The following is a 275,384-nucleotide window of genomic DNA, read 5'->3' as shown; positions in this document are numbered from 1 at the left end:
AAGTGACCCAATATCCTTCCCTTGTTTTGCTCACTTTAAGATTTAAATATGAAATGGGCCTTATAACAAGAGGGCCTGATCCAGGACTCTTCCCAGCTGCAATTTTCACAAAACCTATAGGAAGGGGATCACCTTCCTGCACTTCTGTCGTTACTTCTAATTTCACCGAAATAGTCCAAAAGACTCAGAAATATCACTGGGAGCATACAGAAATATGGACAAGGCAAATCCTTAAGCCTCACCTTAGGAAACCAGGCCAAGAAGAGTGAATCATATTAGTCAGAGCATGGAAGTTGCAGGCAAACTATTTGGTAGGCAAATGGATTAGATATACCTGAACAAAACTCCTTCTTAACGATCCACATGCAGCTTTGATCTTCCTTAGATAAAATGAAGGATCAATTCCCCAAAGAATTCTACCATTTAGGAAAAGAACACTCCTCTGCATTGCTAGCCTCAAGACATTTTCTACCATAAGATGTTCATGCTGTGCCCACGCAGACAAAGCTGAGCCCTTTAATAATTCCACAGGATGGAAGTTTGTGCCCTCTTGCCACCACTTCTGATCTGAGCAGGAGATGTAGTGCCTACACTGGACAGATCGGTTTTCAGGTGTGCTCCAACAACAGCCTCCTCTGTCCAATCGGGTCAGGATGGTGCCTCCACGCCACTCCGGGAGCTCCACTAGGAGCTGAGAGAAAGCATCCATCCACTTTGGACCGAAGGGCTGGACTCAAGCCTGCAAAGTCTCTATGTGATGCCACAATAATTCTCTAAACATCCTAATTTCATCAAAAGAAAAGAAACTTAGAGAACAGGGGTGGGAGGCAATGTTTGAAATCTGCTCTGGTGAGACAGTTTGTTCCAGTGGATGTGCCTTGCCTTGCACTGGGATTCAGCAGACAAATCTCCTTCCTGTGTCTGCAACTGCCAAGCTGAGGCTCTTCCAACAAGCCATTTGGCTGCTCTCTGCTTTAGTTTTCTCCCATTTCTTTTGCTTGTTTTCCAGCATCTCTGAGGCAGGGTTTCTCATTATTTCTTGGTGTGTGGCATATCACACAGGGACCCCAGTTAGAGCTTGAAATCTGAAGATGCTTTTTTTGCATTTGCTCTACCGCAAATAGCAATTTTTTTTAAAGCACCTTCAAAATGCTCAAAAGCTGCTGAGAAAGAAATCAGTACCTAGAAAACACAAATGTACAAATGTAGAACTGAATGCAATGCAAAATTAATACTATGTCTCCAACATCATGCCTTCCAAGTCTTGTGAGAGAATATGAGGGGGGAAAAAAGTCTTTACAGAAGTGCATCATTCCCAGATGAAGGAACATCTGGATCATTTCTCCTCTGATTAACCTGTTATCATCATGCTCTGCCTCTGATTATTCCCTGTACTTCACAGTCAGGAGGCACTACCATGGCAGCGAGATGAGCCTTGGCTGCATTCACAGCTGTCAGGAAGGCAGCAGCATCCCACACCTCAGAGAGCTGCCAGCCCTTTTGCTGTTGGGAAACTCCCCTCTCCCTGCCTCTGGCCAGGCCTGCCAGCTCAGCTAGAGCAGGGAAAGGCTGGGTAGACAACCCTGCTGCTCCCAGCCAGCATTGCCCAGCCCTGGAAGCTTGCAGGAGACGTGCTTTGTGAAGGTATGTCACAGGGAACTAGACTGGGCTGGAGTATTATTTGCTATGACACAGATCACAACCCTGCCCTTTGCCCACACGCAAGCCCACCCCACAGAACCCCCAAGGAGCACATACCCACCAGCAAGGAAATTGTCACAAGCTCTTTAAAAGGACTGTGCAAGTTTGAGGTGCTTTACTGAACCACTGCAAAGGTCACTTGCCTGCATGGAAACTGAGTTCTGATGAGATGTATCAAGTTTGCCAGCCAAGACTGTTAGAGAGCTATTAAAAACAGCAGGGATCTCTTGGCCATCTATTCTACAGCAGGCCAGGCACCCCAAGAGCCCTGCTAGCTCTTGAGCACGTTTTCTTCAGCTCCCACTAAATAACTGGACATAACTTTTAGATATGACACAGGGCTGAGCGCCTTGCATGGGCACAAATTTAGGGCTGGGAGAAAAGACAGAAAAACCCAACTGGCAGTTTGCAATGGCAGTGGGAAGGTGAAAAGCTCCATCCTTTGAGAAGGTAGGAGCAAATACATTACAATAAAGGGCATACTAGGAGTCTCTTCTGACCCTGAAACAGGGAGCTGGAAACCACACTGAATTATGATCATCTTAAAGTGAACTGGAAGTAAAAAAATTCCCTGTTATCTTTGCTTTCCAGAGGGGTTAAACACTTTCTGTTTGCCTCCTGACAGCACTGGGATGGGAATTCAGGCCCCATGGATGTGGCCATTGTGCAGACTTGTCCTGACCCCAGAGCTCAGAAAGGAAAGGGGTGCCAGACCCCTGTTAAACCATTTCCATCAATTCAGCATCCAAGCCTTTGCAGGTGCTACCACGTCAACGTGCTGGGCACCAAAATCCTGTTTGTACATATTTTCCTGGCTCTCCCTACACCTTGAACCCACTTACCAGACTGCCTGGTTGTATTTATGTCTTTGCATTTATCCTCCTCATACCACTGTTTCCCATTAGGTTCTTTTTCTCCTTAATTTGAACCCTAATCATGCAACATACAACCTACAGTGTGCTACACATCCTTGTGGCTCCAGAGACATCATTAGAAGCAGACTTAGCTATTGCTTGCTCTTTAAAAACCCATCTGTAGTAACAGATTTTCAAAGTGAAGTGAGTTGAGACACCTTGATTTAGAGGATGTTCAGCTTAAAAATCCATGAAAGGAGGCCACAGGGGGTTTTTTTGTTTTGTTTTTTAAAGAGAGGAGTGTTCATCACTTTCTGAAAACCCAAAATTGGTCTCTGAAAATCACTTGTGACTACTGAACTCCTCGGCCGATAGATAACAATTACCATCCTCATTACTGAGCAAAAGATGACAGTCTGCATCAGAGCACACAGAGAAGAGCAACCCTCAGCCGCTGAAGCTGCCAACAACACATTCCTCCTGGCAGATGTCGTCTCATCCCAAGAGCTGCCATTGCCACTTTCTGCTGGGCTGTTTTCTTCAGCTGTCTGATCCTGAGCTGCAGGTGCAGCAAACACATGGCTCCTCTTCTCCCAGCAAGCAGGCTGACCACAGGAGCAAGCGTTCACAACCACGCTGCAGCTTTGAGTTTCTCCTTTGCTTTGAAGGGACAGGATTGTGGGACAAAACACACTTGTCAAGTTAATCAGGAATTGGGGAATGTCAGTTTTGACCTCTATGAAGAAAGCAGATCTGCTAAATTGGATGTGCTGGGAGTGAGGGTAAGGTGCTTTTCAGCATACGCCATCCATAAGTAGAGAAGTAAACGTGCTCCCCAGGATCAGCAGCATGCTTGTATTAAATATGAAAGACAGACTTGATTACAGTTCTTTAAATACTGTTAAAAATAATAAAATCACTATACAAACTCCTTGTGGAAATTGAACCTTTCAGAAGGGAGATAAAAACTTTGCTTCCGTAATGGCAAAAGGGAACTGTAAGTAGTAAAAAAAAAAGAAAAGGAAAAAAATTGATTCAAAGAGAAGATGGCAGGGACTGCATCCAGACTGGAAGCTTCCTTTGGGACATCTGTACAGTGATGCTCTAAAGGAGCATAAGCCCCATTAATTTTAAAAGAGACTGAGAGTCTTAATTGATTTCACATCATAAAAAGCACAAAACGGGAGAGAGATGCTCAACTCCAAAAGCAGCAGGCGCAAGAATGACATTCCGGCCTCAAACCTCACAGGCTGGTAACTATGGCATTATTAAACGTACAACAGCCCCTCTTTCCAAGCTAAAAAAAAGCTGAGCTAAACTGACAATCAGCTTGGGAAGCGGGAGAAGAGAGGCACTGGCAGGAGGCTGCCAATGTTAACACCTCTCATCCTTTGGGAGACACATCCACCAAGGGGAAGGTTCCACCCGTTAGCCACAGACAGATGTCCAAACATCTTGAATCTTTGATCCCTCAGTTGTCTCAATATGATTTTATGATAATAAGAAATCTGTACACTCATTGCAGGGAACAGTGCTGAAACTAGATCATTTCTTTTTATATGGCTGCTATATAAATGCCAAGTCTCCAAAAGCTCATAATTTAATTCTGAGCAATCTCCTTTTCCCCTGCCAATTCACTTAAGCACAATAAGAGAAGAATTAATGAAACATCTTCATCAATCATTATCTGTATGTAACGCTCACAAGGACAAATCAAAACACACATGAAACGATTTCATACGAGTTTCTGAAGGAAAAACACTGGCTTGTGTTTGCTGCAGCACATACAGACTGCTGTTACTGCTAGTTAAGTAGTCCAACATTCAGCTAAATCCTTTACTTTAGACATCCACCAGGAAACAAAACCAATGCACCGTGCCCCGCAGGGAATCAGCCACAGAACACATCACTGATAAAGAAGAGCCAAAACGAAACATTCCACAGCACCTGCCAGGCAGAAATGTTCCACAGCAAGACACCTGGAGACAACACGGCCACGTGGATTTCACGTCCATAGCACGACGCCTGCCAGGGATCATCTTATCATACTTCCAGAGGAGGCTAACGCTACAAACAGCAGGTAAATAACAGAAACTAGTCTTTCATTTCTACATGAGAGATGAAAAGCATGTCTCAATTTTGTAAAAACCACTAAATACCTTCATGGATAATACTGTTGTATAAGTATGGGAAAAAATTATTACAAAGCACACACTTGAATTTCTAAATCACTTCCATTTTGTCTTACTGTCTTTGGCAACAGTCTTCACTGAATCTATTTACTTCACAAAAGTTTTTCAAAATATTTGCATAGAACTAATGATGAACTTGTTATTGCAAAAGGTTTCTGCCAGCATCACATTCAGAGTTTGACTAAATAAAACTACTACATGGTCTACTTGCTAATCAAGACTGTCCAGGTTTTAAGTTGTGAATAGTTTTGTCCAGAAACTAAAATTCATGTTCCAAAATGAATGAGTAAAAAATTTGAAATGTAACCATAGCCGAACAAAAAGGGTGACGCAACTAGTTTAAAAGAAGTCATGAGGTTGGATTTTGTGTCAGGTAACTCTTGCATGGCAGTATCACCCTTCAGGATCTGATCTACCACCTATTTCAGGGCCCCCCAAGCCACAGAAGACTTCTTCCTTCTACTGTTACTTGCCACTGTCCTTGCTACAAGCATTCATCCAAGTCAGCTGTGGCACTTAGGGTCCAGCAGCACTTGCGATCCAATATTTCTCAAGGAGAAAGGTAAAACCAACCTTAAAAGCCAAGAGGACAAAAAGTCACACCTGCACGTACACACCCAGTAGCCCACAGCCAACTGGTGCAGTTTTATCAGCTCAGCAGAGCTGCTTGGGAGAGATGAGTGTGGGACAAAAGTATTTAATAAAAATAACAGGCGTTTCTGAGCTCCCTTTGGGGGTAACGGGCTTCATAAAGCATGTCACCAGCCTCCTGCTGGCAGCTCGGAAGGCATCTCGTATTGCAAAGCGCCTGGCTTGGACAGAAGTCCAACGAGCAGGAGAAAAGCCCTCTGGGCTGGCTGTGCAAGCAGCAGTGGCTGAAGTGGGAACCTTGCTCATACCGCGCTCTAAGTGGCCCCCCAAAGTCCTGATGACACACACCTTACGTGAAATAGCAACTTTAGACGTAATAGTTGAGGAGCTGCAGTGGAGGCAGAGGCAGCTCGCACTGGCTGCCAAGCACCAGGCACAGGAAGCTTCCATAGGGTGTTTAAGGTGCTCAGTCACCCTATAGAGTCCCCCCAGGGGGTCCTTCAGGCCTTGTGCTCTGACATCCCACCCAACTCCAGAGGATTTCCAGGTCCTGGAACCAGCAGCAGCTTCAGTGAGAGTCACTGCATGTCTGCTTCTCAGAATCTCTGACCTCATAGGTCACACGAGAAGCAAAATGACATTCTTGAGCATCGCTGTGTCACTTGCCTCCCTGCAGCTAAATAAGGGGCACAGAGGCAGCGGGCATAGCGACTTCACAGATCCTGGAGCAGAGACATCACACATGCGTGCATCACTGCTCCCCAAAACACAGGCTCACACCCACCAACAGCTTCAATGGAAAGATTTTGAGCCATTGACCACAACTCTTCGAGTGCAACCGTCTAATCAATTCCTTCTCCACTGAATGGTTCCAGTTTAGAGACAAGGATGTCGTGGGGAACAGTGTCAAATCCTGCGCACAAGTCCAGGTAGATGATGTCAGTTGCTCTTCCCTTACCTACCAACACTGTAACCTCATCATAGAAGGCCACCAAATTTGTCAGGCACAATTTGCCCTTCGTGAAGCCATGTTGGCTGTCACAAGTCACCTCCTTTTCTTCCACATGCCTTAGTATAATTGCCAGGAGGATCTGCTGCACGATCTTGCTGGACACAGAAGTGAGACTGACTGGCCTGTAGTTCCCTGGGTCTTTTTTTTTTTTTTCCTTTTTTAACATGGGGGCTATATTTCCCCTTTTCCAGACAGTAGGAACTTCATCGGACTGCAATAACTTCTCAAATATGAAGGATAGCAGCTTAGCAACTTCATCTGCCAGTTCCCTCAGGACCCGTGGATGCATCTCTTCAGATCCCATGGACTTGTGCACCTTCAGGTTCCTTAGATGGCCTCGAACCTGATCTTCTCCTATAGTGGGCGGTTCTTCATTCTCCCAGTCCCTGCCTTTGCCTTCTGTGACTTGGGCTGTGCAGCTAGGGCACTTGCCAGTGAAGACTGAGGCAAAGAAGTCATTGAGAACCTCAGCCTTTTCCATATCCTGGGTAACCATGTCTCCCATTTCCTTCTGGAGAGGGTCCACGTTTTCCCTAGTCCTCTTTTTATCACTAATGTATCTATAGAAGCTTCTCTTGTTGCCCTTTATGTCTCTGGTCAGATTTAATTCTATCAGGGCTTTAGCTTTCCTAACCTGATCCTTGGTTGCTCAGACAATTTTGCAAACCTACATAAGTTCTGTAAATCCAAAGTACTTACTACTAGACATGGAAATAGCTGAAAAATTTTAGTTCTTACAGCTTCATTCTTACTGAGCTGTCTCAAGGTTTGCATAGGACTGAGCTACGCACCACTTAAATTCTAACACAGCAGCAAGACTCATGCATGCAATTAGAAAACAGGGTGTTCTGGTGTATCCAACACATTTTGGAGTGTCTGGGCACTCAGCAATATTTAAGCAAATGGAGACCACGTTCTTGGCAGGGACAAGATTCCAATAACAAGGACAGAGAACATATGATCACAGAGAGTGATGCTCACATCTCCAAGCTTCAGGTCTTGAAGGCTATCCATACCTCTACCATCGAGAAGAAGTCTTACTGATAGCCGAAGAGAAAGAGAAGTATAGCTTGTGACAGAGCTAGATTGCCTAAAAATAGATACACTCTGAGTTTTGATAGATTTCAAACCCAGACCATCCCTAACAGAAATCAGCAAAACTTAACCCACACCATATTAAGCCTGGTGATTTATCTCCCCAGCCAGTTTAGCCTTTAGATCCTGGACTGACTCCAGAACTTCTGGAGCACTTTATGTCAAAAATGAGAGGGAGGAAAAAAGTGAAAGAGGTTGATGCCCCATAAGTCACAATGAAACCCTCCAGGCTATGCAGGTATGTGGGGACTCTGTGCCATACACTTAGCTATCCTTTAGTGCCCTTTCCAAGCCTGAAGTCACTCCATCTCCTGGTAGATTGAAACGTGACCTGAGAAAGACACAGTTAATTTTAAATGGGCAGTAATTTAACTCCTCTGCTGCATGCTTCAGGGGAAAAAAAAAAAGGAAGGGAAAGGCAGCAAATCTCTGCCACACACAGGCTGTGGACCCTGAAGCCACAGGAATCCCCATTGCCCAAAGCAGCGCCAAGGGGATTTTATCCTACAGAGTCTGAGAGAGCATGCCAAGATTAACATCTTATGCAGTGCCTAATCTTACATTTAAAGCGACATAATACCCCTCCAGGCCCATCAGCTAGTGCTTTTCTTGGTAAAGAGTCCTGTCTGGTGGGATTTGATACATACGTTCTGCCTCAACCGCAGCCCTTGCCAAAGGAGCTGGGCAGTGGGAGCAAGGCACAGCCCTGCTCATGCAAATTTTGGTGGCATTTAGCCAGACACTTGCATTTCAGAGCCTGGTTGCTCAGGGATCTACAAACCAACGCTCCTGCAGAAGATACTGAGGTGCCTAAAAAACGATCAAAAGCTTTACAGGACAGCAGAAAGCAAAGTGCAAAAAGCACTTGGGAGACACTTTCTTCCTCGGGGAACGACAGCATCGGGAAGGTAAGCTGCCTGGACATCAGCTGAAGGCAGCCTCCAGGTCATCCAGCAAAAGCTGAGAAGCAGGCACATCTCCAGGAGGCTGCTCCCCTGCTTCACTGGCCCTCCTGGGGTGAGGCAGGGAGGCAATGGAGATGCCCATGGCCGCTCCGAGGAACGCCTTGTATGTCTCGCTGCCAGTTGCTGGGGGACACTGACATCATCTGCGACAGAATTAGAAAACCTTGAGCAGGAGGGCAATGCAGCACAAGTGCTAAGTCAGCCGTAGGCTATATGTGGCACACCAGTTGGTGCCTTCTTTCCCCTCCTTCAGATACTCATTCCTTTGCCTGCTCCTTCGTTATGGTTTGACTTCAGCCTACTCTGCCCTGCGACTGCTGCGTGCCCCTGGCTGCATTCAGGCTACCAACGCCTTACGCAGCACTTGAAGGAGCCAAGAGGCGAATCCTCCCTCCAAAACACACCCATCACCTCTCCCGAGCCAACAGAGCCCTTCATTTGTGCATGTAATCCAACCTTTGTGCCATTATAGTGCTGTTTCCAGCATTCATCCGTCGCTGCCTTATTTCCCATCACCTGCAAATTCCACAGCGCCAGCCCTGACTGTCTGCTGGTGACATTCCTGTACGGTTACCTCCAGATCTCCTCCTGTGCTGTGCCCTGCTCCCAGACCACCTTCCTGAGGACAGGGCACCCTCATTGGACCAAAACTCCTGAAACATGCTGACCTGGCTATTCATTGGGCTTGACTCTCTTCTACACAAGCTTCCACAGCTTATCAGGGTGTCCTGCAACTGTGAGCATCTTGGATTGCAAATGCCTTTGCTTTTCTGTGTTGGAAGTGCCTTGCACATTGTGAGCACTGACAAAGCCAACTGATTAGTAGATTAATTGGGCACCCTGTGGTACACAGGCAGCATTACACCCTGCAGCTGAGATCTTGAGAGAGTCTGCTGGCAGCAGATCCCTGGCTTGTTACTTTAAGCCTGTAGTGAAACGTGGGAGAACCAAACCAGACAAGCAGTCCAGCCAAGGCAGCGATCTCTCTCTCATGACCAAAACCACACATTTAACAGAGAACATAAGGATCCCTGCAGCATCTTGGTGTGGAAAAATTCACCCGGTCTCTGCTGGTTCCAGAACTGCTTAAGCACAGTGAAATGGATTATATATTCCTTCCAAATTTGTTATGAATGATAGTAACTCTGATATTCTTTGTAACTGTCTAAATGCCCAGTTTCTTCCTGCATCTTATTAAGTTCTTGGCCTCAAATAGTCCTCCAGCAACAAGTTCCACAATGTATCTGGTGTTGGAAAAAACATCATTCCACATATTAGTTTTAAATTTCACTGAATCTCCCTTGTTTGTGTTCAGAAGGCTTCTCCATGACCTTCTCTGTACATCTTGTAGCTTTGGATCATTTCCACTTACGGGCTGAATGAAGTAGGTGGTTATACTAGGGCACAGCTCCAAACCATTGCGATCCTTCTCAAAGCTCATTGCTTGTCAAACGCTACACGCACACTTGCAATTTTTCCTGCTGACATTGCAGCCACCCAACCTTCAGAAGAGGAACACGGCAAATATTTAACAGCAACAGGTGTCAGATAGGAGTGATCACAAGAAAGAGAGAACATGCCAGACAGCTGAAATGATAGAAGATAGGAGTGCATGGGTCAGGAGAAAGGCTCTAAGAAGAGATTGGAATAGGTTGACTGTCCTTAGGCATTTGTAAACACTGTCTATACTCTCAGGGTTACACACCTTCCCTGATAACCTTCTGAGCGACCAACACCACTTCCCCTAATGCTTCATCTGGCATCCTGTGATGAACTTGCCAACAGTTTCACAAACAACAGCAAGGAAACCAACATCTGAAGCAGGCACTCACAGATGCACTAGACTTGCAGTGGCTCTTTTGGTCATAGAGTAGCAGCATGAAAATTAGCAGGATCTTGCCCAAAAAGGATCTTTTCCTCTGTCACCTCCTAAACCAGCTCTCTGGCTGCCCGGGCTGTCTTGAGCAGAGTAAAGCACTCAGAAGGAAACGGCTGGCCTAAGCTCTTCTGAGCAAAATTACCCTGGAAGAAGCACGTGCAACACTGGAGATACACTGCAGCTAGTAGAAATGTCTCTTGGGCAGTCATTATAGCACGTGTGGCTTGGAGGACATATCAAAAGCGTAAAAGGAAAAAAAAAGTGTAAAATGAAAAAGCAAGTACCTTGTTTTTAAGTTACTGGCAAAATGGGACGTTAACTGCATTTTCGGGCATTTTAGACAGCAAGAGTCTCAAAGGGAGTTTGTTGTGAAACAGAGCAGAAGCAACAGTGCTCAGTGCTCACCCTTTCATCCAACAGCTCCATGGCTTGCATGCTCCCCTGATATAGGGGAGATCCGGTCTCCCACTTCACTGTGTGGATTTGAACCATCACCTCCCTGAATCCCTAGGCTACAGAAAACCCCGAGGCAGAGCCATCCTGATAAAACTGGACCAGAAAGGCAGAGACTTCAGAGTAATTGCACAGGGAGTGCAGGTCAGTGCAGGAACTCCCACTTCCCTTCTGGTGCTGCAGTTCATGTCACCTATTAACTTGTGACTTTAGCCTGAAAAAAGGAACATAATTCACTTCAGAAGTGTCAGAACAAATCACATCAATGCTTTGGATGGAAAACACACTTCCCTTGTATTAATTCAACTAAATGCATAAAAGTTTTGTGTTGGCCAGAACCGCATCCTCACCAATCAAACCATTTGTAAAAACCAGGCAAGCCCCAAGCAAGCTGACCCGTTCCAGTGAGCAGCAGGACCAACAGACCTGTTACCTTCTCACTACTGGATTTTCTGTGTCCTTATGAAATCTGAAGCTCTGTCACTGTTCATTATGCCTCCCCTCGACATGGATTCTCCTGCCAGAGAGAGGCATCCATGCACTCCCCAGGAGCTGTGCACCCAGTGAGGCAGATGCCCAGTGATAATTCACATTTCCAACTGCTGCCACTGTGTATTAGAAGTGGACCTCAGCAAGTCCCAGCAAGCATGAGAGAGGCTGGGGTTTGCTCTGGTATTCCTGCTCACATGAAACTGCTGCTAAAAGCAGAAGAGAAGCCTTCCTGCTGCAGCCCCTGGAACCAGTTCTGCAGCCCAGGGTGAGATGGCACAACACTCTGAGCCCTGTGAACAGCAGCTCCCATGCAACAGCACAAGGACCTGTCTTCTCTGCATCACCTGGAATGACTTTGTGCCCTTGGGACAGACCTGACACACTCCCAGAGATGTCTTGGGACACGTACAAGCTTGTGAGGTAGATATACCTTTAGTGTCCTGTCCCAAGCCCAGAAAACTGGCTGGATCCAAATCCTTAACCCAGCAACTGAAATAAGGACCTGCCATCCTCCTCTTCCTCCTTTGCACCTGTTTATCTTCTCACCTGATCAATATACAGTTATTTTGTGGCAGCTTCTCACCAAGTCTCTTTTTCTGGCCGCATGAAGCGTGTCCAGGTGCATCTGCATTCTTGGACAGGCCACACACTGCAGAGGTAGCACTGAGTTTATGCTTTATTTTTGAAAGCCTGTCTTTCTTTTAAAATATATTTGATGGTGGGTTTGAGGGTTATTTCATTGCAAGCCTCAGGTGACCGTAGAAATTATTAGATCATCACTGGTTCTTTTCTTGCAATTACTTAAAGTTCTCACAGGTGTAGAGATGCATAAAAATTATTTTAGACTGATTTTCACCCAAGTTATACCCCCAGGATCCATTTCCGCTGGTGGATTTTGCTAAAATTTGGTTTGTGCAATGCAGAACATCAGCATCACCAGAGATGCCCTCATCAGGCCCCTCGGGGATGACAGCCCACAGGCCCCTGCTAACCTGCAGTGATGCAGGAGAGGCCACACCATCATCTTCCTAGGTGGACCAGCAGAGCAGCAATCCCTCCATCAAGCACCTTGAAGGCAGCCGGCACAGCTCATAAATCACAGGTTCTTTGTCCCAAAGCATTCACAAAACTAAGGGCAGAAAAAAGGAAATAAAATCTCTCCTGGTCTGTGTTCGCTAAAGCAGAAACTGAACCAAGGATTCAAATTATATGCATCAGTTTAGGTCTATTGATTCAAGAGATGACTCAACTTCAGAAAGTCTCTTGCTCAAGGTTATGGGCTGTAGCAAAGAAGAGCTCTGAGCACAGGTTTTCTTACATGAAAATACACCTTAGCCACCCTCCATCCCTTTTTTCAGTGTGCATTTTTGTAATTTTGTCTTACTTAAAGCACAGTAATCTAAAATGTAAATGCTTGGATACCCTGCCAGACGTTAGATGCAAAGTGTCTGTCCAGGCCATCAGGCTCTAAATTACTAATTACAAAGCACTCCACAGCATAGTTCATGAGACTGAAATAAGGGCCCCATCGGAAGCCTTGCACTTACTAGCACAGAACTTCAGGAGTCTCGAGAGTAAATGTGAGAGAGATTGCTGGATAAGGGAGGAACAATCAGCAGTCCTCGACTTTTCTGCGGAAAATCTCAATCTTATGGACCCAGGGGAACCATCAGATTTGAAAGAGTTAGAAGCTGTTTTGCTGTGCTGCAAAAAGCCTACTGAAAATAGAAAAGCCATCTTCTCCTGAAAGTTGTGTTTCCTGGAGAACACGCAGAACACGGAGGTCCATCAGGAGACTGAGGGGTGGAAAGATAAACGAGACACACAGGATGAGCAGGCAAATCAGGCGAAAACAGAAGTGCCTCCTTTGCCTGATGGCTAGTTTCCAATCATAGATATATTACAAAAGGAAACCTTTTGTGTGTGAAAACATAACATCCAGCTGATCTCCATGCTATCAGGGCACAGCTTATCCCTACGAGAGGAAAAAGAAGATCAAAGGAAAAGATCAAAGGAAGCAATTTTCGATTTTAAACAGAGTCTTAACACAACAGAAAGGAATAGTAAGAACAGCTGAAAGACACTCAGGGTCTGGGAGAGATGCCTTGGCCAAAGGTATTGCAGTGTTTTCCATATTTGTCTGCTTTATTTTTAAACACTCAGAGCCTTTGCTTGATCAACACTTCCTTGTAAAAGAAGGAAGCAGAGAAGGAGAGAGGGGCTGTGGGGACAGAGGCAAATGAGGTTGGAAATTGATGATCTTCCCAGCCATGAAAGTCAAAATTCCTATTTGAAACCAAATCCTCCTGGAATGCTACATAGGCATGAGGGAAAAGGGGAGGGAAGGAAAGAAAGAAGATTTATTACTTAAGCAGAACTGAAATTCTGATGAGAAAAAGGACTGTTCAATCCATGCCCGAGTGTCAACAGCAGATCTGAAACTAGGTTTGTCATATTTCCCTCTCCTTTGCACACGTTAATAAAAACACAGGGGAGGTGGTTGGGGTTTTTAAAGACAGGGAAGAAAGTCACTGAAGTCCCTTGATCTTATGAAGCCCTGAACTCTTATATTCCATTTATAGCTCGAGCTGGAATGACATCCCCCTTGATTAGCAAGCTGTCCAATCCAGCTGCATGTGTCAGGACTGTACGAGGCACTAAGTGAAATATATATACACCCTTATAGAGTTTAGCACGTCGGGTCCACCTCCAGGGCACAGGCTGGAGCTCATTCTGACCACTGCTCCCCTCCTGGGAATCACTTTTAAGGGTTTGGGTTTTTTTTTTCTTAAGGTTTTTTGGGGGGCACCTTTACTTTCAAGTTTAAGCAACACAAAATGGCACCAAAGAAGGACGTAAAGAAACCAGCAGCAGCAGCAGCACCAGCACCTGCGCCAGCACCAGCACCCGCGCCAGCTAAACCAAAAGAGCCCGCAATCGACCTCAAGAGCATCAAGGTAAAGGGACGGACGCGTGCTGATTGTGGACCCAAAGCGCTCCCAAAGGGGCACGCTCGCAGAGTCCCTGCTGAGACCTGCAGGGAGATGTTGCATGTGTGTGGTTCCGGTTTGGGGACCGCGGTGAAATGAATGAGTAGCCTCAAGTCAATGGATTTGTTGACCTGCCTAAGCTTTTGATTGTTTCAGTAGCTGGAGGGGTGTAAGGGCATGGTGCATGATTTAACACAAAGAGTGAAGTCTGGTGATTTCAAAAGTATTTTGGTGTGTGGCCCTCAGAACTTTTTACCAAAATGGTATCAGTCTGACCTGTTTGGTGAAGCTAAATTTAAAAGAAAAAACCCAAACCTCCCCCAAACTCCTAAAGTAAATACATGAGGACAAGAAAGGGTTACTGAACCTTGAAATACAATGTTTTCCCTTAGCACTGTACAAAAACTAAACCTTGTTTTTCAGTTTCCTCTCAAATTCCTTTTCAAACGTTTGCAACCACCTGATGACCCTTTGGTCATGTGTTTTAAAGATAAGCCATGCAGATTCTCAAAAGCAGAAACAAAACACAACACACTTTTTTTTAAAAAAAGGAGGGATTTGGCAGTTTCATCTATTTTCTTTTCATTTGCTTTGTATAACAAACATGGATAGACACCATGAGCTGAAAAGCCATGGATGGAAGCGTTTCAAGTAATTTCCTCTCACCTTTACGCATTTGCTCAGAACTTGCTGCCAATGGAAAACAAAGAGGAAGAGTCTTTTGGAGGTTTCCCTCTGACTGTGCTTCCATTTGATCTCATACTGCCTTTAGATGCTGCATGCCAACCAACATCACTAATCGTGGCCTTGACCCTTCAAAGAAAACTCCTCCATGTTGGAAAATTCTTTACTTAAGAAAGCAGAGGAGGTTAAGCAGTTAAAGAGATGAAGAGACAGACCAGTTTCTCTGGGTAGGACTATAAATAGTTATTCTCCACCTACCTGACAAGCTGATTGGTCCCAGAACCAATTTGCTAAATTCTACATAAGGAATCGTGCCTATTATGGAGAAAAGAAGGAGTACAAAGACTCCTAATAGGACCTACTCATTTTCATCTCGTGATGACTTCTGTTTCGGGTGTCTTAATACAACTAGTTCCAAGATCATGACCCATTTAGTGAAATTTCCTCAAGTTTACTTTAATTTTCACAATCAGTAGTCAGTATTTTTCTGAAACAGTATGTAGCTCCTGGTAAGATTGAAGCTGAACTCACTGGCCAAGCCAAACGAGAGCAAGAGGAAAAAAAAAATTTGAAATACTTTGAGTGATCATAGTAAAGGCTGCATGGGAAGCCCACTGTTTTAGAGAACACTGAAAATTAGATTAGACCTCACATTTCACTCATCTCCAGAGATGAAGGAGAATGCAAGCTAGATTTCCTACTGAATAATTTAATATGATTTGATGGCTTTCTATGTCCAATTCATTAGGAGAAAATAGAATTTTGAACTCCAGGAATCCCAGCCAATCTATCTTTACATAGACTTAATAGTATATTACCAGCTAAAACAGGGCAGGCAGCAGTCTGAGGCATCTCCGCAGGTCACTTCTTCACCCAGATAATTCTCTATAATGGTAGGAAACACATGCTGGTAGCACAGAGACAACGCTCCAGGTTTTGTCATATTCAGACTGAGAAAAGAAGATAGTCTACCTAAATTCTCTTTCTTTTGAAAGATTATATCAGACAAAATATTTTCCTCTTTGAAGGGGGGAAAAACCTGGGCTAGTAAGATAAAACTATTCTTTTAGCACCAATGGCAGCATGTAAGCATTACTATTCCTGTCTGCAAATAAGCGAAGATACAAGCAGCTTGATGGAGGTTACAGGACCACCCTGCAATGCAGTGGGTGGGGGTGGCACAGCGCCCTGCCCTGCATGCTTATCACTAGTACACATCTTTCTACAAGTATCTCCCCTACTCTTTCTCATGCCCTTACCAGGCAAGGAGCAGGGTGCCTTGGAGGTGCTGCAAGGGTGGATGAAGCCCCGACCCTGCCAAACAGTGGGGGAGTCTACCCAGTCACACAGCTATGGCCACAAGGTGATGCAGAAACCCATGCTGGTCGTGAGGGTGACACACATCCCCTCTATTCCTGACCTTCCCCTCTCGCCTGAGACCCAACATCAGTCAAGGGCTGCCCAGGCAGACCGTGGCACCTCCAGTGCTGAGCTCTTCGAGAAGAGCTTGTTCCTGGTTGTTCCACCAGGAACAACCGTGGTGTCTTTCATCCTGCCTCAGAGCAGGAAGCAGACAGCCTTGGAAGGTCCCAACCAGCCACCCTGTGTTATTCTTTTTCACCCTCTGAGACCTCAGGCAGTGAAGGGAAACAACTTCTAAGGGATTTGCCTGGAAGATGTAGCAGAGTCAGGAATCAAAGTGTTCTGAGTCTTAGCCCAGTCCCTTAATTAGCATTAATTAATCCTGAATCCTTCTGTTCAACCAAAGCCTTAGTATAGGAAAAGGCGCAGCACCATTTCCAGCAAAACTTTGGAGCTAAGGAGTACTTAAAACTAAGCTTTTGACTGGGACTTAGCAAATGGGTTGTCAAGCATTGGAACAGGCTGCCCAGGGCAGTGGCTGAGTCACCATCCCTGGAGGTATTTAAAAGATGTGTAGATGTGGTGCTCTGGGACGTGGTTTAGTGGTGGACTTGGCAGTGCTAGATTAACAGTTGGACTCAATGATGTTCGAGGTCCCTTCCAACCTAAACGATTCAGTGAATGATCCTGTCCTGGGGCTCTCTGCACTGATTTACCAGCCATGGAGTTAAAGCCTCCAGCACTTTGAGCAAGGGCATCATGTGGGCTCCCCTCTACTCCTCAGGGGAATTAGCAGCCATGCCAGAGCTTGCTACTAATGAGAGTTGACTGGCGATGCCAGGCTGCAGCACCACAATGATCTGAGGAACCACACAGCAGGCAAACACAGAAAGGCTTTGTTAGCTTATATAAAGACATCCAAGCCCCTTCTAACTGTTACAGCTGGAGTGGGTAAGGGTAGAGCCACCGAATAAGGGTTTACACTAGTCAAATAAGCCATATTTGGCAGTGCACTTCATTTTAAATTGGCAGCAGAGATCATAATGTTCTCTAAAACAAACAAGAAGGTGGGTAACAAACATGGGTAGTGATTCTTTTGGTGGTGTCCCTCCTCTCAGACACCCTGCTTTGCCCATCTTCAGGGAATCTGGTTTTCTGAGGTGCATACTTTTGGGATGCACGCTTTGAAAGTTAGACTTTTTCTTTCCCCCCCTCACTTATGAGGTCTCAAGCTGGGTTCTTGCAAGTGCAGGCAGCCCAGAATTGCCTGTCACCATCAGAAGCTGTGACAGGCCTTTCACCCTTTTCTGTTTGTTTTTTCCCCCCCCTCACTTTAAACGAACCCAATTAAAGCAAATACTTGCTGATTTACTGGTACTAACAGCAGCTGGTATGGGATTTTCTATTTCTCAGCACCATCTATTGACTATATTATAAACTGCGTAACAGGAATACCCAACTGCTAAAGACTCAAACCTCTACACTCAGCCCTTTCTCAGCTCACCTTAGATTACAGTACAGCCACAGGAAGAGAGTTAAGGCAGGAAGGAAGAATTTGGTTTTAAATGGAAATGTAAAGACCCTTTTCCCCACTACTCAGGGTAAAACATGAAACTCAGTCTGCTTTGCACAAGCTTTTCCAGACCAAATTTGTATCTCCAATTTTCCTCATTACTAGCATGGCCTGGATTTGAACAATAGGTACCAAAGGTTAAAGATTAAATCATAACTAAGATAAGAACAGTGTGATGGATGCATCTGAGAGTTACCCCCAGGAACCAACCATGATTTAACAACCGTATGGCTCATTTTCTTAAGAGATCCCAAGAATTCTGTAGTTAAAACTGGCCAAGGACACTCACAGAAAGATAGCTGATCTGTTTTGCCAACTTCCTTCTCCCATACAAGCCTGAGTGAACAGAAACGTTGAGTTGACAAACAGCACTACTATGGGTCTCTGTCTGCAATAACTGGCACAAGACATTAACGATGAGGACATCTCACGCTTGGTTTTGCAACTGAGGCAGTGGGAAATGGATAAACTTTATATCGTCCAAGTCAGTTTAATTTAGTCCCTATCACCAACAGGAAAAGCGTGGGGTTTTTTTTTTAATGGAAATCTAAGGGCCCTTCCCAGCACACACAATCAGTCCTTGGACTAAGGCCAGGTTCATAGCATTAGCTGCAATGTTTTGGGATCTGGGTGCTGGAGATGCCAAGTGCAGTGCTGCATAGGCTTCTGCTCTGCAGGTGGTGCTCTGAACGTGTAGTACCCTGATCCGGTGTCACACCAAGCCCTGGGCCCTGAGGATACACCTGAGCATCCTCTCTCAAGCAGAAAGAGAGATTGGGTTCTTGCAAGTGTCCATGGCGCAAGTGATACTCATTTGGTACACAAGGCTTCCCATTCTAGTGTTTAAGACTGAAATCCCAGAACACCAATTATGCCATGCCCAACTGTGGATAAGCTACCTACATCTTTAGGGGAAAAATAATTACAAGCTTTCAACTAGTAAAGACTTGCTAAGGCCTCGTGTAACTGTGTGATGCATGATGAAGCCTGCTGCATGGAAGCACACCTGTGTGACCGTTTGGTTTTAGATGCAGAGCTCTTAAGGCAGTAAAAAGTGTTTCTCCAAGTGTCCTTAATGCTGATTACATTCACTACTCAAGTAGGTCATCTCTGAACAGACATTGTGTTGGATATAACCAGAGAGAGAAACTCACTCAAATGCACTGACAGAAAGCTTCTGGGCTGGAGGGCAAGCAGGACCGCGAGTGTCAGCTGAAGCGCTCGGAGAGCTGTTACTCTGCAGACAAACACCACTCGAAGCTGTGGAGTGACAACAGGAAGGAACATTAACAGTTCCTTAGTTCATAGTGCTCAGGGCTTTCTTAGGAACTGGCAGGTTTTTGCCTGAAATTTTTGGCATGGACCTTCAGATTATGCCTGATCCAGCTCTAGTGATGACTCCAGAACGGTTCCCTAGGACTGATATACCCATTGGACAAGGTCACCAGTCCCAAGTGTCCCTTCAGATAGAAAAGGGACATGCATAAAAATGACTTAGGCACCCTTACATCTCTTGAGGCTATCTGACACCATCCAGACCAGCTTCCTGCTACTGCTTTGACCACTGAAATATGGCACCATTCGGGATCAAGTCCGGAGCAGAACAGCCCCTTGACCCTGTGAACCCCACCACTGATGCAGTGATTTAGCAACTGCCACTGATGTGCGTCTGGCATGGGCAAAGCGATGCATAAAGGTCCAAGTTACCTGTCCTGGGACATATCAGACTCTGCTACACAGCAAGACATCCCTTTGGGACACTGCTGAAAACCAGAAGGAAAAGCAAACAGAAAAGCCACCACTTAGTTCTCTTTACAAAGCTTTCAGAAGAATTTTGCCTCCTTGTCTTCCTAAAGTGCTGCTAAGCAAGGAGTCCCTCAAAAGTAGAGACTGTCCATATATATTAGTAGACACTTTTTCTTATGTATGCTAACCTGAAAAAGTATTTGGAAAAGAATGATTTTTTTTGTTTTGTTTTTACAAGATCCATACTTACTAATTCACAGCTTTGGCAGCATCTAAAAAAGACACTTATAGCCTTTGGAGGGTCTGGAGAGTGACAAACTTTGGTAGGAACAGTGGAATTTAAAGCAAAGAATAACATACAGCAGAGAAGAACATTTCAAGAGCTCACAGAGTAATTTCAAGTGTTAACAGCAGTTGTGTGGCAGAACCTTTCCCCACCAACTAATAAATCCAAACAACCCCACAATATTTCTAAAATACCACTTTAAACCCCCTTAGAGCATAAAGAGACTGTAACAGATAGGAACAAGATATTTGAGTTTATCTTACATAAGGCAAGAAGGTGACTAATTTAGCCAATGACAAGTAAAGAAAGAAGGTGCCTGTAAGGAGATATGAAACACCCAAGCTGGAAATTTGCCTCCACTTCACTGAGGCTTTATTATCTCTTGTACCCATTGCCAAAAAGCACTTCCAACTGGCTGGTTTACCACATAGCACTTAAATGTCAAGCAGCAATAGTTCAAATCATGTTAATACTCTAACACTGCCGCTGGGAGGCATGTTAAAACAACAAATCCCTCCAAGAGCAGTGCTCCAGAGCCTCACATTTCCTGGCACATCCTCTCGATTATACGCATTCATGCAAAACTAAAGGCAATTAGAAAAAGGGGTACTTTTAGAAACGAGCACAACTGAACGGACTTCCCTCCGTGAAGCTGATGAAATCTGCTCAAAATGGTGGGATCGACAGTGCAGCTAGAGCACATTTCACTTCCAGACGTTTCAGAAGGGCACGTTAACTAAACAGCAAGGCTTCTCCAAAAGTTTTCACAGGACTAACTGCGAAGTTACAAGCTTTAAAAGTAAACAAACTGGAAAGTTACACAGAATGCTTAGAAAAAGTTCAAATTCATCTGCAGCTAAGTCCATTAAAGCCAAAGATACTTTGAATTATTCTTCCAAACCTGATGGTATCTCGCCCACACAATTTTCTCTCCTATATTAATGGGGGTCATTTCTGTTCTTTCTTCAGTTGTATTCCCAGGCAGCTCTGTTCTCAAGCAGAGCTCTTTCTCAAGAGCTCATCTGCTCCTAATGTCTCTCTGCCTCATAAAAGACATGAGGCTAATCCATCAGGCTGTTGATTCTCACTTACATGAGAAGCAGCCTCTCTCAAATGTGTGGCATCGATTGCACAAGCTGTCGAACTGGGATGAGGGGCGGGAGAATGACAGCCTGCTTTTCAGAAGGGTTTGAGACCTGTAGTCCTGCGCTCAGTGATGTCTACTGGAAAACGCATGCAGCTGTATTGATCAAGGAGCAGGCATTAATGGTGAGCAGATATCACAAGAACTGCTGTCAGCACAACCCTAGCTTATCTCCACCCAAAAATAAAAAAAAGCCCTCTAGTTCTGAATAGAAGTCTAAATATACAATGAGTATCCTAGGGGACTATCCAATTTTCTCCTCTCCAATTTCCCAAGACACCTGATATGTTCTCAGTCTCTTCTACAGAGACAGTACCTTGAAATATCTGGTGACTCTCGAATAAAATCCTAAGATGATTCCCTTCTCTGTAATTCACCCAAATAGAAACAAGCAGATGGAACAGCTGAATGCTTTAACTCCTAGCACCATCTTTTCCCAGGGCTTTTCACCCTGTCCAGACATTTATGTGTTTACAGTGAGCACAAAGCAACTGTCACTCAGCACAGCTGTGCTCAGCCCTGGTGCCCACCAGCCTAAATAGATAAGCACACCACCACGTTTCAAAGGTCAGGGCCCTAAGGCCCCTGAACCAGGGAAAATGAGAAATCAGGAACTTTGGTAATAACTTGGAAATAAAGACTTGTGTGGATTGGGTCTTCTGCTTAGCTGGTGATAACAAGTTGCATACTCACCCTGTGTAACTAGGATCTAGTTGAAATGCCTCTATCTAGCAACAGGATGACTGTAAGGTGGTCACAAGCTGTACCTGGAAAAGTCTTATTCTTAAAAGAAAAACAAACAACAAAACTCACCCCAAAACACGCCACTCTTTTCTTTGGCACAGATAACCTTCTGGATAACAACTTTATCCATAAATAAGGGCTAAGCCAAATTAGAGAAAACCAGATCCTTCTGGTCTTTCCACATGTTGGAGTGCCTTCAACCTTACATTATTTCTGCCAGGTGGGGAAGGCAAGCAACCATTGTTTCAAACAATCTCCCTGAAATTTCAACATCTTCCCTAAAGCCCTGAGACTCATCGTGTCCTCTGACAACGCAGAGAACACTGCCAGGATCAGAACAAAGATCAGATCACCGCAAAATACTTCTTTCTACCTTTTGAAGTTTATGAAAGCTCCTTACAGAATCAGAAATCGTAGCTTTAATTTCTTTTAAAGAGCGTTTGAAATATTTTCTATACCGAGGCCATTTGTAGGTGCCCTTGCTCAAAGCAAGTAGCATTTTAAGCCTCCAACAGACCCTACTGGCTTAAGGCAGGGTGGTTCTTTACTCAAGTGAATGCAACATGCCCATGCTAGAATATTTCTCCCCATCAAAACTGTGTCTAGGGAGCCTTTATTCAAGAATCAGGAATAAAACAACAGGCTGATACGGTGTGCTAGTATTTCCTCATCTAAAGTCTAAGCCAAAGTCTTGCATGGTCAAAAGATCAATCAGCTCATACGTAGACCTCTCAATTTATACATATTTGATACCCGGATTAGCCATCTGGCTTGAACAGGCTATCAGTTTTCTACACTCAAGACAAATGCACCCCAGTTATTTTCTGCTGGCACCTAATGTCTTTTGGGATGAGTTTTGTTGTAGCCAACCATAGAGCTTATCTGGAAGCAAGCAAAAACATTCAAGAAAATCAACCTAAGTTTTCCTTTAAAAAATATATCATTTTAAATCCTGTTTTCAGGGGAACATTTCCCAGTTGCTAGCACTGAAGAGCAAGAGGCTAAGGGCAGAAGGAAAATTCCACACAAGGCAACACACGGCATTGACCCAGGCAACATTTCAGCTCTGCCAAAGTCTTTAGAAAGCTCCTCTGCTAATGCATTGGGACCGATGGCCAAGATCCATGTCAGCTTTCTCAGTGCCCACACTCCAGTCCCAGCCAGTATGAATGAGGAGGAAGTCTGCACTATGCTAAACTCATGTTAGCTAATTGAGACAAAAGCATCAACCCTCTTTACTATGCAGTCACACCTGATCATGGCTACACTTTGTCTCGAATATACCCCTGTTCCCAGAGGCTAAGAGATTACAAGGCAGAAAAACAAAAAGTGAACGATTGGCAGTGGAGTGTTTTTCATATTTAATATATTTTCCAGATATTTCTCCAAAAACGCAAATAATCTGTTTAGACAGAATGTTTTCCAGCTAAAATGGTGAGCTTAGAAAATTCTTTACAGTTTTATCTTTAGTTTTTAAAACAGGAGGTAGGAGGTTAATGACTTAAATCCAACTATTTTGACCTATTTTATTGTTCAGTTAAAAAAAACCCCACAAACCAAACAGTAAAGTCTGCTTGGATTTGATTCTTTCTTTCAGAGCCCTCAATACACTGAAGAGAGACATTTACAAAGGTTATGTGTATCTTCAGGGTAACTAAGCGAGCTACAGGAGAAAATTTCCCTCACTAGTCACGTTTTGTCATTAGAAAACCAGGAGCAGTGAATGCTTAACAAAGGAAATCAATATAAATTAGAGAGGGGGTTTGAGTTTGCAGCAGAGAGTCTGTTGCCACACAACCATTCCCACCCCAGCTATCTGACACTCAACCCAGTTGAGGTGACAGTGAAAGGAAAAAGTGTGGAACAAAGTTTTCTAATCCTTTTACAATGTCCCACAGCATCAGTTTGGAGGTTTGACCTGAGCTCGAGGATGCTACATGGTGGGACTAGATCTTTGCTGCTGAAGAATCTGCAGCCTCTACCTCCTCCAACCTACCTAGAAACTCCCCACTTTTAGTCCCACCATGACCTCTCCACTCTGCAACACAGAAGTACCCCTTTCTCCACCATTAACAGTCAGCATTCCAGTTCACAAAGCTTTTGAGGGCCTTAGCATCTATCACAGCTTCTCCCTTGCCTCCACATCACAAAAACCTCAGCAGCATAACCTCTCACCGCACCATTGAGCTCTGAACCTGGCACACTGGTGCCCTGCCTAACTCCAGTCCTAGAGGAAGAGTGTCCTAGGGAGCACAGGCTACTATAAATAAAAGTTTCCTACTGCCCTGCAGGGCACATCTTCATATCAGCTGCTAACCTAGCAACATAGCTGGATCCAAAACACACAGAATTTCTCCCTTCATGTTCAAAATTTGGAAGAGGTGACCAGTGCAGAGGAAGAGCTTTACAGTCAGCCACCATCTCTACCAACAGGTTAATCTTCTGCTCAATGTCAACAGCTGGATCCCACCATGCAGACAAAAAGCAGCACCACTCCTCTGATGTTGAGCGCTGTATTATCCACGTAAGTGGTTGAGCAAAGCCCAGTGAAGGTACAAGAACCCTCCAGCTGCGTCTAACACACAACTTGCAAGCCACGTATAAAACCAGCCAGCTGGGCAAACACGTGGCACCTCTCACCCTCATCGCTGCTTGTTCACTGACTTTATGGCTTACTGGAGAAACAGAATCCTCCCCTATAAGGAAGTCTTGGTAGGTCTGGACAAGGAATATCCCCTCTTGACAGTATGGACCCAGAAAGTGCTGACATGAATCAAACTTACTGCTTGCCACTCCCTGTCCCTTTCCAGCCTCCTAAAAATAGCCATCGTAAGATGTCCATCAAGACATGGAGCCTCCTGCCACTTTGCCCTAAGAAAGTTAAAGAACTCGCCAAGGGGAGGGACCGCTTCCTTCTGACACCTAATCCAGGCGATGCCGTCAGCACTGCCACATAAATAAGAGGAAGGAAGGCCAGGAAAGCAGGACCACTCTCGAGACCTCTCAGCTAATCCCTCCTGCCCGTCTGCTGCTCTGCTTTTCCAACTTGCAACCATGGTGGGTCCACTGGAAAGCTAATGGTTAGCAGCCAGGCACTGTATTTTACATACGTAAATCGGGCTTCTCGCTCCAGTTAGTTCCAGGGGGGAAGCGCAGTCCAGAAGACAGTTTAGGTTTGCTTGGCTTGCCTCCTTAAACCTAGAGGATCGAGCGAGGCTTTCCAGTTAGCCTCAAGTTCTGCACCAGGCAATGGTAGACGTGTGGCTCCTGTAGCTTCAGGCAGAGGGTTACAGTCTGCTAGCGCTGTCTGTTAAGCATTCTTTTTTAAATTTATTTTAAATTGGATGCAACCTGCTAAAGTGGCAAAGGAAAATAGTAATATTGTAATATAAGAAAAGATCATAATTTAGTACTATATGAAACAATGTACTGTCAAAAACTAATTTGAAACACAAACTTTAACGGATTGGTTCAATTTCTGTGTTAATGTAAAAAAAGCTGATTGTTAAGCAATATTATTTCAAATGGTCTTAATAAAATGGGTCTATACTAAAACAGTTAGAGACCTGATGGTACGTTAATGACTTTTTTACTAGAAAGACTTTAGATTTTTGTTGCTTCTAGCTACAACCCCAGCTTTCCCTGAGATGCAGAATTTAACAGAAGCTTCAAGGATAGACCTGACAGACCTGGTGATGCATTTTTGACAGGGGAAGCTGCTAGTTTAGATTGCTATGGCCTAATTACAAGACAGATGTGAGAGCACCCAGCTACTTTATTCTATTTGCTTTCTCTCAGTGCATTTTCAGCAGTACTAGTTCTCTTTTTCTCTCTCTTTCTTCCCAACTGCAGTCCTTCACTCCTGACCAAATTAGTGGTAAGTGAAATAAAAGTTAAACTTGAACAGGGGGTGGAAGGGGGAACATAATGGCTACCAAATGCTAAATATTCACTAGTCTTAACAGCTCTTTTGCTATCCGCATTACTTCTGCGCACCTGACAGGCTACGTTTTTGCTGTCTTGGAAGATGACTTATGGATTGAGCTGGATGCTTTAGAAAACAAACAGGTTCTCCCCCAGCCCCCCCTTCCTAAGCTATTTTTTGTGATTGATTTCCTTCCAACAGATCGAGTTCTCCAAGGAGCAACAGGATGGTAAGTTACAAGAGAGCCGATATGTTTTATGTGTACGTGGGTTCAGAGAGGAGCTACAGGCTCAGAAGTTTAACCTTTACAAAAGGATGAGCTAGGACTTTAACTAGTGGTGTAAATCACCACACTCTTGACTTCGGAAAAGGAGTGCTGCCTTATACTGAACAAGAATCTGACTGTAGATTTACATGTAATTTATCCGGGTGCTTACGTGCTGCTCAGGCTGAGAAGTTTGTGCCATGGCATGAAGAGGAGGGAGGCTGGTGGTACCAGCTCTACTCAGTTGTGCTCCCGTACCGGCTGTTGAAAACAGGTCTTGCATTTGAAAGTCATGGGAGAAACAGGCAGATGAAGGACAACAGGAGGAAGGAGTGGGCTGAAAGTTTACCTTAGCTGCGGCGATACTGAGATTTTACGCAAACAGAAGATGCAAGAGGCCTACGTGCCACTTTTGCCGGGAAGCATTGCAGAAGGGGAGGAACAAAGGCTGGTTTACTGTCAACACATTAATGAAGCATGGAAATAGTTAGCAAATAAGTGACTTGTGTAAACTGCTGCTTATAAACACAATAGTCTGGAGACACTGCAATTCTTGAGCGTCTTGCTGTATTCTCTTCTCTGCTTCACAACCCACCAGCAAGTTCCAATTTTTGTTTTTTTCTATTTGCTAGAAAGATCCGATTAAAAATTCTGACATGAACAAAAATCCCCATTGAAGCTCTGGAACTCTTAGTTAGAGGGTTTTAAATATCCCAAGAGATGAATTTGGGCTATATTAAATAACATAGGTTTAAAAAAGTCAAAAATTCAGTAGCAAGTATAGTAGACTTTTCACTATGGACAGAGTATTTAGAATGGAAGACACAAGGATTTACTAGAAATCCAGAGGAAGATGAATAGCTAGAAGCAGGTCTTGAGAGAGCCCTAAAGTTCCTGAACACCAGCCTGCTGTGGGCTACACCATGAAAACAACAAGGAGAAGTATAGGGCAGTAAGACTGGAAACATTTCTCCTATGGTCCAAACACTCCTGGTCAAGGAAAATCATTCGGACTCTTCCTCATTTTTTAATTCTAAAGCTTTTACAAAAGAGATGTGAGGGTTTATTGAATAATGCCTTTGATTCAAAGCTGCTGGACATACAACAAAACAAAATGCACTTTTTCAGCTTCCCTTTGTGTTTCAGATCATCCAGCTGCTGTAATGCTTCAATGACTGATCCAAGCAGCAGAGCAATTAAAAGCTACTTGAGAGGGGGAGAATTTCCCAGGAACAGAGATGTCCCACCCTCAGTAACTATTTCCATCCACACAGGCTGACGCACCAGCAGCTGGGTAGTACCCTCCTCAGAGAGGGATTTTAGACATGCTTATTCCAGCAGAGGTATAAACTAGGATTAGCTATATTTAAAAAAAAAGAAAACCCCACTGCAAAGATATATTGCAGTTAAATGCATGCCTCAGAGAGAAAAATAAAATCAGGCCTTTTCTCCGAGCTGGGGAGCGGTGTTCAGAACCCAGGGAACATAAAACTTCATGGGATTTACAAAACAGAGAAACTCTCCTGATGGCTTTGCTAATAGCAAACTGGCATTGTTTTATACCTCGCTCTGGCTAGATGTCATTAGTTAATCTGATGGAAGATCAGATCAGATGGTATAAATCACTGCAGCTCTATTGACCTCAGCTGCTAGAGCAGGAGCTGATATGAAGTTGGTATATTGCAAGGGGAAGCTCTACACAGGTCCAGAAGGCCTTGATTTCATACCGTGCAATAAAAGCTGTAAGGAGAGAGGGTAGCAGTAAAGGTTTATAGGTGTCTCACATCAGACAGTATGAGGATCGGTTTCAGATGTATTAGATTACAGCCCAGCAGTCCGACATCCTGTATCAGCACTTTTACTGGGTGCCAGCAACTCCTCCACTAAGGCAGTATATGGATGGCTAAAGCAAGAACCTAAATCCCTCTCCATCGCACGTCCCCAGCACAAGATGAATGAAGACATGATTTGAAATGTGGTTTATTACTCCTACATCTGCCTCAAGGCACAAAGAACATTCCACCTACACGAGCTATGAAACACAAAGCCTGTCTAGCTGCTGGAAGCGCATCACAGCCAAGGGAAAGGCATTTCAATTGGTTTACTTGGAGCTAAATCACAGCATCGTCAGACAACGCAGTGGGGAAAAGATCAACAGCCCAGTCCAAGATGCTCGTGACACATGAGGTTCAAAGATGGCTTTTTAGCTGGACCCTTGACTTTTCCCTCCCTCCCTTTCTTCTAAAAATATATTTCCTTCTTCATTGCAACAAATACTCTACAAAACCTGAAAAAATACAGCAAGATGATTAACATGGATCTTCACAGCGGAAGATGAAGACTGGCAACGCAATGAAGGCAGCCATCTGTGCTGATTTTTGTAGGAGAAACGTCTGTATCCCAAGTCCTTGGTCAGCAGTGAACATTGATCACTTGCCACCACTGAAAGAAGCAAAATCTCAAAAAAAATCTGGACACGCACTGGAAAAGCCGGATACTCACGCGTCTGTAAGAAAGGACAGACTGCAAAGGGCAGAGAAGGAACAAACATGGGTGGAAATGTCATTGTAAGGCAACTTTAAGGGAAGAGAAAAGCAGCAGCATTTGAAACCCACCTTCAAGATTCCCATTAGCACTGTATAGTTGAGATGCTGGTATTGCAGGCAGGACCCAGCGAAGTAGGCAGATGTTTTGCACTGTTAGGTGCTTTGACAGAAGAGTCCCAGTCCTCTGGTGAGAGAAGGTGGAGTGGATAACATCTTCACCTTCCGCTACTATGTCATGTAAAGACACCTGTTCTTGAATGGCAGTGTTCGTAGAAAGCTTGTCTTTCCCCATGCTCGAAATAACTATGGGGTCAATCACAAAGCTATTGATGGCTATTAGAGCCAGGAAAGGTATGAAAGGTAGATACAAAAGTTTAAAAATAGTGAAACCAAAATGTCAGAGGGGAAGAGTTTTTTCTTGGGATTGTGGGCCAAGGATTCCCCTGGCTACCTCCCCCAGAGTTGGTGGAACAGTGCCAGGAGACAACAGGCTCACGTCTTTGTCAATACAACGTGTCAATAGGAAGCTGCCTGACTCAATTTAACCGTTACTCTTCCCTTGCAGACTTCAAGGAGGCCTTCCTCCTCTTTGACAGGACTGGTGATGCCAAGATCACCTTGAGCCAGGTTGGTGATATCATCCGGGCGCTGGGGCAGAACCCTACAAATGCTGAGGTCAACAAGATCCTGGGCAACCCCAGCAAAGAGGGTAAGTACCCTGCAGTCTTATGGGCCTGCCTTGACACTAGGGAACTGTAATTAGGCAACATCATTAGTCACAGCAGGAAGGAGAAGAGCTTTTGCTCTGATGGAGGCTAAGGGGGACTCTGCAGCAACAGTACACAGAATTTCTCCAGTACCTTTTGAAGAGGACGATGGTGGTGATAGAGAATACAGTGCTTAGAAAGAGGAAAACCTTCTCCTCAGGATATGGAGAATTCTCTGTAGGAACCATTTTGCTGTCCATTTGGTGTAGGTGCAACACAGTCATTACTGCTCACAGTCCATTTGTGCCCCAGCCCTTGCTGCGGAGCAAGCTGTAAGTCTGTTTCTAACAGCTGATACTCAGCTCTCCAGGTTCTTCCAGTGCAGAATCTTTTCCACAAGCTAAGACATGCTCTGGAACTGGAAACCCACCTGTATAATTCTGCTGACTGAGGTGGTCTGCTCAAAGCTCCTACAAACCTGGGCATGCTGAGGTGAACATTCACTATTTGTTATAGCAGCCACTTTCTATTTCCTTTTCTCCCTAAACCAAATGGTAAATACTGAGATAAAAGAAATGGTAAATACTGCAGTCACCTCCTTCTTACAAGGACCTAGCCACAGGTGATCCACGATTTCAGTCATGCAGAACCATATTAAGATGGGCTAAATTATATCCAAGCCCTCAGGCCTGGTAAAAGCAGCTCTGAGGAGCAGTTCAGAAGACCCAAGTTGAGCACTAGCACCAGCATGAGCACCGAGCAGAGGACTAACCCAGAGGTGAGACTGTGACAGTCCTCTAACCCACTGGACAATTCTTATTTTTTAATTAGTTTATTATTTTGCTAATAATATCTGCTACCACATCCAAGAGACCCTGAAGAGACCAGTAATATGTCAGCAACCTCAGGGGCTTGTCTAAGCTGCAACATCCCACTCTGGTTACCTTTTCCCACTGGTAGGGCTCAAGATTTCTGTTTTCCTGTATTCTGTAGTTCCCCACTCCTAAAAATCCTTTCAAAGATCAACTCATACGGCAACTTCCCTTTCTAAAAGAAAAATACAACATGCACATAAGCATATAAAATTATGTGAGAAGAGGGCTGGAGCAAGGATGTGAAAACTAACTTCCACAATAAGAGAGAATCCAGATTCTGCAAAGGAACTACCAAACCCTGAGGCAAAGACTAGAGTAAAAGATAGAAAGAGGTGTGCAAATGAGGTGGGAGGCTCTCCCATATTTCAAGGCAGATATCCCAAAAGAACACAAATAGAAGTGTCTAGCATGTAGCAACCAGTGCTTTCTTTTCAGAGATGAATGCCAAGAAAATCACTTTTGAAGAGTTCCTGCCCATGTTGCAAGCAGCTGCTAACAACAAGGAACAGGGAACCTATGAAGACTTCGTTGAAGGTCTGCGTGTCTTCGACAAGGAAGGCAACGGCACAGTCATGGGGGCTGAACTCCGTCACGTCCTGGCTACTCTGGGTAAGGGATTGTCACCTCCATGAAACTTTAAAAATTGCTGCTGTTTGAAGGCATGAGAGAGAGAGGAAAGATATTCTAGCCAGTTTGGAAAGGTAGGAGGCTACAAAGCCAGACAAGACTCTGGGTTTCCTAACTGGGAATCTACGAGGAAAGCAAACAAAACCCAGTAGAAAGACCAATGGAAAAGGTTTGGTTTATTACTTCTGAATTTGGACTAGGTATTAAGAGTGCCTGTTATTTGAGGAATAAAGAGAAAAGGCTGTACTCCTCCATGATGTAATGCACATGGACAAAGGTAGATTTGCTACATAGTTTCTTTACTCTGTAGGAATAACTATAATACCTGTGTCTACATGCACATGCAGAACTTCTAAAGAAAGTTAAAATTAATTAAGGTCAGTTCACATATAGGTTTTTCATTGCTAACTCAGAAAATAAGGTAAGCCTTTGGAAAAGCTGTAGAGTTCAGCCTCAGCTGTGTGTCTGTGGAAGGATTAACTCAGCTCTGTCCACTCTCCAGGTGAGAAGATGACAGAAGAGGAAGTAGAAGAACTCATGAAAGGTCAGGAAGACTCCAACGGCTGCATCAACTACGAGGGTAGGTGCAAGGGCTCAACACCCTCACCCTGCATTTCTTCTCTCAGTTTCATTGTGGTTGGCTTTTACCTTCTCAGGCAAATCAATAAGACAAAGCTACAGCTGAATGAGGCTGAAAGGCCCATGCATGAAAACAACTGTTTCAACGTGCTTAGCCTGCGGTCAGGCCACCCAAAAGACTAGATTCAGCCACAGCAGAGAAGGCTACTTGGGTCAACACCAGATCTCTAGACTCTGACCTTCTGCAGAGCAGTTGCAGTGACTGGAACCAATCCTTAGTCTAAGTGCTCTATTCGTGAGGCATTTAGTCTTACCACACTTCAGTGGGAAGAGAACGTGATTTGTAGAACATTAAACACTTACAACTTTCTATCACACTGTTGGGTCAAATCTGATCAGGAACAAGTGTTTTTAATGCCATGAGCTTATCAACAGCTGTTGTTTTTAAAGCTATTTGCCAAAGTAACATTTGCTGCTCCTTCTAACTAGCAAATCTGTATTTTCTCCACAGCATTTGTAAAGCACATCTTGTCTGTCTAAGTGGGCTTCCCCGGATACCAAACGGTATGTTCTTCTCATTTGCACACTTCACCTTGTCTGTTTGCTATGCTTGAAGGCTTCTGTAGACCCACGGCCAGAGAGAGGTTATGAAACCAACGTGACAGCATCTCCCCAGTGATACAAATAGAACAAAATGAGACCATTGTCTGAGAACAAAGAAAACAGGAGTGCAGATTCCTGGCTCTTGTTCACAGCTCTATAACCGGTTGAAAAATGCGTTTGGTGGATTTTGCAAACATACCCGAAGTGTGAAAAGAAACGCTCAGTTTATTCCTGAGTATGGAAATGTTCAGGCTTAAATATCACCCTCGATCTCTGTTGTCATACAAAATTAGAGTTTAAGCTATGCAAACTGACAGTCTGAGACATTTATGCTAGAAGCCCACTGAAATTTTGTTTGTTTGTTTTAAAAAGGAATTCAAAGTAACACTTGGTGATAGTTTGTAGATTTCTCTAAAGAGTAGCCTAAATATTTGTGTGAACTATTGAGAACAGCTCTTCAAACAAAATAATCCTCTGAAAAAGAGTATTCTAAGAGTCATGATCAGTAGTTAGAAGAGGGCTTCAAAAGTACCCGTTTCAGCAGTTCTTCTGCAAGCAAGAAAAAAAACAACCCTCCAACCTTGATATGCTGTTTTGTTCAAAGAAAAACCCAGCAGCAGTCTTTGAAATGCAAACATAAAATATCATGGATCTGTGGGCTTATTTGAACTGTTAGTTATTCTATCCCACGAAAGACACATCCCCAACTCCTGTATGAAACAGCAAACACCTCAAAACAGAAATCAGGTGTTCAGTTTGTCATTTTGCAAGCATTTCTTCAGCTAACATTGACTTAAGTCCAACTCTCCCATTGCTTCCCAGAACAAGTCAAATTCAGAAAGACCAGATGGTGCTTGACGTTTGTCTGAAATTCTCGCTCAGTCCGTCACCATCAGCATGGAAACTACACAGAACTGGATGATGTGCCTCCAACTCCACCACTTATACCAGTTCATCCATAGGTATCACCTCTGGGTCACTACACTTTCATTTAAAAACCCTGAACTTCCAACACAGCAAGCTAGATGGAATCAACTGCTACCATCCAGGATCCATCCATCCCAAGCACTTCTTCCATGTTGTTTGCATTGAAACAATGTCATCTCTTGGAAAAATAAAGCATCAATAAATCCCTGTGGTCACTTTGTGGCTATAAAGTTTTGGCTTTTTTTCCTCTAAAGCTGTTCAAACCCACTCAAAGCAGCACTCAGGACTTAATTTATTTTCTCTGTATATTGTATTTCACAAAATAAAGCTTTATGAAAAAAATAAATATATAGACATCTCCAGGAGGTCACTCTACTTAATCTGAAAAGAGTTTTCTTTGGGGACTGAGAGATGAAGTTATTAGGAAACTAATACCTACATCAGCACTTAAACATTTTTGGGAGAAGGAGACCTGGTAGCTGGTGTCAGAACAGCTCCCAGGGTGGCACCCACCCTGGCACACCCGGCAAGACCCAAATCCAGCCAGGGTGGCCCTGCTGCGAGGGGCCACTCAGAGCCACTCTTCCCAGCGAAACCTCCTCCGTAATGCTGCAACAGCAAGTTCACAACACTACTGGGAAGGGACCTCAGCTACTGCCTGTATTGACAGCTTCATGGGCAACTAGACAGAGCAATCAGAAACGCCAGCCACCCGAAAGGCTCCGGGGCTGCCAGTCCCTGGGCCATGGCGAGAGGAACCCAGTTATCTCTTCCGCAGTGAGAGTGGGAATAGCCATCGCTCAGGGAGGTGTTGTTACCTGCACATCCCTGCCCTTCAATGTAGCCCCTCTCTCTTTTCCTTAAGCGTTCACAAAGCTGCCTGAGTCCCCATCCGAGTGTCAGGTTGTTCTATTAAAATCCAACTTATTAAGTTACTGTGCACGAAACGACCATAATTCAAGTGCCAACAGGTGCAGCGGGGGCAGCTGGCACCAGAATAAACCACAGCCGCTGAAACAGCAGCTGTCTTTTTTCTGAGGCTTCCCAAAAAAATATCCCATTTAAACCCTCCCCATGCTGGCAGACAGGGCCAAATGAATCTCTGAATTACGCCCTGCCCAGAGACTTGATGCCAGCAGGTAGTTTACAGAGGGTTGCAGTTGCTACATGCACAATGGGAAAAACCCTCGATAGAAGGAAAGGGAGAAGGGGACAGTCAGGAAAGGAGGTTGGCATTTAAACTTATCCTAAAAAGGCAATGAAAAAAAGAGAGATACATTAAAGTTATTTATAGGGCCTCAGCCTGGAGGGCGTTTCTCAAGAGACTGCTAGACACCCGACTCTTCCTCAACACACTGCTTATATACACATGCTCCATGCAGTTCCTCCTTCCAAGAAACTGCGGATCTCAGTTGTTGGGAAAGCAAACACAACCCAAATTAGCATTTCACCATATGTGCTCTCAGCCTCCTTTGTACACTGCCCTGTCACAGCGCATTGACGTGCAGTCACAGATCCAGCCTAGTTCAAGTCTGGACACAACCCTGAAGGCAGGCTGAAATTTCCATAATATTTTCCTTTCTGAAACAACAAGTTTCATTAATTTCTAAAATATTTGGGGCCCAAGCCCAAACTCCTAACAAAATGGATGACTTCTCATCAGTGTAGAAGCAGACAGATTTTTAAGCCACCCATTTTTATAAACTTCTATTCGTGTTTTTTTTTTTTTTAAACAAAAAGCCAGATTATGCAACATAACCAGCCTGACAGTATTTCTCTGAGCCCTCATTGCAAGGAGTCAAGGTAACATTACCTACGTTACTCTCATGCCTCAAAAGTTACAGCAGAAATAATTTTTACAGACAAAAACAGATGAAAACAAAGAGCATACTCCTTTCCCATTAAACTGAGACTGAGTCCCAAAGCATTTGACAGAGCTGCACAGGGAATGGATTTTTAGGCTATCTGAAGGTTCTATTAATTTAAAAAAATCCCCTTTCCAAATTTAGGCAGAGACAAATATCTGAAGTAATGTTCATGTCTTACAAGACAAACATTTTGGGGTGATCTTAAATAATTCAGTCATTTCTAAAGAATAGCAAACTCCTCCTATAGTAGCCTCTTCCGGCTAGTGACAACTTCAATATAAACCATTTCTTTTTAAATTTGTTTTGAAAATGTAGAAACAAGGTGTTTTGCATACTTAATTACTTTTTTTTTAAATTGAGAACCACACCAAACCCTCTCTTACAGTCAGCTTTAATTTCACCAATCCCATCCAAAAGGCACCCAACCTGAAAGCAGTTTGGAAACGCCTAAACAGCTCTGGTGCCTCATCTGTAGGAGCAGGGAAAGCTCCTACTTTGCCTCCAAACCATTTAAAGGTTGGGCTCGTTCCAACCTACTGCCTCCATACTGGTCACAGAAGCCTTGCTCAGAGCTCTGATCCTGGGGAGCGCTCCTCAAAAATGCTGCTTCCTCTTAGATTTTTTGTTCCCCTAAGGAAAGAAACACTCCGCAAAAGGAATTACCACTGCACTCCCGTACAGCACAGGAGGCACCGTGCCCGAGCTCCTCTTTTACCCGCAGAGACAGACTGAAGACCTCGGCAGCTGAGGAAGGCCACCAGCCACCCTGCATCTGCTCAGGCTCCGAACGGAAAAAGTAGTTCTCAGTCCCTGTCATCCGACACCCCTTGCCATCCTTACATTTGCTTTGTATTTTAAATAGAACATTGTTAATGAACATACTTTCCATTACTCAACCAGTTTAACTCCTCGGGAGCAGGGCTAAATCCCAGAGAAAGGTCAAGCTGCAGACCACTGGTCCTTGGTATGCAGCACTAGGCAGGGCAACCAGCACCAGGGAGCAGGCGCCCTACTGAACCAAGGTGGAAAGGTCAGAACGCTGGAGGAGAGGTGGTCACCAAGACCAAGGCTACAATTCCGCTTTTGGCACAGGCTGTCCTCACTGAGAGCAGGCTGCCACCACAGACATGAGCAAGGACATCTCAACAGCTGTTTCTGCTAGGCCAGGGACAGAGAGAAGCCCCTCCAACAGGGGGCTTCATGTGCACTGAATGGGATGGATTTCAGGCAGCAGGGAACTGCAAGAGAAGCAGTGCCCCTCTGTCTAGCACCACTCAAGGGTCCGGATCCTCAGCCAGGAAAAGGCAGAGGCTGTTATGTACTACTCAAGGTGCTTTGCTTTGGAGATATCCCAGACCCAAATGGGCTTGCACAGCCATCCCACAGCATCAACACCCACCAAAGTACCATCAGGGACAGCCTCCTGTCCTCAGTGCCATCAATGTTCTCCCTAGCCTTGGTCTAGATTTTAATTTATTTCAGAAGAATGGTCTCTGGTCAGTGGTTGGTGCAGTTCTGTGCAAAACCAGAGAACAGATGGTCGGAAAGTGGCATTTATCCAGGGCACCAAGCACAGCAGTCAGACATGCCTGATGCGCCAGGAGTTATTTACTGGTCTTACAGCACCTGAGTGTTGCACACAGCATGCTTCACCCACTGCCCCAAGCTCATCTGGGCAAAGGTTGTTCAGACACATCTCCTCCCTTTCACAGCCCTCTCTGTGTAGCTTGCTTCTCACTCCCAGGAGCTGCTGGACACCAGTCATTTCTCCCTCCCACCTACAGACTAAGAAATCACAGCAGTACAACAGCAGCTGTGTCACCCTTCCCCAGAGCACGAAGGGCTGAAAAGCACATGAGTTGAGTCTAACACTGCAGGAGCCAGCATACACTCTCACTGCCACTTCACAGCATCAGCCCAAGATTCTGAAGGTTTGCCATCTATTTGGAGACATCTCCAACGCTTTTACACAAGAGCAACACATGTGATTATTTCCTGTTGCTGAGGTGCCTGACATCACTATATAGCATCACCTGGCTCCTTCACATAGATCTGCCAGCCCTGACTCTCATGCCATGATAGCAAACCCAAGAAGTGAAAGTTTGGCAAAGATGTCCTCTTTCTGGCAGGCAAACTTGGCTGTTCGTATCACTAAGCCCTCTCAGCCTTCACATCCATCCTCTCTACATCAGTGCCGAGGTATTAAAAAGCCACAGTACGTACAACACTCATGTCTGAACAAACTCCACGAGTGTAACTCTCCCAGCCATGTAAACTTGCTTCCACGCTGAAACATCTTCCTTTCTCACATAGCTCTCCTCTTCTGGTGTTTCATACCACTATTACAAGAACAATCGTTCCACTTGAGCAGATTTTCAACCAAATCTCAGGCTTTAAACATGACTCATTCAGTCTTCTTCCAAGCACTACCTTACTGTCCTTGCAGTGCTGCTGCAGCTTTAAATCTGCATCCTTCTCATGTCAGGGAGGCTGACTTATAGGGATATGAGAAAGTGCTCAAATGTGTAATGGAGAAAAGATGCTTCCTTAGTAACCTATTTCTCATTTATTTTGTAATGAAAAATGCAATACTTTCTCATTCACCCAGGCACTTACATTTACTTCAAAATGAAATCCAAAGTGTTGCTGAAAATATAAAATTTCACTCTCATATCTACCTCCTAAATTAATTGCCACAATACACATCAGACCACAGTTTATTAGAGCATTAAACTGAACTTTCCATTACCAAAATCTATGGTTTGGGAGGACAGTATAGATTAGTTCATAAACATTTCATTTCTCCACCAATATAGCAATGATGGGTAGCAACACTCCTAAATCAAACTGTTTGTTGTAAAAGAAAGGCTATTGCCAATCCTCTGGAAAGGCCTTGCACTGAGGAATGAATGAGGGAGATTGATAAAAGCAATAAAAATGCATGTGTGTATTTCCTCAGCTGCAAGAAAGTAATCTCAAGAGAGATTGCTCATGCTGGTGAAAAACAGTGATGATAATTATTATTTGCCATTACACTCTTAAAACAGTCAAATTAATTTTTACTGTGTCTCCGAAGTTTACATACATTGTTTACTCACTTCAGGGTGTAGAGTCTTCTGCTGAATGAAGGGCATTTAGGGATGGAGAAATGTCACGGGGTGAGTTTTGGCCAGCAGCATGGCTCTGAGGGAATTCAGCTTCCACCCAACCTCACAAACATCTGCTGAAGCTCACTGGGCCTCTTCACAGTCTCACGAGTGAAACTGGGCAGTGAGGAGCGTGTTAAGAGAGGGACCAGGACAGGCAGACAGCACAAAGCCTTGAGAAAGCCAATGACAAAAGCAGCACCTCACAGTGGCTCCTCAGCTACGTTCTCTACATCCATCTGGAGCATTTCTCTTTGCTGCACCTTCCTCTGGGCTGACCCTTTCCTTTCTCACCTCCCTGTTGTACACCAGGCAGCAAAACAGGACCACTGTTGTACACCAGACAGCAGGCACAGGACCACTGTGCCTCTGGTCTAATCAGACCACATAGGTTTGAACAATTTCCAACCTCTTTTGAGCATGCTTAGTAGGACAGCGTTCTGTAGTGTGGGTCACATTCATTTTCCATGAAGGCAGATCCTTACGAGAATCAGAAGCAAGGAGAAGTGCATAACACTGCTTCTACCTCACCAAGCCTGGCCACACTTGAGGATATTTTCCCAAGGCTCTGCTACAAGGACTAAGAGATCATAAGTGAATCCCGGGCATCACATGGAATAAGACGAGCAAATCGTGCTCTCATGGTTACCATAAAACTTGTGAAGCAGGCTTAGAAGTGAGAAGGCAAAGCATCCATAATTTGTTACATTTGGGGAAAAACATCTCCTGTTTATTTAAGCCAATCACATTTGGTGGGGGTTCAGACTCAAAACTCAATTCAGACTTCATGTAGACTTGCAGTTGGGAGCAACAGAGTGCTTGCACTACGGGGAAGGAGCCTTGTGATAAAACCAATTAAAAAAAAGTTTCTTGTCAGAATAAAAGTATTATTTAATTCAAAGCCCTTTCTGGAACTGGCACAGTCGCATGAGTTTCTGTTTAAAAATATCTACAGTATAGTCATGCTTAACTTTTCACAGCAGGATGTAAGGAAAGAGAAAACATTGAAGAAACTCTGCAGTCAAGTATAGCTTGTAGGAAGGTCAGTATAACACAGAGTTCACAATCCCAAAAGTTAAACTTTAATATCACAAAAAAACCCACCCTATCAGATGTCTCCTTTGTTTTGCATCAAAGAAGCATGACAGCAATCGCCCACAGCTACAGTGAGGATGGTGGTACCCAGTTCCCTACAACCTGGCTGATTAGGTAGTCATAACAACATAACCCTCATCCGCCCCACAGCGAGTTCTGCGTGTCTGGGGACACCACGTAGTACTAAATGCTTAGAGAGAGGCTACAGAGTGCCTGGAGATCAGTTTTTAAAGCCTTACAAGAAATTATGACAAAATAAGGCCTTAAAATAGCTACTAAAAAGAAGAAATTGCCATCTACTCCACCATTAAAGCGCACAATAGCGCAGAGATCCACTTCTCAAAGCAAGCAAAGTTTCTAGACTGCTTTCCAGAGTTCCTGCTACTCAGCACATTAAAAAGATTCCCCCTTTTCTCTGAGGGGAAGCTCCTTGCAGGCTCTCAACCCCCATTAACTAAACTCCTTTGCAGGGCTCAAGCAAACACACGCTCCGCTCAATCCCAAAAGCCCCAGCAAAAATAAGAGAAAGCTACACCTCTTTCCAGGTAAAAGGGATTGATTTTTCCCTCTGCTCTCATTGCAGAGAGCAACAACAAACATTACGTGTGTTACAGTGTCATGTACACCTGGTAGCCCAGGGGAAACTGGGGATGGGCTTTTTGTGCTCACTCCTTAGGCTCTTGCACTCCTCAGCTCCATCAACCCAGAGACATAAAAACAAAGTAAGTTTTATCTCTTATCTTTCCAAACATCGGCTCTCCAGACTGTTTACTCAGGAAGGCTTTTTCTTTGGCTCCTTGTGAGACAAAAACAGACCCATTTTTTACTCCATGCTATACTGAACATGACCATTTTTCAAGTTTTTCTTCTCCATGCAAATGACAGTGCTTATTAACTGCCTTATTAGTTTAAAAAGCAGCTTCAATTCAGAGCTTCTCATCTGTAACCTTACTGCATCTAAAAGCAAAGTTTATTTTTAGAAAACAACAAATAAAACACTTCTGCCTTTGTTTAACTTACAGGGTTTCCTCTGGTCTGGTCCTTAGTCATGCAGAAACATATCTGATCTTCTGAGCAAAGGTTGATGCTATTGCTGCATCTCTTGCACATCCTTGATGGAATAAAAACCAGCAATTAGCTGAACCCATATAGGCCACACCCCACATAGCAACAACATATTTTCAGAAGAGCAGGACTTACCTACCTTCTTGCCAAGGTGATGAAACACGGAAGGCAGGCCAGTACCCACACAAGCTCAGGGTGCAGCCCTACAATCACAAGGCAGCCCTGCTTATCTCCACAGTAGCAATGCAGCCATCCCAGCATACCTTTCTACATCCCCTGAGCTCAGCACCTACACCTGTGCAAGGGTGGTGCTCAGCTGTTCCAAGTTCTTGAGAGCAGCAAAGCATCTGTTAAAGGCACACCTCTTTCCTTGGTGCAGATTAAACCCATTACATTAACTTGCCCAGTTCAGTAGTAGCTTCCATCACACCATTTCTGCCAAATTTGGTGCTACCCTCACTCACAGACCAATTCTCTCCCAGCCCCTTGCTAAACTGGGGATAAGAAAACTTACTTTTCTATCTGCCTGGACTAAGGTACAGCCATGGCTGATCAACAGCTCCTGGTCCCTGTGTCTAACTAATTTAGCACAAACATGGGCTCGAGTTCACACCACAAGCTGAAACTGGGACCTCTCGAGCTCCTTTCCCATCACCACCACTGAATTGGTGCAAATGTTTGCGGTTAATGGCTGAGTTAGGCTGGATTTCAGCTGAAGCCCTGCGGAGGAAATGGTGAGCAGCTCGTTAGAGCCACTGCATCCGAAGCCCCAACGATTGTTAACTGAAAAAAAAGTGTTGAAATGATACATATGTGTTCTGCACACACACACAAAAACATGTTAAAAGAGCAGAAAAGCTACAGAATTTAGGATTAGGAATCCTAGTATCAAAGTTCCTTGGCACTTAGAAAGAAAGCGCAGTTCATGAGGATGGCTCTCAGTGTTCTCTTTACCATGTGAGCTCTGTTAAACCAGCCAAACGGAGCAGGTTTCTCCCAAATACCAAACAAATAACAAATGTGAAGTCTGAAACTCTAAGCATTGATCTCACTTGAGCAGAGACACCTTAAAATGCCATTGGAAGTGCCACCACACAGAATGCCACTGATTTTGATTCTGAGATAATAAAAAGGACAGAAGTATCTTTTCATCCTTATACAAACACAATCCTGATCACACAGCCAGGAGTAGCCCTGCTCTGGGAGATGATGCCGTGTTTGGATAGCCCTGTTTCACACAGTACTTTCAACCTTCAGTAATACCTTAAACATATTCATGTTTGCTGTGTTCAGTGAGTGCCTTTACGTGCCTTTTATATTCACAGCCTGCTGCTCTGATCTATATTGCTTGAAAATTAAGTGCAGTTTTAGTGGTCTGCAGCTGATTTACGTAGGACAACAGCTCTGATCAAGACACAAACTTTGCTGAAATTTTGAATTCTTCATAGCCATCTTTGAGAACTTTTATCTTGTGCCACATGCTAAAGTGAACACAGACTGATGAACACCTGAGTAGCTTAAGTTTCCTTCTTTGGTATCATACTTAACAAATTCTCCCTACAGAGGAAACCAGCCTGAAGTCTGTAACTTCCATCATCACTGGGAGTGCTTCCTGAAAGAGCTGCTCTTCTTGAGCGTTGGTAGGAGTGATTTTGAAATAATTTACCGAGCAACTCATACAGTCCTGCTCCAAATCAGTACTACCACGTGCTGCAAGCTGCTGACAGCTATCCAACTAACAGACAAAGACGTGCCAGCACAGACTTCCGGTCAGCATCCCAGATTGGCAACCCTTTTTAAACATGATAGTTTGAAGTTTTATGTTAGAAGACCTGGAGAAAACAAAATCTTGTCCTACGGTGAGAGATCACCTGCCACCATCCTCTTCAGGCCTGCCAAACCACGTTCTCAGCTCACAAGACTCACACGCTTGACTCCCATGTCCCTCTCCTTGCTGACACCCAGCTATCGCTGGGCCTCACGTGCAGGTCTTGGAGGGCTGTGGCATCTCTCTGGTGCTCCAAGGCACGTGCTGAAGGAGCTGGCTCTCCTGGTGGTGGTGTGCCCATATGCCACGCGTGATCAGAGCGCGAGAGCACAATCGTGATGCTCTGCCAGGACGGAGGAACTGGCCCTGGGGAAGCCCACCTGAAGGCACACACATCAGCTGCAGCCCGTCTCTCTCTGTCACACCATCTCACACCCACATGACCAACACTGTGTTACCCCGTGCAAAGGCACACTAAGGAGAGTCACGTATCAAGGGAGAAGTAAGCTGAGCGCTCTGCATCTTATTCCAGCTTGCCCTGCACTATAACACCTACATAAAAAAGCTGGACGAAGAACATGCAGGGCCCCTGACGGGCAGACATGCTAAACTGGCACCTGGGTTCTTCTTGAAAGAAGACAGCACATAAGCTTTAAATAACCCACTCAGAAACCAAACCCCTAGGCTATTCATATCAGACGTGAATAGTTGCACACACTCTTTGCAACACAGACTGAAAGTCTAAAAAGGGGATAAAGTGCTTTGTGAGAGGGGTCAGTGCTGTCCCTTGCTGTGTTTTCAACACTTCTGGTCGGACCTGCAGCTTGGCTTTACAGACAGTATCACCATCGCCTTCAGCAAGGCCGAGGAATACATGTAACCACAGCTCTTTTAGCAGGAGTCTCTACTACCCAAACACATGGACAGCCATCTGGCAGAAACCACCTCCAGGGCTTCTACGTGGTGCTTACGAGCTGTCAGAGGATCTCTTTTGAATGACTGATTGGCCAAGAAGAACGTACCTATAAGCAGTTCTTCCACTTCAGATTTGTACCTTGGATATTGAAAATTATTTAAAAGCCAAGTACATGCCAATGGCACAGGAAAAGCTCTGAGAAAAATTAGAGGATATTTGCATCCAAGGGCTACATTAACTCGTAGTTTTCCACATTAAGTTGTCTGTTTTCAAAACCAAATCCAACACACCTAGCCCTGGAGGAGAACATTCTTCCACAGCAACAGATGCTGCTGCAGAAGTAATAGGACTAATGATCTCCCAGCTCAGGAACACACATGGAAAATTGTAGGTGACTTATATTTGTCAGAAAAAATGCATGCATTGAGATTTGTTTGCTCAGTTCCTTTAAAAATTCTTTTACTTGCAGTGGGAATAAAAGACAGCAAAGAGTATATCTTCTGAAAAAAAATAATTCCTTTTATACAGCTGTTCTGGCCTGAATATACTTGTACAGTCTCCATGTCTGGAGAACAGGTACTCTTCAGACGAGCAACAGGAACACTAAGTGTGACCAAAACAAATTTCATTTCGACCTGTCTTACCCACAGAGCTTCACTTGAACATTTTTCCTCCGGGTGACCCACAACTCCCTTATTCACTAACTTTGTGTCTTGCAAGACCACGTGCATTTTTTTTTTTTTTCCAGCAAGAAAAGGCTTTAAATTACATTCACTGTAGAAAACACATTAGACATTGTTTCTAACAAAGCAGGCACTGAAGAAAATACACGTCCTTTCCAGCTGTAGCAATGACCTAGTGACACTGGAAATCATCAAAAAAGAACATAAAGGGGTGACTCAAAAGGGACTGTTCAACCAAACCAATTTGTAACAAAGCCCAAATGTCACAGAGTCCTCAGGCCAGGGCAGTAACACACTGTACAGGAGCCCACTGACTTGGTGTGTGTCTTACACCACGCTGGCAACACTTCTAATACGAGAGGGGTGGATATCGCTAGTGCTGGGTATGACTGAGGGATACAGAGTTCATCAGTGTAACACAGAGATCTCTAGCAGTTTGGAGACTGAAAGGAGAAAGTCTACCACTAACCACACAATATGAGAGCCGGAGAGCTACTAATTCAGGAGAATTTACACCCAACAACACACAGCGAACTGCATCCCTCTCCTGAGCCATCCGTACTAGAGGTCAAGGACGGACAGGCCAGGTATGGGAGATGACCATAACACAGAGAACAGCATCACCATGAAGAGGGGGAAAATCAGAATTAGAGACTCACCCTGTGTCTATGCTCACACAAGGATCAGACTGTGCTAGGAAGGGGTACACCACTGTCACCTAAGCCAGGCTATGCTGTGTCTTTGTAAAGTCCCATTAGGCTGCTGTAAGAAAAACACAATACTAAACTGGAAACAGCATCTAGGAAGCCAACAACTCATTTGCACTCTCTGCCATGCTGCAGTATTGATTCCTACTCTGTTTCCTGCAAGAACATGCAAAAAAAATCATTGTTCTTCATGTCCAATTTTTTTCAACCACCCTTCTTCCCAAAAAGCCTAGTATGAAAAATGTCAGTCTGTTTGCTGCTGTCTGCTTGAGGCATTTCCTGATCCCAGGAACTGATACTTGAAACCTGGACAAAGTTTGCTTTTCTGTGGCTTAGGGCAGGATCTACCATCTCTCAGCTCCCTTATCACTTTACCCTGTGCGTGGGTGATGGCACATGTTCTGCCAGATCTTCTTGCTGCAACAAAGCCACCAAGACTGTAAACTAGGTGACCAGGCATCCCCAGGAATTTGAATCTCCCTGTCAGCCTCCTGCCTGCTAACAGACCCGAGACCAAGGTGCTGGGCTCACCCTACACCAGCCCAGGGAGGGCACTCTCTAGAAGCTCTACCTGACAGGACCTCGTAGATGTGCCCAAATCTTACCGCTGGGCACCCAGATTCACTAATTCCCACCAAACTGTTTTACTTCTTTCCTCTCAACCGCCCCTGCATAGTTCCCTCCTGCCTTCTCTGATATAATATGAGGACAGACTCCCAAACGAAAAAATAGTACAAGTTTTCAGGCTGCAACTGGTTTTGTAACACAGGTGCTTCTGGCTGTAAGTACAGACAAACAGCTCTGCGTTGCCAGCATGTCACCCGAAAACACATACACCCTTCCAGAGGCAGACTCCTTCCAGAGTCTTGTAGCCGTGTACAAGAACAGCTATTCCTGTAGTGCCATCTCCTGGCTTAGGGTGTAGGAACACTATAGCTGAAAATGGGACTGTTCAAAAGAAAGATTGTGGTGGGTTTTTTTGTGTTTGTTTTTTTTTTTAATCTGTTAAAAAACATTACAAAAGGTTTAGACTATGGATCAATACACAGAAACACCTAAACCACGGGAATTCCCTCAACAGATTATGTAGATTCGCCTCCCAGTAAATTACTGTGTAATGTAATTAAATTGTAATATTTAATGTTACATTGTAATATTTGCACCAGTAAATTACTGGTTTAAAAACGACAAGACTTTGAAAAATACCTTCTGGGCAGATTTGCTTTGCGTTTTGAGCCATTACAATCTCGCTTCTCAGGTTTTGTTTTATTTCTCAGCAATCACCAAGGCTCAAAACTCACTCTTTGCTTACAGTTTTTGTGCCATCTCATGACTCCAAGGGGTAATGCCTGAAAGTTGCCTAACACCACGTGGGGAGTGAGGAAATCATACAAAAGCTCATTGATGGGAATTGTGTATCGTTTTAACCCAATCCTCACCACAGCGACGATCGGTAACATCTATTTTCTAGTCAGTTTGTGTCTCAGGGTTTCCTTGGCAAAGGGAGCAGATACGAGCTCCTTTCTCAGGGAAAGATGCCCATTTGCAGCTCAAAACTTTCCCAAACTTTTGACTCAGGAAAATATTACCTGTCAGGGCTGTGTCCTGTGCAGGAGGGCAACCCCGTGGGCCCGAGGGAGGAAGAACTACGAGCGGACTGTTAAATCTTTATCCTTTTCCCCACCTCCAGTGGTTTTCTCTTCCTGAAAGTAACGCGCTCTCCATCCTTTGGAAAGTCCCTGCACATAACAGTAATAAAACACCTTCTTTAGGGAAGCAGCCCTCCAAATATATATGTATATATTTAAAAAAAAAAAGTGCTAAAAGATTTTGGTTTGCTGGTCCGCAAATTAAAACCCACCGAGGAGCCGCTGGGTGGTTTTCTCCCCCGCCGCAGCCCCGGTTGTCTTGGCACCAAAATGGCGCCGAGGGGCGCTGCCGGCCGCGGCGGTGCCTTCCCCGCGCGCAGCGCCCGCAGCAGCCCTGCGGGCAGGGGGAGCCCGGATCCCCCCGCTCGGTCCGCCGCCAGGGCCGGGCAACTCGGGGCCGCCGAAAGCCGGGCTGCCGCGCCGGGGCGGGAGGAGGGAGCCGCGGCAAGGCGGGGAGCGCCTCACGCCCAGCGCCATCACGCTGGCCCCGGGGTTCCTCATCCCCGTAGTCCTGGCGGCCACCTCAGCCCTCCTGCCTGCGCGCGAGACGCCTTTGTTCCCGCTCCCCTCCGTAACGTGATTTCAAAACTACACTGGGAAAATAATAATAATAATAATACAGATGTTTCATCATAATCCTGCGGTAAGCTCGGAAGCGTTAGAACTGACACGTAACTCAAGGGTGGCGGGAACCAGAATGACCAGAATGTTGCACGGGTGGCTGCGGGCAGCAGCAACCCCTCGGCTCGCCACAAAGGGCGGGGAGAGGAGCAGCGCTGACGGAACCGAGAGGAACGACCCGGAAAGAAAACTATAACAACAACCAAGCACGACCAACCCCCGGGCCTCGCACCGCGCCGCCGTGACGGGCCGCAGATAACACCGCCCTCCCTTGGCCGCCCCCGCCCCGCCCCGTCCCGCCGCGGCACAAGATGGCAGCGCGGCTGCTCCGCTTGCGGGGCTTGTTGCGGGCGGCCGCCCCCCGGCCCTTCTCTGCCCAGGCCAGGTTAGTGGCGCGGGGGGTGGGCGGTCGGTGTGCGTCGGGCAGGGCGGCGGGTACCGGGGCGCACCGTGAGGGCGGGCGTGCGCCTGCGGGGGGGTGTATGAATTGGGAGTAGGTGTGTGCGTGGGGTTGCGCGTGCTGTGTGTGCACACACACACGCGAGTGTGTGCGCGCCTGTGTGTGTGTTCGGAGGGGTATGGGCGTGCGCCGTGTGTACGCGTGGCGGGAAGGCTGTAGGCACAGGCATGTATGTCTATAGGCGCGTGTATGTGCGCGCCTTATAGCAGGAGGCCGCCGGGGTCCGGGTGCGCGGCTCCCGCTGCTCGGGAGCCCCCCGCGGAGCCGCCGCGCCTCCCCGTGCCGGGGCCGACCTTTGCCCCACTTCCCGTGCGCGCTCCCGCGGCGGCGGCGAGCGGGGAGCCGGGCGCGGCCCTGCCCGGGCACCCGCGGGGCGCCGGGGCTCGGGGGGGCGTTCGGGGAGCGGAACCGGAGACGCCGGCCCGGAGTCGCATCTCCCCGGGCCGTGCTTGGCGTGGAGGGGCGGCCCGGCCGTGCCCTGTGCGCGGTGCGGGCTGTCAGCCGCAGTGGGTCCAAAGGGCGGGCGCAAATAAAGCTGGGCATCGTCTTGGAGCATCCTTCAAAATACGGTGGAGCTTTTGGCAGGGTCGCTGCGTGCCCCGCGCGGGAAGGCTGTGCTTGAGAGCACCAAACGCTGAACAAGCAAGTTGCAGTAGCCCGTTTCTTCCAAATACCACTGGAAGTGGACAGGGTGCGTTTAATCCTTTGCACCGGGAAGAGCGTGAGTAACTTCACGTGGCAGTGAGTAAGGACTTGGTAAAGGAGTAAGGAGTGAGTAAGCGTAGGCTGAGCTGGGCTCTGAGGGGCTAAACGCAGTGTGCAGTGCTGGGGGGCTGAGGAGGGATGAACAAAATAGCTTGAAGATACAGGAGCAGTGAACGCCTTTTCCGTGTAGTATAGCTCAGCTCTGCGTTTATAATTTCTGATGTTTCGTGCCCATAAAATAAAAGCAAGTCAAAGAACCCAGTGCACAAATGTAAGTGGTGAATTTTCCTTTCGGCCCTAAAGACGTATGTTGGCCTTACGTTCTAAATCCCTACAAAAGATTTAAACCCTTCCTTGTTGTTTTGTAATTATACTTTCCTTGTGGTCTCAACTACCAACATATACTACTGTTTCAGTTTTGATTTTTCGTTAAAGAAGCGTTTTATTTTTACGCATGTTTTTAACAGAGCTCTGGGAGGACTAGCCTTGCTGTACAACAAAAATTCTGAAAGTTAGAACAAATTAGCAAGTATTATTTTCAAGGTTAGAACTATGCAGGTGAACGTGATAATGCAGAGTATAATGCAGCCCTTAGGGCATGCAAACCATGTTGTAGACACTTTTATTTTGAGTGTGTGAATTTTCAGTGTCATGGATTTGCGATTTCGGGACTTTTGGGGGCATGTACAGCATGAATAAAACACAGAAAAAAGTTCAGTTGTTTAAAAAGCTACTCCCTCAGTTTAAATTGAGCCGAATTGTGTTTAGGAGGTTGCGTGGCAGGGAGAGAAGTGATGATTTTAGCATCTCTCATGAACAGAAACTTTCTCCTCTTACTTTTGTATGTGGTGTTATTATTTTTTTTTAATTTATTTAAAGTGTTAACAACAAACCAGTCTTGCTTTACCACCTTTCACAGCCCAGTGAAGTCTTTATATTTATTGTGGGTAACCTTTGGACCTAGCAGTGTGCTAGACTTGGAGTGTGAACTATGTTTAACAGTACAGGTGCTTCCTTTCTTTTAAAAGGGTTATATAAATGGGGGTGCCTGTGTCCTAATAGGTGCTTTCACTCGTCTTCTTTCAGTCCTCTGCAAACTGAACAGCATGGCACAAAGCGCCTGGAACCATCTTCTGCTAAAAGTTTGATGGATATAGGCACTCGGAGAATCTTCTCGTCAGATCACGATATCTTCAGGGAAAGTGCCAGGAAGTTCTTTCAGGAAGAAGTGCTGCCTTTTCACGCAGAGTAAGATACCGCTTCAACGTTCTAGTTTGCCAAATAATATGTGGTTTTCCCCAGAAATCCTTTTTGGGGTGTTACTCTTAATATGACAGGAAAACCAGAATATTTGTTTTCGTTTATGAGCTTTCTATTTCAGGTTTACTCATTTAAAACAAACCTGCCTGTGAAAATCGTATATGAAAAAAACCCCACACATAATCAAAACTTACTGCATTGTTTGAGCTCTCGTGTAGGCAATCTGGAGTCCTCATCTTAGGCCTGTGAGCAGACAGCTGCAGTTTGCAGAATTGCAGCAAAAGTATCCCTGTTTGTAGGAATTATTAACTCTGATGCCGGTGTCTTGGGTGTAGAGTTAGGGAGACAGTTCAGTTCCCGTGCTATTGCACTGCTGTCATCCAAAAAAGCATTGACATTGTGTCTAGGTTGTGTTGCAGTCGATTTTGTAAATACAACACATGTAGGATGGCAAGCTGGATTATGTATTACCAAGAAACTTGCACAAAATATCTTTGTTTAAATTCCTATCTTTTTTGCTTCTGTGGAAGTATGTGTGACCTTCTGCACAGAGTAGAAGTGTCGTACTTCTGTTGAGATAGAGCTGGAGGATGTTTTTTGCCCTTAATTTAGCTATATCCAATCACGTTATAACTGGGGAAAGGAAATAAATGAACTCAGAAACATGTTTTTGAACAGAAAGTGTTAATCTGCAGTAATGTCTTAAGAAATTTTTGCTTTACGTGAAATACATTCCTGCAGAAACACCGGGGGGTAGTGAAGGACTTATCCTTAACTCTCACTGCTAGATTAGTTTCCCCAGTGCAGCTCACAGTGTGTGTCCACAAACAGTTGAGATGACACAATTGAGTGGGTGGGGTGTTGTGGCTCTGGGGTAGAAATGAACAGCAGGAGGCAATGGAAACAGCTTACATCAGGGTCGCTGCCAACCAGATTTTTCATCCTCAAACCATGACCTCAAAGTAGTATGCTTTTCCACTGTACCATCGTATTCTGCCACAAAACCAGGTGTTTTCCCTTGTCTTTTGTTAGAATGACTTCCAGTGCAGGTTTGTGAACAGGTACTGGTTCTGCTCGAGGTTACTGAAGATCCTGTTTGCTGACACAATGATTTTCTTGAGAGACTGGAACAAGTTGGACTTGTGTTCTTGCATCCCTTCAGCAACCTATGAACCGTTCTGTTCTCACACCTTTCCAGTAAACAAGGAGGCTTCAGGCGTAATATGTTAATTGGCTGAGCTGACGTGAAGACACAAGTGAATGCAGTTGTGGATTATTGTGAGGAGGAGAAGCTTTGGTGATGGGTGAAGTAGAGACAGGAATGGCCCTGAAAGTGGGGGAGGAAAAAGCAAATTGGATCACAAAAGAGATTTGTTTCCAGTGTAGGAGCAAAAACTCTGGGAATGGGCTTAAATATGTAGGATAAGATACTTGATTAACTGTGAGTAAAGTGCTGTGGTATAGCTCTGCTGCAGACAGGTGTGTCAGAGGAGTGTGCCTAATATAATCTGTCTACCATATAATTTTTAAGTTGTGGTTTAAAAAAATGAGACATTAAAAAAAAAAGCTATACTGTGCCATTAATGGCCATCCAACTTTCTATTGAGTTGGCAAACTCCATAAACAGGCACTATTTTTCCAAAAATAAGTGATTCCTGTGGTGTTGAAGCCTGCAAACTGTCAGCAGATAAGCCTCAACTATCTTACAAACTTGAAAGCACCTTAAAGCAGTAATTTGCCAGGATACAGTACTCACTTCTAATAAGTGACTGATTTTGATATAAAAGTTACTAATGCACGGTTCTTAGAAAGCAGTTCTCATGGGTAGAGCTGAAATCTTTCACGAAAGATACTGACATGCTATACCCATTTTGTAGGTGGGGGAAATGGAATGTCAGGAAGAGAAAAGACCTGCTTGTAGTCATCCAGATGGGTCATAGCTAAATCTCCTAAATCCTGGCAGCGCTGCCTTTCATAACAAGGCTTAAAGAGATGCCAGGTTGTATGTTGGAAGCAGGAGTTTAAACTTGTTATACAGTTGCTGCCCCTGTAATGCTAGTAGCATCTGTGGACTTGAAGAACAGAAACTCTAATATTAAGCCACTGCTTCTTAGCAGGAAAATAGAATTATCTATGTGCCCTACACATGGGGTGTTGAGGAGACTGAAAGTCTCTTCCTGTGCAGTGAAACCTGGCTGCAGGTGCTCTAGTGCAAAGCACCAGCCGTGCCAAATAATCCATAGCACGAGGATGGATTTAATACGTGACTCTGTTCTTGTGTTCGTTTTGCAGATGGGAGAAGGATGGCCAGGTGAGCAGGGAGCTCTGGGAAAAGGCTGGACAGCAGGGTTTGCTGGGTGTTGCAATCGCTGAAAAACATGGAGGCATCGGAGCAGATATTCTCTCTTCAGCTGTGGTCTGGGAGGAGCAGTAAGTACTAGATGCTTCAGGAAGAATTTCCGTGATGCTATCAAGAGACTGGATGTTTTTCCATAAGATGTCCTCATTATGGAATATATTTCCTTACAGAAAATAGCGTTGTCTTTCTCATGGAAATAATAGCCTAGACATACGTAAATGTCTCCTGTTTTAAGTATTCTGGATGATTGTGTAAACAACAAATGTCATTGTGCTCTGCTATTAGGACTTTGTGGCTAGGGGGAGTGTTTTAGTTAGTCTGGTAGGTTCTACACTCATCTGGCTGTGAGAGTACCTTGGATATGTAACAGTACAAATTCCACAAGCTCAGATTATGTCTGAGATGTCTGTGTGGTGGAGCTTTCTTCGTTATTGGGTCTGTTGTAACTGTGTAAAATTCAACGTTTGAATCTTTGTAGTACTTCGGTTTGAACTTTTTTCTTTTTTTTTTCTCTCTCACCCAGGATGTATGTTAACTGTACTGGTCCAGGATTCAGCCTTCATTCAGATATAGTCATGCCCTACATTGCAAACTATGGCTCTGAAGAGCAGATTAAACGCTTTATCCCTGAAATGGTTGCAGGCAAGTGTATTGGAGCTATTGCCATGACAGAACCTGGGGCTGGCAGGTGAGCTAAATGTTAAAACCATCATCTTAAATCAGTAGATGGCATGTAACGTTCTCAGTGAGAAAAATTCCCGACCATCCTGGTTATATCGTCATCTTAGTGACTGGAGTAGGTAGTACCTTAAAACCAACTGTAACTTAGAGATTCCTTTAGTACAGCATTGTCACTTCAAGATACTTGCTCAGAGTCCATTTCAGCGTCGTCCCACTGTGGGGAAACATGCTTTGTATTTGCTTTTATAGTCTGAGTTTATAGTTGCTAACTTGCTTGTCATGTGAATGTACTTTTAATACGGAATGTAGTCAGGAGAAAATTACATAGCTCAGTAAAGAGGGCTTGACTTCACTACTAGCTTTTGCTGTGGAACAGAACACCTTCCTTTCTTTCCTCTGAATCCTTTCAAGTGCAGAAGTGTCCCTCCTTGCCTGTTATTGAAGGGCAGGCAGCACGTGTTTGGGGTAGACATAGCTGATCTGGCCAGTTTCCAAAACGGAGAGGGACAGGTGAAGAGCAAACCCTGTTGGTATCATGCTTCTACCAATGGTAGATGTTGCCAGTGGCTTTTTACAGAGGCTCCTCATCAGGGTTAAACCTGCTTAGAGGATGTGGTTTTTGTCTGGTGTTTTTATTCTAAGGCACATGGGCATAAGGGAATGCTGACTCGCTGGTGTCAGTGCTTGTGTTACACAAAGTTCCCCAAGCAGATGTATTGAAATGGGACCTGATGCTCTTGTGCAATTACATAGACTTACCCTCCCTTCCCACAGCATGCTTGTGGTTTCTGTGTCACACTCTAAGCTACTTCACCAAGTGTTTCGCTGTCCTCATGCATTTTCACTGAGCCCATGCCTGAATGGTATAAAAATCTATTTTTCTGGAATGGTTTCTTTTGAAGAACCTTTTGAATTTCATTTTAGTGACTTGCAGGGAGTACGAACGTACGCAAAAAAGGATGGAAGTGACTGGATTCTTAATGGCAGTAAGGTAAGTGAAAAAACATATATACCACTCGTAGGCTTTGGGAACTGAATGCATTTAACCACTGTTAGTATCTCCCCCCAGTCCTTTCACTTTTGTTTTTTTGTGTTATGTTGGGAGGTTTTTTTTGCCCAGGTGTGTGTTTTTCTTTTTTTTCTTATAGGACTTAGATATTTCTGTTGCTGGCAATTTACAGACCAATTTATGGAAGGGCTTGAGTAGATTATTCTTGTAACTTTTAAGTAACCTTAGCAAAAAACCTGTTTCCCCTTAACCTTGGAAGAAAAGGTGGGGAGGAGAGGAGAACAACAAAAACAAACCCCAAAAATTCCTGCATAGTATAAGCAGGACCAGGGCTGTGTTTTAGTACTGAGGTTGAACAACAAAATTTATATGCTACCACTGTCAAATCTTCTGTGGCCTGAGTAAAAATTTGTGTTGCCACAATGCAAGCTATGGAATCTTTATTCAGAAGCCTACTGGTCATGTTGGGAGAAAAAAAACCCCACTGCATCAGATACACTGTGTGTGTTGACAAGCTGTTGCAAAGCCAGCAACATTAACCCCTTCTTTTATTGTCATAATAAAAAAACCAAGAAGGCAGAAGTAGTGTTCAAATGGAAGTGTGGGTTCAGCAGAGCGTTTTTTAAAGCTATTAAATGTCTTAATCTTCTTTCTCCCCCTCTTCTTTTGTACTTCTGCTGGTAACAAAGTACTGATAAAGGCTTCTGGCCTTAGCAGAATTTCAAGTGTTGAGAATGTGTGCAAGCAAATATAAGTGTACAGGTGTTCAAAAGGATCCTTGCTCATGCTGCGCAGTTGAAGCCAAGCAGGACAGATAGCTCTTTTCTTGTGCTGGAGTTAAGATGGATCATTTTGACAGGCTCATGTGTCATCCTACAGGATTATAGTAAGCAGTTGTGACAAGAAGCCATTGATAAGTTTTGCATGTTATACCTTGCTAATTTAATTTCTAGAAAAGAGAACTTCTGTGTTCATTTAATATCTACATCGGATACCATATTCCTTCTTTATCGTGGGATAGACAAAAGAAAAGAATCTGTACATTCTTTAACTTCACACTTCTGACCAACAGAAAACTTCTCAAACTAATTGCTTGTTCCAAAACACTTGATTCAGAAAGCTGAAAGATTAAAATTCTTCTGGACACTAAAACCTTGCCTTTCAGTTCACCTGTGAAGACGTCCATGCGATTTTTCTTTCTATTGCTTGATAATCTTTTCTAAATCCTGTCCACCTAGCTCATTGCTTTCTACCAAGCTGCATTTTTTACAGGTGTTCATCACGAATGGTTGGATGAGCGACGTAGTGATTGTGGTTGCGGTTACCAACCGGGAGGCCCGATCTCCTGCTCACGGGATCAGCCTTTTTCTGGTGGAAAATGGAACAAAAGGCTTCGTCAAAGGACGCAAGCTGAACAAAATTGGCCTGAAAGCTCAAGTGAGTTCATACAACCCTGACATGTAATAGACTTGGAGGAAGTCTGAAACCACTTAATGCCTGGCGTTAGCTAAATAAATATAAAATGGAACTGTGGTGCTGTTCTAGTTCTTAGGCTTCAGAGCACAAACGATACACATGCAAAGTATGTGTGCTGGGTTTGCCTGTGGAAGTCTGAAGCGTGTGATGTGCAAGGAGAGGCTGAAGAAGCCTGGAAGCACAGGATCTTATTGATGTCTTTAGCTACCTAATGGGTGGCTGTAGAGGTGGTGGAGCCAGATCCTTCTTAAAGGAGAACAGTGAAAGGAAGAGTGGCAAGAGACACAAGTTACAATAAGGAGAAATCTTTAGATATTAAGAAACAAAATTTACCATAAAAGTGATTGGATACTGGAACAGCAGCCCAGAGAGGTTGTGGAGCCTTCGTCGTTGGAGCTTTGGAAAGCATAACTGAACAAGGTTATGTCCAGTTATGGACAAGGTTTCTGCTTGCTTTGCTAGAGTAGGAGATAAACTACATGACCTCTGGTGGACCCTTCCAACCTAAATGATTCTATGATGTCAAGTTAAAGTGTACAATAGCAAGAAAAAAATGGAGCAAAAGTAGAATGAAGAGATGACAATGTCAGGCTATAAACTGTTGTGTTTTAAATCCTCTTAGGACACAGCAGAGCTGTTTTTCGAAGATGTGCGGTTGCCAGCCAGTGCCTTGCTTGGAAAAGAAAACAAAGGCTTCTATTATCTGATGGCAGAGCTCCCTCAGGTAAGAGGAACGTGTTTGCTGTCTGTAGGAAGAATACAGAGACAATTGTTGTCCTTGGAGATTCTGCCTTAGTCTTGAAGACCATGTGTCATGAGGAGCCGCCTTGGGCTCAGAATCGGGGTGTCCGTAAGCAACTTTGTGTTGATACTGCTGCTTTTTAACTGAAGTACAGTTTCTAGTGCTGAAAGTGCAATTCTTTGGGCTTGGGTAAAAATGTCGATATCCTGCCAGATCTCTTAATCTACGACTCAGCTGTTGAAGAACCTGAGCTTAGGGTAGTGTATTTAAAAACATACCACAGTTTTCTTTTATGCTTCTAGCATGGAACCACTTTGCTTAGTAAATTAAATATAGCTTGGAGGTCTTTGCATTTGGCATTCTCTTTAATGAAACAAGCACTACCGCTCCAGCTCTTCTACCAGTAGAAGCATATTAAAGATAGAAGGAGCTCCTTGTCCATACAGCAAAGTAAAGCAATTGTTTAGTTAGCAAAATACCTTGCTAGTGGAAATAACAGTTTACAACTTAATTTACAAAGTTTTGAAATGATTTGAGAGGACAAATAGGCAGTATGTTTTTTTCAAAACATGGCTCTGCTTTGTCAAAACTGTGACTTTCTGTTTGCTTTATCTGGTAGGGATCGTGTTTATTTAATTTTATACCGTAAGTAAATATGAAACCTGATCAAAGGAGATCTTTTACTGCTTTAAAGAAATAGATGCACTCATGAACAGATTCAATGTGATGCATCAGATTTCAATAGTGCTACAAGTAATTGTTCTGTACTTAGTTTCTGTTTTTCAACATTACGAGGAAGGAAAAACAGCCAGGGTTTTTTTGTAGGTTCTGTTTTTCTAGAGGCATCGTGTTGAAATTGTTAAATGCAGTTGTTGTTTAAACTGAGCAGTGAAAACCAATAATTGAAACAAAATTTGATGTGATTTTTTCAGACAGTAAGAGTCCTGTGGTTGATTTGTATCTGGTTTTTGTTATGATAGAACATTACCCTGGAAAAGACTTAAAAGTGAGCTTCAGGCAGCAAGGCACTTGTCCCACTCATTAATTTCAGTAATGCCCTGTGTCTGGTTTGATACTTAGTGTGACTTCTGCACCCCTCCCTTAATGAACAACACTAAACATCTGTTTTCCAATTGTGTGTGTGCACGCGTGCATCTGATGCTGAGAAACGTAGGACTAACTGAACTACGTTCTGTAATTTGTGTTTCGAAAGGAAAGACTCCTAATTGCTGATATGGCTCTTGCCGGCTGTGAATTCATGTTTGAAGAAACAAGGAATTACGTGAAGCAAAGAAAAGCTTTTGGGAAGACAATTGCACACTTGCAGGTGAGTTTGAACTGAGAGACTTGTGTACGGATTCCAGTGTGTGTCTGCTTTACATCTGTGTGTGGAATTGTGAGCAAATGGTGTTTGCCTCCATGCCCATAGTTCGTTTTTTTTTTTTTTTTTTTTTAAAAAACAAACCAAAACCCCAAAAGTAATAAAACCAACACTGCAAAAGCCTTAATGGATGTATTTTAGGATTCAGTTAGATACCTCCCAGCAGTGCTGCTTTTGGAAGTGAAATACGCAGGCAGAAACCATACTGGCTTTTTGCTGCTGAGGAAGAAAAATCACCTTGTTGCTCTTGGGCTTGTGTTTTGCTGTCAGAGGTCCTAACCACAGGGTCTGTTACGCCTGCTTGTATTTCTGTGCCTGCCTGCAGTCCTGCAGACTGCAGAAGAGCCTGGTGCACGTGCAGGTCCCGCGTTCCTCTGCGCATGACGCGCTGCAGAAAAATGAACTTTGAGGCTGATGCTGGTGGGGGCTCCCAGGCAGCGACCTTGCTGCTGGAACGCCTGCAGAGGTGTTTGTGTGCAGCTTTATGGCTATTGTAATGAATTCCTCAGCCAGCAGCTGGCTGAGTATTTAAGTGACTGCATATAAAACTGTTGGGTCGTTCTCCGAGAGCATACCTCACCCCTGACAGCAGTAATTAATTGTGTTTGGAGACATTTGTGTGTGTGCTCTTTAGTTGCAGTCTTACAAAGCAGGTGTTGCTTTCTGCAGTATTGCAACGCTGCAGTTTTCCTGAAAACCACGTTAGCTGTTACAGCTGGAGCAGACCAAGCTCCTGCATGTTTAATTTGTAGGATAGAAGTGACTCATATGGGTTAGAGCAGGTTGGCCACCTCTTATAATTATTTTGAAAGTATATTAAAAAAAAAAATCTATTTCAAAGTCTTGAGACTTCCTTTGTCAAAATCAAATCTTTAGTTGTTGTGAATAGCAGCAGAATCGGGCCCTTTGGAGGCTGGAATGCTAGGTATCTTTCAGGAAATTATGATCATCTTCTGGTTTTAGAGTTGCTATTCAGAAATCCATAATTCCAGATGGAATTTAGTACGTACAGTGTGCAGCTTTAATAAAAGAAATACATTTTACCTTTTTTTCATGTAGGTATGGGATGCTTCTTAATTGTAGTAGTTCACTCTGCAGAGACTGCCAAAATAATGTTTTTTAGCTAACCCACTGCCAACCACCAGGTGGCCAACAAATTTCATAAAGTATATTATTTTTGCCAAAATAATCCATTCTTGCATACCTTTTCAGTTTTCTGTTTGTTGCTGATTACTAGAATGTGCATATAATAAAAAATCCTTTCTAATTAGAGCTCTGCCTTGCCTAATTCATTTAGTCATGCCATAGTACAGTGTATGAAATCAAATCTTTTCTTTGTAGTGATAGTAGACTAGTCAATAATATTTATTGTCAAGAGAGGCAAGAAGACTTTTTATATGCTATTTTAGAACTGTGAGATCAGAAAAAGCTTTTTATGTTACTGGGTGGTGTTTTTATCCCCTCCCTACCAGAATTACAAGAAGAAAGTTGAATGCTTCTCTGGTCTGATTTTATATAACCTTAGTGATGGATTTTTACCTCTTCTACCTAGAAACTTTTCCAGTGTGACAGAACTCAGTGCTGAAAAAACTTTCTGATAGTCTAATTTTTTCCTTTTTTTTTTGCTTCTGTCTCTTTGCATATGACTTAAACTCTGAAGAACTCAATACGAAGAAAAATGCATTCTATAGATGATGAAATGTTATTAATAACTGGGGAAATTAGTGGCTCTGCAGAGTGAAAGAATGTTCCACCACACCGGGGAGCAGAGAGTGGCAGCACCCGGTGCCTCCTACTCTCTGCTCTCCAGGAATTTGTATTTCCAGTTTCTTGGGGGGTTTTCTCTTAAGCTTATGTTTTGAGTGGGTTTGAGAAGTAAAGGGCAGTAATTTTCTTAAATAAAATTGGCAAAGACCTAATTGTATTGAAAGCAAGTTGCCTTCCGATGTATAGAGCCAAAGTTGTGTCAAGTATTTAGAAAATGCTCCATTTTTCACTTCAAATATAACTTAAAAACTGTACTACTTCTGCTCTTCTCTTTCCTCTGCCTCCTCCATCCACTTGCAAAATAAGACAGTGCAGCACAAGCTGGCAGAAATGAAAACGCAGATTTGCGTGGGCCGAGCTTTTTTGGACAACTGTTTGCAGCTGCATGCAGATAAACGCCTGGACTCCTCCACAGCTTCCATGGCAAAGTACTGGTATGTGGTTGAAGTCATTTGGAAGCGTTACTTGCATGATCTTGACAGGACTTTAATGATTAAAACCACTGAACTGTTCAGATCTAATGAAAAGATAAAATTATTGTCTAATTAATAACAACATTGTCAGCTTCTAATAGAGACCATTAGCTTTAACTTCAAACTTGTAGTCAACAAAAATCTTAGTTGCATGGAAAACCAGTGCTGGTTGAACAGATTTCAAATAGTAGCATGCTTTTAAAATAGGCTTCTGCTAATCGTGTTTAGAAGAACATTTGCAATTTCTGTAGTGAATTGTTGTTGGGTGGGGTTTTTGGTTTGGTTTGCGTTTTTGTTGTTTTTTTTTTTTTAATATGGGAGGGAACTTTTTAACCTTGTTTAAAAGCACAGGTTTATTTGAAGCTCATAAGATACTTTTTAGTTAATATTATTTAGCAATAGCCGTTTGGCCCAGCCAGTTTTTGAAGTTACGTGGTTTTGGGAAGAAGTAGTTGGCTACAGCTATTGCTGTAACTGAGACTAAACAGTTCTTTGCTTTACTGGCCAGAAATCCTCCTCCCTCTCCCTGTACTTCGTGTTATCTGTTAACTTAGGTTGAACTAGAGAAAGCTGGATGGGTGGAAGCATCTAAGATAGTGGCACATGAATTTGCTTTGTTCTATTTTGCTTGCAAAGATGAGAGAAAAAGGCACATCAGATAGGAACAAATAATGTTATGGAAGGTGCACGGGTTTACAGATTCTAGACTTTTAAAAATAAGTGTGGAGGAAATGAGCAGAGAATATTAAGGGAATCCAGAGAGAATATTTACAATGAAAGGAAGGATTTTGCTTGAGTGCTATTCCTGGCACTGAGCACCTAGAAGTACTGGGTACATAAGCAGAGGCATTCAGTTTTGCGGAGGAGGAAACAACTAGTGCCAGCTCAGATGTAGACTTACTTCCTCGACAAACTTCCCAAAGCGAGGCATTTGGAAAACCCTCACCTTCCCAAATGTTAGTGCCACACTTTGTGGATTTTCCCTTTCCCTAATGGAGTCCCTGTGACTCTGTTCCATAAAACTATCTTATATGGTCTAGAAAATGCTTGAATGTGGAATTGTTTTATTCCTTCCTGTTTCAGGAGACTATCTCCAGTTAATTTTTCTTCAAACCTGTTGTACCTTCAATGACTCGAGTAGAGCTTTGAAGAATTGTAAAACTTAGTTTGTGCGTCTTTTTTTCTGATATCTGATGAAAGCTCTGTAGGTCTTATGTTTGTGGTGACAGGTTGAATTATGCAATTATTATTATTGAAAATATATTTAAAAAAGACAGTTGTGACAACTCAGTCTTGCAGGTTTAAGGTTGGTATAATAGACTGTAAGGATTGAACTGGACAGGGCAGGGGGATGGTTTGGAGGAGAGGGGCGGTTTGGAGAAGAGAACTCTTACACTATTCCATGAGAAGCAATTGACTTGAATTGACGTTTTTCTTCTGCTACCGCTCTGAAAGTTATATGTTGAGAAGGTGATTTTCATGTCTTTCAACTTTAGCTTGAGGTTCCAGTCCAGTTAAAAATCCTATGAGTTCTTTCTCTCATCTAATTTTCATTGAGTATTTGAAATAACATGAAGAATGTAGCTTTCCAAAAGCTGAGGTACAGGACATCAGCTGCAAATGCCATGTTATCTTCATGTTCCAGAGGGAAGGTTCACAAAGCAAAATAGTTTTAAAGATTTTATTTTTTTTTAAGATAATGAAATTAAATATTTTGCAGTGGGAAGTCCTGTTTAAGAATTACAGTATTTTTTAGAATTGAGAACTGGCAATTTTCATGGCAGCTGAGGGTTTTGGTAAGAAAAGAGACTATGTCAACCTGCTTTACAAAAGAAATCTCTTGGGCTGTGAGAAAGATAAACAAGTTTGTCTATTTTGAAAGCTCTCTGTCCCAAAAGCTCTTCCATAAGGAGAACAAATCTTAAATGCTGTTCAATTTAATGTGTTCATTTCTTGACAATCACGCAGGAAGAAAAAAAGTCCCTCATAAGATAAAGTATTTTAATGGCCATCATTTAAGATCAGTTATATAGATAAAAAGGTTGATTATATTTTTGTCTTGCTAGCTTATCTGTATCTCTGCTAATGTGTCACAGCATAACATCCTTCTAAAAACAAATTTCTTTTTGACCATTTAAGGTGTTCTGATCTCCAGAACAGCATAGCTACTCAGTGTGTGCAACTGCACGGAGGATGGGGGTACATGTGGGAGTATCCAATTGCAAAGTAAGTGTAACATTTCAGACTTGAATGATGAAAGATTACCAGTGAAGTAAAATGAGGCACTTCCTTTATCTCTACTTGTCTTTTGTGTTAGTACTGATTTACTGTTCCTTTTCCCATCATGTTTATTGAAAGGCAATCCACTGTACAGATGTCTGCAGGAAGGATTTGTTTTGTTTCTCCAAATAATTCATAAGCTGTTGAGCAATTACAGTCTATTTTTCAGAAATAGGAGTTGCTTTTCTAGAATAAAATGTTAATTGAAAAAACAGAAGCAATGTAAAAATAAAAATTAGGGGAGCTAGTTTGTATGTTTTATCTGAAATGAAACGCATACATAGATGGAAAGAAAACATATTTTAAATATTGTAAAATAACTTTTTCCTGCATGTTTTGAATGAGCGCGACTTTTGAGTGTTCTGCACCCTATCTTACTAGATAGTAAGGCCAGCAAACCCTGGTCGGGGTGTCCTGGAACTCTCGCTTACCTGTGCATGCTGTAGTTGTCCACACAGGGTTTTATTATCGCCATGGTTCAGCAACATGCGTGTTTCCAGAGAATGCCGCGTTGCTCCTGCGCTGCTCCCTGTATAATGAAGCAGAATTAAGATGGGAAGCATGCTGTCATCGTCCCGTGTGCTGTCACCAGCTGTGCATGTACTGGGGCTGGCTCCAGCACGGGGTTGGAAATGGTTTGGCTGCATGCCACTTTTCAGCTGCTGGCCCAAGTGGAGCAGGAGCTGGTGTCAGTAGCAGACTGTAGCCAGCTGATGAGGAACCAGTTGGCGCTTTCTTCTCCTCCCAAGGTGTTTGAGTCCCACCTCCAAGAAGGAACTGATAGCACCGTTAGCAGTCCTCTTGGCAGGATCAGACAGGCCAGGGCATTGAAGCAAATTACCGTGATAGCTATCAGTTTGGCTCTGCAGGAGTTGTTTTTTCCCAACAAGGAGGCACCTGGGTCTTGCAGTTGATGCAGGTGTGTCGTTCTGCAGGGTGTGTGTGGTGGGTGAACGGGGGCTTTAGTGTCCCGAGTTCAGTTGATGCTCAGGTGATGTGAGGAAAGGAGGGAACAAGAATTGGGGTAGTCTGGTTTGATAGAGCTTTATTTTATTTTTGTTTAATTAGGAGTGTAGTGGAGACTTTACAATGTAAAGAAAAAACAAGGAAGAGATAGCAACCAAGTGCCTAGTTTGGCACAGTACCTTGGAAAGGTGAAATATTTTACATACTTGAGGCTGCTTTGAAAATGCAAACTTCTTTAAAAATGGGAATAGTGTACTTTGAAAAGAGGGATCTTCGAAGATAGAACTTGATAACCTTTTTCTTTTGCGCCTATGTCCATCTTGAGGAGTTGTTTTAATCTTTCCTTGTTTGTTTGTTTTTCCCTCAGAGCTTTTGTGGATGCCCGCGTTCAGCCAATCTATGGTGGTACCAATGAAATAATGAAAGAGCTCATTGCCAGAGACATTGTCAGTGACAAGTAGGGCAGATGTTCACTACTACTTTGGAGAGTCTTCCAGAATCCTTTTATATTAATATATATGGCATAAAATAAGACATCAGAATGTAAGTAAAATAAATGTGGTGTATGGTATTCTTTCAAGGAAGTCTTTTAAAAAAAAAAAAAGGTGTTAGTAACAATAGTGTGCTTATCTTCAGGGTATCTAATATTTAATGAACTTTCAATTTAAATATCTCTGGACAACACAGAGTAATTCTTTGGCTTTCAAAAGGTCTGGTAGTGCCTTGAAGACTAGGGCTAGCTCGGTCTTTCAGACTTGATGCCGTCATACTGAATCCAGCCCTCCCTGTTCAGAATTGGATCTCCTCTCCAGAGAAGCCACGTTCTTAAGGAATAAAGGAAGGTTACGTGCTAATATGACTTGGAATTTGTGTTTCCGCTTGAGGAACACCACTGTGTCAAAGTAGTGCTCGGAACTTCTGCATGGCCGTGCACCTGCTGCGCAGGGAGGGAGCGGGCCACCCACCACCGTCTGTGCTTGTAACCCAGGTTGCCTTATTGTACTCACTTCGTTCAAATAAGCGTAATAAAGCGTTTCTGTGCAATCTCATGGCGGTCTGCGTTACTTCAGAGCCCCGGGGAGAACTGCGACACCTCCTCTGTGCCCACGTCGCCCTCAGGGCTTCGAGGGGGAGTTCTGAGGAAGGGAACGCGATGCCGGTCTGTTAAAACGCTTCCAAGTGCTTATCCCTAAATAAAACACTTAAAAAAAAAAAAAAAAAAAGATTTTTGTGGGGTTTTTTTTTTTTTTTGGTAATTTAGGCGTACTCGGGGTTACACCTTCGCCTCGCCTCAGCGGGGAGAGGAACGGCCGCTGCGCGCGCCGCCCGCCTCTGCCGCTGCGCCCCGCCCCGCGCCGAGCCCCGCCCCCGGGCGCGGCGGATTGGCCGCAGCGCGGCCCCCGTCCCCCTGCGCGTGCAGGCCCCGCCCCGCCCGCCGCGCTGCGCTTTAGTTGGGCGCGGACTCTTCAAGAGCGGCAGAGGGAGCCGCGCCGGGCGCCGCGCCGCGCGGGCTGGAGGCGGCAGCGCCGCTGTGGAGAAGCCAGCGAGCGGAGGCAAGCGCGGGGTTGCGCGGGGCAGCCGGGTAGCGGGCGGGGAGGCCGCCGGGCGGGCGGGCGGCCGCCTCACCGGTGAAGAGCGGGGAGAAACCGGGGCCGGGCGGCGGTTGGTTCCCGCGGCGGGAGCGGTGGTGGCGCCGCCGGGCGCTGGCGCGCATGCGCGAGGAGGAGACCGGGGTGGGGGCGGGGAGGGGGGGGGGCTAACGGTCTGGGCGCGGGGCGGGGCCTGGGCGCGCGGCGCGGCGGGAGCCGGCGCGCAGGGTCCTGCCGCCCGCCGCCTCCGCCGGGCCCCCGCGTCCTCCCTCCCCCGCCGCGAGGGCCGCGCTTTCCGCCCGCCCGGCCCCGGCCCCCGGCCGCGGTGCTGCCGGGCCGGCCTCGCCTCGGGGCGCCGGCGGTCTGCGGGCGCCCGTGCGGCGCCGTATCGCTAGCGTCCCGGCAGAGCGGGTGCGTGGCGGTGCGCTGCCGTGTGCTCTTTGTTTTATTTTTAACGCTGTGGGTGGAAAGCTTCAGCCTGCGTTTTCATGGGTGATTTATTTTTTTTTTTTAATGATTCTTTTCAATTCCTGGGCTAAAACTTCCTTCTGATAATCAAGCGGAACAGATCGCCGCAGATTCCTTTGCTTTCGAGCGACTCTGACCACGTTGGCTTCCCAGACTACAGACCACTTACTCATAAAACTGAATTCTTTATGTAAAGTAGATAGCAAAGCTCTGGACAGCAGCGCAGATCCAGGTGTGTCCCTCAGCCTCCCTTGAGGTTTCCTGTGTGGTCTTGAGCAAGTCTTGCGATCCACTTTGTCCGTCAGCTCCCTGGTGGCAAAATGCTGAAGCATTTCCCAAAATGAGATGTGCCAGCGACTGAGGTACTTGATACCCCTCGGCAGTGGGAAGCAAAGTAACCAATTTCTTTATAAAAAAAGAAAATCCAAATGACTAAAGTCTGCTTTTTGTCACAAGATCGATAGATCCTTTTTATGCTTAATTTAATAAAAAGAAAATATTAAAAATTAAGGTGGATAAAGCATGGTTATCATGCTAGTAGGTGTGCACCAACTCAGAAAGCTGGTCTGTGTGCCTCTGGGCTCTCCTTCCTTATTGGTGCACGTTGTGAAATCCTGTAAATGTTTTGGGGAGTTTAAATTCCTGTCGCCTTAATTAGTGTCTAAGAGCTGAATGGGTCTTGTTTGAGACCAGGTTTTATGGCCCTCTCTTCAAAGACTGAAATTCAAAAGGATAACTGAAATGTTGATATAGATCTAAAAGTATTACAGGTATTTATATTACAGACATGCGTACAACCTACTTACAGAGGCACCTGTCGTACTACAAAATGTGTTTAAGTTTAGCATATGTTAAAAACTACTTCAGGTGTTACGTTACAAATATATGATATTACAGACTGAAGAGGAGCTAGCTGATGGCATGGTTATAAACTTGGAAATAATATATGATTCTCTGTTCAGAAGCAGTTATGAACGAGGAGAAAAAACAACCCTGTTCAGAGATTTTTAATGAGCCATGGATTTTATCATAAATGAATACTAATGAGTTCCACTTGAAGTATGTCCTTTTTGATGTTTTTTTATGATTAAAACTGTTTGGGTGGTCTGTCTTAAATTGGGTTCTCTTACTGTTCAAAGAGAGATCCTTTTTAGGTGTGCATGTCTTTTGTTGTTTTTTAGGGTTTGTTTGTTTTTTTTTTTTTTTTTTTCCCAAATGGAAGGAATTTGTGCTTATATCTTCCGGGGAGTGCAAAGCACTGGAGTTTGCAGTTTTATCTAGATAGTACTGCCTGCGCAGTGAGTGCTGCTGAAAGCTGAGACTCCCTACATAATCCTGTTTGGGGATAGGTTTTTTTCCAATCTATTAATAGAACAAAACACTAAAATGCTTAAATACTCGTCATGAGTAACTGGGCTGCTTTCGAACCAAAAACAAAAGCTGCCTACTGAGATGATTTTTTTTTTTTTCCTCAAAGGCTGGTCCCAGGTGTGTTAAATATGGACTTCTTTCCTTTTTCTCTCATACTCCTAACCAGGACACACCCAGTGGGACCAATATCTCTTTTGCAGTCATTGCTGCAAACTATACTGCGAGAAAATGCGGCTTGTGCTGTTGAGCTCTTCTCTCTGTTCTTAGAAATTATGATGATCCTGTAAGTTTTGTGAAAACTGGGAGAGGTAGGTCAAGGATACCCAAGTGGATGCCTCCCACCAGGCAAGGCTTGGAGAAGCTGGCCAAAGCCAGCTCCTGCACGCTCAGCCCGGCGGCGGCTCTTGGTCCCAGCAGCGCGGTGGTAGTGCCCTTCTGCCAGAGCACAGCTTTATTTTCGTCCAGCAATGATCAGGAAGGCTGTCCAAGAGGAGCTGGGAATTCCGGGGCAAACACAAAGCTGTAGGAAACCAGGTCTTCTCAGTTGTGCTGTAGGCAGATCGAGCTTGCTCAGGTAGCTGCCGTCTCTTCTGCAGGTTTTATTTTTGAACGTTTCTTGCTGAGCTTAATTTTGAGTGTTTCACCAGCTGCTGTCTGCTGCCAATGGCTTGGTTTTGCTTTTGAAATGCCTTCTAGAAGAGGAATAAACATTGGAAGTTGGGTTATCTGAAACGCTGTTAGTCTATGAATAAACTGGAAACAGCTGTATTAATTTGAAATGTTATTTTTAGGCCCCTGAATGTGAAAGCAAAAAAAAAAAAAAAAAAGTACTAAATGTAAAAAGTCTCCGTCTGGTCTCCAGGAATCTTATTATTAACAAGAAAGTTTCAGGTGTTTTGGATGAGGAGAGATGACTCAATTGGCAAGGAGAGAAGACTGTTAGGGAGGAGCCTTACAAACCCTCATGCAGATGGAGTTTTATTGTCATTGAAAACGAAAAGATCACAAACAAAAACCCCACTGAAGCACAAAGCAATCCTCCCCTCGAGCAAAAATCCCCCAAAACGTTGTCTGCAGTGTTGTGTAACAAAAGTGAGAGTGTTACACAAGGCGGGGGGAGAGTCGAAAAGTGAAAGGACTATAAACAAAAGCTGGGAAGGGAATGCCACCCTGCGTGCTGGCAGGTTTGTGGCTGGGTTTTGCTGTGTTTGTTTTAACAGGGTGCTGCCAATTACCGCGGGATTTAGGTGAATTCTGTTGAGGTGAGACTGGTAGAGAAAGGTATAACGTGGAAACACGGAGTGAGGACTGAGAAATAAGCAGAGGTAGCAGGGGGCAAAGGGGTGGTGGAGGAGCAGCAGGGGTCACTGGGGCGTTAGGGACCCATAGCTGGGTGAGAGAGGGGAGCAGGGTGCTGGTCGGGGGAGCGCTGGGGCTGTGGTGAACTGCCATTCCCAGCTGTATCCTCCTGGGTAATTAAGGCATTAGAGCAGGATAAGCATAAAGTCACTTTAGACATCAGTTGCTGTGCGGTGCATGTCTGGTACTTGTTTCTTCCCTTCCCCAGTGCTTGTTTTACGTCAGCTTTGCTTTTTACAATAGTCTCTCAAGTGGAGTGCGTGTGTATTCAGCAGATGAAAAGCAAACTGTTTGCCAGTTTAGTAGCGTTTCAGCTGCTCTGGTTGTGAAACCTCAAGTAGTACACAATGGAAAAAATCCTTGAAATGGTTTACCTCTGACAAAAAAACTTTTCCCCGAACGAAAATACAGGCTCTTCCTGAATACCGTGTTGCAGTACTTGTCTTTCCTCCCTCTGCACTCCCCCTGCCCAGCAGAAGAGAATAGATTTGGCTCTGGAAACTCGCTCCCAATAAGGGTGGAGTGAAATTATTTTTGCTGCCTTCTGCCAAAATGAAATAAAATGTGTCAAAACGAAAATTGTACAATTCTTGGCAAGTCAAGTACTTGTACTAAAATTTGTTTTTAATTTTTTTTGCAGCTGGTACTTTGTTTTGCTCATATACCAATGACTTTTTGTGTGTATGTGTGAACTTCTTGGAGAAATGCCAAGGACTGGAGACTGGGATAGTACCAGCTTCTAGAAAGTCTTTTTGATGTCACTGAAAAGAGAGGAACACACTTGAAGTGTCTCACTCAACTGTCTTCAGGGGAGAAACGTCGTGTGAAGTTTGCAGGTTGCAGTGTAAGGGGTTAATTGAGTGATTTCTCTCTTCAAAAGCATGTTATTTATTTTTTTAGCTATATTGTAATTTAAGCGCCTTCTGTCAGGAACTCCTAAGTAGTGGTTTTTCAGTGCTCTTTGGTGTAATGTTTGTGGTTCAGTTTGAGGGTACTTTGATTTCTTCCTCTTTCCCTTAAAAGAGTGGGGAGGATAGTCCCCCAAACTCAAAAAAAACCCCCAACCTTAAAATAATTTACTAATGGTATTCATTGCAATTTGGGAAATTTGAAACTCTGCCAGAAGGATACGTAGTATTTGAAGGAATATGATCAAGTTAAAATGCAGCACTCTGAAAACACTGTGCTGTCAGTTTTTTGAATAGCCTCCGTGTTCATGTAGGGATGAGATCCACATCTTCAAACTCCTCGTTTGCATGAGCAGCAGCTCCACTGTGTGTGGACGTTTCCTGGCGTTCAGGAGTGGCAGCCTGTGACTGTTGAAGCTCTTGGCCTAGGGAAGGTAGGTGGTAAAGTTGAACAGTTACAAACATGTTGCTCAGGGTGTGTAGCTATCAGGCTGGCAGCGTTCTGAGAGCGCTGCTGGGAGTTCCCAGGGACAGATCTAGCGAGGGGACTCCCTGGAGTTCATAGTAACCTCGACAGGGAAAGCGTGGGCTGCAGTTCTCTCCTCCTTAGGCTTTAGCCAGTCGAAATGTCTTTGACTTACTGTACTTGTTTACCATATGCTGAGAGGGGAAGAGGTGTAGGTGTCTGAATCCATCCTCCTCTGCATTTAAAAATTCTTGAGCCTGCTGACAATGAAAAGAGTGGCAAGGTGTAAAGCCACGAGTCAGCCAGGTGCTGAGAGCGTTGCCAAGTCACCAGAGCCTTTGCCATTTGGGGCTCCAGCTCTCATCAGTGCATTTTCCTGTCCGATCCCAGTAACGGGACTCTTATGGGATGGCTATCCACTGGGGAGGGCTTTGTGCTGAATTCCTCTGCAGTGTGGAGTTATTGGCTCATTTCTAAAGGTTAAAATCCTGGGGATTTTAATAGTGTCATTTAGGACTAGCATGAGGACCATCAAACCTGGTCCCTGGGATACTGGACAGGTGATGCACAGAGATGAAAACCTCATGACTGAGGTACACAGGAGGCATTGAAAGGTGAATAAAGCACAGGGAGAGTGTTAGGCAGTACTGAAGCATGTGGCTCGTCATGTTTTTTGTCGTGTTTTGAGGGTTAAGGAGAAAGTATCCAACTCCCTTTAATGTTTGCACCTTCAGCTTAAAACCTGTAGTGACAAACAAGCTAAGGATTCAGACGGGGAGTTTGCTTTTCTTAAGATCAATATGTGGCAGTCTCGGAATCATTGACCCCTTATGGGATCTGTGCATTGAAAGTTGCTGAGCTAGGCAGTTGCTGTGGAGATCAAAGAAACCGAAGACATTAAAAGGAGGGCAATGGAAAAGCTGCTCAACTAGTACACTGGTTAAACAGAGAATTTACTGTGGAATTACTGTGCTACAGTCACTTTTGTTACTGCTCTGTTATTGTTTCTGGTTTTGTCTCTAGCTTCTTAACAAAAAACTGACAGCAGCTTATCTTTCAGGCTTCTGCAGGCCATGTTCAATTAAACCTTTCGTTGGGTTTATTTAACCATCTCCTAAACCAAGCTGAAAGTACAGGGTAAGGCAGTGATTCCTGCCCCGTGGGCTGTGGGACAGACACAGTATGACATGGCAGCACAGCTGCTGACAAGAAGTGGGGAAGGTTGGCACTGGTCTTCTGATCCCAAAGTTTGGGAACCCTTCCTCTAAGCTATGGCAAGCCACGGGCGAAAGGGTTTGTAAAGGAAAACTGTTTATCTTTACTCAAATTGTTATCAAAGAATATCGTGTTTGTATTATGCAGGCAGTACCTAATGAATAAAGAAGAACAGGATGTGAAGGCACAGGACAGATTTTTTTTAGGAAACATTTAGGACTTACAGTTCTCTGTTTTTTTAAAGCATTAGCCTTGAGGATTGGTTTCTAAAGTGTATTTGTGAGAATATGTGGTAACTTAATTAATCAAATGCTTACTTTCTATAGATTTACATTAAATATTTTTCTCCCAGTAGTGCCCCTGAGTTTATTTCAGAGTGTTTTGTCATGTGGTAGGTGCTCTACTCCGCAGAGCTTGTAACAGGTATCTGCATAGCTCCCATTTCTGTGATACTGTTGATGTTGACTCATTTAAGTATTAAAAAAATACTTGAATGAAAACCAAATGGAACTCAAAAAGTAGCTCGTCTCCAGAGCAGATTAAAATAAGATGCAGCCGGAGTTCTGGTGCAGGAATGCGTGGATGTGCGTATCTGTGTGTGGGGGTGTACGTGTGTATATACAGCCACATGCACGTTTTGAAGTGCGTCCTTCCAGTCACGTGGCTTACGATCTTGTTTTTCAGTTTGAGCAAGGTTAGATGACAGTCTTGAACTTTGTGAGTCTTATTTCTCAGGCTGATAAGATCAGAAATGCAATGAGGTATGAACACTGACTCCCCTGAGAGTTAAGGCTTCCATTGCACATGGAACCACCTCTGAATGAAATAAAGAAAAAGCAGAGTGTGTGTTGTTTTTTGGCTTGGGAGGGAGCGTAGTCTATTTGCGTTCTTTAGATAATGTCCTTTTTTTGTGGAATCTTTGAATAACATTGAAATGTTGAAAGAATGATATATCTGACAGTTGTTGTATTTGTACCATGTTATGAAAATGAGAAAATTTACATGGCCCATGTTATTTTCAGGTTTGCTGTAAACTACCTACCGTAGCTATAATGACACCAGCCCTCAGAGAGGCAGCAACAAAAGGTCATGGTATCCACTTGTCACCTTCTTTGTCCTCTAGAGCTATGGAGTCTGATACAGCTTTGTGCATGGAAAATTCCAGAGCAGTGGAAGAGAAGATAAAAGAGGACTCCATCGCACAGATTACTTGCTCAGTCCTGGGGTTCCCCACTGCTGAGCCCAACCTCAGGAATGATATCTTCAGTGTGCAGCGTTTTGGTTCTCCACCATCCTCCAAGCGTTATCAATCTGTCTTGTTAATGAGTACAAATTCTGCGTTTAGCAACAAAACTGGTAAGCAGACGAAGGCGGGAGAGCCCGACTGCTCCAAGATGAGAAATTCATTACATAATGGTGCTGACACATCATTTGGTCCCATTAGTCGTTCAGAACCTGAGGATCAGCTCAAAGGGGAAACATTTGCAGAGACCACATCTCTGAATTTGGCAGAAGTGCAGAGACTTTCGGATTCGAATGTGACTGAATCCAGTAATGCAGAAGAAATGCAGCTCTTCGGTGGTAAATGGTACAAGAAGAATGGTTTTTTGGGTAGGGCTTTGGAAGTCCGCGCTGAAACAATAAAAGGGGATTTATTACACCAGATTCTTCACAGGCCTTCAGAAGGGATTTTGAGCTGCACTCCAGAGGAGGTGTACGCTCGCTTGCTCCAGTGTGTCACTAAGCAACAAATGGAAATCAGTCGCGCCAAAAGAACTCAGAAACGTTTACAAATGCTCCTGGCAAAGCATGTTATCAAACACTGTGATCAGCAGCTGAAATGCTTCGTGAAACATCAGCTACAAAGAATGAAGGTTTTCCACGAGCCAGCCAGGTTTTTGAGCAGTGGCTCCCTCAGGTGCGCTGAGGGTTGGCCAGAAAACAGCGCAACCACTTTGGAGAGTAGTTCAAGCGTGGACATAGAGAACGGAGTTAGCATTGCTCCAGGGGAAATCCGGGGATTTGCACTTTCTACCGGAGGGCTGCTGTCTCGTGTGGAGAAGGATCTGGACTCTGATGCAACGTGTAGCAGCTCAGATGAAGATGGTGAGGAACAGACTGTAAGAACAACTGTGGAAGCGTAAGTGTTAAATTCCTGCTAGACTCATGTGCTTCATGCTTATAAATCAAGATGGAAGGGTCTAGCCCTGCAGATTCCTTCTTGTGTGAGTAACCTCACTCGCTAGCTAGTCCTACTGAAACCAGCAGGACTGCCTCTGTAAGCTGGGTTTGGCAGGGGCCAGGCAGAGTGAGAACAACTCCTGATTGCAGTATTTGAGGATCAGCTACTTTACTAGGCTGTAGAGAGCTAGATTTTGTACTGCACTCCATCAGTTTGCTTTACATCAGTATTGCCAATTATTCAATGCTCAGATGGTGCTGTACGTCAAGTAGCCATAGCAGTGCTGCAAATGATGTTTTTGGGCAATCTGAAAAGAATTTTAATTTTGTTCTGGAGTTACTAAGAATTAGTATTAGTCTATGTTAGGATTTTGAAATCCACTATGATGTGATAAAGAGGACAAATGGTCATCTGGTGCAGGTGTGAAGCCATCCAGTATTTGGGGGTTGTATATTAAAATGTTTGGTTCTTTGAATTACGCTTTTAAAAATACTAATTTGCTTACCGAAGCTGTTCTACTGTGAAGGAAGTTGGCAGTGGTGTTTTTATTGTTGCTGGTATCCTTTTCAAGAAGAACCAGTGGCAAATTAATATCATTAACTGCCTTGAATTAGCAGGGATCCTGTCAGTATAAATTAGTGTAGCTTTGGAAATCAGTGGTGGGTAAGAGAAGTAGATAGTAAAGTTGTTCCCTGATGGTGGTACAGCCTTTTCCCTTTTCCCTTTTCCCTTTTCCCTTTTCCCTTTTCCCTTTTTCCCTTTTCCCTTTTCCCTTTTCCCTTTTCCCTTTTCCCTTTTCCCTTTTCCCTTTTCCCTTTTCCCTTTTCCCTTTTCCCTTTTCCCTTTTCCCTTTTCCCTTTTCCCTTTTCCCTTTTCCTCTCTTCTTTTTTCCCCTACCTTGCTACACTATTAACACAATCTCTTTGGTCAAGAAATTTTAGAAAGCAGTGAAAGAACGGCTACTTTCCCCTACCTGCAGCTGGAGAGAGCAGAGGATGTCTGAAGGTCCGTTAGGATGTGTGAGTCCAGACAGAGCTTCAAACAAACACAGCAGTGTGGTAGGAGCTTCATGGCACCTTCATTTCTAGCCCTTGAAGTCAGGAGTGGTTTTGTGCTTCCCGATCTCTTCTTATACTCTCTGCTGTTAGGGAGCATCTAGAAAGCATTAAGAGTGACGCTGGGGTTTGAGGAAAAAAATAAGTATTTCAAAACATACATTTCTTGTTCTGTTTCTTGAAAAGCATAATGTTCAAAAGAAATCAAGGAAGCTTCCTCTTGAATTGGAAAAGAGCTGTGCTCTGTTACGTGTTTGCAGCTTCGGTGTAGCGTGGCTGTTACCGAGTAGCCGCTGCGTGTCGTTGAACTCTGTCGGCCTGGCAGAGGGGAGAAAACACACAAGGTGAAAACTAGTTTTGTTTTCTTTCACGTATTGTCAGAGCCGTAAATACGGTACTAAAGTCCAGCCGAAGCATAATGACTTGCCAGCTAAGGTAGGATCATCTTAAATACTTGAATTTGCGAAAGGATTATTCTCCTTTTGAAATACTTCAATGAAAAAACAGCATTTTTGTCTTTTCCCAGTGTGGGAGAATCTGCATTCCTCTCCTAGCTGATGTTTGAACTTCGGAGTAATAGCTCTGGCTCTAGGATCCTTATCTTGTGATTACATGGACTGAGGAAAAAACTGATGAGAAACTCTTGACTCTCGAAGGGTAGTGGATAATGTAAAACTTGGGCTGAAGTTCTGTGCAAGGGTTTCCTTTTTTCGTCATGCCAGGTCCAATCGAGTTTCTGACTCTACCTGCCAGTCCTTTACCTTTATCTCTTCTTGTAGCTTCTGAATTCCTGAAGTTACCTTTCCACTTCAGGCTTACCCAGCTTGTTTTGTTGCACTGAAAAAGCAAAACCACAGAGGGTTGTTAGGTATGAAGACACCACTTTTGGCTCCGGAAATCCCCAGGCTGCTGTTGCTGGCAGCTGAGGGAGAGTTCTGGAGAAGCACTGCTCCCTCCATGCCTGCCCTCTTGCAAGACTGTCTGATTGCTATGAAGAGGCAGGAGACTGGGTAGATAGATCATCGATAGTCTGGCTCGGTGCAACCCTTCATGTGTGGGTTGGGGTTTTTCCTCCCTTTTTTATGTTCTTACTGCTGAACAGCAGTGGCAAGGTTAGCCGTGTGCATTAGCTAGTGGTGTTTGAACTGTGCTGCTGGGCCAGCAAGCTCAGGGTTAAAGTACTACCTAGTTGAAGCAGAAGACTCTTGTCTGCGTGCATAGGCTGAGGCAGTGCTTGAGTTAACACTGCAGTGAGGACAGACCGTCTCTTGTTTCAATTTATCATTTCCTTCAGCTTGGTATGGAATCACAGAATGGTTTGGGTTGTCAGGGACCTTAAAGATCATCCCAGTTCCAAACCCCCTGCCGTGGGCAGGGACACCAGGGTATGGTTTTCTTCATTTCTCCAACTTTCCGAAGATTTGTCTTTGTGGCCAAAAGGCTGCACCACTTCTTCGAGGTGACAAAGGTAAATCAGTTATTCACCAGCGCAGCTGCTGAGATTTGCTGTTTCCTGAGCTTTACCACCTTAAGGCTCTTTGGGTTGCTCTTCACCTGGACAAAAGAAATAAACAAAGTTAACATCCATTTTTATTTCTGCTAAGTGGATTTATGTTCTTTGAAATGCCTTTCTGTCTTAGGAAATTGACTCTTAGTGCTTTCCAGAAATAATGTGATCATGTGGGTGAGAAAATACTCGTTTCCTCACCTATGACTTATTTTTCATAGTGAAGATTTTTACTGGCCTGGAAAGACTCTTCCTCTGTGATATTCTTCATAATACTTAACTGTAGATGTTAGCAGGTTCTCTTAATGCAGTGATGAATGGGAAAAAATGTTTTGGTTTTGCCTATATCGCAGTATATTGATTGCGTTTAACTTGAGGGTATAGTCATGCTGGTGGCTTGTCGTTGTCGTGGCTGCGGTGCTTTTTATCCCTTTTTTGGGGGAAAGAAGTGTTGATCCACTGTGCAAGGGAGGGGGAACCTGCAGTTACTGTGTTTACCTGAGAACAGTCTGCTTCCCATCAGGAAGGAGAAGTTGATTCCGGCTCCAATTCTTCACAGTAGGAAAAAACCCGAAGCTATTTTTAGCATTTTGAACCCGTTGGCTCTCATTATCCTGATAAGAGTTTTGCTCAATGAGTGTTGACATAAGCTCTTCTGAGCTGTATCTCAGTGCTTTGTGTCTCAGGTAAGATTGTCTTTATCCATCTATTTCAATACCCTCCTTGTTTAGTTGCAAATAGCTGTTATAAGATATTTAGACCACTGTTCATCCCTTGTGCATCGCATCGGTGCTGTCCTCGAGACAAGAAACATCCTTGATCTGCTGGTGGATGCAATTCTTCTAGTTGACAATACACAGTACTTATCCTAGAGTAATTGGAAAGCCTCATCCTGTTTCAAGAGCTTAATCAAAACACATTTGGTCCTTTGGGTATTTGTTAAAAAGAAGTAAAAACCCCCACAGTTGGCTCTTTTCAGGAATTTTGTCATTCTGCTGCTATTGTCAGCTCACAAATGCCTTTAACCTGGCAGTTTTCGTGGAAGGTTTCTTAGGCAAAGCACCAAATTTCCATCAGTAATTTGTAGTGTATTCTAGTACTGTTCCAGCTTTTGGTGTAGGAAATTCCTGAGACACTACGCAGGGATGTGGTAGTACTTCTCTCTGGTTTCTCCAAGGCAGATAGTCAGTGCTGATCACTAGCTCCCTGTTAGCCTTAGCAGCCAGAGTGAACAGAGGGCCTGAGGAGGGCATCACAAAGCTGGCCATAAGTAGTTCCTTCAGGAATTCACAACTGATATCAGCCACTTGAAATGTGACATAGACAACGTTTCATCAGCTGAGTTTACTTGGAACTTACTGATCTTTGTGGTTCATGACAATGGAAGATTGTCCGTAGAAATGGTCACGTATTTCAAACAGGGTGAACTGGGGAGGATGTGAGCTCAAAGCTTTTTCAACAGCACAGCTCTGCTCCGGGAGCTACGTATGGTATCCTTCCAGGCCAACTCCACATCCTTATTCGTGTATTTTGTGTGTCTTCCTAATGTGCTTAGGAGTTCTGGTTGTTTACAATGTACCACAAAGTCATCTGGTGCTGAGGTGTTTTTTTGGGAAAACTTCAAAGTTGCAGGGCATGGTGCTACATATATGATCTTCCAGAATCAAAAGGTGCGTTACTGGAGTTGGTCGAAGGCACAGCTGCTCACTCCATCAACTCGTAATACGTGTACCTAATTGATCAGGGAGAAAAGCTGCTTACAATAGATTTTTCTGCAAAATAAGCAGCTCTGTCTACTCGTGGAAAGTCCTGTGCCCTGTTTCCCCAGTCCTCCTTCCCCCATCTGAACGCAGTCCGTTTGCATCATTTGGTGGGATTTTTTCCTTCTGAAATATTTTCGTGCTTTTCCTCTGATTTTTGAAAGACATGTTTTACTGATTATCTTCCAGCAACCTCAAGGCTGACGAAGAAGCACTGTTATATTTTTCCATGCCCACAGGGTTTATTGTGCCTGGAAACTTTTATAATGAATGTGCAGAGATAGTAAATCTTTTTTTTTTTTTTCTTTTTTCTCTCTCTCTCCCACCCCACCACCACCCCCCTTGCTAGTTGGAAAGAGAGAAGATGAGAAATCTGCTTTTAGTACAAATACTTGGTGAGGAGGGGAGCAGTAAGGCGGAGAGAATACAGGAAGGAAGAAAATATTATGACTGCTATCTCCAGATCTCATCTGTTTGTTCTAGATTATTTTCCATTTTTCCTAGCTTTTTTTCTCATGGCTAATTGAGCAACATCAGTGCAGTGCTGCAGGACTGGGTTTATTGTATGTCTTTAAGCCACGTTCTAAGGGGCAGCTGTTTGGTTTTGCAAGGTCAGGTCCTGATTTTCCACTCTGAGCTGTAATTTTGCTTCATACCTGATACGAGAACTGAATTCTGGTTTTGGGAAGGGGAGGAAGAGAGTCTGCCAGGACTAAATACTGCTCTCCATTTTCCTTAAGCACAAAACCCCAGTTGTTTCCAGTTTTTCAGACCCTTTTAGTTTACAAGTCTGGGAAATGCCGTATTTGCATAGAAGATTAATGTGAAGGCTTTTGAATCAGTATAAATTCATAGGTGCTAATAATGCGCTGATTTCAAAATGTTTTATAAGTTGCTTTTTCATGAATTCCATTCTCTCAATTCTTGGCTACTGTCACTAGGATGTGGGAGGGGAATTGTTACCAGAGAATGAAAAAGATAGCTTTATGCTACCTTCTGTTTTCACTCTAGGGATACACGTATTATTTCAGAATATATTCAGCCTCACTTGGCTGGATTTCCCTAAGATGGATTTACAACTCTTTTAGGGTCCCACATGCATTTACTGTTTTTCTTGAGCGATCTCATGTACAGCAATAACAACTGGCTTTTAAGCAGGACTTCCTTCTCACAATACCAGCGAAATGTTCTTGCGAGTGAGGATCCTGCTTCCTAACCTGTAATTACGTTAATATTTTTGCAGCTGCTGAAAGCAGACTGAAAAGTTTTAATGAAAGGCAGAAGGTTTGACAAGTTGTAACCTGCAAGGGAATCTCGGCGCCGGGAATGTCAAAGCTTTTGAGTGAGATGGGTGTTGAATACATCTTAAATTAAAACTTGGCATTGCTTCTCTGAATGACAGTTTAATACACACTCAACATAGTATAGCAGAATAGAAAATCTAATCATCAGATATGTGTGTACGTGATAACCTCGCGTGCTTAATTAACTGGTAGACAAGAAGAGTTTGGTGCTTTGATGTCAACTGCTGATTAATCAGTGTTTTATAGCCAGCTTTTTTCTTTTCCTAAGCTGTGAAATGTGTTTGGTTTAATTAAAAGAACTGTTTATAAACAACAACGAACTGTCTTTGTAACATCTTGTAAGGTGAGGGCAGCATTATTTCATTTTATAGATAACACAGATTTCATGAGAACCTACTTCAAAGAGATAAATCCAGTGCCTTTGAAAATCAGCGTACGTGGGCCCCTGACACAGGAAATCATTTAAATGCTTTCCTTTTCACATGAAATAAAAAGTGTGCATAAAGACTTCCCAAAATAGGAATGCTCTCCTGTAACAGAGTTTCATTTATGCTGCTAAATATGGGTTAGGAATGTAACTTCAGATGTCGGATTTAGATATATTGACCTGTGCTCTTTTTTATTGACACTGAAAGAGCTGTAAAGGATTTTGTTTTCATCCAAACATTTTACCTAGCTGTTGTGGATGAGAAGAAGTTTTCTGTTGGGGAACTTAAATAATTTTAATTCTGAATTAGCAAACTTTTAATTACCAATTCTGGTGTTGGAAAAAAAAAACACAAAACAAAACCCAACAAACGTGAACATCCGTGTTGGAGTATATGTGCATTATAAGCCCCCCTTTCTCCCAGCCCATAGGGGTGCACTGGGCAGTGATAAAACTCAGTGGAACTTCACCCCAAGCTCCTAGAAGACACCCAGGAAAAAAAGAAGGTTGCAACTCTTCAAACCCATGGTTCATTGCACTCTCCACCCCTCGTCCCTGCAGAGCAGACTGTGAGGTTTAACCTCACAACAAGCTCCATCCCTGCCCTGCGCAGCAGACAGCTGAGTACTGTTTGGTTCCTCCTGTGTTAATCCCAGCATGCTTACAGCAGCTGGGGGGCCCAAAGGACCTGGTTTCTGCTGTACCAGGGTGTCCCGTGTCCCCTGGGCAGGGGCCGGGTCCCCCCTGGGGTAGCACTGCAGGTGGGCTGGGACCTGGCCTCAGGGCTTGGAGTGGGACCCATCCCTCAGGAGGGCTCTGGGGTCCTTCCAGCTCTTCTGTTAGCCCGTGCCCTGCAGCACCCACACACATGGTGGGTGACTGCTCGCACCGCCTTCCAGCAAGGCACGGTCCCTTCCCTGAGGTGGGGGGTGGCAGGGTGGAGGTCAGTGCGGTGGTACCTGTGCTGCTGCTGCTGCCCCTGATTTCTCTGGTTGCTCTGCCGTGGTCTTCTCTGCCAGCCACAGCCCTTCTGAGCCCCCTCTCCATCCCTGCCTGGGCAGTTGTGCCCTGTTCTGCCTCCGCCACCAAAAACCTGCTGATGATTTCCAGTGCGTCTGGCATGCGGGTTCTGGATCAATTGTTAGTTGTCTGTCCAAAAAGTCTCAAAAAGAATATGCTTCGTATCCATTTTTACACTGAAATCTGACACTGTACACAGCTAGAATGCAATGAGTTGTAAGCTGGGGTTAGATGTTACTGGAATTCCATACCCACCTGTTCCTTGCAAGAATATACGTACAAATTTTGGGACCGACTTCAGTGGCTGGACGGGGTTGATACGCTGCTTGGGTGCTCTAATAATGTTCCATTTGCACGTATCTTTCAAGGAATATACTGTAAGCTCCATCTTGTTTCATGTGGAGCGTGGGATCCAGACGTAGCACTACTTTCTTCATTTCTTTTTCAAGGGCAGTTGCGTAATGCTTACAGAGAATTTCTAGGCCTGTGTTCCTGGTGTTTTGTTGTTAGTCTATTGATGTTGTGCCATTTCAGAGGCAAGAAAAGCAGCTTGTTTCCAGGCAGCCCTGGTGTTCCTGAAGTTTCTTTCTCTGCGTGGTAGCACTACCTGCTTCTCTGCTTCATGTTGGTCTGATCAAGAGCACGCTGAGGTTTAGTGGAAGAAGCTGGGGTGCTGGGGGAGCCAATGGAATCTTAAAAATGCGTTTTAAAATATTTTTAACAGAAGGCAATAGCAGATATGCATTTTGCAGTGTATTTTTTCTTATTTTATTAAAAGAGGAAATGGTGCTGGTTGTTTACCTGTTGCATATTTTGCTTCTTGGACAGTGAATATTCTAACTGACCACCCCTCCACCAACCAATTTGGCCTTTTATCATTAACAGCTCTAAAGAGTTATGTAAACAGAATTGAAGACGAAAAGCACCTACCAGGTTGTGAAGCCAGCCATTGGGAGAGTTCAGCTCTGTAACAGACAGCACAGCTTTAACAAGCTGAATTTTTAGTTTCCTTCGTTGAGCCCTAAAGTGGGTTAGCAATTTAGTGCAGGTGTAGCAGTTAAGTTTCTAATATAAAACCTGTAGTAACAGTGTGATTCTTTGCAGGAACCCTGTAGCAGGCAAGTGCTGGATGTGGCATCTCATCAGTTTGGAAGATGTAATTTCTCAGATGAGGGAGCATATAGCACTTCAGTGTGAAATTCTTATAAAATTTCTCCTTTGCCAGGATATCCAAGCGCAGAAGGCTTTTCCCTTTTTATATTTTCCGTTTTCTTCTACAGCCTTTTTTTCCTCAATATTGTTTTTCCTCTTCTCTGCTTCCCACTCTCCCTTCTGAACTTATTTGTGGAAGATGTAAAAATCTTATTCTGTTGCTTATTAATTTTTTTTCCCCCACTCTAGTTTTGTACCATTAATTTTTCTCTTTAAGGGAAAAATCACAGCTGTGGTTGATAGTTTTGGGTATTACTGCATAAATTCCTCAGGCCTGATGGCTTAGCAGAAATGTTCAGCTTGATGAAATTTTTTGGTTTGGAAAGATAAGATGCATATTATGTGTTAGTATCAACATGTGTTATGGGATACAATTCTGAAAGTATTAAATGGCAACAGTTTGTCAGAGATGCTGGGACCAGGCGTAGGTGCCAGAAGTTGTTGTGATAAGCAGTTGATGTCTGTAGGTGATAGGGAGAACTGTAACCCATCTGTTCCGAGCCCGTGTAGTGTTTCAGAGGAAAATCTCTGCCAGGTAAAAATTTCTCTTGAACACCAAAGAAGGTAGCAACACCAGAGGCTGCAGAATAATGACCCGATTGCAGTGTAATTTTGAGCACCAGAGAACTTCCCTTGATCGATGGGTGCATTTTTCTTATTTTGGTGCTGGTTGTCACCAAACAGTGGCGTGTTGCTCTCTGCAGTCAGTCTGCAGCCAGTGCTCCTGGATGGCCTGAGCAAAGGCTGGCACTAAAGAGCGTTCTGTTGGGTAGTGTTGGTTGGGTATGATACCAGAGGACGATGTTTCTTGAAGTTTGTTTTCATCTTGTTTGCACTCTGGAATGCCTAGAAGAGATTGAGTTCATAAAATGGCACTCGCTGGTTTTTTAATGATGTGGTTATTAGGGGTTTCACAGTTAACTGGTCCAGAGGCATTAATATTTCAACAGCAGCTGAAGTTCATTCATTCTGAAAACAAACATTAAGTAGGTGTGCTGGAAGAATTAGTCCTTGAGAAAGCATTTATGGGTCATTTCATAGTTGGACATGTTTGTTCAGCCGTTACAAGTGTTGGAAGGAGAGGGCATTTTTATCTCATGAGTAAAATCTAGATAAGACTATCTCAAATACATGCACTGCATATCTGAATTCACCTAATTTAAATGTTTTATGTGATACCATCTCCTAGTTTTCATGGGTAAACTGTTATTTACTGTTGGTGTCTGCAGCATGTTGACAGAAGGTATCAGAAGCCCTCAGCTTACCTTAATGGCTTGCAAGAATATGCTTGTGTTCATGCCAGCTGCTCCTTGAGCGTTGCCACGTGTAGTGACAGGAAAACTGACTGTAGTGCTGGTGTAAAATCAGGGGCAGTTCAGGACGTTTACAGGCTTGCAGCTCCGGTCCTGGAGTTCCCACACCATACTAGTGCACTGTTAGACGTTTGTGATGGAGTGCCATGTGATGAACATGAACTATTTCGTATTTTCATACAACTGAGTGAGCTTCCCAAGAGAGTTGGGGGATGTATGATTTTTTTTCCAGTGTGTTAAGTCTCATGAATTTCATCGTGAGTCATGTGATGTCTGGATGGGATTTAAAGATCTGGAGAACTTTGTGATATATTGCTTTTCAGTTTCCAGAGTTGAGTCCATCAACGTGATTAACTTCTGCTGTGGTTTTCAGTGACTCCCACCGAGGAAGGTGATTAGCTTTTTATCCTGAGGGTAATCAGTCTGTAGTTTATGAGCTGCTGCTTGCTCTCGGATACATCACTGTCCCGTGACTGGCAACACGCCTCTAATAGCCCAGAAGTTCCCAGCCCAGTCTCCCAGAGGAAGAGATGAACCAGCAGGGATGGTAGAGGTCAGAATCACAGGGTCGCTTGGGGACTGAATTGTCTGAAAACTGGATGCCAGAACAATGTGGATTAAACTGAAGGGGACGTGGCCTGGCAGAAAGAGCAAAATACAGCATGTCAGGAAAGCCAGCAGAAACGTAAGCGCGAGGGGAGGTGAGGAGCAACTGCCACTCTTACGTTTAATGCATGGGTTTTGAGTTGGAGACGTTCTCCCACTCACACTGAGTGCCTTGCTCTCTGGCTTGGTCACGCTCAAGAAAGTTGTAACTCAAAAACACTGGTGTACTCTGAAGTAAACATTTTGGAAGGAGACTGTTTTGGGTTGGCAAACCAGCGTTTTGGTGTTGGTCAGTTGCAAGCATCCTCTTTTCCTGTTCAAGTAGGAAGCATCCTGTCATTGTCCCTGTGGACGGGTCATGGTAGGGGCATGTTACTTGTTCTGACGGGGGGTTACGAGGCTGGAAGGCCTCAGTTTCCTTTTAATTTTCAGGATGTACAATACTCATGGAGAATCTTAACCTTGGGCACAAGGCTGCATGCTCTGAGATACTCTTTCCTGTGCTCACTCTACCTGTTTGAATCAACCTTCCTGGATATTTACTGTCAATCCCAGGTTCTGTATTTTTTGTGCATTTTAAACACCACTGTGTTTCTTCTTCATTATTTATGAACTATTTTTCAAGCTTCTTGTTTTGTTTGCTTATAAAACCAAAATATACCTGGAAGATTTAAATCCCACCCTTTCCCCTCCCCTGTAAACAGCAAACACCCTATCCCATGCACAAACCCAAACAACAGTGTGCGTCTAGCACAGTAGTTTTATCTTGGTGAGCAGTGCTCCTCTACGCTCAGTTAAGTTGCCTGGGTTTGTTTTTTGAGACAGACTGATCTTAGCTATTGGGAAAACATAAATCTCACCCACAACATAACGGAGGCACTGGTAGAAGAAAATACTTCTCATAGTCCTGTTGTGTTCCTCGATGTTGGTTTGGTTCCATAAAAGCATGGTTTGTTCTCAATTCTCTTTTGGGGAAGGTGGGAGTGCTGAAGGGTTTGTTCATGTATTCTGTCCAAAGATCATGGCTAAAAACTTCTTCCAGTCCAAGCAATAGTACTGATTGTAATAGCAGGATATTATTTAGCTCTTCACTTGCCTCTTTGGTCTCAGCAGAACCAAGTAGCTTTGATGAAATGCTCGTACTGCCTGTGCTGGCGCTGATGGCCCCCAGCTGAATTCTTCCCCGTGCTTTGGGGTGACACAGTGCGGCCCTAGTTACATTTTTGATCATACTTTGACTGTCTGCATTCATGTCTCTGCTCTTTGTGGCTCTTCTGTTATTTTGCATTTCTTTCTTCCCTTGCAAGTTGTGCAGGATTGACCTCCTGCAGTTCAACCAAAGCAGCGGAAATGCGAGCCAGTATCTCACATGGAAACAAATTTAGTCTCTGATGCAATTCCAGCATGTTTGTCCAGGGAAATTTGAATGAGATGTTTTATTCATACAAAATCCATGTTGCCCTGTTCTCTTCGATTCTAATAGTCCTGGCTGAGTGCAGGAGATCATCTGCAGATTTAGAGTCATGGCAAGAGCAGTAAGTTTATATGTAAGTCTGATATTTCACTGTACTCCAGTACTGAACATTAGAAACTTTTGCAAACGTAACGTGGTTCGTATTGAGTTGCCAGCAGAAGAACAGATTTGGAATTCCTGTGGAGGATGAATGGTGTTAGAGTCGAACTTACGGAAACGAAGTAAAGATGCTCTGCAAAAGGAGCACACAGGAAGTGGGACAGACAGAAACTTTTTTTTCTTGTCTCATTCCCAACAGAGAACCGGAGCAGGAGCTTGTACTTTAGCACCTGCTCTGACTTCCTCCTCCAGTAACAGGCCTGGTTATTTTTGTAGCCCTTTGTGTTGTGGTTTTTTTTTCTTTCCCCCTTCTTTTCTTCTCTGCGTTTGCAGAATTAATGAATTCACTGGTGCCACCTTGAAACAGCTTGCTTTTTCCACATAAATCTACAAAGCAAAAGAAAGGGACACCATTGTTCCCAATTGTCACACTGTTAAAAGTAATTAGTCTGCTACTCCTGCTTTCCAAAAAATGCCCCACAAATTCTTGTTAGCTCATTTCTTGCCTGGGTGACTGTTGTGCTGTACCCTCTAATATCTCAGGAACGGATTTACTGATTTGATTTATTTGTGGGTTTTTTTTTAATTGTATTAATGGGTTATTCCCATTTGTCACTTGAGTTACCATAACACTTCGCATGCAAACAGCTCACTTTTCGAGTGTGAGGATAGCTTATAAAGATTTTCTCTTCCTCTGAGGAGTTACAAGGTTTACTAAATAGTTTGTAGAGAAGCAAAGGTGGTAAATAAATAATGGAAGATAAGCACATCAGAGTGACAGGGATGGGGACAATGCAGCAGTGCTTTCACCTCCTGTCCCATAAATGTGAGCTCACGCTTGCTGCCTCGCCTTGACCTTCCCGCCCCTTCCCTTGTGTCCGTGCAAAAACGTGCCTCTGCAGGGCATCAGAACTGGGAAAAGGATCTCGACTTCAACTTGCTTTGTTCACCCTCCCACCAAAGTTAAAATTAACCGTGAGCAGCAACTCTGATCCATGTCACTATGTGGCTGCCCGAGTGCTTGTGCAGGTGCTGGGCATGGGAGAGGGAGAAGCTAAAATTGCTTCCTTTGGCCTGAGCTTGAAAGCTTCCTGATTAGTTCAGTGGAAGCTCTTCCTTACAGAGGAGCCTAAGGACATCATTATTACAGTGTAATTAAGTCCTGTTAGTTTAATTATATAGCACGCTTTAAAGGCTTAAGAAATCCTTGCATAGTATTTTAGAATGAAGCAAAAATATCCGTAATTTATTTAACAGTGAAGGCAATTAATTCGAGATTTAATATTGTGTTTAAGAAAAAAAAGTTCAAACTTTTTTTTGAAAAATAACTTCGGATGTAACTTTGCAGAGGGTGTTTTTTAGATGTAAGACAGTGATATGCAGAGGATATGATTTGCTCTCTTAAGGCTGCAGTATTTAACTGCTCTTCTGTTACCTGCTGTGGTTTGGTGCTGGTTATGGATTCCCTTACTGCCGTGCTGATTTCACACAGGGTATGTGGCATAAGAGCAGCTCTGGCCCTTTCCATTCCACTTCTTGTTTCCCAGCTGTGTGGGCACTTTTTATTTTTCTCATTTGCTCCCCTTCCTCCTCAATCCATCTGAGCATAGCTCACCTGTCCCCCAGACTGCAGCATCTAGCTTGGGAGGTAATTCCGTTGGTGTGATTTATTTTCTTTCACCTGGACATTCTTGTTATAATGTCCTGGTTTGTGGAGTTTTGTTGTTTGTTCATTTGTCTTTGGAGAAAGGAATAGAAATAAGCACCTCCACACTCCTGTTTGTTTTTTCTTGGTTATCCTCTTTATTTGTATTTAACTTTTTTTGTTCAAATGATTAACTAAGGGATTTATTACAGCCTCATTAAGCAGCTCGTTCTTAGAACTAGCTTTTTGCCATCCCAGAGTCCTGAGACAAATCCTAACTGTTCCAGCCACCACACTTGTGTGAACACATTATTTAATTGAACTCTGACTTGGGTCAGCTAGGAATTCGGATCTCCCTTTTCCCCACAAAATTTATTTTATGACTTCCAGAAGCATAAAAATGACTGCAAAAGCTGTCAACCCCAGAGAAGCTCTTGGCAAGAAGACCTGGTTAAAGCAGAAGTAACCAAGGCTGTTTACTATGTGCTGGGAATAATGGGGAAACAGAAATAAGAAGGGGTTGTCAGAAAAGTGGATATTCACAAGATGACTTCATATACCTTTTCTGCCAGGATGAAATCACAAACAGAATATATAAAAAGTAAACAATTTATTATGGTACATATTGATAGAGTTCTTTGAGTTTCTTTTAGATGGTAATCCACTTTATTTGCTTGCATGTAGAATCTGGATTTAAACAGGACACTTCAATCTTCTGTCTAATTTCGTATCTTCATTTTGTCTGTGTACGAGAGAGTTTAAGCTGGTTGTAAATCATGTAGGCAGATAATTTAGTTAAAAAGGGGAAAATTATGTATTTTAGAGGTAACCTACCGGGGACTGTGTCTATTCTTACTATTTACAATAACTAAAGTAGATGGAAAGTTCTGAAATTTTGAGTTATATTATGTTTTATGATCTTTGCCCCGAAAACATTAGGATTCTCAAATTGGGTGATTCTCTGCTCATGTCAGAAAATGTCTAGCATCTTCTGCAGGCTGATGTATTACCTCTCTTTTGTTGTTGAGATAGTTGGCACAAAATTCTGCACGAAACAATTGCACTAGTGTGATGTCCCCATGCCAATTCACTGGCATCTGCTTTTTCTTGTGTCTTTTGTGGTACTTCAGTACTCTTCATTGCCTGGGGAGCCGAGGGTCGTGTATTCTGCCTATGCAAAACTTACACACAGTATCATCCAGGATTTAGATCCAGTAGTTATCCCAGTAACTGGAGTAAAACCCCTTCTTTTCCAGAAGTTGTTTGATTTTGTTTTTACAGTTCCTTTAAGTTAGCTGTGGCAAACTACTTGACACTTCACTGGCGAAATACACCAGTTGTATTCTTTGAATAAACAAGCTCAATTAATGGTAGGATGCTAGAGGCAGTTGCATACTAAAATATTGCATTGTGTTGTCTCCGTTGCTTAACTTTACTGGATGTTAAGATTATTTGTTGAGTGGTACTGTTATGTCGTTGATTTATTTAATATGTAGCTTGAGTAAAGTTTGCTGATAGCAGTGATGAATTTAGCATAATGAAGTTAAGCTAATGGCAGTGTCAGGTACTGGGAGGTATCTCTTTTGTGTTACTAAATACACCTGTTTGTAAGCAGCAGTGACCTAACTATACTGTACTGATGCAGCTGTATTTATGAAATAGCTTGAATAAAAGGAATCTAAACTACTTAGCTGTTTTTTTGGGCAATGACTTGATACCTAGCTGGTCATTCCTGAATGTAGTTTTATTAGATTCCAATTGTTAACAAACGATATTTGTGGAAGCTTGTGGGAGGAAGTGTGATGTAAGAGTTTGCATTCTTGCTGGTGGAGTTACTGGAATTCTTTACAAATCTGTAATCTGCATTAACTGATATAGTTTGGTAGTTTCTCCAGCTCTGGGTCTTAACAATACAGAGCAGAAATTAGCTTAGCCTGGGAATAGCTGGTGAACATTGATTGTACTGGTTTGGGCAAGTTCTGTAGTTACAGAAATAAGCTGATGTGAAACTGGATGGGTATAATCAGATATCTTCTGAAAGCAACTGAGATGCTTGCAACATGAGGCAGAGCAGCTGTCAAAAATGTTCTTGTGCAAATGTGGTTATCTTTATTTTTGGACTAACCAGCGTTTTGTCTTCACAGCAGCTATACTTCTGAATGGAAGTGGCTTGCAGACAGAGCTAGAATTGGCAGCCGTTGGACATGGCTTCAAGCCCAGATTTCAGAACTAGAATACAAAATCCAACAACTAACTGACCTTCACAGGCAGATACGTGCCACCAAGGTATTGTCTGTAAGCTCATAAACGGGCTTTTCAAATCATCTTTTGACAGTGTTTCTTGTAATATTTTTTTATTTGGTTCCTTTTTCTTGTTGTTTGTTTTGCCCTGGGCTTCTTGTATCTGCACAGGCTATCGCACGCAAAGGTGAATGAGAAAGACATCAGGAGCTAAAAAGTATTGTACCCTAGAGGCACCAGTACAGGACTGGGAGTCGGGAGCTCTTCCCTTCCTATCTGTGGTAGTTAGTGACTTTGTTAGTGACTGTCAGGGGCCCAGCACCAGGTACTGTGTTTATCACATGAGATTTTCCCTCTGCAGAAGGGGCAAGATTTGATTTTCAGGTGGGGTGATTGGTTATTGATGTTTATGCTGTGGGATTTCAGGGTGGGTTTTTTTTGTTATGTACAGTGCATGTTTATTCTGAGGATTAGCTAGTTAATGTTTGTACAGCACTTTGAACAGGTCGAGGATTAATTATTGCTAAAATTCCAATGTGCGTACCTCATGTACTAGTTTTTGTAAACCGAACTGGCTAGACAGTGGGAAAGTCACATTCCTAAAACATTAATAATCTATCTATCAATTTAATGGGTTCTCCAGGTCATTCTCTTGTGCAAGAAGCCAAAAACCTGTGATACTTCTGGTGGTGTGATAGCGAGGGGTTTTAGAGGAGAGGGCTCTTTAACTCTCCGTTGATGAGCCTCACGTAGCTTGTCTGATCTCTGCTGGGGGCAGATAAGCACAACTGGAGAGGAGCCAGAAGATGCTTCAGACTTTATGTGGCTGAGTGTGAGGCTTAGAGAGGGTTTGAGAGGAGAGGGAGATCACCCCAGAGAGCATTTCCCTCTGATCACGTGAAGACAAGTTATTCCCGCTGCTTCTTTCGCCCACAAAACCCTTCTCTTCATATCCAGCTTTGTCTCTCCTGCTCACAACTTTTCCTTAGTCAGGTTTTTCTTTAAAAAAATAATTGAAGAGCCTTTGTTTGAGGGTCTGTCCAGCCTCTGTGCCCGCAGAAGCGACAGGAGATTTTGTATTTTGGTGAAGAGAACGCTCATATTTTACTGTTGCCCTAAATACCAGGTTCCATGCCCGCTGTTACACCCCACAGCTGCCAGCCTTTAGGATGGCACGGGCCTCGTGAGCTGCAGATGGAGAGCTAAGTAACAGAAAACTGAGAGAAAGAACGTTCTTTTAGTCATGCATTTTCTTCGCATTAGGTGGTACGTTGGCTTGGAGCCTAGCCGTCTTCCTGGTGGAGATCTTTAGTGACATTCCTTTTTGCAAACTTCGTGCCCCTTGTACCATCTGTGGTGTTCAGCATTCGGCGTTGTGTGCCATGGTGAAGGTGGACACGCACTTTCTTTGGCTGTGATTTTTTTGTACACGTGTTCGTAGCGCAGCAGCTCCGGCAGGACACATGGGCTGATAGAAGAGCTCTTTGTTTTCATTTAGTGACTGCAGAGCAGTTACACAATATCGTTAGAATTTGTGTGCTGTGTCTAATGGTTTCAGAGTGGGTTTTGAGTGGAAAAAAATGTGATTCATAGTCAGTGAACAACGATTTCAAGCAGAACGCCACTCCTCTAACGTTGTAAGGCAGTAGGAAGGGAGATGGTTAACTTGTGGGCAGGTTCCTGGCCTGTTACCTTGGTATTCTTCAACTCTATGAACACAGAAGTAGCAGCTCTGGATCTTTGAGAGAGCTCCCACTTAAAAAAAGTGTCTGTCTGCAAAACAAAACAATTCCATTTAAAGGAGGCGGGGAAGGAGGGAGTTCACTGCCAAAACCTACCGATTGTAACCCACTTAACGTATAATTTCCATGTGGTCAGTATTAGTCTGGTAATTCTTTACTCTTCCTCTTTTCTTCTGTGCTTATTCCATCTTTCTGTTTTCATACAGTCTGTCAATTTTCGCCTTCCTTTTCTGCTTTCCTCTTTCCGTGCTTGGCCAACGGGATTCTGCAACTTAAAAAAATAAAATCCCAGTGGAAGTGTGTGTGTGTCCTCTTTTTTCACCACTTTTCCAATGTGTCTTCCTATTCCTCTGACTTCCGAATTGTGTTTTAGAGCTTTGTGAGTGATTTTTTTTTTGCTCTCTCTGTGGCCATGACCTATGATTCTTTTACTAAAAAGCTCTAAACATTCTAAATTCTAGAAGAGTCTAAAGCTCTTGAGCTAGCTTGTCCTGCTGTTGTGACACATAAAAACTAGATCTATGCTTGAATTTCCTTGAACGTACTGCCTACTTTGTAACTGCTGTTGGGCTGCAGATTGTAGTATGATACTGTCTGGATTCATTTCCATCTGCTGTAAACGGAAAAGCACAGATAATGGGCTACTACCTGATAAGGAACGTGGCAAATCTAGCGCTGACTTGATGGAAATTCAGAATCTTCGTGCCCCTTTCGGGCACTAAAGCAAGTTTTCAAGCACCTATGTTTGTTTTTAGAGAATATCTTTGTTCTCAGCTTTGACTTTATAGCTCAAACGGGAATAAGTTAGAGACACAATGAGAACAGGAAAACTTCACGTTTTCTCCTATTCTCCCCTTTGAAGTCTGTTTGAGACTCGCTTTCAAGTTTTAGGGCAAGTCACTGCTGAGGCAGGAGTTGAGGTGTCAGTAAAATCTACGGGATCCTTAATTTTCCTTCCTAGGTGCAGTCTGTCTTGCTTAAAGAAATAGTACAGGGGTTCCTGGTGTTCGCATAATGGCAGTCATCTTTGGGTTTAGTTGAATATTCTCCCTAGAAAGAAAAAATTGAGGCAGTGTAATTGAATGGTCTCATTCTTTCAATATCTGCTTGATATTTGAGTAACAGTCAGTACTTAAAAGCAATAAGTTCTTTCCCTTTCTCTTTGGAAAAAGCCTGCAGAGGCTTGATAGCCTTTTCTGAGGATTAAATTTGTTTGCTCAAGTTAATGACAAATTAAGGGACTATCTGAGGAACTGGTTTTGACTGTTACAAAGTTATTTTTGCTTATTATTTTGTTTTACGTTTTAAGTTGTTAAAACAAACCAACTGAGATGTTACCAAGGATTGCATTTGACACTTATTTTTCTAATCTGTCATGTGATAAACACAATGGGGGTATTCTTCTCTTAGTTCCGTTTATGAAACCGTGGTTTTTTCCCTGCCATATAAAGTTATATTTATCTTATCAGGTGGCATTCTAGATGCTAGACCACATCTAATACCACGTTTGTGCAGGTTGTTTTGAAAAGCAATGAGGTTTCTAGAATATTTGCAGTTACCCCTGTAATGTAATTATGAAACTCTAAAAATGCTCACCTTAAAAAATCAATTTGTTAATTTTTAAAGGCTTTTGTTTTGAATTGTATACATCTCTGCTACATAAAAAATAACAGCCTTGATGTTTTGCTTATAACATGGATAGGAATAAGAAAAATAGAGCACTTTAAAATGCGTCTGCAAAATTTATTGGCTGCAAAGACTATAAGCAACTTCAAATCAAGGGTGGTTGTTTCTTACAGAAAAACCTCTTTTTAAATCAGCGGGCATATGATTGTATAGTTGCTCTAATAAGTATGAATTTCTGATTTGAATTTTGGCACAGATGTTTGCGCAGTGATGTAACACTAGGGTTATTGCTGTTATAAGGAGTAGCATAAATGGTGCAGCTTTTCATTCATGAGAATACCTAATATTTCTGTATTTTAGCTGTTAAGTGTGTTTAAAATCTAGCTTAAGTGCTCCAAAGAGCTGTTGGGAGGATTTAAGGGGGATGTGACAGGTTTGACTGCCCCTTAAAAATTATTCAGGAGGGTTAATCCGTTGTCAACCAACTATGTTCAATTGCTGTTGTCTAGGGGATGGTGATCTTAGAAGAATTCCCATTTCCAAAAGACATTTTGAAGAAGCAAATACAATTGACAGACCAAGAAGCTTTATTAAACGCCACAGGGAATTCGCAAGCTGCCATTGAGAGACAGGATTCTTTGCCGGAGCATGACTTTGAAATGTCACCCAGCAGTCCTACTCTGCTTTTACGAAACATAGAAAAACAGGTAAAGTAAAATAAAAACTGAACGGTCAGTGGAGCCAAATGATTTGCTTCAGCCGCAGGCCAGGTTCCATGGTGATGACTTCCGAAAAGGAAGATATTTCGCAGTCCTGAGAGTGGGTGCTGATGAATCGAAGGGCTTAAATAACCACATTGTACAGCAGGTTTACAAATTAACCTTTTATTTCTGACGGGTCTGTGTTACCGCTTTGTTTCCATCAAAGCAGCCACGTACCAGCTTCTAATAGCTGCCCACAAACCTGGCTCTCCTTTCCAGTTAGGTTCAACGTGGAGTTGCCACAGATTGTTTCAGGAAATACTTAGGTGAGATGAAAGAGTACAGCTGAAGATGGAGGTATGTTGCACTTGAAACAAAAAAAAAAAGAAAAGACTCAACAGAATATAATCATTGGTCTGCCTTTTCAAGTGTCCTAGGACTCCAGTTCAGAGCTGAGGAATTCCAGGTACTTAACAGGCAGAGAGAGCGTAGGTGTAGCTGTGAGTGGAGTTTTGGTTCCTGGTGTTCAGAGCGGTCATTTCCAAGGTTAATTCCAGGAAATGCGATATAGACTCCAGCAGGGTTTTCTTTTGCTAGAAAGTACATGAAGAATGTGGTAGGATCACGTTGCTGAAGGAGATACAGGAAATTTGTTTTCAGAATGAATTTGTGCAGTTAGGGTAAAGCAGACCCGACAAAGTGTGGTGCATTAATGTGTTACTCTGCTGCTGGATGTAAATTCTTGGTCATATACACATTTTTTAAATGGGGTAAAAGTAGCTTTAGGTGCTAATGCCTGTTCCTGAATCTCTGTGCCAATTTTTCTTATTTGATAGTCATACTTTCCTGTTTTTAAAATGCTTCCCCTGTTTGATAGATCTTATCCACAGCAGACAGGAGTGAGGAAGCAATGAAACAGGAAATTTATATGTGCAGTGCTGGCAATTGCACACCGTAAACCAGAGAGCATTTTTAGAATGTGGGGAATATCCCCTCTTTAAGTGATTACCTGGAGAATTAAACATGCTTTTCAGTAAGATACTTGACAATTAAAGTAACAGTAGTGTGTTTCCTGGTCCCTAAGTAGCTACAAACAGGAGGTCCAAGAACTTTGATGATCTGAAAATGACTCGAAAGTAAAGGTGTTCTTCATTTGACACATCTCAGATTACATCAGGTTTCTTCCCTTTACACCACAAAAAGCTCTGGGGTTTTATTTGCTTTTTGACTGTTGGTTCTGTAAATCAAGCCTAGCTCTGAAGGTCTGAGTTTTTTTGTGTTCAGCATCAGGAGTAGCAATGCTGTAGGCTGAAGTACATCCACAGATATTCCCACAGAATTCTTCAGTCCTGTGTTGAAGTATTTCGTTGTTAAAAATGTATAATTTTACTTGTGAACAAAAAAAAAAAATCATAAAGAATACAAAGTGACTGAGCCTGGCAATTTTTATTAATACTGTTTTCAAGTCCTTTTCATAGCTATGCAATGTTTTAAAAACATGTGTGTTTTTTCTTGTGTTTTGGAAGTCTGCCTTTGTTTCGCTGCTTTTGTATTCAGTAGAGACTTTGCTCCTTACAGATTGAATTCTGTTGAGATTTTTAAGTCAATCTGCTGAATATTTTACTGGCATCCTGTTTTCTTTGTCCACATCTTTTGTAATTCACTTGCTATTTCTGTGCTTTAATATCCATCCCTGAATATTTTATTCTGACATGAAATTTTTACCCAACTGCGTTACTTAAACATCAACAGAAATGATGAGAGTTGTAATAAAATGGCAACTATTTTTTTCTGTCTCTTTCTGCCTAAATGATAGTGCCTCAATATGTAAAGAAGACTTACCGGGTAGCCTTTAGCAATTCTTAAACAATCCTACTTCTGAATGAAAATCCTACAAAATAATGTAAAAGTTTAAAGAAAAAAGTATGCTATTTCAGATACATTTGATTTCTGTCTAGTGTTCAGCACAGTTTCTTCTAAGCAAGCTACGGTTTTTGTCAGAATAGCCTTTAAGCTTTGACATTTAAAACAAAAAAATCATTGTGAAATGTTATCTGGAGTCAGTCCACAATTCATTGCTTTATAAGGAGTAATTTGTAGTCTTAACAAATTAGGCTGCATTTGTTTTGGGGCAGTTCTGGAAATCTGGGTTTTGGTGAAGTGGGGTCTTGTTGCTATTTTTGAGGACAGCAGATGATTTTAGCCATTCTGTCTGTAGTTACAATAGTCCTCCAGGAGTTACACTTCCTTTTATAAAAACACCTTTGTCAAACTACAGCGAGCGATGAAGAGGATTCTTTTAACAAGAAAAATACTTTGAATGAACAAAATGTACAACGAGTAGACAGCAAACTTCTTTTTTTCCCCTGTTGAAATGCTTGTTGAATGGCCAGTTAGCAGCTCTGTGCTGCAGCTGTTGTAACATCAGCTGTAAAGTGTGCTGGTTTCTTTTGCCTTTTTAAAAACCTTTGGTTAAAATAGTAAGATTGCTAATATGTTTTGTGCATTATTATTCAAATGTATAAACAATGTCCTTGGCTGGTTGTTCAGGGTTGTGTTGGTTTTTTGTTGTTGTTGTTTTGCTGCTTTTTTCTTGTATAGTTGAACATAATAATTGTGGAAGAAAAAATATGCCACGCTTGATTATTCATAAGAAGAAACTAAATATGATTATTCCATGATGTATGGGACTGGAATCCTAAGTAGGAAAACAACAAAACCCCAGGATCTTCGAGCTGTTGAGTCTGGATAAAAGTCTGACTACCTTTTATTTTCTTTATTTTTTCCAGAGTGCGCAACTGAGTGAAATCATCAGCAGCCTAATTGCTCCACTCAATCTGTCTCCAGCTTCTTCATCTCTTTCGTCCAAGACCTGTGGGCACAGACAGCTGGTCAATGGCATCTCCTTTAGGTAGGTGACAGTATGGTAGCGTTTTTTTGAGAATAACTTTTGGTAAAGATGGAACTGATGATCATTTGCAGTAGTAAATCAGGAAAAGAGAGCTGCTTTCTGCAAGCTTCAAGAGAAGTCAAGCCCTGCTTGTAAGGTTGAAAGTAGTAGAGGTTTGTTCTTAAAGACATCGTAAAAGTATGCAGTCACTGTAAGTACATGTAAGTACTGGGAAGATGAATACATGTGTGAAGTAGTGAAAGGATACAGTAAGTACACTCCTGATTATTTCAGACTTAATGCATTCTGTCCTCATGAGTGCAACTTTATTTCTGGAAAAGCAATGAACTAGACTTTACTAGACTAGTATAAAACATAAGCAATGTCACCTGTGCCTCAACATGGGTCAATGTCAGGTTTTTGTGGCAACTTCCTTAATTTTCAGCACATCAGTCTTCAATGCAAGGCCAAATTTATCTTTGCCAGCTACTTTTTCAGGAATTTGGAGCTAATATTTTTCCATTTGTGGCCTTTTGTTCTGGATGGACATACCTTCCAGGATGACTGTAGCAGCTTGAAATGAATATTGTGGAAAAATGTTTCTCGGTTGCTCAGTACTCTGTACTTCTTAGTAATTCCATTTTTTATTCAAAGCTTTTAAAATCCAGTACAGGCTGTAATCAGTATTAGTCTCAAACCAGCAGTAAGGTGATTGACTACAGTCCTGTCTTAGAAAAGGAGGTACCTGGGTATGTAGGGTGTTCCTCCTGAGATACTGGTAATCAGATTTCTGGAAATGGAGGGGTTGCTGTTTTTCATAGGTCTTAATTAAGATCAGGTGAATGAAGAAAGCGTTCCCTACTAGAGCTGAGGGGGCTCATGGCAGTGTCTGCAGCAGAACGGAATTCCCTGGCTCCTGGCTCCAAGAAGAGCTGGCCATGCCGTCTGTTTCAGCAGCTTTGCTGCAGAGGCTGGAGACTCCCACAAAGAGATTATAGTGAGCAGCTTGGATGGGCCGTCTGTTCCAAAGCAACTGTGAGACCGTGCCCTGAATTTAAGGAGGAAGGGGTCCTGTCACGTTGCATTCATGCTGCTGACAGATCAGTTGTTTGCAGATAATGCATGTGAAAATCAAAAGGTTCCTCTGAGTTTTGGAGTAAAAATAGCCCTGAAACAGGAGTTGCTAACAGAGATGGGTATGTGGAAGAAGAGAGTAATTCGGGCTGTTAGAAGGCTGCGTCCTGAATCTGTGAATTTTTCACGAAACAGATGAGAAAGGGTTCCTACTTTTAAAAGTGTTTCTAGGAGTGTGTAAAGTTGACTTCACGATGGGGGACTCTAATGATGGAACTTCAAGCCACTTCTCTTCTGACTTATCAGCCACTATCCAAAATCAGTCGTCTTTCCATTTTTATGAGGAGCACAGTCGTTTGCTCATGAACCACTCTCTTTAAGGCTGGTTGTTTTCTACTCATGACCTATAAGAGCCCAAAGAAGAATGGGAAGAGCTTGAAGATTTTCTCAGTGCTGTAGCTCCAAACTGGAGTTGGTGAGTTAGTTGTTGGAAGGGAATCTGGGAGATGTGAGAGCTTTCTAGATGTCATCTTTAAAATCAGTTCAATAGTTAATTCTAATGTTGCATTTCTTGTGAAGTATTTTGAAATCTACAAATAAATACTGTTCATTAAAGATGGTAATTAAGCACAATATAGAATAGTTATCAAGAGAATCCTGCAGGGAAGTTCTGCTGCCTCCTACTTCTTGTTTTTTTGAGTGTGTTGCAGATTTTTGTGGTATTTTGTCATTTTGTGTGCAATTGATTGAGACAGTTACATACTACAGTTAACTTAATTTCTTGTCTCCTTCTCCTCTTGCTCTTTCTAGAGCTCATTCTGACTGTATTAAGTACTTGAGAAAGTAGAAATGAAAATCAAGTGGAAAGTAAGGTGATTTTTTGAAGACGAAAAAAAAGGGAAGAAAGCGATTTTTGCCTAAGTAAATTCTTGAAAACAGTTGTAGGCTCTTGATGTGAAAGAGCTCATAGTCCATGTTTAAAGTAGGTCTGAGCATGAGGTTGGTAATCATGGGGTTGCAGTACGGTTGGTTATTTGGGCTGTCCCCTGTGGAAGTGGTGGTGCATGTACGCTTCCTGGTTGATTAAATGTGGGTAACTTTGACTTGCCATTTGTCGAGGTCTAATTTCATTAGTGGCTTCCTTTTTTCTGTGTAGCTTTTCTTTGCTCAGTTGAACCTAGATGCCAAGATTAGCCAGATGCGTTTTCTGGAGGTAAATGTTTGTAGAAGCAGTTCCTTGAGCTGATGGTAACCAGTTTCTTATGAGGGGAGAGGAATGAAAAAGTTTCTTACTTGAGTACAACCAGTGCCTGTCTGATGGCTTGCTGTGCACCTGTACATTTGTGAGTAAGGTCTCTGCTCTTCAGCGAGGCGACCGAGCAAGAAAGGCCAACCTGTGAGCTTTGAAAGGAGAGTTTCAGCAAATTCATGAATTTTACATCTGGTGATGATTCATCTCCACTCTTCTGTAGAATTACATTTCGAACAACACACAAACTAATCTAAAAATAAATGGATAACTCGAACCTTGACAGGGAAGCCTGTTTGCCCAAGTGGCAGGAAAAAACGTATACTGGAGCTCCAAGCCACAGAGCTGAGATCTCTGCTTCATCTGAAAACGGAGCTGTGCATTACTGCAAGGCACAGGAGGGTGAACAGGGCAGCTGGCAGAGACTGAGGAGACCTTGTCAAAGACCTGGGCAGACCACCAGAACAAGGGCAAGAATCGAGGAGCCAGACTGAGGAGTTTCTTGTTCTAATTTACTTGTCCAGCTTGTCTTCCATGTAAGAGGGAGGTATGTGGAAGTCTACAAGTTGAGCTTGGCACCATCTGACTTCAGGGCACATAATTACAGAGAAAATGTTTTTGACAACTCAGAGATTTAAGAAATCTTTTACATGGGCTTTAAACATTGTATTTCTTTCTCAAGGCTTAAAAATGCAGTGTTAGTGTTAAGAACATCATGCTTCAGTATTTTGGGCTTTTTCTTGGAACTTACTAATATGTTCCTTCAACTACTTTGTACCATCCCTCTTTTAATTAGAGCATTTTTTTTTCGCTGAGTTGGTGTTGCTTATTGGGATTGTTCTGCTGTGTTGGAAAGCTCAAATTCAAGCCCATAAAGCCTTATTTCCCCACCAGCACAGCATGACGTGGTGTTTAATCACAATTTCATAACAAATGCTTCTATTTCATAAAAATGTACTGTTAGAAGAATACTCCTTGTCAAAAAGATTGATAAATAGCCTCGTTATAAATTAATTTTCATGTTCTATTGTGTGATATAACTTTACTAATACCTGTGACTTGCCAGATAAAGTTCATAAGAGAAAAGAATCACTTGTGCAGATAGATGACCTGTTATGAACCAAGACCAAAATATCCTGTATACTTGCACTTCTCAGGCAGTTTAGAGTTGCAGTCAAGATCTTCAGTATTGTAAAAATCAACGCATGCTTGAGTGGTTTTTGCAGCAAGCCGTCAGCTTCGCAGGTAGATGTTGCTACAGCAACAAAATAAGATCAGGATACCTAGAAAAGTGAAGTGCGTTCTTCCCATTGAGTCATTCCCACCCAAATGGGAGGATGTTTTGAATTCTTACCATTTGGTCTTCCCTGTTCTGATGAGCAGGCAGGCAGTAGATTGGTGAGAGAGGGTTTTCTACTGCTCTTGGCCCTGTGTTGTCACATAACTTCTGTGGTTGAATGCTGCATTACTAAGGATGTGAGTACAGTAAGTGTGCATGGAGGTGAGGTTGTGGAGGGATGAGGCTATGACACTGAGGGGGATTTGAAAGGGATAGGCTTGGGGAAATCCAGGGAAGAGTGAAATTTAATGTTTAAACGAAGCTTTCCATGTGTTCATACTGACCTGTCAAATTGTGATTGGAGCTGGGCTCACGTTCTTCCAAATCGTCTGAGTCTAACCATCTTCTGTGTCTTAAAGACAGATAAACAGGCTAGGCTTTCCCTCATCCTTGAGAGCTTCCCCGGCCTGGGCTTGGACTCTATGGAGAGCTTTATGGGCACGTCCCTGCAAGTGAGGTTTAATAGCCATGTGTCAGTTAAACTTAGTGTGCGGAGTTCCTAATTTTGATAAAAATGCTTCACAGTGAGTTGCAACCCCTACTGAATGGACACTGGTTTGTAAAGCTTTACTGAAGTTTCAGTTCTTGAGCAAAACTAGAAAATCTCCAGAAGGATTAGGGCAGGACTTGAGGTCTCCTTTGTGATAGCATGACTGCTGTCTTGAGTGGGATGTAAGTTTGTAGGGAAATACTAATTGTGACTGAAAACTCATAGGTGTGAGAAGTGTTAGAGTTCTTGAATGTGGAAAAACCAAAAACCTTTGTGTACTCGAGGGCTTGACTTCAGTTTGACATTTGTTTCTGTGAGCAGAAAGGTGAACCAGAATGATAAATTTCCTTTCGTGACCTAACATAGAATTAATCAATAAGCAAACAAAGCACACATACATAGTTCCCTGAAACAGTGTGCTAAAACCTGTTAGTGTTTATAAAAGTCACATACAATTAGATAGTTAATGCTAATTGGTATGTGAAATCTTGGCCCATGCATGTGGAGCATGTTTAACTTTTTGTGTTTCGTCCCTCCATTAATCATGGAATCGCAGAGCTTCGGACAACAGAGAGGTATCCTCTTCCAGCAGCTGGTTGCTTGACCATCAGCTCATCAAGAAGAGAAGAAGAGACAGGACGAGGCTAAGATCTCTCTCCGTGGCTAATGTGAGCACATCTGCCCGAACGAGGCCGCTTCACAGCTTCCAGAAGAGGAAACTCTACAGAATGCCCGGTGCCTGTTACTGGAATCAGCAGGTAGGCCCTCGCCTCTCTCTGCAGGAGACAAACCCAGAGAGTCCAGCTGCTCGAGTCTGCGTGTGTCTTGTCTGGTATGTCAGAAGAATAGTGCATGCTGCGCTGGTTATTTGCTGCGTTCAGGGACCATATAGCATGTGTGGCAGGAGGGCTCGCTGTGCCAGCAGGAGCTCAGAGTTAATGAGTCGAACACAAAAATTAAAGATGGCTCAGAATCCTGCTTATCATAGAATCAGGGTGTTGTACAGCTATCTTTAAAGGCTTTGTACAGGCTAAGAGACAACTCGGGAGCTTCCTTGGGAGGCTTGGCTGCTGAGGAAACATGCTACAGTGTAAATCAGCTGCCTGCTTGTTTTCAGAATATTTGTTTTAGCCACAAGAAAGTTTACACAGCTGGTGGCACATTATTTTCTAGGAAATTAAATTGCAATATCTTCATCTTGTTTCCGTTTTTGCTGTTCCCAATTAGTTGCATTGCCTTCTTCATGACACTTTATGAATGCTTTATAACTCTTAAAATTTTCTGCATTATGAAGGAATTAATATTTTAAAATGGGAAAAAAAAACATTGTCTGTTGTGCAGGGTGAGACGTACCTGTTCACATCTGATATTAATAGCATGTTGCTGGTAAGAATATGTAATGAGTTTAGCTGTGGTGCTTAAAGCAACAGTCTAATTTGGGAGCAGAGACGGTATGAACTCAGTCTTTAGAGCAGGGTTAATCCCAAGCGGCTTCAATTTCTTGATTTTAATTTGCCTTTTTAAAGTGAGTTAATACGAGAGAAATCTCTGTGTCTCCTTGGCTAACTGTCTAGGATTTACTAAGTGTACCAGTGGCGTGGGGAGAAATTTCCCTTGCAAGGATGTTCTGTGTGAGTGTGCTGATTCAGCATCCTCTGCAAAATTGCAGAAATGCCCTAGTTTTAGCAAGATTTTTTTATTGAAAAACTGTCTGGTTTCTTATTAGTTTGACGTCCCAGCTTCCTGGCAGTGGGGCTTAAAGCCTTGGCAGCCTGCCTGGAGGGTTGATGGTGGGGGATGTGGGTCGAGGGTTAGAGTTTGGGAGCTCTGCCTCCTGGACCCTTAGGCTTTTCATCTTCCTCGCCTTAGCCAAGGAGACCGTTGCTAATCTGGACTGCCTTGTTTCCCATTCAATCCAATCCATGTCCTCATAAAGAGGTTAGAGGCCTTGTATCCTGACTGATGCCTCCGATACCACAAGTGCTTCTTGCAGCTGTGGAGATTGTGCCTCATCATGAGACTCCAGGACTCTCCCTTCCTTCTACTTACACATGAGGGGTTTCCACTCCAGATGAAACTTCTAAATAACAGGCTCTTCGAGAAGCCTGCATCTTGCAGGCTCAAGTATCTCATTGCTACGAGGCTGCCCATGTCCCCCGTCTTTTGAAAACTGAGCCAGAGTTAGTGTGGTTCAGAGAACAACAGTAGAAACTCGGGAACAGAAACTTCTTTTCTGCACCCCAGCAGCAGGAGTTCAAAGCAGAGTTTACTTTTTTATCTTCAACCAGCCATAGAGCTGAGCTGCTTTGCATGCTCAGTAGTTTACCTTGACTTGTAGACTAAAAAGATAAATTTGTAGTTTACCTTTGATTGTAGACTGCAGTCATAAAGTGCATTTTCAAGTTATTAGTTAAGCCTTCAAATACTGGAGCTGGTGCAACTGTGTGTCTGCTCCACGCTCTTGACATTTCTAGTGCTGGGTTACCATGTGCTAACCCAGCTCCAGCGTCTCTGCACCAAAAGTGCAGAGATGTCCCAAAGACCCTGTGGTAAAAGCCCCGGTAGGAAATGCTCTTTATGCTCACTGCAACTCTCGGCTCCAAAACCTGTGTTTAGACTCCTGCTTTCTGATGTCCTCTCTCTCCATGGGGAGGTTAATGGAGAGGCAATGTGGAAAACTGCGTCATGTGCTACAGGCAGATTCTGCTCGTGGTCCTGGAGAAAATAAGAGGTGGTGGCAGCAATCAAGCCGTCAGCTTCAGACTTCATGCAAATACCAAATTCAATCGAAGTTTTCAAAATTAAGGCAAAGCAGTGAACAAAGCCTCCTGCACAGTGTTGGTTAAAAACAGTGCATCAGGGATCCTGTTGGGGAAGTAAGCGATAAAATTGGACGGGACGTTTTCAGCACATTCTGACAATCAAACCAAAATGGGTATCGAGTCTTTGAGTTACGAGCCGTCATCGATGTATTGTTTCATTCAACAAATCTGATTCTAACAGGCTCTGCTGCGCTTTGGACACTTGGTTACCTAGCTGTTGGTGAGATTGCTCAGCTTGTCATGGCAGGACACTGGCTATCAGCCCAGGCTGACTGCTAGCTCAGGCAGAGGTGTAAGGCTAAGGATGCGAAATGGGAAATGGCCTCTAGGATTGATACCTCGTTTGCTTCGAAAATGCATTTATATGCATTTATTATTATTATAATAATCAGGCAAATTTCCTCTGACCTTTCATGGAAAAACGAGTTACTTCTTAGCAGCATGGAAAATAGTTGGATTTTTAATGTAATGATAGTGTCCTGTCTCTGGCAAGTGCTTCTCTCATAATTCTTCAAGTTTTCCGTATTTATATAGCCCCTGGTACCATGGTCTGGGACAATCCCCATTTCTTTAAGGTCACTGGCCTGCGAGCAAGCTGGAGCTAGGGAAGACTTGCTGCTACCTCCCTGTAGCAGATGTGGCGTTATAAAAAGAGACCAGCCTGCCCAAGTTTGAGGAGAAAATTGAATTTTCTGAACATCGCAGCTCCTGCAGCAGCTTCCTCACAGTTCCTGGCTCAGACAGCCGTCGAGCAAGCGCCTGGCAGAGCTGATGGGTGATGCTGCTCGGCAGAGCAATCTGAGCAGACGATGACTAAAGAATTCTGACCAGAGAATCACAGCAAAATGCAGACTTCCCATGTGCTGGAGATTAAAAAGTGCTGGGATAACTCTGCGGAATTTGTTTGTTTGGGACTGGCTGGTTGTACCCTCTGTGCGTCGAATGGCATTCAGAGTGTTGTCCTTCACATATCTGCAGATTCGTTTGGGAAGCTCGTCCCACCCTCCACCCCCCAACATCCATGTTAGGAAAAGCAAAGTATGAAACTGTGAACTGCTGTCCCATCTGTCGGTTCGTAAGGTCACTGGGAAGACAGCCACATTTTTCCTCTTATCTACTGCCATGCCACATACATTTGCAATGCTGTCAAAAGTTTGAGCATTTAGTGACCAAGCAGCCTCCCAGTGCCTGTTGAGAGATGCCCCGTGTTGGCCTCTGCTTTGCTGTATTTCTTTTCTGAAGAGGACTACGCCTTCCTCTGCGCTGGTATTTAAATAATGCTTACACAGAGAAGTTTCTAAAAGAAAACATAGAACTCTATGAAACTCTAGAAGATCTACAAGATAGCTAGACTGCAGCGGGGATAAATAAAACAGGATGCAGGGTGTTTGGTTTATCTGTCACCGTCCAGTGTCCTCAGGAACTTGAAACGTCCTTTGGGGCCAAAATCCGCTTGTCCCCTAATTCGGGATGACTAAGTACCACGGATGATCTATGAGTCATCTTTTGGCACTGGAATCTATTTTGTATCTTTCTTCTTTCATTATCTAAATAGCTTGGTAAGAGCTTAGGCCATTTCTTGGTTGTGAGTCAGTGCACAAGCCACTCGGAATAATCCACACGCGCCGTAAACCCTGGGATTGCTGTCGGTGCTTTGGTCCAGAGGGTGTGATTGTCGTGGTGCGTTTCTTCAGCGTGACTTTTGAATGAATATTAAAACTTGCATGCAGGATGGTAGCACAAAGGAGTAAACTGCAGGCATGGTCTAGTAGGAGGGCACATGCTTGCGGGCAGGGCTTGGAAGCTTGGATCTGCCTCTCGTTTGCGTTGTTACAGCTGGCGAGTCAAACCGCCTCTGGGCCATTGTCTCCTACAAAGGGTGTGTAATATAGTTTTAACACTAAGAAAGAAAGAAGGCCAGGAGTATCAAAACGTTGAAACCAAGGAAGTCTGTAAGTAGGAGATCGTAGTCAGAACTTGAAGACGTGAGCTCTGATGGAATCGTTTCCCAGTGGTTGTTGCATTTGTAACTGCTTCCCCTCCGCACCCGGATTCTCCAAAGTCTGATGCCTGGGTGCTTCTGCAAATGCTTTTCTTATAGTGAGGACCAGGAATATCTCTGGCTCTGGCTGTTTTTTGCCTAAACTGTAATTAACGGAATTCTCTCTGAGATATCGAAAGTTCTGTTAAGTTGGTTTAAAAGCAGACAAGTGTTTACTAGTCAGAAGCTCTCGGAGTGATCCTTGCTTAGCTGACACACCCTGGTGTTTTCTGTTCTAGTGTTTTATCTGGGTGGCTTGCTGCAGGGTTTTTTTTAGTAACAGGAAATTCGTTTTGCCAGTACATTTTGTGAGTTTCTCGTTTAACATCCTAACTAATCACACTAGTTCCAATATTTTTTTTGTCAAGTCATGCTTCTGCAAGAGATGTCATTGAGGCTAGGTAGGATAGGTAGTGTTTTAATCTATTACAACTTTGTACAGCTATAAATAAAGGTAAGAGGCAATAGTGAGATCTGAGCACTATCAGTTTTGGTCCTGTCAGTTTCTTTGCAGGGTTGTAGAGCAGGGTGGTTTTTTTTCAGTCTGAAAATTCTCATTGTATTTGTATCTCCACCTGCTGGAGGAAGAGGTGGTTGTGTGGACTGAGGCACATGGAGAAAACCTGTATTTGAATTTGCAAAGGCACCAACACCCTCAAAGTTGGGAATCGAGATGCAAGAGCTTACATTTTAGATACCACAAGCAAACAGTTGGTATAATATTGCCAGCTTTTGCAGTTGGGTATTGCCACATTTTTTCTCTTCAGCCTCAAACAGGAGTTAAGCGAGAGCAGAATAATATCTGCTTTTGTTTAGTGGGTTTTTTTTTAAAAAAAAGAAGGAAAAAAAGAAGTGAGTGCTTCTCCAGAAGGCTCTGAAACAGACAGGAAAAAATATTTAAATTCTAAGGTTTGGGTTTCTTATTTTAATCTAATTTTCTTGCCAGTTTTATGATTTTTGTGTCCTGCTGTGTTCCCAGTACATGCTTATGGCAAGTGATACTTTTTGTGGATACCACTTGATAAATACATATGAGTCCTTTGCCAAGTCTTGTTAATTTTCAGGTTTTAGAGAAGAGTAAATATATATACTGTTATAATTTGTATTATGTCCAGCATGCAGAGCCTTTATCTTACTTGCTATCTGCACGTGGTCCGTAGCTAGCAGGAAAGGAGAGTACGGGGGTGTGCGCAGACAAGGTGCGGAATCATAATGTTGCATATGGTGTGGAAGTTGTACCCTGTTTTCTGCCAGGTGATCATGTTTGTCTAGGGATGAATATTTTAGCACCTGCTTCCTAGAACACAATCTCATTTCCTCTACCGTATTATTCCATGTTATGGTTTATTTACATTTAAGGAGATACAGGTGAATTCTTTGTGGCTGTTATCAATTACTGCTCCCTTTAGCTCCCTCAGTCTGTAAATTTAAAGAAATAGCACTCTCTACAGCAGTAACTATCAAGCATATTTTTCAGTAGCCAGCTAGAAGTTTTGCCTTTCACACAGTGGAGTAGTCTTTTCCCCTTAATTGCACTGCAAGGAGTCTACTGGTTGTCATCCCCTTCCTTGATATCCCAAAATACTGGCTTTGTCACCTGCTTTTGCATAGTTTCCTGGCATTGCTGACTTCTAAAAAGCCATGAACACAGGGAATGTTGTTGTGTTGCCAAGTCTCCTGCAAACTGCTTTCAAGAAGAGGATGCATCCTGCTTCAGTGAAGTACCTCTGTGGATATGTCAGTTTTCTGGTCTGGGGAGAAAAATCGCTTGGTTATGGTTTACCGAGTTTGTAAGTGAAAACAATAGTTGATAAAATTACTGTTTTAGCACCGGAAGTTTAAAAAGAAGGTCCTCTATTAGTTACAAATCAACAAAACCTGAATGGGGAAAAAAAAAAGTAGTATTCCTATGCATTCCACTATTCTGAGCGTGGGACAAGACTGTTGTCTACTTGGGAGGAAGGAAGGGAGAACACCTTTGGCCTTGCGATAATACGATACTGCCGGTGGAACTAAATCCATCCGTTGTGAGGTTTATGGCAAGCCAGTCACCCATGGATTCTTTTTCTCCAGAACGAAAGATCTGAAGTGTACTTTTCACAGTCCTGCACATTGAGCTTATTACGACATTTCCGTAGTGTTTTACTGATCACATCTACTCTTAGTTTCTACATGGCGGTTTTGAAAAGATATCCCTGTGGATTAACATGTCTTTCCTTCTTTTGGTTTAACTGATGAAAGATTAAGCACTAACCTTGGTTTTTCGATTGGTTTGCTAGTTGAACAAAAGGTCTTTGTTTCGGGATGTTGAGGACAGCATACACTTCCCACAGAGCAGGTGAAAGTCCATCTCCCGTTGGCTTATAACAGGATTAAAGAGACTAAACTCTTGTACTTATGAGAGGTGGGTGGTCTCCGAGAACGGTAGAAGCTACCACTCCTTTTATGACACTGACTAAAAATCTGGGTTTGAGACAAGCAGGATGCTGAGTAAGTTGTCATTAGTGTTTTATGAAAAAAGTCCCTGGAGAGGGGCTTTGGACAAGGGCGTGTAGTGACAGGACAAGGGACAATGGCTTTAAACGGAAACAGGGGAGATTTAGATTGGATCTAAGGAAGAAATTTTTCACTCTGAGGGTGGTGAGGCACTGGAACAGGTTGCCCAGAGAAGTTGTAGATGCCCCATCCCTGGAAGTGTTCAAGGCCAGGTTGGATGAGGCTTTGGGCAACCTGGTGTGGTGGAGGGTGCCCCTGCCTGTGGCAGGGGGGTTGGAACTGGATGATCTTTGAGGTCCCTTCCAACCCAAACCATTCTGTGATTCTATGAAGATCTCAGTTCTGTTCCTGGAAAAACTGGTCTCTACCACAGGATCTGCCACTTTATCCTTATCAACAGCATCCACGGGGCCAGAGGCAGGCGAATTTGTTTACATTCCAGGACAGCTTGCTTCGCTTTACCTGACTGGTGTGTGGATTGCAGGCGAGTGCATGGGAAAGGTCTGTCCGTTTGACATCTGTAGAAGCTTCATCTGGAAGGGAGTGTGTGTCAGGTAGTATGTCTTGTTGGCACCATCTACCATGCACCTTCCCGTGTGGGGATGTCTTAGATGCTTTGCCCACCTTCTCTCGCCACCACCTGCTGATGAGAGAGAAAGTCTTTGGGACTTTCAGATTAACCTTTCACTATCCATGTGTTGTATGTTTCCTAAAAGCACTCTGCAGTGAAGTCCTGCTTAGGGAACTCCTGATGTTTAGTTTGTGAATGAAGACATTTCATTTAACTGTGTGTTCTACCAGAGAGACAGAGCTCTGCTCAGGGCAGATCATTGTGTTGTGCAGAAGAGAAAGTCCATGGAGAAGTGGGCTGGCCTGTTAAGGCAGATACTGGAGCACAGAAGCAAGCAGGTAACGTGATGCTCTGTTGGTTTGAGCTGTACGTAGCATTTTGTGGAGGATTAAAAATCAGCAGCGTGTTCGGTGTTCAAAGAGGGGGCATCAGCCACCCACAGAGTGGTTCTCTTGGATCCCATGATTAAATCTCTGCAATTTAGTTGGCTACTCGTTTACTGAAGAACAGTTTATAATATCGTAGAGGGACACCTCTTCTTTGATGCTGCTGGGAAGTTTTGAGTGTGTGTGTGCGTAGGGAGAATAAATGTTTTTTCCTTGCTTTTTTCGGCTTCTAAGAGTAATCAGAAGCAGACGTGGCAGGTACTCAACAGAGTGTATCTGGGCTCACTTAATTAACTTACTGGGTTCATACACATGGGTGTAATTGAACTGTGACTGTCTGTACTGTTACACGTAGGCACGTTTCCAAAAACGCTGGGAGTTTTAGTGATCAGTAGCTGAAACCATGAAGCGAGTATTCACGTCAGGATTTTTAACTGGGAGCACAAAACATTTTTCTTCTCAATTACAGCACGCTTCATAGGCTCAAACTTTTTTCTCTGCAGAAGGATGGTTGGCCAGTAGTGTTCAGCCTTCTGACCCTTCTAGAACAGTGACACGAGCCACTCGTGCTCTGTCTAATGCATCAATTTATCACAATCAAGTGCAAGAATTGTTTTGAATATCAAAATAAATTGCTTACTGTATTTTCTGTGACCCAGTAAAACAGTACTAAAGGGAAAAAAAAACCCCATCCAAGATTAAAATTCATAATACTCTAGAAAATTAGATTCTGTTGGTGACACCATTCCTTATGAAGTTTGAAACAGAGCTGCTATTTAACTTGAAGGTTTAAAGCTTGCACACTTCTGATTTCCTCTTAAATACAGTGTATTTTCTTTTCCTTAATAGAATCAATTTAATGTAACATTATTCTTCATATCTACCGAAGCTCAGGAAGCATGAGGTTTTGTATTTCAGTGATGAAGAACAAAGTGTTCCAGGAGATGTATGAGGTATAGTATAGCAGAGGAAAAATTGATAAGAGTTCAGTAACCTCTCTTGCTTTCCGAAGGGTTGGCGGCGTGGTCAGGCTTGCTGTAGAGGCTGTGTGCCTTGGTTTTCATGCAGTCACTTGTCTTTGCTGTGGCTGAAGGATGTATTTGTGGGGTTGTTTTCAATTGGGTTTTGGTGGATTTTTTGTTGTTGGGTTACAAAATCAATAATTAACTGCTGTAAAAGCCAGCTGGGTTGTAGACTGTGTTCTGTACTGAATTGGAAGGGGGGAGAGTTTAGTTTTCCAATAAACAATTCTTCAGTTTTGTTTCAATAAGGCTGAAGGACTTTCTTTGAGCAACATGCTTTCATTCCAGAATGAAGGGCTTCAGATTTTTTTTCATGAAGAGTTGATTAAATTGACGTCCCTGACAAACATCGTAATTTCACTAATTCAGCATTTTCCAGTGGAAAACGGCTCCATCAGAAATTTAAACCAGATCCAGGAACTAGGAACACAGACACTGCCAGATATTTTAGCTTTTTTCTAGTAACTTCACAGGCATTTAAAGAAAATTACTCTTGCTTCTATATAAGTCCTTATTTTCTTTTGCATTACAAACTAGTCTAATGAAAGATTTAATTATTTAGGTGTTAATGCCAGAGCATTCAAGGAAATACCACACAAATTCAGGTGTCAGGTTTTGTAAGTCCCGCCACAGGCAAGAAGAGGAAAAGAATTTTGTGTTTACTGATGGTGGCAAATGGCTGTTAAAACTGTTTCAAAATAGATTGAGACTGTGGAGGTTATTTGACCATCTGTGCATGTTTTTGGGCAGGCTTAGCTTTAAGCTATAGTCTAAATGTGTTTGGGGCTGAAGTGAATTAAAGCAAGAAAAAGCAAGTCAGGCCTAAAGGACTGGATGTCAGTATATGTTGGTCTTAGCTATATGTTTTCTAGGTAGTTTTACTGATTAGTGTTTGGGGATTTATTTTTAAAGACTGAGAGATTTTTCATTTACTGTAAGGTGGATTTGTTTCTGCAAAAAGAATGCAATCAGAAGGGAGATTTGAGAAACTAGTTCGTTTCTAAACCCCAAATATCAAGAGGAAATGCTCTTTTGTGCGTTTTTGAAAGGCAAGCCCTTACTGCATCAAAGGTAGAGAAACTACCTAAAAGCTCTTTAAGCTTTAGTGTAATGGTCCATGTAATGGGAAACATTAAATTTGCTTTAGCATTTATCCCTCTAGTGTTTCCAAACACAGGTCCCAGTTCTGCCAACACTTCGTGGATGTTTAAAGTTTAACAGATGAAGAGTCCCATATGTCTGTCACAGGAAAATAACAGAACATTGACTTGAAGGAGTCCTGGGCTCGAAAAGAATTCTTTCCAAATTAAATGGAAAGTACTTCTGCATATGCCTGTATATGGAGATCAAGGTGGATTTTGGACTGTTAATGTTTTCCTGTGAAAAAAAAAACACCACAGGGTCTCCTTTGCTCCAGCACCATAACATGCTTGCTTGATTTTAATAGTTCCTGCAGTAGCGGTGTAGGGAATGTTTTGATGGAGAAAAAGGGAGGAGATGGAAAGGGGAACTTCTTAATGGGATATGTTCTGAGCCAGCGTGGGTTGTGAATATTGATGCCACCTGACAGAAGCACTGATTTCAGTAAGATTTTATATGGTGGATGTTATCACTGTGTGACTAACAGATGAGTGGCACTGCTAGAAGACAGCCTGGAGTAATTCAGGCAGGAGGAAGCAGCTAAAGGATTTCTTGGATTCGGAAAGCAGTAGTACTGAAAATACAAGTAATGTTCATTTGATCGTCTTGCCTCTCATGCAACTGCTAGATGTTTTCCTTTCATTCCATAAAAAGTCATAAGGAAATCAAGACAACCACTGTTATATTCATTCTTACAATTTTTTACATTTAAATCCTTTTCCAGGAGATGATAAATGTGACAGTTTGCACAGTGTTAGGCTGAGACCCTCCAAGTACCCCAGTGCCCCTCTTCCCTTCCCATTTATAGGATTCTGCCATGTTTGGAAAAGGATCAAAAACTGATGAAAGCCCTTGAAAATCTCGATACCTTTGGGGTTACTACCGCTAATATCCAGTAAGGCTGAAAGTGGCATGAGCAGCAGTTTCCCTGCAGTGGTTTTGTAGCCTGTTTAGCAGCACAGACTGCTGCTGCCATGTAGTATCATACTCAGTTCTTTTCTTCTGTCCTTCAGAGCTCAGTGTGTTGCCTGCACTCTGGTCTTCTTCCTGCCCGTTTTCACCCTGCCTTTTGCCTTAGTGTCTTGCCACCTCACACCTGCCAGTTCTGTGCCGTCGACCGTTTTGCCTTCCCTACTCTTAACAAGCCTTGCAAATAAGCAGCTAAATTAATCTTTCTCCACAGCTCTTCTCTTTCTAGTAATTCCTCTTACTATCTGCTAATCAATCCTCAGTGCATCCCTCTCTGTGTTTATTGCCGTGTATCTTTTGTTTGTGTTGCTTATCTGATATTTAAATTATAAAAAGGTAAGGACTTTGCTCTCTTGCTTTATGTAAGTACACAATATGCTGAAAATGTTTAATGTTGTGTTTGCATTAAAATTTAGGAGCTCAAATTGCCTAGAGATATCGATACTAAGAATCTCACTGAGGCTAAGGGGATAAAGCCAAGAGATCCCTGTATTTAGTCTGGTGTTAGTTTTGTTTGTGCGTTTATCATGCCTATTGTGCTGGACTGGAATTTTAAGGAATGTTTGTTTGTCATAGGCTATATCAGAATAATGATTGGAAACAGTTACATTTTCTCTGGAAACTTTGGCTACTGTTCCCTGGCCCTAATAGAAGGGTATTTTTTTTTTCTTTATAGTGTGTGCCATAATCTGTGATAAGTGGAGTTAAGTCATATTTAGACTCTCTGAAGTTTGCAGGAATATTTTTCTCCTGCTCATATTGAAGGGTGTCGCTCAGGTTTTGTGGCTTTTGTTTTTTTCTTCTGGTCTAGTTTCAAGGAACTGAGTAAAGGAGAAGTTAACCTTTGTTTCTGCGTATCCTTGCAGACCTCGCCATCTAGAGATGCCTCCTTTCCATACAAAGCTCACTTACCGTGTGTGGTGCCAGCTTCTGCTCTCAGCAGTAGTGAGTACAGTGCAGAATCTAAAATAGTAGATTATGTGAAAGAGCTGGACTCTTCCTTCCATCCGGTCTTATCATTCCCTTCAGGTAAGTCACTCAAATGTAATGCCTCAAACGGAGGGTGGTTGTGTCTGTGAGAGCTGGGGAGTTTCTGGACTAACTTTTCTTGTGAGTGAATTTTAGAACTCATTTCTCTTACAGAAGACCTCACGCTGGCAAAATATATGAGTTGAGACTAAATGAAAATCTTAAGTTCATCCTGGCACTTGAAAGATACATATTCTAGATTTCCCATTCCGGTAGCGCCATTACAACCAAGAAAAACTGGTCAGGGTAAAATTTTTGGTTGAAGTGGTTTCTGCGTGTTTTGTGGTGTGTCTAATTGAGTCAGTGTTAGTCCTTCAGAAGGTGCTTTTGCCAGCAAACCACCATACCTTGGTTGCGTTGTTTCCATGAGCAACTTTCAGTTCAGGCCCTTTGGACTAGGCCCAAAAAGCTTTATTTAGTTTTTCTATTTGTTTTTGTGATAGTCAGCTTTTTTGGTGATCTTTGAAGTTCATGGTTTCTGTCATCTGATTCTTTAATCTTTTCGAACAATAATGCAGGTGGTGTTTTTTCTGACTCTTATTAGCCCTGAAACTAGCGCAGGTGCAACTCGACAGCACTTTGTGCTTCAAAATAGTATGTTAAGTGCTGTTAAACAGCAGAAGGCGTTCATACTAGTGGATTTTGTTGTGGTTTTTTCTCTAGATTTTAGGAAAAAAAAAAAGGTTTCCAGGTAGTTGCTGACCAGTACAGGAATGCTGTTGTTCTAGGGGACTGCTTTGCCACAAAATGATCCTGAACGTGAGGCTGGGACTTCCATGGAAGTGCCCGAGTCTCTACTCAAACCCACTGTCTTCCCAAAGTGACGGTGTATATCCTCCAGCCGGTATTAGGAAGTCAGGGATTAAAGCAAATCTTGCATTTGGAGAACTTGTCACTGGCCAGCAGAGAAGACCCAAGTCTGAGCACAGAATCCAGAGAAGGTCCCAATTCTCGCAGATTTACGAGGGTTTACGTGCCACGTGTGGGATAGAGAGGAGATGATTTTGAGAAGCAGGAAGAAAACACCCGCTCCAGGAGTGCAACGGCAACCATCCTAGTCATCTGGACTCATTGTGGAGAGGAGAAACACCTCTTGGATCCTTCTTCTTTACACACGCTGTCCTTCGCTCACCCTGTGGCTCTGACAGCCCAGCTGGACGGGAGCCAGTGGGGTTAGACGGTAGTTCCCAAATCCCTGCACGCTTCCTGGGGGACTGCCAGCTTGCCTCACTCATGGGATTGTTCCCTTGCTTCTGTGCAAGGTTCACTGTACCACCGTGAGTATGTTTTGCGGTGGATTTGTGAAGCGTTTCTGTAGAAGTCTGTTCAAGGAGAGTCATAGAAGGCCGTGCCCCTTGCATTTATTCTTACCTTACTTTTAAGGGAGAGTAGGAAGTGAACAAGAATATTGAAATACTCTTTCCTTGCAAAAAGACTGCTCTAATCATGGAAAGAAAATAACTGAAAAGGCTCTGGATTGCGTCGAAGCTACTGTTGGTCGCTTTGCCGCGATGGAGAAAGAAGAACGTTATTTTAGCTTCATTCCGATACCAAGAACGTCTTTCTTTTGAGGAATATTTCTTCTCTTTTCAAGGAGCCTTACTTGCTGGTAGGGGTTGAGACAGGAAGAAGGTGCTAAACGTGCTGTCCCCTGCTCGGATGCAGCTCTTGCTTCTGAGGGAGGCGAGAGCCATGTTCTAGTGTGTACTTGTGTGCTTTGCTGTGTCTGCCTCCTCGTGAAGACCACTAGTCTATTTGTCATTTTCTTTCACGTGAAAGAATTACTGTGAATAAAGGAGTGCTAGAAATTTGCCAGCTTGGTCAGGTAGCCTGATTCAGTTTCATGTTTTCTTCGCAGCTTCCTTAGTTATCCCTTTCCTGAGGGATAACTTCTCTTAAAATACTACTTGTGGTGTGCCCACATCTTTTACCACTTTCTTCTGAATAAAAAATGGTTTTTAGCAGTGTAGAAGAAAAGGTTTTTGGTTTAATTTGGTTTAATTTTGGTTTAATTTCCTCTGTTTTTTAAAAAATGTTACTGGTATTTGTTCCATTTTGAAACTCTGGGAGTTTGATTTTTCAATGTGTGTGAGGAGGGATCCAAATTCAAGATTCAGATCTTGTTCTCTCTTGTATCTATTTTTCACTTTCAGAGGAGAATCATAATTTGCAAGTAATGGAGTAATATAGTGCAGCAGGACTGGCTCACTAATGTACAGCCCTCTGGAAGTATAATTGTCCTTAAGGTTTTAAGTCTTGTTTTCCAAGTTTCCATATTACTGAGGGTCTTGACCAAAAGTGGTTGCAGATCCCTTGAGCATAAAAGCGCTTCTTTAAACTTGCACCTCAATAACTGGAAAATTGTAGTTTGCCTCTAAGAAGTTTGGCTTTCTGGTGTTTCTACACCTAGCCTGCAGATAAACTGGAACAAACACTCCTGCTTTTTTAATTAAGATACAGGAGCACATAATAAAAAAATCTGAGATATCCAGGTGATTCCCCAGGAAAAAAAACAGGAGAAATGGTTTGTTTATTTATTTACTTAAATGTCCTGACAAATAAACCTTTCAGACCTACTTTATGTTTTACTCAGGTGTAGAATAGGAAACACAGCAAAAACCTTGGGGGGGAAACAACCTTTTACAGGTCACTTTTAGTCTTGTGACAAAATATCTAGTTAGATCCCTATCAAACTGAAATAAATTATTCTTTTTAGTTAGCAAAATCTGTTGAACATTTCTGTCCAGGCAAGTCCTGAAGGCACACAGGGCTAAGGTTGTATGTAAATAAAAATAGTTTAATGCCCACCCTTTGACCCTGCCCTCAGACCTCTTCTCATTCTGAACATAATAGTTGTCAAGCCTGCTTCTTCTGTTGACATATTTCTTTCTACTTAATTTCTTTTCTTTCTTGTAATGTTGTTTCTGGAAAGGCTTTTCAGACAGAGACTTATATTTCTTAAGCCTTCCTGCCTGACAACAGTGGGTAAATTCCTTACCACTTGAGATGTTTTGCAGACTAATTCTTGGTTAGAACTCTCTCGAGGAAAGAATTATGTTGCCCTGCTGAAGCTTTTGCCAGGGAGAAAGAAGGAATGTACCTTGAAATTACCTCTAAGCTTCCAGCAGTAGCAATTTCCAAAAGCATTAATTACCTGTACCCACAAAGCTCAACTGGAGGCTTTTCAGATTACAGGAAAAGTGCACTGTGTGCTGTCGACCGTGTGGGGTTTTGTGCATGAGTCAGTCAAGAGAGGAAGACACCAGTCTTACTCTTGCTTGATACCCTCCAGAGCTTGCCTTTGGGAAGGTAGGGACATTGTTTATTCCAGAGGAAGACCACCTTGCTCTTTCTTACTTTGACTTCGAACACGAAAAAAAGTCCTGTTAATCTACAAAGTGTGTGTGCGTGCACTGGGATTTGTTCAGCAGCATTCCTTAGGTGTGAGTCCTCCCTGGATCTGAGTTGTCTGGTCAGCCCTTAGAAGCTCTTAGTGCTGGAGGGCTCGGAATCACTTCAGCACCCTGCCTTGGTCAGCATGTGTGGCAGCGTAGCTTCACAGCTGAAAATGGATTTGTTTTCACCATGGCATAACTCTCGCTTCCCGTTTATGGAAAGATGGGTACCTTGAGATCTTACCTCCAGGCAATTCCTGGAGATTATCTTGTATGCAACTTGGATAACTGACAGAAAAGGCTACATGGCTTTGCCTGCAGTGGAAGATGGCACTCATACAATAGCTATCTTGCTGAGAATTGCCTTGCCTCAGATGTTCTTATTTACTCATGCCAAAATCACTTCTTTGGAATGTCTGGCTGGGCTTTTTGGGGATATTATGATCGAGCCTTCCTTCAGCTCTCACCAGTTTCAGGACATGTGTTCCTATATTGTCTTCAGCTTGACCATGTGAAGACAGTGCTGCTATACAAACGGTCAGTCCTCGCCAGAGTTACTCAGTGCTGCCGTTCTTCCCGAGCTGAAGGACTCAAGGCAGGAATATTGCTCATAGATTATTGTATGTGGTGTAGTGTAATCGATTCCTAGACCTTTAGTGATGATGCATAATTCATTGGCTCATAGGTTGCCATCTTTCTGATACAGACTCCATTCCCTTTGGATTTCTTTTTTTTTTTTTAATTAGATATTCCTCTTCACATATACTTTGAAACATTATTAAGGAAGGATGACATCAAAGGAGAACCCGTTGATACCTCATCTTTGGGAGTGGAGCTTAAAGTATCTCCAGACAATGGTATGTAAAGCAAAATATTTTAATGTTTTCAAGACTGCTTTTCATTCGTCAGTACTTTCTGCCCTGAAGAGGTTCCGTTTATAAACTTACCATGAAGCAGGTTATCAGAGAAGATAACCAGCTAAGGCTTTAGGTGGAAGAGGAATCTTTTCCCGGACCACAGTGTCAGGTTCTCCTTTGTTGCACTGAAATGATCCCATCAGAGCCGTAGGAGGGCAGTAATACGAGCGGGGGGAGTTTGGACCATGGGTTCTCTGCAGACTCAGGTGCCTGGCTGCAGTACTGTTTACTATTTGGATTCCTATCAGAAGTCTGTTTTTTTTCCATAGTTCAGTAGTTGAGATTGCCTGTAAATTGCTCCGATGGAAAATCAAGTTTTCAGCTTGACACGTGCTTCTTCTGTTGCAGACTATCATCAACATAACGTTTCTGTCAAACAGTGGAGCGGTGGCTGTTTATCTAATTCCAAATCTCAGTCGGCGTCAGGAACATCTGACCAGCTGTCGGAAGGAAGAAAGAAAAGACATCTAAGTGAGACAGCAGTAGGTAAGAGGAAAATGGTATTAAGATGGCACTACATCTTTAAAAATAGGTACTGTATGTATTAGTTTGTTACCACTTGGCTTTGAGAATTAATTTTGAGTTGTCTCCAGAAAGGATACTGTGTGAAACTTTACAGGAGTGAAGAAATGGACTTATGACACCATGAAAATGATGTATTATTTTAAAGCATAGTAATCTTTCTCTTTCTTTTTCAGTATATATTACAAAATGAGACAAGCTTCTGTATTTTATTTTTGGAATAGTCTTACAGGAAGCTGCTTAGCAGTCCAGCTGTGTTTTTCTAATACTGGATGTCATTATTTTTAATATGAAAGGTTTTTTTTTTTTAATAGTAGTCAGTGAAACAGACTGATTTGCAAAGTTATCTGTCAAATTATGTGCCCAACCAAACATTTACTATTCCTGGCATCTTTAGTCAGCTATGTTTCATTTGTTGTATACTGGCATTTGTGGTTCTGGTTTCCTTCCAGACTGTTAAGAGGACTTGTGGGTAGCCAGTGCTTATAATTAGTGTTTTCGCCTCTGTTATCTTTGTATTTTAAGCCATTGAAGCTCCACTTCAGCACTTGTTAAGTTAATAGAAAGTGTCTTAAATAGAGTAATGTGATAATTTAGGGACAAAAAATTCAGCATACCATTGTAAAGATAAATAGCATCTTACTATTAGAATATAAAACCTAACAGATTCTGTTACAGGTTCACATACGTGAACTTTTGAAAGCTTTTGGCAAAATTCCTCACAAGACAGTTGAAGAAAATAAATCACTGAGTAAGAGGACAAACTATATTAGTTTAAAATTTCCCCTAAGAAAGAATTGAAAGATATAAATGATCAGTTAACACTGTGGAAAAATACACTTCTATTGCATGTGCAGGTAAAACTGCTAGTGTGTTCTTGCAATAGAGGTGGACTTATGGAAATTACTACAGAGATGATTTAACAGAAAATTATGATCCATTAAAAAAAAAAAACAACCAAGCAAAACCAAACCACAAGCCGAAACCAAATAAACCCTATTGATTAGAAAGTTACAGGAGACAGTAAAAGGTGCTTTTGGACAGATTGAAAAATGTCTCTAGAAGTTTTTTTTTCCTCTGCATCATTCCCCTTGTGCATTACAGGCCTCCCCTTTGCTGTAGGGGCTTCTCTTACCCTCTGTGCCTGTCTCTGTGGGCGGTGCTGTGCCCTCTCGCCCTCCGTGATCCTTTTTTCCATTCCACCTGCTCCCCTAACCAGTCTCTGGTCCCCAAAGGCAGATGCTGATGCAGTTTTTTTTGTAACCATGTTGTTTCCCTAAGCGTACAGTCATGCACAGTGAGATCAACAATTGGAGTTACTTGGGAGCACTAGCAAGATAGAAAACTTCTTGCTGTAAATCTTTTGAAGTTACAATCAGTCTTCTGCCAATAATATTTAGTTCTTTGAGCTCATGGAAGAAAAAAAAAGCAATCTTTTGTCATGAGGATCATAGTTTCCCAATGCCAGAAAACTGCTGTGTGGTGTATTCATGAGAAGCAGCAGAAGTTCTAGCTTATTAGTGCTACGGGTGTAGTACTACATATTTATTCCTAATTTGGGCTCTGTCTAGAAGAAATTATCCATGGGGAAGGTCAGCCTGATGAACAAGGCCAAAAATAAAAGCTGTGTGCCAGGGAGTTGCAGAGCTGCCTGGGAGACAAGAGTTCATGTCCTTGACCCAGCCTATGCAATGCAGTCTTTAGGATCTGTCTTACCTCTTTTTCCATGGTGGAATACACTGATTCTTTTTATTAGTTGGTATATTAAATCTGAGTTCTCTTTTCCTACTGGAAATTAAGGTAGAAGGAAAGGAGAACACAGGGAGTTAAATTCTGAATCCTCCTAAATGGTGCTTACACTGGGACTGAGTAAGAGAGAACAAGAATTACGATTTGTCTGCAGCAGTGGACCTCTACTAGAAGAAACCACACATAAGAGATCTAGAAACTAATTTTATTTGTTACCCTTGCTACCAGCTTTGTTTTATCATTTATCAAGGAAGAAACGGTCAGTGAGGGCTTAGTGAACTGGTAGGTTAGTGAGATGCAACCCAGTTAGGGAAGCACTGTTAGGGAACACCAAGGAGCATTCCTCAAAGTCTGATGGCATTTGCTGTGTGTGTGTAGTCTATGGCAGCTTCTGGAAAACGAAGGAGGGTTTGCCCATATGAAGCTGGTTTGACAAGAAGAGATCCTTCGTAGAAGGAGAGGGATGAGTTCTGTGGAACAACAATGCCAGGATGAGTAACAAGTGTTTATTTAGATGGCTTTTTTTAGTATTCAGTAAATTGTGAGCGGTTAGCTGTGGGCTTCTAGAAATGACTTTACTATTACCGTATGGAAAAATATCTTTAGCCTAATAGACAATGGCTGGTATGCATTTATGTTTTATTGTTATTTTTCGTGGCAGGTGAACGTAATGCTAGGTTTGAGACATTCTCCTTTCAACATGCAGAACCGGAATCTCAAAGCAGTTTCGCTGCCGTGACCAATGTCAATGCGATGTCCAGGCCCACTCACAGCACTTCATCACAGGTAAACCAAAAATGTATCACTGTCTCAACTGAAATATCTACAGAGAGCTGTGCAAATTAAGAATACAAAACCACGTGCCTTTTACATCTAATGTAGTGTTAAGTTACAGTACAGAGCATTTTTACAGTGAATGAAGCGTAGTACATAAAGTAATTTATTCCAGATCGAGTATGCGGTGTTGCTAAAACAGATATTTGCTTGTAAAAGGATTTTGCAGGTCATATAACTGTAGTGTAAGTTTATTGGCATTGGGCCTTTCATTTTTTATTTTTTTTTCCTAAATTTTATTAAATATACTGTGATTTATGTTCCTAATTTCACACAAGGGCTCTTATGACCCTTTTTTCTTGGTGCAGCTACATAAAACATCCTTACATTTTACAGTACTCACTGCAAGTACAGTCACAGAATTTGTTAACTCTCAGCCTCACTATTTAAAACCTTTTCCCTACAGGGAAATCCTCTGGTTATAATTTGCTGAGGAGCAGCACAGCTCTGGTTCAGTGAAGTCTCTGCAGAAACACGCTTTGTTTTATTGGAATTCCTGGAGAATTTCGTAATAATATTCAGATTTCAGTCCCACGGTTCTGCTAAGCATAGTGGTATGCTGGTGCTCTCTACGTCATCATGTTTCAATCCAGTGATGCCTCCTGGAGAGCCGAGTATAAATCTCTGTTGCCCACCCAGTTTTGACAATGCCTCCTTTTTTCCCTTGCTCGAGCAGACCATCTTCACAGAACACCTAAAGGAGCATTCTAGAAGAGGCTGTTTCCATTAACGTTCACCTAAAAATTGGGATCTTGTAACATGGACTGTATCATGATTTAAAACTGCACTTTCTCCTATAATCTAGGAACTCCAGTTTTTGACACGTGTAGGTTCCGTGCACTAGCGGGCAGAGAACGCCACCAGGAATCCTACTACGATCATGGCAGAGAAACTCAGTTTCTATATTTTGCATGTCTTTGAGAAAACCACTTTCCATGTAGGCTGTTCTTCCCTGCTAAACGTAGCTTCATTCTTCTGGAATTCTGAATTGTATCACACTGAAGAACCACTTAGGAGATAGATTCTAGAAGGTGATCTCTATAGACTGAACGTTATGAAGAAGGCATCATTAACTTCCAAGTTCACTTAAGTATTCAGAATTAACTCAAACCTGAGAAGGGAAACTGCCATTGATTTCAGTAAGAGTTATGCCAGCAAGAGGTAAAACTCAGAGATGACAGCGTTTTAAGATTTGTTGAGATTCCATCAGGGGAGGGACAAGGAGGGGGAGCAGGAATCAGAAGTCATTAAGCTACTGGAAAATGTGTTTGAGTTATGACTTTTCTCCTCGTGCAGTTCTAATGTTTCTCAGCTAACGCGTAGTTGCTATGATTTGAGCTGATGAATCTCCTCTTGTGTTGGTTCTATCATACAGCATAACTCAAGGAGGAGGTTGAGAAGTGAGAGCTCCTACGATATAGACAACATTGTTATTCCAATGTCACTGGTGGCACCAGCGAAGTTGGAGAAACTACAGTACAAAGAAATCCTTACGCCAAGGTTTGTTCATGACCTCCTTAGTTGCAAAGAAGATACCAAAGTGAACATGAGAACATTAACTTAAGGATATCATTAACATACACTCAGATAATTTTACAATATTAATATGATCTTTTCGTGCACGTTGTTTTTTTTTCCTGTGCACTTCAATTTGTGTGACTGGAGTGGTGGGAAGGCTGGACAGCTGATAGCACAAGAGAAAGAGTCGCCACGCAGGGAGGTGGCAGATGCACAGACTGGCTAAAAATAGAAGTGGCTTTAGATCATCTTAATTGTAGTGATATTCATGGCCTCCAGCGCGGTTCTGGTTAAACGTGCCGTAAGGCTGACATGCTCTGAACGGGCATTTAGAGGTTGCTCTCTTTTTTGTGTGTTACGATTCATGAGAAAATAGTTAACTCTTTTCAGTGAATTAAACAGAAATAGTTTTAGCATATGTTTTAGAATATATTTTTAAATTTATCCACTCTGATACAGTAGAAAAAGCTTGGGTTTTTTCCCATACAATGTAAACCTATAATCCATGATTCTAGAAACATATTTTTTTATTTTTTTTTTCAGAAAGAGAACATCTTTAGATTGCTAAAACAGGGTAATTCATCTCCTGTGCTGTAATTCAGTGGCTTACCAGCAAATTGCCTGAAATGGCTAAATGCAATTTTTCCATATTTTATATCTGTAATTTGTATTTGCCTTTATATTGTCTTTAAAGCTAAAAATATTAATTAAGACCATTGGATAGCTTGAAGACTGTATTAGGAAAAGGAAAGGTTAGATATTGGGTTGGGAAAGGAAAATCTAAATTTTGGGCATCTGCTATCAGCACCTTAAATCTGAAATTATTTTATTTGAAAGCAATTTTGAAGCACAAGCAGTGTTGAAGAAGGAGTAACGAACAATATAGTGTAGAAACAGGAGAGTCGTCTTTACAGCTGAAATAATGAAACAGCATTTAGGTAAATTAATTTTACTTTTCTTGTCTCATTTCTAGCTGGAGAGTTGTTGAACTTCAACCTTTAGAAAGATCTCATACAGATGAAGAAGAGGTAGGCTGTATTTTAATTAAACCACCAGTTTTTAATTAAACCAGCTATAATGTATAATTGAGATAATCGGTATGTATTTTCCAAAGTCACTGGCTTCATGCAAATCCTGGTAAGTTTCAAATTCCAAAAATCAAGTACCAAGTACCAGATAGTGAAAATGTGTCTTATCCTAACCTACTCGACCCTATGGTGGATGACAGAAATGTGACTTATCTCCATTAATAACCATGGTTCACGTGTTCATTTGGCTCTTCTGTCCCTCGCTGCTGGCACAGGGTCCAAAGGGTCCCTTTGGCCAGGCCTCTGCCTCCCCAGCGCCTGGAGGCTCTGGTTCTGGGTCTCCCAGTGGGACTCTCTCTCCGAGGCTACCTGTGCTGTAACGTCTGTCCCCTCTCCTCCTCTTCTTTCATGGCCAGTTCCCATGGCCTGTTGCTCTTCAGGAGGTAATTTGGCATTAAACCCAGAGGTTTCCTCAGTTTTCTTCTCAGTGTTCGTCTTCCTGCAACCCTCCCGTTGAGAGAAACTTTGTCGGGAACAACGTAACCTTCAGCATTTCCTGCTTGCCTGTTGAGCTAAGTTTACACATCACGTGCTACCGTGGCTTCCTCCTGACATAAGAATCTCTCTTTTTCTTTGAGCGAATGTCCGTGGGCTTTGCAGCTCGCGGTCCCTTTCTCCTCTAACTGGGGGTTTGATGTATTTCCCAGCCCCACTGTGAATGTGCCAGCAGCTCTGGGCTCTAGGCTGGTTTTCTGTCCTTCCAGTCTTTTCGTGGCTCCTTTTCCAGAAACTTGCCAGTTTTGCTGTCCTTGCACATCTCTAGTATCCCTCCAGTCTCTGCCTTAGGCCACTATGAACCGTTGTAAGACTTGTATTCATACCTTCATCCATAATATCTGTTCTTGAGCTCCTTTTCAGAGCATCTCTACAGCCAAGGTTTCTTTGTCGTAGAAAAGGATTGCATTTGGGTAGCAGTACTGAAATTATGCTAAACACAGTAAAAAAAATTAAATCACTATGCCACTCCCCTGGGGTAGAAAATACACTCTCTGCAAAGGTGCTAGCTTCCTTGGGGTTTTTCCAGGTCTGTAGCTGCCTGCTCCATGGAAATTAACCTTTCCTTTTGGAGAGCATCATGGTGTCAGCTCCCTACCAGGTGTAGTTGCACTCATTTGGCACCATACTCTTGGACTGGAAGGAAAATGAAACAAACTTACTCTGTCCCTGCCTATTCTCATGGACTTGAGAAATTCTTGTGAAATCTGGTGGTCAGATTTATGTCACCTCCACCAGCGCCTTTTGGTACCATCTCTGCTGGCAGGCAACATGCCTGATCTTCTTTTGTAGTAAAAAGGTCAAATGACATGGGAGGAGAGCTCTCCTGCGAGGATATTTAATTAAACTATTTGGAGAATAACTAATAAGGCAGCAAGGGCGCACAGTCTCTCGAGAACCTGCTGTTCATTGCTCTCTGTTTCATCCTGGTATCGGAGAGGGGGAAAAAAAAATAATCTCAACAGTGATTTTGCCTTCAGGGCTTCAAGGGACTTACTTGGAGGTCTCAGTGGATTTCTTGTGTGGGTTTCCCATACAGATGACTCGCCTTGTGCACTTTTAGCATATTTTGCTGAATGGACCTCAAGGTGTCTCTCTATGAAGTTCATGGGCTAATGGCTCATTTAGTAGCCCTCCCAGTACATTTCTATTTGGCATGGCTAGTTGATGATTCATCCTTTGGCCAGGAAATAACTTGAGTTAACAGTAAAGCAGCTGTGCCTCCTGCTGTGGTCCACTGCTTCTGCATTGTCCGTGGGCTGCTGGGTAGAATGAGAGAGGAGGGATGTCAGGCAAGAATAAAACGCTAAAGATCTTGTTTGTCTAAATCATCCTTTGCCAATTTTCCCCCTTTCTTTTGAGATCATGTTAATTGGTTTGGATGTTTTTCAGAGTACTGAGAGAAGGTGGTTCCCTGATCATAATCCTTCCACTTCCTTGTTTTAGACCAAGATAGATGTTATTGAGCAAGCCTTAAAAAAGACATGAGAAAACGGCGGCATTACCTTTTTGCATTTTCTGCACTCACACTCTGACACTCTTAAAATTGCTCCTTGTACTGAAATCAAGGCAAGCTTCGGGACATGATTCGTGAAGGACAAGAGAGGGCAGAATTCTCTTTCTGCTTTTATATAAAGTAAGCTTTTTTTTGCTTTTCACTGCATAGCAGCCTGTGGTGGTACTGTATGATAGGTTTTTTTCTGCCTATCTTCTGTGTGGCTAAATTTATAACTTCTGGAGTTCTCCTTGTGTCAGCCAGCAGTTAAAAGATTTCTTCCACTCGATACCCTTTTTTTTTTTCTTTTTTTTTTTTTCCTCCTCTCTTCTTCACTTAGAGGCTTTTAATGCAACAACCTATATCCCTCAAATACACTTGCACCCAAAGTTTCCAAAAAAATGTGAGGTCCCAAATTTGGCATGTTCTACTAGAGCCACATTTCCAAGGACGGGAACTCAGCACTTTCTGAAAATCAGGCCTATTCACCGTGCCTTTATTTGAGTACAAAAAGCTTACCTTTTTTGGGTGCCTCATTTTTGTTTTGGGAAATTTCGCCTTACAAGGATAAAAATAACAATTGGGCAGTGCAAAAGTGAATCTACTATCTATTTCTGCTCTATTACTTGCTCTAAAAATACTTAGTTTTTGGAAATAGAGCATCTGAGTTTCTTGGTTTGCATGTATGAATTTGCAGTCTGTTATTGCTTTAAGGCACGGGAGGGTGTGGCATGGGTTTTCCGCCTTTATTTTATTTTTAATTTGTTTTGTCCAGGTTAAAGTTTCTGGCAAGGCATGGCGGTAAAGTAATGTTCAAGTTTATTTTGTAGTTGTTTTAGTAATGACAAATACTTTGGAATAATTCTGTGTGTAATTAGTTTTGCATAAGTGTTTTCATGGCTTATGACTCAGTGTTTTCCGTGAAGCCAAAGACTGAAACACAGACTTTGTTGTTTTGAGAACCTTTCAGAAATATTCCTAGTGCTAGTCCACATCAATGCACAGTGTCTTGGAGCTTAACTAGATGCGATGGGGGGGATCCAAATCTTAGTTTGCTTTAAGTCTTTTTCTTCCAGTGAAATCCTTAGGCATGCCTCACAAACAGGCCTTCCCAATAGTCTTTTCTCTCAACATCACTGCCAGATCCACCCACCGAGGAATGACAGTTCTTTTGTCCTTTTCCAAACTAACCTTAGTAGTGAAAAAAAAAACCACTCAAATTTATCCAGTTATGTAAATTAACCAAAAGTTGACATGAAGTGTTATAAAGCTGGGGAGGGGCAGAGGCTGTACTGAAGCAAGCAGAGACCTTTTACGCTCATGTAAATGATTTTTATCCATAGAAAGAAGAAAATAAGAAAATGTATTACTTGTTAGTCTTCAATAGAATAGGGTAAAACTCACTTTAAATAAACAGGTACTTAAATCTGCTACCATCAGTTATGGAAAGGGAACAGTAAGGCTTATTGCTGTATTTTTCAAAACTCTTCACTTGGAGAGGAATGTGGGCTTTGATTTTTGAAAGGAAGCTTGTTAAAAATGAAGTTTCTTCCCAGCATGAAAAGCTTTGGCAATTTGCTAAGAAAGTATTTTCAAAGCCTAAGTTTTTCTTTCAAAATTATCTTTTGTTTCCACTTCAAAGGAAATCTGAGCATACAAAAAATCTTGAATTTTTCCTGAGGGAATAGCGCTTTTGTAGTTCATAAAATTCTCACTTTCACGCTATACATCATTGACCTTGGAAAGACAGAACCTGAACTGAGATGCAGCCCCGCACAGATGCCATCCAAGTGACAGAGCTGGTGAATTCCAGAGAGAGGAGGAAACCCATTAAGTTGACTTGCATGAAAGGAAACCAGCAGCTAACAAAGTGGTTTGTGTTTAACATAAATAAATAAAAGCAACGAGGAGCCTCCAAGAAGCAGCCATGAGATGGGCAAACAAAGCAGGCCTGTTTGTCTGAAGGTTCCTGTTGAGTGCTGGGCTGAGGAGGGACCGGGCAGCAGCAGCTTCAGCAAGCAGGTCCTGCGGCCGATTCCGATCGCACTGAAGTATTTGGGATCCTTTTCACTGGCCCAGTTCAATGTCCTTGCGGAGCTGGTTAGGTGGGAAAAGCACTCTGAGTGCCACTACAAGGTATGTTTGCAGCAGCACAAACGCATTGTAATACTTTGCGTTGGTACCCATAACGATGGTGAGCTACGTGGGCGCTGCAAGGCTTGATACCAAGAACGGCTTCTGCAGGAAACCGCAGGGCTGGTAGCTGCCTGGCACGGCGTACCTCCCGCCGGCCACCCAGGCTGTATGGTGTGCCTCTGCCTGGCACTGCGCTGAGGACTCTGCATTGGGTTCCGTGTTTTATCAGGCTCAATCGGAAGATAAACGGTGTTTCTCCTATAACACCACTGAGGATTTTGCTTTGTGGAAGAAAATCAGTTTATTTTTCCATGACCCCCCCCGATTATTGGTACAATTCTTGCCCAGAACTGATGTGACAGTGCAGCTTCGCAGCTCCTCTGACTAGGAATTGTTCTTTCCTAGAATTTCTCTGCTTTTGAGTTGGGAGAGGCTGGCATAAAATCCATGGCTGCAGCACTTTTGTGTGCTTTCGCTAACAGATTTTTTAGGTGAACTTTGAAGCGGTTGAATGGTTTGGAGCACTTAAAAATAACTGAGCCGTGCTGGAGGGGTCCGGCCAAGAGCTCCCCCAGCCATCTCCGCACCCAGCCGTGTCCGCGGAGCGAACCTCCTGGTGTGCTGCCAATGGAAGAGTGGAGCTGGCTCTTTCAAAGCGAAGGTCAGATGTGATGGCTACACCTGAGGAGTTTTGCCTAAAAAGCTGGCTTTTGTTGGACTATGAGCAGTTAAAGTACTCGCATTAGGGCCGTTTTGAGCTGTACCGGGTCATGCAAATCGTTTGCTAAGAAATAGTCTCTTCAAAGCAGAAACCATTTTCTGCTTGGCTTCACGGCAGGAATGCGGCGCCTCAGGTTTGCTGAGTTCCTCTCGGTGCGGATCTGTCGAAGTCCTTGGTGATCTCAGACCTGCTTCTCGGTGCTTAAAGAGCACCTGGCAAATCCTGCTGCCTCCCAGCCTCCTCCTAAAGCAGTCTCTGGAAACTCTGGAATTTTTGCTTGTCTAGTATGTGTCAAGGCTAATACTGCCTTGATTTACAAATGAGTACTTGTCCTCTTAATTTTCTGCCTCTCACCATAGGGAAAAATGTGTTAGTTAAACAGGGGATACAATTTCTACATCCCTTTCAGATCAACCACAGACATGCAAAGAAAGAAAGTGAAAGTGACATGGTCCCATGTACCAGAGCTCTGGTGAGGGTGTAAGCTGAATGCCTATACTTTGATGTGCCCTTCTCCTGCAAGCATGCATTGTGTTGCCTCCTCTTGTTTGGTGAACAGACCTGCGCAGATTTATGCATCATATTGGCTGCCTTTGTTGCTAGTGATGTTCCTAATTGTGACAGCAGCTATCCCTGTATTTCATTACAGACAGAAGATCTGTCAGATGAAGTTTTCTCCTTACGTCATACAAAGTATGAAGAAAGAGAGAGAGCAAGGTGGTCAATGTGGGAGCAGAGCCGCTGGCCCAGAAGGAATAGCAGGCAGGTGTATTGACTTATCATTTATTGGTAAGAGTGTTCCTGTTGAACCACTGGTGCTGGTTGTTGGTGCAGAGGTTTCAGAAATGCTGCCTCAGAGAACCTGGAGAGGGCTCCTCATTCATTAACTCATCGGGGTCAGTACCGGGTATGGCTGGTTTTGTGGCTGGAAAGGGACGGCCGTGCAGTTCTGCAGCATGCATTCTTAGGGAAATTTGGCATGTTAGTGACCTGGTATTAGTGAACAAAAATCCTACTCCCACACTGAACACAGAGCTCTGCTAGTTTGTGCCACTCCCAGTTACTATGGCTTTGGCCACCAAGTGTAACATGAGCCCTTCTTCACTCACCTCACTTAGATGAAAGTCCGCTGCATTCAGAGACGTGTACTGAAGGGTCCTGGGCTGTGCCAGGGCCCTTATGCTTAAAAAAGTCATTGGGTGAAAAAGTTTAATTATCACAGGCTTGCTATCTGGTGCAAAACACATCAGAATGAGATATAAGCCCTAAAAGCCTTGCAAAAAGAGCAAACATCATAAAGCTGTATCTGCAATTTGGCTCTGGGAAAATGATTCCCATAAACGGCTTCACAATCTGCCAGGACAAAAAGCATCCTATAAATGCTGGGATAACTTTTTCTGCTAGTTATCATATGCTTGTGTGTACTCTTGGCTGGAAGTGAACCATGGCACTATAAATAAATATGTAAAGATAGCTTTTTTTTTTAAATGCAGGTTAAAATTAGAGCTAAACCGTATTAAGGAATTAATTATGTTTTAAGCAATTTTGAACATAAAATAACTTTAGAAAGCGTACTGAAAAAGACTAAATCTTCTGAAAAATACAAGTTCTATATTTCCTTTATTTTGAAACTCCATGAACTCCTTGGTGAAATCTTAGTGCTATTTGAATTCAGAAGTAAAACTGCCATGACATGGGCAAGGTCGGACTTCCACCTCGCATTTCCTAGCATTTAAGATGCGTGCCAGTATTTTATATCTAGTTAAACTTGCATTAAAGGCGAAGTCAACATTTTTAATCTTATTAAACAAATTATTTTGACTGCTTTGGAGATGTCCAGAGCAGAGGTGGGAAGGGGGAGCCTAAGGACCTGATGTTTCTTTTTGAGTTACATGGGCGCAGTCAGCTGGCAGTGCAGTTTGGGCTCCGCAGGCTCCTGTTCCCTCGAGTGGAAAGAGCCCATGGCTCACTGACTTCCCAAAATTACTGTTCTGGTGAGCGTGTGGAGCGAGGCGCAGAAGCGGGACCAGCCACCAGCTGTTCTGCAGCCAGAGTGTGCCTGTTCCAGCCCTGTTTTACCCAGTTAGCTCCTCCACATAGCACTTTGCTTTGGGTTGTGACAGCAAGGTTGTCAAGAACCATGTGTACTTTCATCTCTTTTGATTTAAATAGGCAGAGTGCAGGTAACACGCATGCAGAAACTGAACACTTTGAAAGGAAAATCGGAACTGTTGCCTGTGAAGGGGCAGGGGGTGGCTCTGAAGGCTCTTCTCTTACCCTGCACTAGATCTTACAGCAAAAATGCCGACGGACGCCACAGCCAAGATTCGGTGCAGAAAGACCACCACGGCGGCTCCTGTGCCTCGCTGCACTGCGCTGCCGAACCTGTTCCCGACTTGCCTTCGGAAGCCCACAGCTCTGTTTGTTCAGGGATTACACAACTCTGCAGGGAGAGCCAGGAAGCGAAGGTGAGTGCTTCCAGAAGCTTCTAGGTCTTCGGTGGCCGCTGGCTCTAACCTAAACCAAAGAACCTGAACATATCCTCCTGTCTCACTGATCAGAACCTCAGGCCGTCACCCCAGCTGACATAAGCTGAACGCAGCGCTCCTGTTTAGAACTAGACTGCTCTGCTTTATGAATTAAGCCCAAGATTTGTTAATGGGTAAAAATTTCATTGCTCAGTACACATGGCACATGTTTTAGAGGCGAGCATGGCAGGCCTGGGGTCAGGGATGCTGGCCAGGGTTCCAGTCAGGCCTGATCATTACGGGGTCAGGTATCCCGATGGTCTGGCACTGTGGAAAAGAGCTTCCCCTTCCTGTACTGTGGCTGTTCAATTGTAGCTCTGTTACTACGCTCACAGCTGGTGCCTAGCCGTGGCGTATTCTTTATCTGAAGAGCCCTGCAAACATTGTAAAGAAGACAGACTCTTATTTGTTACTTGATAGCAGCTCATTCTGCACATAGCTAATAAGTTCAGACTCAACTGAAATCCCTTTTTCCCCCTCTTTTCTCTTTCTCCACCCCCACTCCTACCCTTTCGATTCCTTTCAGTCTGGGCTGTGGGAACTTCGAGTTTTTCCACTAAAAGATGAAGAGGTGGAAGCTTTACTGTGCCAAGATCAAATAACGCATCGGACTGAAATGTCAAGTGCAGCTTTCCCCAGCGACTCCCCCTGTACTTCATCCGCACCCGCCGGTTTGCCAGACAACGGCCATCCACCGAGAAAACAATCTACCGAAGAGTCAGAGGACTGCGAAAACGTTGGCCTGGGAATCAACAACACAAGAAAACAAAGGTGACAGGGAGTAATGTGGTTCATTAAGAAAGCCAATTAAGGTGGAGAAAAGCGTAAGGTAAAATCTCTCTTGTTCACACAGCATATGACAGCACAATTCCAAACCCATATGGTAGCTGCATATAATATATTTTCTTTCTTGCTTTGTAACAGGCAGGATAAATCCCAAAGACAACACTTTCTTCTTCCTGAACCCCAAGAGAAAGTAATTATTTCAAGCTGGAAGTCTAATATTCCCAGTGTCGGGAGTGGGCGCACATAAATTGCTGGCACCATTCACTTTCTGTTGTCATATTGCCACGTTTGTTAATAATCATCCTGTTCTGTTCTGTTTGTTTCCAAATGCGTTTCTGGTTCTAGTGGATTCTGGGGCAGCGGGATGTGCTGCCTCCCTTAACCAACAACTTCAACTGAACACAGAAAAACTACTTGAAAAAATAGCGGGGAGGGGCTCTAGCCTCAGATTATGCTCCTGTGTGGCACGAGCACGGGGCAGAAATGTGCCTCTGTGCGTACCCCGTGCGCAAGACGAGGGTGGGGGAGAACCAGCGGTTTCAAAGCGGGCGTTCTGGAGGCCTCGCATCTAGCTTAAAATCTGTACTCTGCTCTCAGTAGTGCCAGGGCATGTTTCATAGAGATGTCCTCAAGCAATAAGGTAGAAGTACCACTGCATTTCAATACTCCATGTATCTGCTACTCAGAAAGTAGGGCTTCTGCTTCAGTCGTGTGGGCGTAGCGAAACGGAAGGGAAGAGGAATCGAGCCGAATCAGCGACGCAGCTCTTCGAATATTGTGTCTGGGGTCATCTTGCTTCCGTAGCCCTCCAGTAGCTAACGAGGCTCGTAAGATTTTGCTTTAACATGTTAAAGACCAAGTCTCGTTCCAGTTCCTGTACAGTGCCTTCTAAGAGTCTCGTAAGTATGCCAACATTTGGTGACTAGCTGAAAAGGAAAAGATGATTGATGTCTAGAAGACCAATAAAGAAAAAAGCCCCAAAGCTTTCCATTGTGATTCCGGAGAGATTTTTAATTTCCCAGCGAGTTCACAGTGAGAAAACAAAAGCAAGTTGTTTAAACTTGCATCTGAAGAGTGTAGTTTGGAACGTATCTGCAATCTCAAGAGGTATTAACAAAGATTAAACATTGAATGTAGGTGTAATCAATCAACAGGGAGTTTTTCTGTGTAGCGCAGTTGAAGGCAATTTTATAGGAGTCTCTGGTTTTGTGCAAAATTTTCCTCCACATGTAATACCTGGAATGGCACTGGACAGATGACCCAGTTTTAGTGTCAATTTTTTTTTTTTTTTTTTTGGTCAAAATGACAGGAAATATGCACTGGGCATCTGAAAACAGTTCAGTAAAGTTTCAACACTACAACCTATTGCTACATTGTAGTTTATTGCACATTCTGATTATTTTTTTAAACACTTTTTTAACACTGGTTTGTCTTAAACTTGAATCTTGCCTCAATGTCTGATACAATAATCTTTGATGCAAGGTTGGTTTTTTTTAATTAAAAGTTATTTCTATATATGTTGTACGTAGTCTGAATTTGATGGCCTTGTAGAAGAGAAGGAATAGCAATGGCTTTGCAAACATACTGAAGTGGCAGGAAGCTGTGCTGGTGCTGCGAGGCTGAGATCCCCCCACTCTCTGAATACAGAGGTGGATTTTTCCATGTCTCTCGTCCTGCATGTGCACCTGCTGCTGGGAAAAGGTTTCTGAGTTACATGTCTCAGATGCTTTGCAGGTCTCTTCCATACCCGTATCCATTCATTAAGGCGTCTGATCCAACCAGCTCCCACCCACCTGTGTTGTGAGGTCAGGGCTTCCTGCTCTGTCTGCTCCCTGGGGCAGGGTGAGGAGTTTCTGCAATGTAAGAGATGGGACAGACCAAGTCAACCAGCCAGCCACCTGCCTTACGTGTCCTGAAGGTGCCGTCAGGAAATGGAAATGCAATCTAGCATTTTACAGGAAGGAGTAAGAGGAGAGGAGTTCTAGACTGGAGGTGCGAAGTGTGTTTGGTCAGCCTGGTGGACTGTAAAGCTGTTCTGCACTGCTGTTCAGTTCCCAGCTGTGGTGTTGAACTGTTGGGTTGCTTTTGGGTCAGTCTCCGAGAGGCTGGTCCAGAGCAGCTGCTTGTTCCCTTGCCAGCTGCCGGGGCTGCACGAGCAGTTACCCATGAGCGAGGGTAAGCATGTTTTCTTTGTCCCCTCTCTACACATTCTTGTCAGCCATTGTGGGAACCAGCTCGTGTCTCACACGGCAGCAAGGAAAAGGCTAAGCAAAGAAAGGCCAGGCAGCCAGGAGACTGAAAAAAAAATCCCTGGAGCAACTATAAAAATGTCCAGTTGGTCATGTCCCGGTGTCGCGTGCCTACCTCCAGCAGCCCCTCGTGCGTGCGCGTGCCAGGCAGGACGGCTTTTGGGCCACCCCCGCTGTGTTCCTCACCCCCAGCACCTCTTCTTGCAGCAGCCCAGGCACTCTGCCCTGCCCTCTGGCTCTGCACTGTGCATCTTTGCTCCAGCCAGTCAGGCACCCTGTTTTCCAGTAGCCCCATTTCACTACTGGAACAAAGTGAGAAAACGCTTAAAGAACTTGGTCACAGCACCAGCCCCCTCCTTTCAGCGTCCTTCCCTGTGCTGCATGCAGCTGCAGTTGGCACTAGTACTTCAGTTTACTGCCTGCAGCCCTTCTCCTGCCAAGCTGGACTCCCTCCTCCAGCCAGCTGAGCTGTGCATGAATGCTGGGGGCGTCAGGAAGCCGCCAGCGGTGGGAGTGGGCTGAGAGCGCAGAGCCAGGCTCATGCTTGGAGCCATAAAACAGGCAAGGAACCCCTGCTTGTCTTCCTTCCTTTACAAAATTTTAAACAACACGGGGAAAAGCTGTTTTCTTTTGGCTGTTAAGCTGTAAAACCAGCTGTCAGTGCTGCTGCTGATGTGGCTGACGGTATCACAAAGGCTGACTGTGAAACACCACCCTAACCATAATGCAGCAAGGCCCCCCCACCCCACCCCGAGACTTGGGTCACAAAACAAGCCATCCCCTTGCGCTTTGCTTACCATTTCCAGTGGAGAACTTTTTCTAAGGCCACTGACGTTCTGCTCCCTGCTGCTGTGAGGTTCACACGCCTCATCTCTGCGTCCAGGCCCTTACTGGACTGTGAGCACAGACACAAACTTCTAAGCCCTATTAAAGTTAAGCTCCATGTGTGTCTAGTGCAGTTTTTTATCGTGCTCAGGGACGTGTGCTGTATCACCCTGTGGAGCACATGTCCCACCCCGGCCCTACTCAGCTGGATCAGTCTCTTTTATCCTGTTTTCCAGCGCGGACAGAGCCCTTGCTCTGTCACATCACCCTGGGCCCCATGTGACTCACCAGACCGCGCTCTCCTGTGTTGCTGGAACTTTGCTTTATCGGAGTATTGCAACATCCAACGGTGCTGGGGTTTACTTGGCCCCACGGATACCACGCAAGCAGCGCGCTGGTGTTCACGTCAGCTACAAATTTGGTTCAAATCCTGCCGCTGAGGTGCACTGAGCACCTGAGAGGTTACTGCTGTTAACGTATGGGGCAAGAAACTGGCCGAGTCTCAAGCAGTAAAAGAACAAGTAGTAGTACTGTTACTGCCATGGATGCTCCGTGGTCACTGGCAGCTTTAACCTCGGATGTGTAAAAAGCTGCTGCAGTAGTAGCCGGCTGCACAACCCACCTGGGCGGGGTCTAGGCAGAAAGAAGTAATTGAGTAATTTTACTGTGTATGTGTAATTTCCCTCCCACAACACTCCCAACCTGAGAGTCAAAGGGAGTGCAAACTCCCAGATTTAAAAACAATGACAAAGCGGCTACGACCTGTGAAAGAAAACATCCTGTGTGGTTCCATGCTCAGAACAAAGCACAGTACCTTCAATTAACTGGCATAACTTTGGGACTTCCCCACACCCCTCAAAAAAAAAAAATTAATTAGAAAAAAACCTACAAATGGTTTGATTTCCCTTTCAGACCAGCTTGAGGTCAGCTACAGGAAGTAAGGATACTACAGCTCTTGTCCTGCTCCTTTCAATAGCGTGGAAGCCACACTTCCAAAGCCTGAACTAGCCTTTTGCGTGGCCGCGTAGCCTGCATTTTAGACACCAGAGCCATGCCTGCTTCTCTGTGCACAATGTATTACACTCTACACAGCGCTTCTTCCCAAAGTACTAATAACCTGCTTTAACACATCTTTGCACTATTACCTTTCCTAGCCAAGCCGTCCGTAGGCAAAGCTCTTCAGAAAGATGTCTTCAGTGCAGTAGGTCCAGGTGACTCCACTTTTCTTTTGCCTAGTGCTCAAATGGGGTGGCAAGTGGAAACAGGAAGCAAAGGCATTTGTTCACCTCCACCACAACCAACCGCACAGGAAAAAGCAGTTCAGCCATTTCAGAGACTTGTCTGGATTGTCTGAACTAGCCCCGCCGCCTCCTGCGCAATGACAGCAGTGACCCACGCGGTACCACAGCTGTCCCCTCCCACAGCCGCCGAGCAGAGGCCTCTCCGAGGGACACCTTGCAGGTCCTGGGCTTAGAAGGAAGGGGTGCACCAGCTCTAGCACTGTGTCAGTGACGTGCCCAGCTTTGCTGCCAGGACAACAGATTTGACGTAGGCCTTGTGGAAATGGCAGGGATGCAGCTGTTGAGCCTTCTGGCCTGTTGCCCTGGGCAGCAGACTGTTTGCAACAATTCTGAAATTACAACTTAGAGGGAAGAACACCACGAAACATGAAAGGCATCAGCAATACTAATTAGAGCCACGGGAAGCAGGGCTATCCCAAAGGACCTGCTCCGGTCTGCCTCTGCTGGGTGGTAACTGTCCCCTGTCACGTGCCCAAGCAGGCCAGGCTGTGACGTCGGCGCAAACGAGAACTGTGTGGCTATGCAGTAAAAGCAAAACATAGGAACATTTCTAACATCCATGGGATTTTTTTAGCCCTCTTGAACTGCATTTTCCCCAAACTCACTACCAAAACCGCTCATTTTTTACAGTCAGCTTAAAGGAGACTTACCACACCAAGGGAAGGGTGTTTAATGGAGGTACTGGAAAAGTTTTGTAGGAATGCACAGATCAAATGACAAAATACAGACAGCAGATGGCAGTTTGATTAGAGTCTTCCATGAGAGAGATTGCACGGGGTGATGCTACACTCTTCTAGCAAGCAAAAACTGACTGGAGCTCAATCCAGTCAGCGTTACAGGTTGTGCCATAAGATTAGCCTCACAGAATCAAGAGACAGGTTCAAACCACTGCATTTCCACCCCTGAAAGACAGCCAGAATGTTTTTCACTGCTGCTTGCTTCATGGCAGCGAAGGAATGATTCCTCTGTTCAGCAGCAACAAGTTTCCATAATTAATGTTCATCCAGCCCTCCCTTACACACGAGAAACAAGGGTTCTCCTGCACGCACAGAGCCTTCTTGAGCTGCTCGGGTGGTCTCATCGATCCAGACAGCGCTTTTGAGCTGCTTCTGAACACACATTCCTTAGAAGATTGATCACAGATCTCGGATCTGCGCTCTTCATAATAGCACTGCCAGATACAATCATATTGGCACCTGCCTGGAAGACATTAAACACCCACTCAGTAACACGGAGCAAATCCACGTCCCAGAGAGTTTTCTGGCTGTGAAACACATGAGGAGGTGGCAAGTTCTGGGCTGGTGGGCAAACGAGCACTACTTGCGGGACATAGGTAACACACCTCTAACTACAACCACAATTCAAGTTCAGAGAAGACAGCTCTTCCCCAAACAGGTAATGTCTTCATCATTGCTCCTATCTAGCTGAGCGTGCAAGAAACAAACAACTTCTCTAGCTCAGGGGAGCCGTCTGTGGCCACACTGAAACAGGCACAAGGTTAGGCCGCAGGTGGATGTTGGTATTAAGCGTGCTTTTCTGGGCCCTCTGGAAACAAAGGGTCAAAACACGATTCCTCCTGAGCTTTGTGTTCTGAGGGACGACTGCGTCCCTCAACACAGCGACCGAGAACGCTGCTCCGCTTCAGCCCCCTACCTCTGCGCACTTATGGATGGTGTCCGGCCCGACTCCGCCATCCACTTCAATGTCCAGCGAGGGAAACTGTGTCCTCAGCCACTGAACCTGAGAAACGGTGAGAAAGGTTGGCGTGAGATCCGTGCTCAGCTGCTACAGGTATGTGTAACTTCCTACACCCCCCAGGTAAGGTTTATTCGCTTCACCGCAGCACTCTGTACTGTTGATTAGCTTTGAGCTCAATAAATAAGGAAAGAGAAACTTTAGTTTACCTTTGGCATCATGTCTTCCATAAATTTCTGCCCTCCGAATCCAGGTTCTACCGTCATCACCAAAGCCATGTCTATCTGGTTGGCCCAAGGTGCCAAGTGTTCAACTGTGGTGCCAGGCTTGATGGCCAAGCCGACCTGCAGGAGAGGCAAGACAAACCCAAGCGCACCTTGGAATGACAAACGCAGCAGGATTGCCTTGAGCTGGGTACAAACTCCTGGGAAAACAACAACACGTCTGTGTAGGTGCGGTAAGGGCGGGCTGCTTTAAAGAAAGATTCCTGATTAGTTTTTTAAACTAAAATGGGAGCCTGACGTGGTGCACAAAGAGCGTCAGGGCTGTGTGTGCCAATCTCTGGCCACCAGAACCTGCAGCTGGGTTTTTCCCTGCCAGAACCGCGGCGGTTTAAGCCGACAAGCGCAGCGTGCCCCTCCAAGCCCGCGCTCCCTCACCTTCATCCCGTTCTCCCGAATGTCTTTGATCAAGGCCCCTGGATTGTCCGTGGCTTCTAGATGAAAGGTGTATTGGTTCGCGCCGGCGACAGCCATCGGCTTCACCCACTGCTCCGGTCTGGCGACCATCATGTGCATATCTGGGCGGGGGCGGGGGGGGGACAGAGCCGAGAGCCGTCAGCGGGCGCGGGGGGGGCTGCAGCCCGGGCGGACCCTGCCGCCCCGCGCCCCGCGCCCCTCACCGAAGAAGGGCTCCTGGCCCAGCTGCTTGCGCAGGCTCTCCACGACGGGGTGGCCGAAGGTGATGTTCGGGACGAAGTGTCTTGGCGCCGAGAGAGAGACCCGCCCGCACGTTACGCCGGGCCGGGGCCGGGGCCGGCCGCCCGCCCGACCCCCTCCCCGGGGCGGCCGCCCCCCCGGCGCCCCCGGCCCCGCGCGCGCCGGCCGTTACCCGTCCATTACATCCAGGTGCAGGTAGTCGGCGCCGCAGTCCAGCATGCGGCTGCACTCGGCGCCCAGCGCCGCCAGGTCGCTGTTGAGGATGGACGGTCCGATCCGGCACCCCGACGCCATCGCTGCCCCCCCGCGCATGCGCCGCCGCGCTGCCTGCCGGGACGGGCGCGCGCCCTCCGCCGCCGCCCCGCCCCGCCGCGCCCTCCGCCATCTTGTGCGGCGGGGCGGGACGGGGCCGCCGTTACCGGTACCGGCGCCGCGGGAAGCGGGAAGCTCCCGCCGCGCAACACTCAGACACCGAACCCGGCCCGTGTGCCGCCAGAGCCCGTACGGAGCCCGCGCGTTCACGGTTACCGCCGAGGCGGCGGCGCCGACACACCGACAGGGCCCCGCCGGGCCCCGGACGCGGCGCGGTCGGCTGTCACGGCGGCGGCAGCTCCAGCACACGGTGTGCGCCTCGCGAGCGCAGCCATCGGCGCGACCGACGCGAAGTGCAGCGCGGGAGCAGCTGGGCCGTCGCCCAGCGGCCACCCAGCACCGTCAGCGCCACCCACCCGAACGGCACGAAGGCACGGGGCACGCCATGTACAAGCTGCACGGGTTTCCAGCAGGGTGCACATGGAAAAAGAGGCATCTGAGGATTCACCGGTGACGGGGAAACCTGAATGGAAACATTTATTACGTACACTTGAGTTAAATGAAGGAAATCACAGTTATTTTCTCACCCTTAGAGTGGCGTACCACGGTGAGGCACCTACTTTTCATGAAGGAAGAGGCTTCCTTCTCATTTCCAGCAGAAAAGGCCGCTCTATCAAACACACCGTGAATTCCGTGTGCATTGCACACCAGCCGTTGGCTCAGCGCGTGCCTAAAGCTCTCCTCCCCCACATGGCTGCCAGGAACCCGGCCTACCTTGGGGTCTGAAAGTCAAAACTGTGGTTTTCTTCCTCATTTGTGCGTCACTGTTAATAATAAAACTGGAATTTAGCATCTGGAATTTAGCAATTCTTTGAGTGACCTCCAAGCTAGGCGCTAACCCAAAGCAGGCTCCGGCAGGTAGCTGGTGCTGGCTCCAGTGTGCTGAGGAGATAAGCAGCAGGACAGCATGTTTGGGTCAGCAGAGTAAGCAGTTTGTCAGTCAGGCCACCCATGGAGCAGCAGAGCTGAGACACTGCCACCTTCACCCCACCATCCCCTCTTACAAACCAACCTTTAACGCTGCTTTAGTGCACCACCTGTGTGTGTCATATATCGCTCTATATGGTGATATAGGTGGTGCACTACAGAAACACTTGCCTTTTCAGCCCTGCTTTTCCCAAGAGGTGCTGAAAGTCTCCATCTCTCACCAGTGCAGCGGGAGCGGACACGCTCAGACCCCCGTGAGCCTGGGAGCAGGGTGGCTTTTGCTCTCTTTGGAGGTTTAACGTGCACGAGGTCCCTCCTCAGAGCGGCTCCCGTCACATTTGCGCATTCGGCAAATGCCGGGCAGCACTACCTGAAGGCTCCGTGGGTTTCCGCAGGCTGAAACCTGCTACCAGGTATATGGTTAACTTTCCACACAGCAGTAGGAACTGCACGCTGCACCACAGCAGGGAGGCAGTATCTTAAACAGCTATTCCAGAGCTGCTGGAGAGAGATGCGAGTCCTTTCTTTGGAGGTGGACAGGAGGATGGATATCCTTCCATCTCCTCAGTAAGGCTGTTTTATGATGTGTGCGTCCAAATCACAAGCCCTCTGGAGCCAAACCAGTAATTAGCACATTTCACAGACTCTCAGAGTGCTCTAAACCACTTTCCTCTGCACGATAACGCCGTGATTATGAACTCTAGTCCTTCTAACGTGAGCTGAAAATGGGAGTACCCAATTCCCAAAGCACAGGGTGCGATCTCATGGTTTGTTTCACAGCTGTTCTGCAGTTTGCCCATGAGCAGCTAATGGCTAAATTCACATTTCGGTGTGATGCCATGATGCTGCAGCACAGCCCATACCTCAGCTGGGACGTCAGCTGGTTCCCCCACAGGGATCTCCACCTACACAGAAATGTCACATCTCTCTCTCTCACGCTTGCAGCCATGAACGTTACATACATAACATGGAACCTTTTGAAATACAATCTCCACATGCCAAAAATAGATTCTTTCATCAACTTTCTGCCTTGCAATAGCCATCTTTTGTTTACAATGTGCATATATATTTATATTTATATATATAGGAACATGAAAATACCATCTATAAATATTTACTTTAAATCCCTACATCTAAGTACACAGGACAGCATCAGCAGAGCAGTTGCTAGGTACCAGAAGGTCCATGCCTTCCAGATGCAGTTTCTGGGTTTGTTTTTTTTTTTTAAGCTGTGGAGATGGCTTACTCTACACTTAAGCAGGACAGCATGGGCTATTTCTACCATCTGCAGACCACTCACCCCCTGCCCATCTAATACCTGAGCACAGCACGTGCGCTCCTTCTTACGGTACCTCCTGTAGTTAGTTTTACAGAGTAAATATTTTTGTAGCACAAGGGCAATATCTGACAGAGTGGAATGAAACCAACAGGCAAAAGTAAACTCAATTAAAGTCTGCAGTGCCAAAAAAAAAGAGTCTAATTGCTCCATGGTGCTTATCATTGCTCTGCAAGTTAGAACCAATGGTTCCCGGCTTGTGAAAATCAAGCTTCAGATGGGTACTTTGTGTTACTGTTTTCACTGTCAGCACCAAGGTGTGAGCGCCTTGGAGTCAGCTACTATACAGCCCTCCTCTCAAAAACGCTACAAACATAAATCTTGGGCACAATCTCCAAAGAGATTGTCTCTCTTCTCTGGCTCAAACAGCACAACAACCCGCTCACCCACCGAGGCTGCTGATCACAGAACGCGGCTTCCAGACCATGGATCTGCCCACACCCCTATCCTGAGAATTTGGTAAAAATTCTCGGTTCCTGTGGTCTTGCCCTGAACTGAAATAGATTTCACAAACAGAAACCTGCTGGTCTGTAGCAACTGGCTGTTAAATACTTTCTGCTTTTGGACAATAAAGTGCTCTTGCTTTCATTAGTTACCAGGGAACTCAAGGGAGAAGGTACACTTTCTCTTCCTCCTCCTGCTGCTGCACTTCCCCCAGAGTTAAACATGAGATTCATCTAGATCAACGTCAGTCTCCCCAAGCTCCACGTGCGTGAAGCTGAAGTGAGTGGCCAGCAAGGGGTTCTCCATCCCGTTGTCCTCACTGATGTGAAGGACAGTGTCCCCATGCTGCAGCAAGCTGGTGGTCTCGAGGCCAGCGTAGTCCTCGGTGTCAGAGAGCTGTGTGGGGGGGGTGCTTTGTGCTGTTGCTGGCCGGGACTCCAAGCCCTCCTCTTTGTCCTTCTCCTTCTCAGTAGAAAGTGCCTCGCTCTGCAAGTGAGGAGAGCCAGTGGTCAGGCTCAGAGAATGTGGGAGGGAGAGGGTGGGGAAAAAAAAAAAAAATCAAAGGAACATCTATAAAATATTCGGAAATACTTTTTACTGAAAAGGGTCAGGCACTTGTAGATGATAAATCCCTAAAATTCTGCCCTAACAATGATATATCTTTGCTAATGAATCAAATTTGTAGCAATGACCAGAAGGGTGGTCTGACTTCAGTCCTAACACTTCCTCGTTTCTTTTTTTTTTTGTTTATCCTCAAGACAGGTGTCTTTCATTTGTTCAAGGCAAAGGACACTAGATAAACCAGGACACCTGGGTGTCTAAAAGTCACCTCAATGTCACTGATGTGTTGAAGCGACAACTGTGCTTGTCACGCACTGTCCTCACTGGTGTCCAACAGAAAATGCTAGACACGCAATTTCTTTTGAAAAGTGATGCTTTTGCTACGACAGCCCTGAGGTTTTGCAGGAGTCACAGAATCACAGAATGTCAGGGATTGGAAGGGACCTCAAAGGATCATTGAGTCCAATCCCCCTGCCGGAGCAGGCCCACCTAGATCAGATCACACAAGAACGCGTCCAGGCGGGTTTGGAACATCTCCAGAGAAAGAGACTCCACAACCTCTCTGGGCAGCCTGTTCCAGTGTTTTGTTACCCTTACTGGGAAGAAGTTTTTCCTCAAGTCTTTCCTTAAGGACTCTCAGAGAGCAAGCTGTAAGAACCTGTTGCTGAAGGTTTGCACTGGTGAGCAGGTCCAGAAGGACTAGTACACGTGGCGGGACGATGGAAAGGGAAGATGCAGGAAATACATTTGCAAATTCAGAATCATTGCCTAGATCCAGAAGCAAACAGTTTCCAAAAGCAGAGGGGTGGACAACAAACAGCCTGAAGAACAGACACGCAGCAGAATCCGTGGTCTTCCTCACCCGCCAGATTCCACTAGTGTTCCCTACGACAACGCGCCAGGCGCTTCCCCGCAAACTGCCCTGCCGCTTCGCCGAAGCGGCGGCCCGACGCGTGCGACGGAACCGCCAGTCCCGTTACCTGCCCGCTGCTCTGGCCGTGGAGATCCGCTGCCACCAGGGCAGGCGAGGAAGTCAGCGCTGGTTTACTGGGCGGCTCCTGCGTGCCGGGGGCCTGGGGGCTGCTGCGGCTGCAGCCCTGCTGCGGGGCTGCTGGCGCCGGCGCGTCCCCTGGGCAGGCGGCGGTGGGCTCCGGCTGGGCTTCAGTGAAAGTCACCGACCGCTTCTGCTCCGCTGAAAGGGACAGAGCCCGGAAAACTGAGTGTTAAAATGCTGCAGTTTGGGAAGGAAAACACAACAAGACAAGAAGGGAGAGAATCCCTGGGGTTCTTACAGCTCAGACAGGATTCACGATGCATTCTGACCTTCTAAGCTCTCTAACTGGAGCCTGATCGAAAAGCCTTTTACCCGAGGCTTCCTCTAAAGCCACAGCCAGAGTCAGGGATCTCCTGAAGACTGGTCACCCACCCAACTTTGTCATGCCTTGGGGAGATAAATGCCACCCGTAACAGCTTTCCATCCCAGAAGAATATACTGAATTGAATTCCCATGTGAGTTAGGCATTTCTGCCCTTAACTAAACAAGGAAAACCGAGAAGCAAATATATAAGGGGATTGCCCAAGGTTTTGCAGGAAATCTGAGAAAAGAAAGAGGGCAGCTGACTGCCTCTCATTCCTGCAGTCCCTCATCCGGGAATAACAGAACAGCACAAGGTGAAGACAGCGACACTAAAACTTCACAGTAAAACTGATCTCCCTGCTCCTGCGCTTAATTATTTTGGGTCAACTTCTGTGTTTCAAACATCTCCAGCAGCGCTGTTGCCCAGCAGAGTCCTGGCTGAGTGGTTAGAAACCCAGAAGGTTCACAAGCGACCTTTGCTCTTCCAGGTGTTTCCTCCAAAGTTAACTGCTCCCTTCAGATGGTATGGAATTAGGGCCACCTGCTCTGCTTGGCAGTGCTGACTCCTGGAAATATATGGCAGGGACTAGAACAGTCCCACATTTGTTTCCACAGACAAACCTTGAAACTCTGTGCTGCTAAGCTTACTGTTCTCAATAGCAGCTTCAAAATTTGCACATCTGGACGTTTTGGACAAGGCATCCTGAAGAGAGGACACCTGGCACCTAATTTCTCCACATCTCTAGGAGACATGATAGTTCACTGTCCATGTCCAGTTTCACCTCGAAAGCCTCTGGAGAAACCATCAGAGTGTTTCAAGGGGCTGATTTTCTCAGAGGGTATCCACTTACTAGGAGAAAGGATTGAACTGCTGGGACCTCACTTTAATGTGGACTACTAACAACATACTGACTTTTCGCTCTAGCTAAAACAACAATACGGTATTTTCTGCTGGTTCTGCAAACGGCGCGCTGCCCTACCGCTAGGTTTGGGTTTGGGCTGGATGCTGCGCCGCGTGGTGGAAAGTCGAGCTCCGTGACGGCTCCGAGGCTCGGTCTGAGTCTTCTGACGCGACAGCAGTGGTCGTCGAAGCTAAACATTGGAAGAGAGAGTTAGGCTGACGTACGTTCACGTATTACACAACTCCTTCTCCGTAAGGAGAGCAGACCGACATTGTCTGTTCCTCTAGATGTCCATTCACTCTACTTTTAGCAGATATTTTAAGGTTCCCATGGCTCAGACATCTCCTTCATACATGAGTTTCTGGATTTTGTGCCTTTTGAGTTTCAATACTGCATGTAACGCGATACAGATTGTGTGACCATTGTTTAATTAAAAAAAAAAAAAGCCAAAAAAAAAAGCCTGCAAAAGAAAAGATTGGGGAATTCAAAACAAAGAGCCTCTCCTCTCTTAAGGACTTGTCGGGCCTCACAGCTACGACTTGTGCCATGGCTCCTGCCAACTCCACGGACTGCAGGAGTGTATCACAAATGAGGTAAAAGGGACATGTCACATCCACGAATCATTTCAGAACAGACACAGACGAGAAAACCCAAACCAACCCAAAGAGAAAGAGAGGTTTGTTCACTCCCCATGTCCTCACCTGCCGCAGGCCTCTCTTCCGCCCCAGGGGCTGCTGCAGAAGGAGGTTCTGCTGCCCTGGCTCGCTCTGCACGCTTGCCACCCTGTTAGATGTTGACAGCATTAGGCCAAGCACAGAAGCACCCTGTACAAGCAGCTGGTGTCCTGGCGATCATGACTAAAATCAATCAACCAACCAACCACTAATGGCACAATCACTTCAAAGAGCGGTACTGTCTTTGAAGGATGGCGGGGGGACATGTGTCTGTTCGGTTGTGGCTTCCGGGGCTTAGGGAAGGGTGGGAGGTGGAGTCATGGCATTCAGGACTTGGCCACGCACAGGTAGCATCCGAATACAAATAACTGCCGATTTCAGTTTTCAGTCATTGATTGATGCATCCCACTGAGCAACACTCAGTTCTCTGCATCCTTTGCCACATCGACCAAGGCAAGAACAGCAGCTCGCCGGCTCAAAAGCCTTCTTGTCCACTTCTCCTTTTTCAAGGACAAGGTTGTAAAAGCTGGGTTTTTTTTTCCTCCCCAACAGACTCCACAGCCTCATCACAATTTTGTCATCTGGTTTTCATTTTGGTTTAAGTCAACAAACAAAAAACAAACACAAAGTGACAAAGGATCCATTCACATAATGGATGCATGAGTTATGTGAACAAGGCCCCACACTCAACACTTGCAGCCTTAAGTCTTTTTGTGGCTATCAAACAAAAAAGGCAAGTAAACGTAAATTTTATATATTTTTTATATATATATAAACGCAGCTTTTTAGTTTTTAATATCTTGGCACAAAACATCTGAATATCTGCAGTAAAAGAACCTTTAGCAACAAAACATACTCGCTACGTACCGTCTCATTCTACCCTTCCCCTGCCCATGGAATCTACTGAACACAAAACACCACCCGCCCTCCCCTCATTTTTATCAAAGTGCTGGATTCCTCCAAACCTTTAAAAATCGGTCGTTTAGCAGACAGTGGTCACAAAACACTTCAGCTGAACGAACTATGTCTGAGAGACAGATGGTTACAATAGCAACTAACATTGGAGATGGACTTCTTTTAAATCAGGCAGTTGCTTATTCGGGACAGACCGGAATCCCCTGAGCCACAGGTCCTACTAAAGCAACTTCCAGCTATATCTGGTGTGCGTTCTTGAAGATTCAGTATCACAGTCCCTTTTGCCTTTGGCATGCATTAATCTAAAGGAAAAGAACATTCTTTTCCCTAGATATTTTCCTTGGATCTCCCCGGAGGAGCTCCGTACCACCAACAGAGTGAGGGTTTATCATCTGACCTTACAGGAGCGGAGGAAGAAGACAAACCTGAGGACATGGTCGGACAGGACATGGAAGATGTCTGCAGAGAGGCTTATCAAATTATGTCTCCTGGACAGCTCGTTCTTCGCTTTGGCAGAAGTTATTGCCCTTAGAAGGTTTGGTGGAACAGAACATGAGGGTTTCCTGGTCTGCTCCAGGTCCAAGTCTGGCTACCTGACCTGAAAGCCCTATTCCTTCCTCCCTTAGCAGTTTAAACTAAAGCCAGACTTTGCACTAAACCATACACGTGTTTCTACCAGCTCTGCTGAGGAGACTATGGGCAACTTCAAGGAGAGAGACATCTTAAGACCCTGAAGCTGTTTCTCTTCTGATTGTCTGACCACAGCCAAATAATCCTCGGCATGCCCTCGGCAATCTCACCGCAGCTGCAGTGGCTTGGAAAAAAATGAAAAGCCGCTGCGAGCTCAAAGCCAGAACAAACAAGATATATTTGAGTCCTTTTCTCCCTCAGACAGCTCTTCCAAATGAGATCACCAGCCTCTGGAACATATTTTCCAGCTTTTACGCAGGGTTTTGGCACGATTTACATCCAAAGCATCCTAAACATCACGCAAACACCCGCCTCTGAATAAGCAGAGTCCTCAAAGTCCCTTCCTGTCAGTAGGACTGTGCTCCTGACCCAGACAGTGACTGCAGCAGATATGACCGGTAGGTCCAGAAGTAACACATCGTTCCGCATGGAAGCAAAGACACTGCGCTTAAATTAGTCTGTAGATTTGTCACCCAGACTACCCAACACTACAGCTAGTAGAATTTTCTTAATCTTCCATTTCTAGGATTGCATAAAAAACGATTCCTCTGAATTTTAAGAAGTTTTTAGAGTAGTTACCAGTGTGTGAATTAAGTAGGAATTAGCAGGAGAAGGTCTTGAAAATAATTTTCTATTGGCTTTTGAGCACACTGTTAGAATTTCTGATGAAGGAAGAGTAACTCCTAGTTCCGTGAGTGAGGAGACATCACTGTCTGCAGCAGAAAGACGATGGTTCCATTCCGTGCGAAACACTGTGCGCAGTGGTGGAACGACCTCACATCACATGTGTCATGACAGCACTTTGAACGAGTCAACAGGTAACAGGAGTACACGGACCGCGTGAGGGCACAGAGGCTGTACATGAGGGAAAAAACGATTCCCATGGAATGATCCGTGCACTGCAGACAAACAATAGGGGAGCAAACGAAAGGCTGGGCTTTGTGTCTTCCTGCTGGAGTCTGGGATTTTCAGCCTGGCTTGTATCATAAGTGAAACGAGTTTAGTGAGCAGGTGGATGGTTATTTCCAGTACTGAATCATTACACAAATTGGTATAATTTGGGATGATCTTATGAGCTGAAATTGCAGATATCTACTGCAGGCAACAGGCGGGTCTGAGAGCAGCCGGATTCTGCAGAGCTGCCTGCGCACAGCAGAGTCCCGCTGTGGCTGTCTTTTTGCCTTCTATCCCAAATTTTGAAGAAGGGAAGGAAAGAGAGAGAGAATCACAAAGACCACAAATTTCAGAGGAGTAACTGAATTTTCGGATATAACCTTTCACTTCATGAGAATTTGTGAGGGTTTGTTGTTTTGTTTTTTTTTTTTTTCACATCAAAGAACAGCACTACTGATCTTGTTTCCCTGAAAATTAGCGTGGCAGGCAGGCTGTCGGCTGTGCGCAGCCCTCCCTCCCTCCTTTTCTGTCTCTCCTTGTTTACCAGACCTGACCAGGAGCATACTGTTTTTTTGGCAGCCTGTGGGACTCAATCGAGGAACACTGAATCAAATGCCATTTGAGCTGGCAGTACCTTTCCCTCCTGTGGCAACAGAATCGGAAAGAGGGGTTTTTCAGCAGTACACACGCCAGATTTATTCGGGAATAACAAACCAGAAGTTCTTCCTGCCCAACACAAAGATGCTCCGTCACTCTCTGAGTATCTCTTTCAGGGGGTTTATCTGTCTAGGGCAGAGACAGGTGAGCAAAAGATCAAACCACCCCGACTTCGTGGAAGCATGCTGCCAGCACTACGAGAAACGACAGCCAGTGCAGTCACACAGTGGGGGCTAAAAGAAACTTTCTCGGGCTGGCAATTATAAAAAGTGGTGCTCATGAATTACGAGGAAGCATGCAGCCGGAAAAAAAAAAGAAAGAACAATGAAGAAAACAAAGCAGAGACAAAGGAAGCAAGGAGTTTAAACATCTGTTTAAAAGATGGACATGCTTGCCACGCCGTTACGGTAGAACGTACACACTTTGCGTCCCGAGACATCTGAATGAGAGGGTTAGTGGGCAGAGGCCGGTGGAGAATGGGTTAAAACGCAGATGAACTCCAGCTCTTGTGTTCCCAGACACATCCTAGCCCAGTTAGTGCTAGATCTGCTTCGCTTGCCTTGGCAATGTGAATTCACTCTGATTTTCCCTATTAGGCACCATTAAGCTACTCTGGGCATAATGGCAAACATTAAAGGGAAACGTGTTTGTGCAACAGATTTCCATCGCAGTGACTTCTCACGCTTCTTCCTTTCTGATTTGGGAAAATATCCTCTCCTCTCAGATCACAACCACAACAAATCCCAGTGCTGGACACATATGCTCCTCAGCCCTGGACCCCGTGCTATCTCTTTACTTCTGAGCACTTAAATGCTGTCCCCCTTCCTGCCTTCCCCGCTCTTCTACATGGCTGCCTCTAATTGCTATACAACAAAGGGAAACAGGCTTTATTCTTTTTTTTGTGTTTGTCACTATTTATTTAATTTATTTAAAACTCCTGCCTTCCATAAGGGTCTAGTCTCCATCTGATTTATTTCTTTATGTCAGTTATGACTAAACATTGTCTTTTGAATTCAGAAGGCAACTCTAAACAGTTGTTATCCTTGTGCTCCAGCCGAAATCAAAGTTCTGTAAGGAAAACTCAAGCCTGCTTTATTCAAAACTAATGTTCCTGAATACAAAAACACATTAATTCTGCCCTGTGATCCCCACACAGCACCATCAGCTCCTACAACATCTGCTTTATTACTTCTGTCCTTTAGAGGAGGAACCCAATTCGTGCGTTTAACAATGCGGTTGAAACACCCTCTCTTCCTCACAGAACATCTAACCTAGCCTTTTTCTAAAAATTTGCAGTATTTCCCTGTCTTCATTCTTTCCAAGGCTTTGCAGCCCTGACGCCTCTCCTTGGGATGTTAGCGCCCGCTCCTTGACAAGAACATGGAACCTCAACAGGACGGGCTCCCAGGTACATCTGTTAACCCTTTTGCCTAAGGAAATCTCTGTACCATGGAGCAGGGTGGAGAAAATTGGTGTGACAGAAATTAGCAGGAACCCACTGTACAGCTGATTACGTTTCAGGGTTCAAAATAAATTATTGCCTTTGAACTCATCTGTTGACTTAGCTGTCTCGTATTCCTCAGCCCCACCACCGTTCTTAGGAGTGACTCCCCCGACTTAACAAGACCAAAACATTTAAAATTCAACACTTATGTAACCTGGTATTGGGTCACTATGGCTGTAACTCCGATGTGGACCTTCTCCTTTGTCATCCTCCTCAACTGGAGTGAGTTTTTAGCTCTACTTAAGAGACAGCACTTAACCTCTTTGGTTAAGTGACTTCTGTTCTCTTTAGGCCCCAAAACATGCTCAGATGACCACGCAATCCGTTTTGCTTTATCACGAAACCAGCTAACAATATTCCCGTCTCTGCCAACGCGCCCATGTCTTTCCCAACACCAATTAGAGACCGACCTGCGAAAGCAGGATTCACGGACACAAAGGACACCATGAATCATGGCATGATCTCAGTGACACCACCGATGACAAACTCTTCATTCGTCACCTGAGAAGAATGAACAAACAAACAAAGCAGCCTGTCCCCACCTCGGAAAGCCACTGCCGACATCTAAAGCCAAGCTAACAAAATGGAAACCATTCACACACGTGCCACATCTTCAGCTGGTGCGGTAAAGTAACGCAGTAGCGTCTTACCCTCCGTGTTGCCAACCTGTGTTCTTCTGGGAAACAGAGATGCTCTTGGGACTACGGACAGCTCTCCGACCTCGCGAGGGTGGGCTGGGAGGTGTGAGTGCAGCAGCAGGGCAGTAAGGATGACCAACAGGACCGAGCTGACCTCCCTTCTAGGCTCACTCCTGGCCCATCTGACGGGCACGGCCGTCACAGTGTTTGCACGCAAACCGCCCTGCCCGCAGGTTCCCGCGGGTCATGGGGAACAGCTAGACCTGAACTCTGGCACTGACGGGGCAATTTTAAATATGTAGTAGTGGTGTTCACCAACAACCCTTCTCAGGTGTCATTTGAGATGGGAAACACTTTGTAAAGATAACGAGAATTACTGTAAGGCATCCACGGAGAACTATATTCCACGGGAGTGATCATAATTAGTTTTATTAGTGAATGTTAAAGAACACAGCTTGATATCGTTATTAAGTCTTTTGTGGTGACAGCGTTGTGAGCTGAATGGAAAAACAGATGTCTGTTTTATGTAAGCCTCCAGACTAATGCTTACAACAGGCTCCAGCTAATGCCTCGTGGATAATCTTTCTCATGCCTTTCAAGCAATTACTAAAGAAGGGGAAAGCCCCGAGGCCAGCCCGCTATTCCACTTGCTACATCTTTTTCCTTCCCCTTCTCCACAGCCTCCTGAAAGTCACTGGCAATCAAAGCTGAAAACTGAAGGTGGGGTGCTACACCTTTGACTCGCAGGCCTGAATATCGATGAGCCACAAGAGACAGAGATGGAAAGAGCGACAAAAGGTGAGGGAAGAGACAGAGGAGATCGGGAACGGCTCGTTTCCCAGCACACACACTGACAGACAGGTAGTGTTCAGACTGTACCTAGAGAGGCTGCCCTCAGTGGCCAGGCTCGGGGAGTCATCGAGGACATTAGGTTCACTGCAGGAGGGGCAGGGAGATTAAGAATTTAGGGAAAGAAAATGCAAAAAAGCATGCGATTGTCTCTGTTTTCAAGGGAAAAAAAAAAAAATCAACGGAAGAAAAAAAGTAAAAAAAGGACGGTAACATTACTTGGTCTTGCACGCTCAACAGCACACATATGACTCAGAGGAGCTGAAAGAACATCTGATAACAGGAGCAGTCTTTAGAGGGAGTTTACACTACGGGGACACTTCCACATCTTGGGCTGAGACCTGGGGGGCTGAGAAGTTTGGTAGGATGCGTTTCTACAGCAAATAAGGGCAGGGAAGTGTTTCCAAAGCCATTTTCCTGCAGCGTTTTCATTTGTTTCGGTTCTATTTACTTCCAGCTTCATAGAAAGCTTTTTTCCTTCCCCCTTCCCCATAAGCCACTTCTTCCTGAGGGAGGGCTGATCCACCTCCCATGAGCTATAGACCACTCTCCTGATACAACTCTAAGGACAAACATCTGGAAGACAAGGTCTCGTAGTGCAATGAAACTGTAAGTAAACAGCTGGCGTGGATCCTGGCAAACCAGTACACAGTCACATTGCTTTTCTAGCAGGAGCAGCCTTCTCAGCCCATAGGAAAAACAGGAAAGAAAGCAAGCAGTCTGCTGGGTTACCAGCAGGAAAGCAATAATAATATTACTTTACATTAATTAGTTTACGTTTGTGAGGCAGTCTGAAAGCCCAGAGACCATCCATAACTAGAAAGGGCATGATGTTGTGGACTATGATTATGCTTGCTGAGCTCATATGTTCCCTACACAGATGAAAAGATTCTCCTGCTATACCATGAACTTAAAAAGTAGAGAGGCAAAGCTCTGTTGTAATTAAAGTATTTTTTTCTCAGCATCACCATGACTTGGGATGGCACAAAGCAAACACTGTTATCAGCCAACTGTGACACTTAGGAAGTTTATGCATTGAAGATGGCAGTGAAAGATTGAGGAAAATGCAGTCTTGCATATTAATTTTTGGAGAAAAAAAAGGACTGAATCGACTGAGTTCAAAAATCAAGTGAGTTCCTGTAAGCCCTTTTTGTGAAAACTCCCCAGATAAAATCTGTGTAACTTCTGTCTTGTAAATCACTTCTCCTATATCTGCTAGTATGTACCACAGCTGTTAATTTTCCTTCATGTATCAAGGTTATTTCTTTAATTCCAAGCAAGACTGGGGAGGGAACAATGTTGTTTGATTTTCCAAGGCTGGTCAAGAGATAATGTAGAATTTATTCTTTAAAAGTTCAAAGGAAATAACGTAAATTAATCTGTCCATTGTCAGATATCCTTGGATAACTATGTCGCAGACAAATAAAACAATAAACATTGCTTACTTAAGGAAAAAAAAATCATTTTTAAATGCAAAACTTCTCTCTACATCTTCTAAAGATGTACATTTCCCAAACTTCAATCTCTTTCTAACCACTCCATATTAACCAGCAATAAAGCACTCAAAGTTATTTCTATCAACAAGTATGTTTCTGGTTTTAAAGCTAGTTACTGTTGTAGGAAAGACAAAGACTACATGGAAGAAAACTAAGTAAATCAAACAGGATGCCTCTGCCCCGCTTCCCAGCCTCAGGATTCCTCCCCACTCCCTACACAGACTGCATACGGTCCCCCGGTTCAAGGCATGACCCCAAAATCATGTGTTTTCCATTTGCTATCCGCAGTAGTAGCAGGGGAAAATAATAGTGCTGAGGGTTTAGGAAGCTGTTTAAGAGGAAGGTTTCTACGGATGGTAGCTTGTTCTTATGGACCTAACGCATCACAGATCATCCTGGACAGTCGTTATTTCCAACTGTGCATCCTTGGTCCAGCACTATTTCAGGATGAATAAATTTAGCGTCACTACGCTGGCACTGACTCCGCTCTCCCACATCTCTGCTGTACACACAATATACCTGCACCATTTCTGCTCTCGTGAATATAATGGGAAAGGTGAAAAGCCCATGTTGTTACCTTTGGCTGGGTAACATGCCCACCTCAGCCTGAGGTGCAGACACGCTGGAGAGATGGCTGGAGAACCGTCTCCTCCCAATGGCACCCATAAGGTATGCTTCTTGTTCACTTACCACACTGGGCATGCTCAAAGAGTCATCTGGAAAGAAAGGAAAAACAGGAAAGGAGACGAAACAACCACCCCAAACCCCACCTACATATTTACAGTTGTCCAGAGGTAACAGGATGCCAAAGGTGTACCCAGCATTTACTTACCAAGACCCCAAGCCTGCAAATTTGAACACTTCCATTAGATTTTACAGTCACACTTCAGAAAGACGTATGTGTAAACCCCTGCAGGATGAGGAACCCAGGGATTTATGTATGTCTTCAGCTTATGTGGCTCAGGAAAACGTGCTTGGGGAACTCAGCTTCCACTAGGGCTTAATTCCTTAATAAATTCTTTGTTAATATACAGTGTTTTCTGGCATAAAATTTGTAACTGGACATTTTGCTGGTGTGAAATAAACTGCTGCTGCTGCGATATGGCAAAGCACTGTCACAAAAGATAAAATATATAACAGCAAAATGCAGAACAGATACCCTTTAACACCCTCTGGGACATGCATTTTAAAATGCCACCAAAGAATTGGATAAATTGACTCAAATACATCATACTGCAACTGAACCCTGGACTGTGATCAGGACTGCTTGAGATTTTCAGTGCTGTTTCAAATTACATGAAGTACCTGGAAAGAAATGACTCCGTTGTGGTTTTTACCACAACGACTTCTAATGACAAATAAACAAACAAAACAAAGCAGAAATTCTGTGTCGTTTTCTCCTTTCTTTTTGACCTTTTTCGGTTCTGATATACTGACATATTTTGCGGCAGCATTAAGCCAAGGGAACACCGCCGCAGGCGAACGGGAAGAGAGCACTCATCGCTCCACGCAGCGGCTCACCATTAATCTGAGGCTGAAACCAGTCTGCCACAGCGAGTGCCTGAGTGCTGTATCCGCAGTACCAGACTGGGTGGATTGTGCAAAGTTTAGTGATGAACCCGGATAAAATAAAGTTCAGCTGAGCCTGGAAAGTTTCAGGCTGGCAGTTCTTTCCCAAAAGGCAATTCTGCCATAACTGCACGGGCCCTTCTTGTAAGCCTGTTTTCCACCCTTTTTCTTTAACGCCTTTGGGGAAGAGTCAGCGGTCCTCAAATACAGAAGTGAAGTGGGTTTCAGGCATTGAGGCAACCAACCACTGCAGCACCAGAAGACAATATCCCTGCTAAAGTAGGGGGAAGCCCAAGCCTGACGACATAAGAGCAGAGTTTTCTAGCCTGGCTTTCAGTGATGGACAACTCAGAAGCAGATGGACAGCTCAGAAGCAGAGGAAAGGCAAAATTCCAAGAATAACATGAAACTCGGCTGCAATGACAAAGCAACATTCAGGTCACTGCAAATTAGTTCTCAAAAGATTCACCATCCCATTCCTTCTAAACTGGTACCAGAAAGCCTGGCGACCCCAGAACCTGCCAGCTGCCCAAAAGGGAGATCAAGCTTCTGTTGTCAGTAGGTTTAAGGCTTAATTTCCTCTTTGTTTATCGAGTGACACAAGCACACAGACATTCCACACAGACTCCAGAGAGTCACAGCTGGATCCCATGCAGCACAAGGACAACATATTCCACGTCGCAGCATCTGGACAGAAGTGATGACTGGGAAGTACTAAGATCCTGCAGGAAGAGGATCCTAACTACAGCCCCTGCCTGCTGTGACGATGAAGGTCCAAGAGCGGACCGATTGCCAAATGCCTTGTCAGCACTGTGAGGATTGCATGTCAGCCCAGGTCTCACACACTAAGCATCTGCCTGTGCCCTTCCCTCTTCCCTACCCAGAGCTCAGGAGGGAATGAGGAGGAACAACCCAAGCTTTAACGCCATGAACTGCAAAGCAACCACACCAGTTTCTTAGCCTCGTGCCCCTGGGGGCCTTTTGTTCACACTGGGACGGGGACAACTGTCTTCCCCTCCCAGTCATCCCCTGGGGCATCAAAAAAAACATCTTCAATGTTGGGGTCTTAGCTTGAATCAGTAGCCACGTACTTTCTTCATCCTCCTCATCCGTGCGGCTCAGCGTGTCCTGCGAGGCCTGCTGGGAAGGCTCACTGTCCTGCTCCCAGACGGTGCCGGTGCCGGTGTTGGAGCGGGACATGGTGGCCAGGCTCAGGCGGTAAGCGGAGGTGGAGGTGCCCACGGTGCTGACAGATGTCTTCCCTTGGTAAGCTGCGCAAGAGTGGGAAAACCAAACCCAAGTCAGCGATGGCACTGGAAATCAATAACCAGCCAAGCTTTCCCATCACGTCAGGCACTTGGTTCTGCCCGGACTGGTGGGGCAAGGGTTGGCAGCAGTGATACAACAGACACATCTATCCTGGCTCACCTCATCTCTCCAAAATCTGTCTCTTTTTCTCATGCAGTCCAGTTTTCTCCCTCAACCTTAGTGCCATATTTTCCACATCAGCTTCAACATTTGGGAACAAGGTGAATTTGGGAACCAAGGAAAAAAAGGCTGAAGCATTTTCTTTCGAATTTGTTTTCCCTTCTTAAGAACAAAGCACATACAATCTCTTGCCGCGGGCACGCAGTGGCTGCCATCTGGTGGCCACGAGGGTGACTGTCACAGGAGAAAAGTGTCCCCTCACGGGAGTGAGGATCCAGTGCATCATCACCTTGGTGACGTGATATGGACCTCACGGTAGAGAAAAATCACAAAGAGACCAAGAGGAGAAAGGAGGAGACAGTGGAGGTGTGGGTGGGCCACCCCATCCCTATCCTGGGCAGTGGGCAGGTCTGCCTCCCAAGTTAATTTACGGGCTGGCCAGCTGGGCTGGTGGCCCTTACTCTCCCCTCTCCTCCTTACCAGACCCGCTATGCACTGCTTCCTTCAGGATCTTCAGCTCGTTGTTGAACTCGGCGATGAGGGAGCTCTTGCAGAGCGGGCGCGGGATGAACCGTCTCTCCAGCTGGTCGGCGATGTGCTGTCGGGCCGTCAGCTCCTCGTGGTTCTCGGCCGGCTGGGCCAGCAGCTGCAAAGTTAGGACACGTTAGCACTGCAGGGAAACGGTGCCCAGGGAACTGGCACTAGTCTCCGGATCAGCACGAGCCTGCAGCCAGCAGACTTGTCTCTTTGTAGGGATGAGGTTTTGACGCCAGCTATGAGGTTTCCACCTGTCTTTCGGGGACAACTGAACAGATACCAAAACCTCACTAACATTGGCACATGGGGATGAGGGCTTCCTCATGCTAAGCTCTACCCTCAGAAATGAGATGGCTCCTTCCTCCAAGATGACTTAGTCTGTCCCAGTGGTGAGACACGGCTGGCTAAAGAAGCTGGAGTACCATATGCTGGTCTACCTGGTAAGCAGGGAAGAGCCATGATTAACTTAAGCCTTGGTCGCCTCAGCCTAGCAGCTCTCTGTCCAGCCACAAAAGTCCTATCAGAACCTTCACCCCAGAGATGGAAAGCAGAATGGTCCTTCCTGGCTGTTAGCTGTATTTTGCCCAGCTCTGTGCAAAAGAGAGATTTCTGGAAGATTTCTGCCAACCATGCCAACCCCTCCTAGGTTCATAGTGTCCACACTACTTCCAAGCGCTTTGAGTGCCTTTGTTGCAAAATAAGGTCCACATGCAAACCCTCTTGGTCGAGCCCGATAGTACTTTCCCATCCAGGGGAACTAAGAGTAGCTGTGCTCCGTGGATCACAGCTCCTGTGTGACTGGCATACTCTTTAGAAGTAGGTCTAGGAAAAAAGCCCTGCGATTTAGTTTCGAAGGGTTCTCAGCCCTGCTAACTTCTGACAAGTCACTCCCTACGTAAAGACACGGTTCTCCCAGGAGCGCGGTCCCTCTGTTCTCAGCAGGGGAATGAAGGATATCTTGCCTTCAGGGAGCGATCAATCAGGAGCCAAAGCAACCATTACCTTGCACTGGATGAAGGGCCGAAGGAGCACAAAGATAGGGATCCGTGTTCGCACGATAAAGTCGAGGAAATCCCACAGGGCCAGCCCTCCCACCTTCCGCAGGGCCATCTCTTTGACTTGCAGGCTCAGCCAGTACCACTGGCTGTCCAGTTGGCGTTCAAAGCAAACAAGGATCACCTTCAGGGCTACAGGGGAACACACACCAGCAAAGGGCAGTCAGAGACGTTACCGGTGTCCCGTACGAGAACTGAGGGAGGAAGGGCACAAACCGACATGGGCACACACGTCCACACGCACACCCACACCCCTCAGAGTCACCACTCTCTTTTCCATCAGTCTCCAAGCGCGGCAGGGAAGGAGGGCAAGCTTCTTATCGTAAAGGCCTCAGGATCAGGACTAAGAGTCCCATTTCCAGAGAAATTTTCCTACTTCACACCTAAGTTCCTGTGTATTCTCTTGCTCTAGTTTCCCCTCTCCCTCCCTGCAGAGTTCTTTTGTCTTCCTGGAATTCAGATCTTTTGAAAGCAGCTCGGGGGGGAATATAGCTCCAGCTGATCAGATCACCTCAAAAATCTTAATGGAGCATATCCGCACACAGAGTCACCCTGTGAACACAGTAACCTCCAGGTTATTTACGGGCTAAGGAAAAGAACCTTTCTAGCAGGGCAGCTGCAGGGGCCATCACCAGACTGGAATCTAAACAAAAACACGGCCCAATAAGCCAAGGGCCGTAATTCACAAGAACACTGCACTACAAACGGGGCCGAACGGCGATGAGGTTCAAAACAATGCTTTGTATCAAAGTAGGCTGTGATGAACAGCTCACAGGAGACAAGGAATCTCCCCCTTTCCACGCTCCCCTGGTCCGGAACAAACAGGGAGGCCTGGGAATTGCTTGGGGAAGGGTGACTATTCCATCTTTCTTGATGGGATGGCCAAAAAATCTGAGCCATCACACATCTGTAGCCAGGTTTGTTGGGGTGGGGGGCTAAACCAGCGGTGCATTGCCATTTTTCATCAGCATTACTCCATTCCTCAGATATGGGTTAACAAAGATCTTCAGATAAATTCAGAGCCTTCAGATAAATGTTCTCACAAAATCAGAAACAGAGAAGCCATTTGAAGGAGCAAGAGCTTTGAGACAAAACTCCCCCCATATAGCCCTGATAACCTGCAGTGCTGCTGCATCTCCAATTTGATGATTTTTTTTCCTTTCCTTTCCTTTCACCTATGGGTCATATATGAGAAAATATAGTACCTATGGGTCATATATGAGAAAATATAGTACTACCTTGCAGCAGCACACCGTGAGCAGAGGGAACACCAGTCAGTAAGGACCGTGTGTGTGCAGGGCCAGGAGGCAGGCAGACTACATCATGTTCCACCCTAGCTAGCCAAAGGCCAGTGAAGCTGCGATGCCAGGGGCTGGCAGGCAGCCTGACTTGCCTTTTGTGGCTTCACTGCCATATCCTGGCAGCATGAAAACTGCGCGACTCCTGGCTGCGCTGCAATCTCCTCCAGTTGCAGTGCAGATGCTGCTCACGTCGCGACACATTCCAGAGGTACTCCTGGCTTCACGCTCTGGCCTGGGCCCTTGTTTAGGACAAGACCTACAGCAGCTCTGAAGAGCTCAGACCTGCCCTGAGATGCTATCTACAGTCTCTAACACTCCATTTTACCTCTGTCTCTTCCCAGGGGTGAGCAGAAGCCATCACTCACCCAGGTAGGCAGCCTGGCTGGTGGACTCTGCGAGCCCTTCCCGCCGCAGGTCCTTCCCCGCATCCCCTGGGGTGGAGCAATGGGCGGGGGAGCTCTCCAGCATAAAATTCTTGCTGCGGGAAGTGCTGATGATGCGAGGTGGCAGAAGGATATTGATAACAGTCTGGAGCAGCAGCAGGACCTCAGGCTGCTCCAGCCAGGGACTGTCTGAGATGCGTTGGGAGGGGAGAGAGAGAGAAAGATCAGGCTACATTCCACCAAAGACACCCAAAAGATCCAGACCCTGCTCAGTTCCAAAAGGAGGTGCAATCCCAAATGTCCCCTAAGCCAAAACTCCGTCCCCCACACCTTGTTATGCTGCTTCTCCTCCTGCAAGCAAAGGCAAAGTTTGTTTTAGCACCAACACGAACATACACGAACACAGAGCTACACAGCACAAAGAAACGTTCTGCTCAGTGGTCTCATGATCCCATTGCCTTTTGACATTCCCCTCTCCCTTTACTCTTTGCTTTCATTTAGGGATTTACCAGCGATCACCCTCTACAGAAGAAAGCAAGGAGCAGGACTTGTGCCAGACCAGCGGCACGGATTGGGCGGACAGTGACCCACAGAGGCACACAATTTCTGTGACTTCTGCTCCTTTCTGTGGCTTCTGCTACCACAGACTCGTCTTGCCCTGCACTCCAGTTTCAAAAGAAGGAGCCCATCTGTGTAAGACCTGACTCAAGAACCACGGCACAGCTGGAACAAAGAGAAGAAACAACAACAACAGCTTCTCCCCGTGGGGCTCCTTTCAGTCTCGGACCCAAAGGGCACTTAGCTGACACACTGCCAGTGACAGAAAACCAAATTAAAAAAATAAAAATAATAAAAAAAAAATCAACAGAGAGCAGGGAAAGAGCAAACATCGGTTGTCAGAAAAGGGGGAGAAAAATTCTTTTTGTTAAATTAGTCAGACCTTTGCTTCCAGATCCTACTGTGAGCACAAATGGAATCAGTAGGTTTAAAAGCATTCCTTCCCTTCTTTCCTGATTGGTGAATGGGGAGACGACATGGCTTAGGGGGAAATCTTCTTTCAAAGCCTGTGCAGTAATAATAAGAAAGGATTAAACGATTTCATCAGCAGATCACGCACACAAGTTCCCGCAGGGAATGGCGATCCCCAGGGCTCCCTGCTTACACAGTACACCGGCACCGATGTGACCTGATTGAGCTGGAAGCCCAGAGACCACTTAGTCAGGGGCAAAAGGAATTCACAGAGTAACACGGGGTCACCCGCTCCTGTCATAGCCAAGATGTAGGAAGCCCAGATTCCTAACCAAACCAGGTGTATCCCACAGGAGTCAGCTGAGTGTTAGTCCGAAACTCTGCACTGCTGTAAACGGCATGAGGATCTGACCCAGACTACGGGGAATAAACCAGGAACAGAGCAAATTGCACAAATGACCATCTAAAACATTCTGCTGTCTGAACATGGAGGCTATTCCCAAACACATTTTTTGTTCTGCCTTACTTTGTGCTGCCCAATCATCCTCCCTAACGCAAAGAATGAACTCCTGGAAAATAAAATGCACGTGCACTTCTTGACACACAGTCAAGCCTAAATTTGAAGGTCTTTCATCTTCTTTAGAGGAGAAAACGCAAACGGCTGTCATTGGAACCTCTGCTCATTTATAGCTTCCCAGCTGCTACAGACTTAGCTGTGAAATGCAACTGAACCTTGCAACCCCTCAAACTTGCAGACCTGCGCTGAGAAATTCCAGGAGAAGATGTTTTCTGGTAGGGTGTGAACTATTTCTGTTTCATATCCTGATGGAATTATTAGGAATTATGACTACTAGTGTTTTTCTGACATGTTTGGTCCTCATTACATTTAAAGTCCGTGAATAGGGGAAGAGGATAATAAAAGTAAAAACTCCCATTACTTTTTAAAAAGTGATTAATTTTGCATCTGTTTTTTTTAAAAAGACAAAATACTTCTGAGAAGGCGAAGGTGGCCCTTTTTTTGCTTTCGACTAAAAGAACCATTACTACCTCAGAGCTGGAAGAAATCTGTCCTCTTTCTGTGTCAGCTGGTACCAGAAAGTCCTTTTGTGCCTCATGCTCTGAGGGACAGCACTGTGTTTTGGTCCTTCCCAAGCTGCCCTGCTGCTCAGAAATACCTGCTGAAGTACTCAACTGGATGTGCCAACGCATATTTAAAAATGCAATTTGGAGCTAGATCAGGAAATTTGTCCCTTCTTTGGTCACCGTTCTGTCGGATTTCGCATCAATGGGGAGGGAGAGGGACACAGAGGCAGAAAGACTCTGTACTAGTTATGCCACTGCTACGAGAAAGGAGTAGCGATGAAATTCTCCAGAAAGTTCAGGATGTTTTATTTTATTCTGGATAACAAGGATACTATTGAGTCAGCAGCTGAAAAGCCAAGTTGCCCTGCTTTTTTTGAGCTGACACACCGTGTGACCAGCTCAGCTAAGAGCAGAAGAGCACAAGCTCCACTCTCAGTTGCACACATGTTCCCACAGAAAGAGGCAGGGTTGCATGGACGTGTCCCAAGCTAGGGCCCATCTCCCTGTGGCAGGAGACTTACGCAAACTCCTCAGATCCTGCAGAGAATCCTAACGTGCTTGTCAGAGCCTTAAACAGCATCTATCAGCCAAACTCCCTGGCCTTCAATGGCAGTGTTAAGCTGATGGATGCTTGCTGTGGATTTGGCCCCAACAGGTGAATTCTGAGCTCAGTTCAAGCCTTCAAGAGAATGTACATGTTGCTTCTCTTTCATTTTTGGTGTATGTTCCACAGTTTTTGCCCAGCTTTTGCAGTAAGAAAACAGAGCACCGATGAGTTGGTGTCTCAACCAGAAGCTACAACAGGCCTGGCCGCAGGCCAGGGCAGACACACCTGTATCTGCAATGCTACAAGCCGGACAACAGCTGTGCTGAAGGGCAGAGGTGGCGAGAGATAAGGGCTGAGATGAAGAAGGGGTAATCCGTCAGCCACACTGGAGGGTCCTACCACTCCCATCACCTGCAATACAAACAGAGCACATCACCACAGCTGACTACTCACAGTTCCATCCATGCCATATCCTCCAACGTCGGTGAAATGGAGGTGTCTTCCATCGAGCACTGAGTCGGGGTGGCTCTAGGAGAACCGGCCCCCTCAGTGGTCCTTGTGAGAGCTGGGGCCAGTGAGGAGAGGGAGTTCTAGCAGGGAAAGGGAGGGGAGAAGAGGGAACCAGCAGGGATGGGAGGAGTGCACAGGTAACCTGGTACATTCATAAATGTACCCAGTACCAGCCCTGAATGACCAGCACTGGACCGGTGGAACAGTTAGAGTTGGAGGATATGTCATGTAACAACTGTAACAAATAAAAATATGTCATCAAAGCAAAAAGTCTGCATTGAAACTGGACATCTTTTCCCTTCTCTTGCTGATCTACTTGAAATAATGTCCTAAGTCTGACCCAAGCCGGGTTTTGTACAATGTTCAGATTCCTCTCAAACACAGCCTGTTCTCAGGAACTCTTAAACACGACTATGGATTATCTATTAGGCATTTCCCCACCTTCCTGGCTGACCTCTTCTGGGGCTTCGTCATGCAGCTGGTCTCCAGTTGACACAGCATGCAGCCTGGGGCGCTCCCACAGCTCACAGTGGCCATAGTTCTGATAGCTAATGGTAAAATACTCCTAACAGTAAGAGTACATCTTTTCCTGGTAGTTTTCCCTGATGCTCCCAGCTAGCTGAATGTAAGCACGATGACTGCACTTCAGCACCGCAGAGCTTTCGCATATTTTTAGAGCACTGGCTAATTCTTGATGCAGGCCCTTTGGAGAGCTTGCTGGCGTGATTCAGCCTGCCATGCCTGCTTGCCAAACTGCAAGTCCATTCTAAACTTGTATTTGACCTAACTCTGTAGCAACCTCCTCATGTAGCAACACTCGGTAGTCCGAGGGCCCAGATCTGCGGTACCTTCAGGTAGCTACCTCTGCTTGACCAAGGAAGAAGTCTTATGGACTCTGACAGGTTCAATCTTCTCTGCCCTTGGGGCAATGAGTGCTGAATGGACTCGAAGGGCAGGAACCTGGCAAAAACTGATACTGCATTTTAGCTGATGATCGTTGTTTTTAAAGCCCCTCAGAGCACTGGTGAACTCCGAGAGGTTTTTTGTAATGGCTAGAAAAAGTTACGACGTTCATGTTCTAAGGAGAAAATGTTATAAAACCCAAGAAAAATAAAAATGCTGGTGCAGCCTTTCCCCTTTTATTTGTACTTTTTTCCACATTGGAACATAAGCAGGCATGTTTGTCCAAATGGCTGGAGTGCCACTGATACCAAACCGAGGGTCTGACCCCAGTGTAACAGCTGCAGAAGCACTACAGTCTATCCCTGAAAGACCAGACAGGCTCCGTCTGTATCACCTCTCCGTTGTAACACACCTCGGAGCATAAATTCTACCAAGAGTGGGATCTGAACATTGTACAGTGCAAACCTGTACTAGATCAAGCCAGGGACATTGCGAACAGTGAAGTGAACCCACCCATGCAAACCCTTCTAACTAGCCAACACCTGATGGCCTCTGAGAGCCACCAGGGTGCTTCCACACTGGAGATGCTAAGTATCCCCAGTGCCACCCTCTCCCCGTCTCTACCAGGTGTGTGCAGTCTCCACCACCCCACTCTCCAACTTGCAGCCCTCAACTCTCAGCTCAGCTTGGCAAAGGTGGATCTTCAAAGTGGTGCGTGGGAAGCAACGGAAATAAATCGCTTGACCGCCGCTACCGGTCACTGTATCTCCCCATGCACCACTTCAAAAATGACCCTCGCTATCTCTAGTGTCACTTGCCAAGTCCCCTTGCGAGGGGCAAGGGGGACAGGTAAAAGGACAGGAACGGGAACGAACTGTCATCTTCAGTCCAGAGAAGTCAACGGCAGGGGAGGGTTTAGCAGATGCACGGGGTTGCCGCTGGGCTACTCACCAGGTTGACACAGACATTGATCAGAGACCTAAGGTGAGGCAGGAAGGATATGATAGGCTGCCTCTGAAGTGTCAAACAAACCCCTTCAATCAAACTGCTGGCAGGCTCCCACTCAACCTGGCGCCTGCAACACAACAGTAGTGCCGTTAGCCGCGGCCCTCCTGCCCCCCGACGCCCGCCAACGCGGCCACCGACACACAGACGCCCACAGACGAGACGCTTCAGACAGCGACGACGTCCGAGATGAGCACCAACAGACGGCGAGCCAACAGGAGCCACCGGACAGCCGCCCCGGCGTGCCCGCGTGGGGACAGCGGTCTGCCGTGCCACGCTGCCAGCTGAGGCCACTCCTCCATCGCTTGCGGATGTTCCCATGGAAGGGAACAACCACCGTCAGCTATGAGTGGCCTCCAAAAGCCACTTTTTCGTCTCCTCTGCTCTGCCAGAGTGACTCCCAGAGTCTGCCCTAAACTTGAACTGGCCCAGCAGTACCATCTTGACCTTCCTCAGCCTGTGCAGAAGGGCTGAGTCAGTCCCTAACAGCACCAACGTCCTTCATTCCAGGATCCTTTCTTCCCTGACACTTTGCTTTTTTCACCAAAACAGCTTTTAGGGCTCGTGACAGATGCTGAACGGAGTCCTTCCTAACCACAAGCAGCCACAGCGGAGGTAACGAACTTTCAAGAGGCTGACAGCCTTCATCTCAGAGACTGGCTCTCTGGAGTAAGTATAGCTCCCAAGCCAACGTCTGGCTGTGCACTTATGGTGACAGAAGGACAAAGCCTACCTAACTCGTCAGCTCAAGACTAAACAATACCCTAGTCAAGCTCCTCAGCAGACTTCTTAGAGACACACAGGGGATCAAGTGTTCACTACATAGGTTCTTACGCAGACCAACAGCTCATCTTTCAGCATCCACTGTTCCCACATCTTCAGAACAGTAGTTTGTTCTTGTTCTAACACATACACTGCTCCCGTCAGACACTGGTTTTGGAGCTGGGTGCCCGCAGGAGGCAGCACGTAAGATTCTGATGTGAGGACCCCAGTGGATGGCTCCTGGGGTCTGGCACTCAGCCCCGTCTCTAAGAGGCTTCTTGGCCCAATGATGTTTAAACGTAGCCGCTGCGTTCGGTCCAGTGGCTTTGCTGTCTCTAGCTCTTTGCACACAGAAGAGTAGTTTCAGCCAGGCACAGGTACAGGCACAGACAGAGAGAATATGAAGGGAATTTTAATTTATGAGTATTCATTCAGCTTACACAGAGAGGAACAGGAAGACCTCTAAGCTGCCTCTGAGGCCGAAGAAAGGATGAGCGAGTAAGGGAAGAATAAGCGAGAAGCAGGCAAGACATGGCAAAGAATCAAACCAACAGGAAGGAGACGCATCAAAATTTCTGCCTCTATATTTCCTACAGGGGCAGGAGTTTCTTACAGCAGATTGTTAGCCAAAGGAAAGTGATAGGTAGTGATGCCAGAAAGAAGAGAGCACCTCCCTACTATTTGATCCATCTTAGCAGGGTACCTATGATTCCCACTGGGACCTGAAGTTTTGTCTGAGTCCTTAATTCTGATGTTCTCTAACACCATTGAGCTTCTCAGCTGAGACTGCCAACCAAGTGACTGATTTAAGCATATGCCCAGGAGGGTGACTGGGACCAATGACTATTCTTACTCAGATCACTGAAAAATCCACAGGGCTGAGAGATTTTATACTACCCGGACTGGATTTGTCTCACTGCCTCCGAGGTAGGAACGCTCCATATCGAACACTTCCTGAAGTTGCCCAAGCCTGTACCATCACGCTGTTATGTGATGCACCAGGCTTTCACTACCCACTGACTGGGTGCAATCGATGCAGTTCTGTTCTGTTTACTACGGAGCATTCAGAAGCTACTGTATTGCTCCAGACTATTTTCATCTTTGCAGAGAGCATTAACAGTATTTCCATGAGAAGGCACACTAGAAATACTCTTACTGCAGTTTGATTTTCCATTAAAAAATAAAATTCATCTCCTTAACTCACAGCTAAAATAAATAAAGAGGGTAGTGAGATGGTACAAATCTGAAGACTTATTCTGGAGAAAGAAAAATGAGATTTCTGGAAGTTCTCTCTGTAGTTCTTAATAACCATGCATTTCTTCTCTTGCTACCAGAAGACACAACGAAAATGCCAACACAAACGCACACTTACAGAGATAAACACATCTGCTCACTTTCTGATATGTTGTAAGGGTTCACTGTGACATGACAGCTTTAGTCAGATGACATACCCACACTTCAAGGCTTGCAACATCAGAAACGGACCCCAGAGGGTTTCCATTATACCTGCTCACCTCAGGGTAGGCATCTTGTGAATTTTATTGAACATACGATCCAATCTCTTTAAGATGAGGATCAGGGCAGGTCTCACCGCCTCGGCTGTCCAGTCAGTGATGGGCAGCATCTCCATGATGTAGCGCCGGAGACCTCGGCTTTCCATCGTCTGCGTGTCGTAAGGCGCCAGTTTCAGCAGGGAATGTGCGATTTCTGCCAATCTAAAACCAGGGTTTGTGAAGAGGAAAATCAAATACAACTTGCATTTCTCCACACATGTCGATAAACTAACAGACAAATCTTCAGTAGCTTAGTAAAAAGAAAAAGATGCAACAGTTGAACGTGCTGCTATTTAAACTCAGACCCGATATCACAGTTTCTGGTCTTTTAACATTCTTTTTCTGGAACCACTGTTTATATTTATGGACATCTTAATGGTCTACAGAGTATTTTTCACGCTGACATTAAACACACCAAAGGAACATCAGGAGTCACAGATTTGTGTAGCTAAAAACAAAGTAGCTGAGCTGTTAGTAAGACTACAGCATTGCAAATGTCTGTGAAACACAGACCTGACATCACCTGCATGTCAATTAATGAGTGATTTGGTTTGGTTTTGTGCTTGTTTTTCAGTGTCACCACTTTAAGAGGTCTCCCTGTGCGATTATTAGGTGTTAAATTTTAAAAATAACATGCCATCCCATAGGTTTACACAACTTGCACTTTGTAGGATTACTCCCTGCAGCTTTGATTTGTTTCTCTTAACACCTCTACAGATTGTGCTGCTGTTGCTTCTTCTAACTTCCCAGATGGCCTTGCCAATGGCATTTTCTGTATTGACTGTGAAATACCACGGCAACATTTAACTCACACTTGCAGTTTAACAAAGACCTACTGAAATACTTGAATATTTGTGGCAAAGACAAGCAATAAAGCTACATCTACTAGCTTAGGATAGAAACCTGTATACTTCCTGAAACATCAATAAGCTTTGCAGTGGACTATTACAGTACAATCCTATTTGTATTGTGAGGCTTCTTCTGAAATGCCTTCAACTAATGGAACGTATTTTCATTCTCTTTTAAATCTGCCTAGCAACATCAAAGGCAACAAGTTCCTTAGATTAACCAAAAGCGCTACAAAAGTGTTTCTTTATCCAGTATTTCTTCATTATTACTTTTTACAACTACTTTGTCCTACCATGGAGTAGGTCTGTTTTCCTAAACACTCTGAAATTTCAATTATCATATAATTACGCTTCTTCCTGGCAATACAATATCAGTGGCACATAATGGTACACAAAAACTTTCTTACGCGTTAAAAAGCACGAGATTCGTCTCATCCAACTTGAGACGTCAACCTCAGTTAATCTTCTAGCTCTGTTCATGCAGAAATAAGCAACCTGGGAAATTCTTATCTTCCTGAAATACTGGGATAAAGAGCTCACTGGATGTGCAACTCCCTTTTCATTGGGTCCAAAGAGATCTTTATGACTTTTGCAGACTAAACATTTAACTTTTAAATGGCTGAAACTGGGTGAGATGAATCCTGTCTGAAGTGGCTAGCGTATTATCTTGTTTTTCTGAAGTCTTTGAAATGACATCTGTCAGCCTCCCAAGACCATCGCTGTCACATCACATTCTGGTAAATCTGCTCTCTCCTTAGAAAAGTTTATTTCCTACAGTGTTTAAATCCTGCAAGTCATTTCACTGATATTTATGAAATGAATTTATTTAAGAATCAAGACAACGTTTGCATTTATTTAGGGCTAACTATGATAAAACAATTCAGGTTCCAACCCCAATAAAGCAGTTACTTCCAGCACTTTCCAGGATACATAAGAGAATCACAGCACAACTCATTATCTTCTGCAAATCAATCCCTTCATTTTACTGCTGTAACCTTTGACTATGAAAGACCTTTTCTCAAAAAGAACGTGCTATTTGCCAGCTACTACTGTGTATTGTGATTCTGCTTCATGGAAATCTTCTCACAAGAAAGTATCTTCCCAGAAAAGATACCAATAACACCTTCTGTGCAGATGGATTAAGTCTGCTAAACTCGTCTTTTGAGAGAGGGACATAAAATAGTTTAATAACAATTAAACTCAATTACTCTGGAACATAAAAACATGTAGAAATGAAGCTCCCACATTACTGTTAAACTACAAACACTTCTGGGTAGTACATTCAGAGCGTTCTTATGTTAAATACAAATGTAAGACTAGGAAAGGAAAAAGAAGCAAGCCCTTACTTTGCTGCACTAAACAAAGTCCATCAGACACGCGTTCCTCACTCCCATTGAAATAGTACAAAAAAACCCCAACATGTCTAACCAAGGACATAATCTGTCCCAAGAATCTCATCTTTGTTTCTAACATAAGACTGAAGTTCTTATCTTGGGCTTGTATTGCTAAAATTCATGGAGTTTGTAATACAGCTGAACAGATGTATTGATTTCTGACGCTTGCGTCTCTTGGAAAAAATGTAAAGGTGGCACTGCAAAAGCAGCCACGTCCATCGGGTTTTCCATTTTTTCCAGTCAAGCACTACATAAGAATGACATGTATCAGTGGAAACAGACATCTCTTGTTTAAAATTACCCTCTAAATTACTAAACATTTGCCAGAGGGGGGTAACACCGACATTCAGCTCATATGCAAACACACAAATCAAACAAAACCTGCCTCCCAATTCCCAAAGGAATTTGTGGCAGTTGTTAAACACGACCTAAATTAATGTCAAACAGAGTTTTATGTTCTACAAAGACAGCCTGAATCCAAAGATCTTTAACTGTGACACAATCTGCCAGCTAAGTGGACTTCTCATTTTTTTTCAGAGCATGCATGTAAAAGGTAGGAGAGCTTTTTGAGGGTTTTCCTTGGCCCAGGGAGCAGGAACAGGGCTGGTTCAGTGCACTGCTAGGATCTGTCACCCTGATAGGGCATTCCTGAGGCAACAGCTGTAGTGCTTGAACAGAGGAATAATTTGCAGCCAGAATGGCTCCTTAGAGTTCAAGGCACAGCATAAATGACTGCCGAGGTGGTTCTGGTTCACTTTTGAGGCCAGTCCCAGACAGATATCTTTGCTATTTTCCCTATTTACTTTAATGCTTTACTGAGCACCGCTTGGCTTAGGCCATAAAAAAAATGGTCTCTTGGTATTTAGCTGTTCTGTATTCAAAGAATGATCTTGAATTCTTTCTCTGTCTCATAGAAGAATTCACATAGCTGTCTCCCTACAACCCCCGCTGCCAAGGGATACTCTAGGATTGCTTCACAGTAATTCCAGTTTTCCTTCTGACGAGTGCCAGTCAGAACAGTGGCTAACTCGGAGAGTATCTGTGCTGTTTTCACTTGAGTTTATGTTTCCTGAGATACTAGTAGGTGAGAACAGAGTTTCCTCTGAAAATAAATGAAAAACTGACACCAGAATCATCTCCGTTCCCTCTTGGCCCACTGCTTTCATTTTCTTTTACACCTGGACAAACTTCTCAGTAGCGACTTGCGCTATTTTTCGTTTACAGTGAACTGCAAACGCAGAATCAGGTCCGAAGTGCTTCGAAGGCCCTAGCCCCAGCTTCTTCTAGGTCTGCACCACACCAAGCAGTTTGCAGAGAGCATCCGACCAGCAAGCTGGGCTCAGTGCTGCACCTTAATAAAAGACTTGTGCACCTGCTGTATCACACGCTGAGGAGATAGCCCTGTAAATGCCTCCTGCCCCATCCTCCTCCGTGTTTCAGGCATGTGTGCAATACAGTGCAGTGGTTGCTCTGCCTTTCTTGCTTGCAACATGCAGCTACACTACCAAAAAGTGATTCAGTCTGCTATTGTGAAACATTAAGAGCTAAAAGAAAGGAATCCCCCTGAAATGAACAAGTAAAAGCAGAATGCCTGTGGAATACCTCATGTGGGACTTCACATCCAGCAGCTCTAGAGAAGTCACTCGAGGTTCACCAGCCAGATTCTGCAGAATCTTCAGCCTTGGACCACAATGCTTGTAAAACTCTGTGCAGATATTCAGCAATGACTCCCGCGGTCTCCTGAACTCCTCTCTGGCAATTCGTTCATCCAGCTCTTCTCGGGGAAGACCCTGGCCCTCCTCCAGTAAGTGAAGGTTCTCCCTGGAGGATATAAAATGAGGAAAAGGAAGTGTTACATGCAGTGGAAGAGCAGAGATAGATTATAACAACCTCTCCAGCTTGTTTTTGCAATAGATGCTTTCCCCTGCAACTGAAAAGAGAGAGAGTTGCATCTGCAATAAAAAATAAAGTTGAGGTGGAATTATCACCTGCAAAGTCTTGTTAAGAATATGAATAATTTCTATATGAACTATCCTTTGCCACCCTTCCCTGAAAAAAGGCTGCTTGTCACAGCAACAGTGAGTGGGACCCAGTGAACCTGGAAACTGTTGGGGAACAGTTCAGCGCACGTCAGGGAAGATTGGGGGAAGATGTTACTGTACCTGATAAAGTGCAGTTTGGCTCCTTGTTCTGGATACCTGGGAAAAGAGAAACAGTGCAGTTGTAAACAGCAACTTAGTAATGCCTGAACTGTGCCTTTCTGAAAGAAGGTGCCACTGTTCTAGCCCAGGACTAGACCCACCATGGGCAGGAGGGTATCTTGTATCACTGGAACAATGGCTACACGTAGTTAGTGACCACAGTGAATGGCCTTTAGCTCCCAGCTGGCAGCAAACAACAGATTGCTACAGTTAATGCCCTTGTTATGAAAGGAAAAATTCAGGCTTAAAAACCACAGCCGCCTTTCAAGCAATTCCTCTTACTGATTCTCACCCCAGTGCTCAGTCTGTTTCATGAAGCCAGAGCTCACCTAGTGGAAAGAACATCTCAGAGTTTTTTTTGGTTTTGTTTTGTTGTCATTTTCTCTTGGCACTTTCTTGTTGAGAAAGCATTAACAAACACTGCACCACTTGGCTAACACGTCCAAGGCTGGAACAGTGATCGTTCTACCATCATGAGACTCCTGCTGTTGCTAGCAGATGTCTGCTGCAATGATAACACAACAGAAGAAACACGGGCAGGAAATGTGGAGCGGTGCAAAAATATTTTGGATTAGAGACTGAAGGTTTGATGATCAGAAAGATCTGGAAATGTAAACCAAGATGTTTGAGTCACGCAGCATCAGGAGTCTCTGCATTGCCTGTCAGCAGATACACATTAACTGCTCTCCAAAATCAGCAGACAAATAATAAAGCACTGCTTTCCCTTACACCTTATTCTCCTCAGACTATGCAATCTTACACTGGAAGTAAATGGCATATAACCACTTCAGACTTGAGCCTGAAGGGGTTTATTTGCTTCTCAGATCTGAGATTGAAAGTCAAAGCTGTGTTTCATCCATGCCTGAATTGGTCTTGAAGAATAACAGACTGATTCCAGGAGTTACCAACAATGATGTGTGTGCTGCACATCTACAAATTGATGTAACAGCCCTTTGATGATCCACGTAGAGAGTGATTTCTATCTCCCTTCAATACAAAAGAAGACAGGGAATAACTTGGAAAGCCGGTCTTGCCAGAAGGGTGCTCCTGATTTACAGTCCTATACAACTCATGGTATTGTACTAGACTATTGGCTGGGCAGAGACTTAAAATCAGCTGTTGGAGGCAAAAGAGGAATCTAGAGGAAATACTCTGCTCTGGAAGAACAGCTACTCCAGCTTTTTCTAGGGGAGAATTCCCTTCTGAGGTCAGCACAAACATTCAGATTTTAAGCACAATAAGGTATAGTCTGGCCAGGAGAAGGCAGAGCTGCCCAAAAGAGTAATCAGTACTGCAAAGAAAACCTTCATAATCCCAAATGCTTGTGGGTGGATTTTGTAACAAGATTTCTTAAGCCCTTGGCTCTATGATTGAGTAAATTGTCCAGTGGCCTGATCTAATTTGCATCAGTCTAACTGGAATGGCCAATATGGCCAAGGAGCAGTATTACAGTCTGCTGGTGCCATCTCCTTCCTTATTTCCCTTTTCTCTGTGAAGTCTTTTTTGTGGGTTTTTTTTCTGTTTTGGTTTTGTTTTTTTTTTTTTTTTTAAGGACAAAAATATTCCCAGTCATTCTTCCCTTTCTCTCAAATTCTCTGCCACCCATTTCTTCGCTATCTGTAACTGCAAAAAAACCCCAAAACAGATCAATGCGGAGGTAAAGATGATAGAGACCACAGGAAAAGGAAACAGGATAGAGAAGAAAACAAAACTGGAGGAAGGTGCCAGTCTCTGCAAATCTCAACTGACATGCAGTTTGAGCTGGTACTGCTGTTCAGCCTCTTGGAACAAGGCCAGAAGGATCCGACCCTTCCGCCATCCAGGTGTGCTCTGCCCAGTGGTCACTCTGACAGTGGGCTCAGAAGGAAGCAAAGCAGAGAACGGAGAGACATGGCTGATTTGTCAGTATGCTTCTAGAGTGTGGAAAGAGAAACAAAGACATTTAGGATGGGTGTCCTCCAGTTTGATATCCCAGTATTCTACTTAGTCACAGGGCTTTAAACTAGCAATTCCAGTCTTGGGGATTTTGTTTACCATCAGAAATGCAGTCCTGGACTATGTGCTCTTTTTATCTGACTCTTTTCTCTCACAGTACCTACAGCAATTCCTCAGACAGCTGGGGAGGTGCTCCAAGCACTCCGAGCAATGAGCTGTTACCTTATTTAAAAGAAAAAAAACACAACAAAGCTGTTCAGAAAGATGAGAAAGAACGACAAGCCTCTGACTTACCTGGTGTTGACGCCTGCTGACATGGTGTGGTTTGCTGTCGTGGTCCCTTTGTGGCCCTGGTCACATCGACTCATCTGTGGGGCTGTCATAGGCCTGGCAAAGGGAAGGGGGACAGCACACTGAAGACCAAACCTAACACTGAAATCCTGCTTGTGGTCTGCTGGAACCTGGCACCGATTCCACCAAGTCTAAAACTCAACCGTCCTTCGAGCTGAGCTGTATCCCGCGACCCCCTGTGCATCCCCTGTGCCCACACTGACAACCCAGGGCAGGCTCGGACCTTTGGACCGTGTCGGATACCTGGTGAGGACTTCCACGCTGTACAGGAGGGCCTGCAGAGAGGTGGCAAGGGCAGCCATAGCAGCGATCTCCTCACGAGCTGCCGTCGCAGTCTCCGCCTGAGAGGTCTGTCGCTTCAGCTTCTGCAAGTAACAGGGAACCAGCGCTTCCAAGACCATCAGCATCTGGAGGCTGGAAAAATAACCAATACTTGGCCTGTTTTATTTTGTCAGTCCTGAAACTCACGTCACGCAGAGGCTTAAGTTTCTATCTGAAGACCCCTGGGTCTCTCACTAGCTTTGGGATTTCATTGCTTCTCACTAGATAAGCAGTCCTGGGCCAAAGAAACTCACGGATCAGGGACTTCAGGGGGAAAATTAGCTGATGCATGAAACGGGAATAATAAAAACAACCTGCAACTTCTGGGTATCTTCTGAATATCTCATCCATTTGCAGACATTCATTTTCCCTTCCAAAGACTCCTTTCTTCTCCGGTTGCCTCTTGGAAACTAACCTTTTTGCTTTAGCAGTTTACCTCCCCTCTCTCTGTATTTTCCTGTTCTTTCCAGCTGCCTGTTTCTCCCCCTCCATTTCCCTCTCCATTGCTTCTCTGACAATAGAACCCTGCAGGACACAATGTGGTCTCCACTTGGAAATAGTTTGCATGTTGCTGCTCAGACTGCCATCCAGCTTAGCGCTGGCAAGATCTGGAGCTGGTGCCCTCAGAAAGATGCCTACAGGCAGAGCCTTGGCCTCACAAAGAAGCCCCGTGCTTGGAATGCGTTTCTGTATCCTCTGCCTCCATTTGTCAGCCTTGCTTTTACATGCCATATGCAGCTTTTATGCCTTTTCCGAGTCTGCACAAACCAAGAAAACAGATTAGCACCTTCTGAATGATTCAGGAGCATAGGCCACCACTGTCACACACAGCTTGATGGCTTCACTGATCGAAAAGGTCAAGTCTTCATTCCCATAGCAGAAATCTGGGGGAATAAAGCAATGAGAAGACTATCACACAAACATACTGAATATAAAAGGAGCTAGCACACTCCTTCCTTTTCCCCCTCTTCAATTGATGGCTTCTCATCTTAGCAATCCCCAATAGGCTCTTGATTTTTGACATAAGTCCATCTGTATAAGGGAAACACATACTGCACTCCCACTTGCACTCTGCTGTCCAAGAACTCAGTAGGTGAGAAACAGTTCTCAGTAGGTCAAATCATTGCTGTAAGGCCTACAGCTGCTACTGAAGCCCCGTTTCAAACATCACCCATCACAAGCAAAATCTTAAGCTCACAGGTGAAAGGACAGTGTCAACTCAATGACAATTTTTATGCTCCCTCTGCTTTTTCCTAGATATTTCCACTGCTCTAAAAATGATGCTGATTCGCCACTGATAGAAGATAGTTTTACTTCTAAAAAATCAAGCCCCTTCTATACTCATTGCCGCATGGGTACCAGCACAAAAGTAAGTCTGGTTTGCTAATGATTTGAGAAAAAGTTTTCAAAAGTATTTAAGTCCCATACTACAAATATTACTTTGGGGATAATTAGTGTCAGGCACCAAGAAACTGAAGTATCTAAAGAATAATATATGAAGTACAACTATAGTCCTGTTTTCAGAAGTGACTTTGTTATACAGGAGTCCAAGTCAAAGTTAAGGTCCCACAGCGTGTAAATCACTTTGAACAACAGAACTTGGAAATCAGACGTTTTACATAATTCTGATTTTCGCATGGAGAATACCAGGCACACGACATGCTCATCTACAGTCTCATCGTCAACACACACTTGGGAATTTTCAGAGATGCCTTTGAATAACTCTTCACAGAAAATCCAAAGATTTTATATGTTTACTACAACCCACAAAGAGAAAGAAATATCTTCTGTTTCTGCACAATTTTGTATTAAAACTTGGGATATAATTGTGCAGCATCATAAAAATCTCAGTGTATAACAAAGCTTTAACTCTAAGGCTAGACAGGCTTCACAGATCATCAAAATACGTATTATTTAAGGGAAGTGCAAATTTGGAAAATAAGTTGAAATCCTGATAAAAATCAGCAAAAATTGCTTCCCTGGAAATCACAAAGTAGTCAGATTCTTAAATGCTGCATTGCATGGATAACTATCAAGTGACACAGTGTCCTGGACACATCATACAGCCAAATATATTCTGCTTTGTGATAAATCAACACACACCCCCTAGAACTCAGCACACTGTTGAATGTCTGAATGGCATCCATCATTTATTAGTCATAGCCTGCCCACAGGAGAGGATCTTTATTTTCCTGCCCACATAGAGCAGAAGAGCGGATGACACTGATCTTATCAGCATGACACAGTTTATTAGGCATCTCTATTCTTCACCCACACATGATAAAATTCAAAATGCCAGGGGCTAGTCTCAGACTAGCAGGCTCAATGCAGAAAAAGCAGCTTTGGAATAAAATTAATTAATAATTGCCCTCCTGCAGAAAATATCAAAAGGATGGTGGTGGTAAAACCAACCTTAAAAGCCTCATGAAGCATAAGAAACAGACAGGACTGCGTTCTGGGGGGAGAACAAATCTGAACAAACCATGTTGCATCAAACACATGTTAAATCAATAAACAACAAACCAGAATTACTGAATAAAGGGAGCTTTGCTGTTACCTAATGACTTGAGAGGTTTTTCTGCTTTCACCAGCTCTAAGATGTCCAAAATGTCTGGAGTGTCTCCCTCTAAGGACTGCAGCAGGTCAAACAGGCACTGAGCTGACACGCCTTTGCTGGTTCCATTGTTTGTAGCATCCTGTTTCAACAACAGACATTCGTGGTTGATTTTCTGAGGGCCTGCGTGCATCCCAGGAATCTTTATCTGAAGGTATGGGCAACCTCTTTTTTTGAGAAAGGGCCCACATGGAGTCCAAGAGCTCACTGCTACCAAACAATAAGCCTTGGCTGACTCAACAGATCGATGCTAGAGTGGAAGCATGATCTGGAAAGCACACACAGCATTACTTCCCCAAAAGAGCACATCTTTGCTGCCCTGTGAAGGAGAAAGATGTGTGTGCTTACAGTGTATGTGCAGTTAGATTTGGCCATCCCACTTCAAATTACAATCCTATTAACTTGTTTTAACTCACTAAAATGTTAGACAGTAATTAGTGAATATTCCAAAACGTGGCTAATCCAGTCTTACAGTTCAAGGAGACGTTCAAGGCCAGGTTGGACGAGGCCCTGAGCAACCTGATCTAGTTGGAGATATCCCTGTTCCTTGCAGGGGGGTTGGACTAGATGACCTTTGAAGGTCCCTTCCAGCCCTAACCATTCTATGATTCTATGATTCAAGTGTACTAAAACGTGGCATTACGCTTTTAGTTCCTGTTGTTGGATTCTGAGAAGGGATTTGCATCTCAAGAGTTACAAATCATTATTGCCCTTTTATAACCTATTTATACACAGAAACCGCATTTACTAGCCTGGATACCAGTGGCCCATTATCTCAGCATCCTGCTCAATCAGCTGACAACAGAAGCATGCAGAAATAAGTTCACGAAACGGTTCTGTGCAGCAGTAAACACAGGTTCTGTAAGAACCGTGCTGCTGCTCCAGCTGTTTTCTCTCTGCAGTCTCTGACGAGGGCTGCTGCACACACAGGCTGCGACTAGGGAATGGCATTTACTCACAGGGAACTCCAGGAGAGGGGCCACGCTCGCAAACAGCTGCAGAATAAAAGGCTTGCGATGCAGAACGTAGAACTGGCGGCACGCAAACTCCATCGCTTGGCGTAACTGGGGGTTGCTTTCGTAGTCAGCGTACACCTGAGCAAAAAAAAGGACATGGAAGTACTACTCCAGTGGAAGGGCTCTTCATGTCCTGACCCCAGCCTGCATCAACTACGTTGTCATTCCCGATATATTTGCCTACCGTGTTTTTAGAGATGGAGACTTGACCGCCCTCCCTGGCAGCACATTTTAGGGACAAGCAATCCTTAGAAAACAGGTTTGCTTGGCATGCTTGAACCCTCTGTGTCACAGCTTTAGTCATTATTTTTTGTCCTATGTGTCTGAGGTAGATTCCCTGCTGCTCCTTCCTAGAAACACTTTACTTGTTTGAGGTCAGTCAGTGCTTTCCTCTTCAATCTGCCTCTTTTTCAGTTAATCAAATCCAAGCTCTTTCACCCCTTTCTCACATGACATGTTTTCTAGATATACATCCCTGTTCCAGTCTGCGGTCTCTTCAGCCAACAGATGTTTTTTGTGCATTGCCCACAGCTGGACAGAGCCAGCACTTCAAGTCAGGAGTGCTGCTGATTGGAGCAGCAGAATTATTCCATGTTTCTTTCACAAGATACAAATCTGTAATAGTCATCCCAGAATGGCATTTGAGATGTTTTCTTTTTTTATCGTTCAACAGAAGGACACTGTTGATTCATGTTTAGCTTCAGGTCTATAACAAGTCCTATATTGTGCCCTGCAGAAGTGCTACTGAATCAGCTACATTCCCTTCCATATTTATATGGCTGATTATTCCTAAGTGAGGACCTACGCTTGTCCAACCTGATCAACATAATCCCTTTTTTTTTTTCCCCTTTTTTCAGACTGCATCTCCAGTTTGTCAAGATAATTTGAACTCCTAGCCTGTCCTCCAACACACTGACAGTTCCACCCACTTTTAAGATATTTTCAGGTTTTTAGAGTGGCATTTCCTTCAGGGCTGCCCACTGAACCATGCAACCAGTATGCTGCCAAAGATGTGGGATTTGTTTCTCAGTTATGCAAACAGCACAAATTGCTAGGAACAACTTCACTGTGCTTCCTTCTTCTGTCCATTTCAATTGCCTGCCTGCACTTCCCTGCAGGTACAAGTCTGTGGGAGGTGTAGGGTGGGGGTAGGCAAGATTTTCTTGCTATTTGCTGGCAACAGGTTAATTCTTAAATGTTATGGTAGTGCAAAATTTTCATTACAGCACAGCGCTCTTGAAGGTTTCTAAAAAATTATTAGTGTGTGAGAGCTCTGCAGAGACGTATTCACTTCTTGGTAGCCTAGTAGGCTGAAGAAATTAGTATGTCTAATACAGTCAGAAGCCTCTAGCATGCTCATGAGAAGAGCCAATGACCATGGCCTGTTACACTTGCAATATCTCATTCACTTGAGAAAAGGGAAATAATTAAGTATATATGCATTTCACCAAGGAAAGCAGAAAAATCTGCAACAAAAAGAGCCCTGTGGGGCTATGTGCACACATGCATCAGGAACTAAGCTATTAATGGCTGGTTCAAGCCCAGAAGTGGTAGAAGAATTTGTTTGTGATGACCACAAACAAACCAGCTGATCTTGAGTGCCTGGAACAGAAATGTGAGGGTCTGCAAAAACAAACAAGCTCGGCGACACTTGAGTTTTCTTTCAGAATTGCTTTTTTGCCTCCCAAGAGTGGTATTTTATTAGTTCAGTAGTTGAAAATAATTGCTAAGGGAAAGGGGTGGTGAAGCTAAAAAAGAATTACAAAACTAATTTCTCTCAATATGAAAAGTGAAAATGAAGGGAGAGTCCTTCACAGGGCCGGAGGGTTACTGCCAATTTCTTCAAATTAAGCTATTACGTGATTTTATTTCAAAATGTCTTATTTCTAATGAATAAACCCATGCACTGCAGACCTGGATCCAATACATACTTACCTAACCATGAAAGTGTGATATTAGTTTCTGTTTACTGAAGAGTTTGTTTAGACAGCTAAATTCATCACTGCTCCTAATTATTGTGCTCTGTTAACTATGTTAAAACGAACACACATAGGGATGCCATGGCCATTGCTTCTTTTACAGGAGCAATAGTTTTCTCTGTATTTGCATTATAATACTAAATCTCTATTCAGATACTGTCTTCGAGCCCTGCAGAAATCACCTGTCTGTAAAAGAACTATATTGTCAGGGTTTTTATTTTTGATTTTTCTCAAACGTCAACAGGAAAGCATACTTGTACACCTCAAAGTGAAGAGAAACTCCACCTCTAACACTTCCAATATTTGTCATCACTCACATGGAGAGACAACATACAGTTTTTCATAAATATTTACTGTTATTTTCTGTTGCTATTTAAACTGCAGATAATACAATTATCATACTTAAAGAAGTGGATACAGTTTAGTTTCAATCAGCAAGTAGCAAATACAGATATTTCAACTATTCCCCAAATTTCAGCCATCCCTGGAGGAAAAATCATTAAGAAGATCCAAGGTCCAAAAATTTTCAAGAAATTTCACATTTCTGTGTGGAAGTACCCAGTAAGGGAAACAGATACTCATTTACTTAACATAAAGAAGAAAAGAAAATGTAGTCATTTACTCCAGAAGAAAAGGGAATGTAGCCTCAGGAATGCTGATTCGGGCCATCCCACCCTGATCTGTTGTCTTCTTGGGGCCCCCAAAACCTGTGATCTCGCCAGGACTCAGCAGTTTAAAGTTTCTCCATTAACAGTCAGTTCCATAAAAAAAGTGCTCTCTCAGAAACCTTCCCTCATATTGTTCATGGAAATGGCTCACCTGCAACATGCTGGGGAGGACCCACTGGTACCCGCTGAGGGAGAAGAGGTGGTTGAAGTGCACAGCTGTGTTGATGACTGTGGCAGCGTACTGCCTCAACAAGGCACTGTCTTCAGGGTGCAGGATCAGGGCACCGTTGAAGACGTTCAAGAACAGCATGATCTCATCCCCCCAGGGGAACTCACTGGGCATGCCAAGGAACATCTCCTCCAGCAGCTTAATCCACAAGCTTTTCTGAAGAGTGTCCAGACCAAAGAGTTCTTTCCCAGCTGCAGGGGAGAAGAGGCAACAGCAATCAACTCTGTCCACCACAGCCAGCCTCACAACATCCCAGAGGCCAAAGACTTCTCCAAAGAACTGTCCCACAACACTGACCATTGTTCTGCCTTTTAAAAATTATTTCACCCATCCTTTACTTCCGCAAGTGCCCACAGAGCTTGAGCAAACCCTGGCTGAAAGCAACACACATGAAGAGGAAGAGTGATGAATATCACACAGCTCATTAAATCTGCTCCCCACTGGTTAGAAATTCTCCTCCTAAAATGTGAGAGCAGATCTGAGCGTGCACATGCATCCTTCGAGCGTCCCACACATGACAGGACATGGATGCAGAGTTACAGTAATGCTTCTGAAAGCAAATTAGGGCAAATTCTGAAAGCAAAGGGCCTGTTACAGAACTTACCAATGCCTACCACATCCTGCAAGTGGCCTGCTTAATCCCCAAGTCCAGCTGGAAGCCCCACTTGACTTTCAGAGCAAAGTTTCTAAAAAGAGGGCTGTTTCTATATCCCTGCTGCAGAATTTGCCCAGTCCTCACTGGAAGTCCATTGCTTCCTTGAGGTGCAAACGGCAAAGGACTCTGAGCAATGCTTTTTAGGTGCAGTTATGCTACTGGACACAGTATTCCCGCTGTAGTCTCATGCATAATTTGAATACATCAATAGAATTTATTCTCATTTGGGCCCAAAGAAAGTAGCTTTGTCTGGAGACCTCTAACAGCAAAGCCCTTTCTGCTGTTGTGCTCACAAACCAACAGCTGTGTATCGTTTTCCCTAGGAAGAGACAAGCCTGTGTGTTTCTAAGGCAAATGGAGCCTGCATGTTTCCATGGCAAATGAAGAAACCTGGGCCCCATATGACCACCAGGGAAAGCTATCAAAGGCCATACCTTGGGGATCACTGAAGAGTGAGAACTCGGCATCAATGGCACTTCGGGGAAATGAAGGCAAGCGGAGGAGGTCCTCCTGGAGCATAGATACATGGGACTGCTTGTGGGCAGTAGGGATTTTCTGTGTCAGTGATATGAGGAACAACACCCGACCCACCTCTTCCAGCTTGCGGGTGAACACCTGAGAGAGAGAAAGAGACAAGGATCAGAATCAGTCTGATCAAAAAGTTCTTTACAACATATATGCACTTTTCTAGGTGGGCTTCCGTGGCTTTCTCTGATGGGAGAGATGCTGCACTCATGCCCAGGGGATCCTGTTGAAATTCACAGGGCTAGTGCTGCACCCTTGTTACTAGAACTTGCATGACCACCACTCTTCGGCCCCGCTCTGCAAATATGGATCATATTTGTAAAAGAGGTTCTAACAGGACTTTCTGTTTCAGTCTTGTGGAGGACCTTGAGTGGTTGGCAAACACTTTGCAACGGTGCCATGTGGTCTTTTGTAGATTAATGTAAGTTTTGCCAGTGTGAATCTCAAGGTGGTCAGAGGCAAACCAGCTCCAAACTGAAAGCCATATTGCTGCAGTTGTTCTCTTCAAGGTCTTAGACTGTAGTCAACATGAAGTTGGAATTGTCATCTACCTTCTTGGTTGACGCTGGCTCGTGTCTGGCCATAGAAAGTGTATATATAGTTGCAAAAGAAAAATAGTCAGTAAAACACAGCAGAGCAGATTCTGATTTACTGCAAATGAGCAAAGTTCTGCTGACTTCAGATTATTGCTTCTGGTTTACACCAACTGGGAAGCCAGCCTCCTTTGAACTTCTGACTGATAGGACTAGTCAGGCTAGCTATTTTATTTTGATGCTAAAAGTAACCATAAAGCAGAGTGATGCTCAGTAGCAGAAGCAACTGTCTGGAAGCAGCTTCGAGACAGCTCTCAGCTACTGGGATGAAGCCAAAACTTGAAGCATGTGGCTCAGCTTCCCACGTCCTGCAGTTGCTATGACCTTGCTCTGAAGTGCACTCACAGAATTGGGTGCTCAGTCAATCAACAGTAGAGAAAGTACTTTTCCATGGATTGCTGCTCTGTGGGTAGACTCTACAGTGCTGTTTTCTTTGCTGAAGCTGGATGTTGTACAGCAACTTCTTGCATGACTACAGAGAGGCTGGTAGATGCTTGATTTAAGTTTTACCTTAGAAATATTTTGGCTTTAAGTACTCTAAGCAGAAAAATGTGGAATGCAAACTAATGCCCTGACAAAACTGGACAGGACATTTTAATCTTTTTGGGTCATGTAAGGCATGTCAAACTCATTTATTTGCTATGTGGGACACATCTCCTAGAACCAGAGTGAGAATAATTTCTGTCAGAGAAGCAACCAAAATGATCTCAAGTAACTTCAGATTTTTATAGACTTTCTATTGACAGATGAAGCACATAAAATATTTACCTATTCTGTACCAGACACATATGAGATGGAATTAACTATATTCTCCATTATTTTAGCTCCTAGTACCTCTTAAGCAGCTTTATAGCTGCTTTTTATAGACATTCCTGGTGATATTTTCCTGCCCCTGCACTCACATTGCTAGGGATACAACTACAGCAGCTGTTTTTTGGCTAGAATAATACAACTGTTCATACGAAACTCATACTGTTTAACCACATCCCCCTGCCTTTTACTTCCTACTTATCATCCTTTGCAGATACAGCTAGAGCAACTTTTCCCTAAACACTCAGCGCTGTGCTACTGAGACAACTTTGCTTTTGTGAAAAACAGAGCACGTCGCTTCTACGAGTGAGCTCAATACCATTGTCTTACTGCCTCAGAAATGATACTCGTAGGGGTTTGTGGCACATTAAAGGCACTGCCCTGCCACTGTAGTTAGGGCTTAGCTCCTAAGGGGGAGCTCCTAGAGCTGCACAGCATTAGCAGGATGGGACAGATTATCAAGTCATGAGCTGGACCATAGGGAGGACGGTGCTCTTCTGAGGGCAGATAGTCCCCTGATGAAACAATGCTGTGCCTCTGGGAGTAGCTATGGTAAAATTCCAGCATCTGAGAGCAGGACAAGGAAGAGAGGCTGGTAACATCCTCTATAGGGAGAGGGCAGAGAAGAAGGTAGAACAGCTAACTCCTGCTCCACAGCCAGAGGTCATGCTAAAGAAATGACTAAGTAACTTTTGAAGCTGAGGCAACTGAAACTCTTCCAGCCAAGTGTAGGAGAATGCAAAATGATCCACCTAAAAGAAGCTGGCTGGAAAGAGTGGGAGGGAATTCACATCGCATTCTTTGACTCTTCTTAAAATACCAAACGCCTGTTCAATGGCACCAGGGCAGATTTCATGCCAATTGCTACTTCTCCAGCAAAGTTCTCTATCTGCATGCAGCACGAGTGCAGGCCTTTAAAGGGAAAAGAAAAGCGTATTTACAGGGTTTGTTTCTGGGTAGAGGTGTTTGGGGACAGTACGATACCTGCTTCTGAATGAGCTCTTGACCCTTTTCTGGATGCATCTGTACCAGGTTGAGCTGGGGAGAAACTGACCTCCGGAAAGGATAAATGTCACGGACGTAGGTCTGCCAGGAAAGGAAACAAGTGGATTTTAAACATATGTAATCGTGACAGCATCACTCGATGGAACTCAATAAAAGGCCCTTTAGCCCTTTCTGAAGCTTTTGGGTAGGGGCTTTCAGGCAGGGTCAGGCATCATGGAAGAGTATAAACAGAAAAGAAATTTGCTCTTTTCTAAGAAAGCTAAACATTAATGACTTAAAGAGCAAGGGACTCCACTTGTGCCTCTTCTGTCAAACTCCCATCTTTCACCGAACGCAACTAAACACCCAAAAGACAGAATTCTCTCTATTTATGGGCTGCTTGTTCTCCTTTAGGTAACCGTGATGTTGAAAAAGGGACAAGATGGAAAGAACAAAGTCATCTGGACCTGACCTTTGCCTTACCTTGTTGTAATGAATAAGATTCCATCGCTTATCCATTAAAAAGTAATGAGAAGACTGTGTTTCGGGTATGTTAAAAAACTCCAAACACTCCTGAAAAGGAAGAAAGAAAAACTTATTAGCTGTCTTGTACAAAGACCGCAACATCCAAAAGAAGAATACCCAGCTAATAACATATAAAGGCACAAACCTGCATGCCTCAGTCATGCTGGTATACTGTTCTGGCATTAATTTTAAATTTCATTTTTTAATCATAAAGTACATTAATATGTTTGTGACAATCAAGGTATGATGATATCACAGTCCTGAAGACTGATGTTACTTATTTCGATGTCTTCATCTCACACATATTTGCCTAGCTATATGTGCCACATGCATATTGCAGCTTCCATTTCCATACCTTGTATTTATCAAGCTTTAGTGATAGCTGATGTATAGAGACACTAAAGTTCTGATCCTTCAAAGCTCTGAGATGTGTGATTCTCATTAAAATTTAACATAGTTGGACAAATTGAAGGCTTTTACAAATCTCTTTCCTATGTGGCTCAGTTAAGGCCATCCAGGAAATCTATAGCAGGAGGGGGAACTGACCTCACATCTCCTAGATCCCAAGATACCATCATGGCTATTGAACCATCATTTCCACTCTGATCTTGATCATTCTGTTTAGTGTTGACAAAACCAAACATTTAAATGATTTCTGTATTTACCTAAAGAATAGTGTACGTCAAATACCCAACTAGCTGCAGTGTCTTCAAATGTAGTTGCATTTGTGGGATTTTTGCTGTCTGTGAGGTCAAGGCATTTCTACTGTACTTTAATATGGGATCCTGTTTCTTGCAGCCAAGCTCTCCTCACAGGGAGGCAGAAATGCCTGTCAGCAAAACTTCCCTCCCCGACAATGGAACAGGATGATCAGGCAGAACGTGTTGCTGCACACAGGTACGGCAGGTAAATGTACTGTTAAGCAGTTTGACCGGTTCAAAAACTCACTCCTACCTTCAGAAGAGCCTCAAACTGTGTGTCCTCATGGACTGGTAACTGAGTTGGGATGTCACACTCATTCTGTCCATGCACGACAAGCGTTTTTGTGCCTGAAAGAAGAAAAGCAGTTGCATCTTCCCTGGTCTCTTTAATTAACTCAATTCCAAAAGATTGCCCATGGAGGAAAAGTGATAGTTAAAATTCATTCCTGGGCAGACAGACAACGCCAGTCCTGTCTGGAATCCACTATGTAGTGTTAGCATAGTCTCACGCTTCCACCGTTAATGAGAAATCGATCTGTTCCTAAAGGATGAGCTGGCTTTAGCAGCAACTGTCACTCTGAGGAAGGAACAAACCTTAAAGGTCAAACTTGTTTTTCAGCAAGATACCTCTTGCCTGACTCATGACATCTAGGCTCACAGTATGCTCTTCTAGGGCTCTCTCAAGACTTAAATAAGAGGTTGCATCAAATCAAACTGTGTCTGAATGGTACAGTTTTTTACACTGGTCATCGTGCCAGCCTTTCACAGCTCAACTGGCACAAAGCTCTGGGTTGAAAAGATTGTTCTAATTCACTTTCTGTTTGCTTTTTTTAGGGCCATCAAAGTGCTTTTCTGAATCTCAGGGAATTAGAGGTGGAATTTACTGACTGAATCCTCAACTCAACAAAAACTGACTTAGAATATACAGCCATTTGTAGCAGGTCTTTTTCTGATCCAGCTCTGATGGATCTCCTTTTTGGTAGAGTAGGCCATGAACTTGGAAGTGAAGGAGATTTAAAGACTCATTTCCTGTACCTGGCATTGAGGCAGTCACCAGCAGCTTCACTTCACATTGTTCCTTCTTCATAGTCTGTTTGAGATCCTTGAAGAAGAGTCCTTCTACATAACCCACCACTTCCCAAAGGAAGGTAAGTGTGGCAGAAATGGCATCCATGCCCCACTCACATGGAGTGCGTACAAAATACATGATCAGTCCTACCTGCAGGTAATAAGTAAGAGAAATATCAGGTTATGCACACTCTTTTAGCTGCGCAGAGCATTGTATAAACACAGAACAAGAATACTGTCCTCCTATCTCTCTTCACTCAGAGGGATAAACTCATTAAACTTACATCCTGAAAGTTTATACATACTACAGAACGATCTGTCTGCACTATTCTTCCTTTTTCTAGAGAGGATGAGGGTTAAGGGAAAAAATTACTGTTGCAGCCCAGCCTTAAAAACCATTGTGGATGAGGAAAAGGCAGAACCTCTGCAGTAAAAGACTCCCTATGCCTTCTGCTCTGGTGTGATGCCACATAGACAACTTGCAAACAACAGGAGGCTCTTGGAGTAGCATACATCTTGTCTGTTTCATCTCCTAACTGCAGCAAATGCGTTTTCCACAATCTTGAAAGAAGCTGCTACATTTGCTCCAATAGGACCATTCAACAGCAAAACACTTTCTGAATCAAAATTAAGTAAAATAATTAAGGGTTTCTGGCACTGGGATCCTTCCACTGGTCTAAAATTCACTGTCCATGGTTCAATTCAGAAATTCATGACAGGTTGCTTAGGGGGTTTAATAAAAAGTTAATGGTTCTCTTTGCTCTCCCTAGATGGGACTGAAAAGCTGGTGTAAGCCTGGGGAATTTCACCCACAGCCAGAAGCAGGTACGAGCTGTATAGTAAAAGTTAAGAGCATTTATTTCCTTGCAGATTGTGACATTAACTTTTTAGGACACATGCAGTCAGAGGCGAGATTGCAGCCTGCAGAATAGACCCACAAGCTACTTACCAAGTAGTTAAAGAGAATATGAGATGTCTGGGCAGGGAAGTCTCCAATGTTCAACAAAAGCTTCCTTAACATATACATCAGCTCATCCTGGAAGAAGAGCAAACATTTTTTTTCTTTTCATCACAAAATGGAGAATTAATTTCTCCCTTTTGTCCTCTCTGGCTTTGTTTTGTTCATTTTTCCCATTCTCCTCTGTTCAGCCGTGTCTCTTGGTGCATGAAGTAGAACTATATGTTTGTGATTGCGCCCACGTTTCCCAAAATAAGGCCCAGGGCACAGCATCCAGGTCAACGTCTGTCTTTATTATCTTAGAGAGGCCAATAGCTCCTATTGCAATTTGTACTGTAGCATCCTGATTCTGCAGTCCTCTCCCTGTGATAATCCCTGTGTTGCTTATCACAACAAATGACTACCTCGATATCTGTGAAATCTAGTTCAGCTCAAGAGCTGCGGTTGCTGGGTAGGAGGTGCAGGCAGAATCTAACTTTTCTTTCTTTAGAGGCTGCCTGCTTTAAATGTAGATTAAAACACTTCTTATGGTGGGACCAGGGTCTAGAGGGGAAGGAATCTCACTGTCAGCTAAGGACAGACTGTATCATAAATTTCTCCTATAGCCCTCATCCTCTTAACCCATAGCAGATTTCAGCTACTGTCATGGGCATGAATATGCATAGGACAACCCATGCCAATGATACATCTGCTGAAAGCTTCCAAGGAAATGCACCCGCTGTCTGTGTTCTGTCCTCACTGTTGTGGTAGGCCTATGAAGAGATGGTAAAACAACAGACTATGTCAGCTCAGAGGCCTCTGAGGCTGGACAGGGTATAGCTTCCTTCTCAAAGACACTTAATCAGAAGTGACTCTCTGAACTTAAATAGAAGCTTTGGGGACTATCTATGGCTGGGAAGTTTCAGGAACGGCAAGGCCACTGAGATCTGATCACTCAAGAACGAAAAAGCAGCCTTTCGTGGCCTTTCTCAAGGTTTAATATTCATTTCATAGTCAGTTCTTAGGTGGCGTCTTGGAAGATGAGGACAGTGATACTATTGATATCGTACACCAAGCGTGCAGTTGAGAAAGTGGTATGGAGAGTCTCACTGCTTTTATCCAGTCAGAACTGGTATGTCTTTCTTCCATAAAGCTTAGCCATGGCACTACAAAGAAACCAGGGAGAGACAAGGCCACTCCCATCTTTCAGAGAAAGCTGAACAGAGGGCATGAGTGGAGGCAATATTGCCTAGGTTAGATAGAAACGGTTGTGCTTCACTGAGCAGCTGTTCAAAGCTTGGCTTAGAGCAAGTCACGTCCTCAGTGGTGGTAAATCAGCTCTGTCCCATTGACATTAGTGGACAAAGACTGAGGCCAACTGATGATACCGCCTAAAAGAGTTTGAGCTACATTATAACAGCAAACGTCCCTCTCCAGTGATGCCCCCAGGGTGATGCTGCTTGCAGCTGTGCTCCCCTGCTCTAAGCAATACACACACCCGCTGGGGAGAGGAAGAGTTTACCTGCCGGTTGCTGATGGTGAGCTTCTCAAGGAAATGGCGCAGAACTGTAGAGGGGTCTTCAATTAAGCAGTTCCACAGGACCTGCTGAGCAACAGCACTTACTGGAAGAGAGAAAGAAAACAAGGTCAGAACCGCCTCCCTTGGAAAAGCCTTGAACTGGTACACGTTCCGAACCTTCTACCACAACTGTCTGGTTTTGTACTGAAACACACAGGAGCCTTTTCGATGCACTAGCACTCCTGGTCACCAGCATGGTCACCTCAAGCAAGAATGACAGGTCTAATATTTGAACCTTCCCTAACTACCAGTGATACAACAGGAAGCACTTCACCGCTGTAGTCAGGGGAATAATAAAGAATATATAACAAGGAATAATAAAGAAATAACTATTTGGATTCACAACTTCAGATGGACAAATCTGGCAATTAAAAAACATAAATTAATGTACTTTTTTGTTCATGCCTAGAAGTTCAATTTCATGCTGATTCACTGAGTGATTTTATCTGGTATTGGTGAACAGTATTAGACAGTCAGCAGCAAATTGTGCTGATGATCAACTCCCCAAAGTGTAATTAATTGCAATCCTGCGAAGATTAACAATAACAGGGAATTATTCATTATTTTGTTTTCAGTACTCTGTTCCAGATCACAAAATGACACACACATACATTATTTAGGTGGCTGACTACATCCACCCAAAAGTGAATAAATAATGTAAGAGGAAGTGAAATGTGCAATTAGCTGACATGATGAGTGATGAGAAAGGAAGGGCAACAGTTCACTATCAGTAAACATTTTAGAGAATCAAATACTGAAAAAGTGCATTACTACTCTACAAATACATCACAGACCATAACAAAAATGTTCAAGCTGCGTATAGTGGCTTTCTGTTTGTCATAGGATCAAAGAAATGCTGGTGGGAATAGATCTCTGGACCTCTAGTCCAAGCCCTGCTTGGAGCAGGACTGTCACCTATACCAGATTGTGTCAACCACGGCTTTGACTAGCCAAGGCTTGATGACTGCTATGGATGGAGAATCAACAGAAATTGCACTATGCTTCTGGTTAGGAAGTTCCTTCCAGATTTCTAACCTGAACTTTGCAAGTTGTAACCTCTGAGCTAGAGTTCCTCTAACTCTTTGTTTCTTTTTCATCACACCAAACAAGCCCAGCTTTTGCAATCACTCCTCACAGAACACCTGCTTTAGGCCTTACCATCCTGGTATCGCCTCACTAGACTCTTTTCACTTCTCAATATCATTCTTGAATTGGGGGCTTATTTTAGAGCCCCAAGAGAGCAAAAAACCCTCAAAACCAAACAGCAATCATGGAGAAAAAAAGGAAAAACCCTACAAAGTCACATTTCTATTGTGAATCTACTTTCAAATAGTTTGGAAGGATTTAACAGATTATTTGTTAACTTTTTAACAAGCATATATATTCATAAAAATATATAGCACATAATACTTCTAGGAAACATGAACTGTGAGCAAATACAAGGTTGTGTTACACCTCTTTTCCACTTTAGTTATGGCACTTAACAAACATAAGCCATTATTCAAAGTGCTGGCATGTCCTGCCACCCTTGAGCAAGAATCCCTTTGAAGTTTAATCGAGGTCAGTACCAGCTACTCCATCCTCCCGGACTTCTCCATCTTCCATCAAATGGACAATGGGGAGCACTGCTGCACAGATGCACGCTGGAAAGACAGCTTGAGGTGGCTGTGGCACATGGTGGTTTGGAGTATGCTCTGTAGTATGTTCTTCATCTGGAGCAGTCAGAAGAGTAGAAGGTGAGTGTTAGTTAGTGACTAAGCTGTGGCATTATCCAGACAGGTTAGATAAACATTTCTGTTAGGTGCTGTACAGCAAACAGAACAAAGTGACAGGCTGTCAGATCACTGTGCAAGCACAGCAGGTTTACTGCTGTCTCCAAGAAGAAACTGAGCCTCCAGCCAACTTCTTGATCAAGAATTTTCATTGTAAATATATATTTTTTCAATTTACATTTCTTTTCTTGTAAGGAACCCATTTTCTTTTTGATGAAATACCATTTCGTTACCATTTTTCAGCTAGAGTGCTCTGCATGGTACTACTCTCTAAATTAAACGTGAGAGGTGAGGGAAGACATTGAGACAGCAGGGGTGAATAAAATAATGCAGGGCAGTAATTTATTATAAAGTGGTGGCTCAAGTTTGGGAATACATTCAGCAAAGGAAAATGCCACCAGCTTTATGGGTGATGAGGAAACGCTTCCAGTGAATGAAATCCCAGGAGGATACTCCAAAACGAAGTCAACCCACCTTCTGCACTGACTGCTGACCGCACTGACCAGACAGAGCCTCGGCGGAAAGAGTAGTTCCTATGAGATGTACTGGAGGTGCAGGAAGGACTCACAGAGAGACGGCGGGAGGCCAGGTTGGCAACTTCTTCTACTGACAAAGAGAATGAGAAATGTCAGTCCAGATCCAACTGAGACTTTAGGGAACTTTCTGAAGCACAGAACTTACAACCAAATCGGAACATGGAAAATTCAAGTTAGGTAACACTCAAAAGGGACAATTTAAAATCTATAAAGAACAGTCAGAGAGGTAATTTGCTCATGCCTTGGGAACCAGCAGAGCACTGTTCCATAAGAGTGTTCAGTGAGTCACACTGTGACCGAGTCGGCTCTATACTTCTTTTCGTCTACATCTTATTAATGATCATGGTAGCTGACGCTTAGTTTTTCCTAAGAATTGGGATTTCTGCTCACAGATATCCCAATATATGTTTAGACCTGTACTGACCTAATGACACATACCTTGGAATGCCTTTAATGAAATCTTTGTGCTCTGCTAGCCTCAGCCAAGGAAAATCATCACCCAAGGACTAAGCTTTTCACAACTCGTGTCATGTAACTTTGGCTGTCTGAAAGTTTGGTACTGAGGGACCAAAGCTATTCATCTAGGCTCCCCCACTAGTCACCATAAAGGTAGAAAACCCCAGGGGCAACTCAGCCTGTCCTAAGATGTGAGTCTGATTCCTCCCATTCTTTAATTATTAAAGGGTTAAAGTTAGGAAAGACAAATTTCATTCCTAGTGTTGCATATTCTCATTGTGTTAAATCCTGCAAGATCCTGGGCACGTTGAGATGTTAAATGCTGGCGAGTTCCACTGAAGAGGGGGGAGAGGGGTAAGGGGCTTCAAGTCACACAGTGAGCACTCAATATCTCCAAGGTTGTGTGTTTTTCTTGCCCTAATTTATAATTACACTTTCTCTCAATGACTCTTCAAAAATGGATGTGGTTGTGACTTTCCTAACACTGACAATCAAGGTCCCAGCCATCACACGCCTAAGCAGCGCTCAGTGTTGGTGGCAGGTGCTCTCCGGTTCCTGGAATGCAGTTCCTGGCCCTGGAGCACACCTTCTTCTTCTTGCTCTGAGCTTGGTGTACAGGTTGGCTCGTAGCAGGCCTCCTGAGCGATGGGGATGGCAGTGATGAGACTGGCTTCTCGGCCCAGGCGCTTCTTCTCTTCCTCCTGCTGCAGGTTCTTCAGGATGTGCTCCGCTCGCTGATGGGAACGCGACACAGCTCTGGCTGAAAATGACTTCTGTCAGGAAGAAAAGAGAAGCAACACAGCCTGAAGCTGTTAGTTAAGTAAGACACACACATTCTGCCAGAGACCTCAGTGACTTTCAGCAATTCTGTTTCTAAATACGAATCAGACTAGTGCTAGCTGAACCGAGATTCACTAGGAGACTCCTCTTGGAGCTATGTCTACAAGAAGCCTTGGTGCAGACTTCTCCCAAGAGACACCACATGAACCAGTGCAGCGAAACCAGTCTGTCAGGCAGTTCAAGGGAACTGGTCTTCTCTTGGATAGAGAAGAGCTGTGTGCTCCTAAGATGTGAATTATTGTCTCTCACAGGAATACGATATGCAGTACAGTATCTCGTTGAACAAACAGAAAAGCCTTATGCCCATGTAGAAAATTCTGTGTACCCTGCATAGACTGTGTACTAGATTTTTCCCAGCTGAGGAAGACAAGAAAACTCAGAGCTTAGTCCACGTCTTAAGGCTTAACTTTCTCCATCCACTCCAGACAAAAAACAGTGCTTACTCTCACGATGTCTGCTTACCGACTGATCTTCATTTATAGGATCTTGCACACTCCCGCTGCACTGAGGGACCCAGGGCGGGTCAAACATTGGTACAGATGGCATCCCCAGGACAGGAGAAGGCAGAGTGAAGTTTATACTTGGAGGAGGGATCTAAACAAAACATGAAAGGCATTTTGTTACAGCAGACTATTATTAGTGTCAGTACTTCTAATTAAACATAAGCACAAGCATCCAAGACATTAATTACCTCTGCAAATTTTTCCCAACTCCATGTCTCACTACGCTCTATCACCATGTATGACACATCTTTCTTTCTTTCTCTGATGTTTTTCCTGACCTGCGTCCCCATTATACTCTCCTCGTTTTATACAGGAGTTCTACACATCACCTCCCTCACTAGTGTGACTTACACAACCATTTTTTTCTCTAGACAGATTTTCAGGCAATTTCATGGCAAGGTGTACATTACACATCTATCCCACAGGGCAAGCTGTAAGTGGCAACAACATTATGTTTCAATGTGTCCTATCTACCTTAAAGATCTGCTGTGCTCCTTCTTCCATCCTTGGCCAGACTTGATACCTAAACCTCCAGAGCGTGTGAAATTTGAGAATGGCATTCAGTCTTTGCACCGTCTCTGGATGATGAAACTCGGACATGAGCATGTCAGAAACGGCCTCTGGCACTTTCACGGCACACAGCAGGAACATGGCAGCTGCAGGGAGAGAACATCTGATCATCTAGTTTCCTTAATATTGTGTTTATATGGCAGAGGAAAACTGCAGCTGTACAACCCCCCACCCAAAGAAACGTAATCTTGGCTCCAGAAATGAGATCAGCAGTCTACCAGATCTCGTGAAAATTGTACTGCTTCATGAAACCAAGCACGAGTGATTCCACCTTTTGCAGCCACACAGCGTTGCGTGCAAAGCTTGTAAAAGCTTCTGGGAAACCTGCTTTTAAAATAAAATACAGCTTTGGTCTTCTCACTAAAATGCTCAGTTGTGACTGGTTTAAAATCAGAAGCACCTCATGAAGTAACAGGACTAATTGAGTTTGGCTTTTAAAGATACCACTTCCAAGTGATTTCTGTGATGATTAACAAAGGCTGGTTTAACAGAAGCTCTGCCTTCCCCTCAGAGCAGGAGGCAGTGCCCCAGTAGAGAACTCACCTGTCTATTTTCATGGATAAAACCAAAAAGAAACGTTCTTAGTTAAACGGCACCGTGCAATGATCCCAATCTGCCTCCCAGAGAAAACAGAGTTTCCATAAATTGCCAGACAAAGGACCAGATCACAATGGAAAACAGCACAACAGGAGCTGAGCTGGCCCATCGTTGCTTCAATGGAGCATATTTGAACATAAACAGCCACAGCCCAACTCCAGGCTGATGGAAGCCAGGTAGTTTAGCTGGGTGTCTGAGGGGCACTGAGCAGGAAACAAAAGCAGAGGGAACAGTGTTGCTGGGGGAAGTTCAGTGGGTGTCAGAGAGTCCACGGCTTCTTTGACCAGTAGCTCATCACAGACCACCACAGACAATTTCTCTAGATTTGGTGGCTGTTCCTCCACAGCAGAAGGAGGACATTTGCCATCGTGTTTGCCTCAGCACTCACTCAGAAGGTGCCAGGCATGAGAGCTGTACTGATCAGAGCCAGTCTGAACGTTGCAGAAAAACAAGGCTGCACTTCGACTGCCAAAGGTTGCGAAGGCTCCCGTTCCTGCTCCACGTCTGTAGGGACCTCCCTGCTCAGCAGCTCAGAGAACTTTCTACTCTTTGCTCTTTTCAAGGTAACTACGTCAAGTCTTAGCAGGAACCGATTCAAAACTATGAGCTCACACTGAATTAACCAAAAAAACAAATACAGCCTTGGAAGAGGTCAGTAGATGGTGCTGTGGTACACTAAGGCAGGAGTTCTGGTTAGCCAGTGGAGGAGTTTTCAGGTTTTGACCTTGATGAATGTAATTTGTGCTTGGGCTGGAATCACTCACTACTAAAAAAGCTACTACAGACCCTCAAATGGATTTCAATCCTTCCTTCAGGAACGGGAGAAGGAGGAAGATGTATCTCAGAGGCTGCTTTGGAGGAGCAGTCAGCCAGCATTCCTCAGGAAGAGCAGTAAAGCTTTGCTCCCTTCGCTGTGAGCCACGGTGAAGTTTTCGCTAAGAGAGAAAGAGTATCCAAAATTATTCCCCCAGAAAGGGACTTCAAGGGGAGAAAGGAGTGCAGTTTCAGGCAGCTTGTTTCTCTTCTTTATTTTGCTCCTTTCTCTTCCTGTCTGCACATTTGGCCTGGGAAAAGCAAAGGCGAAGTGGAGAGCACAGAGAAGACCTGTGGGCTGAAGAAGTGCACTGGTGGAGCAGATGGAAAGTGAGAGAAGCATGAAGAACATGAGATGTGGAGTCAAACAATGGACTGCAGGGTAGAATTCACTGCCAGCTGTGGAAAATGAAGGACTAGTAAGCTAGACTGATGTGTGATGAAAAGGGGAGCGATGTCTGAGGAGCACTTCAAGACTCTTGCATTGTTGGCAGCTTTTGATAAAAATGCCTGTAATTTAATCTTCGGTGTAAGAACACCTGTGATGGCTCCCTTAGGTGCGCAAATCGGGGGAAACTGGCAATTTTTAAGCCATCTCCTCGCGTGCTGGAAAAGTAGAATTTGAAAGTTGTGGGAGACTGGCTTACAAATAAATTTGATTGCTTGAATTTCTGCTTTATTTAAGCAATCTGCCTACTGTGTGTGAGGGATGTTCACGGTTTCTAGGGTTGTGGCTCATGATTTCTGAACATCTGGCACTAGCACACACTGGTAATCAGTGTTTGGACAGGAAAATAATACTAGAAAGGACCTCAAGTCATGTCATCTAATCCCTTTCAAAAACTCTTACACCGAGGTGCATTTGCTCTCTTTTCTAGTGGTTAGAAATCTTCTGTTTTCCAGATTGAAGAGGTCATAAAAAGTTCATACTCATCTTCATGCTACCATGGCTTAAATAATTCTTCCTGCTTGCCTGATCTGCTGTATTTAAGAAGAGCAACAGTATTCCCTCTCAGTCTTCATCTGAATCCATTAAATAAATATCCTCACCATATAGGCTCTTTGTTCTTCCTCCTGTCCTAGCAGTCTTTCATTGTACCTGTCCCACATCAATGTCTCCTTCTTCAGCAGTAAGAATCGTGCATGGAAGTGCTGTGTTCTAGGTAATCTAGGTAAATGTACAACGTGCTTTATAACACCATTCACACTTTGAATCTCTAATGAAATACTTCTTCTGACACATCCTGACTGTGCTTATTGTTTCCACAGCTGAATTCTGCTTGTTAAGTCAGTCATCTTCTGGCCAAGTGATATACTCTGAACCTATACCAGTTCCATGGGAGAAGATCGAAGCTCAGAACAGAAAATTTCCTTTTAGTTTGCAAGGACATAATCTTACACTTTCTAGCAATAAATTTCATCCCATGTCTGGAATTTCTTTTTCAAGGTAATACTCTCACAGGTATATGATGCTCTAATCTTCTTCTGTCTTAAAGATGCCTCTCAGCTATATGTCATCAGCAAACGTCATCTGCACAATTTAACACCAAATGGAAATGGAAAATTTAGATAAATACCATACCCTAAGATTACTTATTGAGCAACGTTGATGTCTCTGTGCAACATGAGAATTTTCCTTTCAGCACAACAGAGAAGCTATGACAGTTCCACTCTCACCCTCTTTCTCAGCTTTTGCATCAGCCCTCAACTGGTACTAACAATTTCTATGAGGTAATATACAAAATACTTGAGCAAACGCTGGACAGATTCAATCACTGTGTTTCCTCTGCCTAGAAACCCAGCTAAACACAAATACTAGTTTTAATGCTCTCCAATCATCCACCACAACCAGGGTCTGAGAGATGGCCTTCCTGATCCTTCTGACCACCTCTTTTGTACAGAGCACAAAAACACACGAAGGTCTATGAAACCCTTGGTGGCATTCAGGCTCCTCCACTACAAAGCTGTCCTGCAAGGCTCTGTGATGTACTGTGAGTTGTGCAGCCAGGGTGGCCTTAGTAAGGTTCTCTTACCTGCTGCTCCAGCCATGTGCTCATCCACACTGAGCAGGAGCTCCCACGCTGCTGGCTGGATGTCCCCATACATCTCTTCTGTGAGGATAGGAGCTGCCTTGATTAGCAGTGACAAAGGTGCAGGGGAGAGGCTCATTACCTGCAAAAAAACAAGCCATGCCACAGCTGAGCCGTGCCAGCTATCTGCAGTGAGCACCACGCTCAGTAATTCTACCCTAGTTTCGATCTGCAGGTTACCCACTGATAACCTTTAGTTTCAGCCATTGCAGATAATGCTCCACAGAACGTTGCTTTCAGCTGACACTGAAGGAGCAGTGTTTGCAACCTAGTTCCTTGAGCCTTTTGCCAGTCACTTATGTCACCAAAACACAGATAAAGAGGACAAAAGACAAGCCAAACTCTCCCAAGGCGGTGCACACACAGTGATACGGGAGCCATGAACATCTCACAGACTGCCAAGAACAGGCCTGGGAAGAGCCTGTTGCTTCTTCAGGAAGACTGAACGAGAAAGAACAAAGAAAACTATTGCTGTAAACTGTCAGGTGGCATTTAAACACATTTGGGGATTTTTAAAATATTTTTAATATGTTTTTTTTCTTTTTTTTTGTACCCCCAGTTTTGATGCATGTGTTGCTATGGGAAGCCAGAGATGCAGGCTGTGATTTAATGGAGTTACATGTTTAAAGGATTCTTTGATGGGGTTACCTTAAGAAGGTTAAATTTGGCATTACTCAGCTGAGGAAAACAAGTAGGGCTGAACTGATTGATATTCAGGAAGAGTTGTTCACATGGGTTTGGAGATCCATATGCATTTTCCTTCTTATTGCTGTCTAACCTGACATCTGTGTCTCAGCCTCCCTAACGCGCATACAGCCTAGTCAGTACCTGGTGCCTGATGTATTTTAGCATTCCGGAGTCCTTCTTCCCTTCTAAGTTGATATCGATCACTCTCTTTTTTAGAGAAGGAGTTCTCAAGCATGACTTGTCTGAGCACTGGAAGAGAAAAAAGAGAAAACTGAGTTCATATTTAGATTTCCCAAAATGTTGAAAAGGAGGAGATCGCGTACAAGAGGAATTTCCATACACTTGATGCCCTCTAGTACCTGCTCTGTGTGGCACAAAGCCTTCACCTGTGCTGGCAACAGGCCTAGTATCAGTGAGGTGACATATCCCATCCAATTTTCTTCTTTTTTTAACAGTGCTTTTCCCAATAAAAGCTTAAGGCAGAAGGCAGTAAACCAAACGAGGAATGTGAACGTGCTCTGTGTAATCTTCACACGTGGCACACTCATATTTCAGGAAAACTACTTTAAGCAGGTTAGAGGTAAAAACTGTACAGTTTTCCTCTAAAAAATTACCAGTGGAGGTGTTTAGTGCATACAACAATGATTCCTCTCAGCTACATTTATCTTCTCTTCTTCCCCAGACAGCATAAGTGACAATACGTTTCAGGACTTGAGCTCATGCCTGCCTGAGAGCTGTCTCTAGCAGATTGCCAATGACAGTGACAATGCCAAGTCCTTTTTATGTTTGCTATTCACAACACCAGGGACTTTTTCCAGAATGCTGGGCTGCTACAGACTCTTCTCCTTAGGCTAGTAGCCCACTGATTAGCACACGAGTCCTCATTTACCTCGAGCTCGTTTAGAGCTCACAAGCCCCATGGACCACATAACCAGGTGTGCATATTGCACCTACCTCCAGCCTTTCATTCCGCAAGCTGTGAGAGTAAGAGGTTTCTCTGGAACCCGGATAAACGAGGGAATGGTGCCCATGCAGTGAGAGAATGACAACGCTTGAAGAATACAAGAGTGAGCGGAACGAGGATGAAAGGTCTACTGTTGCATAAAATTCAACAGTTATCAATTCCTCTCCTGCAGTGAGGTCTGTCCAAACACCGTGCATGTGTTTGTAGGAAACCTTATTGTCCCTCAACCTCTTTTTTCCTTGCTGTTGCTTAAAAAACTTTGATGGTTTGATGGATGCTGAAACGTGTACCACTTTGCCTTGCAATTCAAAGTTGGAGATGAAAGAACACACAGTAACGCACGGTGCTCTTTTGCTGCCTTTCATGAACACTGCCAGCTGCTCATCTCTAGCCTGCCTTCCATGGAGGAAACGACGGCCTCTCTTCCTAAATAACCAAGCGATGCACTACTTTTCTGTGCCGGAGGAAATATACGGGGGTTAGGGTTTTCAGGAAAGCAGACTCATTAGCTGTTGTTTCATCTGCTCCGTGCTTTGTTCCACACAAATACCCTTCGATTTTCTAACTTGACAGGAAGCAATCTGCCGGTTGATGAAGAAACATTATGAACTTGTCTCCTTCATTTTCCACTTACAGGGATGATAGCCTCTTTATCCAACAGAAATCTTCGTAAGAGTTTCATCAACACTTTTGTTTTCCATGTTACTGCAGAGTGGTTGAATGATTCCGCTATTACAAGTATTCAGAGTAACTAGTCTGTCAGTTCTGGTCAGGAACATGAAAGCATTAACCAACTGTTGACATGATTCAGTTGGTACATGGGGGGGCACTTTGCTGAAGCAGAAATGTTATTTCCACTGAAATTAAAGGCACCACTTATATGCCTAAAAAGGCACAATCTTGTCTGAATATCCTGCTGAACTGGTCATTAAAAGTGAGTCACTAAAGAGACTAATGTATACAATTCTTGGAACAGTTCTGAGAGCTCAGACCTAAAAGAAAGTAACTATGCAAGATTTTACAAGAATTTAAAGAGTCACTCTTATTAACGGATGGGAAGAAATATGAAAAAAGAGACTGGACTTCAGGGGCTGATAAGTAGAGACCATAAAAGAATATTAAAATTAAAGTCAGGTTATAAGCTTTTAAACGACCTTATCAGCAACTAAGATCCTTCCCAATCAACACAGATTATGCTCCTTCCATAATGTTAAACAACTTAGGGTTTTTTTACAGCAAAGCTGTGTTTAGGAAGAGCTGTGCTCATTTTGTCATGAAAGAATGGTTTGAGTACATTACGCAGTCCTTGAAGGTAATTATGACCTGCCCAGACAACCCCCAAAACATTCTGCTTTTTCCATCTACTCACTTCCTTTTGTTTTTTGCCTCTTGCCACACTGTTCAATGAGCTGTTTTCTCGCAGAGAGTCCACTGTGTCTCCATACAGGAGTTTGATGGCCCGGACAAGGCGAGCACAGGACCGGCTGTGATGGAGGTAGCAGTGCGGGTGACAGTAGTCAATGTGGGTACATATGAAACTCTGCTGGTTGCATAACAGGATCATAACCTTGAAAAGAAAAAAAAGGGTAATAATTACCTATAGAAAAGGGAGGTACAGAGAGAACTGCACAGGGCAGCCAGTGATGGGGACAGTCAAGCTAACTTTTCCACAGCCTAGCTGGGGCGGCACGAAGCTCCACACAACTTTTTGGAAAAGGTATGTGTGTCTGCGCAGAGCTCCATGGTTGCAAGTGGTTTACAAACTACCTATGCATGGCTGAAGAAACGTTAGTGTTAACAAAGCGAAGAGACAGAGCTGCTGTAGATGTGTATGCTTGGCTGGTGGCAGGATTAACGCTGCGGAAAACAGTATTCTCTCAGTTTGCAGAAAAGCTGTTGCATCGCCACTGAGATGAGGGCTCAGACTGGAAATTGTCAACTACTCTATCATTGTTAGAGCTGACAACTCACCAGGTTCGGGGGTTAGTTTCCTTCACGGAATGTGAAAGGAAATGTCTCAGTATGCTCTCAGGTAGGCAGAAGCCGCGTCAGTTGTTCTGCATTTGCTTCCCTCACTGTGCTTGGGTGGGCCCATCCAGCCCAGCTCCGTGTTACCTGGCTCAGTTACTGTTTCTAGTGGTATTGCCATACGGCAGCAAGGAGCTGTAAAACCCGTCTAAGAAACAGAGGAAACATTTGGGCATTTGGCTATTCCGAGCCCTACGTTGCTGCAGCAACATTGGTATTAGTCCCTAAACCAATTAATTAAAGACAGCCTTGGGTGAGTCTTCACTTCAGTGACTGCTCTCTGGTATAACTCAGGGTTTCCTTCCTAAGCAGCTGAGCTCAGTCCAGCAGCTCTTTGTACACTGGTCTTCATCTCACACACAAACCCAGCCACTTAGGAGCACCCTGAGGAGAACATGCAGGCATCCTCAAGTCATTCGCACTGTAGGTCAGAACTGGCCTTCTTTCTCTTCATCCCACAACCTAGTGCAGAAATACCCAGAACTACCGGAAAGAGGCTATCCCACATTTTCCATCCACTTATTGTCTCTGCAGCTGCAGTCTGCTGGCTCTCTCAAGTAAGGCAGCCACATCACTCTCAACCCTTAAATATTCAGGCTTCCAAAAAGTCAGGACCTTAATTTAAAACAAATCTGTGTTGCGTATGTGAGGTTCTTGTCTTTGCCTGCCTGTTCCAGCCTGTTATTCTGGGGTCAATCAGGAATAACTCAAGCAACTAGTGGCGTTTTATCAGTGTGCAAATGGTATAAATCTGATCAGCATTGTATAGCCTCTACCCAGCCTCTGGTCCACTGTTACAACTTGTAGTTAAGGTACACCAACACAGAGTGAGGACATCGCCCTCCAGGCTGCCATGAAAGACAGGAAAAGGAGATGCTGGTGCATGCAAAGAAGTAACTGGAACCAGTGATCCTTTTGAGTGGTTTTCTTATTACCACTAAGCAAAGCAGGTTATTGTTTTGCCTGTAGTTTTAGTGACCGTCCACCCACATCATCTTTCCAACAAACAAAAAGAGAAAGTTCTCATGCAATATTGGTACTTGCGTGGCATTAACTGGAACAGGTGGGTTTTCAAATCTTCCTTTCTCCTATGCAGGCTAATCACATGTAAAGTGAGACAAACATCTCAGGTTCCCTTCAGTTCATGCCTTGTGTCTATGAGTCCATGCACCCTCCCACACTGAGCAAAGGCACCATGATTTATCCCAAGCTGCTAACTAGGGACTTTATCCTCTACCAATTCATTGCCTAGTACACACTCTCATGTCTAACACACTCAGTTTAGTACACTGAAATTTCCAAATCTAAGAGAAGCTGAGGTATTAGCTTGGAAGATATGACATTCAAGTCCCTCGCCTTGCCACCCTCTTCCAATCGATAACTGCTTCTGACATTGCAGTATCACATTAATTTGTTCTTGCCCACACCCCATAGGAATGGCGCAGTTGAGAGAAGACTGCGTGAAATACTTAGGGGAAAGAGGGGGATATCAACAAGTCATTGGCAGCTGTCTTTCCCAAAGGCAACTCGGAAGTCAAAAGGCATCTGCTGTCATACACACATTGCACTGCATCCTGCAATCTATCTGAGCACAGGGAGCCAAACCAACTTTTCTGCAAAGCATGTGCACGTGGGCACACTGACCATACAGCACCATCACACAGATTGTCATGAGGCAACAGAGGCAGAGGTGTATAGTCCCTGTATACCAGTGGACTGAACAGTGTAGACTTGCCCAACTGACTTCTGGCATGCCTAAATCATGGTTACAGAGATCACCAAAATGGATGCCTTAGGCCCTGCTTGACCAAACTACATTTGCATTGTTGTACTCCCCGTCGGTTGGATAGAGTCAAAACTACACAAGGCCCTCTTGGGTGAGACATTGTGGTAGAATGCCTCTAATGGAATCGAAGAAAATGTTCCAAAAGTATTTTTTTCTGTACAAGGTGCATAATTAAGCTCATTGCCATAGAGTTAATGGAGACAAAAACATATAAATTGGCTCCAGAAGGGGTCGGAAAAACTCCCTGAGCAAAATCCTGCTGGTAGTTAGTAAACATAGTGGTCAGAACAGAACCTCCAGCTCAAGTAGCTTCTAAGATGCCATTTCCCAGAAGCTGGGAGCCCAGCTCACACGGTAGCCCTTTCTGTTACTCTTCCTGAACTGTGCACTACCAGCCATGCTGGAGATAAGATACTGAGCTAACAGATTTTTCAGCAGAGGTAGCACAGCTCTCCCTGCACACCTAGAGAAACAGTCCTTTTTCCCCTTATAAAGTAAGGATATGAAATGGACAGAGGGAGCAAGACAAAAACTTTCTGGGTTTAGTCCATTTTAGAAATGTCAAACAGACGATTTCCAAAGGTCATAGCTTACTTACGCTTGAGATCCTTGACGCTACATGGAGAAAGCACAGATTGTGATCTGGTTATTGCCAGCAAAAAAGGTTTTCCTACTGAATATGCCATCCTTGAGAGCATTGCTGGTGACTCATACTTACATGCAGCCACGACATGTTCCGATGATAATTCTCCTCCGTGCCTGTGTTGCTCAGCACCTCGGGCTCAATGCTAGGTTCGCTCGCGCTCCAAGGGCTCCCTTCTTCAAAAGAAAAATACCCAAAAGGTGGTTGTTTTTATGGTTCCCTATGTGCTTAAAGACTAGGGACAGCACTTGTAAGCCAGGCCAGCCTTGTGGGAACAGACCAGAGTACACAGAATATGCCACACTGGAAAGACTGCGTTTGGACACCCCTCCCCAATCCTTGTATCGTGCTGGCTTGACAATTACAAGAACCATTTAGACTCGGCTCACAAGCCATCTTGTCAGTAGCAAACAATGCTCCCTCCCCACTTTTTTCTTTAATGGAAGGGGAGAAGATAAACGAAAAGCATCAGAAACAAATTCTTTGCACCATTCAGATCCTGCAAATGGTTGGTTTAGTGATCTGCATTGACTGGGCTCTGTGGTTAAAGATGCCACTAGAAGTGGCATCCAACTGGAAATGCCAATGGGCAGAGTCATGGCTAATTGCCCATGGAAACTGCTAATGTCATGGGGATGAAAGGGGAAAAAATTCCTGATTCTAGCACACTAGTTCTAAAGAACTCTGGCAAGGGAGAGACTTCTCTGGGAACTTCACCGATCCCTGTGTTTCCTCTAGCCGTTTCATAACCCATGGGCCTCCTAGATTACTAATCTTAACACTGTTAAGAGATGGCTGGGGATGAACTCTGGTTAACCCTTTCTTTCTCCTCTTTAAGTGAACTGTGACTTGCCAAAGTCCATAGAACAGGCAATCCCATTCTCTGTATTCACCTACTAAAGTGTCTTTTGGGCAACATAAAAACGCTCACTAAGCTTGGGAGGTTATTTCAGCTCCAAACGTATCCAAATGATAGTTTTTTGGTTAACACCCTTAGCAGAGGGAGCCCCTTTAGTTCAGCTATGACGGAGATTTCATGTGGCAGGGTGCACATTTGGTTTCCCTAAGATAAACAGATGGAGACCCAACTTTTGAAGACTAAGGACGATATCTGTAAACTGTAAAAATACACGTATATGCCAATGTAGAAATACAGTATGTAGCACGTACATGTTATCTTCTACATATAGGAATATACATATTACATGTCGTGACATGCTTATGACATCATATGCTACATAGAACACGAAGAGCATGTCTGTACATACATACATATCTCCTATCCGCTAATGGAGACAATACAATATCATATATGCATATGACCTCACGTATTCCTTAGCTCATACGATTTAGGGGGGTGTGTATGTGCATACACACACGTGCTCCCCCAAAGACAGCGTGTGTTTGGCTGGCAGGCACCAGCATTCCAAGAGTTCATGCTCTAACACGGAGCTCTGAATTGGCTACCTGTGCAAGGAGCTGACGCAGCACCCAGGATCTGAACCATGCTCCTCCCGGGCTCTAGCTCAGGCCGTCCCTGAAGAGGGCTCTAGCTTTCTCCTAGCCTGCTGGGGTGGGGGTCTCTTGTCATTTCTAGCTCTGCTGCAATCACATCAAGAGGTTAGGTCCTGCCTATTGTCCCCTCCCTTTCCACCCACTCATCTAAGTTACCTATATCAGTGACAGTGTCCCTGCTGTGGGACAGCTGCAGCTCCTCATTCTCAGACTCTGAGTCCTGCCGTGATAACTTGGTGCTCTTTAGGCTGCCGGCCCGGCGAATGCTGGAAAGGGAACCCCCCTTCTTCACCCGGAAACTGCGGGTTCCTTTAATCTGGAGCAAGCGGGAGCCTCCTATCCTGATCTTCCTGCTGGGAACTGTATTAAAAGAATAAAAGAGGACTTTTTTCCCCTTAATTTTTCCCCATTTAAAAAAGAAATATATCCTGGCCCTCCCCTCCCTCCCGACCCTTTGCTGCCAGCCTGTATTGCAGCATCTTTTCTTCTACCAAGGAACGTGGGGCCAGAGGCTCCCTCCAAAGCCACTGCCAATGCAGCTCTGTCAATCGGGCAGTAAAGATGCTTTACAGAAATGTGTTCGGCACCTCCTTTCCTGGAGACCTGGCACGTCACCTCAGGCCTTGTCTGTATTTGGAATTAGCCCTCGTTCAACCACCAGCAAGCAGAGTCAGCTGCTCTAACAGAAACCCAAAACGCGGACAAGGAAAACCTACGATTCACACCAATTTGAATCAGTTCCTGCCAGGAAACAGGATCTGCCCGATGGATGTAAATTGCAGTTTTCTTTGCCAGCTCCTGGGGTTTGCATTAGTGCAGAATCACCTCTTGCTAGGGATAACCGGCTGAATCCCAAGCACGAACAAGGCACCACGGACAAACCTATTTTCCTGTGGGCCTGGGTTCTGCAAACCTCACTGAGTTCTGCAGTAGGATCAATTATTCATACAGCACGTGTGACTGCAGAAGGGTAGTTTGCTTCATGAGGTTAGCACGTAAGACTTCTTTGAAGTAAGATTTGCATAAATCCGTGTCTCTGCATGTTACTCTTCATCATTAGAATGCTTTAGAGGAAATGGGAGCACGTAGATCCTCTCCTTCAGACAAATCAGCAGCTTTCAGGCATTAACAACATCCATTGACACTCTGCATTTCTGATGAGCACAGACATGAAATGGTTCAATGTTCAAAGCACCAACCGTTTGCACTTTCATTCTCCTCTTAGTTCAAAGGCAGTACATGGCAGTATGTCAGTCCAAATGTTGCAACACTCAGTCATTTTACTGCAGATCTAATCACGCAAGGGCATGGGTGATCGATTACCTTTTGGTGTGTTGCTGGGAATGAAGAGGATACAGCTTTTTGGATACCATGGGTAAGCAAAAAACATTTTAATAGAATTGTAATTTGGCTTCAGAAAAAATCAAACACACCTTTACTCCTGAAAATGCCCCTAATTCCTCCAGAACTCAATTCCCACTCCCATTTCCAGTGGGTAATGTCCTGGCTGAAGACAGCTGGATAGGTTTGTGAGAGCTACTCCTTGGTCCTCATGAATCAGCTGGGGCAAACCACTGTTGAGGGACCAGAGAATCTCTCTCCAAGTGACCATGCTGAGTTCCTTAGCAATCGCTACTGCTCGAATTCTGTTCAGATCAGCCTCCATACAGTGGCCCAGTTCCCCCGAATGCCAAACCGTTTAAGCACTTGTGACAGCATTTCATGAAGTGTGCAGAATCCCATTTTAGCACCCAAACAGTACATACGATCCTTGGAGAGCCTGCATCTACCTAGCTTTAGTGTCTGTATTTCAGACCTACCTGGAGCAGATTCTACACAGTAAACTTGGAGCTTTTGGATAGCTGTTAAGCCACGCCCAGGGTGAGCAATGAGAGCAAACTTTTTAACACTCAGGAAAAAATGAAAGCAAAGAGATTAGTACTCATCAAAGAGGTTAAGATAAAGAAACCTGTCACTGCAGGCGAGAAAAACTTAGTTACATTCACACAACAATATCTTCTTATCTACAAAAGTGTAGATTACAAAAGATGCCTCTGCATCTATTATGTTTGGCCCAAGTGGATCCCCAGAAGAAGATGCTGTGGCCAGAGAAAAGAACATAATTATTGTAACTTTTAAAATATTACATTATCTTACATTTATTCAGCTTCCAAAATACTTCAAATACATTTTTGCTAGAGTACATTAGGATTCACCCTTCCTACCATAGTCACTTTTCCCCATCTCTAAAACATAGTAAAGAGGCAGCTTTAGTAAAGGAATACTACGTGACAGCTTAAGGAAAAGGGAGAATAGGAAAAAAAAACAACTGAAACTGCAAGGAAAATGTCGTTTAACAGAGTCAAGGATGCAGAAAGTTAATACTATCTTTGAAAAAATAACTCAGCTCTGCATTATGCCTGTAGCACAGTAACACACGAGGGGAAAACCTAGGTCAGCATTGCCTCTAAGAAAAATGGGATAGCTACAGACTGGCCACCAGCCTTTTCCAGCAGGACTGCAGGCATTCTCCCCCCACTCAGGTAACATCCCAGTGGATGGGGCAGCTGCCTGAGAGGCTGAAAAGCGGTTTCAAGTAATTGTCATAACTATCTTCAAAAAAACCCACCCCAAACCCAAGCTTTCCCTCATCTAAATAGTTAACAGACATCTTACCCCACTGATCTTAGACTATCAGACAGACAGACCATAAGGCTGTGTGCTTCTCTGGGCTGCTGCTATGTCAAGGGTACAAAAAACGACATTGAGCATGAATTTATCCAGCTCACCTTTCTTAGGTGGATACCTAGCTGTCTTGACAGGAGTAACTGTCTCACCTGACACAATTTTGGAGGCAGTTTTACACTATGTAAGTCTTGGAAACAGTTCTAATATTTTCTCCAGTAATTGTGGCAGGGTCACAGCTGAAGACAGTGCAAACTGCACCCAAAGCCCCCTGAAGTCAGTAAAAGCTCCTCTAAATCATTAATACACATTCCAGATCCTAGAGGATAACCAGCCACAGACTTCATCTTTTTCAAACAATCATCAAACAGTTATCCTTTTCAAACAATCAAAGTTATCATTCAAACATCTCCACCTTTATATGGCTTTTTATGAGACGGAATTTAAACAGTTCTAGAAAACTTGTTAGAGGGAGAATCATTTACAGGTTAACTGTCTGGAAGTTTAGCCTCTAAATGCAAATAGGCACGATGACTGTATATTGTATTGCAACACTTGTACCATCAGATAGTATGTGAGTTTTGCATGAGATGGCTCAAAAATGGAAACAATCTGCTGTTCTCAGCAAACACAGTGAGTTTGAGGTTTGCTTGTACAGTATACAGTATGTTGGTAACATTAATCTGCTAGCCATCAAAAGCCACATAGGTGTGTGTTTTTCATGTGGTAGCAAAGAATTCAAGAGATCAAGCGATCAACCACTAATTCTGTGAGATGCCAGGACTTCCAAACCAGTATAGATTTTCACAGAAATATCCTGGTCTTCCCTCGTATCTGCGGTTTTCCCAAAATGAAAAACTGTAATCAGAATAAAAAGCAAACAAGAACACTTTTGATCTTTATTTTTAAAGTGAATCAAATAGTGATGCTTCTCTCAGCATTCTGCTGAGAGACAGTTTCAAACAAGGCATCCTCCTTTTTAGAAATCTTGCAAAGCTCTCAATTGGTTTCAGTCATAGCAGTGTTTTACAAAATTTAACATCTTTGCTTCTCACATTTGTTGTATTGAACCCTGAAGGCCAGAAGCGTCTCAGAAATGATTCAAAGCCACGTGACTCCATGGCTGCCTGCTTTTTAACACAGTCTACGCAAATGAAAACATAACATCAAGCGCCACTTCACAAGCCCTGAGAATACAAAAGCCTTATTGTGCTGACAAACCTTTTTTCTCCTCGAAGCCAGCCTCAGATTTGAGGGTGTGGCTGCTGCTGTGCAGGGAATCCTTTGAATCTTCGTTTTCATCCAAAACCCCAGCAAAGCTGATCTTTCTTTCATACCTGTGCCGGTCCATCTCAGGGTCCAGGCGCAGCCTGCAGCTCTCCAGATCCTGTAGCAGAAGGCAGATCACACAGACGTGCATGCAGTAGGAGCTGTTCACTGCAGCCATATAAGCTTCAGGCAGAACTGCTTCAGATGGAAATTTATTTCTATCACACAGTTCTCCATCCACCCTGACGCTTCCTAATCCAACTGCTCTTTGGGCTTGCAGCACACCGAGCCAGACTGTAAACGCTGTCAGGATGAAAGAGCTAACGGGTGTGAACATATACTTCTGGTTAACACTGCGGAGTGAACTGGCACCCTGTCTGCAGGCTCACGGGGGGAGAACACGTAAAAAGTCCCTAATGGATAGGTGGCAATAAAAGGTGGCTGTTGCCCAAGGTGCTGGGTGGATGGTCAGGTCTCTGCTCCACAAGGCTCCCTGTCATTGATTAGAGAATGCATCGACACTGGGCTCACCAGAGGCAGAAAAGCTGAGAGAAAGGCAGCTGGCACTGTGAAAGCCATGGCAGCACGGCCCAGAGCAAGCTTTCTGTGTGCAGCTCAGGCTGAAAGGGCACAGTGGAAAACAGGGAGTAATAAAAACGTTGGCTGCACTTAAATTCTGGAAAATAAACAGCACTGCACCAGAGGGAAGCTAGTTTGCACTATCATTTTCTCCTATTAACAGAAAAAGCACCATTTGTACCACCTACTGGCTACCAATTTGGGCCGAGAAAGTGAAAGTCCTGAGATTCCACAAGCTATGGATTATCATCTGCTTTCTCTAACCACAGACAGAAAAAGGGAAAGAAAGACTGTGAACTCCCACGCTGGCAAACACAGTTAAAATGCTGAGATCTTTCAGAACATCATTTGTGCCTTTTGACTGGGGACATCATCAGCTTTGAGATCTTCCCACCCAAAAACATAACTAGCTGAAATCTAAGATGACACAAAGCTCCCTGCTGTGAGCAAACAGCTGATGAACATGAATGATAAGATCACTGAAATGATCAAAAATAGTTATTCTGGATAAAATTCTATAGGCTCAAGAGATCTCATAGTGGAATTTGCACACAAAACTCCTATAGAAGTTACTGGGAGCTACCTGGGTAGTGACAATGTCTGCTACTCATAAGAGTTGGTCTGAGGAAAAAAAAAGTCTTCTCAACCATATGTTCTAGACTGAGGTGTGCTGAAATGGGTTAACTACCCTATCTAACACCAGCCAAAGGTCCCAAACCATTTGCAGTCAGCTCTGCATCTCCAGGGAAAACAATCATAAATGATTGTCAGAAAAGCTAACTAGTTGATAACCATAAGGGAAATATTTTGACTTTGCTCAATAACAAAACCTGGGATGTAAAAAAGTGGGTGCCCAAAGTAATGATTTGTAATATCTCTAGCACTGAAAACTTCCGTATAAATAGTTTAAAACATATCTAACAGTTTAGGATGTGAAACAAAGGCTAAAGCATTTCAGGATAAAAATATGATCAAATCTGTCTGAATACAGCAGCTTCATAAATTAGCATGCGTATGAGCCACGGCAGCAGTGCAGGTATATCCCTAGGGCATGGGCAGAGTTCCCCTCCCTGGAGTGTTTAAACACATTCCTCCTCCCAGCTTACACTGGAAATTGCTGTCCCCACAAAACCGACAGAACGAAACACATCCTCTTGGCACACAGTCAGTCTGACACTATCTATCTTCAGCAACTGCCAAGCTAAGATAGATGACTTTCCACCACAGCAAACGCCAAGTTCCAGCTCTGTGGCTCTACTGCGGCAGCAGTAGGCTCCACGAGAACGTGTTCATCACGCCCAGCCATTTGCAAAGTGAGCTTCTATCTACCCCACCAACTTCAGTAACAGGCTTTGGCTGACACTTCGGCCAGGACTGCCTACTGCACTCAGACATAGGTGAGGATGCTCATGCCCTCAGCCTGGCAAGTCTGGGTGGACTGTGGGCAGCTAAACTGGGTCACCACTACTAGTTCAGTGGCAAATGCTTCGCTTCTTCAAGGCTGCTAAGGCTGTGCTCGTATCTACGGAACAGGTATGCCTGCAAACCCCAGAGCAAGGGAGATTTGCTCTACTGGAATTTCAACATTATGTACCTGATTCTCTTGGAAAGGAAGAATCACTCCATAAATACAGAGACTTAATATTTTAATTTGGAGTGTTGTTGGCTCTTTTTTCTCCTCCCCACCCCCCTACAAAGTTAAAAGCAGCACTCTATGGCCATTTTCTCTAATAGGCTCTTGCATGTGACCTTAAGGTTTCCTCTGCCTACGCATCACAGAATAATTCCTCCTCCTTCTCTCCCATATACAAGTCTGAAAAGCTATTAATCAGTTGCATTTCTATCTGGCACAAAAGCACAAATTTCTGTTGACCTTCATTACCCAACATATTCTAGTTCCAAGCCTAACTTACTTTACTGAGATGAATTCTAAACCCTGGCATTATCCTGCTTTTGGATGCGGTCATTTATTATGAGGTAAAAATTATCAACAAAGTGTTTAGGAAGACTCCTGCTGAATTTATCCCTGTTTTTTTAAAAAATTGCCCTTCTTGCACACCTAGGGGCTGAGTCACTTCATCATAGCCTTTGAAACCAATTTCAGAACCTAATTACAACAATGCCCAGCCAAATCAACCTGTCAAGCACAACTGTCATCAGCAAAATTTGATCTCAATCTGTCATTAACAAAAACCAGAATAGTAGGGCTAAAATCTTCATGTTCATTTGGAAACTTCTAGTTCTCTCTTTATAATTTTTATCCTGATTTCCTAAATAAACTAGGCTTAAAAGATGAAACTGTGTGCCTGCCATTCGATTCCCATCTCATTCCATGCTAACCACCTCTGAAGCTGATGATCACCTTCAAGCCAATTTGAGAAAAGACAACTGGGTGCCTGTGTGTTTTGTGAAAGAACAGGCTGAAGGCAATGTTAAACCACATTATTAGACATACGAAAATCCACACAAGAATCAACAACTGGAAATCAGGTTACATGGGTCCTGCTATTCATAAAATTAGTTGTCACCTAATCAGTCATTTAGCTTGCTGATCATGCCAAGATTTGCCTGTGCATCTCTCAGACTTATGGAAGTTTATTTCTTTCCTTGCTTCTTCGCCTCTGTTTCTTTTCTTTTTCTCTCTAGTCTCTTCAATTCTGTCTAACCCAAGGCAAAAATCTGCAACTTTTAAGCTACACCAAATTCTGTAAACCATCCTCTTCCTGTTCTCATAGCTGCCCTGCTCTCCCTCTGCCAACCGGTCCTCCTAATCGGCTAGGAAGCATGTGAGCTGTCACCTCCTGCTGTCCATCCTCCACACCTCTCAGGTCCCCCACACTCAGTTTCTCAATCCAACTGCTACCCTCTTCTCTATTTTACAATTTTCTTGAACTTCCAGTACATGTTGTGCTTCCACAGTCTTACCTTGTTCACCAACCCATTTGATGTGCCCTGCCAATCTTCTATTCACTAGACAAGGAGTTGTTACCCAACCCTACCTGTCCTCAGACAGGCCCAGAGCCCAAGGACTTCTGTGAGCATGGCTCCCTCTTCCACGTCTATTTTCCACTTACCACAAGAGGCTCAGTACGTGGCCTGGGCATGTAGGGAAAGGTCTCTCGAAGGAAAGTGGTTATCTCCAGGAGAAGCTGACAGGCTGCCATTTTCAGTGCAAAAGGACAACAACATTTGGTAGGATTCACAGTGCCTAGGGAAAAATATTTCTATGGTGAGCAAGGAGATTATACAAATTCTGGAACCAAGAGGTGATAGACATTTTCACATATGGTGCACAACGCAAGCTGCACTGAAGAAAAAAAAGAAAATACAAATGTCATGCTACTTTTCCTACACCAAAAGGAACATAGTCAAACAAATACCAATTCATGTATTTGCTGCCACATGCAACAGTACTAACACATTACAGTGTACTCCAGTATGTATCATATTCTATTATATTCTATCATATTAAAGTAACACCAGTGTACTACAGCATACATTATAGTACACTATGGTGAAGTACCTCCTGAACACCATCTCACAGCGTTTTGGATACACCCCATTTGAAGTTAAGAAGCAGATACCCTTACTGCACTTTACAGTTCTGCATTCAGCCAAATGCTCTGCAGTTCTAGAAAAGAACCACTTTAAAATATAGGAAAATTTCTCAAAATATAGGGAGTTATGACTAGCCAGCAAAGAGGTACTGTGCCTATTGTTAATTACTACCCTGATAACTGGAAAAGACAGCCTCCTTTGAAGTCAGGCCTCCTTATCTGCGCACAGAATCCAAGTACTATTTAGAAATAACCAAGAAAAAAAAAAAATCAAGCTGCTTATTCAGATTATACATTCAAATGCTTAACCTAAAACAAAGGGGGAAGGGGAAGAGAGATTATCAAAACACTTGAAGTTTTTCCTCAACTGAGTCTAAACAATCAGCTTCAAAAGCCCTACACTTTGTAACCCATCTAATGCCACTCAAAGCTTGAAAAGCATGAAGGATTCTCCAGTGCTCGATCGATTTGAAAAATAATATTTAGGATAATGGACAGCAAAAAAAGGAAATTAAGAAATTACTTGTGACAACAACTAACCACGCCCATTTATTAATAATGCCTGATATTACCATTGACATAAACTTCAGAGAGATTTAAGATTTCATTTGCTTTCACACCATGTGTGATTTAATTACTTTTTGTGAAGAAACAGTCCAAACCAAACAACTGAGAGGACACTGCGGAGATCAGACAAAACCAGACTAATTCTGTGATGCTTGCTAATTCCTTGGTACACATTACCAGTAACGAATTATGGACTTTGTAGGGACTAAAATAATCTGAACTATCAAATACAGACGAGACGTACAGTGTAAGGGAATACCCAGCTGTGTATTTTATGCTCCTCAGCCTACTCCCTACAGCACATGGGGCAGTTTTTGAAAAATCTCTGCCTTCAGCAAGAATGCCCATCAGTTATTTTCAGACCCTGTGGCGTTCAGGAGAGTACTTGAGCTTTTACATGGCTTTCTAGACTACAACCTGTTCTGTTTGCTTGTCTTAGACCACCCTTTTAAAGCAGCTCCACATCCCCTGGAGTGCCTTATCAGTGGCTGAAGAGAGACAAGACAGACTATTCTGTCACTTCCTCATGGGAATGCAGTTGTTCTTCGCCTTTCAAAAGTCATGCAAGGTGCAGGAGAGGGCAAACTTTGGGTGCACTCTCCTGATTTGGATATATCTATTAAAGGACCAATACTTTCATGCAGCTGCTAGCGCTGGCACACCACACAGTGGCACATGTGAAGGTCTAGCTTAGGGCCAATACCTTCTCTGAGATCATTTCCCACAAATGCCCTTTCACTGCTCCCACCTACTCCTCTCTACTCCAAAGTTGGCCTTTATGCAGTGATAAGAACAAATCCAGACCCACAGAAAAAAAAAAAAAAATCCGAGGAGATACATAAACAGTGCTAGCACACTACTTCCAATGGGGAACAACAGTACATGTACACAGGAACCAGTACACTACAGCACACACACATGTACAAATGGTGTCTGGAGAGGACATAATGTTTGTTACCACCTTCACCTACAACAGTGTGTGTTCTGACTTAATTTATTTTGATTTACAGGGTGTGTTATAATTTGCATGCCTATCTAGACTTTCAGTGCCCTGTGATACATCCCCCCAGTATGTACACACACGCGCAAATGTGTATGTTTAGCTATCTTGTTGTTATATAGGTTTTTTATGATACTTGTAACACCACTGTGCTGTATTTCTGCCTGAGAATCAGGTAAATATATTGAAGTTAAGATTTAAAAGCCTTTGGTAGAGCTGTGCCAATTCACATGAGGCGAGGAGATGACAATGTTAAGAAACAGAAAAGCAGCTGATCTTATACAAATAATTCGGCAGAAATAACTGGGAAGAATGAGAGTCTGAACCACTTTTGGCACTCAGGTGACAGCAAGACTCAAGAAATTAGTGCCCTGATTACAGTTGCAGCTGCCAGTATACAGGAATTGAAACTCTCTGCCTGGTTTCACCCCCTTTTTCTTCAAAGCCTCTCAGTGCTGTTACCTGCCTGTCATGTTGTACATCCAAGCACGGAAAGAACAGGGGAGGAAGCTGGGGTGAAGGTGAGGGACTGGGAAATACAGTTGGGTGGCAAGAGGATGAAAAGAAGAAAAATTAAGTGCTCCCAAAGCAGAGGTTCTTACAAGCGGGGGTTCTTGTAGTAAAGGGAGTCTCCTTACTGTCATCTAAAAAGTCTTCTTCCTCATCCTCCTTTCTCAGGCGCCTCTTGGTCTCCTCATCATAAATGAGGCCCAGCAGGTTGGCAGGGCTCTCACTCTCAGCATGGCACAGCTCGTTGAGGCGGACACCGATGGCCTGCAGACAGGGAGAACGAGAAAGCACAAGGAGGTGAGAACTCCAGCCCAGCTCACAGGCGGTCAAGGGCTCTGCCCCACGCGGGCTGCAGAGATGCGCCAGCCAGAACAGAACATCTTGGCTTTATTTTTATTGCCTGCGAAGAACAGTAAAGTAGAGAAACTGATAACAGAAGATAAATTGTCGCCAAACCCATAATTTATTTCCTTCTTTTTTCCAACCAAAATTTGCAGACAGCATCAAATTTCAAGATGAAAAATTCTTGCAGATTTGGTTAAATAACAAAAAAAAACCCAAACCAGCACATGATAGGCAGGAGGAGACTAGGTCATTATTTTGTATGAATTTCTTCCACTCTTCTTTCTCAACTTGATATGTGTGTTTCGGATTTTTGCTATATCTTTCCACTGAGAATGTATGTCTTCTGTTTACGAAACTATCCCGTGACTTAGAAATCCAGTAACAGTCCCCCTTTCCTTCACAAAACTGCTGAATGCTCATGGGAAAGCCTGCTTCCATCTTTTAAGGAGAGAATTCTTGACACGCTTTCCAAAAAATGAGCTGATAATATGCTTATAAAAGGTGGGAAGGTGCACGGGTAATGGTGTAGAGGGGATCCACGTGAAAGAACACAAATAGACAGATTTCCACTGAATACTATTACATTCTCCAGAAAGGCATTGATGGTTTATTTGTGGCTGTTTGCCAGCATCATTATCAGCATGTAAACAGCCCTTGTGTGCCATCAGCAAAGCTACAGATAAGAGTAAGATAGCAAGAAGAATGCTTTCCTGCTAAGACACTTCAAAACTCTTAAGGATTTTCTTGATTTTCTTTGCTGCAGGTAGGTGAAGAGAACACAGACAAGTATGTAAAAACTTCATCCTGTGATATCGTCACCTTGCGAGGGAGGAAATGTGTTTATTTACAGAGTTTTCATCAGCACTTGCCATTTGGTCATTTTGGTTTCAGGATAGTTTCAAGGAAAGATACTAAAGAGGATTTCTGAATGTTCTACAGGTCAGAACTGATGGTCCTAATTTTCCTGTCTCGACTGAAGTGACGCAGAAATACATAAACAGTCACTTGTTACAGCTGCTCTTCCTTGCTACTAAGCAGTTCCCGTGAAATCCAGCGACACCGAAGAGGGCAGACTTCTGCACAAAGAGAAGGTGGTAATGTTGTCGTGGTTTGCAAGCTGATGCAACTAGTTGCCAATTTCAGCTATCTGTGAGCCTGCACATCAGTAAACTCCACATCTCTCTCATTTTTTTTCCCCTTTCATGTTTCAAGCAGCTAAAAGAAGAAATGCTCTGCTTGCTTCTCCACAAAACAGTACTTTACCACGTATTATTTATGCTGTGTTGTCCACCTTAATATTAAGGTAATCATACCTAATCCTACAGCATCCTAACCAATGAGCACTGAATTCCTAACATGTATTATCTGCATGAATTATCCCTGGTTTTCCTAGCAAATGGAGGGCGTGCCACACTTTGAAAGAAAATGCCTCTTACCAGAAGAAGCCAAAGGGACAGACTAATCTGATCAGAAAACATTTAACATTGTATTATTTAAAAAGCCAGCACGACAAGTGATACTGCATGACTCCACAGGCTCATCGCTGTCACAGGCAGTCCAAATTCGACCGCATATGGAAAGGGATTACAACTATTATCCTCTGATGGCTGTTAGGGAGGCTGAATTAAAGGAGTTGAGTGGGAAATAAAGGTTTTACATTCATTCTTGGTCCCATTAAACTTTGACAATAGCACTGTATATCACAATTAGCAAGTAATGACAGACAAGCAAGGATCCATAATTAGCACAAATTTCCAGCAAGAAAAAAGCAGAACAAGGCTTCAGTGCATTCAAAGACTAATACATTCATTTTCCTTTGTCCAAGAATCTTCCTTCCAGACCAGCAGCCCTGCTGCCACCAAGCAGCAAGAACGGTGTGCTGTGGTGTTGACAAGGATCTGGTAGCACAGAGGCAGAGGTGGGCTGGGGAAGGTATCCCATCTTCTTGGTACTGGAGCTGCTTAGGAGCTATGTGAGTGCACAGCCATTCTGCCCTTCATGCTGATATTGCCCACGGTGAAACGAGCAGGTCAACACTCCGAAACTGCAGCATCTTCTGCAGCTGGTGCCTGTACTACAGAAAAAGAAAGCTGCTTCTCTTCACGGTTCAGTCTATCTGGTTAGAATCTGCTCAGAGCCAACAAAAGCAGCCGTCTGAGGAACACAGCTTGCAGGGTCCCAGCCCTATAGGCTTGGTTTGGCTGCTGCTTATGTTTGCAGTCACCCTCATCTGAATCAGCTTCTGGGACGTAAAAGCAGTGCCAGAGGACCAACCTCACCCAGCGTTCAACATAAAGGACCTGCACCTCCGCAGTGCTAGGTACAGTCCCATCCTAAAGCATAAGTCTGTTTGAGGGCCGGTGATGCTGTAGGTAACCATACTGTCCTAGCCTCCAGTGAGAAGAAACTGAAATATTCATAGGTGGCAGGACATCTTGCAGTAAAGAGAGAAGAACTTTGCATGGCAAAGACTACTTTCCAAATCTTCTCCAGCCTTACGGTAGAAGTAATGCTTTTCCCTTCTAGGATGTTCCTAAGCAGCTAGCAAACACATGCTACTCCTAGCATGGAGAATGCATCCAGATATGCCTTACAATACAATGGAAGGTAAGGGGAAGAGAATGATGCTAAGTTGCTTGCCATCAGATTTCCCCGGCTCCTTTCTTGTGAATGCAAAAGGACCTTTGGTATCCATGCTGTTATTAAGACAGTCACCTGTGTTTGAGACACAAGAGAGAGTAGGGCACCCAGGTAGCATTCCCTTTATTAACTTCAGAAAAGGAAGGAGGAGAGCTGCCTAGAGACAAAGTGTATTAGCTTGGGTGCTCAGACCCAAGCTAGGCTCTCCCCCGGGCTGCGTTTTCCAGTGGGAATGTACTGACACGGTCAGCACGAGTTCAAGACTCCCTACAATGTGCTCCACTGAGAAGCATGCATTGGTTTAACCTAGGAGAATAAGGGTCAGCAAGGATTTCCTGGCATGGATTACGTAAGTATTCCAAGACTGTAGAATACACGGTTTTCCAATTTTCCAATTCCCCTGAGCCTTGGATTTTATGTTTTGGGTTTTTTGTTTGTTTGGTTTTTTTTTTTTTATCATAATGCTCACTGTAAAAATCTCTGGTTTTGTAAAAAGAGGCAAGAAGCACAAACTCACTTCCAGATAGACATACGTAACAGGTATCATAGGTGTCAAAGGAACTTCTCCCACTATTTTGATTTTTGTGAAATGATTTGCAATAAGCATCAGATCTTCAGCAGGTATACCCTGGTGAGCTTCCAAAGAACTCACAAGTGGCACTTACAGGGCCAGACAGGGCAACTGCCTAGTTCATGTATGGTAAGAGGTCACGAGTCAAGCTCAAAACAAACAGAGGCAGTTCTTTAGAAGACATGTAGTAGCCCTGTAGAATTCCTTGTCATAGTATCATAAGTGCTGACAGTTTGTGTGGGTGCAAAGAGAGACTGAATAAGTCAAAGAGAAATCCATTACTAAATATACAGCACCACATCTAGCACAAGCAGCTCTGGGCTAAAAATATTTGGAAGCCAGTAAAGAGAAAATAGTTTCACACACCCTGCTCTTACTCTTTCTTGGGCATTCACATATGATAAGTACTGGAAACAGGAGAGTGGACCAAATGGATCCTCAGAAGGAAGAGGTCAGAGGGAAGTGAAAGAAGGTGACACCGTTACATCCTAACAAAGTCCATTTCCATTAGAAGAGCTGATCCTGGCAGGCTGTGAAGTTGGGAGGAGGCTTACGAGTCCCCATTTTACTGGAACTGAAATTCTGCATAGGATCCAATTACCTTTACATTTTGGTATTTTTTTTCTAATGTAAGTAGAAGAGAAACACACACTTACATCTCCCCACTGGTAGAAGAGCTTAGCTGCATTCCACTGCAGCTTCTGGTTCCTTTTGTTACCCACGATAGGAGAACGCCCACGGGAGAGGCCTTTCTTAGTAATATTCACATGGTGGCCCTTCATCCACTCAGGCCAGTTGCCACGATTACAGCGGTGAACGAAGCGTGCACACTCCAGGAACAGGGCTGCTCTCGCCACTACAGGAGCTTCCTGAAATGTTTGCAGAAAATCATCTTAAATACAAATACACTGGAAAAACTCTCTAAGCATTAGAGGACTGTGCTTTAATCAACTGCTTTGCAAGTTTGCCATGAAGCAACACAGACCGAGCAACCTCTCCATCAGAGCCTGAAACCACCATCTCTGCCTTGAGTCACATCCCTCGTGTCAGTAAAACCAGGGCTTATGAACACTGAACAGTTATGCTTAGTCCAACCACTAGAGGGGCAGAAAGAGCCACATTATAAACTTAGAAACAACCTTGTTTGTAATCCTTTCTTTCAGAAACCATGGAACTGCCAAAAAGCAGAAGCTTGCATTTGACACTTTTACTAGAGAAATGAGTCAAGTTTTCTTTTCACCCTCGCTAGTAGGGCTGCAAACATTGCAGGTGCAAATGACAGCATGGCCACACGAACCCTAGCAGTTGTCATGTTGAATTCTGCTTGTGCATCCTGGGGGTGAAAGCATGAATGGAGTCTTGGGGAAAGTAGGAACAGGGCTATTTTTCACTTATAACAAGCAGATTTGGAGAATGAAATCCACTACTGGCGTAAGTCAAAAAAATTTCACTAACTTCAGTGGTCTTAGCAAATATCAGACAATTTAGTACTGAAACTTAACATCAAGCAGCTGAGTTTTGAAGTGATGGCCTTGACTATATCCCAGGGGAAAATCCTCCTGCCCTCAGCTTGGAAGACGACTTTTCTTTGGTGAGAGAAACGATATTGAGTCTATCTCAGTTTGTACTGAATTGCCCAGCAGGATCCATGTTAGACCAACAAAGAGTGCTTCTGAAACTCTCAAATATGTTCAAAAAATGGACGCTGGAATTCTGTAATTTGTTTCCTAAAGGGTAGCTTAGACTCAGGAATGAGTTTTCTTCCCAGCAGTCTAGAGCTCTGCAAAAATAGCATCTTTACAGACATGGAAAGCTACTCAAAGTAAACGGTTCTCCTCATTTTGATTTAATTTCCCCCCTCTCTTCCTGCAATTTTCACAAGCAAAAACCTCTGTGGCCAGCAGGCTATACAACTAACAATGTCCACAATTCACAAGCTGGCTTTGAAAGGTTCCCTAACAGGGTTTTCACAGAGCACAAACACGTGTATTCCACACATTTAGATGCTGACAGCTTCAGTGAGACAATTTAAATATGGAAGTATCTACTTATCCTCATTTGTGGTCCATAAACAATAGAGGGGGCCTTGAGACCACGCAAGATGGTCTGCAGTTGTTCTGCAGAACGTTTATTAAATAGTGCCTCCAATAGTGCTTTAATCAAAAGTAGAAAGCAAGAATTTTTGGACCAATGCTCCAAAAGTTTGGAAATTGATTTAAGAAATTCTGTACTGCAGCTAAACTTACAGTCAGAAATTACTACCAACAGGACTGAAAAAAGTCATACCTTTTAGGGGGCTGCCAAAAAAAAAAAAAAGATTATGTTTTTTTCTTGTTTTACATTAACAAGAAAACATGTTAATTGCTTCCTGACACAACATCTTGTTGCAGCTTTTTGCTTATATTTTATTCAAATGTCGGAAGGAAATAGCAATCTTTTAGCAATTCTCTTGAAAAAGGAAAACATTAAAGCTGGACCAATGTTCTGATGAGGGAGGAAGAAATCTGAAGCCAGACACTGACTGACAACCGGAAACAAAATTAGTATCTAGCATCTGGAAAAACCAGGACAAATTACTTGTTGTTCACATGCAATACAGAACACAGAATAGGTGAGGATTTTATTCTTTCATTCTCACAGAGTAAAACCTTAACCAGACCTGGAGACATACATGAAAAGATGAAGCCTCAGCCTTAGTCTCCTGTTTTTGTTCACCACTGGTTAAGTCACAATTTCTTAGCGTATAGAGATCTTGTAGAGATACGTGGTGTAAATGGTACGGGAGCACTCTACCATAACTAAACTGGGGTATGCAGGAAAGGGGGTGAAGGGTAGGAGAGGTGTGTCCTGGAGCAGGAGTTCCAAATTAAAAATCACTCTTGCACAAAGGAGGACTTTCTGAACACCATGGGCACAAGCTCCCTGTGAGTGCTTACCTGAGGCTCAGAGAAACCTGAAGCAGCAGCAAGAGAAAGATGAAGGTGTGACAGAATGGACAGGGATGGATTCACATCACAGAGAAACACATCACAAATGGGGAGAAATGAATCAGGCAGGCGATGCATAGCTGAAAAGAACACAAGTTACCATGGTCACTGTCAAAACTCAACGCAACAGCAATACTCTCACAAGCTTGCCTGTGCTATGAAACTGTTCACAAGTCCACTGTTAACATCAGACCTACTACATCTCTTTGCTTTTTGAAAATTGTTCTTGTACTGCATAAATTGACATAAGAATCCACCATTTTCTTAACAAAATTTCAAGTACTCCCACTATGGCTTTTCAACAGATACCCTGATTTGTACTAATAACAGCAAAAGCAAGGACCTGGATGGGAGGGAGCAAATACAGAATGGATTTGGAATTTTACAGCATTGCATTACTGTTTAAGTACAGCTGATTCTGCAGAGTTTTATGACTGCAGGGCATTTAGCTCCAGTTTTGTTTTCAAGGACAATGAATTTTATAAGACTAATCAACGAGTGGTAATTTTCTTGTGGCCTTCGTATACTCTGCAAGGCACTTGGAGCAAAAATTCATTTCCGCTGGTCTCTTCAAGGGGAAAAAAAATAAAATAAGCAAAATAGCAACAATCTACTTTCAGAGTAAATAAAGTAAATTCAAGTACTGTCAAAGATGCTGACTGGATAGCTCTGCTTTGTCTAGCCACAAGATAAGTCTGGCATACGAAGTAGCTTAGCAGGCATGTGAAGACAGGTCATGAGTAAATTATTAACCCATGTCTAGAAGAATTGCTGCAAAAATGTTAGTTCAAAACTCTCTGATTATATCTAAAAATGGTCAAGTACAATCCATGACCAAGCTCTTTGTTTCTGTTCCCAGTCATCTATTCTGAGACTTGTTTGGAGCAACCTCTGATTTCCTTCCAGGTCATATGCCCTCCTATGGACAAATACTTCTCCTATGGAAACACGGACACGAGAACAACAGAGCCTGCCTAAGATCCTTGGTGACATGGAGTCAAATACAGCAGGTATTCTCACCGTTTAGACTTTGCTTCTGCCCTCCCAATGCTTGGCAGGTCCTCGCAAACACAACCCTGCCACAAAGCGGTGCCATTACGGCATTTCGACAAGGATAAGGGCTCACACACCTTACTGGAGAAGTGTAATGGTGATATGTGTCACACATTGCTAAACTGGTCAAAGGAAAGCTTGTCTCTCCCCACCTGAGTCACTGACACTGGTCTAATTAGAATACTTTAGGTACATCTTTATACAACGTGGTTTATTTGAATCCTCGGCTGGAACTTGACCATGGACTGAAACATCATATTACTTGCCTTTCAATCTTTAAAGTTTCTTAAAAAGGGAAAGAAAATCAATTTTATTGCTGCCAAGTCTGGATTTAAGCCGGTGACATAAGGATGAAACTACCTGAAACATACTATCAATTGTCATTGACTGTTTGCCACAAATTGATAACAGTTTTACAAAATTCAGTCAACGATGAACGCTACTTCAGGAAAAACACGTTAACTACATAATTTCTAAACCTAAGGCAACACTCAATTTAATATATGAATAAACCATTATGTCCATAAGGATGCAGCCCTTGTTTCACTGTTCTAATTTCCTTAAATCACTGTGGCAAACCTGTATAAACATCCAGGCTGATCAAAGCTCTTGAGGTCGGTATAAGAACGGAATTGCAAATATCTGCACGAAAAAGCATGCTGAAAAAGTTTCTGAAAGAACTGAAACCGGAGCTGTTTGCCTTTCATTTTTTAAAGGTTGCCATAGTAACTAGGCTGGATAAAATGACTTAAGAAGCTTTTAATTTGCATCAAATCTGATTCAAACTTTACTTCAAAAGCCTGAAAACAGAATGGTTTTTGTTGGGTGTGCTCTAGTGACATAAAATATGGGAATTTTCCATAACACCATACACTGCCATTAAGCAATACAGTGAGATGACAAGCTGTCATCTTTTGAAACCTGCAGTGCATGTGACTTCTTAACTTCCACATATCTTCAATACTTTGTAGACAAAATGCCAGCAGAGCAGGTACTTGTAAGGACTCTCCCAAGTCTGTAATTAGAACAAGGCTTCTTTCATCTTTAGCAGCAGACCTTCTAGAAATTCTCATACCAAAGCTTTCCGCATCATTCAGTGGAAAGGAAACAGTAAAAGCCAGCTCTGGAAGTCAGAGCAGACATCTTCAAACAGTTCACTGACCAGTAGTTTTCAGTTGACTTCACACATGGCCACAGAGTAAGTTGGTCTGTAGCTTAAGTGTGTGGCAAATTTAAAAATAAACAAGACATTTACAGGCCATAGGGGCAGAATTGTCAAACCTCTGTTTTATCATCTGATTGATTAGTGCACAGAGTAGCGCATGCCCAGAAGGATCTTAGTGACATAGTTGACAGTGATGAGCTCCTCCCTGCCCATGCACCTTACACTCTGTGTTAGTTTAGTACTCTCAGTGGGGTGGCAGCCTGGCAGCCTTGAAGAAGGAAGCTGTCTTTGTGCAGAACACCCAGCAGGAGTGACTATCTCCCCAAGCCACCTTCTGAGCTCACTGCAACTCTGAGTGGTACGAACCGCTTCTGACTGTGAGAGCATCAGACAGGCTTCCTTCCCTATCAGCCACTGCTTTTGCAGCTTCCAGCCAGAGGGTCAACAACCTCCAACAGGATGAGTGGGAACTGGTGAAGAAAACACCTGTCTACTGGAACATGGACAGGGACCACTCTAAAGAGTAGAGCTAGACGTGATGTGATAGCAACAGCAACTTTAGGCCGATATTAATGCAGACTTGCTTGAATCTGAAGCCTAAGGATGCAAGGTTAAGTAGAACGTATAAAGGCATGGTGTACAGAGTGTAGCATCCCTAGAACTACAGAGCAGACAAGGCAGCACAGCTCTGGGCACAGCAGTAGCAGAATGGAAGAATTCATGAGCCTGGCATCCCCAGCAGCGAGCAAAAAAACGGAATCTGAACACAAACGGCATGATAATCAAAGAGGCAAGAGGTGGGGAGCAGGAAGACAAAGGGATATAGAGAATGTGGATGCTCTAAGAGCAGTGGCTTTCAATCTTTTTCCGTTTGCAGACATCCAAACACTTATGGAAGGAAGTAGAAGAGCACTGTGCTCAGAAGTTACTAATAGTTGTCTGGCTTTCCATAGCTGTCTTTGTCACACTCTTGTGCTTGTCACACAGCACCTCACAAAGGCTCACTGGCCCACGAACCACAGGCTGAAGGCCACTGCTTTAGAAATGGAAGGAACAGCTAAAAACCCAGCAGCTGCAAGGAAAAGGAGGAGGGAGATACAGAAGAGACACTCAGCGTCAGGAAGGAGGGACAGAATTGTGTCACTTCTGTGATTTGGATCTGCAAATTAGCAATACCTGCATTTAAAAGCATGCACAATTTGAAATTTTTTCCACTAACTGGCTCTGGTGACTAACAGTTCAGTGCCGCCAAACGTATTAATAACTCTGTCACAACTCCTGAGTGGAATTACTATGCCTCTCCCGGTAGTTATCCAGTCTTCGATCTTTATTCTGTAGGTTATTATTGGCACCAGGAGCAGAAGCAGAATGCCCGTGAGAAAATTCGAAGTCTGACAATAAAAGCTTTGTGCTGGTAATAATTTAGTTATGGGGAGCCAGCTAATGTGAAAAAGATCCATTTTGTCTGCATATTCGTCCAGTCACAGATGCTAAAATTCCATCAAATAACAGCACCACCAGCTGGCACCTCTGTGATGCTCTAGCTGCTTTCTGTGCGGGCATGAACAGCTCTAGTGAACGACAACAGACACCACGTATGCACATCTCTCACTCGGCAGGCAAAAACACACCAACAAATGACTTACAAGATCTAGGGCTGCTGCCAAAATGGAAGCATCGGGGATAGTGCCTGGTTCACAGCAGTTCAGGAGAAACTGAAAGCGCTTCATGCCTTGGCGGATTGCTCCCAGGTTCACAACGTTCTTGGATTTTCCTCCTTCTTGGTTGGAAGTCAAGTGATCATCAAAGCTATGGCAACCTAAAGAGGTAGAGAGTACAGAGGGGATGCAGGGAGGGGTAGGGAGAAGGGAACACAGTCTCTCACAAATAAAAAAAGTGGCACAAAAAACCTGACAAGTACAGTCTTGGTCTAAATCCCTTCCTCACCGTGATGCACTATCTTGAAGATAACGGGCATTTTTACAATATTCCCAACTTCCATGAAATAGGCATATAGCAAAACAGATTCCGGTCTTGGTCATGCTGGTGTCTGCCCAAAACAATTCCATTATACTCAGTGTGGAAGCCCAGGATCTACTCCAACATAGGTGAACCAGAATACAGACCTTCCTAGCCACCTCTTTAACACAGAGTATCATCATGCTTGCCGTCCGTTTTTCCTGAATAATCCCTTATCTTCTCTATTGCCTCAAAGTTCACCTTAAAGTGGAGCATGCATAAACCTTGTTCCTCATGTATCAATTCAGTAATACAGCATCTACTAGGACAGAAAAATCAGTGCCAAATACTGGAAATGTTCTATGTGGAAATCAAGTCCTGTTTTTTTTTAGGCACACATCTTCTGCAATGACCAGAACACCCAAAGTGAGACTGGACTCAACTCCTGGGTATTGTCATCATCCCAGCCTCTCTCCCTTGAAGTGTCTTGCACTCTTTGGGATGGAAAGCTCCCTAATAAGAGTTCCTTTTGAAAACGAAGCTAGCAACTCCTTCCAGGACTTCTTTCAAGCATGATTTTAAACTCTATGTATAGAGTTCACATGATAAATCAACTAATCCCATTGCCACCTGGAATGGACACTTCTGAATGCAGAAGGTCACTACACAGTCAGTACCTAGAGTTGAGACAGCGGTAGAAATATATAGACGTGAAATCAGGAAAGATCTTTCAAGGCCAAGGTGGCTGGTGAAAACAAGAATAGTCAGCTTCTGGGCTTTTTGTCTTTATCCATAATACTCTCCCTGTTTACCTGTGAAAGCACAAACCTTTACAGAATACTAAAGGATAGAGCACTGTAGAAGAGAACACCAAGTGGAGAATTCAAGATTGCCTTTAGACACGGATTTGAAAGATGAGGCAAAACGTCAGCTCTACAGGACTTTGTGAATTCTCCTTCCTCAAGAAAGAAAAATGGCTGAAAACGCAAAGTCCCTTTGAGATGGCACTCCACAGATTATTTGGAAAGCACTCGTGTACCACAAACAATAGTCACAACAGAAAATGACAATGTAGATCTTCACTTTTCCCCTGAAGATGGAGGTATATCAGATTTCAAGAGACTTCTTTATGACATCTGTGGCTTTTCTCTCTCCAGTGAAGCTGTAACATAGCTTTCCAGTAAGCAAAATGTTCCTGGAAATATTTCATCAAAATGGAACAAACAAACAAATAAAGTAGAAAGAACAGGTAGAACACTTACATAAATGAGCAGGCACAAATACCCTTTTCTTCCAACTCCTCCTGTTTCCTTATAGCCTGCAGCATGCTATCTGAGCCTTCCTGCTTATGGCTGTTGTAACACTAACTCATTTGAGGTACAAACAAATGTTTCCTATTCAGGGCCCTGTTAGAGCTGTGCCTGTATGAGATAAAGAACAGAAACTTGACTTTCTGATACAGAAAGGCATGCCCAAGGCACCTCCCTAAACCCCACTATAAAGATCTAGCAAACCCTTTGTCCATTTGGGCTCAGTGGTACTACCTCCATACAACCTTTTGCAGTCCTTTGCAGTCCCAGCCTTGCACTTTGTTGAAGCTCTGCAAGAGAATCCTTCAGAAGCAGCTGACGACTGCCCTCCACTACGCCCATTCTAGAGCAGCCTTGCTGTAAGCAGGGGAGCCCTCACTGGCTTAATGTTGATATGGCTCAGCCCTGCAGCAAATCTCACCCAGTGAAGAGACCATTTCCTAACACAGGAGGACACTGGATGCCCAAGCTCCTGCCCCCACAGTTGCTTCCTGTGCAAACACAACATCACCCATCAGAGCAAGCACGTGCTCTGGTTTATCTGTGCCGTGTGCCTTGCACACCCTGGCAGCTTCTATGGTCACTCACATCATCTTCTGTAAGTGCCCGAAGGAACGTTAAGGGTCTCGTGTAAACATACTGTAACTCTGTACATATGCTGTGTTCTTAGCATAGGTAAAAAGATCATTAAAATAAACATTTTGTTATGCATGAATGTGCATATATTTGTGTATATATATGTATACGTATGCACACATACAGATACACACACATACACGTATGCTTACATACATATCCAACACAGAATTTCCAGTGGTCTAGATGATGTATCACAATGAAGATTACGATTCATAAATGATGTGACAAGTTATTCTATGTTTTATTACTCTTTTTTTACTGTACCGTATCTCTTCTCGCTCCGTTTTCTTTTAAATTTGGTCTACTATGTTAAAAAACCCAAAAACACAAGAGGAAACACCACATGGAAAAAGCGTGAGCAAAGTAATGGCACGGCAGCATGAACGACAAGAATGGGAAGGCAGAAACAGGTTCCAAAACAATGCCTTAGGGTCCGACCTTGAGGGATTTGATAGTATGCCCATCCACCTTCAACAGGCTTTTATTCTCTTCTCCATAAGCACATAAAACCTTCTGATCTTTATGGGAGATACAGAAGCCCTGAAATTTGAAGGCTCTCTGTAACATTGCTGTTCTACTGTGTTATAAAGTGTCCCACTCTGAAAAAGCCTCACGTTGATTTTGCTACATACCTAGAAGCACATACATGCACAGGTATGTACAACTACTCTAGTATTTTTCCTAATGGTACGTGGCTGTCATTGCATCCCAGAGATCCTTATGGACACGGTGACACAACTTCCTTAACTGTCACACTTTCCTTTATAAATACCCTCCCTTTGCTTCACTTAGTGATCAGGCAACAGTCCAACCCTCCCCACCAACATCACTGGACAATTTGCCTGTTTCTCATACTAACATGCAAGGGTCTCTGTCTTTAACCCATTGCATCACTTTGATTAGGGTACTTCTAATGCATGCAAGATGTCAAAATCAAGCATGTGTCACGTACATCTCTTCTCGCACAGGCATGTAAAAGATGCTTCAAGTTCTCATCACTAACTACATAAATTCTGATGCGACTCACAGAAGGCTGAAGCATGGACAACACTTTCAAAGTTCAAAAAGCCAATACTAATGTGTCAGCTGAGTTCTTTATCGACATAAGATGTGCCCCACACACTGCACAATTGTGGCTTTTGATGCTCTCAGGGCCAAGACTGCATCTCTGCCATTAAACCAAGAATACAGGCACTCTAGGCAGAAGTAAACTCAGGGTGCCATAAAATCAGCATTAGGAAGATGAAAAAAAAATATTTCCTACAAGAAAACATGAAGGACATCTCACATGAGCACTGTAGAAACAGCTGTGGCAGTCTATGAAGATCTCATTTTTCAGAACTGTTTGTTCCCAGTAAAGAGCTGGGAGAAAAATATGGTGGAAATGGGTATTCACCTTCAGCTACCAAGCTACCGGGCTGATTCATTCTCCTCCTAAAGGAACAATACCTTTCACCTAGGAGCTAGCTGAAAACCACCATCAGTGTTTCTGCAGTGGTAGAATAATGACCAGCTTACACTGGCAAGACATGCTCATACTTTGCCAGTATCACTTGCCTGAACAGTGCCTTACATGCATGACACTGAGGTCTGGGACAGATGATGGTGAAACACATACAATGCAAAGTTAAAGTGTAATGTTGGAAAATAAAAAACATGAGGTCAGAGAATGTAACATACTGTAAAGCTACAGAAATCATGGTGAAAAAAAATCTACTCCTTTTTGTGTGTTTTTGGGAGTTGAGCTGGGTTTTCTTGAAAAAACAGTAACAGAACTTCAAGATACAAGGCTGTCTCCCTGACAACAAGGGTAAGTTCTGAGCTGAGGACATGAGCATGTGAATGACTGCATGACATTTTAAAACAGAATATATCATGACCTTGTATTATTCATAAAGGCACTTTTCAAACATTGCTGATTTTGAAAATGCATTGCAATTAAGTATACTTTCGTGGAAAGGAAAAGTAGTGGTGTTATTATGTTGTGTGCTAAGAAAAAGGGACAGCATCCTTAACGAATGGTATGCAGACACTAGACATGCAAACACAGAAGAAAAGAGATAATTATAACAAAGTTTGTGCAGGGTTTTCCATTTCATCAGTGCTGATCTTTGCTAGAACTGTCAAATGGTCACAAATTGGAAAAAAAAAAAAAAAACAACAACCAACCAAAAAACCTGATGGAACACCCATTGTTATATTAGGCAATGAAAGATTTACACACCTAATTTGGAACTGAATAAGTGCTTAGAAGCAAGCATTAATTTTTCAAGTGTGTTGATCAAATTCAATTTGATTTTAAAAGCCCAAATGTTGTATTTCCGTAATTTATTTGGATAGTCTTGTTTTTTTTAAAAATTGACTTAATACTAGAGCTTTTTTCTAAATAAAAACAAAAGAAAGAAGGAAGGGAAAGAAAACAGTTACAAAGACTGAAAAGTTGGGGAAGGCTAGAATGGATACAAAAGCTACAGAGAAAGCAGGAAAAAAGGGAAAGGGTAAAATACAGAAACAAAGAGATTTTTTTTAAAAAAAAAAAAAATAAAAAGAAAGAAAAAAGGAGACGAGAACCCTGATTTCTAACCATCTTTTTCTTCTGTGTGATGAAGCTTGGATGGGTGTCTTCGGCAGGTGCGCCATTTACCAAGACGCTTGAAGAAATTCTCCTCTTCATCGCGCCCGTTGTCCAGGCCACCTCCTGGCCCCGCTCCTTCTGACAGCTTCACTGCGCTGGTAAACTTCACCTGTGCAAAGACAGAGGGCCAGGTCAGGCTGTGCCACACCACTGTCGTTGGGTCTTCCTTGCTTAGACCTAAAGCATCTACAGAAGGGCTGCGACACAGTAGATCACCATAGCAACACAAGCGGGTCTGCTCACACAAGAGATCTACTCACGCTGAAGCACTTCATCTTTTAAGCTTTCTGCTTAAAGAACTGGTCTTTCACAAGAGGCTGTCAAGGCACAAGGAAGGGAGGAGACGTGTGACCAACGATTAAATCTGAAGGGTGTTGGCAGAGCCTGCGTTTGGCTCCCAGTGAGCCCAGGCAGACCGACAAGTATAGGTTTCACTTCGTCTTCTCCGTGAGCCACAAAAATTCAGCATCAAATTCTCACGGCGCTCTGCTCTGAAGACTTCTGTGAGCGAGTCTCGTTGGCTGCCATGTCCGTAACTGGGTAGAATGTTTCCCTGGACAGCTAAAACCAGCCAGATCTTGTCCTTCCAAGCTCTCTGCAATCCCACCTGACACATTTACCTTGGAACTCTGCCTGATGAAAGACAGACGGTCGACAGAGCTGATATCTAGGAGATCTTCCACTCCGTCAGCCAGGCCAGAGAGGGAGGAGCGCTTCAGCCAGTTCCCTGTTGCAGAATAAGCCACTCAGGACAATTCTGAAAATGCTGCCAAGCAGAACCTATTTATTAGCAATTGCAGCATATTTCTCCAAAGTGGCCATGCCAGGGAGGGGAAAACAGGAGGAAAGGGGAAGGCAACCTTCTCCTGTTACATGCATTAGCTACCATGCAAGGCCAGGTGTCGGGACTTGTAAAGGATGTGTTCTTTGTCTATCAAATGCTATTTGGAATCTTTCTCTTCTACAGAGAGGAACACGCCTGTGAGATTAAGGTACTAGCCTACTACTTGGGAGACACGGATTCAGTGCTCTGTTTTGCTACAGATGTCCTCTGTTACCTTTGGCAAATTGCTTACGTTTCCCTTTGCCGCAGTGCCCCATCTGTAAATGGAGAGAGCAGCATTTCCCAACTTTCCTTGGGAGAATATACAATATACTTGGACAACAAGGAACTGTGTTGCAATATTTCTTAAGACAGATATATCTTTGTGTTTCTCTGCACATGCAATATGTGTATAGAATAGGAAGAGACATACATTTACCTATGGGGAGTTTGAGTTTCTTTCGAAGGGAGATTCGTCGGGAACGGGAGCGGGAGCGCCTGTCTGTGGTGGTCCCAGAGTGAGCAGTGGTGCACTCCGATGTGTCCTGCTCAGACTGACTACTGGTATCACTGGCTGCACTCTGTGACTTGAACATCTTTCGCCAGAAGTCCTTGCGTCCCAGAACAGCCCCTTGGATTTGCTCATCACTGGAAGAAAAGGGATGCAGAGTGTGAACTGTATTTCAGCAAAGTTTGGATGCTCAGCAGAATGAGGTCCCCCTCCCACAGCCCCCTCCTGACCTCTCTATTCTTTGAGGTTGTTCCATTTTGAATTCCAAACATACTCTTCTCGGTGAGACCTAATCAAGTTTGACAACATGCTCAGTATTGTTCAAGGCACAAAATAACCATCTTTTCTCCCCTGAAGAGCTTGCCCACTGAACAGCTCGTTCCAATTTTTAGCTTCTACACATGAAAAATCATCTTCTTTAGGTCAAAATGACCCATATTGATACAACTACACTGGTGCTTTCTACAAGCATGCGTACTGGAGAGCTTCTGGACATCACAATAGCCATTTGTGACCCTGCTGGAGTCACAGTTCTCTTTTAACATATTGCAATGAGGACAGAGTATTTTGCTACGCTCTTGGGATCTTCCACGGCTGTGGCCTGGCTCAGAGCAGAACAGCTCACTGCAATTCTGCAGAGCAGTAAAGGGCTTTGTGTTACCCTTGCAGTCTCAGCAACAGTGAGACTTTGCAGGCTCAGTCAATGCAGGAGAACACATAACATAGAGCTCTGGGCCCTTCTTCTAGCAATGTCTTCATACAGTGCACCTCAAAGCACTTTGACACAACAGATGCGTATTCAGAGGCACAGAGAAGTTAAATGACTTGTCCAAATTTACGTAGGGGCCACTTACAAATTTTTCTGAAGTTCTTGAGAGCATTGATTACATTTATTTCAATATTAAATGGCAGAATTCTTTGGACGACAGAGACTTCAAACGTGCAATACCTAACAGGGGGTTGATTGGCTCATTAAGAAAACTGGTAGAGCACCTGTGCTGGTAAGGGAAATGCAACAATCTTCAGAGACTACATGCCCGAGACAGGTCAGGAATAGGCTGGCTCTTGGCAGGCAGTAAAGGATTAATGACTCTTAGCAACAACTTGGAAGCTGAATATTAATAGAATCATCCCCGACAAGTACAAACAAAACATGGAGAAAGCTGTGACGACATCTCTGAGGAATTAACACTCTCTTCGTGGCTATGATAGTATGCAACATTAATACATCTACTGCGCTGCCATTTGAAAATATCTGGTGGTTGCTCTCCACCAAAATGAGGGTAGGTCCAGTTGGCAGCACTGAAAATAAGCATTACCTGTTATCAGCAGCCCCCAAACAGATCCTCAGTGCATTTGTCGTACCATTCACAGAGATAAGTGCTTGCTGCCCTGCCCATTTGCACACACCCCAGAAGGAAGCTGCTGGCAATAACACGTGAAACAATTCAATATTTACTTACTGTTCCGGAGTTTGCATTGGGCGGCTGGAGACATAACTACGGCATTCATCGGGGGCAGCTGATGCCTGGCCTTTGTCAATGATGACACTTCCCACCTCAGATCTATACAGACAACGTAAATCGTCAACTAAAGGGAATGGATGGCCCATCTCATGGTCATTGCACAGCTACATGACATGGAAACCAGCACTGCTGAGCAACAAAGCAGCTTCAGAGATGTACCCTCTCTTCAGCAACTTACTGCCTCTACATATACCATTAATGATAAAGGCATCAGCTCTTAGAAGCAAAGCCAAGGTTTTTAGGAGTTTTTCAACTTTCTTAATTCTTCTGCCCAATATTTTAATATGACAAGCCTCAAAGCACCAGAGAAAATGTCTTTTGATAAAGAAGCGCATCACGACTAGAATTCTTCTGGGACTTGTTTTGCATACCAGGGTTTACATGTCAGATAAACAACACTAAGGATGCGACACACATTAAAGGCTATATCCACACACTATTTGGGGACTGACACTATGCCTCTTACTTCTCTTAACCTTTCCTCCTCCCAGTGTTTCCATTGCACTGTCCTCTTAGGCTTCTGGTATAAGAGGGTTAGCACTTTTTGCTGCAAATCTATTACTGACTCAGTTCATTAAATTTTAAAGGAGACTGCTGCCACAGTACAATTCTGTACATCAGGAACTGACATAAGCTATCAAGATAAGACACAAAAGCCGTTGGACTTTCTACATCTGCGTTCAGTGCGCGTAGTCGTACGGCCATACTGTCAGTCATTTGCCTTCTCCCTCCCAGACACCCACCTTTTGCTCCCAGAAGGTTTCGGCTCTTGCTCCGTTTCCTCTGGTTTTTTTCCTGGTATTAACTTTTCAGCACTGTCTAAGAGGGCACTGAGTGCCACTCTGCGGAAGACATTCCCATGAGCCTCCTTGATGAACTGGACCAGCTGTCGGATATCACAGTACAAGCCCTAAGTAGCAAGACATCATGGAAACGAACGAATTCAGTCTGCGGTTTGGGAAGAAGCAGTGAGAATCAACAGTTTCTTAGGTACTTCAGCAGGCCATTAGGTCCTCTGGCTGTTGTCTGATATACTCTCCGTGTAGAGGGCTTGTGTTTTCTGGCTGGGATCAAAAGCTGGAAACTCCCTTTAGCACACTCAGAAGAAGCAGACAATGAGGAGCATTATTTTTATGGAACATGCTCTGCAATGGCCTAAAGCAGATGTAGAGGTATCAGAGGCTAAACCAGCTGCAAGATGAGGGAGCTGCAAAGATGACTTAAAGCCTGTTTTATCACATTTATCTAGCTCATAATCTTAAAAGGCACGAAAAAGGTAAATGAAGGGGTGGGGGGAAGTAGAGTGCAAAAAATTGCATGTTTTGTTTCAAAACCAGTGGGTGTCTTGGGATTTTTCTTAATTACTTTAGAGCTTTACATCATGGGAAGAGAGAGGAATGACTCATTCCCCAACCTACTCCCACACACAAGGCTCTTTTTAGTTCTGAACATTCATACACATCTGTGATGTGACAAATCACCTCTGTATCTGAGGGCAAGGGGAAGGAACAGTTTTACAGGACAGGATTTTTGATTTGTAAACTTTCCTGAGTGATCTTGGATTACTCTGAAAATTCCCAGCTAGGAACTGCACAGCCAGTTTTCAACAAAAACAAACCAACAATTTGATCTGTATACTGATTAAGGCTCTTTTCAAAAGATATCAAACACAAGATTGACTTTAAAGAGTGGCACAACGGGAGATCCCCTTACATACTCTGTGTACTAAGTTCTCCATATAGACACACTTGATGGTGCTATGCTGAAAGGTAAGCTTCACCTTACACACTAGCTAAAATAGGGTTCAGAAAGACACAAAATTTATAAGGAAAATTTACACTTAATGATCCTAATCTAGATCCAACAATGGCACATATTTTTCTGCATCTCACCACTTAATCTCAGCTGAGAAACATTCCAAAGGAGGAATATCCCCAAGAAAGAGACAACTTGGACATAAGGTAAGATGTTACTGTGTTTTCCTTCTCCCTCTCCCTTCCCCTCACAGAGGATTTCTGTCCCTTTAGCTGGACTTCAGTGCCTCTCGAGCTCTGCCATAAGGATGGAGCACAAGAGTGCTTCTTGGTTGCTTCCACAAAAAAATCCTAATTTCTGATAATAAAGGAGGTGGTTTGAGATCAGCTGCCAGATTCTGCACCGCTTTGGAAGAAGAGAACTCATGTCATCTATTCTACTGATTGCTATGGGGAGATAGCACATAGGCAGCAACCAGCAGCACCTTCCTTTCCTCCAGGAGGTGTTTGGTAAACTGAATGTTTGTCTAAACCTGGGGAAGGCCTACCAAAATGCTGTTCAGTAACTCACCTACTCTGCCATGGGTGGGCCATGTCCTTAACCCAGTAAACTGGCTTTAACTTTGCTGAAAGTTGATTTGTGCTGGCTATGGTCTTGCTCGTTAATTTGTTGCTCCAGACTATGCTACTAACACATTTGGAAAAAAAAACCACCACAGAAGCTGCTTGAACAGAAGGGAAAATGCAATTCAGAATGCACAACTTTTACCCTGGCTAAGTCTCCAGGTTCCAAGGCAGGCATGAAAGGAGGGCACCACATTCATACCACGTTCCAACTGTGACTGCATAGCTTGCTACTATGCTCATGGCATTTGGCTGAACAACTAATTCTTCATTGTAAAGCCTCACTAGTGACATCCAAGAGAAAAAGTAACTTTGTTAACACGACACCAAGTGCTTACCAGGTTTTCTGGGCTGTGCAGCTCGTGTGTAGTGGAAGCACAACGAGTGATCAATGACTTGAACATGGCACTCACAATAATACCTTCTACGCTCTGGGCTGTAGACTTGTTGTCCACTGTGCTGAAGTTATTCCCAAATCCAGCCTTGTCTGTGAAATTCAAGTACAAGCAAGCCCCCTTGTTAGGAATGGTTTAAAAAAGATGGCTTAAAGACACATGTAAAGGGATTCAGATACACGAGATGAGGGCATGTCCCCATCTAATATCCTATGTTCAATTCTCACAATCCCACCCTAAAAAAAGAAAGCAGAAGGGAAAGGTAAAATAAATGGACGAAGGATGAAATCTTCTCAGAAATAGCTGTAGTATGAAAAAGGATTCAAAAGACCAGGACCACTCTCTCTAGCTTCCTTTTATCCACATCTCTCATTTAGAGATGTACAGAATAAGGCACAAAATTTGAACAATATCTCCAGCTTTTCTATTCATTGTTCTAATGAACAAGGGATGTTTGATTAAGCTGAAAAGTGACAACACTCATGAAAAGAAAATCTTCTAAACTACAGGAGTGCTGTTCTTCCAAAGTGCACAAGGAGACCAAGCTCTCAGAAAGAGTTAAAAAAGAATTACACATTTATATGAATAACAAGAAACATCCCAGCTTCATTAAGTGAGAGAAAAGACTTTCAAAAGCTGCATGAGCTGCCATGCTTCAAAGCATGAGCCAGTCAATAATTGATGAATACTTGGGGAAACTTCCCATGAGCATCTTCTTTACAAAAGTCTGCTACACAGTATTTTTTTGATGCTTTCTCTGAAACGCCTGAGATCAGAGCTAAGCTAATAGACCAGTCAGACTCCCTGAGTGCTTCAGAGCAGCTATTCCTACACCGTGAACAATCACTGTTAACTGTCGTTGCATGCAGTGACCAGGCATAAATGTTCGGTCATTCCAATAGCACCTGGAGTAATTTTCCTAACTAAAAAAAAAACAAAAACAAAAAAAGAAAACATCTATACATATAGCTAGACACACATGCACACACGCTTGTAACTGTAGGCATGCACATCTGTGTGTTGATGTTCTTGTTTATTCAATCTGTTCTTGCTCTTTCCTGCTTCACCTGAGGCACCACAGAGCGTTCTAATGCTCAATTGTATTTCCATGCAGAATAAACCCTGGCTTAAACAGGCCATTCCAGCTGGCACCTGGTCATGTCATGAAGCAGAAAACCTCCTGCCTGCGGCACAGGTGAATGAAAATAATTTCTTTCAAGAGCCACGAACAACAGGCAGGATGAATCAAAAGAAAGGCCTTTGATTTCAGGTGCATTGGGTGATGCAAGATCACTAAGTGACATCACTGGGTGGTCACACCAAAAGAGATCCAACTCCCCTGACCCACACTGGCTGAGGATATGGGCTGTGTATTCCGAGAATAGCAATTCACAATTTTTTTCTTTTTCAAAGGAAAAGAAAAAAGTGTGGCTTCTTTCTGATGGTACAGTTTAGGAATATTCAAGTGAGAGTTTCTGACACCAGCTATACTTACTGTCAGTGACTGGCTCCATGCAGAATCCCAGTAAAGCATGCAGGAAATCCACCACATTATTGAGGGAATCCCTGTTCACGTAATCCCTCATGGTCTGCCGGAACTGCATCTTATCCAGTTTGTACAGCTTTGTGAGGCAGTTCTGAGCCTGCAACGACATCCACCAAATCACATCACATCGAAGTACGCGTTCAAGTTTTCCTACTAGGAGCAGAGCAATTTTTGCTCTTGCTTAGCCAGTACTCTGCTGTGCTGTCTGAAGTAACCTCCCCTAGGAGCCAGAAGGTTCAGGTCCTGTAACAGAAGACAGGTTCGCCTCTGAAGCAAACAAGAAGTTCAGCACAAGGTGACAGTGCTGAAGGCACCAACAAGGCACCAGTACGGGTGCCATTGTTTGGAGGTGGTGGAGAAGTCACTGCCAGCCATGTCTCAAGGCCTCTCCTCTTCTCCCCAAGCCCAAGGTAGAATCTCACTGAATATGAATGAAGTAGGAATGTACCACCTCAGCCAAGGCTTATTGCCTTGATGAAACAGGTTCTTTGCCTCAGGCTTCTGATTTTCAGCCTCTGGCTCAGACCCACCCCATTTGATCCATCTGTAGCCAGGGACCAATTTATATCATGCAAAACTTTAGCTTTTTATTTAAAAGCTATTAATTGTAAACTTTTTATCACAAAAATATCCATCCTACTGGGACCTCATGCAGGCTGGAGTTAGAGAATCTGAAATACCAGCTCTACAGGAAACATGAACTCTCCTGCAAGTGCAAGCTACCTACAACAGGGTGCTTAACCTTCCAGTAAACTCAGACATGTGATTGTCCATGCAGTCAACACAAATGGTGCATGCAAAGCAGTTTGGCCAGACAAATGCACAGAAAATGCATCAGACTTAGACGTGTAGGAATATCTCACCCCATAAGGACCTCAATTCAATGAGTCCGGTAAGAATCTTGGCTCCAAGAGATCTGTTCATTTATGCTTAATGTTATGCACAGGCCTAAATGTTTTGCTGGCTCAGCTCCAACACAACGTAAAAGCCTACCTGACATTTTGATGAATATGGTATATGTTTAACCAGTCCCCTGTGCAGAACCTTTCTACTGTTACCACTGGGACTCTCTTACCCCATCTTATCCTGTAAGATGGAGCCTCTGCTGCAGCCTCCCTCACCACCTGGGAGTCATGCTAACAGAATGCTGCACGATACAGAGGCAGCCAATCCATCTCTGAGCCATCTAGCTCAGATCCCAGAAGCAAATTATAGCTCTGCTGGTATGGCTCAGGCTGACCAAAGCCACGGAGAAGCACCTGGCTGCCACCCACACCACGGATGGGCACACTGTAAGTTCTCATTGCAGTAATCGAAAACGCTCCCTGCTGCAAGCACATAAGACGAGGAGGGGGCACGTGCTGGAGAAGGCTTTTGAAAGGTTCCCGTTTGACAAGGCATTGGACTGATCTCCGGAAGTCAAACTCTTCTGGATTAAGTCAGATATCTGGGCTACGTCCTGGGCACTTTCCACTGCTTTAACTTGTGCAGAACCAAAAATCTAAGGAATCAATAGTGACCATCCACCCTGCCCTTCAACAGGTCACCAGTCATCTACTTTCTTGCAGCATATTGACATCACTGCAAGCACACTGCACTCCAACTATCAGGAGCTGAAGGAGCAGCCCAGCAGCAATCAGTCATAATCACCATTAGGAATGGTGGACATAACTACACCTCAGACTTCTGGATTCAGATATGCAACCCAAGGTATCTGCACCTACTGTAAATTGTATCCTCTGTTGGGGTACCATCAACCTGAAAAATTACTTACACCAGCTCACACAGGGGATTTGCTCCCATCTATTTGTCCTTTCCCAGACAACCCATCTGTTGGGGTGCTCAGAAGCACCCTGGGACTCAGGTGTGCTCCTAGCAAGCCCCAGGGGCTGGAAGGTAACACGATAGCTGAACACCTGCTATGGCTGGGCTGCAACACACTCTGTGAGCTGGGGCAAAGAGCAGCACATTTACTGTCAATACAGAGAAAGCTACAGAGGGGGCAGACAGCAATCTCAGCAGCTGATGTCAAAAGTACACAGGGGACGCTTTAACGAGCTTTAGTTCTCTTACATTCTCCCGGAATACCTGGAGTCTCAGGCGATCTCCAGAGAGCCCTCGGTGTCCTTCTCCACAACCATAGGCACAACCCAGGGACTTCACAATTTTGATCAGCATTGTGAGTGCCAGCCTGTGGGTGCTGACAGATGGGCCTTCATCCTGAGAGCCACAGAGGGAAAGACTATGTGAACCCTGGGCACAGCCACTGTCATTTTGTTAGCATTTTACTTTTAACAAATTGCTGTCCGTTTCTCCTCTCAGACACTCCATTACTGAGTTGTCACTCTTGAAATGTTTACTCCAATTATTTTTCAAGTTTAGGGACCAGCCCTCTCCCTTTCAGCTCCCCTCTAAAAGTCATGCTATGAATGCAAAGCCCACTACATGCTGCTATGAATACCATTCAGCACGCACTTCAAAAAATTCTGCCTGAAAAACAGAGAGCTGGCTTGCTCGAGCAGAAAAACAAGCACCTTTTTAAAATGTCTTAGGTATTACACAATTATGAATTGCAACTTTGGAGGTCAGCAACACCATGTCTTGTCCAATTCTCATAGCAATACTGAAAAAAACATGATTTCTGGCCATCAAAGAAAACAAACTGTGCTCACACACTGGATTTTGTTTTTCCTTATAAGCTATGAATAATAAACCTGAAAAAAAAAAATCATTGCGATTGAGGGTTTCAGGCACTTTAACAAGGTATGGAAAATGTCCATGCAAGGCTCACAAACCCTGTTTTTGGCAGCTGCTTCACTGCTGTAGTTACCATGTGTGAATTCCCAATCGTGTTTCTTTGGTGGAACCCCAAGTTAGCACCAGAGTAAAACAAATTAATTTGTGATTGTGGTGCAAAAAAACAGGAGGGCAACCAGAAGGGCAGTTGCATACGCATGCACGCTCCATCTTAACAGATCTTATACTACATTCAGGAACTGTATAAAGGGAAGTAAGACAAACCTTTTCTTGTTTTTTGTCATTCTTCTCATATGGCCCTCCTCCTCCTCCACCACCTCCATCGCTTCCACCTCCACCTCCTCCCCCACTTCCACCACCTCCTTCTTCTCCTCCGTCTCCAGCTCCACTAACTGAGGGAGGCCCAAATCCACAAGCTGAACCACCAGAAGCAGCCCCTTTGAGCTGGAAGGATCCTTCACTTGGTCTCTTTTCAGGGGCCTCATTTTCTTTGTTCTCACTCTTCCTCCGAACCTTCTCTACGCAGGGCACCACACCAAGCTGAAGTAAGCACTCCACAATGTTGAGTGCCACATCGCAAATCCGGGAACTGATGTCATGGTTCAGGACCAAGTAAACAGCCTTCAGGACCACCTGGGAGATTCGAACATCATATTTAAAGTCAGACTTATTTTCTCTCCTTGTACTATTTAGTGCCTGGAAATTCTAGTCACAGACCAGAGACTCATTGTAACAGGCACAGTACAAACTCAGAACGAAGTATACGCAACCCCCCACCCCAAGGGCCTACAATCTAGGTGTAAGACAAGAAACCACAGGCTGGGCACAGTCAGGCAGAAAAGGAAACCACGAGATGACATCTGTGAGCCTGAGAACACTGCTTCAGTGCACCAGGAGCTGTCAAGTCATCAAGGGGAATGCAGAAAAGGTGAGTTTTAAGGTGCCATTAGAAGAAAGGTGCTATTCAGTTTTACACTCTGTTATAGGGAACTTGGTGCATGCCCCAGGAACACAGCCATTAAATAACATCATTTGAGATTTGATGTGTGCATTCCACATGCACATGCGCTCCTCGCAAGGAGTAGTAGGAGTTGCAGTGTCTCAGAGGAGACTTATGATATGCACAAACGTATCTGACTGACCTTTACGTACTGCTGAGAGAAGTCATATAAAGAGGTGGAGGAAAAGCCCATCAAAACCCTGATCTCAATGGTACAGCTATATTGACAGAAGAGGGACCTGGCTTTCCTCATTCCTTGCCAATTACCGAGAGATCCAGCATGCCGTTCTTGTGGACAAAGTTGTTGGTTCCATCAATGTGATCCGTATCCTCCAAGCAACTGTAATTGATGCAGGAGTCTGTCAGGCTCCGTGGGAGGTTGGCACATGCGAGCGGCTCGTGGGGCATCTCAGGGATAGGCACCTGGTTGCAAAGCTTCCGCATGTGCTCACTGAAGAAATCGGCGTAGCCCACATTGAATGAGGCCAGGGTAGTGTTGAAGGTGGCCACAGTGATGGTGGAGATCTGGGACCGCACTGCAGGGAAGGAAATGGCTACCTGTAAATTTCCATCTCTAGCGTCATGAAATGGCAAACCGAGGCTGTCCTTGTTTACAAGAAGGGAGCAGCTCTTAATGCAGCTTGTAATGCTGAAAGACAAGTTCCAAATTCCTATCATGGGTACAGAGATGAAAGCACAGACTCATTTCTTCCTTTAAGCCAGTGTAAATTAGAACAACTCCAAGCTTGCTCCAGCAGTACCGTTCCGTGGCAGCTTAAGTTGATCTCAGTCAACCGGGCAGTTAAGTAGATCAGGGAGCTTAGTCAGCCTAAGTCTAATCCAAAAGGGGGACCCGATTTTGGCTAGATTTGCTCCCTGTATTGGTCCAGTGCCTGGTCTTAAAAACAACACCGCCTTTGCAAGGGAAAGATTCTGCAGCTGGATGCAGGAGTGAAGGGAGGGTAACAGCAGCACCAATTTAGAACAGCTTTCTAAGTCACATCAGTATTTAATCACACCAGTTGGAGCACTGTGTTCCAGTCACAGTATGTGTGACAGTTTAAACCATCTCCAAAATGCAAAGCTGACTGATGAGAACAGCAACGTGGCATCTAAGTTCACAGTGCTCAAAGAAGGGACTTCATGACATAGCCAAGCTTAACTTTGAATTGGTTAGCTCAGGTAGTGACAGCATTTTGGCCACACAGGCCAATTTTTATCACGGATTCACCACGGTTTTACAACTCATGCTGAACTCCAGGCCATGATGTTAGTAATTTCCCATGCTTGATGCTTTGTAAGTAGGTTTATACACCCTGTAGTGCAGAAAGACCCCATGTGTCCCACAGTGTTGACGGGACCACCTTCTGCCAGGCAGTACAGCACAGTAACAGGGCTATGGAGTAACAAAGAACCTCTACCTAAGGCTATTCAATGTGTTCTAAGGAATAAAATAACATACACCTAATAAGAATCTTCAAGCACTGACTCAGCGATGGACTGGTTATATTACGCAAATGACAACTTGCCAGAGTGGTGAGGACATTTCCTCATAGTCTGTGCAACCCTGCCAGCACTGAACTAGCACTAATTATCGGGGGAAATATTCCAAGGCCCACTGCAGTACCTTGAACTAGGCTACAATTTGGTCAATGATCAGGAGAGGAATCAGCTGCCTGTAATCACAAGATTACTTGCTGGCAAGTGCGACTTTTTAATGGCATTCACTGAAATTGGCATGGTGAAGATAACAATAAAGATGCAATTAGGAAATTTTGTTTCTGAGCTACCAAATTTGATGATTATTCCCTGCCCATGGCAGGGGGGTTGGAACTAGATGATCTTTGAGGTCCCTTCCAACCCTAACCATTCTATGATTCTATGATTATCCAGGGGCAGCTAATTTTTTGTTTCACTAAGGTCTTGCTTAGTTTGTTTTGAAATGGGTAATAAAAATCCTACCTGAAGTGACTTTTTCTGTGTTGTATCTTTATTTTGTTATTACTGATGGGGCTGACTGCTGGACAGGACTCACAGAGGCAGGGAAGGAGGACTAAAGACTCTTCGTTTACACCCATGCACGCCTGCAGCATGTGCCCAGGTGCCTGTGATTCCTTTTGAGCAGCCACCTAGGACAGAACTAATTTTTCATCTCTGCTTTTCAGTGTGTCAGCCAGAGGAAATTAGTTTATTAGCAAATGTCTCCTGGCCAGGGAAAGAGGACAACAGATGGGATATCATGAATGACCAGTACGCTTGGCTATAGTTTGTCACACAAAACAAAAGACACATGTAATATTTGTACTTATTCTCTAACTACAGAGTGGTTCATTCAAAGTCATAGACTACCACTAGCAATAGTATCATTTGTCCTATTATTCCTATAGCTGCTACACAATTGAACCTGGGGTACTACTAGAAAAATAAGCATTGCCTATGGCTACCTTTTAGAAAATATTTGGCTAGGAAGCTGGTGTAGTGAGTGGGATCGCTGTCCTTCAGAACAAACGCAGGTCAGGAAGACAGACTCCACAAAACTAAGCCAGGGGAAGAGCTTTGCTCAAGAGGCACAGAGCGGAGATGAATGAGATGTGCCCACACCGGATTAGAGCTGACACAAATCTATCCCCTCAGACTATTCAGATTTGCCGTGCTACAAGAGCACGGGTGTCTGAGAGCTCCAAGGCCACAGCAAACATCACGTGAGTGCATCTGCAGCCTCCCAGGTATGCTGCCTGGCAGCTTGTGCAGAGACAGGCTGTGCCCTGCTCCGTGGCTGCGTGATGTCCTGTTCCCTCATCAAGGTTTAAGGTTGCACGTGCCACAAGTGAGGCCCAACCTCTATGACCAGGTTTTGCCAGTGACACTATGTGTGAGGGAGAAAACAAACTGCCTGTGTTTAGGCAGTAGGAGCAGTGCCAGCAAAGTGCTCTGGAGCAGACTTCATCCCACCAGAGGCTCTCCTGTCATCGTCACACTGGCACTGCTATTTCTGCAGAGAGCTCCAAGACAGATGGGCCTCAGGGAGACATCAAGTAAATTTAAAAGCCAGAGTTCTATTTGAAACCAGAGGAATTACGAAAAAAAAATGTGATTCTGAGCACAATCCAGAAGCCGGGGACTGTGAAGGGACATTAAATACCGCAAGATTCCCCATGAAACCACTGAGGTCAGCAATGTCCAGTTTCTGCCCAAACTTCCGTGCTGTGTTGAGGTTAAGGCAAAACAACCCCAAACTCTGCCTTCCCCCTGCTGATGGCTGCCAATTTTTTTGACAAACAGCACCAGATAAACAGGAAAGATTTGGAACATTTTTCTACACAGACCAAAAAAAGCCTCAAGAGATGCAGGGGGAAAAAAAAAAAGGAAAAAAACAATTAGTCATATACTCATACATGGAAACAGTAACCCTTCCTCAGCTTCTTGGAGGTGTTATTTCAGTGAAACATCTCTTTCTTCCCGTGTTAAATTTACCTTCCTTGACAGTGTTCTCTCCGTGGCTGTTGGAGTGGTCCGGCAGATCGGAGACCAGCGTGTGATGGGAGTGTGAATGCCTCGCGCTCAGGCTCTCCATCTCCGTCGCTGTGTCAGAGCTCCCTCGCCTGGTAAACTTTCCTAGGGTGAAGACAAGAAATGGATATTTCATTTATTCACCTGAGAGGTGCTTGGAGGCGAGGGACAGTAACTGAGGTTAGAAACTGAAGGATTGGAGTCAGCAAAAGTCAAGGCGTTTCCAGCATCCTGTGAAGCAGAAAAAAACTTTATAGTGGGATGTCTCCTGGGGGTTTGTTGCCATAAAGACTCCATGTATGAACCCTCTGCAAGGCTCTTCCCCTCAGCATATACTGATCTAGTTGGCACCCACACTGTCACCCTCCAGCTGCTTCAGGAAAATAAGGCTGGTCAGCACTGAAAGACTCCAACCTTTGGGGCAAGTGATAGGAATTTGGTTTCTTCTCCCTTTTCCAAAAGAGACAGGTATATTAAGATGGGAGTGCTAAAGCAAAGGTTCTGTTGACCATCGGATCTGAAATAACATGATTTCACTGAGATATCAGAATGAAAAAAACTGTAGGTTAAGACAGGACAAGAATCTGGAGCCCCTGAGATCAAAATTTAACAAACTTCTTGAGCTACTGAAGATATGGAAAAGAGGACTTGGATGCTAAGTTTCCTATTCTTGCACAAATCCGTAGCTGTTTGTGAATTAACCACTGACCAAACACGTGAATATTTAAGAATTCCCTTGGCTAAGCTCATTGTCTTGTGTCCTAAAGAGGGACATGTTTACAATGGCGAGCTTACCAAATGACACCACCTAAGCTGGTGAAAATGAGAAGGCTCTAACATGGCCTTAGGCAATCATTTTGCTTCCTATCATCTCCAAGAAAGGGTGCCAGGATGAAAATCTATGACATTAGGAATAAGTTTGTGAAACAGAATCAAGGCCTAGGCACTGTTCAGTGAACTTGGAAGCTCGAAGGAGTCAATATTTAAACACTGTATCTTTGCAATATCAAGACAGTATAAGCCTCATAAGCCTCATTATCTGAGACAATACCCTATTTATTTTGTATCCACTTGAGGAAGACCGTGAATAATTTTTGTCATACTCCTAATGACCATATGGCTGCCTCTCCAGAGATTTCTTTTTAAAAGAAGAGCACACAACCATTCCTTGAGCCTATTTTAAGGTGCAGTTGTGCAATGTTTTCTGCGACTCAGGGAAAGTGTATTGAAGAGGTACAGACATGACTACAGGTTGCTACAGCAGCTATTATTTCAGTAAAGATGGTAGTTTTTAGAGAAAAACTGAATTAAAGCATAAGTATTCAAGGTCTGCTGTCAGCACAGCTGCCACGTGTACAAACAGGTGTGTAATGCTGCAAATAGAGCCAAGGACATAAGGTGGCAATAGGATGGATGAAGAAATAAAGAGCCTCTGTTGTTCTCTGAATGTTCAGGACAGGAATGGCACAGAACCTGGAGCAGAGATGACAGTATCTCACCTAATATGGTGGTTTGCCATCCTCCTCTCTCAATGCCACGCCGGTCCTCTCCAATTCCAGAGAAACTGCCGAAGGAGAAAGTGCTGCGAGTGGGCGAGACATCCAGATGATCCTCATGGAGGAGGAAGGGCACCCCCATCCTTCGTTGCCGCTTCTTGCCAGTATGGTGGAAAGGAATTGACCCTTTGCGCTCACGCTCCCTGTCCTCTTTGCGGCTCTTAAACTGCAGGAGGAAGAGGAGCAAATATGAGAGCAGGTATCGTTCAAGGGAAAAAGATAACACAGATGCATGGCCAAACTGTAACCTTCCACTTCGAGCTTTTTACCTTGGCCATCTACCCTGATAGCAACTATCTGCGCTCTGGGGCCATGTGAGTATTTAAAAAAACTCAGTCTTGCCCTAAGCTGAGACGGATGCCCTTGTACAATTTTATGACATTCTCAGACCATGAGCTAGATTTGTAAAATCCACAAAACTCTGCTAAGTATCTTGAAGGGTTGCAAAGCCAAAGCTTCATGAGGTAAAAACACCAGAAAAACTCCCCGAATTCACTAGAACTACAGTGAGCACCAGCACTTAGAAATCAGCATGTTTGAATACCCTCCCCCTCATGCAGTTTCAGCAGGACAGTTATTTGCATGAAGATTTCAGTAACGTGTTTGGAATGTGCACATAAAAACCTATGTAATAACACAAAGAATCATTCCAATGAAAAGAGAAAACAATCTCACACATGACATGAATATATAGTCCTAGCAGACCTTCAGCTGCTACTTAGCAGGACACTGAGGTGCTGAATCACAGATAAATTAAAGTACGATTTTCTTCCACTCACCTTTTTGAAGATGTTCATTCCCAGGTCTGTGGAGAGGTCTGGAACTGCTGGTCTACGCAAGTTGGTCAGTGAAACCTTGGAAAATGTCTCTGTGCTTAGTGATTTTTCTTCCTCATTACATTTCATGGTAAGATCCTGCAGTTCCCAAACGAAAATAAGCACAAGGAGAAATAGAGGATAATCAGCTTAAAAAAAAAAAGCTACTGCCAAGAGCTTTCATAGGAGCACTGTAGAGGAAAAGGACCTTCAATTCATTACAAAACCCATTATTTGCACATTTAAAGAAAAACAAATGAACAAACGAGCAGCATTTAGAAACTCTCAGAATTATTGACCTTGTTCTAACATTTCTGTCACCACAGGAAAAAAGTACAGCACACTGTACTGCCACAGAAAGTCTCAGGTGTTGCTGTCAGTGTGCTCCAGTGGCACGGAGGACTCCTGTTCTCCCATTCTGCTCCCAGGTGTGACTCTGGGTAGCTGACAATCTTCCTGAGGCCTTGGGTTACATTTATGAGCAATCACAATGGCTACCCTTTTTGAAGCGTTGTATTTAAGATCGAAGAAAATATACTCTTAAACATGTAACTTGGAACTGAACTGCAGTAAGTAGCACTGTCCTTTCAAGAGACTTGATTTGTACAACTTTTATTTACTCACTACAGAAACCTCAGACTTCTAAGCCAGTAAGCACCCTTCACTTGCCCTAACAGTGCTCCAAGATCAGTCCATCACAGCTTGTGTTTGGGAATGCCCCTATACCCATAGCTCAGAATCTCCCCAGACAGTGAAAACCTTGAGACTCACCTACTGACAGTTCAGCAGAGGGCACTCCGCTCCCCTTCTGCACGCCAGCTGCCTACTGTGAAGAAAGGCTTTGCTACAAAAGGTGGCATAAGACCAGCTCCTGGCCATCTGTTCTCATTAAAGATCTGATGCCACTTTGCATGAGATGTTTGTGCAGATGACCTGACCAAATTCCCTCAGGATAATTTTCTCCTGCCTAAATATCAGCTTGTTTCCAATGGAGATGCTCTTTATCCTCTCCCTTCAATCAAAAAGATTGCACTAAACTACTGGGTCATGTTAAAGTACCTTTTTGCTTTCAATCCAGAGACAGCCAACGACAGATGAAGCAACTCCTATGGCACAAGAGGTTTAGATTTTGGCTAGCACTCCTGTTGAAGACTGACTGAAAACATGGCTCTTCTGTGCAGTAGGCTATGTAGTCATTATAATGTGCACAAGATGGATAAGAAAGCAAAATAGTTTTGGGGCTGCTACTCTAGATTTTGTTGTTTCTGTTGTCTATTGCCTTCCTTCTGCCTGACTGTATGGCTACCAGCTCATTACTCCTTCTCTCCATGCTCAAGATATTACACTAGAGACTCTTGGCTTTATATTAGCATTGCACTCGGCGCTACAGCTGCACTGGTCTTATGCTGAATTTCAGCTGTGGCTCTCTGCCCCTGCAATGGCAGTGCAAGACTGCAGAGGTCTGTGAGCCTCTGAAGGTTTCATCCCCTACAGCTGTCCTTACGCTGAATTGGCTGCGTACAGGTGCAACACAGGTTTCCTTTACCACGTGTTGCCAGGTCTGAAATATGTTTAGACTACAGTCACTTTCTAGAGGAAGCTAGCATTCTTTTTATTCACACTCCATCCTTCCCCCTTTTCCTGGGCAACAAGGAGTGCTGGCATGCTGCACTGCATCTTTTTCTACTTTGCTGTTCAGTTCAGGAGGATGCTTTGCATGTTCTCTCCATCTCAACTCCTTTAGCCCGAGCTTACATTGGGATTTCAGGCACACAGAAACCAACAAGAAGTGTGAGTTTTGATGAGGCTTAGAGAGATGAAGGAAATTACCCTGATAAACTACTGAACAATAGAAAGAACGTGGATTTACCAGAAAAAGCTACTGTCCCTGATGTGATTTGCAGGCAGCTCTTTTTGTCTTTAATCAGTTTCTGCCCGCCACTTTAAATCTGTCATGCTGAAAGACAGAGTGCCAATATTTTTGAGACCTTATTGATCAACTTGAAATGATGACACTGCATTAGGAGTTTAAGATCTAGAACAAAAAAGCAGGCTTTAACCATATCCCTGTGTTGGATGAGCTGGTGAAGTCTCAGCATACAACCCCCTGTGTGGATAGAAAGAAACGACAAATCTTAGCCCTCTGGGCTGGCATTCTCTCCTCTGACTAGCAGAGGGCCTTGAGAGATGAGACTCCGAATTTAAGAGCAGCAGTCAAGTCCTGACAGTCCAGCTGGGATGAAACAGAGTCCAGGTGCCTCTGCGCCTGGCAAAGATTTCAGCCCTCAGAGCTGTAAAGCAGGGGTGCATGAGCTGACACTTTTGCTGCACGGCCGTTTCACCTCCACCATCACAGCTGTTCTGCATAACAAATTGGAAACCTTTTTAAACGGGATTCCAATTTGATGAAGTACAGTAAAAATACACAGGACTGACACAGAGGTTACCAAAAGCAATCAAACCTAGCCCTAGAGGGAAGAATGCCCTGGACAGAGTCCTCACATTAACTGCTAGAAAGTACCCCGTGGAATTGCCAAATGGATTTAACAGAAAAACGTTAGTGAAGAGCAACTGAGCAAAGGAATCTTCTGCAAGAGAAACAGCCTGGAAAAGCAAGCAATAGCCAAGTGTGTGAAAGGAGAGGAGAGGAGTGCTCCACTGTATAGAGAAGCACCAGCGTAACACTAGTGCAAACAGTGCCTATGGAGGACAGCCCCCTTCGTGCTGCCACTGTGCTGAGAACCACCAACTGCACTCCCTGTTGCACCAGTTAATGTGCAAAATAACTGGGTTGTTATGAGCAAAGGCAAAGGGACAGTATATACACGGAAACAGCAAACCACATCGACAGCATTATCTTCCAATTCTCCCTCCAAGAGCTGATATTAAGGAGGATTTTCTGTACATGCACAGCAATCTTGTAAAATCCCCATGCAAAGGTAGATTAAGACTGAATAGTAATTCGTATCACCTGGCCTTTATGGAGGCATGCCAAGCTTTTACAGGGATGAAACAGGCAACATTTTACAGAAATTACACTGAAGTATAATACAGTTTAAACAAAACTGCTGCTGCTGAGCCCTTAAAAACACAAGTAATCATCAGCCCTCACAAAAATTATAAGAATGGCTAAAAAATCCTGAGATTTAAAAATATTACTAATATTTACATTGTTTATGCTTGTCTTCTGGCTTATGAACACCTGGGCTGTACAGAAGAAAAGATATTTCATCCTTCTCCCTTATAAAATGACAGATCAAAAACTGGTCGAGCTCTACAATACTGAAAGCAAGAATTTTAAGAAAAAACACCAAAAATTCTGAGAGTTCTGACTCAAAAAAGATATTTGACAGCAACGTTAATAGAAGATAGAGCCTTTGACTGGAGGTGTGTCATAAAATTGGATTGCAAAAAATAGAATCTGTATCAAATTTTGTTAGGCAGTTCCATCAACTCAGTAAATCAGAATTTGCTGTTAAAAGCCCACGACAGGAAAAGAGCGCACAACCTAAAAGTAGCACAAATCAACAAGGAGATTAACTGAAACTGCAGCAGCATTCCCTTTATATCCCTGGAACAACAGTGAGCTATCCAAAAGAAAAAACATCTAAGCTCTAACACAGAGATCTTTACTGCACCAGGGTGAGGAGCCTGGGGCTCCTTTTCCAGCAAAACACGGAGCAAGTCTTGACACCTATTAGGACAATCTGTCTCTGGAGGTTTTGTTGGCAAATACGAAGGTAAAAGTTATGCAACAAGAGTAACAGCAGGAGAAGTAACAACATGGAGGGGTTCTGCTCACTGCCACTGTTTGCAAAGTCTACTCCAAGCGTTCACCTGGAGAGCGCAGTGCCCTACCAGGCGCAATTTCTTTTCTCTCTTTCGAGGCGTTACACCAAAGCAGCTCGGTGAGTCCTGAGCATTACACCATAATGCAAAGGCAGTCTGATTTGTTCTGACAACTATGTTAGCATGTTCTCACGTTAAAACATAATGTTATCACAGTTCACCCCAGATTAATTACCCCAAATCAACCCTTGAGCTTTCAGCAGTCACCAGCTCTGACCCTCTGCCTCGGGTTCTGGCTCCAAAACGCTCACCGTTCTCAGGGTCTCCTTCTGAATTGATGCACATATCTGACCTGCAGGCAGTTCAGCCAACACCAAAGCTGTGCTTGTCACTAGTTCTCCAGCCAACACTTCCCATCATCACCACAACAGTTGATATTTTCTTATTGACGGCAACTGCCTACCTGAGTTTTGTGGGTGTTCACCAGAGAGGGTGCAGCGGCCACCATGGAGCTGCTGCGAGGTCTCGGTAGAGGGGTGATCTCTGGCTCAGGTGGTTTCTCCGGCTTTTCCTGTAGCATATGCCTCAATCTCTGCAGGTAGTACATCAGTGACCACTGCGTGCCCTCCTCGGACCAGTGCGGCTGCAGCAGGCAGCGCAGCACTGCCACATCGAAGTATGTGGCATAGCGAGACTTCTGGCATGGTGGGATCACCAAGGACACCCTGTTCCAAAAAGCAGGAGCAGAAATGTTAGTCGTCGGGCTCCTTAGCCTTTCTTACATACTCAGCTCTCTGAACAAAGAGCCATGATCTGTGAGGTCTGGATGTTCAACTGTTTTTAAGGGGTCACTCTTGATATCACAAAGTTTTCTTTGATACCTGGAAACCAGCTCTTTCCTAGCATATATACTGGTCCATCCCAAAAGACCTAAGAGGTCTAAAATTTAGCCACTCATCAAGAGCTGTAAGCCATTCCCATTCTCCTGCCACCTGCAGAAATCACCAGGACGTGCACACAGCTGTGCCTGCTTGAGCTTGCCAGGATATTTGACACCAGCCCTTTGGGACTGAAGCCCTGAGTGAGTAAAAGCATGACTGAAGACACCTAAGTGGATATTTAGCTTTCAGCTCCCTAGAGGACTCAAGTACATGCTTTGGTAAGTGTTTTCTTGGATAGAGTTGCTTTCTTAAACTGTGGTCTGAAGATAAGCCTCCAGCACCTGCACTAACTGAATCATTTGTTCAGCTGGAAACAGACAATCCTTGAGCACCTGCTGTCCAGATACCAGTAATATATATTTAGGAATGGTTTACACTTGCACACATCCAGCCTTACTTAACAGGGAGAAGGCAGGGCAGCTAAGTTAGTTAACTCTTTAAGCCAATTAAATTGATTCTTACACAAGTAACAGTTAGTGTTACAGACCCCATTTGACAAGGTGTGCTAGAGAAAAGGACCATTTTTAGCCTTCGTTATCACCTTCCCACCTTTCAAGTGGTGTCACTTCCTAATGGGTTTTAGTACAGAATTTTCTAGGTATTGTAGAAGTTAGTGTACACTAATGATGTGTGTACACACAGCAAGATGTCTGTAGTAAGCCTCAGAATGAGATGCCAGAGATTCCACAGATTCCACATGTCAAAGGGATCATATTTGTTTCCAGAGCCAATCTTATTGCAATAAAATGCCCTGACTTCTTTATTTTTCATACCATGTCTCTCCCAGCAGAGTACAACTGGCCTGATCTACCCTCTGTACAGTCACTAGCTGTTAGGAGACAACCAGTTGGAAAAGAAGCAGTGAAAGAGTCAGAGGAATGAGAATCACATGGCAAAAGAAGGTATGAAACGCTAGGGGTGGGGCAGGAACTCTGGAGATCTGTTCTTCTGGCCTGTGGAAGCACACAATTTGCTTGTTTCCACACAGTGCTTTAGAAACACGCTTCCGTGAACTGAGTACTTCAGTGATTTTTGGATTCTATAAAAATCAACAACGCTTCCATGAATTGTATTCTCAGGCATTTGGGAACCATCACAAGAACTTGAAAAAAAATAAATATTTGCCATTTATTGCATTATTTAGCACAGTATTTATTGCATTTATTGCCGTTATTTCCACTTATATTGATCAACTCTGCTCAGCAACAGGCAAACAGCATTGGCAGGACACCCTCATCTCCAGCTGGGTACCACCACATTCTGAAGAGCAAGCACCAGGGAACCAGTGGCAATACTGACCAGTGGAACCTCTAAGTGCCTGAAGTGAAGCACATGCTCAAAGTGCTTTGCTGGATCGCTGCCCAGTGCCACAAAGCTGCCCTGTGCATCCAAGGCAGATACGGGACTGGTAAAGGAAAAAGAAATGTGCAGTGAACGTTGACACCATTTGGAATCATGTGCTCTCTGCTCCATACCACACGCTTGGAAACGGGGAGGGCAGGTGGCAAGGCTGGGCTTGGAGCAACGCATGTGTCTAGAACTCAAACCTGCAGGAGCTGGCTTGCTGCCAGACCCACAGGCTGATGTTGAAGGCACTTGGCGACTGCAGACCTGCCTGTCTGTGTCAGCATATGTCACTTTATGCAATCCATAGATTCAAAGCTTCTCCCCTAGCGCTGTGTTCAAGGTAAAAATATTACAAGTTTGATGACTTTAAAATAAGCTGTTATAAATACCTGAAACACTGAATTAGGGAGGAGAAAACAATTATAAATGGAAACACGACACAAAGTTTTCCCCATAAACCTGATGTGAAGGCTGCTTTTGTCATGGTCACGATTGTGTCATATAGATGCAGCTTGTAAAACACCATAAGGATAGCTGGGATGCTCAAAGCATCCTAGCAAAGGAAATCACACCCATCACCTCAGCTGCAAATATAAAGGATGATGTACTGCTCCCTGGTCTCTGTGCAGGGCCCAGATCAGTGTCTGAGCCTAAACAGCCTTCCGTGCTCCCCTCTATGCGGCATGGGCAAACCTGAGGCACAGCACAGCTTGGAGCAAGGCATGTTCTCCTTAGGAAATATTTGCCACTGAAGTCCTTCCTGCAAAGTCTGTTTCCCAGGCAAGGCGTTCCAGGCAGCGGCTGGAAAAAGGGCTGTGGCTTCGTTTGCTTCAGTGTTAAACTGTATCATCTGTAAATGGGAAATTTCACTGAGTGGAGAAGGGATAATTAGCCAGGATCAGAGGAACAAACCATTTGCTCAAGAAGTGTCTGAGGAGCCAGAAATTAAATTCTGTGCTTCATTTAGAAGGAAACCTGGTGTTCATATAATCAGCTCTTGGATGCCTGTGACTGCAGGGAGAGTGGAAAGGCAGCCTTCCTTCAACCCCAGCCCAAGGACAAAGGAATACTGCGGCTGTTGGTAAGTAGAGTAAACAACATTTGTTCCCAGTTGTCTGTTGCTTGGCAACCAAAGCTCCCTGTACAGTTTTAACTGATCAATGAGTCCTGCAAATGAGGAGACATAATGATGCTCTCTTCAAAGCCTGTCTGAAGCTTCATCCCCATAGCAACCACCAGACCCAGCCTGACAAATTGATCACCTGATGCTGTCTTCTTAAAAGGCTGCTTATTTTTTTCTGGCTGTGCCCTCTCTGAGCAGTAGTGTTCACACACAGAAAGGCAGTTCTGTCCCCAACTTCAGTTTTACTGGCTCACATTAATACAAAGTAAAAAAAGACCCAGAGTGGATGGCAGGCTAGATACAGAATCCCAAGGGAGGCCTCCTGATGGGATCGAAACCCTAGAGAAGAGCTTTGCCCTTTCCACCAGCGAAAGGGTGCATCAAACCCCTTTTTGAGAAATCAGAGCCGTTCCCAGATTATATTCAGAAGCCCACTCTATCCCACAATTCCTCTGTCTCTGTAATGAAGCAATTTCTTAAAACACTGCAGTGTTTGGGATACAACATTCCCCAAAAGAGATAAGCAACAGGACCAAAATTTTCAGAAGGAGTTTAAGTGACACTCCTAAATCCATAGGGACCTAAAAATGTAGCTGGGCTTCCCTCCCTCTCCAGCCCCTGAAAACACTCATCAGCTTCATTTACTTTATGGCACTATCAAGCGTCCAGCACTACTGAAAATCAGGTTCTATCTTTACCCACCCAAATCCAGATTAAAACAATTTAATTTATCAGTGCAATGCTGGAAAACCATGGCCTGAGCTCCACAGGGCAAGCTGGGAGGATGTTTGCATGGTTGGGCTTCTTGGTTAGTCTGTTCTTTTGGGTCAGCAGTCTAAAGCAAGCTAAGCAGCAGGATGCAGAGAAGGCACGATGATGGCAATGGAGAGAGGCTTGCAAAAATCTTTTGCTAAAGGGAACAAAATTTGATCAGAAGGAAGCCATAAAAAATACCAGCTGCCTCAGGCTGAATCCAGCTAAGGATGGTTGAACCTGCAGGCTATTTGTTAGTGTCTTTAATGGTAAGAAACCAACATATTAGAAAAGACTAAAGAAACTGTCCCAACAGGCCAGCTAGAGATTTCTCCAACGAAAGTGGCATTGAGTATCAGGTGTCACCACCTTGTTCATCACTCGGAACAGGGATTTGTTGAATTAAGTTTGGGATGAACATCCAGCACCCTTGGTGTGTAGGGACAACAGCAGACTCAAGACGAAGGACTTCTGTGACATCCACCACTGAGTCACACCAGCCTAACTTTCCACTGAAAGGGTTTGTACCTGGGATGTGCAGTACCTCTCTCCTGAGAGGTTTGGGAGGATACGCTTCCATCCAAGGAGTTTCCACGATGACACGCTGAAACAGTGGCCTTTAGAGGTACAGAATCTGGCTGGGTTGTCTCACAGACCACCTGTAGGCCCTTTAGATAGTTTTAATAAAAGGAAATAAGTATATAAACATACTTATCATTCCCATATTAGTTTTCTTACTCCAATTTGTGCTCAGACATAACTTATACCACAATACCATGGTCATACAACGGAGAAACTGATCAAGCCTGGGGCTTCTCAGTACTCGGCATTGCACAGGCAAAGGGTAGGGCAGGGCTCTTGCCCAAGAAAATACGACAGATGAGGCTTCCATCCTTTAAGACAGAATAAGGTCAAGGCGATCCTGACAGCTACACTAAATACCCTTTGGTTCCACTGCAGGCAAGGTTGGGAACCTTCAGGAGAACTGTGAGGAACTGTAATTTCTGGAGATAAAATACTTTACTGTGGTAACTGCAATTGCTGTTTCTATATTAATTTCCCCCTCCCTCAGCTCCTTATTCACACTCGTCTAACCGTAGCATAGAACTTACCGCTGTATGCCCACTGTCCAGATTCGGGGAGTCACAAGTCACACTCTGATTGTTGGTGGGAGAACTTCTCTTAGCTGAGAAAAGAAGTCAAAGGAGGATATTTCAGGAATCACCTCTAATATTAAAAGGTACCACTGAAAGGATAAACCAGAAAACAAAACCAAACCGAAAGCAGCATCTCTCTGCTGCAGACTTCCTAGGCATTAGCCACATCCAGAGGAAAAAAAAAAAAAAGACTGTTTTAATTTTTGCACATATTTTTGAATTGTGTTGGTAACAACATTTTCTACTAAAAATCTCTATTTCTTTAAAACTAAATTCAAATATAAATTTTATCCTAAAGCCATTTGGCATTAAATTGTGTTTTCCTGCGCACACTAGTGTCTTTTATTTTGGAGCTCCTCCTATTTTCACATTTCTTCAGCTCCTTTTCTAGGTTACACCTCTCAGAATGATTATGATTTCCAATTTGACAAATGCTTTTATCTCAGGAAACACACAAATATCATACAGAAAGTCTGATGAGTGATACTGAAGAAGAACAAGGGCATCACAAAGGCTAGGATGACAATTCCTGAAATCCTGTCACATCGCAAACTATTCGGATGCGACTTAGTATCAGACTGACTCCAAACAAATATTGCTAAGCTTCTTCAGTAGATTTTTTAAATTTTCTTTCAAACAACAAATTAAAGTAATTTTAACTTTTTTGTCCCAATTTGAGACAACAATGCTGAGATAGCAGAATCTTCCTTGATATACAAGAACCTCATTCCAATTTCTATTTCTGTTTCCAAACACTGAAAATGTTTTCAAAACATAACAAGAGTATTTGCATTTCAGACTTTACTACTAAAGTTATTCTTCAGGGATTTTCTGACCATGCTGCAGACCTATGGAAAAAATTCCAAAAGTCAAAGAAAACTTGAGACTAATTCCTTTTGTTACTTCCAGGGCTGAAATCCTATTTTTTAATTCCAGAAGGTGAAGCAGAGGGAGGAAGAGCTAGATGTCAAAGATGGTTTTAAATAATTTGAAAGTCTTTTCAATTCATCTCTGTCCCAGAGGCCTACAAAAGCCTTCAGAACAAGATCTGGCATCCAAAATGACTTGTCATCTGAAAAATCAGATTTAGCAAACGACATTTTCACTACTGTGAAAATAACAGTTCTGTGCTTTTGAGAACGAGCAACAATGCTACAGCGATACATCCAGCTCACTTTCAATTCACTACCTTGGAAGAGTTATGCAAAACTATTGTCTAAAGACATAAAAGAAAAAAAGTTTTTTTAGAACTAGGCCAGACACAAAGGCTTGGAAGGCTACGTACCCAACTCCAGCCTCATAATGGCTGAAGTACAAAGCAGGAGCAACCCCTTCCAGTATGCAAAAGTGAATTCACAACCCAGCCTTCCTTGGAGCCTCTTGAAAGGACTTTGTTTAATTTTGCAACATGGCAAAATTCAAATATTAGCTAGGAGGAGAACCTACACTGACAACTGTGTGCTCTTCGCTGTTAATTTTTGTCCAGTGCCAGCCTGGGAAAGCCTTCTCCACCCACATCAGGCTGCTGCCTTTGCCCTTCTAAGCATCTAAGGAAGATATGATGAGACAGACATAGGAGGCTGACAAGAAATGAACAAATGATAACTCTGCTGAAGAGTTTCTCATTTCCTAATTGTGATTTGTCTCTCATCCCCTATTTAATTATTATGCAAATGTCAGTTGACTCTGAGGGGAAACAACCTTAAACTACTCTCAAAGATTTGACTAGTTCCTGCAGGATTCACATACTCCTACAAATATGATGGCTACAAAACGTAAGGCAGCATCAAGCAAACAAAGGAAAGGTCTCCCAGCATCACCACAGCCAAGTCACAGACCTGTAACAATGTTCCTGATCGGTTTTACCAGGGCGTTGAAGGCAGAAACTTCAGGCTGCCTGTGTTCCCACATAGGCTGCCAAATAACAAGGCCACTCGCCAACCGAAATGTCAGGTCAGACTCCTAGAAAGACAAACAGAGGTTGTATCACACAAGCTCACACAAAGGAACGTTGTTCCCAGTCTAAGAGGATTGTCATTTCTCTGATTCACAGATCTGACAAGAAGTAAGTGATACCATACACAGTTCTGCAGTTAGTACATGCTAACCCAAGGGCCACTGACACTACTCAGCAGACATTAACACATTTCAAGTACAGCTATTACAAGTATCAGGGAAATCTCAATACAAAAATATACAAGAGGCTTTTTCCAAAGGAAATTTCCATACTAGTTAATGAATCTTGTTTTTTCCAGGACATTAAGCTGCAAAAGAAAAGGTCATTCCTGTGTCGGAAAGCATCCCTTCTGACCATATATACCCATTTCACGTTTAGTATTCAGTCTCAACCTCACGATTTACACTCTGAGACTTGAACTTCTGGCCCCAAAATAATAATACTAAATATTAAAACATTACTTAGAAATTGAGGAAACATGAAACCTAACAAATTACCATGAAATAGCACTGTACAAAAACATTATTATTATTAGCACTGGCAGTACCTGAGCTGTGTCAACACAGAGACACCGGTACTACTCACACTTGTGCCATCCTTGTTTTACACATGCAAGTAGCTGAAATCATGTAAATGATTTACGCAAGCAAATCTTAGCAGGATGAAGGTGCAGGGATGCACGCACTTGACCTAAGGGCAAATCTACATTAGGAGATGCTGATGTTGGTATGGTCCAGCTATGCCCATAAGGCAAACAAACATGGCAACGGCAGTTTTGGCAGCATAATTATAGCTGCGCCCCTGTCTACTGCTGACAGAGCTCCACATGCCTCAGCGGCTGAAATCGATGATGCAGATAGAGCTGAAGGAGTGGCAGTAGCTGACTGTGGCTATCCAGCCCTTCTAACCCCTAGTGCCATCTCATCACAACGACCTCACAAGCCTTGTTATACACTAAGCTTGGTTTTAATTACTATTTTAACCAAGAAGCACCTAGCAAGTCTTTGGAAGTGGTAGTAACATATGCTGCATTTTTGCTTTGCATTGCTAGCTTTTGGTGACACGGCAACACTTTTACCTATAGTTTTTAAGTTACTGGATTACATGCATCCCTCTCACCCTCCAAAAGCCTCTAAGAACACATTGCTAAATACACAAATCCTCTCAGAAGTTAGGAATTACATCATCTAGGTCTCCCTGGGCAAATACGTATCACCTTCCTGGAGCACCTGCATCACTTTGGTTGTCTGATGAGATAGTATTCTTCCCCCGAGACCTCCACCTCTGGGAAACACAGAGGAGACAGTGCTGACTTACTGAGCCAGTTACATGCCTCATTTACCTCACTTTTTTTGAGCTTTGCTTTGATGACAAACATGCATGTTTTCATGGGCTTTTCAATGTTCATCACTACAGTATCTCAGAGATTTTCAAGGTAAACCTGAGATGTTGTTACTAACCCTATTCTGTAAATGGGAAACTACATCCCAGAAAGATTAATATAAAAAAAATTGGAAACCTAATCTCTAATAGCCAGGGTCTATCTCCAGTTTCATTTCATTTATTCAAAGGACAGCTCACATTTATGTGTGTAGCACTGGGAAGAATTCAGCATTTGTTCCTGTCATGCCCCAGTAGTTTACAGAGAAAACGTGGAGCTAGTAAACAAGTATGAAAAATTTGTGTTAAATAAATTGAGCAATACTGCACAGGAACTCAGTAGCAGAAGTAGAGAAAGAATCTAGCCCTCCAGAACTGCTTTCACCTGCCTTAACCAAAAGATTATCCTTTATCTCCTGTACTTTCTTATCTTCTTCAACTGTTGCAGCATACTAGGCTGGATTAGAACAGATAACAGCCTCCATCACTGCATGACTTTATAGACCTTTTCCAAGCACCTACTCTCCAGAGCCAGTTTCTCTTCCAAGGCCTAGCTGGAAACATAAAGGCTAAACAGCCACCCTCCAGAAAGACTAAAGACAAGAGGCAGGAGTCAGAACATGCAGAAAATGTCTCCTCATCACACCACCCTGCAAAACTGATGCACTCAGCATAAACAGAGGCACCTTGGCGGACAGGAAGCCTGCAGCCTGCTTCCAACTTCATAAAAAAGGAATGCTCAATTGCCTTTGCCATGCTTATACCACTATCACACAATCCTGGTAATTAGCATCAAGACGATTAGCAATGGCAACAACAAATCCCAGTGGCAGCCCCATGGTGGAATCCCTGAAAAGCTCGAAAAGCCCTTCTGAGCAATGGCTGAGAATCAGTGGAGCAAGCCAAAGCTCGCAATCTTTTCTGCAGGTTCCAGGATTCCAAAGACTTCACAAGGGCCACAGATCTTTGACATTCCCGAGGGATGAAAATTGGCTCCCTTCAGATTTATGTCCCTTTGTGCCTGCCTGACGCTGTGGTGATTGTTCATGTCACTGGAAGTTTTTCTTCCTGATGGCAGTGGTATTCTGCCAGCTTGTTAAAATATTTCCAGTGGCCACCCAGCGTGCACTGTAGGCTGAATTAATTAACAATCACAAAGGCAGAATCATTCTTTTCCTGCTCAGAGGTGTCTCCACCCAGGTACCCCATCAGTGTTCCACTTACTTTAATCCTGTGGACAAGGGGAGCAAAAAGGAACACAAAGAGCTCCACTGTGGCCATGGAGTTCTGGAAGAACTTCCTTCTGTTATTCTCCTCATCATCATTCGTGGCACTGGGCCGGGGATGTCCTGGTGATCCCTGGTTTTCAGCGTGGTGGATAAAAGCGCTACTGCTCCCTCCCCAGCCAGAGCCTCTGTCTCCTCCAAATCGGTCATTGCTGCAGTCCTGAGGGGCCTCCAGCAGCATCCAGTGAAGAGTGTGAAGAAGCTTTGTTTCAGCCACTCCAAGCTTATCCTGATGTCCTGTATGGAAAAACGCATCACAGTATCTCACAGGGTTTCCATTAATGGTACTGTTGAGACTTTCAGCCACACAGGAAATGGGGCATTCAACGACCTGATAAGCATTTGAAAATTAAAATTATACCATTAAAAGCATCAGTGTTCTGTTTCATTATGTCTGAAACCTCCTAATTCACAAGTCTCCATCTACTTCACAGCATTTGCAGCTCAGTCCCTGAAATGTCAGTTGCAGGGCAACTGAACACATGGACATAGAGTGCTCCTAAAACATGTCAGCTTGACAGTCTTCTCTGATTCTATTGAATGGCAGTAAAAGACAAGTAGAGATCTGGACCTAGTCCTGTCCTTATTGTCTGATTGACTTACCTGCTGAGAATCAAACTCATTAGTCTGAATAAAAAGGAGTTAAAAAAAAAGAACTGAAGATATTAAAAGTACCTGCTGCAATTGGGCACTGCACTACGCCTTGAAAGAAACATGTATTCCTTCAAAAAAACTCATGCCTGCTGAGTGGTAAGGCTTTTGCTAAAACTAGTTCTATTATCCCTGGAAAATCACTAGCAAAATATTATTGAACTACTTTGACTCTTCAGCTCATCAGACCATTAACCTCACTGGGGAAGCTCTCACAGGTTACCCTGCTACAAATGAGGACAGATCAAGACAGACAATCCACAGAATGAACTAACTGGGATTCTAGGATTTGGAATATGTTGGCCCCCCTGAGCATCAGCCTGCCATATTTTGACTGATAATTTCAGCAATGGAAAAGTAAACTCACATGAGCACTAACCTAGCTTGTTTCGGTTGGAGAGCAATGTTGCTGTGCAGTGCAGCACGTGTGGGAGCGCAGCCTGGACAAGTTCCCAGCGAGAAATGCTCTGGATGGCTTCAGAGAGAGCTGGAGAAAGGCCATGCAGCTTGTTCTCTACTAAAACTCTTTCAAAAGACTACAAGTAAGAACAAAGAAAAAAAGACACATCTATTTCTGCACATACCTTCTAGTACATACAACGTTCTCTTTTAAAAACCTATAATCTGCAAGTTTTCATTATGTAACTCAAGCACACCTCAGAATATTGCTCCTGAAGGACATAGACTGCAGCTAAAGCTCACCAGGCATATGGACATACTTGACTAAGAAATGAATGGGCCACTCAATATATTTTCTGTAATAAAAAAAGAATTAAGGCAAGCATCATGCATATATTAGTAAGTGCCAACATCAAGCCAGGTTTACAGTTGTGCAGGGCATTAATATGGCATGCCAGTAATCCTGTTGGAGGTCACAGGAGCTAATGAAGCCTGTATTTGTGGAGCTGGGAGCTGGATATTCTCACACACACATGCTCTTTCAGTTTAGTGTAACATAAAGAGCAACCCATTAAAGGTGTATGGGCCTTAGGAAACGTTTTCACGCCCTGCCACAAAAAATCATCAGTGTACAAAATTTTTTGTCGAGCCAGGACGTAATGGTTTTGTGAACACTTAAAAGAGCTGATGGCTGCAGCAAGTTCATTATTTCCACCTCAAGCAACATAAAATAAGACTATCTTGCCTTTGAAATCCCTAAGGAAGCTCCTCATCGCTAGTTGCTCCAACCATTTTAATAAGTTCTTCCTCTGACCAGATACAAGATCTCATTAAAGGTCACAAAAGCAGTTCCATTCCTTCACTGAAGTTCCTAAAGCAATGGAATACACTACTGATAATGCATGTCCTTGCCATATACCAGCTTAGCCTCCTGGCTACCTATTTGTTCACAAGCTGTTTCACCAGTTTTATCAGGCTCTGGGCAAACAAGTAAGTGTTGACATCGATGACCTAAGGGATGCTTCAAATGCCCTCACTCCAGGTTCATAAAGCTTATCTTTCAGCACTAGTCATGATGATTCTTCCTGTAAAATTGGGAGAGTAATAAGAATAAACTTAATTACACAGAAGAAAAGCAAAAAGGCAGCAGTTGTAACCTATCTCTCCTGTAGCAACACAAATCAAACCTGAGGACATACAATAAACATCAGAGCTGCCAAAAACGTGTGTAGAAAGTCACATTGCACACCTACTAGAAACCACAGGTTCTACAGGTCAGAAAACTCAATAGCCTTTCTTTATGCAGTACTGGCTGAAATTGGAGGGGATTAGTTGTCATATATGGACAAAACCACTGGCTTCCTGGGGATTAGTCAAAAATAACGTGCCATGGATTAGGTGGTCAGCAATCTGGATTAGACAACATGTCTATCAAGGCAAGGGTGCCTCAAATCACCCTTGCAGTGATCTGCTGGGCGCCACATTGTCTACAAAGGGAAACGGTCTCCTGTCATTCATTCCTATCAGTTCAGGAACTGGGGGCACACGAAGGGATGGCCAATGCTTAGAAAGCCTTGGCAGGCGGGGGAGCGAAGTACACAAGGTCGGAGTATTCTGCTCCGTTTAGGAACTACAAAGTCACCAAACCACAGCAGCAGTCGAGAGTACGTTAGTATAAAGACAACAGAGGTCTTGAACTATACCGGATGAGGTTACCTAACAAAAAGCGGAAACAAAGCAGTAAAGAATCTCCAGAAGCAAGACAAGAGGTTCAGGGTTAATGCATGGTTACAAACAATACAAAGTCCAAAAGAGCCAGTGAAAAACACAAGATTTTATTTATTTTTGTCAAAAGGGCACAGGGTGCCACTCCTTATTTGTAGCTCCAGCTAATTCAGCTCACTAACCTGGTAGAAACTACATACCTACTGGAAGGCCAGCCAAGCACCAGTGACCTAGGCTTATCAAAAGAAATTATCTTCTCACCTCCAACAGAAAAGCCAAACCATAAGATCCCACTTCACTAGTGATGGCACTATTCAGTTTACAGAGCAACAGGAGGGGAAAAAAGAAAAATCACTGTGAGCAGAACACTATTCTGAAGCCTGATGGAAGACACCTTGTTGCTTTCTGGCTTTCTATTCGAGGTCTCATTCAGGTGTACTTCAATGGCATTGAGGAGAAAGTCCTCCACCAGCTGCCTTCTGGAACCTCTGGACCACATTCTGCATACTTCAGAAACTTAAGAGGAAGCCAAGGAGTCCGCAATGATGTCTTTAAATTAGGCTTGTATTCACCTCAACATTTTGGGTTTCTGAGCCACATGAAGCTTTTCCTACACTGTTAGCTACCAGATTCCTCTGTTCTTTCCTGGCCTGAGCAGGAAGCTAAATATATTTCCGTACCACAATGAGAGATTATCTTCCAAAACAGCATATGCGACCACAAGCATCTGAGACAGAAGTACTGTATGTTGCCAGAAAAATGCTAACGCAGAGGTTGCCCTATGGAAACCACTGAGTGTCCCTGTGTGCTACGGGCACTGGCTGGTACAAAATTGCCACTGTGCATCTACGGTCAGCACAGGACCCAGCTGGCATCAACCCCCACACTGATAACTGCCATAAGCAGCCCAACAAGAACATGCAGTTCTTTGGACAAGTGTTCCTGTGGGATTTGCCTGGAGTTCTCCACAGAGGTCCAGCTCACAGCAGCTTCTGCCTACACCAGCCGTTCCACATGGAAGCCCCTGGCTTGGCATTTGCTCCTGCAGAGCCTCCCTTTTGGTCTGCTGTGGCTCTGCTCTAACTTTCAGCACCTGATACACAGACTATACAGACATTAAGATGAAAGGCCTCATTTTCACCCCACATGGACCAAGCAACCACTGCTACAGCCAAGAGGAGTGATATGCTTTGGTGAGAAGGCTGAACGAGAACGTCTGAAGTCAGCTCCCTGTAAGTCGGTCAGAAAAGAGCCATTGTCACGCTACAGGTACGGGCTGCAGCCTCAGGGCTGCTGCTGGCCAAGAAAGCAGCTACCTACTTACAGCAGGCTTGCCTGTGCCTGCAGCACCCCACGTGCCAAAGGAGGACACAGAACATGTGCCAAGGTGGGAGTGAGGGAAGTTAGCGTTACACCTCGGCTGGAGAAAGGGCAGCCCCTTTCAGCAGGGCTCTGTGTGTGGCGTGTGCTCAGCTCCCTCAGGGCCACTTACACAAGCATTTTCCTTTTGGCCTGGTGATGCCATCTGTTTTCAGAGGGACTGGCGGTCAGTCTTGTCTGGCTGCCTTCCCACTGCTGCTGTTCCCCTTTTACCACCAGGAACTGAAATGACTGTCAGATATTATGTGACCAGGGTCAGCCTGCATGTCACTTCGCTGTTGGAACGGGAACAGGCAGCTGCCCCAAGAAGCCTAGCCAAGCAGTGCAGGACAGAGCAGATCCTGGCTGGGCTGTGCCGTGGTCTCCTACACAGCTCTGCTTGAGTCATGAACTTCCCCTGCTCTACACCCAGGGGAGCTGTACCTGCAGTGAGCTGCCTAAGGCAGCAAGGGCTCAGCCAGGCCCCTGATCCCCACTGCACAGCCAGGACCTTGGGAAGCTCAGCATCACGTCCCATCCTTTCAGGAGCGCCAGATGAGCTGCAGGTCTCCTCCAGGGAAAAAGCCCAAGAGGATCTCACTTGGGAAGAAAAAAACAAAGCAGTAAGATAGAAGAGCAGGGCCCAGTGCCTAGCCTAGTGCACCTGCAGCAGGACCCAGTGCCTAGCCTAGTGCACCTACAGTAGGACCCTGGCAGAGACAGAGAAACTATCAGTGCTTCTTGAACCAGGTGGCCTCTTTTTAAACTTGTTCCATATCTATCTTTTAATCATTCATAACAACCAAACATATTACTACATTTGCAAAAACAAGTTAAAAAAATAGAAAAAAGCTAAACTGAATCTGCAGGATCCTCCACAGGACATTTGGGATCTTCTATGCTCAATGTAATCCAAGGTAAAAGATTTTAACGCGTATGTCCTCGAGTCCCTTACACTCACCCCAAAAAAATGCATTTGTATGGCACTGACATACATCCCTGTGAGCTCATTTACAGCTTTGACTCACGCGCATTAGGAATGACATTGCATCAGGGCAGAACAACTTCAGAACAGGGAGCAGGAAGAACATTAAACCCATCCTGAGCCACCAGAGCATTTAGACAGTGTAAGACAATGCTGGGGGGCTATGTATTTATCTTCAGATTAAAGGCTATTATTCACAGACCAGTTGAAGTCAGTGTGACTGTTCAGGTAGGGAAAACAAGGCTACGAACGGGCCAGTTTTTCCTCAAATGTTAAAGTGTAAAGCAAAGCTCAAAGCAGCAACGCAATCTGCTCCTGCAGACGAGATGCTGTACTCACTGAATCTAGGCCTCCAGCACCTGCTTCCCCAACGCACAATATGCAGCAAGTTCCACTGCAGCAAGTTTAGAGCCAAGAATAATAATAGAACACTGCACAATGTTGTGTCGTATGCGTTGTCAGACAGCCTATAGACATGCCTAGAACAATTCTGGCTAAAGAATTTTAAAAGCACAGATCATATAACAGGTGCACAGTATTTTTAGGCACACTAGTCAATACAGCACTGTTAGATAGTCAGCGTGACGTTTCAGAAGACAAGTCAAATACCTGTCAAGTTCCAGAAACTGTCTCACGCGTGCACGCAGCACTCTGCTTCCCCGCCGGATAACGCACAAGGTGTCGATGTGGGCAGACATCCCTGTGCATCGGCAGGGATACGAAACTGATGAGCAAAAGAAGGTGGCAGGCGCAGCAGCTCAGGCTGTATCCCATCAACTGCTCAAAACTAAGCCCTACCTTTGAAAGCTTTCTACAATAATTTAATGATTATGTTAAGAATTGGAGAAGAATCCAGTTCTCACTCATGCAAGGGGTGGAAATGGATTGGATCTTCATGAAATGCATTTTTCCAGAGCTCTCTTTCCCTTGGCTGAAGCGTGTGATTTCTGTTGTCTTGCAGTTGGTTTGGTTGGTTGTTGGTTTTTTTGTTTGTTTGTGGTTTTTTGTTTGTGTTTTTCTCTATTTGTTTGGATTGTGGGTTTGTTTGTGGGGTTTTTTTTGTACACATTTAGTAAATTCTGATATGTGCTCATAGAAGAAAGGTGCTTCAGAATCAGCCTGGGGAACATAGAGGAAGCCTGATGCCAACAGCACAGCATGAAGCACAAGGAAGTCACAGCCAGCCATCTACATCATGGAGAACGCACAGAAAAGGAAGCTGTGTCCCTCTACCCAACAGTAACAGACATTAGCACCTCAGATTAGAGGTGCTTCAAGGCATGGCACCTGCGCACTGCTGAGGCTTCTGGTAAAGGACATAAGGCAACGAGCTCCATTTTCTAGCCTCTGAACAACCAGGAGCTGTCAATGGTGTAAACCAGCGATGATGCTTTTTGCTCCATGTGCCAGAATTCCAATACATTTTACCCATCAACACACTAAGCCAGTAGTCCTCTATCAGTATTTGGTATCTAGCAACAACCCTGAAAAATTTATGGATTTCTCAGAAGAAAATTAGTCAGCAGCAGCTAGTCCTTCTCCAGCTTAATGTCTTGTGAAAAGGAAGTCAGAAAATTGCTGCAGAGAGACCTAAGTACTTTAAACTATTAAGATACATGTCCAGACCAAGTTTTTCCAGTCTGTCAAGTTTGGCTGCAACTGCTTAGTGTGCTTTAAGTCATCCAAAGATCCACAACAGTTCAAGGAATTCTGAAATTCCCTAGGTATCCATCTTATTTGAACTTGCTGCATGCCTTCCCTTCCTCCACCCTTTAGACAGTAGATGGAGATTTCATTCAAAACACAGTTAGAAATGAGAGTTATTAGTATCTGCATAATAACCTCTCTTTAATTATGCTGCTAAGACATGTTCCCTCTGTTTTCCAGTAGAGGAGACATTTTCACCTTGCGCAATGGTAAAAGTATTGTTTAAAGCCTATTAGCAATGTTCAGATTGTCAATATTTTAAGTCTGACAAAACTCCAGTAATCGCAATCTGAAGTTATATCACTCATCTGAAAGCACATATGCACGACGAACCTTAAGTTTAGACACAGATTGTCATAACTCAGTTTGCCCATACCATTATTTACTTTATTTAATAACTAATTAGTTTAATTACTAATATTCAAATCAATATATTTTTGTCGTGTCTAAAGATGCACACGATATCCAAAGTCTCTAGATGGGAAAAGGTTTCAGATCCTTCGTGTGACAAAAGTACAAAATTAAGCTGAATGGACTAAATCCACTCCTGGTGTAAGACGTGAAACTTGCTGATCAGCCACCATAGTCAGATCAAGTTGCACGAAAAGTTAGTTACTAGTAAGAGTTGAAAAAGAGAAACCTGTACATACCACACAGGAAGCTTCATATTGTTTCCCCAGTTTAGGTCTTAAAAACGCGCTGAAGAAAGGGAGAAAAAGCGTTAGAGAGCCAGTACTTCAGGTGTGGATTTTGCTTAGTTATTTTAGCACTTTTCTCGTGTCAGAAGGCTGGCAAAAGGCTGAGAAACTTAATGTAAAGGAAGACATAAGGCCAAACAATGTTCAGATACCTGTTGAGGACATCTGACAAAACGCTGTAAAGTTTTCAAGACTGATATACCAACAGGTAGTTACTCCACCCTCAAGAAAAGTCCCGTTCCCCATGGACAAGATCTTCCGTCAGACAGTTTTCAGACATTTTATCTCAGTGAAAGATTTTCAATATATTGTGTTTAAAATGTGCTAAGTACTACTGAACTTTGCCTTGCCTCTATTTTAAGCCCGAGATCCATTTGCCAGTTTTGGATGAAGTGTTTTCCTCCACAACTGCTGATGTGGAAGGCTGATGATGAAATGCAGGCCTGAACCCTGTATGTAGAGAACATCTACCCTCTGCTGTCCTTCCCCTCTAGAACAGGATCAGAGTTAACTATTTAAAAAAATAAAATAAATCAGGTCACCTTATTACAGATTTTTTTTTGAAGGACACAGAAACTGTGGACTAAAATGATTTTGCAACTGAGGCCTTAAATCAGAGCCACAACCTTCAAATCTTCCAACCTCCTCCCACAGCCCCTGCAATGTTTTCAGTCGAGAATTCTGTTAAGACAGGAAACGGACAGGATTCGCGAGGAACATAAAGCCCCAGCCATACATTCAGCCTGCCCCTCACACATCATTACTCTCCAACCCAATGAAATAAGGTGAGGCTTTGACGTGTCTGTTTGCATGCTGACCTCTCTCTCAGAGCATAGATTACACTTCCAGAACGGCTGCAAATAGAGACACGAGCAAACCTGCAAGTCTGCTGCAGCACTGAGGGATGCTGCTGCTGGTACCAGAGCTTCAGGAGTCCTCTTAGAAGGGGAAGGGGTGGGGGGAACAGGAGAGGGAGGAGACGAAAGGTGCATAGAAAAGGAAACACACACACACGGGTGTTTTAAAGTCAAATCAAGAAGCTGCCTGGGACTGCCACTAGGTTCATCTGCCTGCAGTCCTTCCCCCATCCCCAATACACACAAATTGCTCTATACTGAGTGCAAACGAGCAGCTTGTTTCACGCTTTCATGCCGCAGCTGCAGTAACCGCTTCCTCCCTGCCACTGGGCAGCATCTGGCAGCAGCCCCCCCCACACCCCCCCGCCCTGTTGCAGCTGTATCCCAAGTACCCAGGGCTTGCTGCTCTCACCTGGTTTGCCTCCACAGGAAGGTCTGGATGGGGAGGGGGATGCCACGGCCGCTCTCCTGCTCCTGGCCCTCTGAGCTTTTCCTTTTCACCATGATGCTGATGACAGCTGCCGCTGTGAGCCCGTCTTGGCAGACCTACCAGCCGGGATCTCCCACGGCCGCCTCTTTGCTCTCCGTAACTCCTTACCCCCTTCCCTTCTTCCTCTGCAGCCCCCCCCCCCCACCCCTCCCCTCCCGCTCCGCCGGTGCAAAATGGCTGCAGAAGGCAGGGAGGGAAGGAGGGGAGCGAAGATGTCCGCGTCCCCCGGCTGCCTGCCTGCCTTCAGCACCTCCCTCTGTGGACAGCTCCCGCGCCGGGCGGGCGGGGACGGGGCGGGGGGGGCGGCCCCGCCCCGCGCCGCGCCCCCGCCGAGGGGCGCCGGGCCCGGAGCCGCGGGGCTGCCGCGGCCTCGCCCCCCCTGCGGCTCGGCGGGCACCGCGGGGAAACTTTCGCCGCGGCGGCGACCCGCAGCGAGAGGAGGCCGAGAGCCGGCGCGGCCGGGACGGCGTCTCCTTCCCCGCACCGCGCCGCCCGCCCGCGGCAGGGACAGGGCGAACGGGCGGCTCCTGCCCGTCGGATGGTCCGAGCAAGCCCCCCCCGACCGCAGAGGAGCGGAACTGGCTTTTGGAGGCGCTGGGGAGCTCGTCGTGGTGTGTAAGGCCAAGTTCGCCCGCTCGGGTCTACACGGCAGGAGCCCTCGGAGCTCCGGTGCCGCGCGGAGTGAGGCTGGACAACGGGGAGAGAGGGAAGGGAAGCGAGCAGTGACCCTCTCTGGCGGCGAAGGCTGGCGGCAGGAGCAGGGCAAGCTTGAGGCAGTTATTCCATGGGGTTTTCCTACACAGAAAGAGTTGAGACAAACAGAGGCGGAGGGCGGCGAGCGCCAAAGCAGGTTTACTGGTGCTTCCAACTAGGCAGCGGGCTGGTCCGACTAATACAAAGGTATCTGTGAGTCAGGGTTGCTGGAAATATTTCCCAGTCACTGTTAGGTTAGCTCTCCTTACACATCTAAGCATATCAGAAGACAGTCTACCACTACAAATAATTAATAGAATAAAATGAAAGAGTAATGCAAGTCCACCCTTATCAGTTAATTTTTCACAAAAAAAATAATTGTGATATTCCATTGCTTATATTAGAAGATTGCAAGTTTAAAGCAAGATGCTCCAACAAGCCAAGACCATATTTCTGTCTTTCAATATTCCTACTTAATATTAGGCACTTAAAAACTCACAAAAGTCATTCTGGCCTGGAATAGGAGCTGAACTGACCCACACCACCTATCTCCTTCCTTATGGACACTTGGAGAAACAGGCTCGCTGAAAACCCAGTGCCACTACTCTGATAATCTGCATTTACTCCCACTTGGATAAAGTTTTTTCTGGGGTCCAACTCAACGCTTCCTTGCAGGGACTCAGGCTGGTCTTGATCTCCACTCCCGGAGAACAGGACCCTAGGTGGTCTTCATTTTGCTACAGTCTGCCTCTGGCACAAAAGGAGTATTAAGGCAGATAATTAGAAGGTAATCCGTTAAATAAAACCTGAGAAATACGTTTACAACCAAGAAGTTTTAAATAATTAAAATCACTAATCTGAGTGATAAAATACTAAACTAGTTGGTTTTGTTTGTCTTGTTTAGTTGTTTTTTTGCTAGCAGTAACTTTTTCTACTGGTGCACAGAAGTAAGGCCTTTTTATTCACAGGATTAGCTTGCTCAGAGAGGAAAGTTTTTAATTACTATTTCTTTCCTTCAATTACTATTTCCTTCCTTCAATTAAGTGAAGTCAGACAGGGAAAAAAAAAATCTTGATTTCTAAAATATGAGAACTAACTACAGAGAAGATAGTTATAACAAATTCTAAATGCAAGGTGTGTATTAAACAAGTTTCCCTACTCCATGTCCCCTTAATGGATCCAGGACTTGTATAAAAAGTCGTCTTGTTTGGAAGGCAAATTTGAGTTTTAATTCCTGCCAGAATGCCTCTTAAAGTGAAACACAACGCAGTAGGAGTGACAAACTTATTTTTAAATAATTGCTTTTGCCAGTCCTGTAACGTGTTAGGAAACAGTTGAACAAAGCACAACCTCAGTTAGCAACAAATCTGAAGTCTCATTTTATCCAGAGTTTTAGTAACTATCAAGCAGCAGAATCACTCTTCAAGAAAAGTACGAGGACTAAAGAAAGTTTTAATGCTATTTGCAATTAAACAAAAAAAGTTAACTGGATTGATCTGTAAAGGCCTCAAAAAGTGCAAGGTCAGAGTCTTCCTGTGGACATTCACAACGTGAATAACTAGAACTTGTAGGTTCACCACAGCTAAGAGGATCACTAACCCTCAGCCAGGGACAGTTTATGTGGATGATGTTTTAAGTGTCTTATAGTCTCACCCTCAAAATTAGCACCATCAGGCATTCTAATTATAATACTGAAGGACTCCTTAGGAGAAACAAACAGCTTTTTGAAGTACAGTATTATTTTCCTTACTCTGTGCCCAGCCAGCACTGTGCCTTGTCACACAGCCACTGGCAAGTGGAGCCCAGGTAGCCCAGCTGAGGAGGAAACTGCACAGCTACTCCTCTGTAGTAACCGAAAACATAACTGCAAATGGCAGTGCTAGTCCAGCTCACCATTTGGAGTCCAGAATATCACTCTCCAACAACATGCAGCCGTAAAAGACGTCTAAATCCCTCTGTTTGTACAGAGGTTTGAAGTTACGGAGCTTCTGATGCAAACCAAATCAGACAGCAAAGAAAAGACCAGCAACAGCCAGCACTGTTCTGACAACTGTGGTCACGAAGGCGCAGGTTCTCCAATGCGGCCAGGCCAGCCCTAAACCTGGGAGGTGGCAAAGGTGGTTTATTTATATCAGCCTGACAGCGGCTGGAGCTCAATTTTGTTCTTGCCTTGTTTTGGAGACAACAGGCACACACTCCCACCACAAAGAGCACACAAAGCTGCAGTGACCTATCTGTACCTATGTAAGCAGAACAGCTTGTGACTTGGGAATTGCATGCGTAAGAGAAGGAATTTACAGCCCGGAAGATTTTACTTATCTCTATGTTGAACTTCTGCTTGCAGCAGAGGCTTTCAGATTTGCAGTCAGCATTTGACTGTACCTAAATACTTACACTGCAGCAGGCGCTGCAGAGAAAATCCTCCAAATCAGTCCCTCTGCTTTCCCTTACAGCAGGGGTGGAGAGGAAGCAAGCAAACTCTTCAGGAGGTCATTATAAGAGGACAACAGCAAGGTGTCCTGAAAATTCACCTGTGCTCCATTCAGTAGGCTACACTGGCATCTTGGGCTGGCCAAGATGGCCAGAACACAGGTCAGTCTGTCCGCAAAAAGATCAAGACTGGTGCAAGCAGTCACTGCTTTCAGGAAGCAAGCGTGGGGAAGACCGGAGATGGCATCATTAGTTCTGCTGTACTCCAGCAATTCCGAGCCCACCCCAGTGCTTGGCCACAAAAGATGCCCACGACATTCTTTCCCCATTTATTCTCTTACCACAGGCAGCATCAGTCTGACATTCCCCCAAATCACATGAGTTTGTTTGATCACTGCTTTATTCATCACACAGTTGCATTTATACATTCATCACAGCAGGATTCAGTCTTGATCCAGAAGCAGTCAAAGCTGGGAGCATGCCAGAGCAGGAACACCGAGCAGAACTTGACCACGAAGCCCCTGTTCTACACAGGGGCACCCAGAGCAGGGAACCACTCTAAACCTCACTGTCTTGCACTTGTTATCATGCTGATGCTTTCCAAGTCCCCAGACTCAATCCCTGCCACACGCACTCCTAACTATCCATACCTTCAATTTATCTGTTATTCTCTTTGTAGAGAAAGAGCCAAACTCACAGGAGTACCTTGAGCCATTCTGTTGCACAGCAGCCTCTCCAAGAGCAAAGCTGTGAACAGCTCCTAACGGTACATCCCAGAGCAGAGAACAAAGACAATTGTTTGGCACAATCCTGAGAGCCCAGGCTTCCATAAGCTGCCAGCAGGCTTTTGTCTTTGGCTGAGAAGACCCATGCTGAAGACCCTTTCTCCCTTGGGACAACCAGTCACAGAAAGTCAGCACTGATGGATGCCACTCATTTTACCCTTCCTCATATGGGTCTGCCAGGCAGAAGCAAAAGTTATTCCTTCACTTCCCCACTTCTCCTTCTAGGAAGTCTTTGGACCTTGTTAAGTAACTACACTAGGACACAGCAGGAGCATCAGCAGAGAGAGCGCACAGAGGGCTATTTCATTGGCAGAATGGTACACACTGTTGCTTACAGTGGTGTAAAGAGCAGGTCAAGGCTGCTCTTTCAGCGTGCACACATCCCCTTTGCACTATCATGAACTACACAACATATAAGTGCAGCAGAGTTTAAAACAAAGGCTTGATTCTCTCCTTCCCAGGCGTTTTGTAAAAATTAAAGACACCTAGGAAAGCTCTTTCTTTAAGGGCTTTTAAACTCAGCACAAAAAGGTTCTTCCGAAGTCTCATTCACTGCTCTTCTTGCCAGCCTGCTCAAACACAACACAACTATGCGTTCAGAAACAAGGACAAATGAGTCTCTAAAACCATGCACTGAACCCCTAAAACTACCAGGTTTGCTGCTGTTGCTACATGACTTTGGGCAGGAGCAGACTGTAGTCTAGTGGGATCAGATGCCATAGACATTTGGATATTGAATCCTTGGGCCACGTTTAGCTGCAACCAGTAAGAGTGGCATAGCACTCCTGCATCTGAGAATCCTATTTCTAAACACAGCAGAAACACGGATCCTCCACAATTTCTGCAGAGAAAGAGTTATCGCCTTTGCATAATGTTCAAGCAGTATATCCTATTCACAATTCATTAATTGCAATTAAATACATAATAGGCACAGGTTATGCTCCAACTAGACAAGGCAGGGACAGATGGAACAAAAATCATAGAGATGACAGAGGGGAGTCTCTGGACAAGGCTGGGGAAAAAAAAAAAACCCAAAATCCAGCTTTCACTGTTAGGGTATCACACCATCCCTTGGATCAGGACTCTCCAAGCTCTGGGACGTGACTGCTTTGGTAGAAGCTGCAAAGTTTTCACTTCCTTTTGGGAAAAAAAGACAACAAACCTCCTCCTCCCAAACCTCGCCCCACCCAAACATCTTTTTCACCTTCTTCATGGAGAAGAAAATGAGGATCTCTTGTTCCACTGAGTTACCAAACATGTCTTCCTCTCCATTGCTGGGAAGAGAGCTGAGAAGTGCCTCCACCACCTGCTTCTCCTTCCAGAACAAGGGTGCTCGCTCACACAAGCCAGGTTTGGGAGCCCCTCCATCAGGGCCACACTGTCTTTCATCTGCAAAGCAGCAACTGGGACTTCTGCACGGCCACACGCCTCTAGGCAAAAGCCTTCTGCCTGCCGTTCTGATCTGATCCATTTCTCCGACTCACCCATCTGTTTTTTCTACCACATTCTTGTACAATGCAAGGAACACCCCAGGAGCTGGGATGGGCACAGGATGCACAGATCCTCTGTACATCCAGCAAACGTTGAAGCAGGATTCCTGGGCTCCTCTGGCTTTCAGTAACACTGCAGTTAACCAAGACTTTTATTCACAGCTTGTACTCACCTCCGTGCTCCAACATCACAATCTGGCAGCAAATCACAAAACTCATCACCTACCACATGCTGCTAACAAGACACAACAATCGTACAAACATCACCTGTTCTTCGTTAACTTCGAAGGGAGGAAAAAGATTCCTACCAGCCGTCCTCGGCCACTGCTCTAGCTGTGAATACTGAAACCGGGATTTACCCTTTTGTTCTCAACTTCTTAATCCCTTTCCTTTTAGCAGATGAAACATTAGTTCTGCCTTGTGCCTAAACACCCTTAGGAGAGTGCTTCTAATGGATCATTAGCAGCACTTAATTATTCCTCCAGGTAGTCTGGCTGCATTTATTTATGAATATCGCAGCATTATGTGAAAATAGCTTGCCCAGGCGCTGGGAAACTCCAGGCAGCCTGCTCCGTGGTACCTCCCTCCTGCTGCTCAGGCTCCCGGCCACGGGCAGAGGATTCTTCCGGCAAGTCCCGCCGCTGCTCTCCAGCTCTGCACAACACGGAGCTCGCGCAGCAGCTGACCCTGAAGCTCTCCTCTCCCCGGTGCCATTCCACTCGCACGGCGCAGGCCCGACCCCCGCCGGGGCGGTGTGAGGGCAGAGGGCCCCGGGGGGGGGGGAGGCGGAGCCCGCCCTGCTGCCCCGCGCGCCTGGCGCGCACGCAGGCGGCTCGGGCCGGCACGCGGACACTTTCTGGAAGATTCCTCGCTCCGCCTGCGCTCCCGCTCCGGCCCGAGCTCGGGCAGGGCTTAAGCACCCACCGCCGCACCCGGCACAACACGTTACCTCCGGCAGATGTCCAACGTCGGGCTGTTTCCCCGTGGGTTCCCAGGAAAACTCTACGAGCTCATCGCCCGCAGCTCCACGCGACCCCGGCGGGCGCCAGGGACCAGGACCGGCCCCGATCGCGCTCTACCTTCGCCGCTGCCGGCCAGGCCGGGCCGGGCCCCTCCGGGCGGGCGAGGCGGCACCATGCGGCCGTCAGCTCTGCTCCCCCCTGCGCGGGGCTGGCCGCACGTGCGCTGGGCGGTATTTATAGCCCGCCGGAGCGCGCGCGGCGCGCCGGGAGCGAGGCAGCCATTGGCCGCGCGAGCCGGGCAGGGCGGGGCCGCCATTTCGCGGACGAGGGACGCGCTGCGGAACAGGAAATGGCGGCTCCCGCGCGGTGCGGCCCGGCAGGAGGAAGGCGGCAGCCGCGACACGAAGCCGTAGCAAGCCCCCGCCAGAGCTGGGCCCCGCTCCGCGCCGCAGGGCGGCCCCGGCCGTGCTCCCCGCCCGAGGGAGCTCAGCGCAGGGCCAGGCGGAAGCCGCCCTGCCGGCGGGGGCCCGAGGGGCAGAGCCGCACGCAGCCGAGGACGCCAGCCGTAAAAAAGGATTCTTTTGGCAAGAAGTAACCGGGAGCAGCTGAGGAGCACGTCCTGATCCGCTCTGGCTTCTCCTGCCCGCGCAGGACCGGCAGGCGCACGCCGCCTTTCCCCCCGCAGGGCAGCGATGCGCGGTGGCGCCGTGCGGGAGAAGCTGCATCACGAACGGTGGAAACGGGCACAATCCATTAGATGACAAGCGATTTTATTTTGCAAAACAATCACTATACAGCAACAAATACAATTGCAAATCGGATTGAAAAACATGAACTACCTACCACCAGCCATTCAAGAAATGCCTCTTTTATGGTAACAGGCTCTAGAAGTATCAGAAAAAACACAGGTTTGTAACAGCAGACTGTATTCCTTGACACCCCAGCATACAGCATGTTTTATCTGTTGGCTTTTTCTCTTTGCTAAAGTTGAAGTGGCTTTTGTACGCTTGACTTCTCCAAGTGTGAAAGTAATTTACCTTCCTGCAGTGGGAATTGCCGGAGTCGCAGAGGGAGTTGCTTTAGCAATCTGACTAGTGAGTGAACTCGACACACCTAGGCTAGAAATGGACCTGCGCTGGTTTTCACAGCAAACGTGACCTACTCCTCAAGGCATTTGCCTTCGAAGGGACGTTTGTACTTGGGTTTCGAACGGTATTTAGTCCAGCATGGAAAAAAACTTCTGCTCACACGTGGCAGTCCACACGGGCTGCTTTCGACTCCCTTCGGGTCGTGTATGCAGGCAAACGTGGATTTGTGAGCAGTCACGATGAGGTTGCTACTGCACCTTAGCAGAGCGTTGAGTGGGTAACGCCATTTACTGCTGTACAGTGAAAGTACACATGGCCCTCGTGGGCACGCAATTTCTCTCATCAGTATTAGTTTTTCCTTTACTGTTGCTGGACAGAGGTTTGCTCAACTTCGATTTCTTTTTGCTTGTGGTTACATAGAAACAGAACTCTGCAGGTGAGGCAGAAGCACTTTTTCTTTTTTCTCTACAACTTTAATGCATTAGTAATTTGGGGCTCTCCCCTAGCTATCCAAACAAGGTTTCACCACTCCTTTTTTCTGAATTATCTCTGCTTTGTTACAGAGTTGGGTCTCAGGCACCCAACAAACCTGCTGGCTCAACATGCCTGTGGAAAAGAAACACAACGGATGCAGTTTCCAGGAAGCTGGCTCTATCTTCTTTAGTGGGCATTACATATTTACAAAACGGTTGTTTTTAAAACCAACACTCTTCTTGAGAAGTTAAGATTAATATGAGCTTTTTCAGTGAACATCTAGAGTCATGTAACATAACTTTTTTTTTTTTTTTAAATATTGAACAGCACAAAACTCTTGATTTCTTTTCATCTAACTCCACAGCGTTCTAGTATTCTTTCTATGGAAGGATGTTTACGATTACAAAGGTCTTTTCTTGAATCAAGACAAGAAAGCTCATTTTAACGCATGAAATAAATGACTTGGTGTGTTACACCACGCTAACTTTGGACTCATAGGTGGATAAACTAAGCTTCATTTCCTAGAGTATGCCAATTTTAAAAGCAGAATAAAAACCCTTGAGTCACAGGTTAACACTGTTCTCACTAGCTGGTGTTCAGCTTCAGAGCAGCTGAGGTTCAGTAGTACCATAGCCTCTCTCTCACATTGGCAAAAGGCATAAAAAAAACCCCAAAAAACCCACTGCAAGGCTAATTTATATTAATTGGTAGTATGATCAGAGCAATGTGATACAAATCTTGTTTTGTTGATTTCTCTGTCTATTGTTTTTCTGGAAAAATGGGAAGAGGCTTTTTTTTTAATGCACCTCACTTGACACTGTTTCCCTGTGAATTCTTAGGATTGCTCTAAGCAAAAGTCTAACTTATCCAAGGCAGAAATCAGAATCCTCCAGATGCACTTAGCATGGTTGTAAACTCACAGTCCTTTGTATAAAACAACCGACTTCCAAACAGTATTAGGTACTTTATAGTGTGAAAAAGCTTTTTGCAGAGCTGAAATGTTGTGTGTGGGGCTGCTAGGAGTTCATCTTCAGTAAAAGTTTTAGAGATGCAACCGTTTTGTTTTGTCTTTGCACCGCTTAGCCAAAATCCCCCTTTGGTCCACTCAGTGTTTACTGTCTA

The 275,384-nt window shown here is 44.2% G+C and overlaps 5 protein-coding genes across 21 annotated transcripts; 3 read left to right on the top strand and 2 right to left on the bottom strand.

The window, feature by feature from the left end:
• The first annotated feature begins 14,071 nt into the window (after window positions 1-14,071).
• MYL1 (myosin light chain 1) lies at window positions 14,072-31,827 on the top strand. Its single transcript, XM_009982394.2, has 6 exons — window positions 14,072-14,191; window positions 25,890-25,917; window positions 29,065-29,208; window positions 30,517-30,690; window positions 31,211-31,288; window positions 31,799-31,827. Exons 1-6 carry the CDS (start codon window positions 14,072-14,074, stop codon window positions 31,825-31,827), a joined length of 573 nt encoding a protein of 190 aa, XP_009980696.2.
• Window positions 31,828-46,643: 14,816 nt separating this feature from the next.
• ACADL (acyl-CoA dehydrogenase long chain) lies at window positions 46,644-63,087 on the top strand. The gene is made up of 11 exons (XM_086615426.1): window positions 46,644-46,720; window positions 48,587-48,748; window positions 51,053-51,190; window positions 51,643-51,807; window positions 52,725-52,791; window positions 54,082-54,246; window positions 54,908-55,009; window positions 56,241-56,354; window positions 58,482-58,609; window positions 60,788-60,874; window positions 62,262-63,087. The coding sequence occupies exons 1-11, from the start codon at window positions 46,647-46,649 to the stop codon at window positions 62,353-62,355; spliced, it is 1,296 nt and encodes a 431-aa protein (XP_086471552.1). The 5' UTR covers window positions 46,644-46,646; the 3' UTR covers window positions 62,356-63,087.
• Window positions 63,088-63,953: 866 nt separating this feature from the next.
• On the top strand, window positions 63,954-130,406 carry KANSL1L (KAT8 regulatory NSL complex subunit 1 like). 11 transcript variants are annotated; one of them, XR_015222305.1, is made up of 16 exons: window positions 64,280-64,313; window positions 70,293-71,410; window positions 87,019-87,160; window positions 90,993-91,190; window positions 93,974-94,095; window positions 98,783-98,984; window positions 110,540-110,702; window positions 114,844-114,954; window positions 115,363-115,500; window positions 117,947-118,071; window positions 119,495-119,619; window positions 120,611-120,665; window positions 126,222-126,334; window positions 127,860-128,040; window positions 128,627-128,929; window positions 129,025-129,063. XR_015222305.1 is itself a non-coding variant. In XM_086615990.1 (16 exons), exons 2-16 carry the CDS (start codon window positions 70,323-70,325, stop codon window positions 129,131-129,133), a joined length of 3,117 nt encoding a protein of 1,038 aa, XP_086472116.1. In that variant the 5' UTR covers window positions 67,910-68,023; window positions 70,293-70,322; the 3' UTR covers window positions 129,134-130,406. The 11 variants fall into 11 exon arrangements, 10 of the variants coding, with proteins under 10 accessions (XP_086472112.1, XP_086472111.1, XP_086472110.1 ...); XM_086615990.1 differs by lacking the exon at window positions 64,280-64,313 and adding an exon at window positions 67,910-68,023 and having other exon boundaries at window positions 128,627-128,871; window positions 129,025-130,406; XM_086615986.1 differs by lacking the exon at window positions 64,280-64,313 and adding an exon at window positions 63,954-64,183 and having other exon boundaries at window positions 70,394-71,410; window positions 128,627-129,063.
• A 3,490-nt stretch (window positions 130,407-133,896) lies between these two features.
• On the bottom strand, window positions 133,897-136,188 carry RPE (ribulose-5-phosphate-3-epimerase). 4 transcript variants are annotated; one of them, XM_086615404.1, is made up of 6 exons: window positions 136,067-136,188; window positions 135,858-135,937; window positions 135,532-135,755; window positions 135,166-135,300; window positions 134,915-135,001; window positions 133,897-134,461 (listed from the first exon to the last, which is right to left on the bottom strand). In XM_086615404.1, exons 1-6 carry the CDS (start codon window positions 136,186-136,188, stop codon window positions 134,339-134,341), a joined length of 771 nt encoding a protein of 256 aa, XP_086471530.1. In that variant the 3' UTR covers window positions 133,897-134,338. The 4 variants fall into 4 exon arrangements, with proteins under 4 accessions (XP_086471530.1, XP_086471532.1, XP_086471531.1 ...); XM_086615406.1 differs by having other exon boundaries at window positions 135,271-135,300; XM_086615405.1 differs by having other exon boundaries at window positions 135,616-135,755.
• Window positions 136,189-139,189: 3,001 nt separating this feature from the next.
• Window positions 139,190-266,354, bottom strand: UNC80 (unc-80 subunit of NALCN channel complex). 4 transcript variants are annotated; one of them, XM_086615558.1, is made up of 65 exons: window positions 266,263-266,354; window positions 264,946-264,994; window positions 258,500-258,656; window positions 257,408-257,706; window positions 254,685-254,808; window positions 252,802-252,875; window positions 252,218-252,357; window positions 247,989-248,250; window positions 243,701-243,835; window positions 242,865-243,087; window positions 241,330-241,470; window positions 238,123-238,391; window positions 237,120-237,488; window positions 236,172-236,318; window positions 234,048-234,195; window positions 232,496-232,644; window positions 230,523-230,689; window positions 229,717-229,818; window positions 228,176-228,390; window positions 227,540-227,646; window positions 226,869-227,028; window positions 222,023-222,195; window positions 215,828-216,040; window positions 211,708-211,879; window positions 209,056-209,189; window positions 205,355-205,520; window positions 201,605-201,808; window positions 200,009-200,109; window positions 196,846-197,043; window positions 194,654-194,761; window positions 193,769-193,907; window positions 190,230-190,411; window positions 189,715-189,846; window positions 188,999-189,185; window positions 187,895-188,026; window positions 187,217-187,360; window positions 185,592-185,692; window positions 184,082-184,168; window positions 183,100-183,283; window positions 182,318-182,412; window positions 181,322-181,411; window positions 180,839-180,940; window positions 178,361-178,541; window positions 177,194-177,462; window positions 174,339-174,473; window positions 173,323-173,461; window positions 171,553-171,649; window positions 170,688-170,858; window positions 170,388-170,480; window positions 168,120-168,155; window positions 167,560-167,778; window positions 163,677-163,877; window positions 161,347-161,470; window positions 159,268-159,393; window positions 157,324-157,447; window positions 156,366-156,572; window positions 154,647-154,831; window positions 153,588-153,753; window positions 152,771-152,950; window positions 150,688-150,826; window positions 148,645-148,701; window positions 142,495-142,576; window positions 141,872-141,983; window positions 140,515-140,726; window positions 139,190-139,459 (listed from the first exon to the last, which is right to left on the bottom strand). In XM_086615558.1, exons 1-65 carry the CDS (start codon window positions 266,352-266,354, stop codon window positions 139,190-139,192), a joined length of 10,098 nt encoding a protein of 3,365 aa, XP_086471684.1. The 4 variants fall into 4 exon arrangements, with proteins under 4 accessions (XP_086471684.1, XP_086471685.1, XP_086471686.1 ...); XM_086615559.1 differs by having other exon boundaries at window positions 211,744-211,879; window positions 226,929-227,028; window positions 228,182-228,390; XM_086615560.1 differs by lacking the exon at window positions 201,605-201,808 and having other exon boundaries at window positions 211,744-211,879; window positions 226,929-227,028.
• Between the last annotated feature and the right edge of the window lie 9,030 nt (window positions 266,355-275,384).

This window comes from Tauraco erythrolophus, chromosome 8 (assembly GCF_009769465.1).
Source record: "Tauraco erythrolophus isolate bTauEry1 chromosome 8, bTauEry1.pri, whole genome shotgun sequence".
Classification (NCBI taxonomy): Eukaryota; Metazoa; Chordata; class Aves; order Musophagiformes; family Musophagidae; genus Tauraco; species Tauraco erythrolophus.
This window is presented reverse-complemented; position numbering and strand designations above follow the sequence as displayed.

Coding starts and splice junctions, on each gene's coding strand:
- RPE (XM_086615404.1), bottom strand. CDS start 136,188: ATGGCGTCGGGGTGCCGGATCGGACCGTCCATCCTCAACAGCGACCTG. Junction 135,938..136,066: donor CACCTGGATGTAATGGACGG/GTAACGGCCGGC, acceptor CTCGGCGCCAAG/ACACTTCGTCCCGAACATCA. Junction 134,462..134,914: donor CCATCCATAAGTGCGCAGAG/GTAGGGGGCTGA, acceptor AATGTCTTCCAG/GCAGGTGCCAATATGATTGT.
- ACADL (XM_086615426.1), top strand. CDS start 46,647: ATGGCAGCGCGGCTGCTCCGCTTGCGGGGCTTGTTGCGGGCGGCCGCC. Junction 54,247..54,907: donor AAATTGGCCTGAAAGCTCAA/GTGAGTTCATAC, acceptor AAATCCTCTTAG/GACACAGCAGAGCTGTTTTT. Junction 55,010..56,240: donor TGATGGCAGAGCTCCCTCAG/GTAAGAGGAACG, acceptor GTGTTTCGAAAG/GAAAGACTCCTAATTGCTGA.
- UNC80 (XM_086615558.1), bottom strand. CDS start 266,354: ATGGTGAAAAGGAAAAGCTCAGAGGGCCAGGAGCAGGAGAGCGGCCGT. Junction 248,251..252,217: donor AGAGGTACTGCACATCCCAG/GTACAAACCCTT, acceptor TTTTTGGAACAG/GGTGTCCTTGGTGATCCCAC. Junction 211,880..215,827: donor TCTTCTACCAGTGGGGAGAT/GTAAGTGTGTGT, acceptor CCCTGTCTGCAG/GCCATCGGTGTCCGCCTCAA.
- KANSL1L (XM_086615990.1), top strand. CDS start 70,323: ATGACACCAGCCCTCAGAGAGGCAGCAACAAAAGGTCATGGTATCCAC. Junction 126,335..127,859: donor TGGCCCAGAAGGAATAGCAG/GCAGGTGTATTG, acceptor ACCCTGCACTAG/ATCTTACAGCAAAAATGCCG. Junction 128,872..129,024: donor AACAACACAAGAAAACAAAG/GTGACAGGGAGT, acceptor GCTTTGTAACAG/GCAGGATAAATCCCAAAGAC.
- MYL1 (XM_009982394.2), top strand. CDS start 14,072: ATGGCACCAAAGAAGGACGTAAAGAAACCAGCAGCAGCAGCAGCACCA. Junction 14,192..25,889: donor TCGACCTCAAGAGCATCAAG/GTAAAGGGACGG, acceptor TCCTTCCAACAG/ATCGAGTTCTCCAAGGAGCA. Junction 30,691..31,210: donor TCACGTCCTGGCTACTCTGG/GTAAGGGATTGT, acceptor TCCACTCTCCAG/GTGAGAAGATGACAGAAGAG.